This window comes from Saccopteryx bilineata, chromosome 5, assembly GCF_036850765.1.
Source record: "Saccopteryx bilineata isolate mSacBil1 chromosome 5, mSacBil1_pri_phased_curated, whole genome shotgun sequence".
NCBI classification, from domain to species: Eukaryota; Metazoa; Chordata; class Mammalia; order Chiroptera; family Emballonuridae; genus Saccopteryx; species Saccopteryx bilineata.
In genome coordinates, this window is record NC_089494.1 from 178,642,763 (window position 1) to 178,929,729 (window position 286,967).

Below are 286,967 nucleotides of genomic sequence, written 5' to 3' on the forward strand. Positions count from 1 at the left end.
GGGATCCACCCGGCACGCCCACCAGGGGAGACGCTCTGCCCACCAGGGGGCGATGCTCTGCCCCTCCGGGGCGTTGCTTTGCTGCGACCAGAGCCACTCTAGCGCCTGGGGCAGAGGCCAAGGAGCCATCCCCAGCGCCCGGGCCATCTTTGCTCCAATGGAGCCTTGGCTGCGGGAGGGGAAGAGAGAGACAGAGAGGAAGGAGGGGGGGGGCTGGAGAAGCAAATGGGCGCTTCTTCTATGTGCCCTGGCCGGGAATCGAACCCGGGTCCCCCACACGCCAGGCCGATGCTCTACCGCTGAGCCAACTGGCCAGGGCCCCTGTCATTTTATTCTAATGCCCTTCCCCTGCTGCTCCACCCACAGCACTCCTGGCCTTGCTTTTCTCTCACTCCCTTGGCTGCTTGTAACCTGGGACATTTATTTTTCCAATGCCCTCTTGGAGAGGACTCAACACCCGCCTTGGTCCTGCGGGAGAGTGTTGGAATCTTTCTCTATTTTTTTTTCTCTTTTTAATAAATATAGAGCGCGAATGCAGTCCCCCACTACCACAAATTATGCAGTCGGGTTTCCCACATTTGGGGAAATCGCAGGGGTCAGCACATCCAGAGTGCAATGGATAAGCCTCGCCCTGGGAAAACCACCTTCGTGATCATGGTATCTCCCCTGCCAGGTAAGTATCTTTTTCTCTAATTTTTTACACCAGTGGGGGGCAGGCTTCTGCCAGTGTGCATTTATTTTTCCAGTGTGCTTGCAATAGGCACACTGATTTTTTCCTAGCAGAGTCTTATTCTTTCTCAGATCTTTTCCTTCCTCCATTGGTCCCCCTCCTGGCCCTAGGACTGCCTAAAATCCAGGAATTAGCACACTAATAAAAGCAAGAGAGATAAGATAGATAATTAACTAGCACCCAGAATAAAGGGTGTTTGACTATAGAGGTATTAATTATTACACAAAACAAGAAGAAACCAACAGAAGAGAATAATTTCTTCAGGGGAGAAATCAGACAGAGCGCCCTGAAGCTCTTGAATTCAAGAAGGAAGAGAATAAACAATTCGCCATTTAAGATTGCCTTCTAGTCAGAAACTTCCAATTTTGGGAAGCCAGGCCTTAAAAACAGACACATTTAGACATTAAACAAAGACTTATACACACACAAATAATGAGTGTGCTTTATTTCAATTAAAATTATACCGGATATTTTTTTGACAAAGATGAAACTCCATAGACAAGGGAGGGTTTTCCCTCCAGTGGAAAGTACCATACCACAGATGCTGAAAGGTACCATACCTCATTTACAAGGGAAAGGCTCCCCCTCATGACCTCTCAGGTGCATGCAGGCTGTGTCCCTGGAAGGACTTTAGACTCAAACTCAGGGGTTTCAGACAGAAACAATAAAAGCAAAGACTGAGATCTTGACAAACACAGAGAAGTCTCTGGAAGTCTGAGGCAAGATTAATCAATCCAAGTTAGCTCAGTCTCCACTGATTCAGTGCAATGTGAGACCGACTAATCCTGGACAGACTCAATCTCCACTAATGTCTCCCTTGAGCACAAACAATTGTCCTCACTAATGTCTTTTACTGAGAACACAACTAGATACCTTTGGAAGTTCTGGGCAGGATGAAGTACTCACTAATGTCTTTCTAGGGAAACCGATGTCTCTGAAGGCCTGAAGCAGAACTGGTGGACCTGGTCAACTCAATTCCCGCTAATGTCTTTCTAGAGTACGAGCAGATATTTCTGAGAGTCCGAGGCAGGACCTAATCCTCACTAATCATCCTTCCAGAGTATAACCAGATGTCTCCCAGCAAAGCCCAAGGCAGGACCCAAAACTCTCCACCAACGTCTTGGTTTTTGGAGAGTCTAGTCCAGACAGACAGACTAGTTTCAATGCAGCAAAGTAGCTCTGAAGGCCCTACATACATATTGGAGTTAAAATCTCCGGACTTACAAATCAGCAAAGCCACAAATCTACCCTACCTAAAACCTAGTCCCAAACAAATTTGACCAGTACCAGTCCCAAACAGAAAAGCAAAAGCAAGAATTCAGAGGAAAGCCAGAATTCAGTAAAGCAAAGAGTTGCCTTACCTACCTCCTTGATTTCTTTGCCGAATTGTCCAAATTGTTGAATATGGGAACCAGGAGGCGTCTACTGAGGAACTGTCTTGACCCAACAGGAAAACTGGAAGCCCTGAAAACGTTTCAGGTGGCGCCTCTCCTTGATATTCAAGTGGGGTCGGGCAGCTCCCTGGAGATACCGTTCGATTCCGGGTGTCTCTACCCAGTGACTGCAGCAAAACATCACAGCCCTTCTACCCAGTGATGCGAAACACTGCGCCAAATGTTGTAAAGCACCATACTCCAGATACTGAAAAGTACTGTACCTCACTTCTGTGGGTTCATGTAGAGACACAAAGTCCAGATGAACTTTTTAGGGTTTTATTAAAGGAGAAGATTTACTAAATAGGCTGGCTGCATATGGCTGACATGGGGCAATTGCAAACCCAAATCATGTGCACCCAAAAATATCTCAGGGCCTGGTTATATACTCTTGATCACACATGGGCAGGAGAGAGCATGACATTATGGCATAAGCTTACAACATTTGTTTAGGGATATGCAGAAACATTAAGGCTTTCAAGGTAGCACAATCAAAGATGTTTACAAATATTTTAGGGTTCATCTTCCCTCCTTTGCCTAGAGGTATGTTACTCTCAAGATTCCAGGAAGGGAGAGGAACTACAATCAATGCAGGGTGGTGCCAGGGTCCAGCCTTGGGGGGAATCCAGGGGTCCCACAGGAAGAGATGGCATTGGTGTGAAACAAGTGAGAAAGCCAAATTCTTTTAGCATTCACTGCCAGGCATCTTTGCCAATGGCTAGTCCAGCTTTATTTTTATATACACATACTAAGTTACAATCACATGGTATTCAGAATACATTGATTAATAATTGTTTTTGTTTCACTATGGTTACATATTTCTAGGTAACAGGTAATTCATTTCTATAAGCTATAAATCAGGTGGTAAGTCATTCTATGTGTAGTTATGCAATAACTTGAGCAGCAACAACAATATTGGTGCAAACTTCTGAAAGGTCAGTATTAATTAAAAACTCTACCTTACCTAATGTCCTATTGTCTAGTCAACTTTTATTTGCCTACTATATTCATCTACTAGTTAAGTTCTAACTTTATTTTTCTCAGAGTGTTCCACCACCTGCAGGTCAGGTATGCAAGAAGAAAGGAAAGTTTCTCTACTCTACCACATGAAAACGCTAAGGAGGTAAAGTAATAAATTAAGTGAAGGCTGAAAGGTGCTTCTGTGTATAGTCACTATTTCTTACCTATTCAATAAGTCACTATCTATTTTTTCTAACATGATTAATAGGAAGGAATTCTCCTACAAACTTAACCCTTTTTGAGGGATATCATAGCCAGCCTCTTATGTCTATGAGCCTAGGTAAAGGGGCTTACAGGCTTTTCTGTGGAACTCACACTCTCTTTCTCATTTTCAAAGAAATTATTATGAATCTTCAGGGAAAGCATGGTGCTAATATTCCTGTGCCATAAATGATAGCACACACATCCAGAAAAAGGGGGGATAAAAAGCCAAATTAATTCAAAAAGTTAAAGGGGGAAATATTGTTGCGCCTTTTCTTTGCTGTGACTGTGTCAACCAGCAGTTGTTGATTTTCTTTGCTGTGACTGTGTCAACCAGCAGTTGTTGATCTTCTTTGCTGTGACTGTGTCAACCAGCAGCTGTTGATCGGCTTCCTACAGGGTGATATGTAAATTCTGTCTCCCACTGAAAGAGAAGAAGTTTCTCCATTAGCGTTTATTTTAGATTTAAAACTAAATGACTCATTGTTCTTGCAAGCCAGAAACTTCTACATTCTTCTCCCTCCCATCCCCAAAGGAAGGACAGGACAGGAAAGCCTGACCTTTCCTCCTAGAATATCAATATTAATTTTTTAGCTTTTTTGGTACCTTACTACATAATGTCCTATCCTTCTGCCTTAATTCCCCTTTTTCTTCTCCTTGGTTTCAGATATTCTATTATTCTGCACCCATTTTTCAATATGTGAGTTTTTTCCACATGCATAAAGCCAACCTCACACACCAGCTGAGTGTCCTACAATTGGGCTCAATTCTGACACTACTTCCCTAGAGATAGCATCAGATCCCAGTTTAAGGGCTCAGTCCCCTAAGAAAGATTTCCTCTCTCTTCAAACCCCAGTCACAAAGTCACAGTTGTTACTTACACTCTGACTGACTAGCTATAGATTGGAGATTCCAATGACTCACAGAACTCAAGAGAAACACTTTGCTTACTAGATCCCTGGTTTATTATAAAGGATTATGTAAAGCCAGTAACCGCGGCCATCATTACAGCCGCCTGGCCCATGCAGGTTCACATTTGATTTGGACAGATGGTAATGAAACAGTGGAGCCAAAAACTAATGGGCTCTTAGCTTTAATCCTAGATTGCACCCTATGGGCAAGAAATACACACAGTGGGAAAACACTTCCCTTTCCATTCAGGGCTCCCAAAGCCACTGACTTATCCGAGTTTCCTAGAATCAAAAGTTTCTACCTCACCAGCCTATTCAACTCTGTTCCTCATCTCCTTCTCTCTGCACAAACTCTGCACAAACTAGTTTCTTCTTCAGCATTCCACCATCTTGGCTGCTTCTCCTCTTCTCCATGTGGCCTTTCTCTGCTCTCCTCCAGCATGAGCTTCTCTGCTCCATTTTATAGTGTAGAAATCAAAACCTTTAATTTAATATACCAACAAGGAAGTCTCTGATACAAAGTTACTTATCTGAGGCATAATGAGATTGATTCTTCATGAGAGTGCACCACCCCACATTATGCAACAGTCAAGGATGTGAGGAAAATCTTAGTTTTGAAAAGACCTTAGTATTAAAAGGGTGGTAAAGGCTTGTTGTAAAGTACCATACCCCAGATGCTGAAAAGTACTGTACCTCATTTCCACGTGTTTATGTAGAGACATCAAGTCCAGATAAGTTTTGAAGGGTTTTATTAAAGGAGATTTATTAAATATGCTGCTTCTATATGGCTGACATGGGGCATTTGCAGACCCAAATCGTGTGTGCAAAATACATCTCAGGAGCTGGTTATATACCCTTGATCACACACATAGGCGGGAAGAAGCATGACATCATGGCACAAGCTTACAACATTTGTTTAGGGGATACACAAAACATTAAGACTTTCAAGGTAATACAATCAAAGATATTTACAGTCTTTTAGGGTTCATCTCCTTTCCTTTGCCTAGAAATATATTACTCTCAAGATTCGAGGAAAGGAGGTATTTAAATTCTATCTCTTATTGAAAGGTAAAAGACGTTCCTCAGTTAACCTTTATTCTATAGTTAGAACTAAATTACCCATTGTCTTTGCAAGCCAGAAACTTCTACATTCTCCCTTCCCTTCCCAACCAAAGGACAGGACAGGAAAGCCTGACCTTTCCTCCTAGAATATCAATATTAATTTTGCAGCTTTTTGGTACCTTACTACAGGCTTAGTCTTAAAACTAAGCCTTAGGCTATAATAACCCTGCCTGCTTACAGCTTGTCCCCTACACTCAATGCAAACTATAAGCGAGCAAACATATATATCATATTCACAAATTTATTTGACCAACAGGATATAACTGTGGAACAGCCATATGGAAGAAGTGCCCTGGTCAAGGTGTGAGGAAATGGCATGAAGTGTCCATGCTTTCTCTGACTGCTCTCCATGAAGCTCTGTGTGTCCACCAATCCAGAAGTCCTTTGAACCCAGTCCTTTTGGGGTTTTATGGAGGCTTTGTCACATAGGCATGGTTGATTAAATCATTTGTCATTGGTGAATAACTTAACTTCCAATCCCTCTTTTCTTTCAGAGGTCAGAGGTAGAGAGGTGTGGGTGGGGTGCAGAAGAAGGATAGTGTGATTAAAATTTCCAATCCTTTAATGAAGTGGTTGGGTTTCCTGGCAATGAGCTTCCAAACTCACGAGGTCCAAAAGTCACCTCATTATTAGTATAACAAGAGACACCATTTGAACTCTTTGTCACTTAGGAAATTTTGAGGGTTTTAGCGGTATGCCAGAACTGAATGAAGACCAAGTGTGCGGGTATTTCCTATTTAAATCACATCATCACAGCCTCATGTCAAATGTCTACCTCACTGTACAGACTTCCCTGCCTCATCACTATTCATTTCTGACATTCTGGGTGGGGCCACCACCCAGCAAGGGTGATTCCTCACCCACCCAGGCTCTGATTTTCCACAGCAGGCTCTCTTTCTTCACTCCAGACTCAGGGATGCCCTCCAGCCTTTGCTCTACCATTGCTTTGCATGAACACCCTCCTCCTCAGTGTGGGCTCTAACAAACCATGTGGAAAAGTATGCTTTTGTTGTTACACTTGGGTGCTGACAGGCGGTGCTGGGGTGAATGCTCATTAGGGATGTGAGGGTGATTTTTCACATTCCTTCCCACAATCTGAAATGTTTGTCACCCTGCTTGGGCTCTGTTACCTGAAGGGAGACCTGGCCTGGAGCAGTCCTGCTCTGTGTGTGGGTTCTTTCAAAACATGAGTCCAAGTGATTTTGAGAATAAATTTATTAAAGCTGAGAACAGTGAGCTCAGTTGGTTAGAGTGATATCCTGTAACTCCAAAGTTGTGAGTTCAATCTGCGGTTAGAACACACACAAGAATAACCAATGAATGCATAAATGAGCAGAACAACAAGTTGATGTTTCTTTCTTTCTTTCTCTCTGACTCTTTTATTTATTTTTTAGATTGCATTTATTCATTTTTTTTAATAATTTTATTTTTTTAATGGGGTGACATCAATAAATCAGGATACATATATTCAAAGATAACAAGTCCAGGTTATCTTGTCGTTCAATTATGTTGCATACCCACCACCCAAAGTCAGATTGTCCTCTGTCACCTTCTATCTTGTTTTCTTTGTGCCCCTCCCCACCCCCTATCCCTCTCCCATTCTCCCCTCCCCCCCGTAACCACCACACTCTTATCAATGTCTCTTAGTTTCACTATTATGTCCCACCTACGTATGGAATAATACAGTTCCTGTATTTTTCTGATTTACTTATTTCGCTTCGTATCATGTTATGAAGATCCCACCATTTTGCTGTAAATGTTCCGATGTCATCATTTCTTATGGCTGAGTAGTATTCCATAGTGTATATGTGCCACATCTTCTTTATCCAGTCATCTATTGATGGGCTTTTTGGTTGTTTCCATGTCCTGGCCACTGTGAACAATGCTGCAATAAACATGGGGCTGCATGTGTCTTTACGTATCAATGTTTCTGAGTTTTGGGGATATATACCCAGTAGAGGGATTGCTGGGTCATAAGGTAGTTCTATTTTCAGTTTTTTGAGGAACCACCATACTTTCTTCCATAATGGTTGTACTACTTTACATTCCCACCAACAGTGGATGAGGGTTCCTTTTTCTCCACAGCCTCTCCAACATTTGCTATTACCTGACTTGCTAATAACAGCTAATCGAACAGGTGTGAGGTGGTATCTCATTGCCGTTTTGATTTGCATTTCTCTAATAGCTAAAGAAGATGAGCATCTTTTCATATATCTGTTGGCCATTTGTATTTCTTCCTGGGAGAAGTGTCTATTCATATCCTCTTCCCATTTTTTTATTGGATTGTTTGTTTGTTTGTTGTTGAGTTTTATGAGTTCTTTGTATATTTTGGATATTAGGCCCTTATCTGAGCTGTTGTTTGAAAAAATCATTTCCCATTTAGTTGGCTTTCTGTTTATTTTGTTATCAGTTTCTCTTGCTGAGCAAAAACTTCTTAGTCTGATGTAGTCCCATTCATTAATTTTTGCCTTCACTTCCCTTGCCTGTGGAGTCAAATTCATAAAATGCTCTTTAAAACCCAGGTCCATGAGTTGAGTACCTATGTCTTCTTCTATGTACTTAATTGTTTCAGGTCTTATGTTTAGATCTTTGATCCATTTTGAGTTAATTTTTGTACAGGGGGAGAGACTGTAGTCCAGTTTCATTCTTTTGCATGTGGCTTTCCAGTTTTCCCAGCACCATTTATTGAAGAGGCTTTCTTTTCTCCATTGTGTGTTGTTGGCCCCTTTATCAAAAATTATTTGACTATATATATGTGGTTTTATTTCTGGACTTTCTATTCTGTTCCATTGGTCTGAGTGTCTATTTTTCTGCCAATACCATGCTGTTTTGATTGTCGTGGCCCTATAATAGAGTTTGAAGTCAGGTATTGTAATGCCCCCAGCTTCATTCTTTTTCTTTAGGATTGCTTTGGCTATTCGGGGTTTTTTATAGTTCCATATAAATCTGATGATTTTTTGCTCTATTTCTTTAAAAAATGTCATTGGAAGTTTGATGGGAATTGCATTAAATTTGTATATTGCTTTAGGTAATATAGCCATCTTGATTATATTTATTCTTCCTAGCCAAGAACAAGGTATATTCTTCCATCTCATTATATCTTTTTCGATTTCCCTTAACAATGGTTTATAGTTTTCATTATATAAGTCCTTTACATTCTTTGTTATGTTTATTCCTAAGTATTTTATTTTTTTTGTTGCAATCTTGAAGGGGATTATTCTTTTGAGTTCCTTCTCAGTTGTTTCATTGTTGGCATATAGAAAGGCTATTGACTTCTGTATGTTAATTTTGTATCCTGCGACCTTACTGTATTGGCTTATTGTTTCTAGTAGTCTTTTTGTGGATTCTTTGGGGTTTTCGATGTATAGGATCATATCATCTGGAAAAAGTGATACCTTTACTTCTTCTTTTCCGACATGGATGCCTTTTATTTCTTTGTCTTGTCTGATTGCTCTGGCTAGAACCTCTAGTACCACATTAAATAAGAGTGGAGAGAGTGGACAACCCTGTCTTGTTCCTGATTTAAGGGGGAAAGCCTTCAGTTTAGTGCCATTTAATATGATGTTAGCTGATGGTTTATCATATATGACCTTTATCATGCTGAGATATTTTCCTTCTATACCCATTTTGTTGAGAGTCTTTAACATAAAATTGTGTTGTATTTTATCGAAAGCCTTTTCTGCGTCTATTGATAAGATCATGTGGTTTTTGTTCTTTGTTTTGTTGATATGGTGTATTACATTAACCGTTTTACGTATGTTGAACCATTCTTGAGATTCTGGGATGAATCCCACTTGATCATGATGTATTATTTTTTAAATATGTTGTTGTATTCGATTTGCTAGTATTTTGTTTAGTATTTTAGCATCTGTATTCATTAGAGATATTGGTCTGTAGTTTTCTTTTTTTGTGCCATCCTTGCCTGGTTTTGGTATGAGGGTTATGTTGGCCTCATAAAATGTGTTTGGAAGTATTGCTTCTTCTTCAATTTTTTGGAAGACTTTGAGTAGAATAGGAACCAAGTCTTCTTTGAATGTTTGATAAAATTTGCTGGTAGAGCCATCAGGGCCTGGACTTTTATTTTTGGGGAGGTTTTTAATGGTTTTTTCTATTTCTTCTCTACTGATAGGTCTGTTTAGGCTTTCTGCTTCTTCTTGACTCAGTCTAGGAAGGTTGTATTTTTCTAGGAATTTATCCATTTCTTCTAGGTTGTTGAATTTAGTGGCATAAAGTTTTTCATAGTATTCTACAATAATTCTTTGTATATCTACAGTGTCCGTGGTGATTTCTCCTCTTTCATTTTGGATTTTGTTTATATGAGTTCTTTCTCTCTTTTCCTTGGTAAGTTTTGCCAAGGGTTTGTCAATTTTGTTGATCTTTTCAAAGAACCAGCTCCTTGTTCTATTAATTTTTTCTATAGTTTTTCTGTTCTCTAATTCATTAATTTCTGCTCTGATTTTTATTATCTCCTTTCTTCGTCTGGTTTTGGGTTGTCTTTGTTCTTCTTTTTCTAGTTCCTTAAGGTGGGAAGTTAAGTGGTTCACTTGGGCTCTCTCTTGTTTGTTCATATATGCCTGAAGTGATATGAACTTCCCTATTATCACTGCTTTTGCTGCATCCCATAGATTCTGATATGTCGTATTGTCATTTTCATTAGTCGGTATATATCTTTTGATCTCTGCACTTATTTCTTCTTTGACCCATTCATTTTTTAAAAGTATGTTGTTTAGTTTCCACATTTTTGTGGGATTTTTTTCCTCTTTTTTGCAGTTGAATTCTAGTTTCAAGGCTTTATGATCAGAAAATATGCTTGGTACAACTTCAATTTTTCTGAATTTGCTGATGTTGTTTTTGTGGCCCAACATATGGTCAATTCTTGAGAATGATCCATGTACACTGGAGAAAAATGTATACTCAGTCACTTTGGGATGAAATGTCCTGTAGATGTCTATCATATCCAGGTGCTCTAGTGTTTTGTTTAAGGCCACTATGTCTTTGTTGATTCTCTGTTTGGATGACCGATCTAGAGCCGTCGGCGGTGTATTGAGGTCTCCAAGTATGATTGTATTTTTGTCAGTTTTTGTTTTAAGATCAATAAGTAGCTGTCTTATATATTTTGGTGCTCCTTGGTTTGGTGCATATATATTAAGAATTGTTATGTCTTCTTGCTTCAGTGTCCCCTTAGCCATTATGAAATGGCCATTTTTGTCTCTGAGTACTTTTCCTGTCTTGTAGTCAGCATTATCTGATATGAGTATTGCTACACCTGCTTTTTTTTGGATGTTATTTGCTTGGAGTATTGTTTTCCAGCCTTTCACTTTGAATTTGTTTTTATCCTTGTTACTTAGATGAGTTTCCTGTAGGCAGCATATAGTTGGATTTTCTTTTTTAATCCATTCTGCTACTCTGTGCCTTTTTATTGGTGAGTTTAAACCGTTTACATTTAGTGTAATTATTGATACTTGTGAGTTCCCTATTGCCATTTTATATCTTGCTTTCTGTTAGTTTTGTGTCTTGTTTGATCCTTCTCTTTCGTTTTTCTATCTTTTGTTTTTATTTGGTTGTATTCCATACATCTTTCCTCTGTTGCTATCTTTTTTATCTCATGTGCTTCTGTGGTGGTTTTTTCAATGGTGGTTACCTTTGAGTAATGAAAAGGGTCCCTACCCTGTTCATTGTAGCGAACTATTTTGTGAGTACTTTTGCACTCCATCGTCCTTTGCTACTGTTAATCTCCATCTTCTCCCCCTCTTTCTTTTTGTTGTTGTCACAGTTTAAATTTGGTTTTATTGTGTTCTTCTTGGAGCTTTTACTTGTGGCTCTGTTTTTTTTTTGTTCTTTGTATCTGATTGGAGAACCCCCTTTAGTAATTCCTGGAGTGGGGGTTTTCTGATGATAAATTCCCTCATCTTTTCTGTATCTGTGAATGTTTTTATTTCTCCTTCGTATTTGAAGGATAGCTTTGATGGGTATAGTATTCGTGGCTGAAAGTTCCTCTCTTTCAGGACTTTAAATATTGGGGTCCACTCTCTTCTAGCTTGTAGAGTTTCTGCTGAGAAATCTGATGATAATCTAATGGGCCTTCCTTTATATGTTGTATTCTTCTTTTCCCTGGCTGCCTTGAGAATTTTTTCTTTGCCATTTGTTTGTGCCAATTTCATTATGATGTGCCTTGGAGTAGGTTTGTTGGGGTTAAGAAAACTCGGAGTTCTGTTTCCTTCATGAATTTGAGGCTTTAGTTCTTTCCACAGGCTTGGGAAGTTCTCATCTATTATTTGTTTGAGTATGTTCTCCATTCCATTTTCTCTCTCTTCTCCCTCTGATATACCTATTATTCTTATGTTATTCTTTCGGATGGAGTCCGATAATCCTTGTAGGGCTATCTCATTTTTTTTAATTTTTGAGTCTCTTTCTTCTTCTCTCTGTTGTGCCTCAAGTTGCTTGTCTTCTATTTCACTAATCCTCTCTTCTATCTGTCCTGTTCTATTAGCCAAGCTTGCTACCTCGCTTTTCAGCTCGTGAATTGAGTTTTTCATCTCTGTTTGATTTGTTTTTATAGTTTCAATTTCCTTGGACATATATTCTTTGTGTTCATTGAGTTGTTTTCTGAGCTCCCTAAATTGCCTTTCTGTGTTTTCTTGTATATCTCGGAGGATTTTTAGGATTTCTATCTTGAATTCTCTTTCATTTAGCTCCAAGGTTTCCAATATATTAAATTTTTTCTCCATAGACTTTTCCTCATCTAGCTGTGTTACCTCTCTTTCTTTTGTATCCATGATATTTGATTTTTTCTTCCTTAATAGCACCTGAGGGTGGTTTTGTTGATAGTATTAATGAGATTTAATAAAGAATAAAAAGTTAAAAAAATAATAAAAAAATAAAAAATTAAAAAGAGTTGTTTTTTTTAAAAAAAATTAATAATGAAATAAAGAAAAATAAAATAAAATAAAAATTTTTTAAAAAAGGAAATTATTCCCCTCCTCCTTTTTTCCTCTCCTCTCCTCTCCCCTCTTTCTTGAGAAAATCTTGTGGTGGACTGTGAATTATAACAAACAATGCCTGTGATGGAGGGCCTGAATTGAGGAAAAGTAATAAAGGGGCAAAAAAAAAAAAAAAAAAGAAAAGAAAAAAAAAGAGCGTATGGATCCACAAAAAGCAAATAAGGAAAAAATTTGGGTCAAGAATAAAATGATTTGCTTTTAGGTGTTGGTTGTCTAAGAGTTGTGATGAGAGGAATAAAAGAAAAACGGAAAAATGGGTGGACAAATTAAAAAATTACTATTGTATTTAGTGGAACAAGAACTAGATAATATGGAGAGCCAGGGATGGGAGCACTGCTAGTGAGTTAAAAAGGTGAAGTAAAAACCCCCCAAAATGCCACAAACATAAGTTTGAGTCCCAGATAAGATAATTTGTTTGTTATTGAGGTTTGAATGAGAGGAGATGTAAAGGAGAAAGGAAGAAACTAATGTAGAGGGAGAAAAGAAAGAGAGAGAGAGAAAAAAAGAGGGAACCACTAAAAGAAGAAAAAAGAAAGGAGAGAGAGAGAGAGAGAGTTAAGGGTTTTGGAGTGCAACCCTCATAGAGAGAAAGGAAGAGAAGAGAAAAGATAATGGGAGATGTAACACTTATGGGTAGTGTAGTTCAAGGAGAAGAGAGAGTAAGATTGGTAGAGAGTTAATTGGCCAAATTGGAGGAGGAAAAAAAAGTATCAAGAATGAAGATAAGAGAAACAAACGAACAAATATAATAAAATGGGATAGGTTATAAAGTCTGCAGATTATTCTTGATTTTGAGAGGTTATCTTCTTGCTTTTTCTTTTCTCTCCCTCTTCCTGGTCGGTGACTCTGTACCCCGGGTTCTGCCCCTTTGGCACGCTCAGGTAGAGGTTTGCAGTTGATAAGTCTCTATGGCAATGTCATGTATTGTGCTTTAGTCTCGTTGGCAGTTGAAGCTCATTAGCATTTATAGGCTCCGACAGTGAGAGAGTCCGTGTTCCTGGAGCCTTTCTCCTAGTCTTTCCTTCCTCAATTAGTAGCCTGATAATCCAGCTATGGGGTTGCTGCTGCCTCTGCCTGGATAGTAAGAGGCTCAAATTGCTGGCAACTCCCCACTCTATTTCCACTCAGCACAGGGCTCTGGGTAAGGCTCAGTCAGTCAGAGCTGCTAGCATAATCAGGCGGGCTTTCCGCCCACTCAAAGACCTCTGGCTCTGCCTCTCTGTCCGGTAACACAAGCGGGCACCCACTTCTGGGGCGCTTGGAGGAAACTCTCACTCACTGTCTGCGACCAGGATATTCGGCCAGCAGTCTCACGCTCTGAGCGAAACCCCCAACCTCAGGGAAAAGTTGCAGTGTTGGAATTGAGTCTCGCTCCGTCGGCCCACACAAAGGCCCCTGACTCTGCCCCTCTGTGCGATAACACGGGCGCGCACTGCCGAGGCACTCGGAGGAATCACTCACTCCTTATCTGCGCGCGCAAACCAGGATATGAGGCCGGCTGCGTTTCCCTCTAAGTGAAACACCCTCCAGCACGGAAAATCTCCACCGTTGGAATTAGTTCTCACTCCCTCCCGTGCGTGGCTTTCCCAGGGTGCTGGGGCTGCCCAGAGACTCTGCCCTCGGCCCACAGAAAGGCCTCTGACCCTGCCTCTCCATGGGGCAACATGGGCACCCACTCTTGGGGCCTAGGAAGAAATTCTCGCCCACTAACTGCGCACCGACCAGGGGACCGGGTAAAATGGCCGCTCCGCTTGTCTTTCTTTGTTTGGGTTTGGCGCGAGTGTTAGCTTGTATTGCCCGGGTTGCCACAGGATCAGATTTTCCTCGGCTTGGATCTGTGTGCCACATCCTGGTTCGGCCGTTCGTGTCGCAGTCTGGATCTATTCACCCTCTTTGCCCGCCTCAGTTTCTATATTCACAGTTACCAGAGAAAGCCGCCCTGTTTAGGTTAGTGAGGAAGGCAGAGCATTTCTTACTCCCTATTTCCTTCGGGGTTTGGTTATATATTTAGCCAATTTTTCACTCAATCATACCTTTGGGTGTATTGCGAAGCATCTGGAAGCTCCAAGTATAGGTTTTTCTGTTTCTGGTTGACGATCTTGTTGAGTTTTGGGGGAGATTTATCTGTATCGCTTCCTACCCCGCCATTACTCTGACGTCCGCATTTATTCATTTTTAGAGAGAGAAAAAGAGAGAGAGAGAGAGAGAGAGAGAGAAAGAGAGAGAGAGAGAGAGAGAAGGGGGAAGGAGCAGGAAACATCAACTCCCATATGTGCCTTGACCAGGCAAGCCCAGGGTTTTGAACCAGCCACCTCAGCATTCCAGGTGGATGCTTCATCCACTGCACCACCACAGATAAGGCCCTCTCTTTCCTTTCTTAATAAAATAAAATAAAATAAAATAAAATAAAATAAAATAAAATTGCTCTGGGACGGTGAAACAAGGAAAGGCCTCTAAGATAGAAGAAGCAATAGGAGACAGCTTAGGCAGGGATACTTTGTCTTTTTAGGAATATTATGAGAGAGAAGTGAGCCAAGGCAAGGCTGCAGTCAGCTCATTGAAGAGTCAGAGAAAAGGGGAACTTGGAGACAGGTTCAGGGGGTTAGCCTAGGAGGAGCTGCCGCTGCCTACTGCATCCCAGGTAGCAAGTCTCAGGGGGTTCCTTAGAGTTTAGAAGATGCACACCTGTGAGGGTAAGGCATGCATGTGTTGGGTCCTTTGTCTTGAGGGCTTCAAAGGCTGGGAGTTTTGGGGAGATCTTAGGGAGGGATCTCTATAAAATATTCATCTGCTTTTCCAGGTGTATCCTTTCAGGGTCCTGGTCTCCACTGAATGGTCAGGCCAGGGCAGGGGTTCATTAGTCATCAGAGCTAATCCTGGTGCTGCCCACCTGGTTTTGCTGCTTTTCTGGGCCTGGAGCTGGAATATACCTGATATCTAAATGTTATCTCTAAGGAAGAAATGTCAAGGGGGTCTAAGGCACATGGTCACCGATATGCCAGGAGAGGAAAAGCCATTCTGGGCACCAGTTTTACCTGTTGGTAGGTACCTGGGGCTTTCTGCCTTGGTGACCTTCTGTATTTGGCTGTAAATTGTTTGGCCAGGATATTCAGCTCTCTGTTTCAGTTTATCTAATCCACTTGCCAAGGAATCTTTCTAGCTTCTTACTCTCCTGCCTATCATAACTGCTCAGACTGTTTCCCTCTTACTTGGATAACCTTCTCCCTGGTTCAGGCATCAATACCCCTCACTGGGTCACTGTGCCACTGCATAAATGCATTCATTGTGCTATGCTCTACCTAATGGCTTTAGGACTGGAAGGGAGAAAAAGAGAAAGAAAGGGGAAGAAAGCATGGGACCTGACATGTCTCAGATTTGCTTATTAGTCCTTCTACAAGGAAATGAATGCATGACAATGTTTAAAAAAAGGCCAATTTGCTCATTATTTGCAATAGTAACCAAAGATTTGGGCTGTGAAACATTTGAAACTATTAGAAGAAGTAACATTTGACATTGGATGTCCTTTCTATTTGAGAACTGAACCTTCATTTCTCTTCCAGTGTTTCATGTTTTGTTCCAATTGATTACTACCAAATTAGACATTTATAAATAAAAAGGCTGGAATGCATAATTGTTTTTCTCATCCAATTTCTGCTTTCATCGATGAGGGAATTGCATTATGGTTAGTACAAGTGACTTTTCCAGGTTTCCCAGGGGACATAGTCAGGAAGAGAAAGGATATTTTTCAACATCCTGGCCAGTGTTCTCTTCATTATTATCATTTAAAATTATTTGACCTTTAAGATGAATTTCTGAGAAAAAAATAGAGCTAATACATTTATACCTTATGTTTTAAAGTGGAAATCCTTTTCCTTTAGTAATGATATTGCTGATAGAATGTTCTATTTTGTACCCTAAAACATTATCTGAGTAGTACTTTGCTGATCACATTTCATTAGTGTGGGGTATCTAGAAATTAACCTCACCAATTTGGTAGTTAATAACAATGATAATTTAGTAGTTAGTGTGGATAAAAAAGTTTTTTTTTTATGGGAGATTATATAAATTCCTAACTGGTCAGGTCATGGTGAGTAGTCTGGTCCTCAGGCCTATAACTTCTTTTAATTTTTTTTGACAGAGACAGAGAGAGATAGAGAGTCAGAGAGAGGGATAGATAGGGACAGAGAGACAGGAAGGGAGAGAGATGAGAAGCATCAATTCTTCACTGCAGCTACTTAGTTGTTCACTGATTGCTTTCTCATATGTGCTTTGGCTGGGGGGCTACAGCAAAGCAAGTGACCCCTTGCTCAAGCCAGAGACCTTGGGCTCAATCCAGTGACCTTGAGCTTCAAGCCAGTGTCCTTTGGGCTCAAGCCAGCAACCATGGGGTTAGGGTCTATGATCCCACATTCAAGACAGCAACCCCATGCTCAAGCTGGTGAGCCTGTGCTCAAGCCAGGGTTCTCGGAGTTTTGAACCTGGGTCCTATGCTCTAGTCACTGTGCCACCTATTGATCAGGCTAATTTTTACTTATTGATTGATTTTATAGAGTGAGAAAGGGCAAATAAAGAGAGAAAAAAACATTGTTGTTCCACTTATTTATGCATTCATTGGTTGATTCTTGTATGTACACTGACTGGGGATTGAACCTGTAACCTTGGTGTACATGATTGATGCTCTAACCCAGTGGTTCTCAAAGTGTGCACCAGGGTGCACTGGTGTACTCTAGAAGATTTCCAGGTTTGCCCTCTGGTATTCCGGAGAAATATGTGCCTGTTGGGGACCAAAAAACCAACAGGGTTTTTGGAGTTTAAATTTTTGAGGGACAGAGATGTAGGGAATTGGCTGTAAACTGACATTCTGCCCAACCCCCACCTCACTTGCCTGATTAGGTTGCAAAAGGCTGTTAAGCTGTGGTGCTGGATTGTTTATACTATTCCTCATGTTCCCTGGAAAAACTGGAGGCAAGTTTTTTCTATTCTTTGGTGTAAAGTTAAGATTTGCCAATGGCCTGACTTTGCCCTATAAATAAAGCAAGATGCGGTTTTTGGGCATGCTTTGTTCTTGCCAGTAGCAATTACAGGGCCCTCCTGATCCTGTATTTTCTTAATTCTGCACCGTTCCCACTCGGGACCTGGAATTACTAGCTGTGCTGGTTCGCAGCATGTGCCTAGATATAAAAATAAATACAGTTACTCTATTATACCATTTCGTTATGGAAATACTGCTTTTTGTTAACACATCATTATTATAGTTATTATTAACACATCATTATATTATTTTTAGGTAAATACACCCAAATAAAATGGATAGATTTCTCAAAAAGAAGCGTGATATTGAAGGATCTGATTCTGGAAGTGAGCAAAAGTTAAGTGCAAGTAAGAAAGCAAAATCGCGGCCTACTCGCATATATAATGAAAGTTATTTAAGTTTTGGTTTCACTTGGACCTAAAGTGAAGATCATCCTTTACCGCTATGTTTAGTATGTGGATGTAAAATGGCAAATGAATCACTGCTTCCCAGTAAATTGAGTAAACATTTTAAAACTATACACTCTAATTTACAAGATAAATCTGTAAGCTTTTTCAAGAGTTTGTCTGAACAGCAAACAAAAGCAGCAAATTCTTTTAAAAGTATAATGACTATTTCTGATAAAGCTCAAATCGCTTCTTATCAAGCCTCAGAACTGATAGCAAAAAATATGAAAGCTTATACTTTAGGTGAGTCACTTATTTTGCCTGCATGCAAAAAAAAAAAAATGGTCATGACAATGCTAGGAAATGAAGCAGCAATGAAAATAAGCAAGATTCCTCTGTCCAACGATACAGTTAACAGGCGTATTATAGAAATGTCTTCTGATATCGAGAAAAATGTATGCAGTAATAAGCTTCAGTATTCAAATTTTGCATTGCAAGTTGATGAGTGAATAGACATTACCAACATGGCATAACTCTTAGCATTTGTCCGTTTTATTAATGAAGATCAAATAGTAAATCAGTTTCTTTTTTGCAAAGAACTAGGTGTGTCTACAAAAGGTGTAGATGTTTTTAACATTTTAAGTAACTATCTTGATAAATGGCAGTTATCATGGAAGTCATGTGTAGGCATTTGTACAGATGGCATCCCTTCCATGGTAGGCTGTGTTAAGGGTCTTACATTTTTCGTAAAAATACAAAATGAGAATGTTATCATAACTCACTGCTTTCTTCACAGGGAGGCCTTGATGGCAAAAACATTGGGAGGAAAATTAAGAGAAGTTTTAGATCAAGTTGTTCAGATGGTAAACTTTATTAAAACAAGACCTGTCAAATTGTGTTAACTCAAAAAGCTTTGTATCGATATGGATTCACAACACAGATGGCTGCTTTTAGACACTGAGATGAGGTGGTTGTCAAGGGGAAAAGTACTTAACCGTACACAAACTATGACAAGAGCTTCTTGTGTTTTTTGAAGAGATGAAACAGTTACATTTTGTAACCTCCTTTGGTGCGAATTTTGGATTGCCAGGTTATAGTATTTGGCTGATATATTTCAGCAGCTCAATATTTTTAATCCTAACATGCAAGGGAAGGAAGAAAATATTCTCACATCCACTGACAAAATGAAAGTTTCAGAGAAAACTACAGATTTGGAAAAGAAAAGCTGTTGATGGTAATTTGAAAATGTTTCCATTGGTAAATAACACTTGCTTTTACCATTGAGTAAACATTTTAAAACTATACACTCTAATTTACAAGATAAATCTGTAAGTTTTTTCAAGAGTTTGTCTGAATAGAGAACAAAAGCAGCAAATTCTTTTAAAAGTATAATGACTATTGCTTAAATGAAACACTTTCAATAATAGTTAAACATTTAATAAATTTAGAAGAAAAATTAGGTTCTTAAATTCTATCACTTAACAATGAATAATACGAATGGATTAGAAACCCATTCATGGAAGCTTCAAATGATTTTGGTTTAACATTAACAGAAGAACTGCTATCTATATCCACTGATGGTGGATTGATGATTAAACATAAGGAATTGTCTCTTGAAGCCTTTTGGATTTCTATAAAAGAAGAATATGTAGCAATATCTAAAAAAGCTTTGAACATTTTACTACAATTTTCAACATCCTATTTATGGGAATTAGAATTTTCTACCCTCAACACAATTAAGAGTAAAAAGAGAAGAATTCTTTAATGTATTGACGAGGAAATGAGAGTTTGCCTTTCAAATATATGCCCAAACATTGAAGAAATTGCTAGGACACATCAGGCTCATGTTTCTCATAAACACAAGAATGAAAAAACTTAACACATTTGCACCAGGACCTGCCGAATTTACTAAATCTTACTAAGACTGTATCTATATATATAAAAAGATAACTTTTTATTTTTTTTATTTTTTAACCCCTCTTTTTTATGAATTCTAAAAAGCATAACTCAAAAAATGTAACATAAAGATGTTTTTTAATGTCAGAATAGATTTAATTGTCATATTTATTTCATTTAATTACCATAAAAGCACGCTTGGACTTCATATATTTTTTCTTTAATATTTGACTTAATTATTATAACATATTTCTCAGAAATTTGCATATAGTGTGCCTACAATTGTTTGTAGGATTTTAAATGTGCCCCGACTTCAAAAAGTTTGAGAACCACTGCTCTAACCAACTGAGTTACCTGGCCAGGGCCTCAGACCTATAATTTCTTTAGCAAAAAGCTTTTTTTCTTTAAACAAGTCCTGTCTATTGTTTCTGTGTATTTATATTAACACACCTTTGAGTGTGATAATGCCTCTTTTTTTAGATTCCTCCCTCTAAAGCACTACTATCCTCAAGAGTGTGCATAATCTTAACTATTGTGAAATCCCATTCCCACCTTGCTTTCTCCCACCTTTTTGTAATCTTACTTAACAGTCCCTTCTTAATTTCAAATGCATAAAAGAAACTGCAAAACCGTTACTCTTCAGAGCAACTAAGATCTTGCTTCCCGGGAATTGTCTTCAGTTTCGGCTCAAATAACCTCTTGAAAAAATTATTTATTGGTTTGGATGTTTCTTACGTCGACATTAGTAATTATTGTTTTGAATACTCTCTCTTAATTGTATGTTTTCATTATGTTAATTATTTGATTATTATTTATTTTCCTCTTTATTGTTTTGTGGGGTAGTGGATTGGCAAAATGTGCGTACATAGACAGTACATAGACGTGAGTGGTTGATAAATAAAATTTTATTTTCAAATATCCATGATATAAAATTTGTATTATTTAAAACCCATTTATAATATATTTGTGGAAAATCAAACATGTTCTCAATGTTGCTAATCAAGCTGGGAACAAACAACTTGTTGGGTGCAGATGGACCATCTACAGCAGCAATTTTCAACTGGTGTGCCACAGAATTTTTTAAACATGCAATCCTTGACTAGGGATTAGTCAGGGGCTTTGACTTCTTTGCCCCTAGATTGTCAAATTTAGAAAACGACAACAGCCAACACAACAATAGCCATCTGGTGTGAATGAAACAAAATTATACCTATTTCTTTTTGTCCTTTTAGCAAAAAATATATTTTTGGGTGTGTTCAATAATTTTAGTAATTAATTTATGTGTGCCATGAAATGAAAAAGGTTGAAAATCACTGCTCTAGAGCTTTCATTAATTTCCAAGAATCACCTTGAGTCACTGAGATCAAAAGAAAAAATAAACAAACTATATTTGAGAATCCACTAAATCTTTTTTGAAAATCAAAAAGTAGTTTACTATGTATTAAATAAGCTCAATTTTTGTAGTAAATTATGACATAAATAATATCAAACACTTCTCATTAAAAAAGAATATACTGTCAATATCTCAGTTTTCTTTTTCATGTTTCATAAATCCTCTTTTGTATGCTTCCGGTTCTGAACACAGACACTGCAGGGTCAAAGCCCTCTCTACCCTTGTTATGGTTTTGAGAAAGGGATCCGTCTTTGCTCACGGTGATACTGAACATGGGCTTTGCCTCCATCACCATGTTGCCAAAGCAGTTCTGCCCTCACCAGTTTGCTCAGCAAACATCAGATTTTCTGGCTTTATTCCTGAAAACAAAAATTTAAGGTTCTGGATTAAAGAAAGGAGAATTTATTGTTGCAGGACTTCTCAGAGTTCCTAATACGCTGCTTGTGCTTGTGCGTTGCTAAGTGAGCAATACAGTGTGCCACTTTCCAAACTTTATTTTTTGGCAATTAATTTGAAAGATAACCTTATTATTTTTATTTTTCAATTACAGTTTACAGTCAATATTATTTTATTTTGATTTCAGGTGTACAGCATAGTGGTGAGATAATCAGATACTTTACAAAGTGTTCCCCCAATGTTTCAAGTACCCATCTGATACCATCTATTGCAGGGGTCGGGAACCTATGGCTTGCGAGCCAGATGTGGCTCTTTTGATGGCTGCATCTGGCTCGCAGACAAATCTTTAATAAAAAAAATAATGTTAAAAATATAAAACATTCTCATGTATTACAATCCATTCATTTCCTACAGCTCATGTTCATAGTTGCGGGTGGCTGGAGCCAATCACAGCTGTCCTCCGGGACAACACCAAATTTTTATTGGATAATGTGTAACGTACACGGGTTGTTGTATGGCTCTCACGGAGTTACATTTTAAAATATGTGGCGTTCATGGCTCTCTCAGCCACAAAAGTTCCCGACCCCTAATCTATTGTTATTACAATATTTCTAATAAAAATCTGTGTAATTTAAGAACTTAATGGTGACATGAACTTCTGGCCCTTGAGTGAAATAATTGCCTTTTTTGCACCAATGTAATTCTATAAATTAACAGATATACAGATTTTATAATTGGAAGGGACACATTATCAAGATCATTTTGCTGCTCTCCCTCCAAGGCAGGAATCCTTCTATCACATATGCCTGGGTTTGAACCACCTTCAGTCATGGGAAACCACTACTTCCCAAAGCAGTTGTGCCTGATATTCTGCACAAACCTTTCCTTTGGTAACTTTACTGTTACTTCTGCCTTCTGTACTTCGTAGTTAGAATGCAATTAAACCCTCTCCATAGGACAGCCCTTCAGTTCTGTCCACCTAGATCATCTTTCTAGAATTTTCTTTCCCTGTCCCTTTCTTCCAGGGTTTATTAGCTAAGTTCTCCTGGGAAAATAGATTTTTTCCTCTTCCCCATCACCTTGACCTTGTCTGGATTTTGTGTCTGTTTTAGGAGGCTGTGAATTTATTAACCCGTGAAAGGCAACACCACTTTGAATTATTACTGTTCTTAGCCATGTAACAGCGAATCATAGTTTCACTTTATTTCTGGACAATTATATCCACCAGTCACAACCTTTGTTCCCAAACACCGCATTCACTTTGCGCAATCTGACCTCCTACCTAAGTCAGCTTTTCTTGAACTCTCATCTGAACAAACATTCATTTTAATCTGCGGATATCCCGTGCGGCGTCAGGAAGGGCCGGCTTGGCAGTGCGGGCTCAGTGAGTCTGCCACCACGCTCCAGATTTTGTTTCCTTTTTCTCTTCTGAGTTTAAGAAGTGAGACAAAAAAGCAATTCCTGCTACTATCTTAGACAATGCAAGGGGTTCCAGACTCTATTCCAGGAAGCTGGTTTCATCAAGGTAACAAAGAAACCACAGAGAGCAGAAAGAAGTCTAGGGGTCACCGACACAGAGGTATTATTAAGGTAACCCCCAGGGAGGCGGGGTAAGTGGGGAGCCGGCTGGGCTGAGGTGGGACAGCACAAAACCAGAGAAGAGGAAAGGCCAGTGGCCGGGCGCCCCGGCGCGGACGCACGCGGGAGTTCAGGCTGGGGGAGTGTATCACCACGTGCTGCAGAGGCGGGGACAGGGTCATCCTCCTCTTATCTGAAAGGGTGCAGGGCGGGACTGAAACAAACAGGCAGACAGGCGAGGTGAGAGGTTAGCAGGCTAACCTAGTCCTTCCTACCAGCTTGCCAAGAGCAAATCCTGGGGGAGGGTGATCCCGTTTTGACGCTCAAACCCCAGGACTCCGAAAGGGACTGCACTTCTCATCCCTTTTAAGTTTGTTCTGAGGGACTTCAGCAGAAAGACAGGAAGAGGAGGTGGGGTTCCACAGCGAGTGCGGTTTTAGTTCTTAACTCGCGGTGGTTTGGGGCTTTATATTCGGGAGGAGCCAGTGTCACCGCACTGTAAGCAAACTCTGGGACGTTTGCAAACGCGGCTGCAGGGCAATTGGCCCAATGCCCGACCAAGTGTTCGAGGGCTCCGGCCAGGCAGTGCTCCTGGGGCCGGTCAGCGGGTGGCCCGGTGGCCTTTATCTCTGTCCCCCTTTGTCCTCTTTATCTCAGGCTCTCCAGGAGAACCAGGGGCCCACTCTGCCTATCGCTCCCCGCCCCCGGCTGCACCGCTACTTCAATGCCCCGCAGGTCGTCGGCTGCTGCTCTTTCGAAGGCGGCGGAGGACCAGGGGTACCCCGTGCCACCGCTGACTCGGACCGGCTACGAGTTCTGACCCGCGCGCTCTTGGGCACTGACGCCGGTGCGCCCGGCGCGTCCCCGTGCGCTCCAGCCCGCTTTGGGCCCGCGAGGGGCAGCCCCGGCCAGGATGGCCCCGGGCCAGGCGGTGGCCGGGCTCCTGCTGCTGGCGGCGGCGGGCCTCGGAGGGTCGGCGGCCGGGCCCGGGCTCACCTTCAGCGAGGATGTGCTGAGCGTGTTCGGCGCGAATCAGAGCCTGTCGGTGGCGCAGCTCGGGCGCCTGCTTCAGCAGCTGGGCGCCGCCCCGGCCGAGGGCGCCCTGCAGCCCGCGCAGCTGCACTTCAACCAGGTAAGCGCCGGCCGGCGACTCTGCGTGCTGGGGCTGTGCGTGCCCGTCCGTCTGCGCAAGAAGCGCTACTTCTGTGGGAAATGTGCGGGAGGAACAGTCTCCTTAGGCTTTTCAAGTGCGTGACAGTGACTGGGGACACTTGATTTTCACCAGATCAGGCTTCTTAGCCAGGTTAACGGCCCGGTGGGGTGAGGGATCCAGAAATTGCAGCTTTATCCCTGACGAGCTGAGCGATTTTATAGAAAAGTTTATGAAGTAGTCGAAGAGGGGAAGCACCGTGAGAGATGCTTCCTAGGTGGAAATGGCGTACTTAACTCTTCCCAGCGGAGACCGCGGCTCACATGCAGCCCTCGGTAGCAGTTGCTTGGTGGCTAACAACTGCCGACGAGATACGATGTACCTATCGTAAGTAGATCAGCCTTCCCTAAGCACGTTACACGAGGCTTTTAGACCTGAAGGAATTTACATTGTATAGAGAGCAATTGAGATTATACTTGTTAGTAAATTTCAAAACGGATATTATAGATTGTTAGTTATTTACATAATGCATATTTTATATACTTTTTCTTAAAATTGTGAAAAAGGCAAAGTGTGCTTTTTGCATCCTCCCCACTTTTTATTTATTAATATTTATTGACTTTTTTTGGGGGGAGAGATTGCTTGTTGTTTCACCCAACTACACATTCACCGGTTGACTCTTATATGTGCTCTGATTAGGGAACCACTCACAACTTTGGCTTATTGGAACTAGGCTCTAACCAACTGAGCTACCCCACCAGGGCCCCCCTACCTTTTAAAAGTATTAATTCAGTGCTTTATTTCCCCTTCTACTCTTGTTCCAGGAAGAACTGATGACGAATAGCAATGTGCAGTATTTTCCATATTGTTCGTCACTTCTGGCCCATGTTAGTTTGCATTACAAGGTGTTTGGGAAATGCTGCCTATTATACATAAACAACTTTTGGAAATTTAGCATTTTCTAATGTAGCTGACCTTGGATTACAGTTAGGGAAACTATAATCAGATGTACTCCTTGCAAAGAACATTATAGATAGATGCACATTCTTCTTGTTAAAAAAAAAAAAACCTCACCTCAATGAAAATACCCAATACACAAGAAGAAGAACTTTCTTATTCCAGGGGGTAGCAGAATGAGCTTTTTTTGTGGTTCACTTATTCTCTTTAATAAACTATAGTGCTAGCTCTGGCATGCTTTAATAAAACATTTGACTTAATGTCCAAGAAATATGTTGGCAAAACAAATCTCCACATATATTGATATTTTGGAAAAGAAAACAAAGCAAACAACTTTCTAAGTATTTTCTGTGGAGCTGCAGTCTCTTCAAGTAGGGGAAAGAGCTGAGATGACTAAAGTATTTCTAGGTAGGAGTAGGAGTGGTCATATGCTTGGAAAGAAGCTTGGGGACTTGACTTGCAGCTGCATATCTGTCACCCACACATTGTTTGACTTAAAGTATCTCCTTATCTCAAACTGTCTGGTGGTGTTGACGAATTGTAAAGAGACAAAAGACCCTTAAGCCACCTCTTGACAAAGATGCTGAAAACATGTCTAAATTATTTTTAAAAATTGGTTAAGTTTATTAGCAATATGATTTCCAGTTTGTGAGTAAGTGGGATATCTCAATAGATAAATGTTTCTTATTCTCACGTTTGCATATGTAACTGCTCTCATTATGGCCTCTGTGGACATCAAAAAGAGCCAGGAAGACATTTATAATTACTTGGGAAACAAAGGGAAGCCAAGGAAAAGTTATCATTTAATCAAGCCTAACAACCAGTAGACGTTCTAAAATGTCCTAGTGAAAACGACAGTCAACAAACAAAATGAGGACAAATGAAATAGATTCCAGAAAAATCTGTTAATTTGCTGGCATTCATATTTTCTCCAGCAGGAAACCATCCAATTTGGAGCAAAATTTAGGGCCATTAAAACCTGCATACCTTAAAGAATGCACTTGAGTCTCCTCACTTGTCACAAAGTAGAATAAATAGTGTATGGGCCTATTGTGAGAAGCTTGATTTTCTAACTTTGCAAAGGGTCAGTAAAATAGAATTTATTTCTATGGATCAGGAATCTATTGAGTTTTGTATGAGATCTATTTACAAATGACATTGTTCCTTCAGATGAGGGCTGTGATATTTCTTAAGTCAGCTTTTCTTAGGCCGTAGATGACAGTACTCTGGAGGTTTGTTAGACAATTTGGAAGGTTTTCTAATATTTTTTTCAGTATTTTTTTTTTTTTTTTTTTTTGTATTTTTCTGAAGCTGGAAACAGGGAGAGACAGTCAGACAGACTCCCGCATGCGCCCGACCGGGATCCACCTGGCACGCCCACCAGGGGCGATGCTCTGCCCCTCCGGGGCGTCGCTCTGCCGCGACCAGAGCCACTCTAGCACCTGGGGCAGAGGCCACGGAGCCATCCCCAGCGCCCGGGCCATCTTTGCTCCAATGGAGCCTCGGCTGCGAGAGGGGAAGAGAGAGACAGAGAAGAAGGAGGGGGGGTGTGGAGAAGCAAATGGGCGCTTCTCCTATGTGCCCTGGCCGGGAATCAAACCCGGGTCCCCCACATGCCAGGCCGACGCTCTACCGCTGAGCCAACTGGCCAGGGCCTCAGTATTCTTAAGTACAATTAAATTAGTTTGCTGCTTTGGAAGACCCAAGTGACCTAAGTTCAAACTGGTGACTATAGAACAATTGAGTTTGTTGTTTTGCTTCGTGGTTACTGAGGGCACAAAGAGCAGGTAGAGGAAGCGACCCAAACAGTGAGAGGGGAACTCTTTTAGTTCAGTGGGTCGAGGTGGTGATGGGGTTCAAGTCTGATCTATGTCAGGGAGTTCCTAGAATACACAGGGGAGTCCCAACTCAATGCATGCTTTGGATAATTAATTTATGGGATTTAGAAATGGGCTCAGTGCTTGTTTATTCAGATGATCCTTTCTCAATTTCTAAATGTTCTTTTCTCTTCATTTCCTCTTCAAAACACCTCATCTCCAAGTTCTTGTTGTACATACTGATTAAATAGATTGATAGAAAAGAGTATCTTCATTCTCTAAATGATCATACTAAGCTGATTCGAATAAATAAGTCTCCTAGAGAGGCTTATTGGGGGTGCTGGAGGTGTAGGACTGGGTGTGGTAGGTGGGCCTGTGAGGCAACCTCTGTTTCACACCATCACTCAACCTCACATCTGGCTTCTTACTTTTAATTCTTTTTCCTTTTAATACATATCTTGCAGCATAGCTCCTGCATCTTGTTTTTCCTTTTCACATGCCTATCACATGTCTGACCTTGTTTGTAGACCTCTTTCAATTCATATTCAGTCTCCTGAAAGCAATACTTAGAATATGCCTATCTTTCAAAACTCCTCTGCTGGTGAAGTCCCTATCTTGAGCCTGGCATTCAAAGCTCTGCTGTACCTTAAGGTTGGCCTTGAGAAGTCAACCACCTCTTCTGACCTAGCATTCACTAAACAAGACTATTTACTCTTCTGGGAATTCACCTTATATTTTGCTTAACCACTTCTTAGCTTATTATCTTCCTTGTACCCTTCCTGTTTCCAACTTGAATGCCTTTCTGTTCCTTGAATTACCCTGTCAAAATCCTATGTTTTTAATTGTCCAGAGATCCTTTCCCATACTCCTCTATAAAACCTTTTCAGGCTACCACAGCTAGCTGTAGTATGCTGTTATTTCTCTCTTTTTGAGTAACTGAAATATTTTTTATTATGCTAATACATAACTACAAGGAGTCCTCTGGTTACTATGACAACACAGTTCCCTGTGTCCTATGTTCCTATAATAGTGATGTAACTTGAATTTTGGTGTAAGTCAAACACACCCTAGCCTAAGTCACTTACCTATCCTAACACAGTTATAAAATCATAATCTAGACCATAAAAACACAACTAAGCCACAGAAAAATGAAAAGGACATAAATATACTGTACTGTGCACTGTACTGTAATAACAGAAAAAATGGGAAAAATGAGTGTAAGAAAAAATTCCTTACCTTTATTTCTGTGGTTGATTTGCACACTGGAAGGGGCATTGCATGGTGGGAGAGAGTGACCTATTGGGAGGAGGAGGCTGGAGAGGCAGGAGAACCTGCAGAAGGTGCTGGAGATACTGGGTCAGGTGAATCAGGATTGCTTAAGGAACATGCAGGAGACGCCGGAGATGATTCTACCTGTATTACAGGTGTTTCATCTCGAGAAGCAGCTGAGGTAGAGGGTACAGGATCTGTTACAGGCCTCTCTACCTTCTTAAAGAATTGTTCCAGGCTAGTCTGGAAGGTTGATGATTTCCTCTTTTCCAAAATCTGCCTGTAGCATTGCAAGGCATCCATAACAGCTCACATAGTTCGCCCACATAGTCTGTAAGTACGATGCTAATGGCGTAAGGCATAACACGTCTCAATATTTTCAAGTTTTATGAGAGTGTCATAAACTCAAAGCATCACATGTCGAGACTGTCATAACCCGAGGATCCCCTGTATTCGTGTGTTCAAAAAATATTTTGAATGACCACTGAACTCTAATTAGAGTGGTCATTTTAGAGTAAAAAATCTGATCATAACACTCCTTTTAGTAAAATAATTAAACTCTTTTAAGATAAACTTTAAGCACTTTAATGTGGCTTAGGCCCTTCTATCATTTTGTCCTCAAACCTTATCCTTTCCTACAATTTTAATCTGAGTGAACTGCTTATACTATAGTTTCTGGTTTTCCATAAACACCTGCTTTAGCTTCTGCTATTGGTTTAGACATTACTTTTTTTGAGAAGCCTTTCTTGGTCTGCTCAGGAGTTTAGTAGGATCCCTTGTATGTGATCCTATATAAATTAATGCCTGTGCAGTGCTAACATATTATATATTGTAATTATATTATAATATGTAAATAATTTAGTATATATTATAATTTTCTGTATATATGATTGCAACCACCCCACTTCTTTATCTCCTCTATGATTTTAAACAAATTGAAAGGAATGACCTAACTTTTCTCTGTAAGGGCTACTGTAGTGCTTAGTATATTACATGTATTCATTATGTATTTTTTGAATGAATGACTGAAGATTGCTTAATATGAATAAGATAATTTGGGCCTTCACATGACTTTACAGTTTATTGGGGGAAGTATGACACATGCATACATAACTATAATGTATGATTGAATCATACATCAAATTAAAGAAATACAAACTAAAGTGGAATAGGATCAGATCTGTGTTGTTGGAAAATTCATCTGTGTGAGAGTGTGCAAAGTGTTGGAGTGGGTCAGGGTGGGAGCTGAGGAGGAAACTACAGTGGTTTGCATGTGATGTAATATTTGCTTGAACATGGAGACAGCCAGTAGGTAGCACATAGGCTCTGTCTTGGTCTGGAAGAGCAGACATTGCTTAAGAGTAGGAGAAAGAGCCCCAAGATAAATATTTTCTGCTTTAGTCTTTTGTTTGCTGTAGTCATTTCAGTATTCTTAGATTTTTTTCTTCATTAACTTCTTGTCTGATGACAGCAGACGGAAAGGCAGTGGGGTAGCTTGGTTTGTTTTCGTGGATGGCCAGGCTGATGGTATGTAGCAGATGGAAGCTGGTATGTGTATGTGAAGAATGTGTGTGTCTGTATTTGGGGGGGTCATTACACATACATGTATACACAGATTACTGTCATCTACTGTAGGGTGGGGGTAATGGTGGATGAGATGAGGGATGTTCTGGGAATCACTGATCAATCATGGACAAGCAGAGAAAGAGCATTTAGTCTTTTTTTTTTTTTTGTATTTTTCTGAAGCTGGAAACGGGGAGAGACAGTCAGACAGACTCCTGCATGCGCTGGACCGGGATCCAGCCGGCACGCCCACCAGGGGTGAAGCTCTGCCCACCAGGGGGCGATGCTCTGCCCCTCCGGGGGCGTCGCTCTGTTGTGACCAGAGCCACTCTGGCGCCTGGGGCAGAGGCCAAGGAGCCATCCCCAGTGCCCGGGCCATCTTTGCTCCAATGGAGCCTTGGCTGCGGGAGGGGAAGAGAGAGACAGAGAGGAAGGAGAGGGGGAGGGGTGGAGAAGCAGATGGGCGCTTCTCCTGTGTGCCCTGGCCAGGAATCGAACCCGGGACTTCCTCACGCCAGGCCGACGCTCTACCACTGAGCCAACCGGCCAGGGCGCATCTAGTCTTTTTTAACCTTTATGATCTGAGAAATGGTGGGGGTAAATCTTCTAGGAATGCCTGCCAGACTGCTTGCTCAGGTGAGAAACGGGAAGGATGGGTGTAAGGCCGGTGGTTGTGGCCATGCAGATTCATACTGAATTCGGGCAAATGGTAAAGGAACTTTGGAGCCTGAGGATGGTGGGGCATTCCATTTATTAGAGTCTTGCAATGGCAGACAAGCAAGCAGGTAGGGAAAACTGTTTCCCTCTCAGTTGACTCGCAAACAGGTGGTGGGGGGACCCCTTCTCCTGCACACAATAGCAAAACTGGTCCCTCCCAGTGGTGGTAAGCAGTCCACAATCTACAATCTGCCTCCATGAGGGCAAGCATCTGCAGCCTTCCATAGATTGTACACACAAGGTGTTGCCCTTTGGTCATGCACCAATCAGGCAAAGTGCAAGCGAAGCAAGTGAACAAGCCTAACACACTTGTTTGCCCAACAGTGAGACAGAAAGATGGGACGCAAGGGTGAGATTGCACTTAGGTCTCTGGTTTTTTCTCTTTAAAACAATGAACTTATTCTGATGTATTATATCACTCTCATTTAAGTACACTATTTATAGTGCAATCATTGTTTCCAAGAGGTTTTGGGAAAATGAGGGATACTCATAAGTCATTTGATTTTGATAATTGTTCGACAGTGGGGCAAAGGTATAACAGCCACTGTAAGGAGAAACTATTTTCAGATAAAAAAGTAAAGCAGGCAACTCTTTAGAATATAACAGACTTTATTATAGGGCAATTTACTTAGGGGAAGATTGGGTTGGAGTAGAAAAGGTGACCCAGCTGTCTGTGTAGATTATTCTTTGCTAACAGATGCCTGCTATGGTACTTTTTTAAGTAGTATAACTCAGAAAGTAATGATTGACAGGACAAAGGGACAAAGACTATAGCACCAGGGGCCATACCTCCTGGTAGTCTTATGATAGATAACTGTTTATAATTGATACTATTACCAGTTTGGTATTTATTTCAGTTGTCATACCATTATAGCTGTTACTAACAGAAATATTTATGGCTACATTTTTAAGAAACACAGAACATCATGAACTAGAAAGCTTGTTAGCAATAATGAGGCTGGTCAAAGGTCACAGCATAAAACCTAAAAATGGAATGAAATCTGCACCCCAGAAATATAGAGTTGGTTTTGTTCCAATCTATATCTGTACAGATCTCTGGAGCTCAGTTTGTCTCCATGTCAGGTATGACTGGGGTCTGTATCAGAAAATGTCCTGAATTCTTTTCATATCTAACTCCTAAGCTTGCACCCTTACCCACTACCTAGGAGTCCCATGGGCTCTTCGTACATAACATAAAAAATTATAGCAAGGAATTATTGGTCTTTTTCTATGTGACATGACTCTTTTAACCAGTTTATTTGTATTATCATATTTCATACAATAATCTTAAGATAAATGTACCATTATTATCTTCATTTTACACATAAGAAAAATGAGGAAGAGAGAGGTTAAGTAACTAGACTAATGTCACACAAGTGGTAGAACCTCAGGCAATCTTAAAAATGTGCTATAGTGGATTTTTTAAATTATAGGCTTGAAAATTACACTCTCTGAAACCAGAACAATTATTACCTCAGATTTTGAACTATGGGTAGAAGTTACTAATTATAACTGCTTATCTAGCCCCATTGTTTAGTCACATTAAGAGAACAATGCTGACTACAGAAACTATGTGGATGATGCCAGGTCCTTTTGCTCAGAGAGCTTATAATTTAATTAAGAAATAAGATGGAAACAAGGAAAGTATGCAAGGTGAAACTACTGTAGTTGAGTAATCACAAAAAAATATGGTAAGACGTATCATAAAGCTGTATGTGATTATTTGTTCAATGAAGACTGTTGATAGCAGGTGCTACTAGTTCAGAAGTACAGGATCGTTTTGGGAAAGGTTCATGGAAGAGCTACAAATCAGTCATTTCTACTTTTGGAGAATTCTGTTTATCTGGTTTGGTTTTTAAATTTTTTATTGATTAAATATCTGCCTGCATCAAATGTGTTTTTACTATTAATCACATGATGGATTTTCATGTCAATGACATGAATTCTCTTTTACAGAATTCAATTTTCTTTTATTTTTCTTGTATATAGTAAATTTATTTTAGAGAAAGTATTTTGGCAACAATAGTTTTCCTAGTTCGAGTTCCTAAAGTTTTCCTGGAGAAAGGCATATTAATCAACTTGTTCATTCTTCTATGGATAGACTTCAGATATGAGAGAAACACCTACATCTAGTGTTAAAACATTCAGTCCTCCTCTCGCTCTTATTCTAGAAGGATTCTGCCAATGAATTCACTGTCTTTGGGCAGTGTAGTGTGCGAACCCTCCTTCATCATGCCTGTGAAGCAACTGCATTGCTGACTGAGTAACTGTGGAGAAAGGGGTCTGTGCCTGGGTGACAGGGAATGCGCTGTGGGGGTGAGGGAGGAGTAGGTGAGCAGAGTGTTCCCACAGAAACACTAACCGTGGCAAGCCATTGCTGCTAGGTGGGAGTTTGAGCTCTCATACAATTACTGAAAAGGAAGTATGCTTTTCTCCTTAATTGGGCCTTTCTTTCTCTCTAGGGGTGATCCATGTAGAGTAGCTGGGTGGGAGACTTGCAGTGTTTCTGCTTCCCATGGTTCACCCCATATTCCGGTTTCTATTTTGGAAGAGGGTGAGGGGCGGGGGCTTCATTTCCCCATGGTAAAACCCATTGCACTTTAACTGTTACTGTAGTTTAAAGGTTTTTTAAATTTAAATTTAATGTACATTTGTGTCCTCTATGTCAGAGGTCCCCAACCCCCGGTCCACGGACCGGTCCGTGGGACATTTGGTACTGGTCCGCAGAGAAAGAATAAATAACTTACATTATTTCCGTTTTATTTATATTTAAGTCTGAACGATGTTTTATTTTTTAAAAATGACCAGATTCTCTCTGTTACATCCGTCTAAGACTCACTCTTAACGCTTGTCTCGGTCATGTGATACATTTATCCGTCCCACCCTAAAGGCCGGTCTGTGAAAATATTTTCTGACATTAAACCAGTCTGTGGCCCAAAAAAGGTTGGGGACCACTGCTCTATGTTATCAATTTCTTATCAATTATCAGTAGGAGTTGAGGGAGAAAAGTAGAAATATAAACAGGAACACAAATTAAAGCCTGAAGTTGAGAAGGACCTGACATTCCTCAGGAAAAAAAAGCAGTCCACAACGAAGGCAACTTAATGTTGTTGGTAGTAACAGTGTGTGAATTACTTGTATTCAAAGGGGCATTTCCTCAAGGGACTTTTCGTATTACCAAATGCAAACAATATTAGGATCATTTACAATACAATTTATTTAAAAGAATGTTACCAAACTCTAGACAGCCCCAGAAATTATGTAGTTTTAAGGGAGTTTTCCCATTTCAAGCTACAGATAATTGTAGATTCCTGTTTGTAATGGACACTAGTTCACTTATTCTCAAACTTATTCTCCCTGTTGTTTGCTTCGGGAGCCAAATGGGTTCACTGAGTCTTGAAGTCTATTTTATAAAGAAAATGAAACTATCATTGAATTACTTTTGTGATGATTAGATTTGGGAGCATAGAAAATCTTCAGAATTTATTTCTGTCTCCTTCCAAAGATCCAAAGGTCCTTGTTGTCTTTCTTGACCTGAAATTTAATAACAAAACAAAAAATCTGTGAGTCCAGATCAAGAGTGTTCGCCTGAAAAGTAGTATTATGCTTTCCAAATCTAAATATTTAATACCTGACTTCTTCATAACTAACTGAATGGGGGAGGGGGGGATCAAAGTAAGATTCATAAGGCTCCTACATGTTTAGTTCTATGAACCTAATTCAGAAATAACCCAGAGTTATCATTAGTTTATTTGGTGAGCTTTTTGGGCTTCTAACTGATGAACAGTTTGGCTTCTGGAGTCAAACAGACCTGGGTTGCAATTCAGTCACTTACAGCTGGGGAATCACAGGCAAATGGCAACCTCCTTAATCCTGAATTTTTATATCTGTGAATTGAAAAAATAAACCTTACTGATAGGATGATAGTTTGGACTAAAAATTAAGAACCATAATAACATTTACTGAGCATTTACAATATTTTAGGCACTTACATATTTAGTGCATTACATTTAGTAACTCAAACAAGTAAGATAATTTTGCATTACTTATATTACTTCAAGTAATAAATAATAAATAAAAAAAGACAATACTTGATATAACTATACTATCCTTAACAAAATTGTCTAAGGTTTGAGCGTTTTAGGGACAGTCAACTTATAAAAAGACAGCTAATGCTAAAAAAATGAAAAGTTCAGAGAGAACTATGTCAGCCTAATGACTTCGTTTTCAGTGTTAATTTTCACGGCAACTCTCACCTTGAGAAAGGCTTTTATGTTTGCCTCTACTTCCTTTTCATCAAACAAGAATGATATATTTTGAAAATGTAAACCTTAGATGTAAAGAGTTATGAAATAATTTGAATATTTCAATATATGTTAAAATTATGAGTATTCTTTCTCTTTCAATAGGACTTCTGAGGCTGTATTTAGGAATTGGCTCTATTTCTTTCCAAAATTTAGATCACTACTGAAATGTGAATGGCTGAGGTTCCATGTTACACTTCTGGAAATTCATATAATTGTGATTTTAAATTTAGATTTACATCAGGACCTCTGTATGGGTTTCACAAGCTGAAAGAATCCAGGGGACTCCATGTTCAGCTGACCTGGTTATTGGTAAAGTAGGTAAGAGAACAGGAGCCGCGTTGGTTGCACTGGGGGAAGTGAGCCGTCCTCTTCAGGGACCGTGAAAGAGAAAATTACCCACATGTCAGCTGAAAGAGGATGGTAAAATCAGTTAGCAAATTAGGAGTTGAGTAACAGATCTTGCTTTATTTATATGTAAAAACACATGCTAGAAAACACACAGACCTGTCTGTTAATGGGTGCATGTTACTGATGCCTGGTAATTGAGTTTATATATCAAATCATGTCATGCTACAGTTTTCTGTAGGAGCAGGTGTCTCAAAATCTAGGTATATCTGATTCCTACACATAATAATGAGAAAAGATAGACACTGGCTCTGTTTCCCATCTTGGGATGAACGCCATTTAAGTAAATGTTCTGGGTAGGGCCTTCACGCTCGTAGAGGAAGCAGGTCCTGGTCTAACAAAAATGATAGCTAACGTTTATGGTGTTCTGATCATGTGCTAGGCAATGTGCTCAGTGCTTTCTTACAAACCACTCCTTTAACCCTTCTCGCCTCACAGCCTAAGTCCTCTACATCAGTGGTCCCCAACCTTTTTTGGGCCATGGACCAGTTTAATGTCAGAAAATATTTTCACAGACCGGTTTTTAGGGTGGGACGGATAAATGTATCACGTGACCGAGACAAGCATCAAAAGTGAGTCTTAGATGGATGTAACAGAGGGAATCTGGTCATTTTTAAAAAATAAAACATCGTTCAGACTTAAATATAAATATAAATAAAACAGAAATAATGTAAGTTATTTATTCTTTCTCTGCAGACCGGTACTGGTCCACGGCCCGGGGGATTGGGGACCACTGCTCTACATACTCCCAAGGGGAAACCCAGTCTCAGCGAGATTATGTACCTCATGCATAGTCATAGCTTCGAAGCAGCGGAGTGAGGATCCCACTTGAGAGTGATGGACTTCAAAACCTATGCTCTTTTCGAGAGAGCAGGGCTTGAGTCTGGAGCCTTCAACCCAAAACAAGTGAACAAACAAAATAGAAACAAACTCATAGATACAGAGAATAGAATAATGGTTGTCAGAGGGGAGGAGGCATAAGGTCCGGGAGAAAAAGGTGAAGGGATTAAGAAGTACAAATTGATAATTACAAAATATTTATGGAGTTGTAAAGTATAGCACAGGGAATATAATCAATAATATTGTTATAACTATGTACAATGTCAGGTGGGTACTGGCAGGGGGAACACATGGAAAGTATATGATTGTTTAACCACTATTCTATACACCTGCACCTGCAACTAATACAAAATAACATTGAATGTAAATTGTAATTGAAATGTAAAATTAAAAAAATTTAAATAATCAAACCAAACTAAACCTATTATCTTTCTACTGTTGCTGCTCATGCTGAAGACTGCCATCCCATGGAGGGGCTGGTTTATTTTCCAAAAAGTCAAATGCCTCCTATGTTGTCCAAGTGCCCACATGTCAAGGTAGAACTGATGCCAGTTTTTTTTTTTTTTTTTTTTTTTTTTAAGAGAGAGATAGAAGGACAGACAGGAATAGACAAGAATGGAGAGAGTTGGGAAGCATCAACTCATAGTTGTAACTCCTTAGTTGTTCATTGATTGCTTTCTCATATCTGCCCTGACTGGGAGCTCCAGCTAAGCCAGTGACCCCTTCCTTGCTCAAGTTAGTGACCTGGGGCTCAAGCCAGGGACCATGGGATCATATGATCCCATACTCAAGCCGGCAAACCTGCGCTCAAGCTGGTGACCTTAAGGTTTTGAATCTGGGTCCTCAGTGTCTCAGGCCAACGCTCTATTCACTGTGCCACTGCCTGGTCAGGCACTGATGCCAGTTTCTTGAAGCCACTAAAACTGTACCATCATTTAAAGCAGGAAGATGTCTTCTGCTAATGTTCCTGTTCTTTCAATAAAACAAGACGAAATTATTAGTAGTATTTTCCCTGCCGAAGCTGTCTCTGCAATAGTGAGGGCTAGCTCAAATACCTGTATTATTTTTCAGCTTTACAATGTTACTTCCTGATTATTGATACTTGATATTCAGAACAGTATTGTGAGAGCATTAGGACATTCCAGTTTTTACAAACACTGAGGCATAAATACCCTACGTCATTTGGCAAAAGTCACTTGTCCAGGATAACAGGGGTTCCAGTTTTGAATCCCCAGTTCTTCTCCATTGTGCTAATTTTGGGCAGAGGCTGTGGGGTCCCTGTGCTATAAATCTGCTGAATATCTCATGGTCTGTATGCTGCATTTTCTATATATAATGGGAAAGTGGAAATTTATGAATTCCTATTCCATTTCCTCACCTTCCAATTACTTCTGGACATATTATGGTGTGACTCTGTCCCCAAGACTTCCTTGAAGTTACTGTACAGGACATCACCCCAACCCTACATATTGCTAACTACAATGGGCATTTGTAAGGCCTTACCTCTCTGTTAATATTGATGGTTGGACACATACTACTTAAAACACACCCTTTTCTTGCCTGTAACTGTGACTACTTTGTTTTTTTTACCTCTCTGCTGCTGCTTCTCAGTTTCAAAGTCCTTTGCTCATCCTTCAAATATTGGTATTTTTTAGGGTTCTACCTCATGCCCTATTTCTTTTAATTTTACACACTCTGTGTGTACAACTCCGGTCACTCCTATGGCTGCAGTTATCACCTCCCTGTAGATGTTTTCCAAATAGGTTGGCTTGGCTCAGATTTCTCTCGTGAGGTTCAGCTTTACACATTCCATTGCCTGTTGATGTCTGATTCTCTTCTTTCCCCAACTCAACAGGTCTAAACCAGCCCCAAACGAAACTCATCAACTCCATCCTTTCTCCATCAAAACCTGGTAATCCTGTTTGAAGCTTTGCCAAAGATTCAGAAAGATTTAAAGAAAATATGCTGTCCTTTCTAGGTGCTTTTTTTTTTTTTTTTTCCAGAGACAGAGAGAGAGTCAGAGAGAGGGATAGATAGGGACAGACAGGAACAGAGAGAGATGAGAAGCATCAATCATTAGTTTTTCGTTGTGACACCTTAGTTGTTCATTGATTGCTTTCTCATATGTGCCTTGTCCGTGGTGCCTTCAGCAGACCGAGTAATCCCTTGCTCGAGCCAGCGACCTTGGGTTCAAGCTAGTGAGCTTTGCTCAACCCAGATGAGCCCATGCTTAAGCTGGTGACCTCGCGGTCTCAAACCTGGGTCCTCTGCATACTGATGCTCTATCCACTGCGCCACCACCTGGTCAGGCTCTAGGTGTTCTTTTTTTTTTAAATTTTTTTTCTTTTTTTCTTATTATTTTTTTTTAGAGAGGAGAGAGAGTGAGAGAGAGAGAGAGAGAAAGAGAGAGAGGGAAGGGGGAGGGAGGAGCAGGAAGCATCAACTCCCATAAGTGCCTTGACCAGGCAAGCCCAGGGTTTTGAACGGGTGACCTCAGCATTCCAGGTCAATGCTTTATCCACTGCGCCACCACAGGTCAGGCTCTAGGTGTTCTTGATCGTAATAAAAAGGTATCCATTTTTATGAACAGATGATACTGCATGAAGGCACCCAGTAAGTGCTAAACAAGTAAATACTATTGGTGTAGTAGGGGAGGGGAAGGGGTGAACATAGTATCAGGAAGCAGAGGAGGTGTGGGCCCATGTATGATGGATAGGAGCTGGAAACTAAGGAGAGGCACATCAGAGCTCTAGGTCGGGGTCATGGTCAGGGTCATGCAAAGTTACAGTGAATGTGAAACACAAGACTTATTGGAATTGTTTGGTTAAGATAGTTCAAGAATGCTTTGGAGCAGGGGTCAGGAACCTTTTTGGCTGAGAGAGCCATGAACACCACATATTTTAAGATGTAATTCCTTGAGAGCCATACAATGACCCGTATACGTTAGGCATTATCCAATAAAAATTTGGTGTTGTCCCGGAGGACAGCTGTGATTGGCTCCAGCCACCTGCAACCATGAACATGAGCGGTAGGAAATGAATGGATTGTTATGCATGAGAATGTTTTATATTTTTAATGTTATTTTTTTATTAAAGATTTGTCTGCAAGCCAGATGCAGCCATCAAAAGAGCCACATCTGGCTCGCGAGCCATAGGTTCCCAACCCCTGCTTTGGAGGATGGTAAAGGGAAGACAGATAATTAAGGTTCTTCAGTGTTAGGATTTACACTCTTGGCAGAATGCATGTGTTTGTGTGTGTATGTGTGCACATGTGCACAATTTGAGTGTAAGAGTGACAATGGCAGTGTCTCTGTAGAACCACTCCTGTGGGTGTCTCTGATAAATTAGATGAGATGTGAATTAGGTTGATTTGGAGCTCCCAACTTGTCAGTTAGGTGGTATACAGGGCTCGTTTGTGTGTCATTCTTTTTTTTTTTTTCCCTTATTTTTTTTTGTATTTTTCTGAAGCTGGAAACGGGGAGAGACAGTCAGACAAGATTCCCGCATGCGCCCGACCGGGATCCACCCGGCAAGCCCACCAGGGGGCCACACTCTGCCCACCCCAGGGTGATGCTCTGCCCCTCCGGGGTGTCGCTCCGTTGCCACCAGAGCCACTCTAGCGCCTGGGGCAGAGGCCAAGGAGCCATCCCCAGCGCCCGGGTCATCCCCTACTCCAATGGAGCCTCAATGCGGGAGGGGAAGAGAGAGACAGAGAGGAAGGAGGGGGGAGGGGTGGAGAAGCAGATGGGCGCCTCTCCTGTGTGCCCTGGCCGGGAATCGAACCCAGGACCCCTGCACGCCAGACCGATGCTCCACCACTGAGCCAACCGGCCAAGGCCTGTGTGTCATTCTTATGTGTTAGACCAAATCTTTGGGATTCAGGACCCTTTTGTATTTACTCTTAGAGGTGGCTGGCTTGAGCGTGGGCTCATCCTGACTGAGCTCGGACTCATCAGCTTGAGTGCGGGGTTGCTGGCTTGAGTGTGGGATCATAGACATGACCCCATGGTTGCTGGCTTGAGCCCAAAGATCGCTGGTTTGAAGCCTAAGGTCGCTGGCTTGAGCCCAAGGTTGCTGGCTTGAGCAGGAGGTCATTCGCTCTGCTGTAGCCCCCTGGTCAGGGCACATAGGAGAGGGCAATCAATGAACAAGCAATCAAAGAACAACTGAGGTGCCGCTACAAAGAGTTGATGCTTCTCATCTCTCTCCCTTCCTGTCTGTCTCCCTATCTGTCCTTGTCTCTGACTCTCTCTGTCTCTGTCAAAAAAAATTGTTGAGGACACAAACCGGCTTAGTGTATATCGTTTAAATCTATTGATATTTATAATTATAAAAATTAATGCTGAGAAAACTTAAAAATATTTATTTATTAAACATAACATTAATAAACCTATGCCATGTTAACATTTTTTAAAAAGAAAAAAACTATTTTCCATGATAAAATAATTAGTGAGAAGAATAGCATTGTTTTACATTTTTGAAAACCCCTTTAATATGTGTCTTAGTAGAAAACAAGGTCTCATATATGCTTTTGCATTTAATCTATTGTGATTTATGTCATGTAGCTTCTGGAAAAATCCATAGGTAACTCAGAAATGGATGAGAGTGAAAATGGAAAATGCAGCCTTAGTATTATTATGAAAATTTTGACCTTACCTATTTTCCAGCAGGAGGTTGGTAAAATTATGTTTTATCTTGTAAAATAACAATGAGTAAACTTTGAAGAGGAAATTAAGAGGGAAAAAATTCAAAAGAAGTTTGTTAGAGGGTGATTCAGTGCACAGATATGTACGCAATGTGAAGGAGATTTGGGAGTTGTACTCTTTATTCCTTGTGCCTGAAGTTAGGTGGTTCCATTTTGTATGAAGAACAATTTCGGAGTGAAGTCCTCAGTCACTCCTGCTTTGGATACTTCGTGGCAAGTGCAAAGCATTTAAATCACCAGCTTCATGACACTGTTCACTCACCCCTGAAGCGATAAATAAATGGGACTATTCACTTGTTTCAGGGCCAGAAGTGGCCTCCTAATTATTAAACTCAAACTACCATTTTAAAATGTAAATATTTAAGTTGTTCTCTTGTGATCTTTGGTCAATTTCATATTTGAAACACTCTTATGTGTACGTATTTCACTTTTTGCTCTTCTTTTGTGCTTTTATTTATATATATATATATATATATATATATATATATATATAAATCTGTTTAGGTTACTACTATGAGCTTAAACTGGCTTTGCAATTGATTTTGAAAAATACTTTCAAGACAAGTGAGGGGTTCATTTATTCATTTACTCATTCATTCATTTAACAAGTATTTACTCAGTCTTACTGTGTGCCAGGCACACAGTATTATGTTATTAGTATTAGCATTAGTAACTTCTAAGGTAGGTATGATCTCTAGGATTCCAGAGGTTTCTTTCCCATTAAATAATTATTGTGGATTTTTACCTTTTACATGCATTCCCACATATATACATGAACTCTTAATACATTCTTAACACTCTATGGCCAGTCGTATTAGTCTCATGGTCGTATGGTTATGTGATGCTAGCACAGGTGAGTGAATCAACAGGATGGCTTTTCTGCTTGAGCTTCAATCATATTCGGTTTAAAACACTATTAGTGAAGTGAAGCATTCAAGCTGGCTCACACCAGGCTATTCTAGGTTTGATGATCCTGTTACAGAGGTACTTTATGGCAATGTCAGCAGCCAAGGGCACATGGCAGAGGGTGCTGTGCAAGGTTGTGCCAGGCTGTCTGCTGCTTGAATGTGGTTATTGTGTCAGCCCAATATTTCTATTTGGGTGATGGACAGAAGGGCTTATTGAGTCATCTTGCATTTCTTTAATTGTCACCATGGTGAGAAAACTTGCCTGATATTTGAATTGGCTGATGTCTGATTGTTTTTGTGGTTTCTCTTTGGATGGGATCATAAATACGGTCCACGAGTATTTTAATTGTATGACTCAATTTCTATCAGGGGTAACAAATACATTCCTTGCCAGGGTCTAAATGGTGCCTTTTTTCACTATTTGTGTTCCTCTCATTGTTCAACCCACCAAAATGTAGGAATATTGCAGCAAGAGTATTGGCTTAGAAGTCAGATGATGTAAGAAGACACTGGTTTGAATTCTGCCTTTAATACTTACAAGTTGTTTAATCTTGACATGATTTCTTCATCCCCAATTTTTCCTAAAACCTACTTTAGTGGTTGATGTGAGAATTTAAAGAAATTCTATATGTTAAGGATATAGCTCTTATGTGTTTTCCCTAACACTTCTTATAACTTCTGTTTATAAAATACATTTGTCAACTAATCACATACTTACTTGCATTACTATTTTCTGCCTTAAGTTCCTGTGGCTCATGTCTTATCTCTCTAGCCATCAGAAGCACTGTGCCAACATTTTAGACTCAGCACATGTATCTCCTCTAGGAAGCCTTCCCTTTTTTCCTCTTCCCTCACAATGCCTTGCACATATCTTTATTATTTTTCTTACCACATTGCATTATAATTATCTGTTTTGTTTCTATATGTTTTATCTACTGAATGGTGAGCTTATTAAAGATGGAACCATGTCTTAGTCTCAGCACCTCGCAGAATACCTAGCTCAGAAAAGATGTGAACAATCTGCATTTGTTGAATGAACAAATGAGAGTGAGGAGAAGCAGAACTGGCTTCTATGACAGCAAAATAATGAAGACTTTGGATGGATTCGTCTTCAAAGAACGGGAGGCCTGTCATTCACCTGAGGAGTGGGGGAGGATGGCAAATTCCAGAAGATAGTTATAGTTCTTGCTGAAAAACAACAGCTGTGACAGAGCAGGGTAGAAGTCACTAAAGAAAAGGGGGTGGATGGGGCTCTTTCTGACTTGGATTCAAACCCTATTTCTGCCTCTACTGAGAGGCTTGGTAATATAATTTAAAGTGTGTGGCTCACTTACTTGATAGCCTAGAAAACTGACTGAACTTGGTCTTATATTTCACTTTGACTGTCACCAAGTCTAACTGCTTTATGGGATGCATTTGTCACCAAGTCTAACTGCTTTATGGGATGCATTTGCTCCTTACCTTTCCCTCAATAAGGGAAAGGTAACCACCATACCCAGCAGTGTCCTGTTGGGAATATGAACTGCTCGGCTTCCACAGAAGCACAGTGTATGGCAGAGCAGAATCTGAAACCACTTCTGGGGTGACTTTTGAGTGGGATGATATTTCATTTCTGGTGTGGTGTGAAGGTGTTGGCATAATGGGCACAGGATCAGATGGCCTTATTGTTTTGTATTATTTAATGGGTGCCATTTGACAAGACAGCCAATTAGAGAAAACAACCTATGTGTTGAGAAAAGGAAGCAGAATGGAGAAGGTTTAAACATTAGGAAAACCTATCTTTTTGTTTTCTCATAGGTTCTGGATGTTCCATTCATTCATTAGCTATAAAAAATATCTTTTAAATAATCACTTTATATTGTATATCAATCAGGATTCTTTCATTTGAATGTGAAAGAAACAATTTTAATTAATTAGCTTAAGTCAAAAAAGGGAATTCATTGGCTCAAGTAACTACCGTGTTTCCTCAAAAATAAGACAGTGTCTTATATTAATTTTTGCTCCTAAAGACGCACTAGGTCTTATTTTTCCATGAACAAAAATTCACATTTATTGTTGAACAAAAAATCAACATTTATTAATATACTGTAGTCATGTCATCACAAACATCAGCATAACCAGCCAAACTCTGAATTCCATCAAGACTTTCTTGTGACTCTGTTTCCATGTACAACAATCTACCCCATTTCCCCGAAAATAAGACAGTGTTTAGAGCCATGTCTTTAAGTCCGGCCTCTGCCTTTCTCAGAAAGCCACTCATCATTCCCATTTGGTCTCTCACAGATGTTGCACCTTAAAATGTCTAAAGCCAAACTGACCACCATCCTCTGTGTGTTTCTCTTCCCGGGTTCCATAGTCACACCAGTAATGACATCCTCTTCCCACTTTCCCAGAGTTCTAGCCTCAGAGTAGTTTTTGATTCTTTCCTCTGCATGTTATATGGGCTCTCACAGTTCTTTATCATTATGCCTCTTGTAAATTTATCACTTTCTCCCTGGTTTTATAGATATTGGTGTATTTGATTTATTTCTGCCACAGTTACTTAGGTTTCTTGATGGAAGGTATTATGACTTGTTTATCTTTGTACTACAGTAGTCCCTGCTTTATCTGCAGAGGCAGTTACCCATGGTCAACTGTAGTCCAAAAATATTAAATGGGAAATTCCAGAAAAAAACAATTTATAAGTTTTGGATTGGGCACCATCCCGAGTAGCGTGATGAAATCGCCACCACGCCACTCCATCACGCCCAGGACATGAATCATCCCTTTTGTGGGGGCTAAAAGCATTCTTGTGCTCCCACCTTCTACTTTCATCTAGCTGGGCTAATAAGGCAAAGAACAGAAAGCAGATTAACAGGAGAAAATAAATTTTTAATGAGTACCCATGGGAAATGCACATAAGCATAAGATTCCAAAGATGGGAAAAATTGGGTATATATGTCATTTTGAACAAAGAGAAAAAAGAGGAACTAGATCATAGTTTATAAAAGTGGAAGGGTTGATTTGCAGGTAATTGAGGAAGTACAGAGCACACGTAGTAGGTAAATTCCTGCCTGGCGACACGTAGTAGGTAAATTCCTGCCTGGCAACACGTAGTAGGTAAATTCCTGTCTGGCAACACGTAGTAGGTAAATTCCTGTCTGGCAACCCAGAAACAGCGAGACATCAGGCCCTCCTCAATCCCTCCCACCCCACCCCCTGGGGCATGCTCAGTCAGTTTAGGCTAAGGTGAACATCCCAAGATTTCTTCACTGGAGCAGGCCTTTCTAGCTGAATCTCTTTGGCAAGAAAAAGAGAGGGTCAAATGTTTTTTCTGAGTCTTCTGTTTCTTAATAACCAGTTTAAAATCAGTGTACCAAAAGGCACAGTTTTGAGTGTGGCAAACTTGGGTTCTCTTCATTTTGTTCAGCATATCTATGCTGTATACACTCCCTGACCATTAGTCACTTACTAACCTTCTCGGTTATGACATCAACTGTTATGGTATCAAAGTGCCTGTGTTCAAGTAACTTTTGTTTTACTTAATAGAGGCCCCAAAGTGCAAGTGTAATAATGATGCTGGCATTTCAGATGTGCTGAGAGAACCTGTAAAGTGCTTCCTTTAAATGAGAAGGTAAACATTTCTGATTTAACCAGGGAAGAAAAAAACTGTATGCTGAGGTTGCTTAAATCTGTGGATATAAATCTTCTATCTGTGAAATTGTGAAGAAGGAAAAAGAAAATTGTGCTGGTTTGCTGAAAGAGACCACATGCCCATATTTTTTATTGTAGTTTACTGTTATTAATTGTTCTATTTTATTATTAGTTGTTAATCTCTTACTGTGCTTCATTTATAAATTAAACTTTGTCATGGGTGTGCATGTATGGGAAAAATATAGTATCCATGACGTTGGGTATTGTGTGAGATTCCAGGCATCCATAGTGGGTCTTGGACTGTATCTACCTGTGGATAAGGGAGGATCACTGTATTTCTTTCTTGCTGTCATCCTCCAGCTTTCCAGCTTCTGCCACTTTCCACTTCTTCCACCAATACTATACTCTGACTTTTATGATTCAGTAAGTATTTGTTGATATGTGGCCAGATAGCTCAGTTGGTTAGAGCATTGTCCCGAAGCACAGAGGTTGCTGGTTTGATTCCTGGTCAGGGCACATACAGGAGCATATCGATATTTCTGTCTCCCTCTCTCCTTTCCTCTCTCTAAAATCAATTAATAAAAAAGATTTTTTTGTTGTTGTTGAAGGAAAGAACTTGTCTGATATGTAATATAATTTCATGGTTATTATACTTGGTATTGTTAAAGAAAACCAGAGCCTAAAAGTAGTTAAAGCAATAAAAACATTTTATTTAAGAACGATTGCAATAAGGGAAAAAGGACCTCAGTATAGAATTGGGCTCAATTCTGAATACAGCAAGGACGAGTAAAGATTTATAGACAAGAAGCTGGGTGGGGGTAGTGCATGGAAAATTACTAAGAGAAAACATCAGAGTTTGGGGGGTTTGGTTAAACAGACCGAACAGGATTTTTGCTGAAGGCAGTCCAGCCTGATCAGATAACAAGGATGGGGGATTCTCTCTTAACTGACTTAGCAAGATTTTTGTTAAAAGTGGGCAATGTAGGCCCCACGAGGACACAGACAAGGCTGAGGCTTAGAGGATTTAGAGAGCCTGACTAAAGTTTATTCAGGTAGGGAGAGTCTGTGTCGTTATCTAAGCTATGTAATTTTAAACCTTGCTTAACTGCTTGGCATTTATTTTAAGTAGATTTCAACTCTGTAAAATGTTGAGTGAGGAACTTGTCTTAATCATTCAATCTCCACCTCTGCTCCCACTCCCTCTACCAGCCTCCATCATTCCCACAAAAATGTGACTGCATAAAAAAGAACAAAAACAAACAAACAGAAAGACAAAACAATCCCAAATCTTAAAACTTTGATTAGTCATTACACGTGAGGAAAAAGGAGTAGGGAGAGCAGAAGAGGTAAAGTGTAGGGAACTACTTGCTAAAATGAGTTTGAATATAATTCGAGATCTTGTTTATGATAAGCATTTAAACCTCCTTACCTCTTCTACTATCTACTTTGGTTTGTTGTGTACATAAGGCTCATTTGAGATCACATTAATGTGGCAAGAGACTAACCAATAGTAGTGTAACTTAAAATAGAGAAAACGTCTTTAGGAAGAAGTCAACTGTTGGGCAAATAAGTTTGTAAAATTTGTGTTATTTGGTTTTTCTCACTTTTATTGTTAAAGATGGCCACTGCCCATGTGACACAGCTGATTACCTTCCTGCTTGGGAAGGGGCTTGGTTATGCTAATGTGTGCTTGGGGAAGTATTATACTTGGTATTGTTAAAGAAAACCAGAGCCTAACAGTAGTTAAAGCAAAAAAACCCCCCCAAAACACAAATTTTGTTTAAGAACGATTGCAATAAGGGGGAAAGGACCTCAGTATAGAACTGGGCTCAATTCTGAATACAGCAAGGACGAGTAAAGACTTATAGCCAAGAAGCAGGCTAAAAGTTTTAAAAGGAGGCCATTTTGGCAGAGAGAAGACCACATTATTGCAGGGAGAGAGGCCACGTGGTGGCAGAGAGGAAGCAAGCAAGATGGTGGGGAACTGAAGGGGAACAGAGGTGAGGGGTTTTATAAACTCCACTGAACTAGTGAGATGGGAGCTTTTGATTCTAGGGAAAACCAGAAAGATTCTCCTGGTTGTGTAACAGGAGAGAACATGTGAGTGGGTTTTGGTGCCCCGTGTGTTTGTTTTTTACTCGTTGGCCGGTACGAGTCTAGAATAAAGGATGGCCCACCAGTTCTTGGCACTGTTGATTCGTTACCACCTGTCCAAATTAAATGGGAACCTGCATGGGCCAGGCGGCTGTGATGGCTGTAACTACTGGCTTTACATCAACCTACTGAACACCAGGGCATCTGCAGGCTGGAGTTTGCCTCTGATGGCACAAAGCTCAAGAGGCCACAGCAAACATCAAGGAACACTCTTGAGAATAGCAGTGTTGTGGAAACAGACAGAAGAAAAGCTCTGTCTGTGGGTTTGAAGGAGATGTTGAAAGCTCATGATGTTATTTTTAAGGCACATACTATTCTGGCTAATCACCCGGAGTTGTTTTCTGAGGAGTCCTGTGGATCCTACTAGTTTAAAAATGTATTCATTGTTTGTTTTGGAGGTGAAGGTGTGTGCTTGAGAGGATGTTTGAATTTCCTTAGTGGTTCTACTGGTTTTGTTGTTGCCCTTACAACTCAGGCTTTCATCCTGTTTGTCCCTGCTCTGGGACAAACTCTGCCCTTTCTTAGACAACTGCTTTCTTTGTTACAGGTTCAACTTTGTTAAATCAAAGCGTAATAAAAATCAGTACACAAAAATCTGTTGCATTTTACACACTAATAACAAATTATCAGAGAAATTAAGATAACAATTCTATTTACAATTGCATCAAAAAGAAGAAAATACCCAAGAATAAATTTAACCAGGGAGGTGAAAGACCTATATATTGGAAACTACAGACATTAATGCAAGAAATGGAAGAAAACACAAATAAATACAAAGATATTTCTTACATATGAATTGGAAGTATAAATATTGTTAAAATGTTCATACTACCCAAAGCAATCTACAGATTTAAAGCACTCTTTATTAAAATTCCAATGCATTTTCACAGAAATATTTTAAAACATCCAAAATTTGTATAGCACCACAGAAAATCTTGACCAGCCAAAGCAATTTTGAGAAAACAGAACATGGCTGGAGGCATAATGTATCTTGACTTCAGACTGTATTACAAAGCTGTAGTAATAAAATAGTATGGTACTGGCATAAAAACAGGCACATAGATCAATGAAACAGAATAGAGAACCCAGAAATAAACTCACATCTGTATGGCCAATAAACTTATGATAAAGGAGCCAAGAATATACAATGGGGAAAGAATATACAATGGAGAATGTTCTTTAATAAATGGTGTTGGGAAAACTGGAATGCTACATGGAAACAAGTAAAATTTGACCACTGTCTTACACCATACACAAATATTAACTCAAAGTGGATTAAATATTTGAACATTAAGAGCTGAAACCATAAAACTCCTTGACATAGGTCTTGGCAATAATTTTTTAAATTGGACATCAAAAGCAAAAGTAACATGAGCAAAAAAAAAGGACTATCAAATCAAACAGCTTCTGGATAGCAAAGGAAACCATCAACAAAATGAAAAGGCAACTCACTCAATGGTGGAAAAACCCATACAACTCAACAGCAAAAAAGAACCAAAAAGTCCAATTAAAAAATGGATAGAAGATTTGAATAGATATTCGCCAAAGAAGATATACAGATGGCTAACAGGTACATGAAAAGATGTTCAAATCATTAATCACCAGGAAATACAAATCAAAACCACAATGAAATACCTCACGTAATGGCTTTTTATCAAAAACAAGAAATAAAAGCATTGCTGAAGATGTGGATGAAAGGGACTGTACACTGTTGATGGAACTGTAAATTGATGCAGCCACTATGAAAACAGTATGGAGATTCCTCAAAAAAAAAAAATAACTACCATATCATCCAGGAATTCCACTTCTGGATATTTATCTGAAGAAAACAAAAACGCTGACTCTGAAGATATATAACATCCCTATGTTCATTGCAGTATTATTTACAATAGACAAGATATGGAAGCAACTTAAGTGTCCATTGATACATACATACAATGGATCATTACTCAGCCATAAAGAAACTGAAGTCTTATCATTTGTGATATCATGGATGGATCTTGACTGCAATATGCTCAGTGAAATAAGACAGAAAAAGTCAAATACCATATGATATTTCTTATATGTAGAATATTAAACAAAACAAACCCAAGCTCCTAGATACAAGAGCAGATCGGTGGTTGCCAGAGGTGGGGAGTAAAGAATGGGAGAAATAGGTGAAGGAACTCAAAATATAAAAAGAATAAAATAAAATGAAATAAAATTAAGCCAAACTAGGTTGCTTTATAAAATTACTTTCATTGTACTTGCTGGTAGATAGCTTCTTAAAATAAATCAGGCCTGCCATTATTTTTGTTTTGTCACACTGTTAGTATTCTCTTAATATTCTATCCTTATTTTTGTATCATAAGGCAAGGTCTAAAGTTTTGTCATTTCTCCACCTACTTTCTCTTTCTTGAGATTGAGCAGTTGCCGCTGTCAAAATTTATGATTTATGAGTACCTGCCCAACCAAAATTTCTACACAGATGCTGCACAGATCAAGACTCTAAGCTATCTTATAATATTGATTACTTATTTTTTCATCTTTTTTTTTCTAACTATATGTAGGAGAGTGTCTTTAAGGATGTGTAACAGGCAATTTGGGTATCCTTAAGGGTAGTGACTTTCAAACATCTGACTGCCATTTACAGTAAAAAATGTTTTTTTGAAATTAAAAAAATTTAAAAATATTTCCACTTAACAGTTGACATTTAATAGTATGTTAGGTTCAGGTGTACAGCAAAGTGGTTAGACATTTACATAATTTACAAAGTGATCCCCTAATAAGTCTAGTACGTACCCCCAAACCATACATAGTTATGAAGATATTATTGACTATATTCCCTATGCTGTACTTTACACTCATTCTTAGGACTATTTTGTAACTGCCAATTTGCACTTCTTAATCCCTTCACTCTTTTCCCCCAGCTTGTAAAAAATAAATTTTGCATTGTGATCCCATGTCTAACACTTGTGCATAGTATGTAAATGTGTAGCTAAAGTAAAATTTGATTAAATAATACTTATTCTAGTTATGTGTGATACACTCTATAGTTTCTATTACGTAATTTTTTACTTCCTTACAAAATGCTGACTGTAAGTAGACTTCCTGATGCACTAAAAGGTCACAATTAGAGTCTGAAAAAAACTGCTTAACTGTCCTCAAGTTTTAGGACATCTTAGATGATTAATTCTGTGAAGGCTTTTGGAAAGAGGAAGTAGCTTCCCTCTTTCCTCTTATTTTACAGTTGGAGGAACCTGAAGTCCAAGTAGGTTAAGACTTCCTTGCTGGGGCACAGTGCTGCTTTGTGTTTGTACTTCCACACCCATTTATTCTGGGAATCATGCAGTGGGCAGGGAGACCACAAGATCCCTGTAATTTTTGACCCTAGCAATTATGCTTCTGAGTGGTTTCATGGTAATGAATAAACTACATCTACTTTCTCTCCCCCAGTGGGTTATAAAGCTATTTTTTTCCTTCATTAGTTTATTATCCCCTATTCTCATTAAAGGGAAGACTGTTCAAAGCTTTGAGTGTACTGTCTCCTCTTCTAGGGATGGCACATAGCTGTCATTGTCTTGAGCCGAAAGGAAAGCATAGTTGAATAAGAAACAACTGTAGGCACATATTTAGGTGTTTAGTAAAAGAGGTCTAAATGTGTATTTTCGTTAAAGCAATTGCACATTTAGCTTTTGACAACACCCCACATCTTGGTGTATTAGATGTTTTTTTCATCTTTAAAATCAGTAGTCATCTCCTTTTATAAAAATCTTACATTTTTAGTTTCATTGTTTCTGTTGTGAAGAAAATTATAGCACTTATGGTCAAACAACAAAGACTTTGAGTTCTCAATATCATTCATAGCATATTAATCAGCATAGGTTGCTATAACAATACTATAGACTGGGTAGCTTAAACAACAGAAGTTTCTTTTCTCACAGTTCTGGAGACTGGTAGAGGTGACAAATGGTTGGTATCTGGTTAGAGCTCTCTCCTTGGATTGGAGATGACTGTCTTCTTGTTGTGTCCTTACATGGTGGAGAGAGAGAGAGAGAGAGAGCTCAAGCAAGTTTTCTGGTGTCTCTTCATTTAAGTCCACTAAGCTGATTGGAGCAAGGCTCCAACCTCATGACTTTATCTAACCCTAATTATTTCCCAAAGGCTCCATCTCCAAAAAACATCACATTGTGGGTTGGGGCTTCAATATATGAATTTTAGGTGGACCCAATACATTGTACAAAGCAAGATCTCAGTGGGATTTAAATATTGGCTGAAGTATGCAAAGAAGTGTTCTCAATTGTACTTATTAACGACAGACTTGTCTATCTGAATGAATAGATGTTTTTCACACTCTATAATTTTTATAAAATTCATTAGCAATAGTAACACATTTAATTTATTTTATATTCTTCTTTATAATGTGAATATGTAGAAAATAATTTACAGTTAAATTTTTCCTAAGAGTAAAATGATACCTTTAAAAAGTTGTTTGTTTTGCAAAGAATTCTTTTCTGTGAGGATTCTATTTCTTATTAATAGTTAATGAATTTCTAAATAGCACATCACTATTTCAAAATTTTATATAATATAGAAAAGCTACCTACCATCACTGAGCATAATACATGTTTTAGCAAATAACTATTTGTTCTAAAGACATATTTTAAAACAACTTTGACATGTTGGAATTATTACTGCTGTCTAGGAGAATGGATGGATCTCTTAACTGTGAAACTATAATATATATATGTTTGTCTATAACAAATGTTATAAAAAGCCACTCCAATATTTCACACAAAATATCGATTCAAATTAAATAAAAACAGAGAGAGAAGATTGAGAATATTGAATCATCTTATAGCCCTTTATTTTAAAGTTCTTAGAAATCCTCAGACCAGTCCTTATCTTTTAGGTTGCTATAGATCAGGGGTAGTCAACCTTTTTATACCTACCGCCCACTTTTGTATCTCTGTTAGTAGTAAAATTTTCTAACCATCTGCTGGTTCCACAGTAATGGTAATTTATAAAGTAGGGAAGTAACTTTACTTCATAAAATTTATAAAGCAGAGTTATAGCAAGTTAAAGCATATAATAATAATTATTTACCAAGTACTTTATGTTGGATTTTCACTAAGTTTGGCAGAATAAATCTTTCTAAAACAACTTACTATAGTTAAGTCTATCTTTTTATTTATACTTTGGTTGCTCCACTACCGCCCACCATGAAAGCTGGAATGCCCACTAGTGGGCAGTAGGGACCAGGTTGACTACCACTGCTATAGATAGACTGTTGATCAAGAACGTTTTTTGCTATTTTTTTAGTTTCTAGGTTTAAAGAGGTGTAAGTTGTTTTACAGTTTAAAGAGTCTACACATTTCTGTAGTGAGTTTTTGTTAAAAAGAGTTAGTGCTGAGTTTTTAGGTGAAATATTCCATGTCTCTTTATAATGTCTTGCTTGAGTGCTTTTACGATATTAACACATGTATGTTTACTTTGTTTCTTCTATTTCAGTGTTTGTCCGCTGAAGAGATCTTTTCTCTTCATGGCTTTTCAAATGTTACCCAGATAAACAGCTTCAACTTTTCTGTCATCTGCCCAGCAGTCTTGCAGCAACTGAACTTTCACCCTTGTGACGAGCGGTCCATACACAAAACAAAACCAAGTCTTTCTGAAGGTATGTTGGAAGCTTATTCTCCCATTTTAGGAAGAAAAATCTATGGACTAGTCTGAAATGAAGTTAGCATGCTTCTTTTTATGCTTTACTGCTTTTATTAATCTACATAGAATCCCCTGGTAAAGTACTTATATTCTAGAAGTACTTAGAAGAAGAATAATTAGAACTCTTATAAGCTTCATAAGTTATACTCCTTTATTTGTGAATTCAAAATTACACTTGGTACCACTTAAAAACTTTATAAAACCCAGTTATTGATTTTAAACGTGTTTTAGGCAATGTACATTAGATTCATATTAACAATCTGGCTCAAAATTGATCAGTTAATTTCCATTACATTGTGCTTATAATGTTATTTAAAAACTGTTAGTTTTTCTGTAATTGTCAATAAAGGGATAAGAGAACTAGTGTGTCTCTAGATTAGATCTTAAGGTACTAAGTTATTATCACTGAAATTTTTATAAATGAAAGAAAGTGCCAGTGACTGTGTTAAATGCTAGTATTGCTATAGATACTTTATTTTATAGAAATAATCTGCGGCAAAGACATTTTAAAATAGAAGAAAACAAGTGCCTGCTTACTATGTAATATAGTTCACATACTTAAACATGAAGAGTTCTTTCACAAATGAGATGCACCAATTGTTCAGGGGAGCTATTTGCTAGCTATGTGCCATTTCTTGGTCCCAAATTGTTATTCTGCCTCACATGGTATTTTAATTCTCATTGTTTTGTCTATTTGTTTTTCATTGAATGATATGCCAAGCACTGTTTTGTGTATTGAGGATTCAGTCAAGAACAAGAAGAAAAACTTCCTGCCTTCTTAGGGTTTATGACATAGTGGAAAAGAAATATGATAAACATTTATAAAAATAAGCAAATAAAGTAGGTTATAATAGAAGAAGATGGTGGGTGAGTGTAAATTTAGATGGATAAAGGGAGGCTTTTCTGATGAGATTACAAGAACAGAGCCCTGACGAAGGATGGAGGAGGAACCATGGCAAGATCTCCTGGAGGAAGAGTTTTACCGGCCGAGGGAACAGTCAGCAAAGGCTTGGGAATTTCTTGGACTGTGTGAGGAGCAGCAAGGATGCCTGTGTGCCTGGAGCATAGTGAGCAGGAGGAAGGAAGGAAGGAGGTGACATTGCAAGGGAGCCAGGAACCTGTAGTGTACAGTAAATTGATTGGAATTTGTCCTGATTGTGGTATGAAGACACTGTAGAGTTCTAAACAGGAGAATGCCATGATTTTATTTGGATTTGTAAAAGGTGATTCTGCCTGCCGTTTGAAGGACAGATGGCAATAGGGGAAAATAGGAGCATGAAGATGATTGGTCAAGAGGCTGTTGCAGGGGTTGGTGTTCAGGATGATGGAGACTCAGCTAAAGTGGGGGAAGTAGGAGCGAGGAGAAGTGATAAGATTCAGGATGGACTTCGGAGATCATGCTAAGACGGTTTGCCTCTGGTTTGGATGTGGGGGAGGAGACAATGAATGAAGGGCTGAGTCCTTGAATGTGGATAGATTGCTGCCATTCCCTGGTATGGAGAATACGGGGGAGAAGCAGTTTGTTGTTAGAGGAAGTCAGTAGTGAGAATCAAGAGAATGATTTTGCCATGGGCAGTTTGAGACATTGATGTAGACCAATCAGCAGGGATGTCCAGTAGGCAGTGGCGTGCACATATTTGGAGGTCAGAGAATAGGGCGAGGCTGGAGGTACGTTGTTTTAAGACAGCAGTTGAAGCCACTGGTCTGAGTGAACATATATAACGTGAGTGTAATAGAAAAAATAAAGAGGGAGGGTAAAGATAGAGAGTAAAAGGGAAGCCTTGACAAAGGAAGCACCTGTTTTACTTACTTTTGGATTCCTCTTGTACACATAGATACCTCAATCCCTACCTGTGAACAGCAGAAATAACAATAACAATGACAAAAGTAATGATAAAAGCCAACTCTTATGTAGCACTTACTATGTTGCAGGTAGTGTTCTAAATACTTTATGCATGTTAACTAATTTAATCTTCATACAACCACATAATGTAAGAGCTGCTTTTCTATAGTTAAGGAAACCGAGGCACAGAGACTTTAAAGTCATTTGCTCAGAAGTACACAACTTGTACATAATAAAACCAGATTCAATCCTGTCTTGGCTTCAGAACCCATGTTCTCTCTCTCTCTCTCTCTCTCTCTCTTTCTCTTTCTCTCTCTCTCTCTCTCTTAAAAGGAAAAGAGAGACAGAGAGAGAATGAGAGAGGAAGGGAGAGAGATGAGAGGTATCAACTTATAGTTGTGGCACCTTAGTTGTTCATTGAATACTTTTCATATGTGCCTTGACTGGAGGGCTCCAGCTGAGCCATGGACCCCATGCTTAAGCCAGTGATCATGGGATCATGTCTATGATGCCAAGCTCAAGCCAGCAACCCCATGCTCAAAGTGGTGAGCCTGTGCTCAAGCAGGCGACCTCGGGGTTTCCAACCTGGGTGCTCAGCATCCGAGGGTGACGCTCTATCATCTGTACCACCAATAGTCAGGCTCATTTTATCTTCTATGTTATATATTTAAATAATAGAAATTACCAAGTATACTTTATCAATATAATTATCAATTCTGTGAATAACAAAAATTTTAGAACTAATCATTCAAGCAAATATTTTTAATGGAATATGTACTAAATGGGAGCATGTTTGTATTTCCATAAGTCTGGTTAACTAATAAAGTTAGCCTCATCAGGAAGTGGTGCAGTGGATAGAGCATTGGACTGGGATGTGGAAGACCCAGGTTCAAGACCCCAAGGTCGCCAGCTTGAGTGCAGGCTCATCTGGTTTGAGCAAAGCTCACCAGCTTGGACCCAAGGTCGCTGGCTTGAGCAAGGGATTACTAGGTCTGCTGTAGCCCCACGGTCAAGGCACATATGAGAAAGCAATCAATGAACAACTAAGGTGTTGCAACGAAAAACTAATGATTGATGCTTCTCATCTCTCTCTGTTCCTGTCTGTCTGTCCCTGTCTATCCCTCTGTCTGACTCTCTCTCTGTCTCTGTGAAAACAAAAACAAAAACAATAAACAAAGAAAAAACTAATAAAGTTAGCATTTTACATTTAAAAGTGAATTCATGTTGTATAAATTCCTTATATACAACATTTACTAATAATATAGCATAGTAAAAACACAGATTGGGAAGTCAGCCCACCTGGACTTGAATCCCAGCTCTGTAATTTTCTAGCTATGGTGGGCACTGACTTTATGACTTCCTGCCTCAGTTTTCTTGTCTGAAATAGTAGTTTTCTCCTAGGGTTGCTATGAGGATCAAACAACTTAATATTGGCAAAGCATTTAGAAAATCATCTTGCATGTGGTTAAGTGCTATATATATATATGTTTATTAAATAAAATATATATAACATACATAAATCTGAGTACAGGAGGTAAGGCATCAGAAAAAGCTGATTCTGTACTCTGTGCAGGTTAATTACTGATATTCAGAAGTGTGTTTAATTTCAATTCTTAGGTTTATTTTATCCCAGGAACCAGGAAGTAAGAACAGGCAAGTGGAATCAGGAAGTCAGAGAATTCTGCAGTTAACACTGCAAAGTCATAAAATGAAAAAAATCAATACTTCTAATTTGTAAGATCAAAAAAGCCCCAAATATCAGAGGATGCCCGAAGAGAAAGATACCTCCTAGGGTGCACATTATCTTAGGAGTTGAAATGGGGCTAGCATGGTGGGGTGGGTGGGAGGAGACATAAAAACATTTCTGGAGAATCAGGGAAACTACTGTAGTCGAGTACTTGTTATTTCTAATATAGGATGCTTCACTTGATAATATATTGCCTTTTTGGTATAATATCTTAATTGTTTTTATTTTAGTGTAGCTGTTGAAGTTGAACAGCTTATTTAATGTCTTTGTGCCTCAGTTACAGCATCTATAAAATAATAGTGCCTTTCTTATAGAACTGTTGGGGAGTATTGAAAAAGTTTACATATGCAAGTGCCTAGAACAATGCCTGCACAGAGTAGGAAAAATATGTCTTTGCTCTTTTTATACATGTTTTAAAAGATTCACATCACTCCATGGCCTCTGTAAGCCCATCCTTTTCCAACAAAAATAAATTATTATTTAATGAAATGTGCTGGACTCAATATAACTGTTCATTTAATATAGAGTCAATTCTGAGTTCATGCAAAGGAACGAAAAATCAGAATAAATGTAATCCAAGGATTTTACGAACACATTTACACTGATGTTTCAGTGGTCAAATATCAATTTTATTGATCAAAAACTATGTTTTGTGAGTTGAAAATTGCCTTTCAGGTGCTTTAATAAACTCATATTGATGAGTGCAGTAAACAGATGGTAAATTAAATTCTCTAGGGGATAAATTAAGTTTTAGCAATAATTTAATGGTATAAAATTGCCTTATTTTTTTAATGTGGTCACAAAATATTTTTTTGTTCATTCAAATAATAGGTAAGAATAATAGAATTTTACTTGTAACATCCTTGGATATTACATAGTCCAACTCCACAGTACAACTGATGGCATATGTCTTAATCTCCAGAGAGGATAAATGGCTTTCTCTAGGTGTAATACCTGTGGAAAGATAAAAGCCCAGAGCTCCTAACTCCTAGTCCATTGTTCTTTCACTATATAACAATGCTCTAAATGAGCTAAAGTTTATATGATGGTGTACTTACTAATTCTTTTTGAAGATAATGATAATATTTATTGAAGACTTAAATATATTCCAGGGACTGTGTTAACTGCTTTTATGTTATTCCTATAAAAAAAACAAGTAGGAGAATTAAATAACTTAATATAGGTGAGATTTATAGAAGAATTTTCATGCATAGTTAATGTTCAATAAATGTTAAGTATCGTTACTAATGTTCCTTGGAAATGTATTTAAAAATTTCCAAGTTCACTAAGAAGTAGAAAGTCTGAAACAGATCACGAGAGGAAGTCCTGTTTGTGTATGGAAATGTCCAAGGGATATTTTTATATTAATTCATTTTTTGGTGTTCCCATTGAGTGAGAGGATGGTGGATGCCCTCTCCTCTCCCTGAACAGTGTCATAACAATGAAAGAAAGGGAATGAAACAGTGTGCCTAGAAGAGTGATGATTCACACTTTCAAAAGTTTCCCAAGTGGTTCTGATAAATATGGACAATATTAAGGATAGTTAGATTGGATAAACAGATGAATTGGCATTTTTTTGATGGAGTTCTGGGCTGTACTTTGAAATATAGCCTTCATTAATTTATCAAGGAAGGTGTGCTACTTGTTAAGCAACATCCTAGGCACTGAAGATGAATATAACATAGACTCCTCCTTGAAAAAAATCACATAATATATATTATGTAGACAAATATAGAAGAGATAAAGTTACTGTAGCATACAAGATATGGTAAGTGGCCCAATTACCTTCAATCAAAAAGCTATGGGAGGCTTGACATATGAGAGACAGCTGCCTGGAAGGATTAGGGAAGCTTCCTGAAGGAGGTCTGTGAGTTGGCATGTAGACCCATGTGTGAACGCTTTCTCGGGCAATAAAGACAACAGTATATTCCCAGACAGAGAACCACAAATAAAAGTAATTCTGTATCTGGAAAACATTGTGTCTGCAAAAAGGCCATGTTGAGGAGGGGGTAAATTACACTGATGAGACCATATGGAAGTCAGTTGATGAAGGGAAATTTCAAATGGGGGCATGAGATGATCAGAGTTGTGTTTTGGAATAATAAGTCCGGTAGCTATGTCAAGTCAGGGGTGGGGTGGGGTGGAAGGCCAGATGGAAAACTGTCGTACTGTAATGGATGGGGGAGTGAGAGATGGTGAGGGCCTGAACTCAAGGCATAGGTAATGATGATGGGGAAGCTGGAGTGAGAGATATCTCAAGCAGAATTGATAGAGTTTGGTCACCAATCATGTATGGAATCAACTGGCGGAGAGCGAGCAATTGAAATTGATCCTAATATTTCTGCTATTTATGGAGATCATGAACAAGGATAGTGGAGCAGGATTTCTCAGGGAAAGGTGATGAGTTTAATATGTGTATATGATTTGCCTCCTTGTTATTCAAAAACTTCTTTGCATTTTTATTTTAGTTTTAATCTGTATGCATCCTGTCTACCCAATGAGATTATAAATATTGGTTGAATAAATAAATGCATGCAGGCTAGTGATGGGATAGAAGGTTATTTTAAGAGAAACTACATGATATATAATATGTGTATATATCATGGAGGAAAATGTGGGATTAAGAACTTTCTTTACTTGGAAAGTCTGAGGAGAGTAAGTAGTGTTTTAGGTGACAAAATACTAAGTGGAATGAGATGGACCTTTGTAGATCCAATGAGATGACTTTGTAGAGCATGGTCAAGAGTCTTAAACTGATAGGGAAGTGAAAAAAATAAAGTCATGATTAATGCTGTGATGATTCTTGTGTCAACACACATAGTAACGTTTATTATTTGTTCTTTTTGTTTGGTTCTCAGCACAAGCTACCTTACATTGCTTTGTGTTTGGGTGTGTCCTCATATTTCTCAGCTTCCCAAGCAAAAGATCCAAGCTGCTTGTTGGCAGGAATCACGGTTCACATCCTAGGCTCCATAAACATCTGCTAAAATTGTTTATTTGTAGATAGGATCACTTGAACTTGAATAATGGCGAACAGTCTTGTATTCATAAAGCATATTCTAAAATGTTTAGTTTTATTGAGTCCCATGGGCTTTTTAAAAATTAAATGACCTCTACAGCAGTAATGAAGCATATTGGTAAAAAATGTGGGCCCTGGAGACAGACTGTCTCGGTTTGAAATCTGTGTGACTTGGGCAGCTCATTTGAATTCCATATGCTTTGGGTTCCTCAACTGTATGAAGGAGATAACAATGGTACTTATCGCGCAGGGTTTTGTGAGGATCTAATGAACTCATACATTTTAGCCACTCAGCACAGTGCCTGGCACATAAAGACATTCACTAAACATGAAGTGTTACTACAGTACTCACTGGTAGTGTCCATGAGGAAAGTAGCCCAATATTTAAAAATGTTTTCTGGACAAAGAAGTGGCGATGTAGAGGCAGCTTTCTAATCTTTCATGATGTCTTTGTGCCCAGTGCGTGGGGGCCACAGGCAAAGCTGTGTGTCACACAGTTCAGAAGCCATTCGTATGTCAGCTTGCACTGTCATTGCCACTGTCTTAGGCTAACAGTATATTTCACTTGCATGCCCATGTGTCTTTAAAAACTAACCCCTTTAGTATAACTGGAGAAAATTGAGACCCAAAGACAATAGGTCACACATGCCGTTAAGCTGTAGACCTTAGGATGACATTCATCCGTTTCATTCTAAGCAATATTTATAAAGCATCTGTTGGGTTCCAGGCCCTGGGTATAGAGAGATGAGAGATGCAGCACCTCCTTCTGCCACTAGGGTCTCTACTGTATAGGACATTCTTGCCACAGTTTGTGCCAGAGAGGTTGAGTAGTGCAATGCATCTGCTCCTTCCTCCCTCCGTGTGTTCCCTTCCTGCACTGGGCTGAGCCCAGCTGAGACCTCTGCTGGAGGGCTGAGGTACTATCTTCCCCAGGGAGGTGCTCTCCACAGGCACTTGCAGACAAGTGATTATGACAAGCTCAATATCAGCAGCTACAGTCACCTTGGAGTTAACCTACCACCACCCGTCTGTCATACCCTTTCCCTGAAACTCACACTGCTGCTACATTTCTCTGAAAGGCTAGGTTTTACTTGGTCATGAACCAATAGATAAAACTAGGTGGCTTGGAGCCTGTGGGCCTCAGATGGTCATGTCACTGTTCTAGATATTATCCAAATTCTCTGCAAGCTATACAGATTTTTGGTCCAGTAATGATGACTTAGGACTGATGAAAGTATAATCAGTGCTTCTATTAATATTTACTATGCTATGTGGTCTCAATTTCTTATATGATTTTCATTGAGATGATTTTGTTTTTTAATAGAAGATATCTTTATCAAGAGAGTTTAAATAAGAAGTTTGTTTCAAGTTTAATGTAGAGCATGACTTCATTTGGCTCCTTTCCTCTGATTAATTTCTCCTCTTCTTCTGATTCACAGTTTGGGGATATGGATTACTGTCAGTGACAATTATTAATCTGGCATCTCTCCTCGGATTGATTTTGACTCCGTTGATAAAGAAATCTTATTTCCCCAAGATTTTGACTTATTTTGTGGGGCTGGCTATTGGGACTCTATTTTCAAATGCAATTTTCCAACTTATTCCAGAGGTAAGAGGGCTGTTTCTGTGAATAATTGTTTTTTTAAAAATGTTTTAGCACTTTGTACATTTTTAAACTCCATGATTTTCACAGAATTTTATGGTCTGGTGTAATGTGTTTTAGATAAGAGAGTGCTGAATCACAGCAAGTGAAAAAGCTTGTCTCAAGCTTCAAGGAATGTCAGTGTCTGAGATGAAATTAATATTCCAGGAGGCCAGCCAACGGGACGTGCTCAGCCAGCTCTGGGACACCTCTGAGGGCCTTAAAGTTTTATTCTGTCTTGCACTTGGAAAGTTTAATTTCTCTATATACCTTTATTATTTATTTATTTTCTAAAGGTACATGCAATGTCAGCTACATTGAAGATGTACCACAAGATTTCCTTATATATATATTTACTACAGCTATTGAAGGCTGGAGGATAAATCAGGGCTTGGTGTATTTTTATTTTTTGACTGTGGAAAAATCAATTGAAGGCAAATGAAGAAACAGCATCTTGATTTTTTTCCTTTTATAAACTGTATGATTGGTCTGACATTGATCATAGTGAGCTTTTCAGTTAATCAACAAATAATATATATGTTTAATTTAAAAATCTGTATTATGGCCATATTAGGAAGAGAGAGAGAGAGAGAGAGAGAGAGAGAGGAATAATTGAGAGAAAAAAAGGAGGGGAGGAGAGAGACTTAATAGGAGGAAGCCACAAAGGAGAGATGGACTGTATCGAACCCTCTACCCCCCAGTACACATGTAAAGGTGGCGAGTGAGCCCCAAGCTATAAGTAGTTCAGGGTATTACCCTCATCTCATAATTGTTAGAAAATTATAACTAAAGCTTAGCTATATATGAAATTGTGGATATTACTTCTTAGAGTTGTAGATTTATTTTTATCATGATCATTATATCTAGAAAGGAACTAGGAAGGTCGTCTCAATTGTAGAGATGAAAAAAATAAAAATACAGGGTGATTAATTGACTTGATTATAACCACCCAATTAGCTAGTAACAAAACTAGGATTATATTATAGCTTTTCTTTTTTTTTTTTTTTTTTTTTTTTTTTTTTTGTATTTTTCTGAAGCTGGAAACGGGAGAGACAGTCAGACAGACTCCCGCATGCGCCCAACCGGGATCCACCCGGCACGCCCACCAGGGGCGACGCTCTGCCCCTCCGGGGCGTCGGTCTGCCGTGACCAGAGCCACTCTAGCGCCTAGGGCAGAGGCCAAGGAGCCATCCCCAGCGCCCGGGCCATCTTTGCTCCAATGGAGCCTTGGCTGCGGGAGGGGAAGAGAGAGAGAGGAAGGAGGGGTGGGGTGGAGAAGCAAATGGGCGCTTTTCCTATGTGCCCTGGCCGGGAATCGAACCGGGGTCCCCTGCACGCCAGGCCGACGCTCTACCGCTGAGCCAACCAGCCAGGGCCTATTATAGCTTTTCTGATTAAAATATTTTATATGAAATATTATATATGTTAATATATTTAATATATTTGTATATATTAAATCATTTCATTTGTGGGACAAATTAAATTTAAAAAACTGATATTGTGTTTGGACTGGGGATTCCACATTTATGATTTTGAGGTTTTCTATTTTATTCAAAATGTAGTAATAGATAAGAAATGACTTACAAAAATAAGAAACTTCTTCAACATTTGTGAATGTTCTTTTGCCTGTCTGTAATTTAAGGCATTATGGATGTGATCAGAGAATTATATGACCACTGAAGAATCTGCTTTTGCAATATTACCTCAAATTTACATAGATAGTTATTTCTTTTTTTGGCAAAATTCTCTTTTATTACTTCATTTTATTTTCATGACCTCTGTGTTACATATATAAAGGTTTTGTTTTGTTTTTTTCAGAGAGAGAGAGAGAGTCAGAGAGAGAGGGATAGATAGGGACAGATAGACAGGAACAGAGAGAGATGAAAAGCATCAATCATTAGTTTTTTGTTGCGACACCTTAGTTGTTCATTGATTACTTTCTCATATGTGCCTTGACCGTGGGCCTTCAGCAGACTGAGTAACCCCTTGCTCAAGCTAGCAACCTTGGGTCCAAACTGGTGAGCTTTTGCTCAAACCAGAGGAGCCCGCGCTCAAGCTGGCGACTTTGGGGTCTCGAACCTGGGTCCTCCACATCCCAGTCCGATGCTCTATCCACTGCACCACCACCTCGTCAGGCCATATCTAAAGTATTTTTGTGCTATTTTTGCACTGTATATATAAGCATAGAAAAGTTACAAATCAAGTTGTGGCCATGACTACTTACTTAGAGGCAGACATAAAACAAGAACCTAGGTATCTTCTAGTCTAGGATTCTGTTCAGAGGGAAGATTTACAATGGCTAGGATAGTGTATTGCTTTTTTCCTCTTATTTTATTTTAAGTTTGGGTTTCTTGTTTGTTAGGAATATTCTTATTCTTTATAATTTTATATTCCAGCTCTTGTCCTATATCCTATGTCCTCTAAACAATGAATTCTCATTTTTGTGTGAGTCTGCCTGGTATCTTAAATCTTCTTTATCCTTGGGTCCAGTTCTTCATGTATTTAATCTCTGTAGGATTTATCAAGATCCTTTAGATTTAAGAGAATCTCTCCTGGGAAAATAGTAATCCAAGTGGCTTGACATATTTGCTTTAAAAATTTATCTCTGGTTAAAATAGGCAAATATATTACTTTTAGAGAAAGTAAATGGTCTCATTTATCTGCATTACCTAGATCTAATATTATCTTACAAATGTGAGATTCAGTGCTGCTTCTCTACTACTAAAGTTTCTTCTTTTAGAGCATAGATTGCTGCAGGTGGTAGGTAGGAACCAGTAGGGTACTTGGGACTTTTTTTTTTACCAGGGTATCCTCTGGTTATGAGATATCTAAGACAACTTTTACAGTTTTATTACTTGAATTTCAGAGTTTTTGTTTTGTGATTTTGGCGGGTGAGTGCTCAATATTACCTAGATGTGAAGATGGACATAGAATTTGGGTGAAAATCGTATACTGAGAAATTTTGGTATTATTTTCTAGAAATCAAGTTATATTACTTGGTTTTAACTGAATTGCCTTTTTTTTCATTTTCAGGCATTTGGATTCAATCCCAAAGTTGATAACTATGTTGAGAAGGCGATTGCTGTGTTTGGTGGCTTTTACATATTTTTCTTTTTTGAAAGAATGCTTAAGATGTTATTAAAGACATATGGTCAGGTAAATGGACTTTATTGAAAACTTGCTATTTTACTTGCTGAAGCTACTTTATATAGGGAAGTAAAGGGAGGAATTTTATTCTTAGAATTTCATGAACTGTACATATATTAGATTCATGAATGTGAGGACAAAGAAAAGAGTCAATATACTGATAAGTGTAAGAAAAATACTTGATTTATATTGTAGACTTTGGTGTAGGTAATAACAATTTAACATTGAATAACAGATATATTCCATTCACATCTAACAAAATATGAAGGTATATGTACCCTAATATGAAAAAACAGACACAACAGACTCTAACAAATGAAGATACATTTAAAAGGAGAGAAATTTTCTAAATCTTAATAGATTAGAGCACACACAGAATAGACATAATACCATTTTTCTTTTCATAGATAAAAAGCACTAAACTCTATTTTCCTATCTGTATGAGTAATTGTTTTTTCTTCTTATAACCCCATTTTACTTTTTAAATTTTTCCATGTAGAATGATCATACCCACTTTAGAAATGATGACTTTGGTCCTTCTCAAGAAAAAACTCAACCTAAAACATTACCTGCCATCAACGGTGTGACATGCTATGCAAATCCAGCAGTCACAGAGCCTAATGGACATATCCATTTTGATAGTGTCAGTGTGGTATCTCTACAGGTATGTTAATTCCATTTCACTAACTTCATCCTTTACACTATGTGAAGATTGCTATGAATACAACCAAGTCAGTATTTTATACATTTACTGTATTTTTCGCTCCATAAGATGCACCTGACTATAAGACACACCTAGGGTTTTAAGGAGGAAAATAAGAAAAAGATATTCTGAACCAAATGGTATGTTAAAATATTTAATAAAATACCGTATTTTTTGCTCCATAAGACGCACTGGCATTTCCCCCTCCACTTTTGGGGGGGGGGAAAGTGCATCTTATAGAGTGAAAAATACTGTAAATGGGTCAGACTTATTCCTCCTGTATGTGTGGGATAAGTAAAATATAGTCTGCATTTGTTTTTCTCTTTCCCTCACTATAGTTACTTTAAACAAGTGAGCAAGCAAGAAATTGTGGGTTACTGTGTCTCAGGCTTCACTATTCTCTCAGATTTTTAACTATATGAGTCATTTAGATTTTATACAATAATATGTAGCAAAATTAATCAGAGCATTTCTCTTATTTTGCAATTATTTCATAATTCAAAACTAAATAATTCTTTTGACTAATTTTGCAACTGTAAGAAGAAAGATTTATAGCAATTAAAATTATGTTCATTAATTAATTGACTTAGAATTTGCATTACCATCTTCTAAATAATGTTAATAGGTATCATTGCTTGAGCAAGTATCATATGCCAGGTTACATGCTAGGCACTTAAGTATTTTATCTCATTTACTTTTTATAACAATTATTAAAGTAAGGTTTGTTTTCTTTGTATTAGAAATATTTCAGTTTCAAGTGATTGAAATTAAATACAAATTATGTATGTGAAAAGGAGAATTTATTGGAAAAATCATCAAATGTCTAATGGGCCAGTTAAGCTACAGAAAAAGCAAGGACATAGGGTCCATTAGGACCATGAGGACCTCATCTTCTCCTCCTTACATTCTTTTCTTTACTGGGTACCAATTCTTAGATAAGTGGGAAATGTAGATACTAGAAACTCCTGAGATTTATGCTTATAATTTCAGCTACAAAAGGACATTGACCTGACCTTTTCAGTCTTAAATCCAGAATTCCTGGTAAGGGTCTTCTTGGTCCAGCTTGAATTAGATGTCCACTTCTAGACTAGTCTAATTGCTTAGAAGGCTGGGCCTCTTTTATGACCCCAAGGGAGTATGGATCTGATAGTGTTAGTAGTATTAAAAAAGGCGCTAAGAATGATAGTGTCATTGGTATCCACAACAAATCTCATTTGATAGATAAGAAAGTGGAGCTCTAGATGTTAATAAACTCTCCAGGGTCATTCAGCTCGTATAGGACAGATTCATAAAATACAAAATTAAAAGCAATATAAAAGAGGAAAACTCAAAATACAATAAAAAAGACAGCCAGCCAAGGGAAAAAAAAAGTAGAAAAAAGGTATCTAGAAAAGGTTATTATGGAAGATGACCTGAATTTTCCTCAAAAAAGAAAACATGGTTGATTATATACTTCTCCAACACATAAAGGGAAATCCCAAGTGCATTTGAAGAGGCAGTGTGTGTTTGCAGCAAGCCGAGAGAGGAAATTATTTCATGCAATATAATAAATGATGCTTTCAGCCAAGATTTTTGTGAAGCATATGGAAATGTTCACATAGGTAATTTCTTATAATAATTGTAGCTAACATTTATAAATTGCTCAAGGACTACACCTAAACTTTAGATGAATGATCTCATTTGATCCTCAGGATAGCCAAGGAGACAAGAGGTGTCATAATTAAGTCGGTGGCTTAGGGAGGTTAGGACACACAGATCCTACATGGTGAAGCTTGGATTCAGATGGAGGCTCTCTGATGCTGAAGGTAGAGCTCTTATATACTTTGCCAAATTGCATTCTTCTGTCACTGCTCTACTAGAATCAAGATGATGATGTTAACTCTTAGCTTAATAAGTGTTAATATTTTTTAGGGGGAAGAAGATAATTTTGCCCAAAGGCATTGATTTCTGAGGACAAATGAATTGTTTAAGTTTGATTTTAGGGTTTTTTTTGTCATTTCATTTTTTAAAATTTCCTTTTTTTTTTCAGTTATATTTTGTGTTGGTTTCACGTGTACAGTTTAGTGGTTAGACAATCAAATACTTTACATAGTGTTACCTTTGATATTTTCAGTATGATTCTTTTTTTAAATTTTTAAATTCATTTTTAGAGAGAGAGGAGAGAGAGGGAGAGAGAGAAGTGGGGATGAGCAGGAAGCATCAACTCCCATATGTGCCTTGACCAGCCAAGCCCAGGGTTTTGAACTGGCGACCTCAGTGTTCCAGGTCGACACTTTATCCACTGCTCCACCACAGGTCAGGCCTTCAGTATGATTTTAGCTTTAAAGTCCTAGGGTTCTTGGTTTATGATTCACTATGGCCAGAAAACATGTGTGTAGTAAATATAAGCACCTTGACAGAGTTGGTGTCCTAGACCTAACCCTATTTTACATAATTTAGAAATACCAATCAAAAGACCATTCTTTCTCTACTTCTGGTAACAGAGCTAATGTACAGGCTTTCATTAATTGATTCAGTAAACATTTATTGATCCCTGCCCACTATCCTAGCCACTGGGGATTCGGAAACAAATTCTTTTGGAATTTATAGTTTATTTAGCAAAAAGAGACTATATAGAAAAATGTAAAACAAGAAAATACCTGGTAGCAATAAATACTTTGATGAAAATAAAACTTGGTGATGTGGGAGTGACATATGGGAGCTTCTTTAATTGACTATTCAAGAAAGGTCCCTTAAGAGAGCAGTGGAGAACTGAATAATGAAAAAGTTGAGCCAGCCATGCAAATATCTGGGGAAAGAATGGTCTAAAGGCTTTGAGGATAATCAAGTGGGTCACATATAAAGGAGCTGGAAGCTAAATGGCATTGAACCTCCTGACATCAATGTTGGAGGCCAGTGGCACAATTTCTTTAATATTCTGAATAGAAACAACTATGGAAATGTATACATAGGTAAACTTACCAATGTAGTCAGAGAGTAGAATGCAGCTTGGATTTTGGAAATATATTTCTAAGAATAAGAAGTCCAACTGAAGGCACATAATGTGGGTTCCAGAATGACAACCATGCACCAGGCCTTGACCTGAGCCACGTAAATAGTCCTGACACTCATTTGTTAGGGGAATTAATTTCTGGCCATTTTGGTTGAAGCTATAGTTTTGAATGAAGAGAGATTTAAGCAAACTGAGCAAAATACTGTTAGTTTCAGTTTTTTTCTTTATATTGCATTAAGAAATGGAAAGAAATAGAACTTAGGAAATACCATAAAGGTCTAGACATCACTTTAAGGGGCAGTCTGTATTATAATATAAGTGATAGCAATTTTAGTAATAAAATTAAAATATTTTCTAATGTTTTATATGATATAAATAATTTAACCTAGGTGATCCGATTACAATGATCAAACATGATATAAAATTTATGGTTTATTTCTGAGTCTAATTGCCTTAAGATTTTTGTTGACAATTCCTTTTGCTAATGTTTCAACACAATTAAGTTTTTACAGAGAAGACAAGTACTGTATTATTATTTCACTTCTATGTGGAATCTAATGAACAAAATAAACTAAAAAAAAAAAAAAGAAACAAACTCATAGATACGCAAAACAGACCGACAGCTGTCAGAGGAGATGATGATTGGGGAGCTGGGTGAAAAGGTGAAGGAATCAAACAAAGAAGAAAGCTCACAGACACAGACATCAGTGTAGGGTTGCAGGAGGCAGGGGGAGTGGGGGAGGGGGAAGGGTAGAAGGGGTAAATGGCGATGGAAGGAGACCTGACTTGGGGTGGTGAGCACACGATGCAGTGTACAGATGACGTGTAGTAGAATTGAGCACCTGAAACCGATATAATTTTATTAACCAATGTCACTCAATAAATTCAATAAAAAATTAAAAAAAGAAGACAACTAGAAACTAAGAGTGACTTATTAAAAGTAGTCTGATTTGACGTTACTTTCAAAAGAACACAAATCACAATCTAGATTATAACAGCATGATTCTTGATTTTAATAGAATGTAAGAACAAAAGAAATGTTATAGAATAATGAAAAGGCATGACTTAGGGATGTCACTATTCATATTCATCCAAGCAATTCTGGATCATCACAGAACACTCAGATATGCAATAATATTCACATTTAGTTGCCTGTCGTATTTTGTTTATATCCAGTCATATAAAAATTATAGCTTCATACAAATTTTAAAAAACTTTGTTGTCATAGAAGCATATTTATCACAGTAAGATGATAGGAGGTATTTCATTTAACAGTTTGTTAGCTTGAGTATAACTTCTAAATATATATACAAGTGATGTGCAACTTCCTTATACGCTTTCTCTAAACACATTAATGTCAGGCACTGTAGTCCACACGGTGTGTGGCATGTGCACGCAGGAACATGCACATTTTCAGGGAAGGTGGAGGTGCCAGGGGGATAAGATGAAGGCAGTTGTGAGGAAAGAAGGGAGCACAGGGTTCCGTTCCACCTGTTCCTCAGTCGTTGCCACTAGGTAATGTTTCCCATCTCACCCTGTGACACTTGCTGCTCTGTTCACTTCTTTCTCCAACTGCTGTACAGTTATGTGGAGCAGTCATTTCGGTATCTGTGCAGTCAGATGTGTCTTTCTCTAAATCTACAGTTTTGGAAGGACTGTGTTTATTTATTTAAAAAAGGTTTTTTTTCAATTAAATTTAACATTTAATGTTATTTTACACTAGTTTCAGGTGTTCAGCATAGTGGGTAGACATATCATATACTTTATAAAGTGTTCCCTGATAGTTCAAGTACCCACCTGGCATCATAACTAGTTACTACAATATTATCGACTGCATTTCTTATGCTGTACTTTACATCCCCATGACAATTTTGTAACCGCCAATTTGTATTTCTTAATCCCTTCACCCTTTTCACCCAGCCCCCCAACAACATCTATGAGTCTGTTTCTATTCTGTTTGTTTTGTTTTTTATATTCCTCCTGTAAGTACTTGTTAGTTGTTGAGTCCTTAGGAATGTTAGGTATTTGGGGGAGTGTTAGCTCTATGTGGCCACTTGAGGGCGCACATGGATCATTTCTCCTGGACTCTAATCTGTCTTATTTTCTTTAGAGAGAATTTCTTTAGGAGAACCTCTTGTGCTTTCATTTAAGAATAGATGCCAATAAATATAAAGTGTTATGAAAAACCTATTTTCTTTAATAGAAGAATAATTAATATCAACCTTTTTAAAAAATTGACTACTGTAAAGTTTTATGTTTAAAATTGAGGAATTTACCTGCAAAGTATGGTGATGTTAGGGAGACGTAACTTCAATAACTGGGAGAGAAACTTTACAGATATAAACATAACATTTTTGATGTTCTTGGGTCTCTATGAGAGTCCAAAAGATTTTAAATACACTTAATTCTTTCATCAAATATTTACTGAGTATATAATGTATACTTGGCACTATCTAAGTACTAAGAATGCATTAATGGGACAAAACAGGCAGACTTTTTGTCTTCTATAATAAAAGTGAAATGTTATATAAAATTGTATTGAAAAGTGGAAAGCCCCCCTCTTCTTTTCTTTTTAAAGTATGAGATACTAAACACTGATCAGAAGCCCTGTATATTTGTGTGGCACTTGCCCGTCAGTCTTTGCTCTTGGGTAGTTGGTTTCCTTTTATTCCTGCCTGGAGGCGGGAGGGGTGATGTTCCTGGCTGCCCACACAGGGATGTAGGAATGCAGGAGAAGAGGACTGGAACATGGTGAACATCTGATGTAAGCCCTGGCTTCAGTCGGCGCTTCACTCCAACCTTCATTTGGGCTTTCTGTCCTTGAGTTGAGGGGCTCTCTAGGTCAGTGTCCTCACAGGGTAAATCTCTAGTTATCACTTGGTGTGGTTGCCTTGCTGCATTGGCTTGGGAGCAATATATTGGGTTCTAATTGCTCTCTAAATAAACTTACAACTATTCTCAATTTTAGTTTCACTCTTTAGCTGCCAGCTTCAGAGGGACTTGGCACCTTAGGTCCCGCAATGTGTGTGCAGTTCTGGGCCTAGCATCACTTTGCTTCTTGTTGATTTTTTTTAACTCTGTGAAGTCAGTAAGAATTCACCCTCCTCTTTTCATCTTTCAAAACAAATATCTCAGTGCTATAATTTCATCTTCCATTCTTTCTGTCCTTGGGACTTAATGGCTTTCTTAGTTTTTCATTTTAGGGAGTTTCAGGAGGCTAGGGAAAATATGCATGGCTAGTTTGCCATATTTCACCAAAAACCTATTTACTATTTTAAATCACATAGATTTTTTTTTAACATCACAATATTTAAAAACAGAAATTACTTTCTGTTACTTTTCTATATGTGGTTATATTAACAATTAGTTAAAATTGAAAACTAAATAGAAAGTAGAGTGATATAAGAAGTGGTTTTCATTGGTTTTGCTTGACTGCTGCTTACAGAAAAGCATGTTGAATTAGAGGTGATGTCCCTAGACAATCAGGAGGAAGAATTCTGGGTATAGCTTGGTTGGCAATGAAATTTGCTCTCATCAGATCCATCTCTATGCTTCCTTGCATGCCATAGGTCATAAAAATCTGGCTTTAGTCTATATATTGTAAAAGTCATAAAAATTAGTACTTGAGTCCACTTGAATTAGCCCACACTTCACTGATAATTAGCTGCATTTTTATTCATCATTAGTGAGTGACTATTGTTTCATATTTTCTTTCTTTTCTTTTTTTATGTGACAGAGACAGAGAGACAGAGAGGGACAGATAGGGACAGACAAACAGGAAGGGAGAGAGATGAGAAGCATCAAAATTCTTCGTTGTGGCTCCTTAGTCTCCTTAGTTGTTCATTGATTGCTTTCTCATATATGCTTTGACTGGGGGCTACAGCACAGTGAGTGACCCCTTGCTCAAGCCAGCGACCTTGGGCTCAAGCCAGCAACCTTGGGCTTCAGGGCAGCAACCTGGGGCTCAACCCAGTGACCACAGAGTCATGTCTATGGTCCCATGCTCAAACTAGCGACCCTGCACTCAAGCTGGATGAGCCCACACTCAAGCCAACGACTTTGGGGTCTTGAACCAGGGTCCTCCGTGTCCCAGTCTGATGCTCTATGCACTGTGCTACTACCTGGTCAGGCTCATATATTCAAGAATAACTTTTCTAAAAATTGTTTGTTACTCCCTAAAGGTCTCACTTTTACCTTTTCTTCCTCTGATGAAGAGACTGACATCATTATTTGGAATTGGCGCTTTGAGTCTTACTTCATCTATTATTTCCTGAAAAACTGTTCTGCGCCCTCATCTGCTCTCCAGTTTCCCCTTTGGGCCAGAACTTGCATCTCTGCTCTTTTGTTTAAGGCCAGTTCCTCCAAATGTGCTCATCTTTCCCATGGCCTCATCCTGTTTTCATTTATCTTTCCAGAATCTCTCCTCTCATATCTACAAACATGCTCTAGTCTTTTCTGCCTTATTCTTTTGTTTTCTTGCCATTGTTACTCTCCAAGATTTCTCATACCTTCTCCTTCTCTACATTCTGTTTACTGTCCAACCTCTTAAAAGACTAGCTAATCCTGAAATAAGACTATGTGTCAGACATTGTCTTAATTGCTTTACATATATTAACTCATCTACTCCTATCATAACAAGCAGACGAGGTAAGTCCAATTATTGTCTCCATCTAAAAGATATAGAAATTGATGGATGGAGAGGTTAGGTAACTTAGCCAAGGTCACACAGGTACTGAGTTAAGATTTAAACTCAGAAATCCTGGTTCCAACATCCACGTGGTTAACAATTACCCTGCAATACACTGCCTGTTATTTCTACTTGCTGAAGACTATTTATGTATTCCTTTCTCTTCTTCACCATATACTCAAATATTAAATTTTGTATAACTGAAAAAAATATACCAATTTTATAAAATTAATTTTTTTCTAAGCAGCATACTCTATTAACACTTATTTTTTTCCCCTGAGCCATTCCTGTAGTATAAAACAAAATATTTTAACCTTTTTCATCTCATGGCATTCATAAACTAATTACTAAAATTCTGTGGCACACCAAAAAATATATATTTTGCCGATCTGACTAAAACAGTAGGTATAATTTTGATTTATTCACACTGGATGGCTATTATTGTATTGGCTGTTTTTAAAAAGTTCGATAATCTAAGAGAAAAGAGGTCAGTGTCCTTGATGAAATAGTTAGGTATTTCAGGTTTTAAAAACTCTTGCAGCACAGCAGGTGAAAATCACTGGAATAGAACATACTTGAGTTTATATTATTGACTAAATAGTAGGAATATAAAGGCAAATTTTTCACTGGGAGCCACTCTCTCCCTCTTGGAATTGATCATTAGTTTGTTTCTGTGATGCAGTACTATCTTTCTTCCACTGCCATTTTAGTTTACTGGTGCTTTCTCAGAATCCCTCTCTCTCTCTCTCTTTCTCTCTCTCTCTCTCTCTCGCATGCGTGTACGCGCGCTTTTTTGCAGGGCAATTGAGAGTAGAGGAGGAAGCAAAGGCTTTGGAGTTTTGGGAGTTTGCAGTTTAGCAATAAAATTTTTGTTGTGTGATGTGGGGAGAATTAACATCGCTGCACCTTTGTTTGTTCATCTGTTAAATGATAAGGAAAAATCTTTAATGAATGCACTTTTGTAAAAATTAAAATAATTTATTATGGGTCAACTATGTAATGATGTGTCTGACATATTGTATTCATATGATAATTATATATTTCCCTCCCTCTTCTGTTCACCAATTATTTTCTTCTCTTTTCTTAGTTTCTGATAAAAGTAATCCACCAAATCATGTCACTTTAACTTTCATTACCCTAGGAATAACTTCTAATTCTTTATTTTAAAGTATTTTATTAAAAATAATTTTATTTTAAAAATGAAATTATTTATTACAAAATTCCATGCATTTTTATCTTTGTTATTTATCTTTCTTACAGTTTGAGTACTTTTCCTAGGATTTTTTTCTTTCTTTTTTTGGTGGAAAGGACAGAAAGAGGGACAGACAGACAGGAAGGGAGAGAGATGAGAAGCATCAATTCTTTGTTGCGGCACCTCAGTTGTACATTGATTGCTTTCTTATATGTGCCTTGACTGGAGGGTGACAGCAGACCGAGTGACCCCTTGCTCAAGCCAGTGACCCTGGGCTCAAGCGGGTGAGCCTTGCTAAAACCAGATGAACCTGTACTCAAGCTGGTGACCTCGGGGTTTCAAACCTGTGTCCTCTGTGTCCCAGTCCAATGCTTTATCCACTGTGCCACTGCCTGGTCAGGCTCCTAGGATTTTTAAAACTTGAAGTCCATTTGGTAATAAAGACACCCTTCTGAAGGTCCATGCTTGCAAGCCTGCCGTTGACTTCTTTTAGAGAGACTAAGGGAACTTGAAACATTTACTCTCACTTGATAGAATGAAATGTTCAAATCCAATTTAATTTGCCATTTGAATGATATCATTTATTTTTCTCCTGCAGATTCTCTCTCAAAGTTGTTCAGCTATGCACTTATAAGTCCAGTCCTATCTGTCACACTCTGATACATTTGGTTCATTTGAAAAGCTATTAAAATAATGACACATTAATTATGTATGAAAGATATTTGATTGTCATATTATGAAAATAGGGGTGCGTAATATTTTTTAAAATTGAATTAAGGGTTTTAGTTAGTGCTATTAATTTTTAAATCTAGATATAGAAATTTTATATAGATTAATTATAAAGATGAAAAATTTAGTAATAGAAATGTAAGAAATCTCATATGAAAGATGAGATTGAGCACCAGTGTGCAAAGTCACTAATAGAGATAGTATGTGCAATCTAAATTAAATTAGATTTAAAATGGAGTGATTTGAAATAGAGCAACTTGCCAAAAAGGGAAATCCTCCATTTCACAGATCAAATCATGTCCCAGGTATGTAAATTTGACAAAACTATTTTAGTTGAGAACCAATGTGAGCAAGGACTTAGGGTTATCTGTTGTAACTCCTTAACCCTTTGAGTAGTATGAACGTTCATGTACATCCTTATGCCTACTGACCATCTAGGGTACGATTGTACAAAAATTTTTATTTTAAAAATATGTAAGGCAGTGGAGGATTGCAAGATGGTAATAGAGTAGGCAGATGTCCAACGGCTACCTCCCAGGACCAAACTGGATTACAATTTAATTTAAGAACAATCATCTTGAAAAACCAACTTTGGACTGAACAAAGAGGAGTCTATAACCAAGGACCACAGAAGAAGCCACACTGAGATTAGCAGGAAGGGTGGAGGTGTGGAAACGGCTGCCTTGCTCCCAGGAGCAAGGGGTGGCTAAGGGTCTGGAGGGACTTTCACTGAGGGGAGGGTATCCCTGAGAGGGGAGTGTCCTAAGCCCCAGGCCTGAAGCCCCAGCCTAGAGCCCCAGAGCCTAGAAGAGGCTCCCACACAGTATTTGGAAGGGAAAAGAGCCGGGTTTCTCTCTGGGAGAAAGTGACAGAACTCTTGGAGACATAGGCCTTGTCTTAAAGGGCCCATACAAGAAATCTAATTCATAGCTACTTACCAGGGGCTCCAGAGGAGGGAGAGCTGAGAGGACTAGAGTTATGTGAGGAGAGTGTAAAGTTGGAGGCCCAGGGAAAGACACTGTAGGGGATGGCCACCAGAACCCCTGTGCTGAGTCATTCTCCAGTACTGCAGTCGCCATCATTCTTGATTGAAGCAGTCTCCTCAGAGTGGCATCAGCCTGGGGAAGTGCAACTGCTCCACCCTTGGGAGTCTTTCCTGCTCCAGTTAGGGAAAAGGGTCATTCTGAGAAGCTAGGAAGCAGAGGGTGAGTCAGTGACTCAGTTTTCTGGTGTTGAGAATGGAGCTACTCAGCCCCATGCTCCTGAGTCTAAGACTGGTCCTTCCACCAGTCTTAGAGGGAGGCTCAATTGATACTGTCCAGAGGGCAGGCAGACCACACCTCTGGTCTTCCTGCTGATGTCTATGGAAAAGTGTCAGGACAGACTGACACCTGGGGCTTAGGGGCAGAGCCACACCCACCACCCATCCTAATCCCTGAATTACTGTAGGCTGGGGTAGTCAACCTTTTTATACCTACCGCCCATTTTTGTATCTCTGTTAGTAGTAAAATTTTCTAACCACCCACTGGTTCCACAGTAATGGTGATTCATAAAGTAGGGAAGTAACTTTACTTTATAAAATTTATAAAGCAGAGTTACAGCAAGTTAAAGCATATAATAATAATTACTTACCAAGTACTTTATGTCAGATTTTTGCTAAGTTTGGCAGAATAAATCTTTATAAAACAACTTACTATAGTTAAATATATCTTTTTATTTATACTTTGGTTGCTCTGCTACCACCCTGAAAGCTGGAATGTCCACTAGTGGGCAGTAGGGACCAGGTTGACTACCACTGCTGTAGGCCCTAGACCAGGCATCCCCAAACTATGGCCTGCAGGCCGCATGTGGCCCCCTGAGGCCATTTATTCAGCCCCCTGCCGCACTTCCCGAAGGGGCACCTCTTTCATTGGTGGTCAGTGAGAAGAGCACTGTATGTGGCGGCCCTCCAACCATCTGAGGGACAGTGAACTGGCCCCTTGTGTAAAAAGTTTGGGGACCCCTGCCTAGACTCTAGCAGAGGTTTTTTTTAGCAGCTGAGCCCAATAAGCAGCCAGCAGACAGAGGCTGCAGAGGGAAGGACTCATTTTAAGTGGACCTTCCCCCAAGCCCAAAGTGGGCAAAAGCAAGCCTAGGTGTGTAGCTGGTATTTTCATGTGCATCTGGTCCCAGCAGAGGTAGCCACAAACTCTGGATTGCTTGTAGCTCCAAGAAGATTGCTGAGGGTCAGACATAGGCAGTGCCTCTCACTGGTCTGTGCTACATTCCTGCCAGGGAGGCCAGGGCTGGCACATCCAGTGGCTAGCTACAGAGAGGACCTAACAACCCTTGCTAGAGTGGTATCCTATGGAAGGGCTCTTTACACCTAGCCCAGCTGAGGTCAGTTCTGCTCTCTGAGTTCAGCCCCAGCACAGTGGCTCATGTGCATTGGATATTCAGCTGGCCTGGGTGATGGATATCCTACCTTTCTGGGATAGAATCCAAAGGGGGAAGGGAGAGAGGCTTGGAGCATGGTTATTCAAAGTGTGAGTCCCTGTGAACCTATTGTTGGAGCTGGTTGAGGGGCTTAACCACTTTCTGGGAGGCACAGTCAGCCCCAGGAGAAGACTGTTGCAGTCTTCCTCCTTGAGACCAGGGTCTCTGAGCTGTAAGAACTTCTGCAAAGGGGACTGTTGGCCCCACTCAATCTGAACCTGCTTTTTACCTTGTTGGGGAGAAATAAAATTTGAGTATCCAGCGGTGGTTGAGGAATTAGGCTCTGGAGTAGGGGCCAAAATCCCTGTAGTAAGCTACTACTGAAGAGACCCCTGACATAGGGGGTCCCACTAACATTGTATTCCCAACCTTAGCTGCCCTAACCCAACAAGCTTGCAACCTGTAAAGGGGTTGGTTGGGTGAGGATAGTCTGGGCCCATACTACAGTCTTTCTACAGAAGACTCTGGAAAGACCAGGCAGCTTCAAGGGGAGGTGGAGCAGCTGAAAAGTGGAGGCAAATCTTACAGAGGTTGGGACTTTTACAGAACAGCTGTCAGCTCTAAGCAGGAGGAAGCTGATCCTTATACACAATTTAGCCCCACTCATACTACCCACAGAAAATGCAGACACAAACAGAAAAAATAACAATAGCCGTAGACAAGAAGCCCACAGTGGGTTATAAACGACAGCTGATGCCAACCCAAGAAGATCTAGAACCAACACAACTGGTAGCTCATAACGGAGAGCACCAACCCTTGACTCAGCTAGCTACACAAGCAGCATGCCCAAAGGAGGAGTCTATACAGAGACAAAATGAGTAGACAAAGAAATACAACCTAAATGAATCAACAGGAAATCCTCAGAAAAAGAACTGTATGAAATGGAAGTAATCAAACTACCAGATGTGGAGTTTAAAATAAGGATTTTAGGATGCTCAAGGATCTTAGAGCAACAATCTATGGATATAATGAGCACCTAAATAAAGAGATAGCAAGCATCAAAAAGGACATTGAAATCATAAAAAATAACCAGTCAGAAACAACAAATACAGTATCAGAAAGGAAGACTGCACTAGAAGGAATTAACAGTAGGCTGGATGAAGCAGAGGATTGAATCAGTGATTCAGAAGACAAGACAAACATAAGCACAGAAAAACATGAATAGAGGCTCAAAAATACTGCAGAGACTCTAAGAGAGCTCTATGACAACATGAAGAGAAATGACATCTGCATCATAGGGATTCCTGAAGGAGAAGAGAATGAACAGGGATAGAGAACCTGTTTGAAGAAATTATAGCTGAAAATTTCCCTAAATTAATGAAGGAAAAAGTCATACAAGTTCAAGAAGCACAGAGATTCCCATTAAAGAGGAACTCTAGGAAGCCTACACCAAAACACATCATAATTAAAATGCCAAAGTTAAGAGACAAAAAAAAAAAATACTAAAAGCTGCAAGAGAAAAGCAGTTAATTACCTAAGGAGGAGCCCCCATAAAAATGACATCTGGTTTCTCAACAGAAACACTTTAGGCCAGAAGGAATTGGCAAGAAATACTCAAAGTGATGCAAAACAAGAACCTACAACCAAGACTTCTTTATTCAGCAAGGCTATCATTTAAAACTGAAGGGGAAATAAAACACTTTCCAGACAAAAAGAGACTCAAAGAATTCATTACAACCAAACACAGTACTGCCGGGAATATTAAGGGGCCTGCTGTAAAAAGAGCAAAGGAAAAAAAAAAAAGAAATAGAGAAAAAGAAAAATGTAGATTTAAAGAATAAAATGGCAATAAATAAGTACATTGTCAATAATAACCTTAAGTGTAAATGGATTTAATGCTCCAGTCAAAAGACATAGGGTAGCTGCATGGATAAGAAAACAGGACCCTTACATATGCTGTCTACAACAGACACACCTCAAAACAAAAGATACATAGACTGAACGTGAAGGGAAGGAAAAAAATATTTCACGCAAATGGAAATGAAAAAAAAAAAAAAGCTGGGGTAGCAATACTTATATCTGACAAAATAGCCTTTAAAACAAAGGCTATAATAAGGGATAAAGAAAGTCACTACATCATGATAAAGGAAGGATATAATCTTGTAAATATTTATGCACCTAATATAGGAACACCTAAATTTATAAAGCAGAATTTGATGGACATAAAGGGCGAGATCAACAGCAATACTGTAATAGTAGGGAATTTCAATACCCCACTAACATCAATGGATAGATCCTACAGACAGAAAATTAACAAAGAAACAGCAGCCTTAAATGACATACTAAATCAACTGGATTTAATTGACATCTTCAGAACCTTTTACCCCAAAGCAGCAGAATATGTGTTTTTTTCAAGGGCTCATAGCACGTATCCTAGGATAGACAACATGTTTGGAAATAAAACAAGTCTCAATAAACTAAAAAAGATTGAAATTATATCAAGCATCTTCTCTGATCACAATGACATGAAACTAGAAATCGGCTACAATAGAAAACTGAAAAACATTCAAACACTTGGAGGCTAAATATCAGGTCATTAAATAATGAATGGGTTAACAACAAGATCAAGGAAGAAATAAAAAATTTCCTTGAAACAAATGAAAATGAACAAACAACAAGTCAAAATTTATGGGACACAGCAAAAATAATCCTGAGAGGGAAGTTCATAGCATTACAGGCCTACCTTAAGAAGCAAGAAAAAGCTCAAATAAATAACTTAACCCTGCATCTAAAAGAACTAGAAAAAGAACAACAAATAAAGCCCAGAGGAAGTAAAAGGAAAGAAAGATCAGAGCAGAAATAAATGATATAGAGCAGTGGTTCTCAACCTTTCTAATGCCGTGATCTCGCAATACAGTTCCTCATGTTGTGGTGACCCCAAACCAAAAAATAATTTTGGTGGCTACTTCTTAACTGTAATTTTGCTACAGTTATGATTCGGAATGTAAATACCTGATATGCATTATGTATTTTCCGATGGCTTTAGGCGACCCCGCTGGGGTCGCGACCCACAGGTTGAGAACCGCTGATATAGAGGCTAAAAAAAAAAACAATAAACCAATACAGAAGATCAATGAAACCAAGAGCTGGTTCTTTGAAAAGGTAAACAAGATTGATGAACCTTTAACCAGACTCATCAAGAAAAAAAGAGAGAGGACTCAAATAAATAAAATTACAAATGAAAGTGGAGAAGTAAAAACTGACACAGCAGAAATACAAAGGATAGTAAGAAAATACTATGAAGATCTATATGCCAAAAAATTGGACAACCTACATGAAATGGATAAATTCTTAGAAACATACAATCTTCCAAAACTCAATCTGGAATAATCAGAAAACCTAAACAAATTACAACAAATGAAATTGAAACAGTTATCAAAAAACTCTCAGCAAACAAAAGTCCTGGACTGGATGGCTTCAGAGGCAAATTTTACCAAACATTCAAAGAGGAACTATCCTTCTCAAGCTATTTCAAGAAATTCAAGAGGAGGGATGACTTCTAAGCTCCTTTTATGAGGCAAACATTATCCTCATTCCAAAACCAGGTGGTAAAGACACTACAAAGAAAAAAAACTATAGGCCAATATCCTTGATGAACTTAGATACTAAAATTCTCAACAAAATATTAGCAAACTGGATCCAGCAATACATGAAAAAAAAATCATGCATCATGATCAAGTGGGATTTATTCTGGGGAGGCAAGGCTGGTACAATATTCACAAATCAATTAATGTGATTCATCACATAAACAAAAAGAAGGATAAAAATCACATAATTATATCAATAGATGCTTAAAAAGTATTTAATAAAATCCAGCATCCATTTATAATCAAAACTCTGAGCAACATGGACATAGATAAGAGTGCAGTGGTTACCAGGGGGAGGGGAATGGAAGTGAGGGAGTGGGTGGTGGGAGGGGAGAGGCATAAAGAAAACCATATGAAGGGTGACGGAGGATGATTTGACTTTGGGTGGTAGGTATACAACATAATCAAATGTTAAAATGATCTGGAGATGTTTTCTCTAAATCTGTGTGTTCTAGTTGACCAATGTCACCCCATTAAAATTAATTGTCTAAATAACACTATTAAAAAAAGTAAATAAACAATGCTCTGTTTGCTCAAATATTTAGCAAATAGCTCAGGCATTACCGCATAAACCATTGTTGAGATTTTAAGCCAGTTCTCAAAATTGTTTCTGCACTCTACTAATAAAACAATTCATGTAAAAAGAAACCCAAAACAAATAAACAAAAAAACTGGGCGAAGTGGGAATACAGGGAGCATACTCAACATAATAAAGGCCATCTATGAAAAACCCACAGCCAATATCATATTCAATGTACAAAAATTAAAAGCAATCCCCTTAAGATCAGGAACAAGATAGGGATGCCCCCTTTCACCACTCTTAATCAACATAGTTCTGGAAATCCTAGGCACAACAATCAGACAACAAAAAGAAATTAAAAGCATCCAAGTTGGAAAAGAAGAAGTAAAACTATCATTATTTGCTGATGACATGATACTGTACATGGAAAACCCTAAATTCTCAGTAAAAAAACTACTAGACCTGATAAATGCATTCAGCAAGGTGGCAGAATATAAAATCAATATTCAGAAACCAGTGACATTTTTATACATCAACAATAAACAGTCTGAAAGAGAAATTAGGGAAACAATCCCCTTCACTATTGCAACAACAAAAAAATAAAGTACATAGGAGTGAATTTAACCAAGGAGGTAAAAGACTTGTACTCAGAAAATTATAAAACGTTAATAAAAGAAATGAAGGAAGATACAAACATGTGGAAGCATATACCGTGTTCATGGATAGGAAGAATAAACATCATTAAAATGTCTATATTACCCAAAGCAATTTATAAATTCAATGCAATACCAATTAAAATACCAATGGCATACTTCAAAGATATAGTACAAATATTCCAAAAATTTATACAGAACCAAAAAAGAACACAAATAGCCTCAGCAATCTTGACAATGAAGAATAAAGTGGGAGGTATCACACTTCCTAATATCAAGTTATACTACAAGGCCATTGTACTCAAAACAGCTTGGTACTGGCATAAGAACAGGCATACAGATCAATGGAACAGAACAGAGAACCCAGAAATAAACCCACGCCTTTATGGTCAATTGATATTCGACAAAGGAGGTGAGAGCATACAATGGAGGAAAGGCAGTATCTTTAATAAATGGTGTTGGAAAAATTGGACAGGTACATGCAAAAAAAATGAAACTAAACCACCAACTACACCATTTACAATAATAAACTCAAAATGGATAAAAGACTTAAATGTAAGTTGCGAAACCATAAACATCTTGGAAGGAAACATAGGCAATAAACTCTCCGATATCTCTTTTAACAATATTTTTGCTGATATATCTCCACGGGCAAGTGAAATAAAGGACAAAATAAACAAATGGGACTATGTCAAGCTAAAAAGCTTTTGTACTGCAAAAGACACCATTGACAAAATAAAAAGACAACCCACGCAATTGGAGAACATATTCACCAATATGTCTGATAAGGGATTAATAACCAAAATTTATAAAGGATTTCTAAAACTTAACACCAGGAAGGTAAACAATTCCATTAAAAAGTGTGCAAAAGAACTGCATAGACACTTCTCCAAAGAGGACATACAGATGGCCAATAGGCAGATGAAAAAATGTTCAATATCACTAATCATCAGAGAAATGCAAATTAAAACCCCAATGAGACACCACCTTACATCTGTCAGAATGGCACTCATTAACAAATCAACACACAATAAGTGCTGGCGAGGGTGTGGAGAAAAGGGAACCCTCGTGCACCGCTGGTGGGAATGCAGACTTGTGCAGCCACTGTGGAAAACAGTATGGCGTTTTCTTAAAAAACTAAAAATGGATTTGCCTTTTGACCCAGCTATCCCACTATTAGGAATATATCCTAAGAATACCAAATCACTGATTCAAAAGAAGATATGCACCCCCATGTTTATTGCAGCATTGTTTACAATAAGCCAAGATCTGGAAGCAGCCCAAGTGTCCATCAGTGGATGAGTGGATTAAAAAGCAGTGGTATATATACACAGTGGAATACTATGCAGTCATGAAAAAGAAGGAAATCTTGCCTTTTGTGACGGTATGGATGGACCTGGAGACTATTATGCTAAGTGAAATAAGGCAAGAAGAGAAAGACAAATACGTGATTTCACTTTATATGTGGAATCTAGTGAACAAAACAAACTGAGGAACAGAATAGAGGCACAAGTGGGGTCACAGGGAGCAGAGGGACAACTGTCAGAGGGAAGGGGATGAAGGGATGGGATCAGAGAAGGTGAAGGGATTAGTGAAATTATATATGCATAACACAGCGATACAGATAACAGGATTGCAAATCCCAGAGTGAAGGGGAGAAGGAGTTGGGAGAGGGGAGCAAAAGGGGTGTAAATAGGGACACGGGGGTGAGGGTGTTATATTCAGTGGGACACTTGAATCCATGTTAACACAATAAATTAAAATTAATAAAAAATTAAAAATATTCTTGTTATAAAAAAAGTGTAAGGTAACATTAAAAGAAGGCAAATGTGGCCCTGGCCAGTTGGCTCAGCGGTAGAGCGTCGGCCTGGCATGCGGGGGACCCAGGTTCGATTCTCGGCCAGGGCACATAGGAGAAGCGCCCATTTGCTTCTCCACCCCCCCTTCCTCTCTGTCTCTCTCTTCCCCTCCCGCAGCCAAGGCTCCATTGGAGCAAAGATGTCCCGGGCGCTGGGGATGGCTCCTTGGCCTCTGCCCCAGGCGCTACAGTGGCTCTGGTCGCAGCAGAGCGAGGCCCCGGAGGGGCAGAGCATCGCCCCTGGTGGGCGTGCCGGGTGGATCCCGGTCGGGCGCATGCGGGAGTCTGTCTGACTGTCTCTCCCCGTTTCCAGCTTCAGAAAAAAAAAAAAAAAAAAGAAGGCAAATGTATGTTCTTGTTTCCAAAATTTGGCTATCAAACAAACATGATTTTAAGTTAATAAAACTGTAACTAGAACTAATTACATTTTTTGAAAAGAAACTCACTCCCGGGGGTCAGCAAGCATGGAAAACTCACTTGTCAGAGGGTTAAATTAGCCAGTCACTTGGCTGGCTGTGACATTCCTGATCTCACACAGAGATGGTAGCATCACCACTGACAATGAGAATTCATAAAGAAAGAATATCTTACTACCAACTACTAGGCTAGCTGGGAGAATCAAATAAGATAATGTATATAAAAGTGCTTTGAAAGGCACCCAAATCTGTATTATTTAATTTATTAAGTATTGAGTAAGGGTCAGTAAGGGATGTCTCTGATATCCAAAAGAAAAGAGAACATTTTAGTTCATTGCCTAATGCTTAATTTAAATGGCTACTATTTTTGTAGAGTTTATAATTTTAATCCATTGATATGTTGTCTCAGGTTCATGCAAACATAATTAAAATGTTATTAAATTTAATTTCTGGGTGTAAATTCCAGACTATATTTTCTAATTGGTTATTACTGATATGTAGGAGTACACAAATTTTAGTATATTGATTTTGTATCCTGTGATATTGATGAACTCTCCTAATACTTCTTGTATTTTATTTGCTTAGTCTTTTGGATTTTATATATAGAGACATCAAAGAGCAAATAAGCACATTTTTTCTTCTCCAATCGCTATAACTTTATTTTTCTTATCTCATTACACTGATATAGGGTTTTCTTTTCCTTCTCTATATAGCCCTCTCCTCCAATCTAATTTCTGTTGAATAAATGAATATCTTTTTTTTTTTTTCTATGTCTTACCTTTAAATAGCAGGTACAAATTGGTTTATTTGCATTTTCTTGGTTAATTACACATTTTGGACTGATCTTTCTTTTTTTTTTTTTTATAATTTTATTTTTTTAATGGGGTGACATCAATAAATCAGGATACCTATATTCAAAGATAACAAGTCCAGGTTATCTTGTCGTTCAATTATGTTGCATACCCACCACCCAAAGTCAGATTGTCCTCTGTCACCTTCTATCTTGTTTTCTTTGTGCCCCTCCCCACCCCCTATCCCTCTCCCATTCCCCCCTCCCCCCCGTAACCACCACACTCTTATCAATGTCTCTTAGTTTCACTATTATGTCCCACCTACGTATGGAATAATACAGTTCCTGTTTTTTTCTGATTTACTTATTTCGCTTTGTATCATGTTATCAAGATCCCACCATTTTGCTGTAAATGTTCCGATGTCATCATTTCTTATGGCTGAGTAGTATTCCATAGTGTATATGTGCCACATCTTCTTTATCCAGTCATCTATTGATGGGCTTTTTGGTTGTTTCCATGTCCTGGCCACTGTGAACAATGCTGCAATAAACATGGGGCTGCATGTGTCTTTACGTATCAATGTTTCTGAGTTTTTGGGATATATACCCAGTAGAGGGATTGCTGGGTCATAAGGTAGTTCTATTTTCAGTTTTTTGAGGAACCACCATACTTTCTTCCATAATGGTTGTACTACTTTACATTCCCACCAACAGTGTATGAGGGTTCCTTTTTCTCCACAGCCTCTCCAACATTTGCTATTACCTGACTTGCTAATAACAGCTAATCGAACAGGTGTGAGGTGGTATCTCATTGCCGTTTTGATTTGCATTTCTCTAATAGCTAAAGAAGATGAGCATCTTTTCATATCTCTGTTGGCCATTTGTATTTCTTCCTGGGAGAAGTGTCTATTCATATCCTCTTCCCATTTTTTTATTGGATTGTTTGTTTGTTTGTTTGTTGTTGAGTTTTATGAGTTCTTTGTATATTTTGGATATTAGGCCCTTATCTGAGCTGTTGTTTGAAAATATCATTTCCCATTTAGTTGGCTTTCTGTTTATTTTGTTATCAGTTTCTCTTGCTGAGCAAAAACTTCTTAGTCTGATGTAGTCCCATTCATTAATTTTTGCCTTCACTTCTCTTGCCATTGGAGTCAAATTCATAAAATGCTCTTTAAAACCCAGGTCCATGAGTTGAGTACCTATGTCTTCTTCTATGTACTTAATTGTTTCAGGTCTTATGTTTAGATCTTTGATCCATTTTGAGTTAATTTTTGTACAGGGAGAGAGACTGTAGTCCAGTTTCATTCTTTTGCATGTGGCTTTCCAGTTTTCCCAGCACCATTTATTGAAGAGGCTTTCTTTTCTCCATTGTGTGTTGTTGGCCCCTTTATCAAAAATTATTTGACTATATATATGTGGTTTTATTTCTGGACTTTCTATTCTGTTCCATTGGTCTGAGTGTCTATTTTTCTGCCAATACCATGCTGTTTTGATTGTCGTGGCCCTATAATAGAGTTTGAAGTCAGGTATTGTTATGCCCCCAGCTTCATTCTTTTTCTTTAGGATTGCTTTGGCTATTCGGGGTTTTTTATAGTTCCATATAAATCTGATGATTTTTTGCTCTATTTCTTTAAAAAACGTCATTGGAAGTTTGATGGGAATTGCATTAAATTTGTATATTGCTTTGGGTAATATAGCCATCTTGATTATATTTATTCTTCCTAGCCAAGAACAAGGTATATTCTTCCATCTCATTATATCTTTTTCGATTTCCCTTAACAATGGTTTATAGTTTTCATTATATAAGTCCTTTACATTCTTTGTTATGTTTATTCCTAAGTATTTTATTTTTTTTGTTGCAATCGTGAAGGGGATTATTCTTTTGAGTTCCTTCTCAGTTGTTTCATTGTTGGCATATAGAAAGGCTATTGACTTCTGTATGTTAATTTTGTATCCTGCGACCTTACTGTATTGGCTTATTGTTTCTAGTAGTCTTTTTGTGGATTCTTTGGGGTTTTCGATGTATAGGATCATATCATCTGGAAAAAGTGATACCTTTACTTCTTCTTTTCCGATATGGATGCCTTTTATTTCTTTGTCTTGTCTGATTGCTGTGGCAAGAACCTCTAGTACCACATTAAATAAGAGTGGAGAGAGTGGACAACCCTGTCTTGTTCCTGATTTAAGGGGGAAAGCCTTCAGTTTAGTGCCATTTAATATGATGTTAGCTGATGGTTTATCATATATGGCCTTTATCATGTTGAGATATTTTCCTTCTATACCCATTTTGTTGAGAGTCTTAAACATAAAATTGTGTTGTATTTTATCGAAAGCCTTTTCTGCGTCTATTGATAAGATCATGTGGTTTTTGTTCTTTGTTTTGTTGATATGGTGTATTACATTAACCGTTTTACGTATGTTGAACCATCCTTGAGATTCTGGGATGAATCCCACTTGATCATGATGTATTATTTTTTTAATATGTTGTTGTATTCGATTTGCTAGTATTTTGTTTAGTATTTTAGCATCTGTATTCATTAGAGATATTGGTCTGTAGTTTTCTTTTTTTGTGCCATCCTTGCCTGGTTTTGGTATGAGGGTTATGTTGGCCTCATAAAATGTGTTTGGAAGTATTGCTTCTTCTTCAGTTTTTTGGAAGACTTTGAGTAGAATAGGAACCAAGTCTTCTTTGAATGTTTGATAAAATTCGCTGGTATAGCCGTCAGGGCCTGGACTTTTATTTTTGGGGAGGTTTTTAATGGTTTTTTCTATTTCTTCTCTACTGATAGGTCTGTTTAGGCTTTCTGCTTCTTCTTGACTCAGTCTAGGAAGGTTGTATTTTTCTAGGAATTTATCCATTTCTTCTAGGTTGTTGAATTTAGTGGCATAAAGTTTTTCATAGTATTCTACAATAATTCTTTGTATATCTACGGTGTCCGTGGTGATTTCTCCTCTTTCATTTTGGATTTTGTTTATATGAGTTCTTTCTCTTTTTTCCTTGGTAAGTCTTGCCAAGGGTTTGTCAATTTTGTTGATCTTTTCAAAGAACCACCTCCTTGTTCTATTAATTTTTTCTATAGTTTTTCTGTTCTCTAATTCATTTATTTCTGCTCTGATTTTTATTATTTCCTTTCTTTGTCTGGTTTTGGGTTGTCTTTGTTCTTCTTTTTCTAGTTCCTTAAGGTGGGAAGTTAAGTGGTTCACTTGGGCTCTCTCTTCTTTGTTCATATATGCCTGAAGCGATATGAACTTCCCTCTTATCACTGCTTTTGCTGCATCCCATAGATTCTGATATGTCGTATTGTCATTTTCATTAGTCTGTATATATCTTTTGATCTCTGCACTTATTTCTTCTTTGACCCATTCATTTTTTAAAAGTATGTTGTTTAGTTTCCACATTTTTGTGGGATTTTTTTCCTCTTTTTTGCAGTTGAATTCTAGTTTCAAGGCTTTATGATCAGGAAATATGCTTGGTACAACTTCAATTTTTCTGAATTTGCTGATGTTGTTTTTGTTGCCCAACATATGGTCAATTCTTGAGAATGATCCATGTACACTGGAGAAAAATGTATACTCAGTCACTTTGGGATGAAATGTCCTGTAGATGTCTATCATATCCAGGTGCTCTAGTGTTTTGTTTAAGGCCACTATGTCTTTGTTGATTCTCTGTTTGGATGACCGATCTAGAGCCGTCAGCGGTGTATTGAGGTCTCCAAGTATGATTGTATTTTTGTCAGTTTTTGTTTTAAGATCAATAAGTAGCTGTCTTATATATTTTGGTGCTCCTTGGTTTGGTGCATATATATTAAGAATTGTTATGTCTTCTTGCTTCAGTGTCCCCTTAGCCATTATGAAATGGCCATTTTTGTGTCTGAGTACTTTTGCTGTCTTGTAGTCAGCATTATCCGATATGAGTATTGCTACACCTGCTTTTTTTTGGATGTTATTTGGTTGGAGTATTGTTTTCCAGCCTTTCACTTTGAATTTGTTTTTATCCTTGTTACTTAGATGAGTTTCCTGTAGGCAGCATACAGTTGGATTTTCTTTTTTAATCCATTCTGCTACTCTGTGCCTTTTTATTGGTGAGTTTAATCCGTTTACATTTAGTGTAATTATTGATACTTGTGAGTTCCCTATTGCCATTTTATATCTTGCTTTCTGTTAGTTTTGTGTCTTGTTTGATCCTTCTCTTTCGTTTTTCTATCTTTTGTTTTTATTTGGTTGTATTCCATACATCTTTCCTCTGTTGCTATCTTTTTTATCTCATGTGCTTCTGTGGTGGTTTTTTCAATGGTGGTTACCTTTGAGTAATGAAAAGGGTCCCTACCCTGTTCATTGTAGCGAACTATTTTGTGAGTACTTTTGCACTCCATCGTCCTTTGCTACTGTTAATCTCCATCTTCTCCCCCTCTTTCTTTTTGTTGTTGTCACAGTTTAAATTTGGTTTTATTGTGTTCTTCTTGGAGCTTTTACTTGTGGCTCTGTTTTTTTTTTGTTCTTTGTATCTGATTGGAGAACCCCCTTTAGTAATTCCTGGAGTGGGGGTTTTCTGATGATAAATTCCCTCATCTTTTCTGTATCTGTGAATGTTTTTATTTCTCCTTCGTATTTGAAGGATAGCTTTGATGGGTATAGTATTCGTGGCTGAAAGTTCCTCTCTTTCAGGACTTTAAATATTGGGGTCCACTCTCTTCTAGCTTGTAGAGTTTCTGCTGAGAAATCTGATGATAATCTAATGGGCCTTCCTTTATATGTTGTATTCTTCTTTTCCCTGGCTGCCTTGAGAATTTTTTCTTTGCTGTTGGTTTGTGTCAATTTCATTATGATATGCCTTGGAGTAGGTTTGTTGGGGTTAAGAAAACTTGGAGTTCTGTTTGCTTCTTGAACTTGAGGCTTTAGTTCTTTCCACAGGCTTGGGAAGTTCTCATCTATTATTTGTTTGAGTATGTTCTCCATTCCATTTTCTCTCTCTTCTCTCTCTGATATACCTATTATTCTTATGTTATTCTTTTTGATGGAGTCAGATAATTCTTGTAGGGCTATCTCATTTTTTTTAATTTTTGAGTCTCTTTCTTCTTCTCTCTGTTGTGCCTCAAGTTGCTTGTCTTCTTTTTCACTAATCCTCTCTTCTATCTGACCTGTTCTATTAGCTAAGCTTGTTACTTCGTTTTTCAGCTCGTGAATTTTGTTTTTCATCTCTGTTTGATTTGTTTTTATAGTTTCAATTTCCTTGGACATATATTCTTTGTGTTCATTGAGTTGTTTTCTGAGCTCCCTATATTGCCTTTCTGTGTTTTCTTGTATATCTTGGAGGATTTTTAGTATTTCTATCTTGAATTCTCTGTCATTTAGCTCCAAGGTTTCCAATATATTAAATTTTTTCTCCATAGATTTTTCCTCATCTAGCTGTGTTACCTCTCTTTCTTTTGTATCCATGATATTCGATTTTCTCTTCCTTAATGGCATCTGAGGGTGGTTTTGTTGATAGTATTAATGAGACTTAATAAAGAATAAAAAGTTAAAAAAAATAAAAGAAAATAAAAAATCGAAAAGAGTTGTTTTTTTTTTTAAAAAATTAATAATGAAATAAAGAAAAATAAAATAAAATAAAATTTTTTAAAAAAAGGAAATTATTCCCCCCCTCCTTTTTTCCTCTCCTCTCCTCTCCCCTCTTTCTTGAGAAAATCTTGTGGTGGACTGTGAGTTATAACAAACAATGCCTGTGATGGAGGGCCTGAATTGGGGAAAAGTAATAAAGGGGCAAAAAAGGAAAAAAGAAAAAAAAAAAAGAAAAAAGAAAAAAAAAAGAGCGTATGGACCCACAAAAAGCAAATAAGGAAAAAATTTGGGTCAAGAATAAAATGATTTGCTTTTAGGTGTTGGTTTTCTAAGAGTTATGATGAGAGAAATAAGAGGAAAACGGAAAAATGGGGGGACAAATTAAAAACTTACTATTGTATTTAGTGGAACAAGAACTAGATAATATGAAGAGCCAGGGATGGGAGCACTGCTAGTGAGTTAAAAAGGTAAAGTAAAAACCCCCCAAAATGCCACAAACATAGGTTTGAGTCCCAGATAAGATAATTTGTTTGTTATTGAGGTTTGAATGAGAGGAGATTTAAAGGAGAAAGGAAGAAACTAATATAGAGGGAGAAAAGAAAGAGAGAGAGAGAAAAAAAAGAGGGAACCACTAAAAGAAGAAAAAAGAAAGGAGAGAGAGAGAGAGTTAAGGGTTTTGGAGTGCAACCCTCATAGAGAGAAAGGAAGAGAAGAGAAAAGATAATGGGAGATGTAACACTTATGGGTAGTGTAGTTCAAGGAGAGGAGAGAGTAAGACCAGTAGAGAGTTAATCGGCCAAATTGGAGGAGGAAAAAAAAGTATCAAGAATGAAGATAAGAGAAACAAACGAAGAAATATAATAAAATGGGATAGGTTATAAAGTCTGCAGATTATTCTTGATTTTGAGAGGTTATCTTCTTGCTTTTTCTTTTCTCTCCCTCTTCCTGGTCGGTGACTCTGTACCCCGGGTTCTGCCCCTTTGGCACGCTCAGGTAGAGGTTTGCAGTTGATAAGTCTCTATGGCAATGTCATGTATTGTGCTTTAGTCTCGTTGGCAGTTGAAGCTCATTAGCATTTATAGGCTCCGACAGTGAGAGAGTCCGTGTTCCTGGAGCCTTTCTCCTAGTCTTTCCTTCCTCAATTAGTAGCCTGATAATCCAGCTATGGGGTTGCTGCTGCCTCTGCCTGGATAGTAAGAGGCTCAAAGAGCTGGCAACTCCCCACTCTATTTCCACTCAGCACAGGGCTCTGGGTAAGGCTCAGTCAGTCAGAGCTGCTAGCATAATCAGGCGGGCTTTCCGCCCACTCAAAGACCACTGGCTCTGCCACTCTGTCCGGTAACACAAGCGGGTGCCCACTTCTGGGGGGCGCTTGGAGGAAACTCTCACTCACTGTCTGCGACCAGGATATTCGGCCAGCAGTCTCACACTCTGAGTGAAACCCCCAACCGCAGGGAAAAGTTGCAGCGTTGGAATTGAGTCTCGCTCCGTCCCCGTGCGCGGCTTTTGCAAGGCGCTGGGGCGGCTCGAGATTCCGCTTTGGCCCACACAAAGGCCCCTGACTCTGCCCCTCTCTGCGATAACACGGGCGCGCACTGCCGAGGCACTCGGAGGAATCACTCACTCCTTATCTGCGCGCGCAAACCAGGATATGAGGCCGGCCGCGGTTCCCCTGAGTGAAACCCTCACCAGCACGGAAAATCTCCACCGTTGGAATTAGTTCTCACTCCCTCCCGTGCGTGGCTTTCCCAGGGTGCTGGGGCTGCCCAGAGACTCTGTCCTCGGCCCACAGAAAGGCCTCTGACCCTGCCTCTCCGTGGGGCAACACGGGCACCCACTCTCGGTGCCTAGGAAGAAATTCTCGCCCACTCACTGCGCACCGACCAGGAGACCGGGTAAAATGGCCGCTCCGCTTGTCTTTCTTTGTTTGGGTTTGGCGCGAGTGTTAGCTTGTATTGCCCGGGTTGCCACAGGATCAGATTTTCCTCGGCTTGGATCTCCGTGCCACAGCCTGGTTCGGCCGTTTGTGCCGCGGCGGCCTGGATCTATTCACCCCCTTTGCCCGCCTCAGTTTCTATATTCACAGTTACCAGAGAAAGCCGCCCTGTTTAGGTTAGTGATGAAGGCGGAGCATTTCTTACTCCCTATTTCCTTCGGGGTTTAGTTATATATTTAGCCAATTTTTCACTCAATCATACCTTTGGGTGTATTGCGAAGCATCTGGAAGCTCCAAGTATAGGTTTTTCTGTTTCTGGTTGAAGATCTTGTTGAGTTTTGGGGGAGATTTATCGGTATCGCTTCCTACCCCGCCATTACTCTGACGTCATCATAAATGAATATCTTGAAGTAAAAAAGAAAAGAAAGAAAAGGATTCAAAGACAAAACATTCCAAGAAATGTCATCTCAATCTCCCTACAAATTGGAGAGAAATCTTAATTTCCTTTCCCACATACTGCTTGCCAAAGAACCTTTAAAAATATCCACTCAAAGAAGTCATACTCCTAGTGGACAGAAACCTTTTGTGGATTATCAGGATAAGACACCAAAAACTTCTTGGTTTCCAACTTGATTTGAATACTTTTATTTCTATTTCATTCATTTTAACTGTATGATCCTACTACTAGTTTATTCATTTACTCTGCCAATGATAATTTTTTCTTTCCAGCTTTTTGCTGTAACAATGTTGCAATGTACGTTCTTATCTATGCCTAGTTGTACCTGTATATGAGAGTTTGTCTAGGGCTGAGGTGGACGCTAATGGCATTTTGAGCAGAACAATTCTCTGTATGAAAGTTTTCTTTGTATTGTAGTCTATTAAGCATTTCTTTGCTCCCAGGGTATTATTTGTCAGTAGCAGCACTGCGGTCATTAATGACAACCAAAAAATAGCTCCCATTACCCTCACATTTCTAAATGCCTGAGGGTGGCAAGTAGGTTGTTTCAGATTCAGAACCATTGATCTTTTCTCAACTGAATTTTTGTGAGACAAATAAGCCCCACAGAAAACAATTTAAGTGACTATTTTCTCTTACTCTTTCCAAAGATGGTACAAAATGCATAGTGCATTCTGTGTGCACAAAAGATAAATTAATTTACTATATATAATGGATACCTTAAGGCATTAAGATTTGTCTTGCAGAATCTGTGAGAAAGGTTGGGCTATATAGCTAGACTTGTAAGAAATAAATTACAAAGTCTGCACATGTGTGATTTTACTGAATAACAATAAATTGCTCTCCCCCTGTTATGTTTGGTCACACTTCCATCAACAGCAAAATTTACATTTCCTCTACATCTTTGACAACACTTGAAAATTTCAGACTTTAAAAACTTATTGCAACTTTAATGAGTTTGAAATGGTATCTTTTTGTGTTTTGTCTTTATATATTTCTGATTACTAGCAAACTTGAGCATCTCAATATGCTTAATTGTCAGAAGTTTATTTTTGTGATTACGTTTCATTCATTTCACATTATTTTTAGTTGTTTGCCTTTTAAAATTGATTTGTATTAAAGAAAAGTTATTCTGACACTTGTTAAAATGTCAGAAAGGAAGACCTTTCTGAACACTATAACAATGTGACTATAACTACAAAAGACAGAGGTTGGACTCAAGTCAGAATACATCAATGACCATTGAGGATTTATGGATAGTAAGTAGAGTGAGGAGCTCGGTGGATCAAAAGTTATGAAGAGGAGACAATCAAGGGTAGGGGGGATTCTTGAAATGGATTAAAACATATTCTTGGAGTTTTTTACTTCTTTTTTTCACTTAGTTTATAATATATTTTATTTTAAAAAGTTTTAGTTTTAATGTAGTCAATATATCAATACTTTTCTTCAGTCTTTCTACTCTCTGAGAGTGTTTAAAAAAATCTTTCCTTTGTCAAAGTAAAGAAGATACTATTTCATTAAAAAATTAAAGTTTTATTTCCCACATGGAATTATTTTTTAGTATAAGAAAAAAATCCAGGTTTTTTTTTTCTGTATAGATAACCAGTTATCCTAGTTTCTTTTATTATATAGATCATTTATCTCTGCCATATATCAAGTTTCTGTATATCAATTTGTGTGTGTATGTGTGTGTGTATCAGGCTTTCTATTCTCTTCCTGCCCTGTAGCACAAAAATTCTTATTCTAAACCACATTATCTTAATGATTATTATTTTTAGTAAGCATTGAGCTCTTAAGACAAGGCTTCTCACTTTTTTATAATTGAAAATTATTTTTGTTCTTCCATATAAGTATTATTTTGGGGGTTTTACTGACATTGCATTGACTTTACAGATCAATTGAGGGATAGCTGACATCTTTATAATATTTCAGATTTTCTTTTTTTTTTTGATAATTTTCCATATAAATGTTTTTAAACTGTTCTATTGCCTCTAGTCCTAATTACTCTGTAGCTTTCCAGGTATTCTAAATGCTATCTTATTCCTACTATATTTTCTAATTGGTTATTACTGATATGTAGGAGTTCACAAATGTTAGTATATTGATTTTTTATCCTGTGGTATTGATGACTCTCCTAATACTTCTTGTATTTTATTTGCTTAGTCTTTTGGATTTTATATATATAGACATCAAAGAGCAAATAAGCACATTTTTCCTTCTCTTCCCATTGCTATAACTTTATTTTTCTTCTCTGATTACACTGACAAGGACTCATAAGGTAATATGGAGTGGAAGTAGGGATGGCCTGCATTTTGTCACATTTCTAACTTTGATGGGGATGTTTCTAAGTTTAGTAGGTTGCTTGCTTAAGTATTCTTTTTTAAAAAATGATACTATTAATTAAATAAGAAAGTTTCTTTATTATTCAGAATTTACTAAGTGTTTTCTTTGGTTTTGAATTTTATTGGACTTTTTTTTTCTTTTTCTTCCTCTTGCTGGGTATGGATTTTTCTACTTCTTACAACTGGGGAGTCTTAAAATAGGGTGAGAAACTAAATTAAAAATAATTATGTTATCTCACAAAAATTGCATCATTTCTGAACTACAGTGTTATTTATTAGATTCATTAATTGATTAGTAACATGGAAATCAGAGCAACTTTGCTTTGTCAAAAGAACGTGGGTCATGGATCTTAGTTTAAATTCTGACTCTGACAACTAATCAGGTTACTTTACATTCCTAAAACTCGTTTTATGTATCTGTGAATTGGCAAAAAATGTCTAGCAGTCAGGATTACTACTAGATTAAATAAAATCTTACAACTACAATGAATAAGCATAGGTATGCAGTAAAAATTAAATCTGATTACTAACACTACCACACTATCAAACAGTAACACACTGCTGAAAAGCAGTGGGGGTTACGTGAGAGTAACAGTGGCCAACACTGTTTGGAGACTAAGCCACAAGTTTTTTATTTCAATGGCAGCATGTCAAGCAGCTCATGAGAGAGTAGCAGACTTGGTACCAAGCTGTGGGATTATAAATCAAGTTTATAAGCACATCAACTGGAAAGAGGAAAGCATTTTATGCAGTGGGTTTTCTATGAAGATATGGTGGGAAATATTTTGAAGATTCAAAAATAGATGAATTACTTCAGCGCAGAAGCAATGTATAGCCAAGAGTTATATTACTAAAGGTTTCCAAAATAGATGAGGAAAGCAGGGCTTCCATGCTAGTCTGCAGAGAATAAAACCAAACAGCAAGTGTGAATGAAGGATATGAAGGTAATTGGATTGAATTTTTATATTGAGTTGCTTTCCCTGCAGAACAAATTTCCTGGTGCCAAGGTTCATGAGAAGAGATTTTGGGGGGGCAAAGTCCCATGCCCTTGGCAATGCCATCTTCAGGAGCATTAGAGAGGAACAGAAGAAGAAATGGCCAGGGAATAGGATGGGATGGGATTGGATGGGATGGGGCCATGTTTTGAGCTGTGAATAGAGGAAACTCTGTGGCTTCAGTATGTAGTGGACCCTCTTTGATAAGATGTCTTTGTTGGCATTGCCCCAACACAGGGTAAGGAATGAAAATAATAGATCAGCTTATTAAAAGGGCAGAATTCTCAGCCCTAAGCCTGTATTCTTACTTTCAGGGGTGGAATGTTGACTTTTGCAGCCTAGAGCTCACAGATTTGGGCACTGTTCTGCACAGATGTCAGATATAGAGAGTGACAGTCCATCTGGGCAAAGTCCCACACTTGCAGGACTGCAGACTTTGGGGGGGTTCAGAAATCCAGGTAGTCACATATGAAAGTAGCCTGCTTCTATGTGCGAAGTTCTAGAAACATCGTTTTCATTCCACCTCCTGGAAGGCTATCTCTGCACAGATTTTCTTTTCTTTAGTCTCTGAACCATACTCAGTGCCAGGTACAGGAACCCATTAATAAGCATGTCAGATTTCTATTACCAGTCACGTCTGAATAATTAATAGCAATGGTAGTCATGGTGGTAGTTGATGATGTGTGGTGATGGAACCTATTATGTGCAGGGAATATACTCAGTACTTTTCAGTATTATTCATGTACAACCTTGATTGGAGGTGTGATTATCTTTATTTCACAGGTGCGAAAAGTGAGAGGTTAAGATTTATTTAAATTTAGATCAGTCTACTCAAAGTTTTATTATTAAAACAAAGATAAGTTGGTTCCTGATTTGTATGCTTCTCATCAACTTACATGGCCACTTTGAATGAAATTCAAACATAAGTACATTTTTTTTGTGTGAGGAAAAAATTCTTATCTACTTGACAGGCATTTACTATATACTTGGTATTCCTTAAAGGTACCTATAGACACGTAAAAATTGTATAGTGTGAAGAGTACTTAGAGTAGAGGCAGACACATGTTGCTGGGTTGAGAAAGATGTGGCACACGCTGGGGTTGGAAGAGATGCAAGTGAGGTGGACACAGGTGCTGTCCTCAGGAGGTGACGTTTGTACTCATCTTGAAGGATTGCTAGATAATTAATGTTGGATGAATGTTAACCGAGGTGCAGAGGATAATTCCAATGATTACTTTTAAACATTTGGACTTTTCTAATTTTGAGAAATTTTGGGACATTGCCCTGTAGAGCACCGGTTCTTCATTACTCCCTTTAGGAAGCTGTTTGATGAATCTCATTGGTTTTTGCAACAAGATATACAGACCCACCAATTATTGCATACTGTTTAAAGGGATTTATTATCCCACAGAAGCACCTCTGCAATCTCCCAGATGATCCTTTCTGACGTAGAGAGATACTTGAAAAAAGAAAATAAATGCCCAGGAGTAATAATAGTAAATTAAGACCCCATTAAGTTAAGTAACTCATTCAAGTTCACACAGGTAATAAATGGCAAAGCTACGATGAGATCCCCTTCTGGGGTCTTGCACCCCAAGCCCAAGTTCTTTTCATATACAGGACACTCACTTCCTAATGGGAGCATTGCTCTAATCAGTTCTGATTTCTAACAATTAACTTACAAGTAAACTTTTGAAATATAATTTGTAGTTTAGTTGAGGATTGCCTACATAGTGAAACCTTGTTAGTTTTGACTTTTTAAATCAGTCATAGCTGATAAATTACAATTTGTCATATGTTGCTTATAGGCTAGACTGCAGAGTATCTCAGCAGCATCTTTTTATTTGCTTTGAAGCAAATTGTAGGCACCTAAAGTTTTAAAGTTATCTAAAGAAACACCAAGTTGCTATTACATAATTGATATGCTACATCAATCTTGTCTATGGAATGTGGAAGGTTTTCTTAAGGACCTCTACCATACCCTACCCTGGCTGCAGAAGCCCTTTGTTAGTGTGAGTTCGGAAAAGCAACAAAAGTGTATTTATCTAAACATGTTCTATACCAAATTACTTTCACTAATCAAGTAGGACTTATCCCTATTTAGAGGAATTAGTGAGATTTTACTCAATTACGTTCTTTGTCAAGTTAATCCCCTCCATTAGTATAATGAAGAATTGCTGTGTTGCTCTGTCATGCATGCTGATTGATAAAAAAAAATTGAGAATGAATGTCAACACATTTTTCTTTGATGAATAAGGAAAAATTTTAAGTGGGTCAAGCAAATTATTCTGAACATCAGAAAGAGTTGTTTAATTCTACTGTGTGGAAAGCCCAGTAGCAAACCAGCATAAACAATGGAGAAATTTAAATACATATTCGAGTGTTGGACAGAATATTCATATTCATATTCTGTCTTTAACAGCAGCTTTTTCAAAGTTTTTTTAAAGGTTGCATTATAAAGGATGTCCAAGTCATAAATATTGGAATTTTAAAAAATTTATGTCATTTACTTACTTGAAAATATTTATATGGTGCTATACTTTTTACATGCTACATCTTGCAGCTTGGGAATACTGGTTCAAGACCTGGTGAGTAATTTTTACTCAGTATATCGCATGATGGAAAATTACCAAAGCATGAAGTGTTTTATTCTAATAAATGAATTTTATATCCTCAGGAGAAGCCTTTGAGGAGGCAGAATTTATACTATATTCTGGTATTCCATGTTCTGTTTATTCATTATATTTCAAAATAAGGATCCTAAATTAGAAAGATCACAAGGCTAAAGCATCTTGCAAATGAATTGTGGTCTTGCTAAAATGCTTTTTGAGTTTGACACTACTGTAGTATGTAGGAGAGTTTTAGCAGGTCATGTGACACGCACACATTTATCTATAGCCATTCATCTGTCTCTATATCCATATCTATTCAATTTCCTGTCTGAGGCAAATGTCCAGATCACAAACATTACTAGTATAACTATCAACAGTTCACTGATAATCTTAGTAAATAAAAAAGTAGTTGAAGGTGTTTGAAGACCAAATTAAGTGCTCACAGTTAATAAGTGTACCATTAGGTTAGAGTCAGACCACTGATTGGGTGGTGGCATTTGATTTTACTATATACATGCTTTTTAGGTAAGGGATTTCAACCCCTTTCCGAGAATCTCAATCTAATTAAGTTAATGACTATTTATTTTAATTAAGTGATGACTTTCTTCTATCTTTAATTTGTTTATTATGTTAACCAGTGGCCCAATTTATTCAGATGTACTGTAAATTTTGAATTCTTATCAGGAAAGAGAGCCTAATTATTTTTAAAGTGGTGGGATATCATTGCTTTTATTTCTGTTATCATGTATCAGAGCATTAAAAGTAAAAAAAGAACAAACCTCATTTTATTATTGAATTTCAATTTAGGAATACCAAGTTGCTTAATGAACATGACTTTATTAAATGTTTATAGCAACTCAGTGAAGGCAGATTAAAGTAAAAGAAATTCACTAGCTGAGAAAGCACTAATAAAAATTACCTTTGGAAGTCAATAAATCAGCACATCTCTGGTCTGCTGCTTTCTAGTTCATTTATTACCAGGTTATAAAAATATATATCAGAGAAACTGAAGTGAGAGATCATCATTAATAGTTTTCTAGGCTGCAAAAAAACCCCACCCAAATTTAAAGGTTGTTTTATGTCTGGGAAGTACATCACTAAAATTCTTTACTGGGAAGGCATCAATCACGTTTGCCAAAATAGATTACATTGTCTCTGGATTCTTTGTAGTTTTTGTGACTTTGACCAAATTTCAGAGTTATGCAACTTGTATAGTAAAACAGTAATGGCAATCTTAAATTGGGTCTTCTTTTCTGGTAACATTTCATGTTCTGAATGACATTCTGGCTTATAGGTCAAATCAGTGAAGCTACAGTAAAGGGCAGGTGGATGGTTTCAGTTATTCATTCTGTCATTCATCGACTTGTCACGTGTCCTGTTCTATGCCCTGGGAATACTGTGGCAAATTAGACAGAAGAAGTTCCTGCTCTCTGAGACTTTCTGCATTCCGGTGGGACACACAGTTCAACACCACAGGGGAATAAGTGCTGTGCAGGGAATTGAAGTGTGATGTGATGATGTCTGGGTGGCTACTTTAGTTTGCGTGGTTGGGGACACATTTAAGCTAAGATCTGGACTGTAAGAAGCAACTATCCAAGCAGAGACCAGATAGGAAGGTCATGGCTGAGGAGAGAGCCAGTGCAGAGTCTCTAGGGTGGGAAAGAGTTTGGTGGGTTTTTAGGATAGAAGAAAGTCAGCCTAGGTTGGGCACAATGGATGTTGGTATAAAATGACATTGGCGATAGAACTCTTCCCTCAGAGTTAGTGTTACTGTGTTCTAACACTCAAGTAGTATCAATAATCTCAAATAAGTCTGTGGTTCTAAGGTTACATTTTCTTTAATGTAAGAAACGCATGAAGGGGCAGTGAAGAAAACAACTATATTTTTCTTTTTCTTTTCTTTTTTCTTTTGCTTTGTATGTCTCTGGAGTGGGCTGGGATGGTGGATCTTGAGCTGAGCCAGCATTTTCTCTTGCTGCTCCCTGTCTTTTTTCTTGTTTTTGCCACTGTATTCTGCTGGCTCTAAGTCCCGAGGCCCATCGGCCCCTGACAGCCCACATTCCTGGGTGCAGCGGTCTTGTGGGCATCTGCACAGAGCGGTGCTTAGGCCAGCCTGACTGTGTGGATGGAGGGAACTGTATCCCCCACCTCCTGAAAGCAGGATCTGGGGTCAGCAGTCCTGCCTGAGGCCCTAAGGGTCAGATATGGGGATAATTCTTCAGAGACTAACTACTTGATTGGTTTTCTTAATTTCCAATGCTGTTATACCTTTGCAGGCTTTGTGTGTTGTCACAGATAGTTCTATTAATATTATGGGAGGGCAGATGGAGATTAGTGAGTTAGCTACCATCCCAGCAGAGAAGTCTGCACACTGCTGGGGCACAGGTCTGATTCAGAGCTCTGGTCAGTCTCAGTCTGGCCCTGGGTACTGCTGAAGCTATTGGATGGCATTCCCAGATGGAGACAGATCAGGATGGACACATGCATTTCTCCCCTGTTAGGACAGGGTATATAAACTGGTCCAGGGACTACCCAGCTCTAGGCTCACCTTGGCCCCTGTTTCGAGGGCAGTTCCATCCCCTGGCATGGACTCAGCAGGCCTGTGATGGGACATGCCAGCAACAACTTATTCTTCTATTAATGCTGTGGGCTATAAACAACAGATTATATGGAGTAGATTTGAAAGTCCCCAAATGGTTTTTTTTTCCTTCTCAATAATTAGAAGTACTATTTTTATGTTTTAAATTTGAATTTATTGAGGTGACATTGGTTAATACAGTTATATAGGTTTCAGGTATACAATTCTATAACACATCATCTGTGTATTGTATAGTGTGTTATTATTCCAGTCAAGTGCCCTTTCATCACCATTCACCCCCCTTTTACCCTCTGGTATTCTACCTCCCCCACCCCCTTTCCCTCTGGTCATCACCATATGTTGTCTATGTCTATTAGTTTAAACATTTTTGAAGTAATCTTTTTACCTTTTTCACCCACCGTCTCACCTCTCCTCCCTCTGGACAGCTGTCATTCTGGTTTCTGTCTCTAAGTCTGTTTCTATTTGTTAGTTATTTTATTTTGTTAACTAGATCCACATTTAAAGTGAAATCATATGGTACTTGTCTTTCTCTAACTGGCTTACTTCACTTAGCATAATGCTCTCCAGGTCCAGCCATACTATCGAAAAGGGTAAAATTTCCTTATTTTAGAAAACCTCAGGATATCAACTTAGTGTATTCTACTCAAAACTGAAGTGCTTCAATCTTTGGTGCCTTCCAGGATGGAGGCTGACAACAGCAATAAAATCATCCATTATTATAGCAATAAAATACTGAACTCAGCATTTCTTTCTTTCTTTTTTTTTATTAAGTGAGAGAGGAGAGGAGGCAGAGACAGACTCCTGTATGCACTCCAACCTGGATCCACCCAGCAAGCCCCCTAAGGGCAATGCTCTGCCCATCTGGGACCACTGCTCCATTGCAATGAGCAATTTTAGTGCCTGAAGAGAAGCCATGGAGCCATCCTCAGTACCTTGGGCCAACTTGCTCAAAATTAACCATGGCTGCAGGAGGGAAAGAGAGAGAGAGAGAGACAGAGAGAGAGAGAGACAGAGAGAGAGAGAGAGACAGAGAGACAGAAAGAAGGGGGAACCGTGGAGAAGCAGATGGTTGCTTCTCTTGTGTACCCTGACTGGGAGTTGAACCCAGGACTTTCACACACTGATCAACGCTCTACTGCTGAGCCAACCAGCCAGGGCCAAACTCAGCATCTCTTACCCACAACACAGTTCTTTAGTGTAGTCTCTCTGCCTTTTATTATTGCATGGACTTAAGGAGCAAATCATCTGGGTTCACGTCCTGGCTCTTCTGTTTCTAGTTGAGTAGTTATGGTAAAGTTCTTACTTCTAGTGTCCTCAGTACTTCATCTGTGATTCTGATGTTGGAAACATGTCATGGGATTTAGGAGAATACTTTGCAAACAATAAGCACTCAGCAGTGCTTGATGCCTTTGTTGTTTCTATTCTTATTTTTATGCCCTCCTTCTTCAGCAGACTTCTGGAAAACGTGTCAGCCTCATTAAGTAAGATCCAAGATGGCCGCTGATAAAAACCTGACCTTTAGTGGCCACTGGGCTGGAGGTTGATGCTCTCTGAAGTGTGCTGATGAGAATGTAATTTGGCATTCACTTCTCCAGTCAGTTCAGCAGAGCAAGCTCCTCTCCTTATCACTTATTTAAAAAAAAATTTATGAACACCTACTAATGTTAAGGTCTGGGCTGAAATGGGAAAATTATTTTCTTGTGCTCTAGGAGCTTTTGATTTGGCTCCATTGACTTTTAGTCACAAAGAATTGTCAAGAAAACAAAGAACAGCGAAAACACTTTTGGGGTGTTTTTAATATTGAACAACCAATTTGGAATTAATGACTATTTGTCTATGCACACCCTTCCCACATTGTATTTAAATGTTTATATATTTGCTCTTTGAAAAGATTAGAATAGATGCTTCATGTGACAATAATTTGTGAATTTGTCATGGGAGAAAAATGTGCTTTTACTATTACTTCACCTTTGTTTATTCAGACAACAAATTTTCTGAGTGCCTGCAGTGCTAGGTGCTGGGTGAACAGCAGTGAGGAATGAAGATAATTAAATTCCACATCTTCTAGAGATCACAGGTGTAGTTTGTTTGGCATAGAGGTTCAAAGCCTGTTTCTGCTCCTTTCTAGAGGTATGTGTTTGAGCAAGTTACTCAAACCTTTTTCTACCTCCATTCCCTCATCTATAAAATGGGAATAATAATCACACAGGGTTGTTGGGAAGATTAAATGACTTGTAAATGAGTTGTTCTTCAAATATTGTCACTATTACTGTTCTGTGCTTAACAAGTGTATCCTGTATCCCTGATACTCAATTCCCCACTCTAGAACTTCTTCTCTTAAATTGGTCATCAGATCTTCAGAGTGTCACACTGACATGTCGAAGAGGCAATGAGGTCCTGGTGCTCGTATCCCCTGTGTAGGTCCCACCCCTCACTCTCAGCATACAAAGTAGAGATGGTCTGTTTTTCTGAACTAGTGAGGTATAGACCAGGGTGTTGGTTGCTCTCTCACAGAGAAGAGCCTTTTTATTTATTTATTTTTATTTCTAACATTCTGTAGCTCATTTATTTTCTTCTACCGGAAGTTGCCTATTCCGTTACACTCCACTATGGTCCTAATTGCCTGTTCTGTCACCGGGACTGCAGTTAGCACTTGCATGCCTTGTCATCCATCTATCATTCCTAGCCTGTTACTACTTTCCCCGAGCTTAGGAGGCTTGCACTTCCAGGTCTTCTTCTCTGCCGAGCAATGAGTACTCCCTCATCTCCTGCAGAGCTAGTTAATCATTTGTAGTACATTGAGTAGGATTTTCTGTATTTCAGTGCTTTTGACACAATTCATGTCAAGTGGTAAGTGCATAGCAGCAGCTGCTATGTGTGTAGGCTCCTCGGCTGCCCCGCCCCATCCCACCCCACCCTACCATGCCACGCTTCCTCACCGACATCCTCACCAGCACCCTCACTGGAATCCTCACCACCTGCCCTCTCAGCAGGGCGGAGATTCCTGTATTCTGGGAAGGCTTTCCAGGAGCCTAGAAAACATTTCCATGGTTTACCTTAAGACTTAACCAATCTTCTGATGCCTCCGGACGCCCTTTCAGGCTTCTCTGTAACAATGAGTGTTGTGTGGGCTGGGGAATATTTTATATAGGTTTTTCATAAGAAATGATACCGTGGTTCCCAAATGGAGCAGGTTGTTAGAGCTATCCTCATCTGTAGTAACAGTCGGGAAACCTTTCTGAGTGATGTGAACAATCTATTGAGATAACTGTAAATACTTAATTGGTATACACTTTAAATCCCACTGACATAACCGTAGCCTATCTCTTGAAAACCCATCAGATTTCACCTAAACTACCTTTTGCAAGGCAGTAAAAATGATATGTTCTGAAACTGAAAACGAAAGGCAATCATTTCAACTTCTAAAGACCAAGACAATTTCACTTACACTCCACAGAAGGGATGGAGGGAAAAGAAACAATTTTCAAGGTTTCTGAAAATTATTATTTTCCTGTTAGTGGATTTTTCTTCATCAATATATTTTAAGTTCGGTGTGAGTGAGATTGTTTAGCTGGCTGGTGCTGGCACCTTTCAGTTCTACCCACTAATGCTACAGGGAGCTCCCCATGAAGCCTTGTTGTTTCCAGGAGAAAAAGCTAAAACATTAGGTTTAGATACCATGAGAGTCTGCATCACCTGCCGCTGCAGTTTGTGTCTTCAAAACCGGTGTGGCCTATCCTCGTCCATACAATTTAATAACGGAATGCTGATGGGAGCCATTGATCTTACCGCTTGCAGGATCAGATAACATCCCATTCATGTTGAGCATGAATCCTCACAGCCACTTCATGTCTCATGGACCCAAGATAAGTCTTTAAAAGGTCCCAGAAACAAGTAACTGCTTTTGAGCAAAATAACAGTTAGTGGCAAAAGAGAACATGGCTTTACCTTAACACCCAAGGGATCTGCACTGTGAGTCTCTGTTTGGGGCTTGCCAGAGGCTCCTTTCAGCATCTCTGCCTGCCACAGATTCTTCCGATTCCACTGGGTTTGCTGGATCACAAGGACCGAGAGCAGGAAAGCCAGCACTGCAGCCTCCGTCTTGTAGCGCCCGTTTATACTCTGGGCTTCACTAAAGAACACAGCCCACCTGCGGGTAATCAATTTCCCATTTCCCTATACTTTGAATATATGAAAAACCTAATTCTCTCTCTCTCTCTCTCTCTCTTTCTTTCTCTCTCTCTCTCTCTCTCTCTCTTTTAAAGAGAGAAGCAGGGAGAGAGACAGTGAGACAGGAACATTGAGCTGTTTCTGTATGTGCCCTGACCGAGGATCTAACCCACAACCTTTGAGCTTCAGGACAAAACTCCAACCAACAGAGCTACCTGGCCAGGGCTGAAAAACTTAATTCAATACCATTTTTTGGATCTGTTTCTTATGGCCACTTCCAGCACCAATGACTATATCTGTTGGCATCCTGATAGGAAACAGATGGGACACTCACATTAGAATAATTTCAGGAAGGTTTGTTTATAGATGTGAGTGGGGTGTAAGAGAACCACAGGGTAACGCACAAACCAGGGACCAGTATGAAGACGTGGTGACCACCACTGGGGCCAAAGGGTGGAGAGCAGAGAGCAGTTACCACTACCCGGGAAGGGAATTGTCTCGAGAAGAGCCAGGCCTTTCAGCTGAAGGTCATGGACAGCACCTGAGGTGACCACACAAAGGGGTATCAGAGGAGTACATACTATGACTTCTCCCTCCTTTCTACCCCTGAACTTCCTCTAGGGCTCCCCGTGGTCAATCTCAAATGGACACCAGAGGACAGGGAGCCTGTAACAGTGCCCCATTCAGGGCAGTCTCAGGCCAGAGAGCTGGGCGGGAAGGTGGAGTGTCGTGCTGGAAAGGCAGATGAAAACTATTTCTCACAGGCCTGAAGTTTGAATCCTCGATGTTTCTTTTGGACAGTGAATTCCAACAAGATAGGGTTTCTTTATTTATACTTCTCTAGTTAGTTCTTTGCACAGATTCTGCCTGCTATAAAAAAGGTGCTCAGTAAGCAAATAGCCTAATCCCCACACCTTCTGTGTAACTTTGAGCAAATCATTGACATTCCTTTATATTCTTGGATTGTCATCTTCCTTATCTCTAGAATGAACATACCAGTATCTGTTCTGTTTTACTTATGAGGATGTTGTAAAGGTCAAAAAAAAAAAAAAAAAGTGAAGATGCTAAGTGCTGAGTGTAGAGATATCACTTTACATCTTTAAGTTTTCTTCCCTCCTATATCCAGTCAGCTTTCCCATTCATGTAGTAAACTTATTAACTCAAATTTCACACTTTTTATTTTCTGGCTAATTAGTCCACTGCCTCCTCACCCACCTTGAACTTCAGTAAAGTCAATAGCTTTCTTTAAGAGCACATTTATGCCCAAGCTCAAGAATCCTTGATAAAAGTTCTCTTTTTAACAAATCTTTGCAAACTCTTATGTTCCTGAATTTATTTTATTTATTTATTTATTTATTTATTTATTTATTTATTTATTGCTGTAGATTTTATTTTCTCCCTTTTTTTCTTCAGTAATCTTGATCAGTATGCTCTGGAATATATTAAAAAATTGTACATGAGAAATCTTTTGTTTAGCATACTCTTCTCTTAGGCAGTTTTGTTTTTCTTCCTTATAATAATGCTGTGTTCATCTGTCCTTTGTGAGATAAAATGATCTGTATGATACAGTAGTTATCATTCATGGAGCACTTAACATTTTATATACATCTCATTTAATCATCACAATTCTCTGAAGTTGGTAGTATTATTTTCACCATTCTCCAGATAAGGAATCTGAACTCAGATTCCAAGAAACTTTTTTTTAAAGAACCTTATTTTAGGTTCACAGCAAAATTGAGAGGAAAGATTTCCCACAGACCTCCTGCTCCTACACATGAATATCCTCCCCCATCATCAACATCCTCCACCAGGTTAGTATATTTGTCAGATTTATTAAACCTATAGTGACACATCATAATCACCCAAAGGCCATATTTTATAGTTCATTCTTGGTGTTGTAAACAATACAGGGTTGGCCAAATTTATAATGATATGTATACGTCATTGTAGTGTCATATTGAGTATTTTTACTACCTTAATAATTCTCTGTGCTCCACCTCTTTATCCCTTTCTGTCTCCAAAACCTTGGATCTATTTGCTGTCTCTCCATAGTCTTGCCCTTTTCAGCATGTCCTATATTTGGAATCACATAGTCTATAGCTTTTTCAGATTGGTTTCTTTCACTTAGTAATATGCACGTAAGATTTCTCCATGTTTTTTCATGGCTTGATTGCTTATTTTCTTGGGGGATGATGTTAATATTCCTTTATCTGGTTATACCAGAATTTATTTATCTATTTACCTACTGAAGGATATCTTGGTTTCTTCAAAATTTTGGCAATTAGGAATAAAGCTGTTGTAAGCATCTGTGTGCATAAAAGTTTTCAACTTCTTTGGTTAATACCAGAGTATAATTCCTGGATCATATGGTAAGAGTACATTTTAAAAAATGCCAAACTGTCTTTCAAAGTGTCTGTACCATTTTGCATCCCCACCAGCGGTTAATGAGAGTTCCTGTTGCTCCATGTCCTCACCAGTATTTTGTGTTGTCACTGTGCCTCATTTTAGCCATTCCAATTGGTATATAGCATTATCACATTGTTTTATTTGCATTTCCCTGATGACATATAATGTGGAGTTTATTTTCATATGCTTATTTGTCATCTGTATATCTTCTTTGGTGAGGTGTCTGTTAATTTTTTTGGCCTATTTTTTTAATCAGCTTGTTTTCTTATCATTTAACTTTATAAGTTCTTGGTATATTTTGTTTAGTAGTCCTTTATCAGATGTGCCTTTTGCAAATATTTTCTGCCAGTCTGTGTTTGCTTTCTCATTCTGTTGACATTGTATTTTACAAAGCAGAAGTTTTCCATTTTAATGAAGTCCAGGTGACCAATTATTTTTTTCATGGAGTGTGCCTTTGTTACAGTATCTAAAAAAATATTGCCATACCCATACCTTGCTATAATTTTCTATGGATTCCAAGATATATTTGTTTTCTTTTTGTCAATTCTTTTGGATTTTTTTACATAGGTAGTCATCTGTCAACAAAGGCTATTATATATCTTCCTTCCCAATATGTATTACCTTTTATTTCCTTTTCTTGTCTTAGTGCATTAGCTAGGACCCATGTAACCTTCTGAAAGACATAGAGCTATTAAATAGAAGAACCAATACTCAAACTCACACACATTTGATGCCAAGGCACATACATGCCCTTTAATCATTAACTTATCTTGCACTCAGTGCTCCTTTCATTAAATCTCATCCATTTTCAGCTTCTAAAATGATATTTTATTATTTGTATTTATTTTACATAAATTTATCCTTTACAAGCATTAAACATGTTTTTTGAATATAGTTTTCATCTTTTGTTGTCATTTATACTTCATCTTGCCATATTCATTGTGTTTTTTGGTGGGTTGCTACTTTCACTTTTGGCTTGGTTTTCTCATTTTTAGAGCTCTTAACTCTGCAAAATTCTTTCATCATGGTGTATGGGGTTTGGAAATCAGTATTTGGTTGTTTGCTTTTACCATCTTAGTGATAAAACATATAGACCAGTGGTTCTCAACCTTTCTAATGCCGTGACCCCACAATACAGTTCCTCATGTTGCGGTGACCCCAAACCAAAAAATAATTTTGGTGGCTACTTCATAACTGTAATTTTGCTACAGTTATGATTCGGAATGTAAATACCTGATATGCATTATGTATTTTCTGATGGCTTTAGGCGACCCCGCCGGGATCGCGACCCACAAGTTGAGAACCGCTGATATAGACAGTAAAGCATAAAAACATTTTCATTAATCATGGCTCACTTTGCCCTCCCCTTCCCCAATGCAGAATGAGGTCTGACTGTGCTCATGCAGCAATTGACCCTACAAAACATTTCATTTTAGTGGGACAATATATAAGGTCTACCGGAAAGTTCTGTCCGTTTTTGGAATAAAACAAAATACAAATTTTTCTTACCGTCAATAAACTTTATTGAATAATATAATTGCCTTCATTATTAATGATTTCTTGCCAGCGTGAGGGCAATTTGTATATCCCATTTTTGAAAAAATGTTTTATCTTTTTTTTTTTTGGTATTTCTCTGAAGCTGGAAACGGGGAGAGACAGTCAGACAGACTCCCGCATGCGCCCGGCCGGGATCCATCTGGCACGCCCACTAGGGGTGACGCTCTGCCCACCAGGGGGTGATGCTCTGCCCCTCCGGGGCGTCGCTCTGTTGCGACCAGAGCCACTCTAGTGCCTGGGGCAGAGGCCAAGGAGCCATCCCCAGCTTCGGGCCATCTTTGCTCCAATGGAGCCTTGGCTGCGGGAGGGGAAGAGAGAGACAGAGAGGAAGGAGAGAAGGAGGGGTGGAGAAGAAGATGGGCGCTTCTCCTGTGTGCCCTGGCCAGGAATCGAACCCGGGACTTCTGCACGCCAGGCCGACGCTCTACAACTGAGCCAACCTGCCAGGGCTTGTTTTATCTTTTGATGTGAAAAATTAAACCAGTGCTTATTTGATATCTTCTTCATTTTTGAATTTTTTGCCCTTCAAAAAATTTTGCAAGGACAAAAACAAGTGATAGTCGGTATTATTCCTTTACCAAACACTTTCTACATGCTTCTGTAGCATTTCTTCCTTGTTGAAATTCGTAAAAATTACAGTGGCGTAAATGAACTTTATCAGTAGCCATGGGTACACTATGGCTTCACACATAAGACTAACGTGAATCAACTTTGTTTTAGTTAATTTGCTACGTCAGTATGTATACATTAAGTGATAAAAATAGAGAGGCACACATGTGCCAAATAAACATGTGCTTACGTGTCGAAACTTGTGATAGAAACGGACAGAACTTTCCGGTAGACCTGATACTATATTTTCAATCCAGATCAAACCTGCAGGAATCTTGCTTCTCCAGCTTTACCTTGTCTGTTGATGATAAAAACTTCTGAGTCATCACAAATTCATTTTCCTCTTGCTGGTTCTCACCCCATGACTTGAATGTCTTGTTTTCTGAGCTTTAAAATAATATGTAATTAGTGCAAAAAAAATTCAGGACACTCAGAAAAGATAAAAAAAAATACAAGAATTATCCACAGTACTATCTCTCAGGGAGAACCATGCTTAGCATTTTTGTATGTATCATTCCAAATATATTTTCACTTAGACCATTATGAAGTTATAAAATAATTATTATTACAAAAAAGTGCCCAATTACAGATTTCTTTGTTCCTTCTCCACTCCCTCTGCTTTACTTGACTAGCCTTTTTTTAAATTTATTCATTTTAGAGAGGAGAGGGAGAGACAGAGAGAGAGAGAGAGAGAGAGAGAGAGAGAGGAGAGACAGAGAGAGAGAAGGGGGGAGGAGCAGGAAGCATCAACTCCCATATGTGCCTTGACCAGGCAAGCCCAGGGTTTCGAACCGGCGACCTCAGCATTTCTAGGTCGACGCTTTATCCACTGCGCCACCACAGGTCAGGCTTGACTAGCCTTTTAAAGGAATGATTTCTCCACTCTGATGAGCTCTCCAGAGAGACTTCATTACTAATCTCCACTGTTGTAAATTAAGTAAATATTTTTCCTGTGGGGGTAAACCAATAACAATGCCTTCTAACTAAATACCATAGTTCCTCTAAAGTTTCTCTCTTAACTTTGACTTTAGAACTATGTAACAATCTCTTAAGCAACTGCGAATAAGCATGGACTTCGTAGTCACTTGATGGAGAATTCCCCATTGCTCCACTATCCCAGAGTAGGGACTTACCTGTCTGCACGAATCCCTCTTATTCTTTGGGTTGAAAACCAAAAGCAGTCTTGAAGACTTATTTTCTCCTCACATCACTGTTCAGGCACCATTTGTTGTTAATATTCAGGGTTTTATGAAAAGGAGTTGCAGAGGAATGAGGCAGCAACAATACTGCAAGTGGAGGACCCCAATCTCTCTAGGATTGAGGTGCCTTAGGGAGATTAGTTATCTAATTTATTTAGCAGAAACATGACATCATGTGTAAGAAACTAACAAACAGAATACAGTGTACAATTTTATTATTTAGTTTTGCAAAAATGATTAGATTTCTCTTGTCTTTTCTGAGACATAACACCATACCAGCTGCTGTCTGATTCCTGACCTGCAGAAAGCTCCAGCAGGGCCAAGCATCCACGTCCTTGGGCCTTCCCTGGATGCGACTGCTTTCAGTCACATATGCTTGGTCTTGACCTTCACTTCCTCATGATGGGAACAGAAAGTCACTAGGTGCTTTGGCTTTCCTCCAACATATAGACATGCTATTTTATGATATTTTAACCTCAATACTATTTTTTTTTTTCTGTATTTTTCTGAAGCCGGAAACGGGAAGAGACAGCCAGACAGACTCCCGCATGCGCCCAACCGGGATCCACCTGGCACGCCCACCAGGGGGCAATGCTCTGCCCACCAGGGGGTGATCCTCTGCCCCTCCGGGGCGTCACTCTGTTGCGACCAGAGCCACTCTAGCGCCTGGGGCAGAGGCTGAGGAGCCATCCCCAGCGCGCCCGGGCCATCTTTTGCTCCAATGGAGCCTCGGCTGCGGGAGGGGAAGAGAGAGACAGAGAGGAAGGAGAGGGGGAGGGGTGGAGAAGCAGATGGGCGCCTCTCCTGTGTGCCCTGGCCGGGAATTGAACCCAGGACTTCTGCATGCCAGGCTGACGCTCTACCACTGAGCCAACCGGCCAGGGCACAAAACTATTTTTTAGATATCTTTACACATGTAAATATATAGATATTCATAATCTCTACTAGTCCCCTTTCTATTTCTTAGCAGGTGTAAGCCACATTTCTATGATCTATATTCTCCTGAAGGATAGCCACAGCCTTTCTTTTTCTTTCCTCGTCTTCTTCTCCCTCCTCTTCCTTGCCTCCTTGTCATTCTTCTCTATGTTCTTCATTTTATTCTATTTTTCTTCATCTCTTTAATCTTTCTCCATCTCCTATTTCTCTTCCTCCTCCTCTCACCTCATGCCACTCTTCTTCTGTCCTCCACTTTTTCCTCTTCCTCCTCACGCCCTCTTTCTCTTTTTGATCTTCATCCTCTTTTGTAAATGTTAACTGTTCTGCAATAAGCTCACTTGCTTTCTTCATTTTTTTTCTTAGTACTTTCTCTTTCTTTCATTTTTTGTTTCTCTCTCCATACTTATGTTGGTTTTCTACCTAGTCTCTCCTCTACACTTACAACTTTGGTTTATGGTATTCTCTCCCCATTCTGATTGTTCTGTTGTTCGCCTTGACTTTCATTTTCATTAATAACGAAGGTGAGGACGTTAAGAGCTTTGCTAATGATTACACAGTAATTCTCATCAAGCCAAGATAGAATTCAGTTCTGGATTTTAGACCTATGGTCTTTTTCACTAGATTGAGTTGCCTCATTATGGTTGAGGTTAATAATAGCCTCATGCTTACTGTACAAGTTAAACAAAGAAGCAAGCAGCAAACAATAACAACAGCAAAGAAAAATAAAAAGAAAGGGAAAAAGAATAATAATAATTAGAAGTACTTGAATTTACTGTTCTCTATTCAGTAACTTAGTTCCAGGCAAGTTAAGAAAAACTTTTTGTGAGTGCTTGCTTTTATTTGTTCCAAAGCTATTAAAAATGTATAACTTTTTACCTACTGAATAGTGCCACTCAAGACTTGAGCTTATAGAGCTAAAAAGAAGCATAATAAATAGAGTCAATAATAACTGTAGTTAAGATTATCATGTCTGATATATTAATTTAATTTTCTTTTCAGAATTAAAGGAGTTTGTATACAGAATTTTTATATAGTATATAATATCGGGTAGTCAAGACTTGGCTTTCTAATCTTTTTCCTAAACCTTCACAGGCAAATAAAGAAATTATAAGCTGTAATTAAAAAGAAGAAAAGAATTAAAATAGCAAAAGAAATTATAAATATGTGATAAGGTAAAACAAATTGGAAAATGAAAACCACTGGTCTTATTAAGTGTATCTTGGCAATAAGTTTTAACAAAGCCAAGGTCTCTGTCTTTATGGTTTTTTTATGACCACCTTTGTTTTTGTGTCAGCCGTAATCTCTTCCTGCTCTGGTGTATTTATTCCAAGCCATATACTAATTCATAATTGTTTATATTTTTGTGCATTTAAGATATATCAGTGATTTAACTCATTAAACAAAGAGGCAGCCATTTGGCTGAGGTGGTGCTAATGTTATGGTGGCCTATGGAAGCAAACCCAAATCTAAGCTGTAAATGTCTACAGGGTACAAAATAGAAACCTAAGGGCAATCAGTCACAAACAGCTAACTAGGCTGTAAGCTATAGCTAATCAATAATTTCCTTGCTTTGATTTGCCTATTCTCTAGAAAAAGTCTCTCCCTGAGCTCCTGTTTGTGGAGCAATCAGTCACAAACAGTCAAGTAGGCTTAAGCACATGTGCTTAAGCCAATCAATAATTTCTTTGCTTTACTTTCGCCTCTTCTATAAAAGTCTCTCCCCTAGCGCCTGCTGGTGGAGTGCTCCTAACCACTTCCTGTTTGGCGCAGCCATATTTAATTCTATTTTTGCTCAAATAAACTCTTGAAAAATTTTTGTTTAGTCTCAGTTTATCTTTTAACACTATAAAGTAAAAAGACCATATTTCAAGACCAGATGGAATTTTTATGCGGGTGAGATTTGCCTTTTAAAATAAAATCAGATTAACATAATTCCAATATTGCTTCAAGTGTCTAGAAGAGTTTTTGAGGGGAGCAGGTGTTCTCCTTTGCACTACCTTCAGATCCTATTACAAACAATAGGTTCCTGCCTTGTGCCCACCATACTGTTGGAGTAGTGAAATAGTTACTAAAAATAAAGCCCACTTTCTTCCTTTGTATCCCTAGGTTAAGTTAACTAACCTTTCTGTGTTTTAGTTTTCTCAGCTACAAAATGATGATAACAGTTGTGCTTAACTCATAGAATTGTTCTAAAGGAATTAAATATCTAAGTGCTTCGAACAGTGCTCATCATATGATAAGACTATGTGGCTTTGTTATGACTATTTCTACTGCTGTTATGATTCCTACTACTATCTCTACTATTATTAACACTAACAATTTCCCCTCCTTCCATATAAATTTAAGAATTTATTGGCTCTAAATGACTTTGCTGGTGTGTACAAACAAAAATTATCCCCCAAAGATGAAGATTTGCCACTAATGAAACAGTGAAAAGATGTATTGTAAGATCTAAAGTCATTTTGGAAAGAACAGTCCCCAAAGTGTTTTGAGTAATGAAATGATGTTGGAGTAAATGTGAAATCTCTCAGATGATGGCTCTGAAGGAAGTCCCCTCTCAGCTGGATATATAGTGCTCATTTCTAAAAAGTCAGTCATGTCCTTTACATCTTGTTTATCTAAGGTAAATACATTTCCCCTCCCTCCCTCCCTACCTTCCTCCTTCCTTCCTTTCTTTCTTTCTCTCTTCCTTTCTCTCTCTCCCTCTTCCCTTCTTCCCTTTCCCTCTTTCTTTCTTTCCCTCTTTCCCTCTTTCCCTCTTTCTTTCTTTCTTTCTTTCTTTCTTTCTTTCTTTCTTTCTTTCTTTCTTTCTTTCCTTTCTTTCTCTTTCTTTCTCTCTTTCTTTCTCTCTCTCTCCCTTTCTTTTCTTTCCTTCCTTTCTTCCTTCCTTCCTTCCTTCCTTCCTCCCTCCCTTCCTCCCTCCCTCCCTCCCTCCCTCCCTCCCTCCCTCCCTCCCTCCCTCCCTCCCTCCTTTCCTTCCTTCCTTCCTTCCTTCCTTCCTTCCTTCCTTCCTTCCTTCCTTCCTTCCTTCCTTCCTTCCTTCCTTTCATGAGAGGAGAGGAGAGGAGAGGAGATAGTGAGGTAGATTCCCACATGTGCTCTAGCTAGGATCTACCCAGCAACTCCTGTCTGGGGCCAGTGCTTGAGTACCAAGCTATTTTTTAGTGTCTGAGGCTGATACACTGGGACCCACTGAGCTATCTTCAGCACCCAGGGCCATGCTCAAACCAATCAAGCCAGTGGCTGTGGGAGAGGAAGAGAGAGAGAAGGGAGAGCGGGATGGGGAGAGAAGCAGATAGTTGCCTCTCCTGTATGCCCTGACTGGAAATTGAACATGGTACATCTGCATGCCAACCCAACTGAGCCACTATTCTTGAGAATAGAAGCTGTGTTTTCTGCTTCCCTGGATCTCCTATAACATCAGTATACTACTTTACAAATCGCAGATGCTCAGTAAATATGTTGATTAGCTGCTGAGGTAGAGTTGAGGGGAGGGGGGTTAGGAATAAAATGTTCTCTAGTTAATTGTTAATTGCTTCCTTACTTAAAAATGTATTTACATTTTATTATCTCTCTCTCTCTCTTTTTTTTTTTTTACAGTTTCTGGAACATGTTTGAGTTGGTATTTGTCATTTGATGTTATACAATCTTATAAATTTCATGAAAATTTATATTCTTACAAAGGTCCATTGTAAGATTTTTTATTTTGATTATTGTTTGAAAATAGAAAAAAATGTTAGTGTAACGGCAAGCCTGCTTTAATCATACTTCATGAAATTTGTTAAGAGAATCATTGAAATCAGAGCTGTGGGACCACATTGTTACAGCCTAAGCACCCAGCATAGCACCTGGAAGACTGTGGAAGTTTAATAAGTCATGGAAAAATGAATCATTTAATACATTCTCCTCATTTTATAGTTAAAGAAACTGAGGCCCAGATAACTGGCTCACAATCACATAGTGGCGTCAGAAGGACTAGAGTAAATGTTCTTTGATGTCATCATGCCTTAAATATGGGTTTCACATTTAAATTGTAACCTAGAAAAGATTTTAAAATTAGTCTTTGAAAAATGTTTGTTTTTTTAATTTATTTTAAAGTAGGTGAATAAATCAAATTCGTAGGTTAATACCTGTTACATTGCAGGAAGGCAGTAGTAGGAATTTGTTCATACAAATCAAAGTAAAATAAAATGTCTTTACGTGGCTTGTTCAAGGTCTGTTGATCTATTCATTTGCTTTTTCCCTACCCTATGATCTCTCTTCTCTGTTACATATGATTATGGGTCCCATTCACTGTGCAAGAATTCCTGTTGTGACCTTTATCTCCTATAAGACATAACACATCTCTTATTTTTCTGTATTTCTTAGACTTTCAAGAAATGTTGATTATTCTGGTGATTGGTTTTCTGCCATTTTACAGAATGAAAAGAAGGAGTCAAGCTCATGTACCTGTTTGAAGGGGCCCAAACTGTCAGAAATAGGAACAATTGCCTGGATGATAACGCTGAGTGACGCCCTCCACAATTTCATCGATGGCTTAGCGATTGGGGCTTCCTGCACCTTGTCGCTTCTGCAGGGACTCAGCACTTCTATAGCAATCCTATGTGAAGAGTTTCCTCACGAGCTAGGTAAGGGACTCCACTCACACTGTGAAAGTCACTGAGGTCTGAGCTTCAGTGGCGTGAAACATTTCAGGTGACACACAAATCCTGCTGATGGCATCAAAGTAAAGAAGCCCTTGTCAGACATTGATGGTTATCTTTTATCTCATCCAAAAATTGTAAAAACACTTCATTTGATATTTTTTTTCTTCTTTTAGGGGACTTTGTGATCCTACTCAACGCAGGAATGAGCACTCGACAAGCCTTGTTATTCAATTTCCTTTCTGCATGTTCCTGCTACATTGGGCTAGCTTTTGGTATTTTGGTGGGCAACAACTTTGCTCCAAATATTATATTTGCACTTGCTGGAGGCATGTTCCTCTATATTTCTCTAGCGGATATGGTAAGAAATTTAAAAGTTTTATCTTGTATTAGTAAAAATTTATAGATAAACATCTGGGTTACCATCTTCCTAAGAGTAAAAAGAAGTTCTTTTTGTTGTAATTGAAGACATTCCTGGTTTAATGGATAACTCTTTTTGAGTAGTTTGTAGTGATAGTAATTTGAAAGCAATTCTCATTGATTTTTAATCTATGCTCTTATTCATAGATGAGGAAATGAATTATTTTTGCTGAAGTAGAGATAGTTCCCAAATTATTTTCTTGTGGTGGATAAACCTTGTACTTTATTATAATATGTCCTTTAGGACTTTTTCCTTCTCTTTTGTGAAGATGTCATATTACAAGAGGAATAACTTGTTCTGCAAATAGCATTTTGTTATTTCAGAGTTCTAAACAGGAAGAGCTTCTTACTGTTTAGGGTTAAACTAAAACTGGTAAATTATAATTGAATAGTATGTTCTTGGGTTAGTATATATTTATAACTATGTTTATGTCTATGGCTGTGTCTATGTATTTGTATGTGTTTGTAAGAGAGGGAATACAAATGGTCCTGTGCATTTTCAAGTGAATCATGGGCAGCTTTTTAGAAAATGAAGAGGTGCTAAGTCAAGGACTATTTCTTTTGCATTTGGAACTGAATATGTATGACAGACATAATTTAATAATTTAATTTCCTTCATCTGCATTCTTATCTCCAAACGATAACTGTCTAGCTCTGTTCATTGTGCTGTGAAGAATCTTGTAAGAGCAAGGATTTTTATCTGTTAGAGCCAGCACTGCATTTATATTTTTCTTTACAAAATTAATGTCTCCTACTCTGTTGTTTATGCTAGATCATCACTTCTCCTTTCTCTGATACAAGAACAGAATCTATTAGAGTGATTAGTTTGCAGAAATAATACTGATAAAGGATGCTGTATATACTTACAGCAGTTTCACTCTTTTCAAAATGGTTTCACCCATTTTATCCTTGTAACAATTTTCTTAAATCAGGCACTTGATTGAGTGTGGAGCCCTCTTGAGTGCTGGTACAATGCACCACTGCATACACAGCAGCATTTTGAAATATGTTTTTAAAGGTGGCATTTGCAGATCCCCGCATGAAGCCTTTTCAGTAGAAGTTACCTGCTGGGAAAGGGTAGACCTTAAGTACAGAACTTGGGGTTTTAATTGCTTTCACTGTAATGAGACTGTTATAGGCTTCAATCCTAGATCAGTGCATAATTTATTTAAAAACCTTCTAATTTTGTTAGGGGTAGAGCAAGCAGAAGGACACAAATAGGAAAGAACAGTAATTAAATGTACAGCTGCTAAGAAAAATTATTTATTTAGCTATCGTGGATTGATATTTCTGTACCAGGCCTGGAAATTGATAAGGCACTGGAGTGAACAAGAGAGGTACAATCTCCTCATTCACCGGCTTTCTGTTTACAAAGAGTGGGATTCAGCACACAAATAAAATCACACACATGATTAAATGATTTCAAATAAAAAAATATGTGAAATAAAAGGTAAAGAAATATATATAATAAGAGATTAAATTAAGGGAATCTAATGTAAGTTAGAGGGGCCTTGAGAGAAGCCTTTCTAGGAAAATAGGATTTAAGTTGAAACCTGAAGGATTTAGCTCATTGAAAAATTGGAGACAAAAGAGTTCAGATAGAATTTTGGTGGATGTAAAGATTTGAGAAAGAAAGGAGGCTGGATACATTTGAGGTCCTGGTGTGGATGGAAGAGAGAGAGAGAGAGAGAGAGAGAGAGAGAGAGAGAGAGAGAGAGAGAAGGAGAGGAAGAAAGGGGGAGGGAAAGAGAGTGAAAATAAAATGAGATAAATTCCATTTCATTGATGAACTCACTTAAGGGACACTATTTTAGTACTTTAATTCTTGTTGATATCTAATTGGGCTAGATATTCCTATTATACCATCTATGCTAAAACATTTAAACACCTGAAATAAATGACTTATTCCACTATCCCCACAGAAATCTATAAATGACTGTTTTACGTTTTACCACAAGATGGCAACAGTTATCTAACAATCTGTCTTGCTTCTAGTTTCCAGAGATGAACGATATGCTGAGAGAAAAGGTAACTGGAAGGAAAACGGATTTCACCTTCTTCATGATTCAGAATGCTGGAATGCTAACTGGATTCACAGCCATTCTACTCATTACTCTGTATGCAGGAGAAATTGACTTGGAGTAATAGGAAATAAAAGATGGTGTTGTTAATGAAGGCATTTAAAACAATGTATAAATAAAAACATCTCCAAAGGGATTTTAAGCTGATCCTGTTTAGTTAAAAGATCTTTTTCTTTTTTTCAGCTGTAGGTCAAGAAAACTGGTTATTGCTTTCAGATCTGTGAAGTAGGCCATTATTTGTTATTAAAAAATGTTTCAAAAAGTTATGGGATCCGCTCCAGTCTGAAAAGCCTCATAGACAAGATCTTTGGTACATATCCACTTTTTCTAGTATCATACATATTAGAAAATCATCACAAATCAAGAAACATGCAGTCTATAATCACTTAGACACCAAAACCCAGAGAAAAATACAAGCGAGGTTGTATCAGTTTTTAAATCTCAAAGGTAGGATCAAAAGTTCAAGTAGTTTCAGAGTGGTTTTCTTTTAATTAATTTGTTCTAGTGCTTTCATCAGCAAGAACATCAAAATGCAAAAGAGAATCAAAATGTATCCGACACAGATACCAGTGATTCCAAGGCCTTAACCCTTTGCATAGTGAGTTTTTTGTTAACTTTTCCAGTGAGGACGTACATGAACGTTTGTCCTACTCAAAGCGTTAATAAACCCAGAAAAGAAAGATTGCTCACAGCTTTTGTTGTTTTATATTTTAGTTAGGCATTTTTAGAATTTTTTGGAAAACCATCCAATAAAAGTTATGAAATCAATAAAGCTTTGTTAGTCCTAGTAAGTTTAGACTTTACCTGATACTATATCGCTAAGTGTAAACTCTACCAGATTTCACCAAAAGTAGGAATTGCTTTGTAAGACTTAGGTTGTGGTTGTAGCAAACAAATAGCAGACCAGTCTGTGAAGTTGATGACTGACAACTTAGTTTTTGTGTACAATGGGTTTGCTTTGTGAAGGTGAAGACTGTGTTGGTTTGCAGCAAGAAACTGAATGTAATTTTAAGTAATTTTATTCTGAAGATGAATACAATTATTTAGCAAATGGTATTTTAAATAAATGCAGAACAAAAGCTGGACTGCTGTAAGTCAAGGACTGATTATCTGGAAATAGATGACCCTTATGGGATTGAAAGTCATTCAGAAAAGACTTACTTTGTGTACGGTCTACATTTTTCCTGTGTGGTATACTTTGGAAAAAAAGTTCTGCACACCATGGTTATTATTATTCTACCTTCTGTAAAAAATGGAACCCGTTTTCTCATTTAGCAGATGTAGAAAGTTGGTCTGAAATTGAACATTCTAACCCCAATTCACACTCCTAAGTCACTTATGGAAAGATGATTTGAGGATGAAGAAAATGATTTACAAAAGCCGTTAATGATCTCAGGAATTACACTTCCCACAGAGTATAATATAGTGTTGCATAACAATAATGCAGATCTGATGGGTATTTAACATGTATGTGAATGTACGTTTCACTTTATGACTGAGAATTAAAAAATTATTGTTTGACTGAATAGAAAACACCTTCAAAACCATGTATTGTATGATTTATTATTAATTTTAGCATGTATCTTTTTGAGTGACTTTCATCTATTTGGTATTATGGGGGAGAGAGATAAGTAGGAAATTGGTGATATGTTTCTTTCAAGGATATTTAGCAAATAAAAAACTGTAAAGATTAATAGTTGCTCATTTAAACCGGTAAGCATAGAATCTATTTTTGTAATGTCACCTGTTTACACAGTTTCTAAGACATAATCTTTACCTTTTTAAAGCATAGATTATATATCTGGGTTAAGAAACTATTTACGACATGATATTAAAATAAACTTTCATTTGGCATAGGTCATTGTATGTATATGTGGACTGTTTAGGTGCTTCATGGTATTTTCTCTATGTGTTGACCTTTTGGCCATTTTCCTCAACTATGAGTTAATATAGGTAATATGGCATGAAGGCCCCCAAAACAAAAAGAAATGGAAAGCCATAATTAAATTGATATTGTCCTAGATAACTCTTTGACAAAGTATAACCCTATCAGTAACATAACTTATACTGAAACACTTTTTATCCTAGTTGAACATTCTCAAAGCTTTAGACTTTGAAGATGCTATCACTAACAAAAAATGATTATGATGCATTATATATTGGATTATAAACTTATTTTTCCATTATAAAATTTCTTAAAATGCCTAGTAATAGCTGGCATTTTTTGAGTAGTGTATCAGATCTATTCTTAGTCTGTTCGGGCTGCTATAAGAAAATACCACAGACTGAGTAGCTTTATAAACAACAGACATTCATTTCTCACAGCTCAGGAGGGTGCAAATTCAAGATCAAGTCACCAGGTGCGAGCCTGTTTTCTGGTTCAGAGACAATGTCTTTTAGCTGTGTCCCCACAGGTGGAAGTTTCAAGGGAGCTCTCTGGCTCCTCTTTTATAAGAGCACTAAATCCTATTCATGAGGGCTCCACCCTAATGACCTAAGCACTTTCCAAAGCCTCTACCTAATACCATCATCTTTGGGGTTAGGATTTCAACATATGGATTAGGGGAATACAAGCATTCAGAACATGAAAGACCTCTATTACTACTTAAAGAATTGGAGACTCATATCAGGTTATTCTCATGCTCACGGGTCTGTTGACTAGAGTTCAGCTAATGTAACCCAGGCTTTTGCTGGGTGGGTCAGCTTCAGTCTGGGAGTCTTCTAGCTGGGCCACTGTAGAAGGGGGTGCTGCAAGGTCATGTGGCAAAGGGCATAGATGTCTAATTCTAATACAAGGGAAGAGTGAGGAAGTACAGAAGATTTCAGTCTACCTTAAATGATGTCTATAAGCTAGCTAGTATTTCATTTTTCCTGGTAGAAAATAACTAATATCAATAATAACTCATCAGAAGGTTCCAGAACCACCTCCTTGTTTTAACTCAAATATTTATTCTGATTCCTTTTTATTAGAATATTATTTTCTTTCCTTTACTTATTATATTTCTTATTATTACCTACCTAATAATAAGTTACTCTGTGTGTTTGCAACACTGGTTCATTGCTAGTTAGGTCAGGATGATCTGTGTTTGCTCAGTTTGTGAGTCTGACCCTGCCCCCAAGAATGTTCATTTCTGTGGCAGTTGTTTAGTGTAGCCAACAAGAGAGTCCACTGGTATAACAGTTCCCAAATAGCATTTTATCATGATCTCTAGATGTTTAGTAAAGCCTTACTGAATTGGGTATTTTCAACCTATAATATCTAAAGAAGTCTCTTTAGGAGATTAAATTTATTTTTTATTTTTTTAAAAATGTTTATTTGTTGATTTTAGAGAGAGAGGAAGGGGGGCGGAGAGAGAGAAAAATCTATCTGTTCTTGTATGTGCCCTGACTGGGGATCGAACCCATAACTTTTGCATATCGGGACAATGCTCCAATCAAACAAACCATCCAGCCAGGGCTAGGAGCTTAAATTTTTTAAAAAAGTAATTAATTGAGAACAACCAAAACTGTGTTATAAGCTTATTAGATAATTAACACGGGTGTTTTAACAGAGCCAATTACTGATAGCCTGTGCCGAGAACATTACCTGCCAATCTCTTTTTGATCCTCTGATGGGCATTGTCATCCTTTGGGTCTTTCTTTGATTTTTATCAATAGGCTCCCATGATTTCCAGATGTGTTGTTTACTTAAGTTTTATTGAATACAAGAGGTTCTAACCCTATAATAAATAATTTCTCTAACACTGATGTTGCTATACCTACTGTCTCACTGAACTTGCCGTCTCCCAGCTGTTGGTGGAAACACCTTGGGTAGATTATGTTGTAAAGTACCCAATCCTCAATTCCACGGTTTTTGTAGAGACATCAAGTCCAGATAAAATTTGAAAAGTTTTATTAAAGGAGGAAATTTATTAAATATGCCAGCTGCATATATCTTACATGGGGCAGCACTCCCAAATCGTGTGTCTGATTAATATTCTAGGGGCTGGTTATATACTCTTAATTATACATGGGCAGGGAAAAAGCCTGACATCATGGCATAAGCTTATAACCTTTGTTTTTATCTACACAGGTTTGGGAAAAGGATGAAGGGGGGGATGGAACACAATTCATTAGCAAGTTCATAACATTTGTCTATAGGATTCATAAAAACGTTTCTACACATTAAAACTTACAAGGTAACACAATAGTAAAAATGTCACTCTACATATTAAAAGATATTCCTATGTTTTCTAGTGTTCACCTGCCATTCCTTTGTTCAGAGATATATACATTAACTACACTCTTTCAGGAGGGGAAGGGTAGTTTCCATGGGGACAAATGCCTGTAAATGGCCCATCAATATAAGAAAAGGTTTAATTTAATCTTTTCTCTTCCTGCACCTGGCTAGTATTCCTCACAGGCGTGGGGGGAGGTCAGAGAATCCAACTCTCCTTCCCCCTGCATTTACAATACAATGCCATTGGCCATTGTGGGTTTTTTTTAATTTTTATACATAAAGTTTTATTAATTTTAATGAGGTGACATCAATAAATCAGGGTACATAGATTCAAAGAAAACATGTCCAGGTTATCTTGTCATTCAATTCTGTTGCATACCCATCACCCAAAGTCAGATTGTCCTCCGTCACCTTCTATCTAGTTTTCTTTGTGCTCCTCCCCCTCCCCCTCCCCTTCTTCCTCCTTCCCTCCCCCCCCCATAACCACCACACTCTTGTCCATATCTCTTAGTCTCATTTTTATGTCTCACCAATGTATGGAATCATGTAGTTCTTGTTTTTTTCTGATTTACTTATTTCACTCCGTATAATGTTATCAAGATCCCACCATTTTGTTGTAGATGATCCGATGTCATCATTTCTTATAGCTGAGTAGTATACCATAGTGTATATGTGCCACATCTTCTTTATCCAGTCATATATATATATACATACATATATGTGTGTATATATATACACACATATATATATATATTTACTGTGATTAAAGCCTTTAAGCAAACTCTTGGCCAATACAACAAGAATCCATAGAAGAGTAGTGTCCTTAACATGTTCACGAAGTCCAAGTTGGCACCAACACCATTCCAAATCCCTACAAATGCAACCCAACCCCAGTTCAGTCCGTTAGGAGCTATCACAAGGAGCAGGAGTCCAGAAAAAGTCCACATCCAGGAAAAGTCCGCATGGCACTGGAATTGTTGTCACAATTCTATACTTTGCAGCTCACGTCCAAGTCCCAATGTCCACTGCTTCTAGCTGGTACATCTTGGTTTTGATGCTAATCATACAAGTACAAAGATCATTTTCAAAATCTCTCTGCATGCCTAGCCCAAATTAATAAAATGTTCTTTAAGCTTCCTAAAATATTAATATTAATTCTGTAACTTTTGATACCTTACAACAATTGGATTTTCCTTAACTTCTTTCCTGTTTCAAATATGCACAAAGCACTCTCTATGGCCATTTAACTTTCTGTATTGGAGGTTCTCAACTTCTGTATGTTTCATAATCAGTGGTGTTACTAGTAAAATTTTAGGGAAGCTAAGGCAGTATGATAAACCCAAAACTCCAAATACCTGTTTTATTCATTTTAAGACAGGCATTTCCCCCCACATTTTAACATTTCTAAATGACATGCTACAATCACTGGCAACCAGGTGGCATTGTTGAGGTGTGTGAAAATTAAAATAATATGTTGGAATCTGGGAAGGCCAAGAAAATGCCTGTATCACTGTATTTAGAATTTGATGGTGTGTAATAACAAGCACTTAAACGTGTCAGATTTACTTTCTTTCCTATAAAAAAGTGTGGCAGAAGCAGAGCAGGGCTGGCAGGCAGTTTCATGGTCATTGGGATCCCAGACTCCTTTGACCTGTCTCTGTGGCTTTTGACTTCAAGATTTCTTCATGTTGTAAGATGTTTGCTGGAGGGATCCAGCCTTGTCATTCATATTACACTATAGGAAGGGGATTCAGTAGGAAAACCAGAATTTCACACCCATCTCTTCATCCCTCTTAAAGGAGGTTTCTCAGAAGTATTATACAATATTTCTAGTTATATACACCGACTAGAATTAGTCACATGGCCATACCAACTTGCAAGAGAAGCTGAGAAATGTTGATTTTATTTGGATGCACTGCACCAATAAAATCCGTGTTCTGTTAATAAGAAGAAGCAAAGAATGGGCATTGCATAGACCAGTGGCCATCTGAGGTATAGACAGGTTTATGTCTGGCTCACGTGGGGGAATTATCATTCCAGATAGTTCTGACACAGCCAGTCCAGGGAACTGTTTCTTTTAGGAATTCTCATGACTCCTTTTAGTTGAATTTCGTTTTGCCTTGACCATTTTAATTAGATTGGCCCACACAACCAGTCAGTCATACCAACACAAGTTATACTTATCTTTGTATTTTCTCTGTTGTAGCCTGTTGTATGATACATTTTTAAACATCCTGTGGGTTCACAGAATTGTCTAATTTTCAAGAAAGCAGGAAAAAAATCCCAAAACCCAACCTCTTTTTCCATGGACTTTGAGCCTTCTCTTTAAAACTCTTTTGATTACCAGGCTTATATCCAGAACTATGAAACTATCAGAAATTGGCAAAAAATAATAATAATAAATTTTTTTTAATTAAGTGAGAAGCAGGGAGGCAGAGAGACAGACTCCTGCATGAGCCTCTACAGGGATCCACCTGGCAAGCCCTCTACCCTACTGAGCAATTTTATTTTAACTCCTGAGGTGTGGCCATGGAGCCATCTTCAGTGACCTGGGCCAACTCGCTCCAATGGAGCCATGGCTGTGAGAGAGGAAGAAAGAGAGAGAAAGAGAGAGAAATAGAGAGAGAAGTGAGAGAATGGAGGGACGGAGAAGCAGATGGTCACTTCTCCTGTGTGCCCTGACCGGGAATCAAATCCGGATGTCTATATGCCAGGCTGATGCTCTAGCACTGAACAAACCGATCAGGGTCAAAAATAAAATTTTAAAACATTTTTTTCCCCCTCATGGGTCATTACAGCTAGTTAGCATAAGCAAATGGATCAGAAATGTTATTGTTATCTGGTTTTTGTATGTAATTAAAAGGGTGACTACTGGTGACATCAAATATCAACATCATTTAGTCTGGATGCACACAACAAGATTACCAAAGAACAATTTTAATGGGTAGGTCTTGCATGTTTCAACTTTTATATAATAGTTGAATTCTTAGTTCAGTGACTGTGCGTGTTATCCCCAAAACTATCTAGACAATCTGGTAAAACACCATTAAGGGAACATGTGGATAATTTATGACCATGCTTGTGGTCACTAAAGGAATGTCTAATCAAGAGTCATGGCAAAGAAAAATAAAGATGTAAAATTCTCAGTTACAGGGGAAAGTCTCTCTGGAAGAATTCAAATCAGAAATGCTTCCCTCCTGAGAGAAGTTGACAGAACCTGTCTCACTTCTGAGTCTGTGGCGAGCTCTACCAGCGGCCCATACAGCGTGTGGTAGGGGCCTCACTTTCATCCAGATGGTGCAGTGACGGGTTTTCCTCCCAGAAAACAGTGGGGCTAAGAGGATGCTGGCAAGTGGTCTTGGAGGTCGCATGAGGAAATGGCTCCTGCGTCTGGCTTCACCTTCTGTCCTAGAGTTTCTTGGGACAAAGGATACATGAATATTTGGCCTAGTGTGAGCCAGTTGGGGCGAGAGAGCTGGTCTGGAACAATGTTAAAATCCGTGTAAGAGGGGTTTGATCTTGAGGACAGAGAAGGTCAGTACTGAGTGGACTTCTGGAAAACCAAGTACTGAGTCAGCTGGGAAAACTGGAGAATTAGACTACACCACTGGGAAGGAGCTCCCCTGAAAACTCCTAAAAGTGTTCATAAAAGAAAGGATTAGCTTTTAAAAAATTAATTTATTTTCCAATTAGAGTTAACATACAATATTATATTAATTTCAGGTGTACAACATAGAATGATTAGACATTGACATACCCTATGAAGGAAAGAGTTAGCTTTGAGTGCCTGCCAGCCAGACAGCATGAGGCCATATTTTGACTGTACTAGTCAAGTGAGAGCTTTTCTCTGCCTATTACCTCCTCCATCCAAGCACTTCACCCTGGAGGGGCCTACCGCCACAGTTAACAACCAGCAGCAATAAGAGAGATGAAAGAGAAGGATTCCTTCCAGAAGTCTTATGTTTGAACAAAGATTGAAGTACTGATCAATATATTGGACTGGATTCTTTCAATAATTGACCCGAGCCTATGTTTGTCTTAAAGTGATTGTAAAACTTTATGTTCCCTCAGAGTCGGAATCAGAACAGTCATTGTGCCAGCCCAAGTTTTATCCAGGGGGTGAAGGGCTACCCTGTCCCCATGTCCCAAGCAGGTGAGGAGGTAGACCAAAATTACTTTGGGTTCACCTTGTAAGAGCTGCATGTCAGTACGGACAACCCTGTGAAGTGGGTTCTATTCCTAACCAGGCCAGGCTGGGGCTGAGAGCTTGCAAAGGGGCACATGCTCTGGGTGAGCGGTCGGGGCAGAGTATGACTGACCTCCCTCCCCCAACGCTGTTGAGCCCAAGCAGCAGCCACAAACAGCAGCAGAGCCCTCCCTCCTGCAGCGCTTCCCAGGGCTCTGTACAGAGAAAGCTCAGTAAGGTGCTGACTATACCGGAGAGATGCTGATGGAAACCTGTTCGTCGGGGCAGAGCGTGTGTTGAAGGTGAATCTGGAGCTGATAGGCAATTAAGTGATAAGGGGCACAGGGAATATGAGCAAAAAAATGACATGACTGTGATGATGGGACTTTGTGCATTTCCTATGTTGGAGACATGAGCTTTTCAATTGTACCGAAAAGAAGCCCACTTTCCACCCATCTGTTTCCTGCTCCTTGTTCTGGAGGATCAATCTGTAAGGACATCAAGGGGTTTATAGCCAAATGGGGAACTTCAATAGGAGACTGGAGGAGAGAGGAGAGGGAGGATAGGGTCTCCGTTTCCTTGACTGCACTGTCTTCTCGTTGGTCCCCCTGGGCTGTCTGTGCTGCGCAAGGACAGGGCATCTCCTCCCCAGAAAGCCTTTTCCAAGCAGAGCATCTTAGACCACCCGCAGGGAAGGGCTAGCTTGTTTCTCTTATTTTCAATCTGTCACAGATGGGTACTTTCATAAATAGAAGGCAAAAGAATTATTTAAAAATGAAGTAAAAATTAAAAAAAAATAAAGACACAGATAGTCCAAACCATTTTTATTATCAGATACAAGACATACAATTATTCTGTTCAATTGCTATTAAATTTTATTCATGCTTACTCTCAAATTCTGTATCTAGCTCAACTAAGAAACACTAGGCCAGCCCAGGTCTGTGGGTTCCCACCCTGGCTTTTGGCAATCACTCTGTCTGAGCCCTGGCAGTTCTGGCTAGTGCAGCTTTGCTGCTGTTCGCCCTAGGTTCACACTATGGTTGCCCTAAGTCCCACTTGCACATTTGTAATTGCAGTCATGTTCACTTAATATCTGGGGCATGTTTTGACAAATGCAACGTTAGGTGATTTCACTTTTGTGTGAACGTCATAGAGTTCATTTACACAAACCTAAATTGTATAGCCTACACCTGTAATTGTGCGTACTCTTCTTTTATGGGACTAGCAGCACAGTAGGTTTGTTTACACCAGCATCACCACACTCAAGTGAATAATCATAGTGTAAGCTTGGACAGCTTTTTTTTTTTTTTTGTAATACAGGTGCCTGATTTAAGTTTTGATTGCCATGACATCCACTTCAAAGAGGCGTCCGCTTGAAAGTTGGCCATCTCACATAAACACATTGCCAGCCACGTGGCTAGATAAGAGCCAGGCCGCCTCTCCCACTGAGGCTCCTTTGTTTTAGAGATTTTGGTTGATTTTGATAATTGAGCTTTTGGGCTACTTATTTTTAATTCTTTCTACACTTTAAATTCTCACTCGTACATTTTAAATTCACAGTAAAGAATGACCCCCCTGAAACCTGAGGCCCCCACCCTTGACCCCAATAAAAGCAGAACCCCTGCGCATTCTCTCTCTTAACCTTCTGTGTGCCCCCGATATACGTTCCAGGGCTTGGAAGAAACAAACTTTCTTTTCTTTAAAGTTTTGTAATGGGGTTATTCCTAAAGGGCATCTTGCAATTGTCATCGGTTCATTTTTAACCTGGGCCATCAGTTCATTTGTAACCCTGGTTTAGAAAGGTTAGATATCTGATACTTGCACACATCAGAAGGGCCAGGCACCACCATGTTATCATGGCTATGATGTCACTAGGTGAAAGGAAGTTTTCAGCTTCATTATATTCTTAGAAGACCCCTGTCATATATGTAGGCTGTCATTGACCAAAATGTTGTTAGGCTGCAAATGACTGTAGACCCATTGTAAATAGATGAACCTACCTCACCTCATCCTAGTTCGAGTGGGGCATTTGTTACTAGTGGTGACTGTGACTGATCAGCAGTAAATATTTATTCTGGAAGAGAAAGTGACTATATGTGAATACTGTGAAGATAATAAGACACTGCAGTTGCTAAATGCAAGTAGAGTTAGTATGATTTTAAAAAGGAAGCTGAAAGTTGCCAGGGTCTGAAGATGATTAGAAAGCATGCATAAAGTGTTCTTAGGTTCAAATGATGAAACTGGGTTAAATTAGTGATTTTCTTTTTTAACCAGTGTGCCATAGCATGCTGGTGTAATGCATGAGTTTTTAAAATATGCAATACTTGATTATTTATTTATTTATTTATTTATTTATATTCAGTGAGAGGAGAGGAGGCAGAAGCAGACTCCTATATGTGCCTTGACCAGGATCCACCTGGCAAGCCCACTAGGGGCAATGCTTTGTCCATCTGGGGCTTTGTACATCTGCTCAGCAACCAAGCTCTTCTTAGTGCCTTAAGCAGAGGCCATGGAGCCATCCTCAGAGTTTAGGGCAAACTCACTCCAATTGAGCCATGGCTGTGGGAGGTGAAGAGAGAGAGAGAGAAAGAGGGAGAGAAGCAAGGGGGGAAGGGTGGAGAAGTAGACAGTCACTTCTGCTGTGTGCCCTGACTGTCCTGGGACATCCACATGCTGGGCCAATGCTCGACTACAGAGCCAACTGGTCAGGGACAATACCTGATTATTTAGTCAGGGGAACTGACCTCTTTACCCTTAGATTGTCAAATAAAAATAATGATAACAGCCAACACAACAATAGCTGTATAATATGAATAAATCAAAATTATGCCTTTATTTTTTTTTGTCAGAAAGGCAAAAAGTATATTTTTGGTGTGCTGCATAATTTTAGTAATTAATTTATGTGTGCCATGAGATGAAAAAGGTTGAAAATCGCTGAGTTAAATTAATGTGTTTGAGTAACAATTCAAACAGAGAGGAGGATGTTTTGAGACACCAGCTATGAAATGTACTTATTATACTGCTGGCATATACGTATCTTTTGAACAGATTAAAAAATTCCAACTATCGGTGAGACAACACTTCCTTAAACATCACACTTTTAAAATAAGGACATACCATAGATTTCTAGATGGGGAAGAGTGACTATACCTCTATAAATAATATCAAATAAAAAGCTTGTGCCTTAAGATAATTTTTTTCATGCAGATGTGTCATGTTCCTTCATTTAAAATGCATTGTGAATTATTAGGAGGCTGACCAGAGTGAGAAAACCAGGGACTCCAGCTTATAACCACAGAGTGAGAACTTCCACATATTTGCAATAGATATCTGCGAATAGACAATGGTTTTCCTTTGGGGGGTTTTAATATTTGTTATCTTTAATATTATTCTTCTTGAATTAAATGAGGGAGTATGTACTTGGAAACAGTGATTTTAGAAATCTTAGAAACTATTGGTAAAGTACAACTTATGCTTCTTTCTCCTTTCTCCACCTTTGCTGTCTTTTGATATGGTGTCTTTTGGTTTGTGAAAAATAAACCTCAGAATTTTGTGTAAGCATTTTATAGAACACACATACTAATCCCTTGACATTTTAAGGTGAAAAAATTTTAAATCTTTTAGGATAGTGAATATTGTATAGAATAGAGGTTAGGTGGCCCTATAACTTTGCAGTGACAAACTGATAAAAATGATATTAAAATTATGGTTGGAGAAATGGACTTCTGTTCATTTTTCCTGCTCATCTTGACTTCTGCCCTTCTTCTTAAAACAGCCTCAGTCTTCCTCATGCAACTGGCTGCTCTCCCCTCCACGGTTTCCGGAGGGCCTGTCAACCACAGCACTGACGCCACCCCTGTGCCACGAGCAGAACAAGCCACCCAGGCTGGTCCAATCATAATCTTACCGCTGAACTTCCCACATTGGAGGTGAGAAGCCAGAGTTTTTGCCTTTTGGCCATGACTCCAGAGCTGCTGGTAGTCACATCTCTGGCACGAGGAGAAAGCTGAGGAAGTGAGACTGATGCTCAGAGAGAAGTAGGTAGTATGGCTGGAGACTAAAGTGGAGTAAGACTTACTCAGTTGTCAGTGGTTCTAGCCTCTGACATCCTTGGTATGCTTCTCATTTTTCTGTAATTCCTTCAATTTTGTGAGTTTTTCAAGTTAATCTAATGCCTCTGGAAGTCCTTTCTTCTTTTGACTTAGATAATTTGAGTTTCTGTTACATGCAATAACTTTCTAACACAGCAGTTCAATATTGGCATTTATTTCAAACACAATTTCTAGCTTTTGAAGTTTACACCATCCTTAAGTATTTTTTGGATCTCCCATTTGCCAGTTTTGGATTAACTGTCTATTTTGGGCAGAGTATAACAAATTTCCATTATGTTCCACTAATGGTGAACAAGTCTTTCAAAACTTGCAAATCTCTAATTCATTTATTTTTTATTTTATTTTTTTTCAGAAAGGCAGGGAGGGAGTGACACAGGAACATCGAGCTGCTCCTGCATGTGCTGACTAGGAAATCAAACCAGCAATCTCTGGGCTGTGGGATCATGCTCCAACCAGCCAAGCTATTTTCCAGGGCTTAATTTTTTTATTGCTTTTTAAAGAGGCGGAGACAGGAAGGGAAAGAGAGGGAAGGGAAACATTTGTTGTTCCACTTAGTTATGCATTTTTGGTAGCTTCCTGTGTGTGCCCTGACTGGAGATTGAACCCACAACTTTGTTGTTTGAGTTTGATGCTCTTAACTGACCGGCCAAAGCCTAACATTTGTGTGTGTGTGTGTGTGTGTGTGTGTGTGTGTATTTTTCCGAAGTGAGAAAGGGGGGAGACTCCTGCATGTGCCCAACCGGGGGCAATGCTCAGCCCATCTGGGGCATTGCTCCATTGCAACCAGAATCATTCTAGTGCCTGGGACCGAGGCCATGAGGCCATCCTCAGCGCCCGGGCCAACTTTTGCTCCCTTGGAGCCTTGGCTGCAGGAGGGGAAGAGAGAGATAGAGAGAAAGGAGAGGGGAAGGATGGAGAAGCAGATGGGCACTTCTCCTGTGTACCCTGAACAGGAATCGAACCTGGGACATCCACATGCCGGGCAGATACTCTACTGCAGAGCCAACCAGCCAGGGCTAAAATTTTTATTTATTGATTTTAGCTAGAGAGGAAGGGAGAGAGAGAAGGAGAAAGACAGGAACATCGATCTGTTCCTGTATGTGCTTTGACTGGGGATTGAACAGGCAGCCTCTGTACTTTGAGATGATGCTATGACCAACTGAGCTATCAAGCCAGGGTTCTAATTCATTCTTATTTCACTTTGGCATACAGAAAGATTGTAGATATTTAACATTTTTGTTTAGTTCTATTAGTATATCATAAGTGATGGTTACTCCTCAGGGGTGATTTAAGAACACCACTGAGCCCTGGCCGGTTGGCTCAGCGGTAGAGCGTCGGCCTAGCGTGCGGAGGACCCGGGTTCGATTCCCGGCCAGGGCACACAGGAGAAGCGCCCATTTGCTTCTCCACCCCTCCGCCGCGCTTTCCTCTCTGTCTCTCTCTTCCCCTCCCGCAGCCAGGGCTCCATAAGGAGCAGAGATGGCCCGGGCGCTGGGCATGGCTCTGTGGCCTCTGCCTCAGGCGCTGGAGTGGCTCTGGTCGCAATATGGCGACGCCCAGGATGGGCAGAGCATCGCCCCCTGGGGGGCAGAGCACCACCCCTGGTGGGCGGGCCGGGTGGATCCCGGTCGGGCGCATGCGGGAGTCTGTCTGACTGTCTCTCCCTGTTTCCAGCTTCAGAAAAATGAAAAAAAAAAAAAAAAAAAAAAAAAAAAAAGAACACCACTGAAATGCTTTGGAGCTAAAGGGGCTTCAGTCTGTACTCTAAACAAGATGGGGTTCAACAGATAATGGTGGTGTAATAATCTTCTATGTATAGACCAATGATTTTTAATAGCAGGAGCAAGATAGTAAAGGGAGTAGCTTATATGCCCTGACAAACTATACCAAATCAAACTTTTTAGATAACTCCAAGGAAGATGTTTTATGTAGGATATGAATCTATCTAGGCCATACTTCGTACACCATGTGTTCACAGGAAAATGCAGTCTCTTAGCAACCATCATCTGGTTGTCAAGTTATTATTTGATTTTTATAGACATTTGGCTTTTTTGGGCACATATCTTACTAATGCTTAAGCATAATATTCAGGTTAGTGTTGGAATAATTACCTTTCACTTTCTTCCAGATGATTCTTTAAAAATTAACTATTCAAACTTTACTTAATTTAAAAAATAAGATAAATCTTTGTAGGGGATCATTGAGTGGAATGAGAAAAAAAGTGTAAGCTTGTTGTCCTATGAATGAATGAATTCATTAATTAGGTCAATAAAACATATATTTGATGTTTACTGAAGCCAGGCCTACAAGATACAAAAACAAATCAGAGCTCACATCTGCCCACAGGAAGCTGATGTTGATCTTGTCTTTGAAAAACCAATGATAACTAACCAAGGTGTTAAGTTAGAGGACACAAGCCAGCAGGCAGTCTGTCAGTCAGGCAGACAGACAGACAGACACAAACAGTAATTGGGCAAAAGTGGGAGAATTCTCATTAGGTTGGAGTGAAAGCCAGTCAAGCAATACTTTACCGAGGAAGTAGTAACTGATTATTTGACTTTGATTTCAGTGAATAATATTTGGGGGGGGGGGTAAGGGGAAGGGAGATAGTGAGACAGACTCACGTGTACTCCACCTGGGATCCACCCAGCAGCCCTGTCTTAGATTGATGCTCGAATGCCAAGCTATTTTTAGCACTGGAGGCTGATGCCCTCCAATGGAGCCATCCTCAGTGGCTGGTTAGAAATAGTCATATGACACTGTTCTGACCACTAAGACAAAGACGGTATGTGTGAGAAGTTTCTTAAGAGGAGTGAGGAAGAGAAACCCACTACTTCTTTGAAGCATTATATCTCAGTGTGATGTCTGGAACAACTGTTTTGCTACTGTTATGGGTCAGATTGCATTCCATTCCCAAAAGATATGTTGGAGTCCTAACCCCTAGTACTTCAGATTGTGACCTTATTTGGAAATAGAATCATTGCAGTTATATAATTAGTTAAAATGGGGCTATATTGGAGTAGAGTGGGTTCATATTCCAGTATAATTGGTGTTTCTACAAGCCAAGGAACACCAAAACAGGCAGGAAACCACCAGATGCTAGGAGAGCAGCAAGGAGCAGGTTGTGTCTTACCCTATGCACAGCTTGTTATTTGACTTCTACCATCTAGAATCGTGAAGAACCTGGTCCCTAGTCAATGGTACTTTGCTATGAGAGGTCAAGCAAATTAACCTAGTACCTTGATTGTTTGTTGCAGGGTAGAAGGAAAAGAAACAATGTCAGGCCTCTGTCTTGGCTCCTCAAATTTCACATTTAGCTTTTGGGCTTGGAATCTTTAGGTCCACAGTGGTCAGCAGACTGTGGTTTATGAGCCACATGCGGCTCTTTGGCCCCTTGAGTGTGGCTCTTCTATAAAATACCATGTGTGGGCGCTACCTTGATAAGGAATGTACCTACCTATATAGTTTAAGTTTAAAAAATTTGGCTCTCAAAAGAAATTTCAATCGTTGTACTGTTGATATTTGGCTCTGTTGACTAATAAGTTTGCCGACTACTGCTCTAGGATCAAGAAAGGTGGTCTTTCCACACTCTGCTTTGGTGAAGAGAAGCTTCGGTGTGTTTGGGAAGTGGGTTGTAATCTCTGAAAGAAAGATGCTTAAGGATACTAGGACTAGAAAACCAAAGCAAGTGATGTCCTAGGCTCTGAGGTGGGCAGGGCATCTGAAAGCTGACCTTGTCGAATGCCCTGTTCTTGTGCAGCCAGTAGCTAGTGCTAGCTGTCTCTGCACAGGCCCAGGGTTCGCAAGGCTGGGACACTACAACCCCTCCACAATTTGCTGAGAGGGTTAAGATTCCTATGACTTCCTCATCTTTTAGTGGCTTTCTTGTGTCTTTAAGCTGCTAAACTAACTCAAACTTTCACCGGAGAATGGGATATAGACTTGAGGGAAAAGAATAATTCTTTATCCTTTATCCTGGAAGCCAGCCCTGACTTACAGGTGGAATTTTCAATTGGCTGTCTTTCTTCCATTTGCATTGTGGGTGATGGCTTGAATGATCTCCTGAAAAAACTGTGGGCTTTTTATCCTGGGATGCTAGTATGGGCTCTCAAATATGTACGTATTTATTTATTGAAGAAACAGTGGTAGATTAATATTAAGAAAAAGATACTTTTGAAGATGAAAATGATGGGGTTTTTGTTTTGTTTTGTTTTGTTCTGCTGATGAATAAAGAATGGAAAGTGTCTTCCTTGAATACTTTGTTTATCAGAGTTGAAATGAATGTTTTATGAGGTATTCTCATAGAAGTTGTGAAGATAAAAACTTTCTTAAAAAAGACTCACAGTGTGCAAAGAAACTAGATCATCCTTCAACCTGGTTTTAAAATATAGAACTTGCCATTGCTATTTCAAGATCAGTATAAAAATAGGTAATATTGAGCAGAGAACATTTTATTAAATATAACATTTAAATTATTTTATTTTATTTTTTACTGCTTGTCTATTGTCAATCAATAATTATTAGCCATTAAGTGCTTCTGCTATTTTAAATTGTTATATTATTTTTTCATTTACCATTTATACTGCCGCTTGCTAAGTATTTTGTTAAAATTTTCCTTCTGAAATATCTCCTATGTATGTTATTATAAAATAAGTTTGTGAAATAATTCTAGAAATATTTTCTGATTAAAATTTTACTGTAATCTTATTTTAGGTACCTAAACTTTTAGATATGATCTTATTTAACCAAAAACATTTCTCTGTAGTTGTTTTTAGTTTATTAATTTTTCATTATTTGTTTTTTTTAAATGATAGTAACAAAAATTGTACTGCAGGGGAAAAGATTTTGGAATCAGAGAGATCAGACTTTTAATGCTACTTCTGACATCTACTAGCTCTGTGAATTTGTTTACACTCTCTGAACCTCAGTTTCCTTATCAGTAATCAGGAGCAATAATTTGTATCTCCCAGGTTAAAATGTGACCATGGTTGAAACATACCTGATAAATGGTAGATGCTCAACTCAGATTATTTTAAAAGTCCTTTTTTTTTTTTTTCTGCATAGCACTTAGGGATATTGAATGGCTTCTCTTTTATGGTAATAATGCCATGATTGTTTTTAAAAAATTAATTAAAATAATTTTAAGGTTTCTACCATTATGTTACATTTGCTTTCTTAGAACATTACTAAAATTACATTAGGAGACAAATACTTAAATGCCATTTTCACATAAAATGTTGGTGTTTTACAACAGGTACTCAAAATCCGTGGAGTTTTTACCTGGATTTATATGGATTCACCAAATGACTAAATGGTCTTGACTTTGACTGACAGATAGCTTTGATTTTAGTTCTTCTTTGATGATGTCCCATTTCTTTGTAGTTTGTGGTGGTTTCCAGACACACATAATTCCAAATGCTACAGATTTTTCTCTTTTTATATTGCTTCTGCTGGAGGAAATAGGAGTCAATACTATAACAGTAATAGCAGAACACTTCATGCCCTTCAAAGTTTATCTATTATTTTATTGTCATATTAACACTACACAGTACACAGACAAAGAATATTCAGATGGAAAACTAAACCCCAGAGAAACTGTGATTCACCTGAAATTATAAGACACTGGAATTTAGTGTTGATATGATCTTTGTAAGAATTATTTTTACTGCGTCAAGGACAATTGGTTCTTAAACGTATTTGGATCTTGGAAGTCTTTGAATCTCTGATGAACATAATGGTGCCCTCTTTATAAATACAGCAGAAATAAACATATGCAGTTTATCTCCCTTCTATGACTCAGCTAGTTAAGGGAAACTCTACTTTTAATAGTCCTGAATTTGGATCACATGGCAATGCAGCTGATAATGCAGCTGGCTCTGCTGACTTGAAGCACCATGTTACATGTGCGTGTGCGTGGATGGGAACACCTGAGACACAGCACAAATCCTTCCCCCAGCAATGCCCTCTGACAACTTTTACCACTGAGAAAGAATCAAGTTTGATTAATTTGTTCAAATTGTGTTTCATGGAAAATGGGTAATCTAAAAAGTGCTCACATCTTTTTCTAAGAAAAAAAATGGTGTGTTTAAAAAAGTTTAGAAAATGCTGCATACTAGTTGATTCATGGAGATTCATCTTAGTATATCAAGATTTAAAAGTCTTGCAGTAAAGAAATTTAACTCTTTTTGATCCAGCTTCTCCCCATATTATCAAACCAAAGAGCATTTGTTTTTTATTTGGATAATTCTTACTAGCATCACCTGATGGTGGCTACTTTTTTTGAAAGGGAAATACAAGGAGGTTTAAAAAAAATTTTAATTTGACAATTATAGTTTACATTCAATATTATATAGTATGAGAGGTGGTTATGCAGTGGATAGAGCATCGGACTGGGAAGCGGAGGACCCATGTTTGAAACCGCAAGGTCTCCAGTTTGAGCCCAAGGTCGCTGGCTTGAACAAGGGGTCACTCAGTCTTCTGGAGTCCCCTAGTCAAGGCACATATGTAAAAGCAATCAATGAACCACTAAGGTGCTGCAACAAAGAATCGATGCTTCTCATCTCCCTTCCTGTCTGTCTGTCCCTCTCTCTGTCTCTGTCTCTGTCACAGAAAAAAATATTATTTTGTATCAATTTCAGGTATACAGCATAGTGGTTAGACAATTATATTTTACAAAGTTTTTTTCCCAGTATTTCCAGTGCTCACCTGGCACTACACACAGTTATTACAATATTGTTGACGATGCTCCATATGCTGTACTTTGCATCCCATGACTGTTTTGTGACTACCAATTTGTACTTCTTAATCCCTTCAGGAAATGATGGCTACTTTCATTCAATTTATGTAATTCCTATAACAATTACCACTTATTCTGGTCCCCATGGACAATATTGTAGTTGCATCAGCATTTGCTAGGTCCCTATATTTTTGCCTTTCTTGTGGTATCACTTCTACTTACGTGAGATTTGAGGACCATTCCTTCTTCTGTCTAATGGTCTATTGCAATTAATACAGAGCTCATTTTTCCAGTCTTTCTGTTAAAAGTTTTGAAGATAATAGGGATTAAATATATCCTTTGTAGTAGTTACTTCATTTTTCATTTGCAACAGTTTGTAATCCTTTTTTTTTAAACTGTTCTATTAAATATTTTAGCGACAGTTGAGACAAGAACTTATCTTGCCATAATCTTCTCACTTTCCATCATCAGGCAGATCTGAGAGGCAGGAGAATGTCATGAATGAGCACCCTGGTGCATGGCTCTGGGACCAAGAGGCCTTGGCTCAGATTCCAGGTCCAGTGTGTACCAGCTCTGTAAGCAGGGCACACCTGGTGGTAAACCACATGTGTAACATGGTGGCACCTCACTAGTACCATTGCCTTGAAGCAGTTAATACCATAATGGAATTAGAACAGGGCCTGGTCATCATAAGTAAGAGTTTGTTAGTAGTACTGAAAGTCAATTGAGTCCTGGCTGGGTGGCTCAGTTGGTTACAGTGTCCTCCCAATAAACCAAGGTTGTGGGTTTGATTCCTGATCAGGGCACAGGCAAGACTCAACTAATGAATGCATAAATAAGTGGAACAACACTCTCTCTCTCTCCCCCTTCCCCTATCTCTCTAAAATAAAAAAAATAAGAAGAAAAAAAGTCAATTGACTCTGGTCCATGTCATGACCTAATCATGGCCTGCTACAAAGAAAGCACAGAAACATTAGATATTATTGCCACTGTTACTGTTACTCTTGATAATTCTATTGATTATATTGTCTTTGTCTTGACTTACCTGATTTGAGAATGGAGATAACTTTGATATAAACTGTTTATAGGAATTTTAATTTTTGTTCCCATTGTTCCTGTCATAGAATTGATATGTTATTTTGTTGCTGATTTTAATAGCATATATGCTGTAAAAGACAGACTATTTTCTTTCTTGTTTATTTGAAAGAATTTCCTTGCCAAACTGAACCTGAAGGTAGAAGAGCTGTATGTGTGGGAATGTGTCAGGATGTATCTAACTGAGTTTCAGGAAGGGAGAAGAGACACTTACATTAAATTCTTGGAAATGGCCCTGACCGGTTGGCTCAGCGGTAGAGCGTCGGCCTAGCATGCGGAGGACCCGGGTTTGATTCCCGGCCAGGGCACACAGGAGAAGCGTCCATTTGCTTCTCTACCCCTCTGCCGTGCTTTCCTCTCTGTCTCTCTCTTCCCCTCCCGCAGCCAAGGCTCCATTGGAGCAAAGATGGCCCGGGCGCTGGGGATGGCTCTGTGGCCTCTGCCTCAGGCGCTAGAGTGGCTCTGGTCGCAACATGGCGACGCCCAGGATGGGCAGAGCCTCGCCCCCTGGTGGGCAGAGCGTCGCCCCATGGTGGGCGTGCCGGGTGGATCCCAGTTGGGCGCATGCGGGAGTCTGTCTGACTGTCTCTCCCCGTTTCCAGCTTCAGAAAAAAAAAGAAAAAAGAAAAAAAAAATTCCTGGAAATGCAGTCATCAAGAAAGTCACAGTTAATGGAAAAACAACCCATATCTTATTCCTGTGTTTATTTTTTTCTAACTCCTAACCATATCTTTACATTTTGCCACAAAATGAAGTAATAGCCTCAGTGTAAGCTTACTCTCACTACCTAAATAAATGGCTCAGAAAAATGAAGAAAAGTTAGGTCTACATTTTCTGTTCTGTGCTTACGTGTTCCTGTTAAATTCTCTCTTGTCTCCATTTTTTTTTGTGGAAAAAGTGGCTCAACAGTTTTAAGTGTGAAATAGTTTGTACACATCAAGATTATTTTTTCCCCCAAAGAGAAAAAGTTACATATACCAGTTAGATTTATTTGCATTGGTCATTTTCATCAATTAGAGTCATAACCTGTTAAAAAGTGGGCCAGTCTGATTTGAAAGCCGGCCTGGGGCCTATGGAGAACTGGCTACTGTCAACAGTCACTGGAATAAGGGGAGCAAAATCAGCCTCCGGGCTTGAGGGAAGCCCTGTTCCATATTAGGAAGCAGTTTTAGACACATTTTTTTTCCATTTGTAGCGGAATTATCTACATGATATCTTATTTGGAACTCAGATAGAGGCAATACAAATGATTGAAGTACAAAGACTTGCTGTGGCTTTTGTTTGACCTCATTTTTTCCCTAAGATTATCTCTGGGAAACTTGAGAACTCCAGTTTTGAAAATCACTGATATACAGAATAAACAAATATCCTTGTTGAATTTGCCACTCTGTGATATTAGGTGAAATACTTAAAACTATATTTAAACTTTTCTATTCTTAACAGACACTTTAGAGGAGGGGTTGTCATACTTTTTTTAATAAACAGCCAGATAGTAAATCTTTTAGACAATGGGGGTCTAGATGCAAAATTGAGACTGTTATGTAGATACTTACATAACAGAAGAGAAAAGGTAGTTCTACAGAACTTTTGACAAAATTCAAAATATAATAATGATTACTGAGTATATTTTTGTACTATGAGTTGAATAATGAGAAAATTTCAATTAAAATTTTTTTGCTTAATCAGAATTCAAGTTAGTGTTTCCTATTAGCAAATCAATTACCAATGCTCACCTGTAAAAACAATTCTTAGCTTATGGGATGTACCAAGTAGACAGCAGGTGAGATTTGGTCTGTGGCCATAGTTTGTCGACTCCTCTAGAATAAACTTCAACTGGAAGATAGCAATTAGGAGACTCCAATTAGTCATTGACATATTGTTATTTTATAGTGACATCAGTGAAACACCTTTTCACTTCACTGCTATTATATTAGCAATGTATTTCTCTTTGAAGGTAAAATTATAAGTCCTACTGTTGTGAAGAGTTTCAGAAAAAAAGAATCTCACATACTCTCAGTGGGAATCTCTTCTGGAAGGGAATTTGTCAAAATATATCAAAAATCTAAAAAAGTACACATGCACTTAGTTTGACCCAGTGATTTTGCTTCTAGGAATTTAACCCCAGAAGAACTATATTGAAATATTTGTGTGCAAGGTAATCCATCACAGTTTGTTTATCAAAGTGAAAATTTGGGACATCTTCCAAGTGCTTAGCAATAAGGGGATCAGTGAAATAAATTATTGTAGAAATAAAAAGAGATTATTATATAGCCATTGCAAATTATATCGTGGAACTTTATTGACACGGAAAGATTTATTTAAATAAGTAAGCTGTAGACATTATGCATACAGACATAATTATCTCATTATTGTATAAAACATGTGAACCATACATGTGGAAAACAAAAGGAAATCCTCCATGCTGAAATGTTAACAGTGCTTATATATGTAGATCATTATTAGTAGCAGGTCACTAAGTACAATTTCTTGAGTGCTGAGCAACTGCAGATACTTTGGGAAATGCTTTACATACGTAATCATATCCAATTTTTAAATCAGTGCTATGAAATAAGCATGCTTATCTCCTTTAATATAATGGGGGCAATAAGGTTTGAGAAATTCAATAGCTTCCCCAGCTGACACAGCTAGAAATGGAGGGCTTGAGACTCATACCCAGAAATGTCTGACTCCAGAGTTTGTGCTGCTGTCTGGCATTCCATGCTGACTCTTATTTTCTTCATGCTCATTTACATTTCTAATCTTGCTCTTTTGTATTAATGGGTGTTTTTAAGAATGTTGAAAATAAGATTATTGGGTATAATTACATTAAGAACACTGAATTGCCACATAGAAGATTTAACCATTTCTTATTTCATTATTGCTGATTCTGGGGACTCCCATTTGTTTGTCCTTTCTACTGGCCCAACAGTCTCCATGAAGGCTTAGAAGGGCAGAAGTCATCATTCTAGGCTACTGCAAGAATGGGTTTTCCCACTGCCTGTAAGTCTATAAACTAGCCAAGATATTTTCCTCCAAGATAAAGAAAAATCTCCTGTATTATTAAGGTAAATTCTTTTGTTCCAAGAAATAATCTGACTCTAAGAGTTCTTTTTATTTTCCTCTAAGATTCCCCCCCCCAAGAGCTTTATAGGATCAGTGTAAAAAATGTGAGTAGTTGTCAACTGGTGATCAAGAAATTTCCTTTAACTTCCTCACTATACCCCTTCGCCTTACTAAAAGTCTCTCAAAAGTGAATAGGAATAATATTAGTCCGGGACTGAAGTGTTAACTTATTCAAATTAAAATCTTAAGTATTTATTTAATAATGTGTCTACCAGAAATACCACCTAGATTCAGACTTTATGACTTTTTTTCTGTGTATTAGGATACAGATGCTAAAAAAGTGATGGCTATTAAACTCTGACATGTTCCATTTGCTGAACAAGATGAACTCTTCTTTCCAGGTAAATTGTTCTATAAGATAATGAGTCCTGTCACCAAAGGTCTGTGATCATCTTGCCCCTTTGTTTTGTGTTATTACTGGGTTACGGAGCTCAGTGAACTTGATCGATTTTTTTCTGACCTGCTTCTTCTGATCACATCTTTTGTTGCCAGCTCCTTGAAAACAGAATGATGGGCAAATTTATCTTTCTCTGGAGTTGTGAAGAACTATAGCTTTATTTACTGAATGCAGTTAAAATGGCCAAATGTGAAATGATACCAGACCACAGGTACATATGTAGGGTCATGCAAAGATATTGTAGGATTCACATAAAAAATCTTAAAGCACTGTTAAAGTGATTATAAGTATAAAATTAGGTATTGAATTGGGAATTTAATGGTCATTGTTGACTGAATCATTTTGGAATAGGTGAAAATCAGGTTGTACAGTAAAGAATAATGAATAATTAAGAATAATAATTGGGGATGAGGTAAGGGTGGAGGGGACTAGTATATAATGGCTCTGATCTCTTTTGTGTTCCCACTCATTCATCCATTAATTTCACAAATATTTATTGAGCTCTCTAACCAATGAAGACACAGAGTTTAGCAGGAAAAACACCATTCTCTGTTCACCTAGAGCCTAGTGTTTCCAGATGGATGCTAAATATCTTGTAGTTCATATGACTTAGAATCTTTCATAAATCATGAGGATATATAACTTTCACCCTTCACCTACGTAGACACACAATTATGGTAACCTTGAAAATGAAAGGGAGAGGGCTGTGGAAAATATTGATTTTCTAGCTGTATAAAATTAAGATTGATTTATATTTAAAAATACTCCAGAGTTACTGGTTCAGACCAGAGGGTAATATCACTCTGATAATTGCTACCATTTTATAATATTTTTGAACTGGAGTTTGATATCTGAAGAAGTAGTACTAAATGACATAGGGTGCTGTTGATAGCAGAGACTAACCTTTCTGCTGGTGTTGCCAGGGATTATATATAGCAGTTTAATACCTGAGTCCTCTTAATTTAAGCAGGGAAAAAAGAATTTAATTCAATGTATTTGTTTTATTATAAAATAACTTAAAATAAAAGAATACTCTAAGATAATGCTTTTAAAATTTAGAATTAAAAACAAGTTTTCAATTTTTTACTTTTTCCACTAATATGAACATTTTCTTTACCAATTTTTTAAATTATTTTTTATTTTTTATTTTTTACAGAGACAGAGAGTCAGAGAGAGGGATAGACAGGGACAGACAGACAGGAACGAAGAGATGAGAAGCATCAATCATTAGTTTTTCGTTGGGCATTGCAACACCTGAGTCATTCATTGATTGCTTTCTCATATGTGCCTTGACCACGGGCCTTCAGCAGACCAAGTAACCCTTGCTTGAGTCAGCGACCTTGGACTCAAGCTGGTGAGCTTTTGCTCAAACCAAATGAGCCTGTGCTCAAGCTGGCGACCTCAGGGTCTCGAACCTGGGTCTTCTGCATCCCAGTCCGATGCTCTATCCACTGCGCCACCGCCTGGTCAGGCTCTTTACCAATTATTAAAGAACCCTTGTCTTGGATTATAAATTTCCTCTGTAATTTGTTCTTGACCTTTTTCTAGCTGAGTGTCAAAGTGATCCAGTTTGCTTGTCTTTCAGCAGTTCTTTTAAATTAATTTTTGTAGTGAGAACAATTAGTCTCTGATTTCAGAGACTTTGTAATCTTATTTTGTGCATAGTCTCCGAGAAAACAGAAAAAAAAAATACTGTAAAGGATAAGATGGCTGCAGAAGCTCCAAAAATTATATCTTCATACAACTTCCCTTCATATTTGGAAGAAAGTACCCCTTTCTTATATTCCATTTTCAGAGCTGTTGGCAGACCCCCTTCAGGTTCATTGGCCTAAGCTAGGTCCATCCTTGCAATGGGGATGGAATTACTATGATTGGCTTTTAGGCCAATCATGACTCATCCCAGGGAGCTGGAGAGTTCTGCTTCCCCAGTGGCAATGGCTTCTGGAAAAGAATGGACACAAATTGGTTTCAATTGGTACAAAGGAGAGTGAATGACTATTGGGTAAGCAAATTATGGTATTTTCCAAAGTTGTTTTTTTATCAAGTCAATGGTATCAATTCTTGTAAAAACAAATGTTTTCTCATATCTGTTAAAAAAATTTCTCACTTCATAGCAGTCTGCTTTTTCACATTATCAATTTGCTTATCATAGTCATTGTTGACAGATACAAGAAAAATAGTTTTCTAAAATGTTTATTTTATTGATTATAGAGAGAGGAACGGAGCGAGTGAGGGAGAGACAGGAACATTGATCTACTCCTGCATGTGCTGTGACCGGGAATCGAACCAGGAACCTCTGTGCTTCGGAATGAAGCTCTAACCAACCAAGCTATCTTTCCAGGGCAAGAAAAATATTTAAAAATAAATAAATAACTCAAATACAATGTTTTGTTGTAATTGAACAAATTATTAAAGTAGATGTATTTTTAGAATTATTACCTAAAATTTCAAGACATAGAGATAAAGGAGGGGAAGGGAAAACAAGTCTATAGTTAAATGAAAGGAAAAGAAAGTTATTACATAATCTCACTTATCTGTGAAATCTAATAAACACAGTAAACTGAGGAACAAAATAGTAACAGAGGGTCACAGGAAATGGACAGCTGTCGGAGGGAAGGGGGAAGAGGAGATGGCCTCAGAGAAGGTTAAGGAATTAGCCAAAATCATAGATACATAACACATACAGTCAAGAGGGTAGCAGTAGCCAGAGAAAAAGGGGGGTGAAAGTAGAGGGAAGGGGAGAAAGAGAGTGAAATGGGGGGTAAAAAAGACTTTGCATAGGAAGTGGGGCCACAATGTGGTATGTAGAGGGTGTTATGTTGAGTGGAACACTTGAAACCATGTCAACACAATAAATTAAAAATTAAAATTTTAAATAAAATGAAAGTTATTATATAAAAACTTCTCTATTTCTTCATACTATGGTATCTGGGACATTGAAGTCTCTATCATTTTACTGTGTTTATCCAGGCAGTTGTATTACATGAGATGAACAGGGATGAGAAACCTGGAAGGACAGTGTTATGAGCTGAATTTTGCCCCCCCCCCTTCATGTATGAAGTCCTAACCTCCAGTTCTTCAGAATGTGACTGAATTTAAAGATAGAGCTTTTAAAGAGGTTATTAAGTTAAAATGAGGCCATTAAGGTGGGCCCTAACCCATTCTGACTAGTGTGTTTATAAAAAGAGATAGGACACAAAAAGGAGCAGCAGGAATGGCCATACACAATAGAAATATCACGTGAAGGGGGCACAGTGAGAAAACAAGTGTGTGCAAGCCAAGGAGAGAGGACTCAGAAAAAGTAAACCTGCTGACACCTTGATCTTGGACTTCTAATACATGGAACTGTGAGACAATAATTTCTCTTGTTTAAGCCACCCAATCTGTAGTATGATATTTTGTCATGTATGCCTAGTAAAGTCATATAGATAGTAAATAATTCCACCTTAAAAAATTAAAAACATTTTAAAAATTGTAGTTAAAATACAATATTATATTTTTTAGGTGTACAGCATAGTGATTAAACATCATATAATTATGAAGTGATCACTCTGATCACTCTAGTAACCATCTGACATCATATATAGTTATTACAATATTATTGACTCCAGTTCTAACTTTGAATGAAGACCTATTATGTGTGAGTGGCTATATTAGGAGAACCAAGGACCTACTTGAGGTTTAGAACTATCCCATTTTAACAACTAAAAAGCTGAGTCTTAGAGATGTTAAGTAATTTGAAAGTAAAAGAATTAGGAATCAACCCACTCTAAATACTTCCCATATACTATGCAGCATGAATAAAGTACATTTATAATTCATTATAAGTTTAGTAAAAACTAACCTTATTGAATTCTTCCTATTGGCCAGGCATTGTGTGTCAAGCATGTTACATGAATTAGTGTGTTTACTCCTCACAATATTATGATGAATACTACTATTATTCCATATTACAGATAAGGCTTATAGACTTAAGTCAATTTCCCAAGATCACACAGTTATCAAATGCTGGAATCAGTACTGAAGCTTCGATTACTCTGTTATCCATCATCTAAACTACTTTCTATTTTGAATGGATCATCAGAAAGATTTATGAATATAAAGATTAAGTCAGAATGACACAGAGCACCCATATTAGAGAAGAAATGTAAATTTAATGTTAAATGATAAATGGGTCATGAAGATATTTTTAAAAAGAAAATATGAAACAATATTTCTTATGAAACTAATATATGCTTGAAAATATTTATTTACCATTATAGAGCAGAAAACAATCTTTTTTTTTTTTTAGCGCATGCGTGCATGCAAGAAAGAGGGACAGACAGGAAGGAGAGAGATGAGAAGCATCAGTTCTTTGTTGTAGCACTTGGTTGTTTATTGATTGCTTTCTCATCTGTACCTTGACAGGGAGGGGGCTCCAGCAGAACCAATGACCCCTTGCTCAAGCCAGTAACTTTGGGCTCAAGTCAGTGACCTTGGGTTTCAAGCCAGCAACCTTTGGGCTCAAGCCCCATATTCAAGCTGGTGAGTCCATGCTGTAGCCAGATGAGCCTGTGTCCCAGGCCGGCAACCTTGGGGTTTCAAATCTGGGTTCTCTGTGTCCCAGTCCAATGCTCTATCCACTGCACCACTGCCTGGTCAGGCAAGAGACCAATCTTTTGATCAGTTAGTCAATCAATGGATAGATAACTCATACATGTGACCAAAATATATCACAAACAGATGTATACTCACTTGAATATAAACTTGTAAAATATCTTAAAATGGAAAAATATATATCCAGGTACCATAAAGTGGTCATGAATATAAAGTACTTACTCTCTTTTACCAACTTTAAGGCACTCTGAAGTTTCAAAAAAGTGATAAAAGACATCTGTTGTGTAACTATCGAAATGATGAGGGAGAATCAATCATCTCTAGTGATAACAGGTAGTGTCTATGAAATCACAATGCAGCTATTAGTGTCTTTTTTCTCCCGGGATGCAAGCTGTACCTCTCTTACAAATCTTACTTGAGACACTGCACATAAACCAATGGAGGAATAGCAACTGTAACAAGACATGAAGCAGGTTGTTCCTTAGTAGCAGTGAATGAAAACTCAGGATTTGTGAAGAATTCAGAAGCAGGACTAACCGTAGAAATTCCTGTCATTTACATAAAATATCCTGAATTTTTGAGCTGCATAATCTGTCCCTTCCTTTTGGTTAATTTGAGTGTTATCTCTCGCATTAGTAAATTATATGTAATATAATGTCACATGGTTTTGAACTAAAATGATTTCTTCTTTGAGGAATTTTTTTTTTATAATAAATTTTTATTAATGGTAATGGGATGACATTAATAAATCAGGGTACATATATTCAAAGAAAACATGTCTAGGTTATTTTGTCATTAAATTATGTTGCAAACCCCTCGCCCAAAGTCAGATTGTCCTCCGTCACCCTCCATCTAGTTCTCTGTGCCCCTCCCCCTCCCCCTAACTCTCTCCCTCCCTCCCTCCCATGTCCTCCCTGCCCCCCACCCTTGGTAACCACCACACTCTTGTCCATGTCTCTTAGTCTCATTTTTATGTTCCACCAATGTATGGAATCATGTAGTTCTTGTTTTTTTCTGATTTACTTATTTCACTTCTTATAATGTTATCAAGATCCCACCATTTTGCTGTAAATGATCTGATGTCATCATTTCTTATGGCTGAGTAGTATTCCATAGTGTATATGTGCCACATCTTCTTTATCCAGTCTTCTATTGAAGGGCTTTTTGGTTGTTTCCATGTCTTGGCCACTGTGAACAGTGCTGCAATGAACATGGGGCTACATGCGTCTTCACGTATCAATGTTTCTGAGGTTTTGGGGTATATACCCAGTAGAGGGATTGCTGGGTCATAAGGTAGTTCTATTTGCAGTTTTTTGAGGAACCACCATACTTTCCTCCATAATGGTTGTACTACTTTACAGTCCCACCAACAGTGAATGAGGGTTCCTTTTTCTCCACAGCCTCTCCAACATTTGCTATTACCCGTCTTGTTGATAATAGCTAATCTAACAGGAGTGAGGTGGTATCTCATTGTAGTTTTGATTTGCATTTCTCTAATAACTAATGAAGCTGAGCATCTTTTCATATATCTGTTGGCCATTTGTATCTCTTCCTGGGAGAAGTGTCTGTTCATGTCCTCTTCCCATTTTTTATTGGATTGTTTGTTTGTTTGTTGTTGAGTTTTATGAGTTCTTTGTATATTTTGGATATTAGGCCCTTATCTGAGCTGTCGTTTGAAAATATCAGTTCCCATTTAGTTGGCTGTCTGTTTATTTTGATATCAGTTTCTCTTGCTGAGCAAAAACTTTTAATTCTGATATAGTCCCATTCATTTATCTTTGCCTTCACTTCTCTTGCCATTGGAGTCAAGTTCATAAAATGTTCTTTAAAACCCAGGTCCATGATTTTAGTACCTATGTCTTCTTCTATGTACTTTATTGTTTCAGGTCTTATATTTAGGTCTTTGATCCATTTTGAATTAATTTTAGTACACGGGGATAGGCTGTAGTCGAGTTTCATTCTTTTGCATGTGGCTTTCCAGTTTTCCCAACACCATTTGTTGAAGAGTCTTTCTTTTCTCCATTGTGTGTTGTTGGCCCCTTTATCAAAGATTATTTGACCATATATATGTGGTTTTATTTCTGGGCTTTCTATTCTGTTCCATTGGTCTGAGTGTCTATTTTTCTGCCAATACCATGCTGTTTTGATTATCGTGGCCCTATAATATAGTTTAAAGTCAGGTATTGTAATGCCCCCAGCTTCATTCTTTTTCCTTAGGATTGTTTTGGCTATTCAGGGTTTTTTATAGTTCCATATAAATCTGATGATTTTTTGTTCCATTTCTTTAAAAAATCTCATAGGGATTTTGATGGGAATTGCATTAAATTTGTATATTGCTTTGGGTAATATGGCCATTTTGATTATATTTATTCTTCCTATCCAAGAACAAGGAATATTTTCCCATCTCATTGTATCTTTTTCTATTTCCCTTAACAATGCTTTGTAATTTTCATTATATAGGTCCTTTATGTTCTTTGTTATGTTTATTCCTAGGTATTTTATTTTTTTTGTTGCAATCGTGAAGGGGATTATTTTTTTGAGTTCGTTTTCTAATATTTCATTGTTGGCATATAGAAAGGCTATGGACTTTTGTATGTTAATTTTGTATCCTGCGACCTTACTGTATTGGTTTATTGTTTCTAATAATCTTTTTGTGGAGTCCTTCGGGTTTTCGATGTATAGGATCATATCATCAGCAAAAAGTGATACCTTTACTTCTTCTTTTCCGATATGGATGCCTTTTATTTCTTTGTCTTGTCTGATTGCTCTGGCCAGAACTTCTAGCACCACGTTAAATAAGAGTGGAGAGAGTGGACAACCCTGTCTTGTTCCTGATTTAAGGTAGAAAGTCCTCAGTTTTATGCCGTTTAATATGATGTTGGCTGATGGTTTATCATATATGGCCTTTATCATGTTGAGATATTTTCCTTCTATACCCATTTTGTTGGGAGTCTTAAACATAAAATTGTGTTGTATTTTATCAAAAGCCTTTTCTGCATCTATTGATAAGATCATGTGGTTTTTGTTCTTTGTTTTGTTGATATGGTGTATTACGTTAACCGTTTTGCGTATGTTGAACCATCCTTGAGATTCTGGGATGAATCCCACTTGATCATGATGTATTATTTTTTTAATATGTTGTTGTATTCGGTTTGCCAGTATTTTGTTTAGTATTTTAGCATCTGTATTCATTAGAGATATTGGTCTGTAGTTTTCTTTCTTTGTGCCATCCTTGCCAGGTTTTGGTATGAGGGTTATGTTGGCCTCATAGAATGTGTTTGGAAGTATTGCTTCTTCTTCAATTTTTTGGAAGACTTTGAGTAGAATAGAAACCAAGTCTTCTTTGAATGTTTGATAGAATTCACTAGTATAACCGTCTGGGCCTGGACTTTTATTTTTGGGGAGGTTTTTAATAGTTTTTTCTATTTCCTCCCTGCTGATTGGTCTGTTTAGGCTTTCTGCTTCTTCATGACTCAGTCTAGGAAGGTTGTATTGTTCTAAGAATTTATCCATTTCTTCTAGATTGTTGTATTTGGTGGCATATAATTTTTCATAGTATTCTACAATAATTCTTTGTATATCTATGATGTCTGTGGTGATCTCTCCTCTTTCATTTCGGATTTTATTTATTTGAGTCCTGTGCCTTTTTTCCTTGGTGAGTCTTGCCAAGGGTTTGTCAATTTTGTTAATCTTTTCAAAGAACCAGCTCCTTGTTTTATTGATTTTTTCTATAGTTTTTCTGTTCTCTATTTCATTTATTTCTGCTCTGATTTTTACTATCTCCTTTCTTCGGCTGGTTTTGGGTTGTCTTTGTTCTTCTTTTTCTAGTTCCTTAAGGTGTGAAGTTAAGTGGTTTACTTTGGCTCTCTCTTGTTTGTTCATATAGGCCTGAAGTGATATGAGCTTTCCTCTTATTACTGCTTTTGCTGCATCCCAGAGATTCTGATATGTCGTATTTTCATTTTCATTTGTCTGTATATATCTTTTGATCTCTGCGCTTATTTCTTCTTTGACCCATTCATTTTTTAGAAGTATGTTGTTTAGTTTCCACATTTTTGTGGAGTTTTCCCCCTCTTTTTTGCAGTTGAATTCTAGTTTCAAGGCTTTATGATCAGAAAATATGCTTGGTACAATTTCAATTTTTCTAAATTTGCTGATATTGTCTTTGTGGCCCAACATATGGTCAATTCTTGAGAATGTTCCATGTACACTAGAGAAAAATGTATACTCTGTTGCTTTGGGATGAAGTGTCCTGTAGATGTCTATCATATCCAGGTGTTCTAGTATTTTGTTGAAGGCCACTATGTCTTTGTTGATTCTCTGTTTGGATGACCGATCTAGAGCCGTCAGCGGTGTATTGAGGTCTCCAAGTATGATTGTATTTTTGTTTTAAGGTCAATAAGTAGCTGTCTTATATATTTTGGTGCTCCTTGGTTTGGTGCATATATATTAAGGATTGTTATGTCTTCTTGATTCAACTTCCCCTTAATCATTATGAAATGACCATTTTTGTCTCTGAGTATTTTTTCTGTCTTGTAGTCAGCATTATTAGATATGAGAATTGCTACACCTGCCTTTTTTTGGGTGTTGTTTGCTTGGAGTATTGTTTTCCAGCCTTTCACTTTGAATTTGTTTTTATCCTTGTTGCTTAGATGTGTTTCTTGTAGGCAGCATATAGTTGGATATTCTTTTTTAATCCATTCTGATACTCTGTGTCTTTTTATTGGTAAGTTTAATCCATTTACATTTAGTGTAATTATTGACACTTGTGGGTTCCCTACTGCCATTTTATAAATTGCTTTCTGTTAGTTTTGTATCTAGTTTGATTCTTCTCTTTTGTTTTTCTATCATTTGTTTTTGTTTGTTTGTGTTCCATACTTCTTTCCTCTGTTGCTACCTTTTTTAAGTCAAGTGTTTTTGTGGTGTTTTTTTCAAGGGTGGTTACCATTAAGTAATGAAAAGGGTCCCTACCATATTCATTGTAGTACCCTATCTTATAAGTATTTCTGCACTTCATCGTCCTTTGCTACTGTTAATCTCCATCCTCTCCCCCCTTTTTTTCCTTTGTTGTCACAGTTTAAGTTTGGTTTTATTGTGTTCTTGGTGGAGCTGTTACTTGTGGTGTTGTTTTCTTTTGTTCTTTGAATCTGGTTGAAAAACCCCCTTTAGTATTTCCTGCAGTGGGGGCTTTCTGTTGATAAATTCTCTCATCTTTTCTGTATTTGTGAATGTTTTTATATCTCCTTCATACTTGAAGGATAGCTTTGATGGGTATAGTATTCTTGGCTGAAAGTTCCTCTCTTTCAGGGCTTTAAATATTGGGGTCCACTCTCTTCTAGCTTGTAGAGTTTCTGCTGAGAAATCTGATGATAATCTAATAGGCCTTCCTTTATATGTTGTACTCTTCTTTTCCCTGGCTGCCTTGAGAATTTTTTCTTTGTCATTGGTTTGTGTCATCTTTATTATGATGTGCCTTGGAGTGGGTTTGTTGGGTTAAGAAAACTCGGTGTTCTGTTTGCTTCTTGAATTTGAGGCTTTAGTTCTTTCCACAGGCTTGGGAAGTTCTCATCTATTATTTGTTTGAGTATATTCTCCATTCCATTTTCTTTCTCTTCTCCCTCTGATATACCTATTATTCTTATGTTATTCTTTCTGATGGAGTCAGACAATTCCTGTAGGGCTTTCTCATTTTTTATTATTTTTGAGTCTCTTTCTTCTTCTCTCTGTTGTGCCTCAAGTTGTTTGTCTTCTATTTCACTAATCCTATCTTCAATCTGGGCTGTTCTGTTAGCTAAGCTTGTTACCTCGTTTTTCAGCTCGTGAATTGAGTTTTTCATTTCTGTTTGATTTGTTTTTATAGTTTCAATTTCCTTGGTAATATATTCTTTGTGTTCATTGAGTTGTTTTCTGATCTCCCTATATTGCCTTTCTGTGTTTTCTTGTATATCTCTGAGTATTTTTAAGGTTTCTATTTTAAATTCTCTGTCATTTAGCTCCAAGGCTTCCAATATGTTAAGTCTTTTCTCCATAGATTTTTCCACATCTATTTGTGTTACCTCTCTTTCTTTTGTATCCATAATATTCGATTTCCTCTTTCTTATCGGCATCTGAGGGTGGTCTTGTTGATAGCACTAATTAGAATTAATAAAGAGTAAAAAGTAAAAAAAAAAAAAAAAAAAAAAAAGGTAAAACACCCCACAAAAAAAAACAGTAATAATTTATTATTTCCCCCTTTTTTCTCTCTTCTCTTTCCCTCCTCTCCCCTCCTCAGGGAAATATCGTGCCTATAATGGAGGGCCTGATTTGGGGTGAAGAGTTCAAGGGGCAAAAAAAAGGGAGTAGGGACCTACTAAATGCAAAAAAAAAAAAAAAAAAAAAGGAAGAAAATCTTAGACAAGCATAAGATGATTTGCTTGTAAGTGATGGTCAACTAAGAGATATAATAAGAGGGATAAGAGGGAACCAGAAAAAAGGACCAAAAAAGAATAATAAAGAAGAAAAAATAAAAATAATATGTAAAAATCTGTTGTATTAAGTGGAGCGAAGACTAAATACAATGGAGACCTTGGGTTGGGAGGACCCAAAATGCCACAAAAATAAACAAACAAGAAAAAAAAAAACGAAAGCAAAAAAGAGAAATAAAGCCAAAAAAAAGCCTTGAGTCCCAAATTAACTAATTTGTTCGTGATTGAGGATTATATGGGAGGAAAGTAAAATGAGAAAAGAAAAAACGAATAGAAAGGAAAAAATAAAAAAAAGAGAAAAACGAAGGAAGAAATAAAATAGGAAGAGAAAAAAACAAAATAAAGCAAGACAAAAAAAAACAAAAGAGGAGAGAGTGAGAGTTAAGTGTTTTGGAGTATAACCTTAAAGGAGGGTGAGGATGAAGAAGAGAAATAAAATGCAACACTCATGGGAAGTGTAGTTCAAGAAAGGGGAAGCATAAGATGGGCAGAGAATAGATGGACCGAGGTGGAGGAAATAAAGGCAATAAGATAGAAGAAACAAACAACAACAACAAAAAAATTAGTGGATCAAGTTGTAAAGTCTGTGGATTTTTCTTGATTTTGAGAGGTTAACTTCTTCCTTTTTCTTTTCTCTCCCTCTTCCTGGTCGGTGACTCTGTACCCCAGGCTCTGCCCCTGTGTCACACTTAGGTAGGGATTTGCAGTTGATGGGATTCTATGGCAATGTCATATAATTGGCTTTAGTCTTGCTGGTAGTCAAGGCTTGTTGGCGTTTGCAGGGTCCAACGATGAGAGAGTTTGCTTTCCTGGATTCTCTCTCCTAGTCCCCCCTTTCTGAATTAGCAGCCTGGTGATCCAGCTATAAGGCTGCAACTGCTTCTGCCTGGGGAGTAAGAGGCTCAAAGAGCTGGGAAATCCCCACTCTATCCCCACTCAGTGCAAGGCTTTGGGAAAGGCTCTGAGAGTCAGGGCCTCCAGTGTAATCAGGCAGGGGTGGGAGTCAATTGTTGTCAAGGTGACTGTTCAGCGCCTATCATTTAGTTGGACCTCTCAACCCAGGCTTTCCACACTTTGTAGCCTGTTTTTGCAGGGAAGAGGAGGCACTAGTCTCTGCTTGCGACTAGTGTAGTATAGATCTTATTATCTGCCAAGTCCTTCTTGTTAGCGTTTATCCCTGAATATGGAGGCTCTATCAATCAGAAGTTGCCCCCGCCCCTTTAGCGAGAGGCACTAAAAAATATCACGCCTCTTGTCTTGGATCACTGAACTGAGAGAGATCTTATCAATTAGAACCGAGGGTGCGCAGATTTCATGGGTTAAGCTAATTTCAGTGATTGGGTCGCAGCTGTGCTTCCGAAGGTATTTTAGGCTGCCTGCGCGCGCCCCTCCCCCAACGCTTGATTGTTAGCTTGAATGGCTGGGTGAGGTGCCCCGCCCACGGAGAGAATCTCCCAAGCCTCTCCTGCTCACCCTGCTGCTGGCGGCTGGATCGCACCAGGCGCAGGATAATGGAGCACCCTGGGTGTGCGGGCCAGTAGGGCGCTCTGGGCACGTGGAATGCCCAAGGCACGCGCGCAAATGGGGTGCTCCGGGCACCGGTGGCTGGCGACTCTCACTCGCAGTGTGTGGGCCGCTGGGAATGTTAGCGGTGCTCAACCGGACCGGGCGCGCGTGCGGCTGCTCGCGGCGGCTCGCGGCTCCCAAGTATGGGTTGACTCACCACAGGCGCACTTCCTCGCGGCATGAAAGAACGTTCTTGCGGTAGATTCCTCCACACCCTCGTCTCTCAGATTCAAGTGATAACAGTCCTTTCGCTTTCAGTTTGTGTGGAACTCCGGAATGCTCCGAGGATAAATTTTTCTGTTTCTAGTTGATAAATTTGTTGTGATTTAGGGGAGAGCTGTCGGACGCGCTGCTCACGGCGCCATTTCCGTGATGTCACTCCTCTTTGAGGAATTTTGTATTATTCTTTGGTATAAATACCTAAGACTTCAGAAGCTCAGGTTGAGAATGATTTTTCTTGAGTAGCATTTAACATTGTATTAGTAGGGATAAATTTAGAAAGTGTGTCAGATTGAATTATGCCACAGAGATTTTTTTTTAAATGGTGGTTAGAAAAAGTGGAATATTTTTTAAAATATACCTCATTTTCTTTTTTTTACAGAGACAGAGAGAGAGTCAGAGAAAGGAATAGACAGGGACAGACAGATAGGAATGGAGAGAAATGAGAAGCATCAATCATTAGTTTTTCATTGCGGCACCTTAGTTGTTCATTGATTGCTTTCTCATATGTGCCTTGATCATGGAGCTACAGCAGACTGAATAACCCCTTGCTCAAGCCAGCGACTTTGGGTCCAAGCTGGTGAGCTTTGCTCAAACCAGATGAGCCCGTGCTCAAGCTGGCGACCTCGGGGTCTCGACCCTGGGTCTTCTGCATCCCAGTCAGACACTCTATCCACTGCACCACTGCCTGGTCAGGCATACCTCATTTTCTTATAAGCTGAAAGACCAAGAGATTCAGCAACTAATTCTCCAAAATTCACATCTAGCAGGTAAGGGCAATAATCATGACACAGCACTTCTAAAGAAGAATGAGAAATACTCGAACTGATATTTGACGAGATTAAAAGGAGATATTTCTTAAACTAATTGGAAAACTTGTTATGATTGTTAATTCAGATTTTTCAATTTGACTCTAGACATTTTAGATCATAATGGCTGATGGGCTTCACCTTACATTCACCGAGATGACTTCTTATACTGCTTATAGTCATATCATATTTTGCATTCTCTGTCTCCTAGGGCACAACCTAGTTCTCACCCTTAACTTTCTCCTCAAACCTCCAAAAACTCTTTCACCTCTCCCTTCTTATAGATGAGCTTGCTTTCTGTTTCATTAAGGAAAAAAAAGCAAAAAGCAAGGAACTAACATAAACTGGCACAACCACTTATACAAGGCTATCTGCATCTACTTTCTCTCTTGATATTATAGATAAGCAATTTGTTACTAAAGAAAAAAATTTCTAATACCTCCCTTTGCCTACTAGATCTTATCTTCTCCCATCTCCTCAAGAACATTGCTCAGCAATGCTTCCCTCCTGTCCTTTGTAATTAAATTGTTCTTTTCTACTTGAATATTTTCTTAGATTAGAGATATTCTTTAAATATTTTTTTGAAAAGAAAAGACAGGAAAGAAAGATAAAGTCACTTCTTTTGACCTTACATGTTTCTTCATTATCATCCTTTTCTCACCTCCTCTTTAGAGCTTAGGTCTTGAAGTAAATTTTTTATACTGGTTCTTTCCAATTTCTCTTTTATTTTTTCCTGAATTCAATAAGATCAGGGTTTCCATTCCAGAAGTATACCTAACACTCTTGTGAAGACTATAATTCACCTCTGTGTTGATAAATCTAGTGATCAATTTCCAGACCTCTGTTAGTGTGACCTCCAAGCATTTGACATCTTTGATCACTCCCATCTCTTCAAAATGTGTTCATTACTTGGCTTCAAGGATACTCACTTTTCTGTCTTTTTTCACTAGCTCACTGGCTACTCTTTCTCAGACCCTTTGATGATTTCTACTCATCTCTCTGACCTTTAAATGTTGAAGCGCCCCAGTATATAGACAATGACTTTGTCTTTTCTATTTACACTCACTCTCTAAGAAACATCATCCAGGCTGGTGATTTACAAATTTATACTTCCAGCCCAAATTATCTCTCCTGAACTTCATACTTATTTATCTATTGTCTACTTGATGTTGCTACCTGGATGTATAACAGATCATTTAATATTAACATGTCTCAAAACAGTAAAGGCATCTCCATTTTTTTTTCAATTCTTCAGATAAAAAAATATGATTCTTTCTTGATCCCTCTTCTGATTCTTCCATAAAACCTTTTGTCTTTGCCTTTAAATTTTTGCAGAATCTTATCATTCCTTATTACCAATATAATTCCAGTTTAATCTTTTCCAACATTCTTTTACCCCAGAGTGCTGGGATATCTTCTACATTGTCTCTCTTTTTCTATCTTTGTTCTTCATACAGACTATTCTCAATTCAGATACTTGAACAATCTATTTAAACATGTCAGTTCTTAAAATTTCTCTGTTCAAAACATTCCTATGGCTTCTTCTAGGCTCATTTGGAATAAAAGTCAAGGTCATGATATATGTCTCCTGTGCTGAAATTTTTATGTCTCACCTCATCTTTCCCTCAATCACTCCCTTCCAGCCACGCTCCGGAGATGTTCCTCCGATAGGCCAAGCATGCTTCTGTCTCAGGGTTTTTGTACTTGATGTCTCTTCTGCCTTGAACATTCTTTCCCCCACTATTTGTAAGACTGGTTCACTCATTATGGTCAGGTTTTTGCTCAAATGTCATCTTTTTAAAGGTCTTTTCATGCCGGTCATTAAAAACGGCAAACATCTCATTCCTGGCTTTATAGTTTTCTGTAGCACTTTTCACCATCTGACATGGTAGCTATTTTACTTAACTGCTTACTGTCTATCTTTCCTCACTGTCATGGCTGAGGTTTTGATTTCTTAACTCCAGCACATAGAGCATTGTCTTGTAGTTAACAGGCCCATAATAAACATCTGAATATGTGAATGTATGATTAAAATCAGATGGGCATCTAAAGGAAACTTATGCAATTTTTAGGAGGTAGGAAGTAAGTGTGATTTATTACATTAAGTTTCTGTCATTTAACATAAGATTGCTATCTTACAAAAAAAGTAAAGAGTGCTCTTTGTGCTAATTAATGGACCTATTATTAAGTGGCAACTAGAGTGGCAATATAAGGAATTAAATGAAATTACATAGTCAAGCCCCGATTTCACTTTTTATTGTTAATTTACAGCTATTTTTCCCCCCAAAATAGATTGCTCCCATTCACATCAGTGGTTTCGAATGCTTCTCTATGTTTTTAGTCTCAGAAATAGATGATCTCTGTAGGTCACCTGGAGAAAATCAGAATGTGCCACATTTATATAAAACAATTTTCTGAATGGCAACACAAATAGCAGAGTGAAAGAAAGTTAGCTAAAGTTAGATTTTTGAGTAACTCGTAGGCTCTAAATAAGTGGTTTCAAACTGTCTGGTGCAGAAGAACCCCTTCGACCTGCTCGTTCAGTGTTAGTGCCTTGGCTCCACGCGGGGCTCCACGCAGGGCTCGCGCTGGGCTCGCGCTGCTGGAATCACTGACGTCAGACTGGGAATCTGGGCTTTAACCTGGCTCCCAGGATTCTGACACACGAGCTCCGTGGACCTGACTTTGCGATGTGTTTTTCTGGGCATTCAAAAGATGTTCAGTATCTTTCCTAGAAGTTAAGCAAATAAGCTTATGGTAAGAAGAAAAATATAAATTTCGTTCTTGTGGAGAACAATTATTTTGCTAGCAATTTATGGCTTGGCTTCAAATTGTCCCCTCTCCTCAGGGTGTGCCCCTTGCATGTGTGCTGTAGCTTACATTGAGAGGCATGAGTAACGTTAACTAAACTCTGATTGATCAATATTAACCTATCGCCCTCATTGAAAAAATAATTCCAAGAAAATGTCACATAACGGTGGCTATAACCTCCCAGGGCCATGTTTGCTGATTCATCACCATTCGCTTCACAAATGGATACTTTGTTTTTTCGTTTTAGGATTTTTGTCTTCTTGCTCCTTTCTTTATCTTAAGAGAACCAAGTGATAAAGGGGTCAGAATATGACATGCTGTTGCCATGGAGACCAAAAGCTACTCAGCTTCTGTGCAGGTTGTTTTCTCCCCTTTTCTAAACCAACTGTTAATCCATCGGAGTCGAGGATTTTTACCAAGTGAACTATGAGCCTCTGTGTGAGAGGAATGACACGAAACATTGTTCATTATTCTGAGACAAAGTGTCAAAAAAAATATTGGGTTTGGGGTGGTGAAAGTTCCTATCACCATGGTGTTTGGTTTCTGGAATAGTAGTTATTTTGTTTAAAGCTTTTGATTAACATATTATAGTCACAAGTGGGAAGACCTGCAGTGCTTTTAATGCACTCACCTCCTGCCAGGAGAGAAGGAAATTGATAGGTTGGTAATTGCAAATTATTTGGTAAATCCTATACATTCCTTTGAGTACCTACTATACCCAGGCACCCTGCTAGGTACTATATATGTATTATTTCATTTAACCTCACATCAAACTATGAGATGGATTCTAGTATGTTCATTTTACCGATGAACAAACAGAAACACATTGAATTTAAGTGACTTGTGCATTCAGACTTCTCGTGATGAAACTAGGAGTAGAACTGGACACCCAGAGCCCACACTTGGACTATGATCACTGCTCCAGAGAAGCGACTGTTGAATCCATTGCGGATATTATGACAGTGTTGTTCTATAACTATAATTAAGGTGACATTCGTATCAGATGTGAAGTCTGTAAGTCACAGGCTGAATCAATGGTTTCTTTAGCAAACTGTAAAACATATTAGAAGTAGGGAGCAGCTGACACAGCTGATGCCTGCACTGCAGCCCCTGGGTCTGCTCCAAATCCCGCAGCACCTGTGGTAGGCAGTTCTCTGATAGTTCCGTTTCAACACAGCTGACCCCACAAGGAGGAGCCCAGTGTGGGTCTTTCTATACCTTACCCCAGGTCTTCTGCAATGCTCAGGAGCTCTTATTCTGTGCATAGGAAGTGAAGGGGAATGACCAGGCATAGGGAAAACTCTCAGCCAATGGGGTGGGAGTGGAGGGCTAGTGCATAAATTCTCAAGCTCCCATTGTCAGCTGGATGATCTAGAAGGCACTCTATATTCTTCTCAGATGTCCTAGTAGAATCAAGATTCTATTCTAGAGGAATCCACCCATGGCCCACTAGAAATACAACTTATAGTGGTTTTTCCCCTCTCCCATCTTTCTCTCTCCACTTACTCTCTTTTGCTTCCTAGGCTCTTTTCCTAGAGAAACTGCCTGCACCTGTCAGATTTCTGGGGGAATCCAAACTAAGAACCAGAGCCATTGGTCAAGATTCAGAATTATGCTACTTATTCTGGACTGAACCAATGGTGTGGTCAAGACATATGTGTGTGTGTTTGGATCCTGGCTCTGTCACTTATATACCTTATACTGTCAGCAAATCGAACATTCTGAGCCTCAGTGACCTCAAATAAAAGATGGAAAAAATACTTCTACCTTCTAGGATTGTTGTGAGTTTACTTAGAAGCATGACATATCAGTCTTGATGTGATTATGATCTTTGTCCCACCTCTATCCTAACCCCCATGAGCTGGTGTTGAGTGATACTAAGTTGGGAAGACAAAGGAGTGTGAGTCATGAAAGTGTGTGTGTCAAATGAGAACTCAGAATCTGTATTTTCTCTCCTGGGAGATTAAAGCAAACTAAATGTTGGTTAGAAATTTCTTTAACCGGCAACCTCTGAGCTTCTGGATGATGCTCTAACCAGCTAGGCTATCTGACCAGGGCACAAAGAATTTTTTATAAACAGTGTGTGCTTTCCTCTATTCACCTTAGAGGAAAGAACTCGGAATCTGTTGCAACATATAGAGAACTCTGGGGACTCCAAAAATTCCAAAAGCTTCTATTTAAATTATACCTCCATTTATTAAAATGCTTCTACATTATTAAACTTTCTGTCTCTTGATGTTAAAGAGATATTACAGAGAGTGGGAACAGAAAGTGGGTGATTGTGGAATGGATCTAGAGTTGCCATGGAAACTGGAGGTACAACCAATCAGTGATGAGAGAGATGTTCATCCAAGAAGTCTTCAAATTGCCCCCACAAGCCATCTGACTAAGTAAACTGCATAACCACAGCTGATACTCTGTGTCCACTGTGTAACCCAAAATCTAGGTAAGGGTAAAGAAAGCTTATTTTTTACACATAGCTATACAATCCTGAAGATGATAGAAATCAGCTATATTGCAGTTCCCTCCTCTGCATTTGCATATAGTAGGAAAGACAGTGAGGATGGCAGTAATAATGACTTACATGTGTGCAGCTCTTCCCACATTCCTAAGGGACTTTATGTCTATTTCTTCACTGGTTGCTGTAAGACAGTTTTGGCCTTACTACCCTAGTATCACAGCGGAGAACACTGAGGAGCAGGGCATTTCTCAAGGTCATACAAAGTACAATTAAAACGGGACCAGATTTTTGAACCCTTGTTTTTGCAAGTTTTTCCTTTCTGCTAAGGCATGGCCCAGAGAAACTAGAAGAGAATAAAGGACTTGGGTGTCAATTTCTCTGAAACCTGCAAGAAATCCTGATGACGCTATAGATAGCTTAGGCTGAATTCTTTACCTGGTCCTCTTTTTTTTTTTTTTTTTTACCTTTTTTAAACCTCAATTCTCTTTTTCCATAAAACCTTTCTGAAGTTAACTTATGCCTCTACCTATCTATATCTATCTATCATCTATCTATCTATCTATCTATCTATCTATCTATCTATCTATCATCTATCATCTATCTTTCTTGAATTCTCACACCATTTATTTTTAGAGTAACCTTTATGGTGTGTAACCAGCAGTAAGATTCAGCCAGTTCGCACTAGTTCGGCAGAACCAATATCTAATTTTTTGTTGAGTTTGGTGAACTGATTGTTAAAATGACACTTGTAATCAAGGTTCTCTCTAAATTGGGTGCCTGGGCAGCTGCCAAATGTGGAAATCACACATTTGCATTGCTTACTCTTTTTTAAAGTTCATCTGTGCAACAGCGTATTATAATTGCCGTAGTAATGTTCATTCCGTCCATAGGTGAAAAATATTGCAAGTGAGGATACCAATCAAGAAGCAATATGAAAATATCTTAAATAACAGTTTTATTGTTTTTTGTCTGGTATTATTTCATATTTTTTCATTAATATTTTAAAACTTTCTTATAACATAATCTTTTTTTTGTGTACCTCTTTTACTGTTCTTATTTAAGTTTTAAATGCATGAAATAATAAACTACCTTTCAGTATATTGCTTTTTTATACTTAAAATGATCACTAGGGCAGAGAATCAGTTGTTAAATTATTTGAATGTTACCACTGTGCATAACCACATTTTGTACCATTTCATGTATGAGAATCTTGACTCTTTAACTGCCTTATACCTTCAGGTAACTTTATTTCTCTCCAGTTTCTGCCAGAAGTGAACATAAGCGACTACTTGTATAACTGCAACACCCACTATACTAGAGTTGTGATTGTTATTATTATTGCTTACTTGATTTTGGTGTGTTCAGAATATAACACTAAATTTTATGAAATCATATTCTTTTTATAACCCACCTGAAGTCTTAACAGAAGCAAGTAATCAAATTGTTAAGAGTACCAGAATCCTTTCTCAATCGCTGTGGCTTCGTTGAGTTCTGTGCTAATTCAGTAAATTCAGAGCCTAGTCTGACGACTGAAAGGCCCTGCCTTCTTTGAGGAATAGCATTGAGGTTCACTCTGAATGTATCTCTGCTTTGTTGAGCCAGGAGAGCGGAGACCAGCCTGCCAGGTTTCTCTTGGCCAGGCTTCAATCTCATGCATTCACACTCAGCGGCCTCAATTAACCTGGAGAAGGTGGAGAATCTAGTCTGTGCATCCAGGGAGAAGAGGAGACCATGGATTCTGGAGAGTCGTTAATGATCTCTGATGCCTCTCCCCTCTACCACCTCAGTAATCCGTGCTGCTTAATAAATACTCAGACTCACAGAGTTACCTGGAAATACCAAGAAGAACAAAGAAAAGCAAACTTATGGATTCTTCTTTTATTCCTAAATCAGAGTTTATCTCTGGAATTAACCCTCGCTGAACTGATACTCTCTTAACCCCTTTCAGCTCAGACAAAAGAGATTGCAAATGTCCTTGGAGAACAAGTTAACAATAACAGAGTCTCTGCCTGAAGGCTGGCCAAGGAGCTTCGTGATAGTCATGGTTTCAGTCTGGATATCTGGTGCATTTCATCTCAAGTTTCTTGGAGTATTCATTCCTCTATCAAAGCCTCAGATGCATGTGGTGGTGCAGTGAATAGAACATTAACCTGGAACACTGAAGTCACCAGTTCAAAACTCTGGGTTTGCCTGGTCAAGGCACATATGGGAGTTGATGCTTCTTACTCCCCCCTATCCTGTTCTCCCTCCCCCAAATAAATAAATAAAATCTAAAAAAGAAAACCTCACACACTGACCATCCTTTTGTTGAGGACATAGTAAGGGAGAAGGCCTGAGAAGTTTGTGATTGAGGTGGTGAGGACTAGGGCTATCTACAGATTGTGGTAAAGGAGACCTGCTCCGGGCCTGCCTTTGAGTGGAGGTTTTATAAACACTCCGTGGATTTCTGTGGAATCACTGATATCAGCAAGCCTCTCACCTTCCCTGCACCCCTTCATGAGGTTGAATGCCACCATGGCACTCTTTGCCCAATGTGTGGGGTTTGTTTTTAACTTTTACTTCTGTTGCACAAATGAACTCCTTATAAAGGAGTTTCCCCCTTGATTGGTTTCCCCTTTTCCTGATTCACCTCCCAGGAATGCCCTCTACAACCTTCTGCAGAATGTTGTATGTATAATTTTCTTATATTAAGAAACCATAGCTAAAAGGTAAATAGTGAATATTTCCATATAGAAACATAAACACAGGTAACTCAGTTAAAATTATAATAAACTATATGTGTTTGGAGAAATGTAATAAATCTTTGTTTAGTAAGATGAAATTATTGCATATATTATTTCTTTTAAATTTACAACAAGGTTTTGAAGCAAATAGTATCCTATTTTTTTTTTTTTGGATACAAGGAAAAATTAGGATATAAGAAGTGTTTAGCAGCCCTGGCCAGTTGGCTCAGTGGTAGAGCATTGACCTGATGTGTGAAAGTCCCAGATTCGATTCCTGGCCAGGGCACCCAAGAGAAGCACCCATCTGCTTCTCCACCCTTCTCTCTCTCCTTTCTCTCTATGTTTTTCTTCCTCTCCCACAGCCAAGGATCCATTGGAAGAAAGTTGGCCCAGGTGCTGAGAATGGCACCATGGCTTCCGCCTCAGGTGCTAGAATGGCTCAGGTTGCAATGGAGCAATGGCCCAGATGGGCTGAGCATTGCCTCCTAGTGGGCATGCTGGGTGGATCTTGGTCAGGCGCATGTGGGAGTCTGTCTCTCTGCCTCCCTGCTTCTAACTTCAAAAAAATCCAAAAAAAAAAAAAAGTAGCGTTTAGCCATCTTTCCAATGTTAAACTGCTGGTGCTATAGAAGAGATTTAAACTTAGTTTTTACTCTAAATCCTATGGATTCAGTTATTAGACTGGATTATTTTATCCTTAGGATTCATACTTTTAATATTATCCATTTTTTTCTACTACTTGAAAGTATAAAATAAGAAGTGAGATTATTTGCTCAAAATGATTGAAAATGATTATCCTCAAAGTAACTTCTTATATTCATATCTGTGTAGTATTGGACTAGCTTTTTTGGGGAAAAAATCCTGCCAATATGCCTTAGTTTTAGTATTTTCAACATGTGTGTGCCAGATCTGTGTTTTATTTGAATGTCAGGATTCACAGTTGATTGCTAAAATTTGGCTTATTCTTTAAGATTCACTTTTAATACTATCAATTCCAAGAATCTTTTCTAGGTCTCAAAATAAAATGTTTTTTCTTTCTTTTTTTAAAAAAATTTTATTTATTCATTTTAGAGGAGAGAGAGAGGGAGAGAAGGGGGGAAGAGCAGGAAGCATCACCTCCTGTATGTGCCTTGACCAGACCAGTCCAGGGCTCTGAACCGCTGGCCTCCCTGTTTCAGGTCGATGGTTTATCCACTGCACCACCACAGGTCAGGCTTTCTTTTCAATACTCATAATATTCTGTCAACATTTAATGGATGCAATGGAGTTCTAATACGTGTCTTTATTTCTCTCACTCAAGGATGTCTGGAGGCAGCGTCATATGTCACACATTTTTACCATCAGGAGTGCTTGGAGTTTTTTACATAAATACACTATAGATATTTGCTGAAATGAGATTAAATACCTTCTTTTAGCTTGAGTATGATCCTTTTTAAATTTTGTTTTTTATGGAGAAAATTCGATTCTCAATTTAGGTTTTGCTTCAACCTATCTTTTTAAAGGCAATGTAGTAAAGAAACACTTGAAAATAGAAGTGATGCATAGGAAAGGAACTTGATTGATTAGATAACTTAATCCTCCCAGACTTTTTGCTCCAAAATTTGTGCTATCACCTTTTTTTTTTTTTTTTTTTTTTTTTTTTTTTGCTTAAATAGTGAATTGAATGAGGTATTTATTACCATCTCAACTGGCACTGTTTATGTTTTACTCACATAAGAGGTACACAAGGCTGAGCAGGGATGGCACCCAGGTGACTGACAGCAGTGTAGCAGAGGGAGTGTGTTAACTTATTGGGTTCATTTATTTGCTTCTTTAAAACCATTTTAGAATAAAGATAATCCAAATCTATTTGAAAGGACTTGAGAACAGAACATTTTACATGTTGTAAACAGTGATGAAAATATTGACCTTCACATTACTAGTGTGCTAAAAATTATGAAAAACTTCTTTCCTTTGCCTTAGAATTGGAATTCTTTGTTTATTCATTAATTTTTAAAATGCATTTTATTCCTTTATGTTTCAAAGGATCTTTGAATTTCTATGGCAGCCTCTCTTCTAAATTGACCATAATTTAATGCTCTAAGAAGCAATGTTCTGTACTATATGAATCTTTTCAGTTGATCATTTTCTTGAAGTCTGTCTTTTGAAAGGGCAACTGGAATGACATTCCTTGCATTCAGAGAAGCCATACTTGTTGGTGTGCAATTATACTGGTGAGTACCTAGAATGACAATGCTCTCCATAAACTATAATGACACGGCTGGCTCAGGCTATCATGTTGTAAGTTTTATGACCATAAATTTGGACAATTTATAATAATGCTAATGTTTATTACTTTATAGTTAAAAGGAACATTAATGGAGTATGTTTTCTAAGAAAAAAGGCTTTTGCTCATCATATAGAACTCTTGAGTCCTCCAAGCTTCTACCTTTCTGAGGTGCCTTTTACATTTTAAATACAAGCTCTATTTTGTTGACCCATCCATTAATTGAGCATCCTCATTATGGAGTGAAAAGTTTTCTGCACTGTCATGATGTAATGCAGTGTTTCCTGTCCTCTGAGCACCACCAAGGAAGGAGAAAGAATAAAATAGATCCATGTGAGTGACAGAGCCTCTAGTGGGGCCTGTGGGTATGAGATACTATATCAATTTTCTGGTATATACACTTCAAGGGATTTACTGAAGAGTACATATTGATATTTACATTATTCTGTGAAAGTGTGTGGACAGGTTTTTAACAATAGGCCGAGGAGAGAGAGAAAGAATTTTATGGGTTCCCTAGGAAAACTAAGTGGATGGGAATAAAACAATTTAATTAGCATTTAATCTGCATGTATACTTAAACTTGGAAACAGTGTTCTTTCTTAGAACAAAATACATCCTGTTTGCCTTCCAGAAGTGTAAAAGGTATTGGATATTGAGAGCATTTGTTGGTTGACTTTCTGTCAGCTTCTCCATCCTCTTCTCTAACCACCTCTCTGCTCTGAGGTGCTCCTTTCTGCAGGGTGTGGGAAAGCTGAAAAGGAACAACAAGCCCAGGGCCTGGCTGGTTAGCTCAGTCAGTTAAAAGCATCATCCCGAAAAACAAGGTTGCAGGTTCAATTCTTGGTCAGGGCACTCAGGGGATGCAACCAATGAATGCATGACTAAGTGGAACAACAAATGAATGCTTCCCTTCCTCCTCCTCGCTCTCTCCCTTCCTCTCTCTGTCTCTTTAAAAATCAATCAATCAAAAACAAAACAAAACAAAACAAAAAAACAACCCAGAAAAATAGAGTCTGTAGAATGCAGTTCTGACTGAGACCATGAAATGCACTTGGTCAGATTCCTTCTGTTTTCTTGTCTTTTCTCACTCTCGGTGTTAAAAACACACAAAAAATAAAAACCATAACACAGTTCTGCAGGTTTTCTTTCCACTGTGTTTTCCTCCAACTCCAAACTATGACTGGCCAGCATGGATTACCTGAATTTACTAATTTACCTTATTCTGTTCCTTCTAGTAAAGTTGATACCTTTCCTCTTCCCTTATCATGAAGGTTCCCTTTCTGATTATCACTTAATCTAACTTTTTAAAAATTATTTGATATTAGTTCTTTACTTTGTTCTTAGGTTTCCTGTTTCATGTATTTAAATGCAAATTAAAACCACAATGAGATATCACCTCACACCAGTAAGAATGGCGCTCATCAACAAAACAACACAGAATAAGTGCTGGTGAGGATGTGGAGAAAAGGGATCCCTCCTGCACTGCTGGTGGGAATGCAGGCTGGTGCAGCCACTGTGGAAAACAGTATGGATATTCCTCAAAAAATTAAAAATCGAACTGCCTTTTGACCCAGCTATCTTACTTTTAGGAATATACCCTAAGAACACCATAGCATTGTTCCAAAAGGAGAAATGTACCCCCATGTTTATGGCAGCATTGTTCACAATAGCAAAGATCTGGAAACAGCCCAAGTGTCTGTCAGTGGATGAGTAGATTAAAAAGCTGTGGTACATATATACTGTGGAATACTACTCAGCCATAAGAAATGATGACATCGGATCATTTACAATAACATGGATGGACCTTGATAACATTATACTGAGTGAAATAAGTAAATTTAAAAAAAACTAAGAACTATATGATTCCATACATAGATGGGACATAAAAATGAAACTCAAAGACATGGACAAGAATGTGATGGTAACCGTGGAGGGGAGAGGCACAAAGAAAACCAGTAGAAGGTGACGGAAGATAATTTGACTTTGCATGAGAGGTATGCAACATAATCAAATGTCAAAATAATCTGGAGATGTTTTCTCTGAACATATGTACCCTGATTTATCAATGTCATCCCATTAAAATTAATAAAAAAATAAATGCAAATTCATCTGATTTTTTCAATCTGCTCACTTTTAAATGTATAGAATACAATATTTTAACAATTTAATAAGACTTGGATTTAGACAAGTATAGTAAATACTAATAAAATACTTTTTATCTGCATAGTAATAATAATATTTTAGAAAAACTTCATACTTTTCAGAAAAAAATTATTTTTAAAAGCAAATTTTATTTATACATTACTAAGTATTGAGAACCTCATATAAAATTTCTTTTTGCCTCAAAGGTGTGATACTTTTGAATAAAATCTGAATAATTCTAAATTCACTTGTATACCTGTAAAGCCAAAAGAAAGTTTCTAAGAAAACAAGAATTAAAAGGTGGCTGTCATACTCTAGATTATATGTTTATGTATGTAGTTTTTCTTGTTTGCTTTCTCTTAATGCTTACTACTGAATATAGGTAAATTATTTTATTTTGTCTTACTATTTTCAAATCATGAAGCTAATATTTACACAAAGAAAATTAGGTTATAATATATTATTTCTACATCTGAAACATGTACACTTATTTTTATATAAAGAAATTTTGAAAATACTGTACTGGAGAGGAGCACTTCCAGTAAGATGGAAACAAAAATCTTCAAAAACCCATTCCCTTATAACTGTGACAAGAACACAGGCAAAAATGTCAAAATCAACTCTTTCAGAACACTAAAAATTAACTGAAGGCTTGCAACAATTTGAAGAGTATTTGTTTTCAACTGAAATTTGGTAACAACAGTGGCTTTGTGGATTTTTAATTGCCCTTCTCTGTCTCTATAACTCTCTAGTTGCAAGATTATTGATTTTCAATAATCCTAGAGAACTGGCACTGTGTGCCCTGCCTTCCCCCCTCTTCCCCACCACCAGGCCAGCATTAGCTGTGGGTAGCAGGATGACACCATGCCAGGCTGTGGCAGAGAGGAAGGAACAGTAAGTGCTGATACTCTTTGGCATTCCTCTGGCCCTTCTCCTATAAGGCCATATGATTTTAACTGTGGAAGACTGGTTTTTCAAAGGACCAGTGCCAAGACAGAAGGATTTTTCTTTTTCTCGCTTTAAAATTTTTTTTATTTATTCTAGCCAAAGAGTAAGGGAGAGAGAGAGAGAGAGACAGAGACAGAGAGAGAGAGAGAGAGACAGAGAGACAGGAACATCAACCTGTTCCTGTGTGTCCCATGACCGGTGATCAAACCAGCAACCTCTGCTTTCTGGACAATGCTCTAACCAAAGGACCTATCTGGCCAGGGCCAGAAAGACATTTCTTAACACAAGACATTTTGTGCCCTTGAGGGGCATCTTCCTCCTCTCTAGGTAGAAAATGTCCTGGGCTTGCACCCCTCTATAACAAATCCATCAGCCTTTCCTTCAAGGAAAAAGTATTTTAATTTTAAATCATTATTTAAAAAACCACAGAGTTAAAAAAACTGCAATAGTTCAGCAGGTACATGGACCAAGCAGAATTTAAAATAAGCAAACACAGTGTTAGAGAAATGAGAATTCTGGCAGATACTGCAAATTGGTTCACTCAATATTCTTTCCAACCAGCTTTTGCTTTGCTCTCATCTACTATAAGAGTCTGGGAAGTCAAACACCCACCAATGGGAGGGCCTTGCAGTCTGGGTTGGATATGTGACACAACTGCAGATAATAATGTATAAGAGGAAGTGCTGAGGATTTCTGGGGAAGTCTTTATTTGCCTGATAAAAGTATAGATTCTTTTTTTTCCTTCCCTTTCCTCCTTTCTTCTTGCCACCTGCTATAAGGTGGCTGGAGGCCACCTACCAGCTAGCTGCCACAAGAGAAAGACCACGGGAAAGAGAGACCTTGACCCTAATACTTGAAACTGTCAGCAGCCACTTACTTTAAAACTTCTTGTAATTTGTGAAAATTAATTTGTTGAGTCACTATTTAATCAGATTTTCTGTTACTCATAGATATAAGTAATTCCCATCTTATGCAGACAAGAAGTTGGACATTTTAAGCAGAAAACAGTCATTTAAACAACTCGACTAGAACTACGTACTATGAAATATGTGATAGGTTAAATAAAGAATTCAACAGAGGGGTTAAAGTGGCTAAATGAATGTAACGCAAGATAAATGAAAGAACTAGAAGATGAGGTCCAGAACTTTTTTCAAAAGACATTGGGAAGAGATTAAGAAATTAATTTTAAGAGGTTAAGAGTTATGGGACACAGTTGTAGCAGCAATATCTGAATGAAATATTTTACATGGAAAATGGAAACATAAATAAAGAGAAGGAAGTAGTTGAGAAACTAATGAGTAAGTTTCCCTGAAACTATAGAAAGACATTCATGCAATTAATTGACAGTTTTTATGCAGTCTATAACAGACTAGATAAATGATAACTTATACTTATGTATGGTAAAATGTAGGAAGCTCTAAGTCTAAGGAAAAAATTCCAATAGTTTAATTTTTTTTAAATTTATTCATTTTTAGAGAGGAGAGAGAGAGAGGGAGAGAGAGAGAGACAGAGAGAGGAGAGAGAGACGGGGGGGGGGCGGGGGGAGGAGCTGGAAGCATCAACTCCCATATGTGCCTTGACCAGGCAAGCCCAGGGTTTCGAACTGGCGATCTCAGCATTTCCAGGTCGACGCTTTATCCACTGCGCCACCACAGGTCAGGCAAAAATTCCAATAGTTTAGAGATTAAAAGCAAACCTTCTTGTGTAACAATAAGAACTTTATTGTTATCAAATTGTGCAATAGCAATGTTGGATAATGGAATATTATTTTTAGAATTTTGAATAAAAGGATATTGAATCTAGAATATTTCCTAGCTGGATCATCATTTAAATGCTTGAAAAAATTGTCAGATGTACAATGCTTCTGAAGATTTACCACACGATGATCCTCTTTGAACAGATACTTCTCCCAAGAAGACATACAAATGGCTAACAGATATGTGACAAGATGCTCATCTTCACTAGCTATTAGAGAAATACAAATCAAAACTACAACGAGATATCAACTCACATGAGTTAGATTAGCTATTATCAACAAGACAAGTAATAAGAAGTGTTGGAGAGGCTGTGGAGAAAAAGGAACCCTCATTCACTGCTGGTGGGAATGCAAATTAGTAAAACCATTATGGAAGAAAGTATGGTGGTTCCTCAAAATATTAAGAATAGAACTACCTTATGACCCAGCAATCCCTCTACTGGTTATTTATCCAAAAGACTAAAAAACATTAGTACGTAAATACACATGCACCACCACGTTCATCTCAGCATTATTCACAGTGGCAAAGACATGGAAACACCAACATGTCCCTAGATAGAGGATTGTATAAAGAAGATGTGGTACATATATACAATGGAATACTACTCAGCATAAGAAACGATGATGGAGTGACATTTATGACAACATATATGTACTTTGAGAACATTACACTGAGTGAAATAAGTAAATCCAAGAAAGTGAACAACAATATGACTTCACATATATGTGGGATATAAAACTGAGACTTATGGACATCCATAAAACTGAAATGGTTACTAGGGGGAAGGGATGTGGGGGAGGGTGTGGAGGAAGTGAGTAAAGAGGGACAAATATATGGTGACAGAAAATGATTTGACTTTGGGTGATGGGTACACAATATAATCAACAGTTTAAATGCTATGGAAATGTTTACCTGAAACCTATGTACTCAATGATCAATGTCACCCCTTTAAATTTAATTTTCTAAATAAATTAAAAAAGAAAACAAGAGTTAGAAATCTGTGGGTTCTGTGCTAAACTGATCAATCACACATTTTTCTAAATAATGTTTTATTGAAACACAGTTCTTCCACTCACTGTCTTATCTGCAGACTTTCCTGCTATAATGGCAGAGCTGAATAATTGTGAAAGAGAATGTGTGGTCTATAAGAGTAAACTATTTAGCATCTGGTCCTTTACAAAAAATGTTTGCCACTTCCTGCTCTAGGACAAAGTACTCAAGCAAGAAGAGAAATATATCTAGGGTATTTTGAGATAAAAGAAGTTAGGGTGAGTGATTAACTTGGTAAAGTTTACTGCTTAAATAATAAAAAACCAAGGCCCTGGCCAGTTGGCTCAGTGGTAGAGCATCAGCCTGGCATGTGGATGCCCTGGGTTTGATTCCTGGTCAGGGCACACAGAAGTGACTTCTCCACCTATCCCCCCTTCCCTTCTCTCTCTCTCTATCTGTCTCTCCTCCTCTCACAGCCATGGCTCAGTTGGAGCAAGTTGGTCCCAGGCAGTGACTATGGCCTTGCCTCAGGTGCTAAAATAGCTTGGTTGCTGAGCAACAGAGCAATGCCCCAGATGGGTTGAGCATCACTGGGTAGGGAGCTTGCAGGGTGGATTTCAGTGGGGACATGGATGGGAATTTGTCTCTCTAACTCCCTACTTCTCACTTAAGAAAAATAAAAAAAATTTAAAAAATAATAAAGGACCAAAAAAAGCTAAAAATATATCCAAAGCTATCTAGAACTGAATGAAATGTTTTATGTGATGACCACATGAGTGAAGGAAGGGTCAACAGGAAATAAGTTTATGCTCAAGTATTTGTCTTTTCAGGCAGCCCTGCAGCATGGGGGTCCTCAGGTTTACCCTGACTAATGATATCACATCTAAGGAGGTGACATTCACATTATAGAGCATGTAAGAGAGATTATTGGATCTCGAGTTCTGGCCCTTACATCATTGCCAGACTTTTAAAGGGTGGGGACAGGATGTGTGCTGCTACAATGTGGCTCCTGAGCTTCTGAAAGGGTAGCACGTGTGGGCACACAGCCATACAGCAAGGCAAGGCTGCTGCCTGCCAGGGCTCTGGAAAAGCACCCAGACTAATTTAAAATGATTATATTTTGGAGGAAGAATTATTGCCTTTCTCTAATTCAAAAACCTTTTTTCTCTGAGTTAGCAGCTGACTTTTTAAGAGGGATCAATTTATCTGAAAGATAATAGAGAAGCCTGACTAGGCGGTGGCGCAGTAGATAGAGTGTCAGACTGGGACACAGAAGACCCAGGTCAAAACCCCGAGGTCTCAGGCTTGAGCGTGGCATATCCGGCTTGAGCATGGGCTCACCAGCTTGTCCGTGGGGTCGCTGGCTTGAGCGTGGGATCATAGACATGACCCCATGGTTACTGGCTTGTGCTGAAAGGTCACTGGTTTGAAGCTCAAGGTTGCTGGCTTTTCAGAAAGGGTCACTCGCTCTGCTGTAGCCCCCCAGTCAAGGCACATATGAGAAAGCAATCAATGAACAACTAAGGAGCCACAACAAAGAATTGATGCTTCTCATCTCTCGCCCTTCCTGTCTGTCTGTCCCTATTTGTCCCTCTCTCTGACTCTCTCTCTGTCTCTGTCACACAAAAACAATATGATAGGGGAAAGCAGCCACATGTGCACTATCAAGAAATTAGTGGTAACCACCAGAAGTATAGAAATAGACCAGCAGACTCCTCTATCCATTCAATGGGAAATAGGAAAGAAAAAAGGGGGAGAATAGGAACACATGGAAAATAGAAATGTAAAATTGCCTGCCAGAAATAAACTCAAATATAAGAGTAATTACAATAAATATACATGCATAAAACTGATTGCTCTAAAAGACATAGATGCTCAGATTAGATTATAAAATGACGATTGGTAGGCAAGAGACTAAAATGTCTATGTGTCCATCACAGCATAGACACTATATGGTAGCTATCAAGAGATAGTTATTACTGTGCTATTTTTCTGTATCGAATTAACTCTTCAGGATCAAAGCAATATCTAATATCCTGGAATCAAACCTGGGCAACCTAAGATTTTACCTTCCAATTAAGGATCTGTTCCAGCAGTCACTTTGCTTAGCAAAGTCTTACTATGACTTAATGATAATAAAATTTTAGGAGTCTTATACACAGAAAAGTTTTTTCCTTACAAAAATAGAATTTAGTGAAATAATATTAAATATTACAGTTTTGGAAATGGAATTTTGACTAACTCGCTAAGAACTAAATTTGTCAGAAAAGAGCTGTCAACTGGGATACGAGGATGATTACCATGTGTGGAATTCGCAGTCCCACATAGTTTGCATTGAAGTTGACTAGTTCATTATGAAGAACAGAGAAATTATAATTCAGTGAGTCCTTTGTTACATGCTACTGTATTGGTAGATTTATTCCGTAAACTTTGTTCTAATTTTTTATTTTTAAGTTGCACACTACTGAGTACAGTGTAGTTTTGTTTCAGAAAGTGAAAACTGAAAACTTCCCCTGTGATTACAAACCACATAAAAAAGAATGAGAACAGACAATGGGCAATATGTGATTGGAGAATAATCATTAATTTTCAGTAACAATAAGTACCTAGCTCCAAAATGTATCTTATTGCTAAAATGTAAAGTCATTTAGAAGGCACATTTTCTCTCTCTCTCACTCTTTGAGCTGGTGAAACAAAAGCCATTCGAAACAGCACTTACTGAGATTGAGCATTACTTTGGTTCTTCATAATGTTGTCTAATATCTAAGAAATTTACACCGAAGAACTGCAAAATTTCCACTGCTTTGCTGCATCTGTACTGCTAATGGGAAAGAAAGATATTGTTCAAGGAAGAGTCACATTATAATAGTTATTTTAGTATCCTGTTCATCTGCATATAATTTGGCATCAATAAGCAAATTATTAAACTTCTAAATGCCCCAATGACATGAAAATCTGTAGCTAGAAAAATGAGAAATTAGTTTTGTGATTTTACCAAAGACATATAATATAACTAGAAGCTAAGAAAGTGATAATGGTAAAAGAAAAGACATGTTATCTGTGACTCCTTAGAAGAATTAGGAAGCCAAACCTGTGAGACTCAGGTATATAATGGATATCTTATTTCCAGTGATAAGTTAGATTAAGCCCAGGGAAATGGTAGGAATGGAGAGAGGAAATAGAAAGATGGGCTGGTGAGTTAAATCCTGAGTAGAACAGAGAAGAGTGGATGAATAACAAGCCCTTCTTGTTATTCTACCTTTATGACTACCTTTTAGCCCTGGTTACCAGGGAAACAGCAGGAAATCTTGTGATTATTGGTTAATATTGCTGAGGCACATTTTAAAAAAAGTAGTTTTAAGTGCTATACATTTATATGACATTTGGCCTGAGACAAATAACTACAAAATTTCTAATAGTGCTAGCTTCTTTTTTTATATTTTTATTTATTCATTTTAGAAAGGAGAGAGAGAAGGAGAAAGAGAAGGGGAGAGGAGCAAGAAGCATCAACTCCCATATGTGCCTTTTCCAGACAGGTCCAGGGTTTTGAACTGGTGACCTCAGCGTTTCTAGGTCGACACTTTATCCACTGCACCACACCACAGATCAGGCCTAGTGCTAGCTTCTTAAGCTCAATTTTGGTTACTTCATTCTAGAAAACTATCAGTATTTACTCAGAGGTGGAAAAAACAAGAGTAAATTCTGTACCTTATTTTTTCTGCAAATACATGTTGCATGTTATTTATCATTTGAAAAATATTTTATTAGAAACCTATTATATGTCAGGCATTGCTTGGTGCAATAGTTAATTCGGTTTAGAATAAAGTCCCTTCATTCAAGAAGTTAACAGTTTAATGTAGAGACATAAAAATATATAGGGAGTTACAATATGGTATATATTGTAGAATGTTTGGGAGCCCATAGGAGTGTCATTTGACTCAGTTTTGGAAGGAAGGCAGCCTGAAAAAAGTGTTATTATTTGATGAGATCTGAAGTATGCTTAAAATTAGGTAGGTAAGGGCAGATAGGGTTAAATAGAGTGTGTAGAAGCATGTATCAGTAAAAACAAAACAAAACTACTTCCTCTGTAAGGTTAGATGGCTAATGAGAACTTCATTATAATTCAGGAGTAGAGTAGTGGGTTGGAGAGGGGAGAGAACAGAGATGACATTATTAAGAACGACTCTCTCACCCATGCTGAATCTGAACCTCATGACAGTTTCCAGAAGCCACTGGAGGATTTAACTAATGATATATGGTCAGAAGTGTTTTAAGATCATTTTGGAAGAATGATCAGGAAAGGAGAAGATGAGGGTTCTGGAAAGAAGTTGGGAAACTGGAGTAAAACAAGAGAAAGATGGAGGTGGTCCAATCTAGATAGACAGTTGAGAGAATGGAGAAATATGAGAAAGTTGGGGTGATAGGAGTTGATGATTGATCAGATGTAGGGAAGATGGAGAAGTTCAAGATGATGTCAGCTTAATGATTTGGGCAACTGATAGATGATGAAATTATTCTTTGAGACAGTGAATATCTAAAGGAGACTATAATCTTATGAGATTAAAAAATTTTTTTTTCTTTTCCAAGTGAGAAAGGGGAGATAGAGAGACAGATTCCCACTTGCACCCCAACTGGGATCCACCTAGCAATCCTTGTCTGGGGCCATGCTTGAATTAACCAAGCTATCCTCAGCATTTGGGTCCAATGCTCAGACCAACTGAGCCACTGGCTGTGAGATGGAAATAGAGAGAGAAGGGGGAGAGGGATGGGAAGAGAAGCAGATGGTCACTTCTCATGTGTGCCCTGATTGGGGATCAAACTCAGCACTTCCCCATGCATGGTCAATGCTCTATCCACTGAACCAACCAGCCAAGGCCTATGATAATATTTTTTTATTTTAAGATCAGCTGATTAGTAACCTTCATTCTATTTACAATCTTAATTTCTATTTGCCATGCTACATAACATACTCACAGATTCTAGGGACTAGTAATGGACATCTTTGGTTTGGGGTTGGAGGATGTCATTATTCTGCTTACCATACTTTAAAATCCAATTAAAAATGCTCTTTTGCTGTTTCCAACATTCACTCTCTCCAGTACAGGGTCAAAGAGATCCCTGGACTCTCATCTGCTCAGAGCTTTTGCCATTGGGCACCTCGCTGTCTCTGATAGTTATCCTAACTCTGCATGTTTTCACAGCACTTTCCCACACAACAGTATGGTGATTGCAAGAGGGGAAGGGTGTAGGGGAGGTAGAAGAGGGTAAGAGGGAAATCAGTGGTGATGGAAGGAGACTTGAGTCGGGGTGGTGAACACACAGGACAATATACAGATGATGTTATAGAATTGTACACCTGAAACCTGTATGATTTTGTTGATCAATGTCACCCTAATAAATTCAATTAAAAAAAGAGTCATCTGACTTTAAAAATTGTAACTGCATTTCACTGTTTTCTATGACTGGCCGAATTCAGAAATTTCCTGGATATGTTTTTGGTCAAGGTAGATAGTGAAATCTTTGAATTTAGATTATACCTATTTCAAGCTTTATCAAGCTAAATAAACCTTTATTTCTAGTGGTTTGAACATGAAACTTGGAATACTAGATCTTGATTATACAAATTGGCAAATATCAACCCACAATATTTTATGTACTCCTTTATATACCTACTTAATATGTGGAAAATTCCTGATCAGAGTAATAGCATTTGACTAAATTTGATACAGTGAAATAATTTTTAATTACAGAGAAGACTGCTTTATATTTAATTATTAATTTAATATCCCATGAAGATAAAGGAGAAAAGTGAAATTTGCAGCCCAGATAGAGATCATGTCAAACTTCTTGCTTCAATTGATATGATGATTTTGCATCAAACTGTATCTTGAGTTTTTGTTTTGTTTGTTTGTTTTTGACTGCTAAAGACCTTTGTATTTCTAGTTACTGGTCTTGGTTAATTTCTTCTTCCTTATTGAATCATTCTGGGGATTTTTTTTGAGGTAAATATTCTAGAAAAATGTTTTGCTATTCTTTAGCTATCTTTTACAAAGCTTTCTGCATGATCTCTTTTTAAACAAATATTTAAAAATAATTGCTTTAGCAGTTCACACATTGGAACTTTCCAAACCAACCTTAATGTTTCTCAGAATATTGATGAGAATGCCCTGTTTTCCCCAAAGATGTTGCTAAACATTTCTGTCTCTCCTCCAAAAACATCCATCAAAGCAGAGAAAGAAGATGCCTTGGGCCCTCTGAAACAGAATACCATTAAGAAAGCCCTTTGGAAGGTTAAAGCTGGGGGTGGCTGGAAAAGGGAGAGGGAAAAGCCTATTGTCAGTCTCCCTTGGTATAAACCCCTGACTAAATCAGACCTGGAGAGAACTCCAGCTGGACTGCCTTATGCTGTATGAGATAGCTGACAGACTAAACCCCTTCCTGTATTTGTAGGTGGGTGCTGAGGATAGCCGGACTGAAAACACAGGGCTGGTATGTTCCAAAAGGAAAATTTATTGTATTTAAAATGCCTGGGTGCAGGTGGACCGAGACAGACCAAAGTTGTGTTGACCCCAAGGAAGGTTGGAGTAGGGTATATATAGGTTAGTCAGGGGTTATGGAAAAAACAGCTGATGTCATTGCCTTTATAGAAACAAGGCAATATTTTTCATATGTGGATTAGAATGATGCCACAGCTTCTCCAAATTGTTTATCTCCCAGCTTCACTATCTAAAAGAAAGCCTGGGCTAGTTTAAAGGTCCTGGCTGGTGGGCTTCAAACAAGCCAGTCCCCCTCCTCCCATGGGTTTGCACTGGTGGCTGATCTATCAGAAGACAGCATATCTGGGCCTGTAGCTAGGCTTTTAAAAACAACTATTGTGATTTAAACTCCCCTCATGGTCTGGTCCCTTCCCAATGTAAGTTTTCCCTGACATTTCTGCAAAGATAAACTTTTTGCTACATTTCAAAGTGAAGGCCAGGAAGCCAGTAAGAGAGAGTAGCAAGCAAATTATCTACAACCTCACAGTGGGGGATGAGAATGTTCTGTTTTGAGCCCTAGTGGGAAGTTGGGTGAGGGAATTTGAGTTTTAAAGGAGCTCTGGATTTAAAGGAGCCCTGAACCTAAACTCAACACTTTTAGAATTAGAAACAACAATAAGTAATAGTGAAGTACAGATGGTCTTAATATTTTAGAAAGATAAATTTGAAAATACAATTAGAAGGTAAAGAAAAAAAAGGACTCTTTTTAGGCACATTAATTACTATTCTTTGATTTAGGATACTTCATACATAAGCAATATAGGTCTGATGGACCCATATTAAGAGCAGAAATTATGACCTCTGATATTATGTTTGTGTATCCCAGTGGCTATTGGCTTACTCAGCACAGATTGCAATATCCTCTTTTCATTTGTGATCTGATTCTCTACCTCAAGAACATCTTTGGAAATCTACTTGGAATAAAAATAAAGCAACTGCTCAAACAGATTTAGCAACTTCATAAAATAGGTGACAATAATTTCCTAGATACTTGAGTAAAGGGGCAGGTAGCATTTCTAAAAGAGGTTCTCTACCTATCTTTAAAATATAAAAGGTGCAAGTCTTAATTCATCTCTGTCACACATCCTTCTTACAGTTGATGCTGGGATGGATATACATGTTAAGTGTGATATCTCTGGAGCTTAATTATCTATGTCTACTCACAGCCTCATCCATTGCTGGTTTGTTGTAAAGTACCGTTCTGCCAGGTTTATGTAGAGACACCCAGTCCAAATGAATTTTAAGGGGTTTTATTAAAAGGAGAATATTTAATAATATGCCAGCTGCATATGGCTAACACGGGGCATAGCTGACCCAAATCATACACACCGACTATAGCCCTGAGGCAGGTTATATACCTTTGATTACACACAGGTTGGCGAGAAAAGGATGAGGGGGAGAGAAGACACAATTCATTAGCAATTTTATAATATATGTCTATAGGATTTATAAAAATATTTCTACACATTAAAACTTACAAGGTAATACACTAGCGGAAAATGTTGTTCTACATATAAAAAGATATTCCTAAATTTTCTAGTGTTCATTTGCCATTACTTTGTTTAGTGGTATATACATTGATTACACGTTTTCAGGAGGGGAGAGGGAGTCTACAAGGCATCAGGGAATAAGTGTCCGCAAATGGCCCATTGAAGAAGGAAAGAGAGGAGAGGAGAAGATTCGCTTAATCTCTCCCTCCCCTCCCCACATCTGGATAAGTGTTTACCCTGTTTCTCACAGAGGTAGGGGAAGGGGAATCTAAGTCTCCCTAGCATAAAATCTCTTTACAATACGATGTTGTTGTCTATCCTGAGTTGGTGCAAATCACACACAAGTATAAAAATCATATTTACAAAATCTTTCTGTATGCTTAGCCCAAATTATAAAACACCTTTTAAGCTTCCTAGTAAAAAGGGGGTTTTCTACACAGTATGTCTCTGCAAGCCAGAAAAACTCCCTTTCCTCTCCTAAAATATTAATATTAATTTTTCCATTCTTTGGTACCTTACCACAGTTGTATAACCTTGAACACATTATATAACTTCTGTGTTTCTCAATTTCCTTATATCTAATATGAGAATAATAATAGTAATAATACATGTCTTATAAGATGGTTAAAAGGATTAAATTAGCACCATCAAATAATGTTGGACAATATCATTGAAATAAATTAATCAAATTTTAGAAATGAAAATTTAAATAATGTTTTAAGTCAGTTTATTTACTCTAAAATAAAAGTAAGATTTTCAAGGAAGTGGCTTATTTTAATCCTCAGAGTTCTAATGAATACTGCATTGTTAAATTTTACCAATATTGAATCATGTTGTGAGATGGGAACTCTGATCATCACAAATAGATGCCTGAAACTATGGTAGGGTAATTACAATATTTTTATCTGGAAGAGTAAGTTCTGAAGCCCAAAACAAACTCCAAAATTTGTGTTGTATAAGTCTCTCATGTAGGTGATTAAGAGCTAAGAAATTTTTATTGCCAAGAACAAACAAAAAAACAAAGTTATTTTGAATTTGTATTTCTATTACTAATAGGTAAGTTGGATACCTATGAGTTTGTTATAATACATGATGATAACAGCACAAAAACAACAATATACAATTGTTCATAGCAATTCAAAACTTCAAGCCCTTGGCTCAATTTTTATGAATTTTGCTAGAAAGTTTTAAAGTCGCTTTTCCCTCACTGCCCAGGGAATATGCGCTTGAGGAAAACAAATGATAGTTCAGTGTGTTTCAACTGAATTCATGTAAAAAGATTATTAAGCGCCCTGGCCGGTTGGCTCAGTGGTAGAGCGTCGGCCTGGTGTGCAGGAGTCCCGGGTTTGATTCCCAGCTAGGGCACACAGGAGAAGCACCCATCTGCTTCTCCACCCCTCCCCCTCTCCTTCCTCTCTGTCTCTCTCTTCCTCTCCCCCAGCCAAGGCTCCATTGGAGCAAAGTTAGCCCAGGCACTGAGGATGGCTCCATGGCCTCTGCCTCAGGAGCTAGAATGGCCCTGGTTGCAAGAGAGCAACGCCCCAGATGGGCAGAGCATCGCCCCCTGGTGGGCATGCCGGGTGTATCCTGGTCGGGTGCATGAGGGAGTCTGTCTGATTGCCTCCCCGTTTCCAACTTTAGAAAAAAAAAGATTATTAAGCATCTACTATGTTTGAAGTTAGTACCAAGGGCTAAGAAGAAATATCAGGGAAAGACAAATACAGAAGCAAATATATTCATTAACAAATATTTATTCAGAACTGACAGTATGCAAAAAACTTAGTTTATATAGTGCATAATATGACAATATGACATGTTTGATATAACAATGTAGTGTACATGATGGTCAATGATGTTAGTGAAGCTGAGATATTCTGTTATTTGTTTAGGTGCTATTGTATGGACACGGATTTACCATTTCTGTTCTTCAACTCCAACTTAAAAGTAATCTTTCTCCTCAGAAATTCCAAGGAACTGTATGTTTTCCTGACTTAGACTCATCAATGCCTATGATTTTTGTAGTTACTTGATTTATAAGATAGAATAGTTGTTAGGTGAGTATCTGAAATTAGAGTTATTAGGCAAAATTCTCAGCTAAAACACTGTGTAACCTTGAGCAAAACATCTAACTCTTTTGTATACCAGCTTCCTTATATTTAAAATGGAGGTCAATAATATGTCTTTTCTTGTATATAACCCATCTTCTGAAAGCTACTGAGGAACCAGGTCTTTGAGCAATAGCTTACCTGTGTTTCCAGATGTGGGCCACTTTCTAATAATGAAGCCTTACTTTCATTGCTGCAAAAACAAAGAAACAAAAACATGTTAATATACACAGGAAAGCAGCCTTATGTACATCATTCATTAGCTTGAGTTAGAATTTAAAGGCGGTTTTGTGATTCTTTCTTGAATCAAAGTGAAAACTAAAAATAATCACGTATTTAATTAACACAAACTGACAAAAACCACTTCACCATATTGTACACACAACATTTTATTGAAAAACTGAAAAATGAAAAGATATTGGAAAAAGATGAAGGGATTAAGCAAAGAAAAAAATCATAGGCACAGACAACAGTATGGGAATTGCAAGAGGGAAATCATAGTTAGGACATAAAAAACATTCTTTCAAAAGAATAACTGAATTTATAGGAAACTAAGTAAAATACACATGGCCAAAACAAAGAGGAAACTAACATAAAGCTAATATTGTAATGTCCAGATGACTTGGATTCAATGGTTCTATGAGGCAGGGATTTAGAACTTGAACTTAACAACACTGACTGTAGAAACTGAGACATGTCTAAAAGCTACATTCCTAGTGAAAGTGTGAAGAGGAAGCATATCTATAAAGATGGGAGAGTATGGATGCTTGCCAGCAGGTTCAGTGGTAGAGTGTCAGTCCAGCATGTGGATGTCCCAGGTTCAATTTCTGGTCAGGGCACACAGGAGAAGTGCCCATCTTCTTTTCTTCCATTATTCCCTCTTGTTTCTCACTCTTTTCTCCTCTCCTGCAGCCATGGTTCAATTAAAGCAAGTTGGCCCTGGGTGCTGAGGATGGTTCCATGACCTCCACCTCAGGCACTAAAATATGGCACCAGTTATAATGAAGCAGTGGCCCCAGATGGGCAGAGCATTGTCCCCTAGTGGGCTTGCTGTGTGGATCCCAGTCAAGGAATATGTGGGAGTCTGTCTCTGCCACCACTCTTCTCACAAAAAAAGGTGGTAGAGAATGAGGAAGCTTATAATATTTGTTTAGTTCTTTTTGTGCCAAAAGCTCTTAACAATTTGTAATAATATTTCTGTGACATGTGTGTGAGGTTTGAAAATATATTGATACTAATGCTATCATATACAACTTAGCAAGCTGAGAAGTTTAACCTAAAAAAAAAACCATACTCAGCTCATCTGAGAGTTACTGGCAGAAGTAAGTGAAAATCCTTTTGAATAACCCCACCTTAAATTTAGGCTGTACAAAATTGTCACAGGTAAAACTCCTCACACAATCCAAAATTCAAAAGATACAAGGGAAAATATACTTATAGTTAGTGTTAATAAAAACACAAATAGTAGGATTAGATACTTGAGAACTTCAGATATAAGAATTATTAGTAGACACTAAGAAATATGTATGTTTATTATGACATATATGTTTAGTAATATATAAAGTGAATCAAATAACAGAGAGCATTAGAAATCAGAAGTTGTTGAAAATGAACAAAATGGAACTTCCAGAAATGAAAATAAAAGCTATTAATAATACAATAAAGAAGTTAAGTAGACACAGCTGAATGTGAGTTAGTAAACAGGAAAACAGAGATGAGGAAATTATTTAGAGGCAAAACAAAGCATTAAAAAGACAGAAAACATGAAAAACAGATTGAATGGGATGGCAGATATTACAAAAAGACTAAACATTTATCTAACAAGAGCTCCAGTAGATAAAAATTAGAAAAATGAGAAAAAGATACAATAAGAATAAAATAGGAGCCTGACCAGGTGGTGGTGCAATGGATAAAGCGTTGGCCTGGGATGCTGAGAACCCAGCTCAAAACTCTGAGGTCGCTGGCTTGAGTGTGGGCTTATCTGGCTTGAGTGTGGGCTCATTTGGCTTGAGAATAGGATCACCAGCTTGAATGTGGGATCATAGACATGACTTGAGCCCAAAGGTCACTGGCTTGAGCCCAAGGTTGTTGGCTTGAGTAATGGGTCACTGGCTCAGCTGGAGCCCCTCAGTCAAGGTGCATATGAAAAAGCAATCAATGACCAACTAAAGTGCCACAATAAAGAATTGATGCTTCTCATCTTTCTCCCTTTCTGTCTGTCCTTGTCTGCCCCTGTCTGTCTGTATGTCTCTGTCACTAAAAAAAACCCAAAACATAAAATAGCATAAGGGAGCCTGACCAGGTGGTGGTGCAGTAAGTAAATAGAGCATTGGACTGGGATGCAGAGGACCCAGGTTCGAGACCTTGAGGTCATCAGCTTGAGTGCGGGCTCATCTGGTTTGAGCAAAAGCTCACCAGCTTGAGTCCAAGGTTGCTGGCTCGAGCAAGGGATTACTCGATCTGCTGAAGGCTCACGGTCAAGGCACATATGAGAAAGCAATCAATGAACAACTAAGGTGTTGCAACACAACAAAAAACTAGTGATTGATACTTCTCCTCTCTCCATTCCTATCTGTCTGTCCCTATCTATCCCTCTCTCTGACTCTCTCTCTGTCTCTGTAAAAAATAAAACAAAAAACAAAAACAAAACAAAAAAATAGGATAAGGGATATAGGAGTGTGTGTATGTGTATGGGAAGGAATAAGGTTGAAATTTATAATAGTGTGGAAAGAAATGGGAAAGTTTTATGTATTGGGAAAGTGACATTTGAGCCAAGACTTGATTGGAAGCAGGTGAGAAATTAGTCAGTGAGATACTTGGGGAGACTTTTCCATGTACATAGTGCAAAAACTCTAAGATAAGAGGACATCTGGAGTGTTAAAAAACTTTTTGTTTTTATTGTAGCTGCAACACATTGACCTAGCATATGATAGCTAATCAATAGATATTTGTTAAATCAATGAATGGGGTATATATTCTTGTTTATTTCTATTGAGGAGGCCATTTTTTCCTTTACTTGATTGTTCTGTTTTTTTCTAAACATAATTTATTAATAGTCTGCAAATTTTTCTTGATGATTATTATGATTTTGAAACTGTATATCAATGTAAAGTATGTAGGCAAGGTACAAGTATAAGTAAATTTTGTGCTAGAAGCTTGTGGAAAGCTTTTTTTCTGATTGTTTCTAATTTTTTAATAAAATAAGAAGCCAAGCCATTACCAGTGAGTGAAGAAAATGGAAATAATGTTAGAAACTTGAGGAGAATAGGAAGTATAAATAATAATCTAGGAGACTAGAAGAATGAGTTAGGAAGGGACATGTAATTGGATTGCTAGAGAATCTAAGGGCTCATCCATGGTCAGTAGTCAAAGATTTAAAGTGAGACCAGTCATCATAGCTACATTTGTTTAATACACCAGTTCTAGGGCATGTGGGGGATTAGATTTATCTAGTGTAGGGGTTTTGTCAGGCATAAACAAAGGAATGTGAGAGGGCTGAGAGAGTTCTGGCTTATACAGAAGAGTAATTATAATGACAGATCATGGAATTTAAGGTGGAAATGAAACTATGTGAGGAAATGAGGAGGTGTTTCAGTTTAAAGGTGGCTGATAGGGGAGAACCAAGATGGCAGCAGAGTAGGCAGACACACAAACTCCCAGCTCACACCACCAAACTGGATTACAAATTAATTTAGAAACAATCAGTGTGAAAAGCTAACTTTGGATTAAAAGAACAGGTCTTAAAAACTAAAGAGCAAAGAAGAAGCCACACTGAGCCTGGTAGGGAGCACTGAGGTGCAGTGGGTCTCCCTGCTTCCAGAAATAAAGGTGGGGTGAGTCTGAGAGCCCAGATGGCTCTCAGTACAAGGAGAAGAGCAGATTATATCGCTTATAGCCATTTGCCTGGGGACCTGGGAATGAGATGTGCTGAGAGAAATGGCTTGTCTTCCAAAAGGAAAGTAGAGAGAGAGAGAGACAGGTGGTGAAGGGCAGAGGAATACATGGGGTGACCTGAGAAGCTGACTCATCCATGCGGAGGCAGCCATAGCTGGGGGAGGGGTTGAACCCTCAACAAAGCACAAGCCTAGAGTGGTTCTGGGTGACCCACCTCCAGAAAGCTCTCCAGCTCCAATCAGAGCAATAAGATACAGCTGAAAACAGGAAGTGGGGAGGAGAGGCAGTAACTCCATGTAGATCTGAGATACACCTCCCCTACTGAAATGAAGAAAGCACCCCGCTGGCAGATCAGGCCTTCAGAGTCTCAGGTTACAATCACTGCATTCCTGGATACAGCTTCAAATAAGCCCCCTACTGAGATCAGTAAACAAGACTACCACTTAGTTAAGAAAACTGAGAAGAAAACAAACAAATCAAGACTTCAAAGAGGCTCCACTAGGTAAGGAGATCACAGCTGGAAGGCGCTTACAAGTCATAGAAAATAATGGGTAGGCAGAGAAGCGTAAGTCATATGCTTCAATAAGATAAATCCTCTGATAAAGTCTTGGATGAATCGGAAGTAAACAAATTACCAAAGTATAAAATAATGATTTTTAGTATGCTTAAAGATCTCAAAGCTACAATGGGTGGACTTAATGAATATTTCAGTAAAGAAATTGAAAGTCTCAAAAAGGACACAGAAATCATAAAGAAGAATCAAACAGAAATGACAAACACAATGAAGACTACACTGGAAGGAACTAAAAGTAGGCTGGATGAAGCAGAGGATCAAATCAGTGACTTAGAAGACAGATAAGTGGAAAGCACAGAAGCTGAGCAGCAAAAAAAAAAAAAAAAGACAGAAAAAATCTGAGAAAGGTCAAAGAGAGCTCTGTGACAACCTACAGAGAAATAACATCCACATCATAGGGATTCCTGAAGAAGAAGAGAAAGAATAAGGGTTAGAGACCTTGTTTAATAAAATCATAACTGAAAACTTTCGTAAATTGATGCAGGAAAAAGTCACACAAGTTCAAGAAGCACAGAAAATTTCATTAACGAGAAACTAAAAAAAACTACACCAAGAAACATCAAAATTAAAATAACAAAGCTAAGAGATAAAGAGAAAATATTAAAAACTGCTAGAGAAAAAAAGGCTATCACCTACAAAGGAGCCCCGATAAGGATGACATCCGATTTCTCAACAGAAACACTTGAGGCCAAAAGGGAATGGCAAGATATATTCAAAGTAATGCAGAACAAGAGCCTACAACCAAGACTTCTTTATTCAGCAAGGCTATTGTTAAAAATTAAAGGAGAAATAAAAAGCTTCTCAGACAAAAATAATAAAACAAAACAAAAAACAAACAAAAAAGAAACTCAGGGAATTCATTACAAACGAACCAATGCTGCAAGAAATGTTAAGGGGCCTGTTGTAAACAGAACAAAGGGGAAAATAAATATAGTAAAAGAGGAATACAACTTCAAAGAATAAAATGGCAATAAAAAAACTACATATCAATAATAACCTTAAATGTAAATGGATTAAATGCTCCAATCAAAACACATAGGGTAGCTGAATGGATAAGAAAATAGGATCCATACATATGCTGTCTACAGGAGACAAACCTCAAAACAAAAGATACACATAGACTGAAAGTAAAAGGATGAAAAAAAATATTTCATGCAAACGGAAATGAAAAAAAAGCTGGGGTAGCAATACTTATATCTGACAAAATATACTTTAAAACAAAGACTAAAGTAAGGGATAAAGAAAGTCATTACATAATGATAAAGGGAGCAATCCAACAGGAAGAGATAACCATTATAAATATATATGCATCTAATCTAGGAGCACCTAAATATATAAAGCAGATTTTGATGTGCATAAAATGAGAGTTCAATAGCAATACTATAATAGTAGGGGATTTCAATATTCCACTAACATTAATGGATAGATCCTCAAGAAAGAAAATTAGAAAGAAACAACAGAATTAAGGGATAATATAGACTAACTGGATTTAATAAATATCTTCAGAACCTTCCATCTTAAAGCAGCAGAGTATACATTCTTTTCAAGTGCTCATGGTACATCCTCTAGAATAGAGAACATAGGGCATAAAACGAGCCTTAACAATTTAAGAAGATTGAAACCATATCAAGCATCTTCTCTGACCGCAATGGCATGAAAATAAAAATCAATTACAATAAGACAACTGAAAAACACTCAAACACTTGGAAACTAAACAGCATGTTATTAATAATGACTGGGTCAACAATGAGATCAAGGAAGAAATAAAAAATTTTCTTGTAACAAATGAAAATGAGCATACAACAACTCAAAATCTGTGAGACACAGCAAAAGCAGTCCTGAGAGGAAAGTTCATAGCACTACAGGGATACCTTAAGAAGCTAGAAAAAGCTAAGAAAAACAACTTAATCCAGCAACTGAAAGAACTAGAAAAAGAAGAGCAAGTAAAGCCTAGAGGAAGTAGAATAAAGAAATAATAAAGATCAGAGCAGAAATAAATGACATGGAGACTAAAAATCAATAGAGAGGATCAATGAAACCAAGAGCTGGTTCTTTGAAAAAGTAAAAAAGATTGATGAACCCTTAGTCAGACTCACCAAGAAAAAAAGAGAAAGGACTAAAATAAATAAAATTAGGAAGGAAGGTGGAGAAGTAACAACGAACACAGCAGAAATACAAAGGATTGTAAGAAAAACTATGAAGACCTGTATGTCAAGAATTAGACAACCTAGGTGAAATGGACAAATTCCTGAAAAATTTAATCTTTCAAAAATCAATCTGGAAGAGTCAGGAAACCTAAATAGACTGATTACAACAAATGAGATAGAAACAGTTATCAATAAACTCCCAACAAACAAAAGCCCTGTGTCAGATGGTTTCACAGGCGAATTCTACCAAACAGTCAAAGAGGAACTAACTTCTATCCTTCTCAAGCTATTTCAAAAAATTCAAGAGGAGGGAAAACTTCCAAGCTCCTTTTATGAGGTGAATATAATTCTGATTCCAAAACCAGGCAAAGACAACACAAAGAAAGAAAACTATAGGCCAAAATCCCTGATGAATTTAGATGCTAGCTAAAATTCTCAACAAAATATTAGCAAACCGAATCCAGAAATACATGAAAAAAATCATACACCATGATCAAGTGGGATTTATTCTGGGGAGGCAAGGATGGTACAATATTTACAAATCAATCGATGTGATTCATCACATAAACAAATGGAAGGATAAAAACCACATGATAATTTCAATAGATGCAGAAAAAGCATTCAATAAAATCCAGCACTCATTTATGATCAAAACTCTCAGCAAAGTGGGAATACACGGAACCTACCTCAACATGATAAAGGTCATCTATGACAGGCCCACAGCCAACATCATACTCAATGGGCAAAGGTTAAAAACAATCCCCTTAAGATCAGAAACAAAGCAGGGGTGCCCCCTTTTACCACTCTTATTCAATATAGTTCTGGAAATCCTAGCCACAGCAATCAGACAAGAAGAAAAAATAAAAGGCATCCAAATTGGAAAAGAAGAAGTAAAACTATCATTATTTGCTGATGATATGATACTGTACATAGAAAACCCTAAAGTTGCAGTCGAAAAACTACCGGACCTGATAAATGAATTCAGCCATGTGGCAGGATACAAAATTAATACTCTAAAATCAGAGGCATTTATATACACTAACAATGATCTGTCTGAAAGAGAAATTAAGAAAACAATCTCTTTCACTATTGAAATAATAAAAAAAAATAAAATAAAATACCTAGGAGTAAATTTAACCAAGGAGGTTAAAGACTTGTACTCAGAAAATTTTAAACATTGATAAAAGAAATCAAGGAAGATACAACCAAGTGGAAGCATATATCATGTTCGTATCTAGGAAGAATAAACATCATTAAAATGTCTATATTACCCAAAGTAATTTATAAATTCAATGCAATTCCTATTAAAATACCAAGGACATACTTTAAAGATATAGAACAAATATTCCAAAAATTCATATGGAACCAAAAAAGAACACGAATAGCCTCAGCAATCTTGAAGAAAAAGAATAAAGTGGTGGTATCACACTTCCCGATGTCAAGTTATACTACAAGGCTATTGTACTCAAAACAACTTGGAACTGGCATAAGAATAGGCATATATTATAGATCAATGGAACAGAACAGAGAACCCAGAAATAGACCTGCACCTTTATGAACAATTGATATTTGACAAGAGTGATGATAGCATACAATGGAGTAAAAACAGCCTCTTCAACAAATGGTGTTGGGAAAATTGGACAGCTACCTGCAAAAAAATGAAACTAGACCACCAACTCACACCATTCAGAAAAATAAGCTCAAAATGGATAAAAGACTTAAATGTAAGTCATGAAACCATAAGCATCCTAGAGGAAAACATAGGCAATAAGCTCTCCGACATCACTCGCAGCAATATAATTGCTGATCTATCTCCACGCGCAACGGAAATAAAGGACAGGATAAACAAATGGGACTATATCAAACTAAAAAACTTTTGCACAGCTAAAGACAATATGAACAAAATAAAAAGGCAAACCACACAATGGGAGGACATATTCGACAATACGTCTGTAAGGGGTTAATAAACAAAATTTATAAAAAAACTTGTAAAACTTAACACTAGGAAGAGAAACAGTCCAATCAAAAAATGGGCAAAAGAGATGAATAGACACTTTTCTAAAGAGGACATACAGATGGCCAATAGGCATATGAAAAAATGCTCAACATCACTAATCATTAGAGAAATGCAAATTAAAACCACAATGACATATCACCTCACACCAGTCAGAATGGTGCTCATCAACAAAACAACACAGTTTAAGTGCTGGCAAGGATGTGGAGAAAAGGGAACCCTCCTGCACTGCTGGTAGGAATGCGGACTGGTTTAGCCGCTGTGGAAAACAGTATGGCGATTCCACAAAAAATTAAAAATTTAACCGCCTTTTTACCCAGTCATCCCACTTTTAGGAAAAACCCCAAGAACACCATTGCACTGTTTCAAAAGGAGAAATGCAGCCCCATGTTTATGGCAGCATTGTTCACAATAGCGGAGATCTGGAAACAGCCCAAGTGTCTGTGAGTGGACAAGTGGATTAAAAAGCAGTGGTACATATATACAATCGAATACTATGCGGCCATGGAAAAGAAGGAAATCTTACCTTTTGCGACAACATGGATGGAACTGGAAACTATTATGTTAAGTGAAAATAAGCCAGGCAGAGAAAAAAATATATCATATGACCTCACTCATATGAAGAATCCGATGAACAATATGAACTGAGGAGTGAAATAGAGACAGAGGAGGGATCAAAGGATCCAGAAGGAAAGTGTACAGAGGAAAAGGGGATGATAGGATAGGATAAACCTGAAGGGAAGGGGGGAAGGTGCTATGTGGAGGAGGGCAAGGGAGATGTTAAGGGGAATACAGGGGAGGGGGGATGTATTCAGGGCAACACTAGAATCTATATAGACACAATAAATTAAAATCAATAAAAAAATAAAATGAAAGTCCACATTGAGTCCCAGCACAACTAAACCAGAATTTCTGTGAGTGGGACCAAGATACTAGTGCTTTTTAAAAGTTCCTCATGAGACTTGATTTGTAGCCTAAGTTGAGAACCACTGATAGGTAAAAATAGAAAATAATGATAAAAAGAATATGAGCCAAGAAGTAAAAACTTTCAAGAATAGTGGAGGTGGTGACCAGGATGTCTGGAAATAAAACTGCTACACACATTTGTAAAATAGTAGATATATTCTGTCTTAGAGAATCTTTCTTGTACTTTGGCACTTCCTGGTATTTGGGGGCTGCTTTAACAATTGTAGTTGCACTTAAATCTGCAACTGTTGTAAGTAGAATAAAACTGGCTTCTAACATCACAATTGTCTAAAAGGCAGAATGAAGAAAGGAATGGTGAAATTGAGTTAAGCATATATTTCTAATGCAGTATATAAATGTTCTCAAAGTTCCTGGCTTCTTAAATAAATTAAAATTATTTACATTAGGAAACATCTGGTAGTCAATGCTCACCTCAAATAGCGTGTTTTAATTATGCAGGACGTTTTGTTGATGTAATGGTCTGCTGAGGCAGGTTCTCTCACTAGGTTATGTTAAAAGATATCAAATAAGACCTTACTGACTTGAAATTTGAATTTTCTTTTGCTCTCGTGATTTCTCTTGATTAAATTTTGCAATTCTCAGCAAAAGCTAGTGTAGCTGCTAGACCTTTCCACAAATTATTGTTATGGGTACCTTTTTCAGGCATGGTTTTCCATTATATGTTGAAAAGAGGAGAGCATAAACCTATCTCCACTCTCTTTCTGGTTGTGCACTGTGGTTATTGTATGTACATTTTAAAGGATGTTGAATAAAATCCTGCATCTCTAAAAATGATCGTGGAAATAGAGTTTGAGGTATGTACAAAAACAATGTGGTTGTTAGGGATTATTGCATTTGAGAGAATGGTAATAGTCCTATTTTACCTTCACACCATGGGAAAATTGCGTATTGGACTTGCTGTTGTGTTCTACTGTTTATCTAGGTGCAATCAGAAAAGGTGGAACAGACTAATGGTTGCCAGAGAGGAGGGGTTTGAGGACTAGGTGAAAAAGCTGAAGGGATTGAGAAGTACAATCCAACAAATCCAGATTTGTAGTTAGAAAATAGTCATGGGGATATAAAATACCACATACTAAATGTAGTCAATAACAGTGTAATAGCTATGTATAGTGCCAGATGAATACTGGAAATATCGGGAGCAACACTTGGTAAAATATATGATTGTCTAACTACTATGCTGTATACCTGAAACTAATACAAAATAATATTGAATGTAAACTTTAATTGAAAAAAAGTCATTTTATAAATACACAGCAAGACATATTCTCACATTGTCTGAGAGTCCCTTTTAGAGCTCTAATAACTTTGGATTTTGAATTTTATTATTTTTTAAGAGCTCATAACCCCAATGTCTATTAACACTAGGAATCTATATCATATAACTTTGGAATGCTGAGTGAGTACTTTATGTAACTGAGCATAGACACATACAAAAAGAAAATGTAGTGTCTTTCTGGTAGGAAGTCAGAATGGGTGGGCAAAGCTAGAAGAGATGAGAGAAGAAAGCCAATCAGGGGCACAGAAGAGGAGTGGTAGGTAGGAATACCATAATTATACTAGAATTAGGTCTTTTGTCAGACTTGCACATAAGGCCCAGTGGGAATATGCTGAGGGGAGGGTCAAGAAGACCATATTTACTTATTAATTCTTTTTGCATGTGGTTGGGTGTGGGTGGTGGTGTGGGGCCACTAGTTCATAAAAAAATTCTTACAAAAAATGTTTGATATGAGGAACTCAGTGAATCATCAAGAAGTAAAATGATTTCTTCTTTTTTCCACTTAAATAATTTTTAGTTTTCAATTACAGTTGACATATATTATTATACTAATTCTACGTATATGTACATCCCAGTGATTAGACATTACATAGCTACTAAGTGATTATCCTGGCCAATCTCACAGCCATCTGACCTTCATTACTAGTTATTAGAATATTTCTGACTATATTTTTTATGCTATACTTTACATCCTCATGACTATTCAGTAACAACTAAATTTTACTTCTTAATCCTTTTACTGTTTTTAATTATTCTTCCAACTCTCCTCCCATCTGGCAATGGTCAAAATGTTCTCTGTATTTATGATTCTGTTTCTGTTCTGATTGTTCATTTATTTTGGGTTTTTTTTATATTCAATTGTTGATGGATATGTATTTATTGCCATTTTATTCATATTTTTTTATCTTTTACCCCCTTCTTTTTCTTAAAAAAAGATCCTTTAACATTTCATATAATACTGGTGTGGTGGTGAACTCCTTGAGTGTTTATCTTGCCTGGGAAGCTCTTTATCTGTCTTCTGGTTCTAAATAATATCTTTGCTAGGTAAAGTACTCTTGGTTGTAGGTCCTTGCTTTTCATCACTTTGACTATCTCTTGTCACTGCCTTGTAGCCTTGTTGACATATCAGCTGACAGTCTTATGAAAGCTCCCATATAGGTCACTAGTTGCTTTTCTCCTGTTGAATTCTTTTATTGTATTGTAATTATGATGTTCTTAGTGTAGGCTTCTTAGGGTTCATCTTATTTGGCACATTTTGTGCTTCTTACTTGTATATTTATTTCCTTCAGAAAGTTAGGGAGGTTTTCTGTCATTTCATATAGGTTTGTAATTTCTTGCTCTATCTCTTCTCCTTCAGGCAGCCCCATGATGCAAATATTGGTATGGTATGCTTGAAGTTGTTCCCGAGGCTCGTTACACTATCCTTAGTTTTTGGATTCTTTCTTATTTTTGCTGCTTTTATTGGGTGTTTTTGCTTCTTTATATTCCAAATTGTTGATTTGGTCTTCGGCTTCATCTACTCTACTGTTGATTTCTTGTAAATTAGTCTTCATTTCCCTTAGTGTATCCTTTATTTATGAGTGCTCTCTTTTTATGCTGTTGAGGTTCTCACTAAGTTCATTGAGCATCCTTATAACCAGTGTTTTGAACTGCACATCTAGTAGATTGCTAGTCTACATTTTATTTAGTTATTTTTCTGGAGTTTGTTTTGTTCTTTCTTATGGAACATGTTTCTTTGCCTCCTAATTTTGGCAGCTTCCCTGTGTTTGTTTCTATGTATTAGGTAGAGTTGCTGTGGCTCCTGGGCTTGGTAGAGTGGCCTAATGTAGTAGGTGTTTTGTTGGGTCCAGTGGCAAAACCTCCCTGATCATTCAAGCTGGGCACTCGAGGTGTGCCCTCTGTGTAGGCTGTGTATACCTTCTACTTGTATTATAGTTGAGCCTTCATTGCTGTTGGCACAGCAATAAGAAGCATTTACCCCCCAGGCTAATCAGCTGCAAGGACTGGCTGTGACTACCAACCTAGAAAATTAGCTGTGCAGGGGCTTATCCTACAATGCAGGACTCACTTTAGCAGGGCTCAGGTGCCCACTGAATTCATCCTTTGAATATGTTACTTATGGAGGTGGTTGGGTAGTTGTAAAGCTGGTAAGCAAGGCCTCCATCACAGTTGCCTGACCCATGCAGGTTCGCATAGGATTCAGACAGACAGTAATGGAACAATGGAGCCAAGAACTGGTGGGCCATTACGTTTAATCCTAGCTTGCACCCGGTGGGCAAGTAAAAATACACACTGGGAAAACACTTCCCTTTCCATCCAGGGCTCCTAAAGCCACTGACTTATCCAATTTTCCTAGAATCAAAGTTTTCTACCCACCAGGTTTATTCATCTCTGTTTCCATCTCCTTCCTTCTCCCTGCTCAAACTCTGCACAAACTGGCTTCTCCCTCAGCACTCCACCATCTTGGCTGCTTCTCCTGGCCTCCTCCGCATGGCATTTCTCTGCTCCCCTCTCTAATGCTAATCTCATAAACCGAAAGAGAGCAAGCTCTCGGTCTGCCCCTATTTTATAGTGTAGAAATCAAAACCTTTAAGCCAATATACAAACAAGGAAGTCTCTGATACAAAGTCACTTATCTGAGGCATAATGGGATTCCTCCTGAGAGTGCACCACCCCACATCATGCAATCAGTCAAGGGTATAAGGAAAAGATTAATCTTAAAACTATGCCTTCGGGCCCTGGCCATTTAGCTCAGTGATAGAGCGTCGGCCTGGCGTGCAGGAGTCCCGGGTTTGATTCCCAGCCAGGGCACACAGGAGAAGCGCCCATCTGCTTCTCCACCCCTCCCCTCTCCTTCCTCTCTGTCTCTTTCTTCCCCTCCCGCAGCCAAGGCTCCATTGGAGCCAAGTTTGCCCGGGTGCTGAGGATGGCTCTGTGGCCTCTGCCTCAGGTGCTAGGAATGGCTCTGGTTGCAACAGAACAACGCCCCAGATGGGCAGAGCATTGCCCCCTAGTGGGCGTGCCAGGTGGATCCCAGTTGGGCGCATGTGGGAGTCTGTCTGACTGCCTCCCCGTTTCCAACTTCAGAAAAATCCAAAAAAAACAAAACAAAAAACAACTCACCCAAAACAAAACAAACAAAAAAAGCTATGCCTTAGGCTATAACCACCCTGCCGGCCTACAGCCTATCCCACCACACCCAATGCAAACTATAAGTGAGCAAACATATATCATATTTAAAAACTTATTTGACCAACATTCCACCCTTTTGCTTGCTTCACAATCTAAAGCACAGATACTCCTGCACAAGGAAATTAGGCACATTACACAAATTACAACAACATGACAAATCATACAGTTTCAACAATTACAAAGGTACATTTCACCAGTCCCTGAGCACTTTGCCAAAAGCACAAAATGTCCTCAAACTTCCTTTTAGCCACGGGGAAAGCTTCCCAGTGCAGGGGAGTGCTTCCAGCAAAGCCGCCCCCTCCCCCATCAGGGTATTTCACATTGTCCAAAATCCAATAATTCCATCTAACAAAGGAGCCAGTGCTCACTCCAGTCATAGTCCAGAAATCAGTCCACGCACATGGGGCGTCAGCCACCCCCCTCATCCCTGCCGTCCTTGCAGATCTTACACTGTCCCAAAGAGGAACACGTGGCAATGGCAGTCAGCATTTCCATCTCGGCTTCGGAGAGCTTGATGGCATTCACTTCTATGTCCCAAAATCACAGACTTACCAGGAGCATAGCAGGTACTTTTTCCAGCTGGGCTTTTATCTTCTGGAGACTTCAGATTGCAACTCCAGCTAGATTCTCTTCATCCTCCAAAGAGAAATTGGAAACATCAGCTCCTGCCGCTGGGATTGAGCCCTGGGCTGCCGCCGCCTTTTGCTCTGCAGACCTTGCAGCCCCAGCTCCAGCCCCAGCCCCAGCCTCCCGCCACTGCTGGCTCTCCACAACATCCAGGGCAAGCTGCAACTCACGAACCTGTGATGCCTTCTCCAGTGGCTGCTCCATTTTCAGGCGAATCTCATGAACCTGGTCGGCCTCCTCAGTGCTTGCTCCAGCTCCAGGGTCGGCATCTTTTTCTCCCACATTTGCTCCAGCTCCTTCCACTGCTCAGTTTGCAGGTCCCAGGCAGCCTCTTCCACAGAGCTCTCTGTTTCCTCAGCATGGTTGTAAAAGTCAGCCAGCCTACGGTGCCCAAAAGAACAGCCATGGGGAACTATAATAGCAGCCAGTCCCTCTACTCCACCGCTCAAAGGTGGTGGTGGCTCCTTGCTGATCTGTATCGAATCCTGCCACAGACTATGCCAAATGTAAAGCCAGTAGCCGTGGCCACTATCACAGCCGCCTGGCCAATGCAGGTTCGCATTTGATTTGGACAGTCGGTAATGAAACAATGGAGCCAAAAACTGGTGGGCCATCATCTTTAATCTTAGCTTGCACCCAGTGGGCAAGTAAGAAGACACACTGGGCTTCAAAACCCACTCATTCAGTGCTCACAAAGCTACTGACTTATCTGAGTTTTCTAGAATCAAAGTTTCTAGCTCAACAGCATTATTCACCTCTGTTCCCCATCTCCTTCCTTCTCTTTGCACAGACTCTGCACAAACTGGCCTCTCCTCTAGCACTCCACCATCTTGGCTGCTTCTCCTGGCCTCCTCCACATGGCCTTCTCTGCTCTCCTCTGTAATGCTAATCTCAGGAACCAAAAGAGAGCAAGCTCTCGGTCTGCCCCTATTTTATAGTGTAGAAATCAAAACCTTTAATCCAATATACAAATAAGGAAGTTTCTGATACAAAGTCACTTATCTGAAGCATAATGGGATTCCTCTTGAGAGTGCACCACACCATATCATGCAATCAGTCAAGGGTGTGGGGAAAAGCTTAGTCTTAAATCTAAGCCTTAGAGTAGACTATAACAATCCTGCTAGTTACAGCCTGTTCCCCACACCCAATGCAAACTATAAGCGAGCAAACATATATCAAAACTTATTTGACCAACACTTAATTAAAAATTCTTACACTGATTCTAACTCTTCCTTCCCTCCTGAAGTTCTCAGAGTGTCTATACTTCTAGACAAAGGGATCACTAGCCTACTTCCCTTGCTTAAAAAACCTGGATTCTGTAACATTATATATGCTTTCTAATAATTATCCTTTTTGAAATTCTTTATATGTATAAAACTTGTAAATCAAAGCAAGCAGGTAATTTCAGCAAAGGTAATTTCATTTAGCTTCTCTCCTTATCCTAAGCTAAACATTTTGTAGTAACAGGGATGGGGGCAAACACTAGAAGATTTGGGAGTGTCTTTGCCAGGTATGTAAAACAGTTATTACTACTGTGTTATCTTGTGGTCTTGATGTTTAAGAATGCTTTTTCCTTTATTATATATATATTCAATATATATACACTCACTTATAGTTTGCATTGGGTGTGAGGGACAGGCTGTAAGCAGGCAGGGTCATTATAGCCCTTAGTTTCAAAACTAAGCTTTTCCCCACATCCTTGACTGTTGCATGATGTGGGGTGGTGCACTCTTTTTTTTTTTTTTTTTTCCAGAGACAGAGAGAGAGTCAGAGAGAGGGATGGATAGGGACAGACAGACAGGAACGGAGAGAGATGAGAAGCATCAATCATCAGTTTTTTGTTGTGGCACTTTAGTTTTTCATTGATTGCTTTCTTATATGTGCCTTGATCGTGGGGCTACAGCAGACGGAGTAACCCCTTGCTCAAGCGAGCGACCTTGGGTCCAAGCTGGTGAGCTTTGCTCAAACCAGATGAGCCCGCACTCAAGCTGGTGACCTCGGGTCTCGAACCTGGGTCCGCCGCATCCCAGTCCGACGCTCTATCCACTGCACCACCGCCTGCTCAGGCGGGTGGTGCACTCTTATGAGGAATCCCATTATGCCTCAGATAAGTGACTTTGTATCAGAGGCTTCCTTGTTTGTATATTGGGTAAAAGGTTTTGATTTCTACACTATAAAATGGGGCTGAGGAGCCCATGTTGGAGGAGAGCAGAGAAAGGCCACGTGGAAGAGGAGAAGCAGCCAAGATAGTGAAGTGCTGAAGGAGAAGCCAGTTTGTGGCTCAAGCAAGGGGTTACTCGGTCTGCTGAAGGCCACGGTCAAGGCACATATTAGAGAGCAATCAATGAACGACTAAGGTGTTGCAACAAAAAAACTGATGATTGATGCTTCTCATCTCTCTTCGTTCCTGTCTGTCTGTCCCTATCTGTCTCTCTCTCTCTGTCACTGTAAAAAATAAATAAATTAATTAATTAAAAAAGCCAAAACCCAAAAAACTCAGATAAGTATGTGGCTTTGGGAGCCGTGAATGAAAAGGGAAGTGTTTTCCCAGTGTGTGTATTTCTTGCCCACTGGTTGCAAGCTAGGATTAAAGGTAATGGCCCACCAGTTCTTGGCTCCTTTGTTTTATTACCATCTGTCCGAATCAAGTGTGAACCTGCATGGGCCAGGCAGCTGTGATGTTGGCCGCAGCTACTGGCTTTACACTCCCTTCTTACCCACCCCAACCAGTACTTTTTGTACGAAAAAAGATTCAGAATTTTAAGAGGACCTACATGATTTGGGACCGTGCCCCATGTAGCTAGCTAGCCAGCTTATTAATAAACTCTTTAAATTTCTTCTGTAACCTGCCTGGTGTCTCTATGTAACCCAGGGATTGCAGTACTTTATAACACTTTAATCCCCTCACTGTAAGACTTTCCTTGATCTGGATTTCAGGAGGTTCTGAATGATGGTTGTTCTATAGTTTAGTTGTAATTTTGATGTGGTTGTGGGAGGAGGTGAGTATTGTGTTTACTTATGCCATCACCTTGACTGGATCCTGGTTTCTTTTTAATAAAATGTTGAATGCAGATGAAATAATAAAAAAAAAAGTTATAAGAATAGACACCTTCTTTTAAAATCAATGTTTAATAAAATAGAATCTAGATAATGAATAAGAATTTCATATTAGATGCTACTTAACAAATAGATATCAGGAAAGGTTGATAATAAAATCTTCCTGGTTGTCATGCTTTTGGAATTCTACTGTATATTAAATTACACTGTGGTGAGGAAAAATAAAGAAAAATAAAGAAATATAACTTGGTATCATTTAACCTCATTCTATTTTAATCAATTCATACTGGAAAAAATGAATCTCAATCTCTATATAGTAGCAGAACTACCACTTATTATTTTTATGTTTATTCAAGATTCTGGTTTTAATTTTTTATTTTATTCAAAGAAAAACTTTAATTTTAGAAATGTAAATACTATATTTCAAAATAAAAAAGAGACTTGATTTTACATATGCACATATGTTCATATAGGCTATTTATATACACTGCTCACAAAAATTAGGGGATAAGGGGACATGCAGATACTCCAGTACTTTCAACGTTTTGGATAGTGCATTTTCACCAATGAAATAAAAGTTGGTTTTGCATCTCATTTGCATAATCAAACAACTTTCTTTGACTTGTCATTTGCTTTTCTGGTGGTCTTGTTTAATCAAAAAAATCAAATACTTCTTTTCTTTTATTGCTTCATAGTCATTTTGAAATATCCCCTAATTTTTGTGAGCAGTGTATATTCGCGTACACATACCACATTATGTATCTATACACACATATATACACATAAACAGTTATGGAAGGCACACTATATATACATATTTATGCATACATAATATAAATATAGTTATAAATATCCATACTCATGGATAAACTGGCTGAATTTAAAAGCTTAAGAGATAGAAATATGAGACACTATAGAATCTTCCTCATCCCCAAGATAATTCTTTAGGTGAGTTAAATGCATAGGAACAATTGTTCATTTCACTGAAGGGGGAGAAAGGATGTTGATGCAAGGGCAAGTGAGACACAGAAAAAAGAAAGGAGAAAAGAATATTGGGATGATAATGGATTCATACTGTGTCAATTTAGCTACACTGGAACTATATTTTCCAGAATTCTCTCCTTGTATAATTCAGAGTTAAGGTGGGCCACACGAAAAATTTGAGAGAGATAAGAAAGTTGGTGGTAAAGCAGTGGCCATTACATTCTAAAGGTTGGTGTGGGACAATAGGTACTATTGTTGATCATATACCTTGTGGCTTATCTGCTGACTCTCCTTGGGGCATCAGCAGGCCCTTCTGACTTTTTCTTCAGCTTTTCCAAGTCCTAAGCCAAGTACATCCCATTGGTCAAGGATACCAAATTATCCTACAGACCATGAAGGCCATCAAGGCTAGAGACAGTGCAAGACATAGAATCCTGTTTGTCCTTGTGTGTTCTTGTGGGTTTCAGTTTTTCATTACTTTCATTCCTTTTATTCTTGTAGCTACATTAATAATGGTTTCTTTCTTTCTTTCTTTCTTTCTCTCTCTCTCTCTCTCTCTCTTTCTTTCTTTTCTTTCTCTCTCTCTCTTTCTTTCTTTCTCCCTCTCTTTTTTTGGGGGGGATAGAGAGAGAGAGTGAGACACAGGAAGGGTTAAAGCTACTAACTCATAGTAGCTTTCACTTTAGTTGTGCATTGATTGCCTTTTGTATGTGCCTTGGCCAGGCCAGGCCAGTGTCCCCTTGCTCAAGCCACTAATCTTGGGCTTTTCATGCCAAGAAAAGCCCAAGCTTTGGTTCAAGCTGGAGATCTTTGGAGTCATATGGATGATTCTCCCACTTAAGCCAGTAATCTTTGGCTGACAAGATTGTGCTCAGGGCCAGTGACTTTGGGCTTCAACTGGTGACCTCAGCATTCTGGGTTGATGGTTTATTCACTGTGCCACCACTAGTCAGGCTTTTAATGATTGTTTTTTGAAAATCAAGTCTACAGTCTAATTATAGGGGTGGCTATATTATAATGCAATTAATTGAAATCTTAAACTTGAATATTTCCTTACATGAAAATAGGGGGTTATTTGGGAAGGTGTAGAATCCTAAAATCAGGATAAACATTATATAAGCATATTATGATGAAGCTGGAAACCTTGAACACATATATTCCATTAAGCCCATCTTGTTATGTAGATACAGCTGTTCTTACTCTGTCTGAAGAAGTTAGTCTCCTCTTTTCTGAAAGACATGTAACAGCCTCCCTGATGTGGTTGCCTTATAGGAGATGGCTCATACTGCTCAGGACCCACTCTTAACACCTATTACTGCATCTAGAACTACAGCCATACTTAAGTCTAGGAAAATCAAATAGGGTGAGGCACAGAGTGCGAGCTATGAGCAATTATACTACACACTAAAATAATTGCTCCATTTGCCAAATTATATTGATAGAATCTTGGAGAACATATATCTAAATAGATCCTCAGAAATTGGATTAAACTAAATTCACTAACATAAATTCATTGAGCAGCGATTCTAGATTCAAAATGTTAACATAAGCAGCTGAGAGTAGTTCTGATAGTTTTTAAATTAGTTAACTGAAACCTGGACCCAATATGCTCTACATTAAATTAAAATTTTAGAGTTTTCATGGAATACCAAAGAAAAAGTATCCAAAGGCTTAGGAAAGTAAATAAAATCTTTCAGCCAATTTCTATTATTTGATTTTAATTCTGACTTTTGGAGAAATAGAGACTATATCAAGTTCTTTCTCAAAAATTCTCTCTCAAAGAGTTCAATTTTTTCTGAGATAACAGCCTCATTTTCTCAGTAGTTTCTTATATAGCCTGATATAAAGACCTCTCCCTTTTTTGGCTGACTTACTATGAATTTCCTTTAGGGATGTATTATACGTTGAACCATGTTCTCCTCCCAAATTTGTATGTTGTAGTTTTAATTCTTAGTACCTCAGAATATGCTCTTATTTGAAGGTAGGATTTTTACAGAGGTAATGAAGTTAAAATGAGTTTATTAAGTTGAGCCCTAGCCCAGTATAACTGATATCCTTACAAAAAGGGAACTTTTAACATAGAGACACAGGCAGAGGGAAGACAATGTGAAGAGACATAGGGAGATGGCTTTCCACAAGCCAAAGAGAGAGACCTGGAACAGAACTTTCCCTCATAGCCTTCAGAAAAACCAAACCTGTCAATACTTTGGTTTTCCAGAAGTGTAAAACAATAAATTTCTGTTGAATCTGTGATTTTGTTATGTCAGCCTTAGTAAACAAGTATGAATGAGGTCGACTTCTGTATTTAACCCTGCATTAGATGAAATAGTATGCAGAATGAGCACTGCATTTGGGTTAAGATGATGTGGTTAGTTATAAATTTGATTTTGCCACATTCTAACTATGTGACTTTGGCAAATCATCTAACCTTGCAGATCAAGTGTTTCCTCATTTTTGTAATCTTTTATTCTTAGAAATTGGCCTTAAAGTCAAAACATGTTGCCTGACAAGGCAGTGGCGCAGTGGATAGAGCATTGAACTAGGATGCGGAGGACCCAGGTTCGAGACCCCGAGGTCACCAGTTTGAGCATGAGCTCATCTGGTTTGAGCAAAGCTCATTAGCTTGGACCCAAGGTCACTGGCTTCAGCAAGGGGTTACTCGGTCTGCTGTAGCCCCTTGGTCAAGGCACATATGAGAAAGCAGTCAGTGAACAACTAAAGTGCCACAAGAAAAAACTGATTGATGCTTTTCATCTCTCTTCATTCCTGTCTGTCTGTCCCTATCTATCCCTCTCTCTGACTCTCTCTCTGTCTCTGTAAAAAAAAAAAGTCAAAACATGTTATAATCAGCCCCAGTCAACATGCTTATAGATGACACTGTTGGCTTCTATCAATTGAGTGAACATGAGTTCCAGGATGAGTGGGACAGGGCCGGTTGTCTTGGTGGAATTCTTGATAGTTCATCTTTTTATTCTCAGTAGTGCTCTAGGTAGATCAGTGGTAGTCAACCTGGTCCCTACCTCCCACTAGTGGGCTTTCTAGCTTTCATGGTGGGTGGTAGCAGAGCAACCAAAGTATAAATAAAAGGATAGATTTAGCCCTGGCTGGTTGGCTCAGCGGTAGAGCGTCGGCCTAGCGTGCGGAGGACCCGGGTTCGATTCCCAGCCAGGGCACACAGGAGAAGCGCCCATTTGCTTCTCCACCCCTCCGCCGCGCTTTCCTCTCTGTCTCTCTCTTCCCCTCCCGCAGCCAAAGCTCCATTGGAGCAAAGATGGCCCGGGTGCTGGGCATGGCTCTGTGGCCTCTGCCTCAGGCACTAGAGTGGCTCTGGTCGCAACATGGCGATGCCCAGGATGGGCAGAGCATTGCCCCCTGGTGGGCAGAGCATCGCCCCTGGTGGGTGTGCCGGGTGGATCCCGGTCGGGTGCATGCGGGAGTCTGTCTGACTGTCTCTACCTGTTTCCAGCTTCAGAAAAATGAAAAAAAAAAAAAAGGATAGATTTAACTATAATATAATAAGTTGTTTTATAAAGATTTATTCTGCCAAACTTAGCGAAAATCTGACATAAAGTACTTGGTAAGTAATTATTATTATATGCTTTAACTTGCTGTAACTCTGCTTTATAAATTTTATAAAGTAAAATTACTTCCCTACTTTATAAATCACCATTACTGTGGAACCAGTGGGCGGTTAGAAAATTTTACTACTAACAGAGATACAAAAGTGGGCAGTAGGTATAAAAAGGTTGACTTCCCCTGAGTTAGATGGTAAACTTATATGGTCTTCTTATGTTTTGTCTTCTTAGTTCTAATTTTTCCCAGGTATTCACCTCACCCCTAGATTTAAATGTAGATTCTGATCTGTTAATGACAGTTATACTAATCACAGTCCTTGCTTGTGATTGGTTTAGTAACACTTGCTCAGGTTAATTAGAGAATGGCATTATTGAGCTTTTACTGGCCCATGAGTGAGCACATGCTCTAATCTGGCCGAAACAGATTCCTTAAATGTGCCTTAGCTCTAGAGTTCTTAATATGTGAAGTGATAGGTCTTCTTATTGTTGAAGTTTGTTGGATCCCAGGATTTTAATTACATTTAGCTAAATGTAGCCCAAGTGAGATAGTGTATAATCAGGTACTTTGTTTGCTAGTTTGGAAGGCCAGAAATCCAAAATCAATTTCATTGGACTAAAGTCAAGGTGTGAGCAAGACTTGTTTGTTTTGGAGGCTTTAGGGGGAAATCCAATTGCTTGCATTTTTTGGTTCTGGCAACTTTCTCCATTTCTTGGCTCATGACCCCTTTCTTGTATCACTCCAACCTTTTCCTTCTACCATCACATCTCTTACTGCTGAAGTCAAATTTCCTCTTGCCTTCCTATCATAAAGACATTCATGATTACATTTAGAGTTCACTGGATAGTGCTAGATTATTTCCCCATTTCAAGATTCTCAACTTAATTACATCTGCAAAGTTCCCTTGTCTTTTAAGGCAACATATTCACAGGTTCTAAAGTTAAAGTATGCATACATGTGGGGACCATTATGCAGCCTACTACGCAATATTTTTTACTTTAAAGCATAGGTGACACAGGATGTTGACTAAGACACTTTTGGTTGTTTTAGAATTTCAACTGAGGTTATAAACCTGAGTAGATAATTATACTCATATTTTAAAGAGAGATGCTAAACACATACATAACTTAGCTACTATAAGATAGCAGAAACTCTCTAAGAACTATCAATCGAACTATCAATTTCTATTAGAGAAGAATAAAAACTTCAAAGAGTTATTAGAGAAAGAGTAATGAAAATAGGTCACTCAATTAATTAAGAGTACTATGACATTTTTCTTCCTTCTTCCAAGGAAGTAGGATTCTAGCACTTACCTCAAGCCAATTAATAAGTTTCTAAGAGAATACACTTTAGAGATTAGAGATTCCAAATAGTAGAAGAAGGAATCTTATTTCTTGGCTGGATACTTATGTATCTGTAGAAATTTTATGCTTGCTTACTGCCCTCATCACATTGGTCTGGTAGGAAAATTATTTTGACAGGCCCCCTAGAACATCAAAATATACAAACAAAGAATCTGGTGCTTGCTCCCTGCTTGCTTCCAGCATGGAAAATTTTTAAGCCACAAAGTTAGCTGGAACAACTCATAATGGAAGGATGTGTAGAGAAGACAAAGGCCTAATAAATGGCATTCTACTGTTTGGTGGGTTAAGAATGTACAAATTTTCAATGGTCCTCATGTTACCGTAGAAGGGCTTCAGCTGCTTCAATGAATCTTTATCTAAGAGAGAAGTCATCTGAGAGAGGGAACCCCAGAGTAAGAGACCAAGAGGTACACCAAGGCAGGCAGGAGCTGAGGGCAGTTGCAACAAGTCCACTGGAGTACATCATTTATATAAGGAACATTCACAGACTGGAGATCCTTAAGTGAGATCACCAAAGAGGATATTAATGTGCCCCTGAGGGCATTGCTATGGTGAATTATAATACACCTGTCATATAAGACATTTCTATTATCTTAATCTTTCTTAAACACTACCTTTACTCTGGGATAGTGTCAATGGAGGAAGAAAGGGAAGAAACAGACTAAGATCACATTGTCATTGCAGTTACCTCATCCAACGATCAGTTTTAATTGTAAGCAAGGGTTAAGTTTTGAAATAAAATTCAGATGGAGGTCCCAGTTTAGACTAGATGGGATTTTTCACATCCTGAAAGTGAATCACAGATGCTGAAATGAAATTGCTTTTGATATTGAAAGAGAATGAAGAAGTATGGGATCTTCTTGGAGTATGATTCTGGAACAGTGAAGGGAGCTGGCAACAGAGACTACTGGTTAACAATGGCTGGAGAAAAATAAAGAAGTTTACTCTTGTTGATAAACTGCTAAGTAATTAAAATGTGTTAAGGAATAGAGAAGAATAAAAGTGTGGCTATGGCAGCAATATAAAGTACTTGGCTACTACCAGGAATATTTGAAGGTAAAGGAATGCCCAACATGAGAATAAAACTTTGGAAAGTCTTAAAATAAGCAAAACAATAAGCCTAATCAAAGCACAACCAATCTGAAGGAGTGCTATTTCTCACTGAAAATTTGAATAATTTGGTTATTTATTTACTGACAATTTACAACTTCAAGCTTTACCAAACTTTTGTTTGCAATAAGTAAATCAGAAAAAACCAGGAACTGTATTATTCCATACGTAGGTGGGACATAAAAGTGAGACTAAGAGACATTAATAAGAGTGTGGTGGTTACGGGGGGGGGAGGGGGAGAGGGAGAGGGAAAGAGGGAGGGGGAGGGGCACAAAGAAAACTAGATAGAAGGTGACAGAGGACAATCTGACTTTGGGTGATGGATATGCAACATAATTGAACAACAAGATAACCTGGACATGTTATCTTTGAATATATGTATCCTGATTTATTGATGTCACCCCATTAAAAAAATAAAATTATTAAAATAAAAACAAAAAAAACAATTGCAATTAACCATTAACTATAGGATGGCAATTCTGATTTAGGCAAAAAATTACATTCCATTTTTTTTTTCTTACCTCAGTACAAATGAGGTAATCAAATGAGGATAAAGCATTCATAGAAATAAGAGCTAAAGTATCAAAAGAATACTGTAGCTGGTATTTTACTGTTCATTTTATCTAATAAAAATGTTAAAATAAGTCTTTCATGTGTCAGATTAGGTAACAGCAAGCTAGAAGATTATTTTTCACAGTTTGCTTTTACTGTGCCATTTCCTTTCATTTTCTATAAATGTGTTTGGTCCACAGACCTCTCATTAGTTTTAAAGGGATTCAGTGTCCAAATATACACTAAAACGTAAAAAAAAATGTGTCTTAGTAAAAAACCAAAAACTAAAATACCTCTATTGCCTCATGCAGAAGTGCTTTGGGGGACGCCTGAAAAATTAGCCATGAATTCCACTTCCTGTTCTTGTCAGTGAATAGACAGGGCCATAACGTGGCTTTAAAAGGAATCAACTATCATTAAACCACCAACTCTGGAAAAATGATGTAAGATTGTCTTTTCTTCTTAAATATAAGTATAAAAGATCAAAGTGTAGGAGGAAGCTTTATTGAAATGCCCAGGTAATGCACAATCTTTCAACTGATGAAGACTATGTATGTGTTAAAAATATAAATGTTTACATTAATTTATTCAACCAATAATTTTTCAGCTCCAAATATTGGTAGGTACTGTTTTAGATCTTGGGATATAAACAAAATTTAAAAAAAATTTTGTTTTTAAGTAGTTTACTTTTTAGAATACCGAGACAAATTATATATAATACATTTTTATGTATATGTATTATATGTATACAAGAAGATACACAATTGTACACACTCATATATACACTGATATGTTCTTTGGAGCACATATAAGAAGGGAAGTGGAGGGAAGGAGAAAGAAAGCTATTTTAAATTGGTAGTTGTGGAATTTCTTATCAGTTAGGTAACTGAGGATATATAGGAATGAAGCAAAGAAGGTAGACAAGAAGTAACTGTTGGAACAGGTTTCTAGGAAGAGGGAGAAACAAGATTACATCTTGCTTGGGAGATATTATAGAGGCCAGTATGGCTAGAGGAGAGAAAGAAGGAACATTATAGTAGATAAGGACAGAAAGGTGCAGGACTATAGATGACATCGGACATCACAGCCAGTGTAACAGTTAAATCTTTGACCCTGAGTGGAAGGAAAGTCATTGGGGGATTGTGAGTAACTGTATGACAGGAGTTCGGCTATAATTTTGAAAGGATCATGCTGGTTTCTGGATTGAGAATAGACTGTTAAGGTTTAGAAGAACACCAGTTAGGAAGCTACAGAGATAATCAAGATAAATAAGGGTGATGGCTCTGAGCAGGGTGGTGGTCGTTGGGGTAATGAGAAATGGAAATATTTTGAAGACAGTTCTAATAAGATTTGCAAATGCATAGGACAGGGAATCCAAGAAAAAGAAAATTTCAGGATGGCTGTAAGGTTTTTGGTCTGAGGAACTGCAAGTTTGGAGATACTTTTTTAACTGAAATGGGACAGGTAGTGGGAGAGGCAGGTTAAAAGGATATTATTCTGCTTTGAATCTGTTAAATTTAAGAAATCTATTAGACATTCATGTGGATCTATCTAGCAGGCAGTTGATACTATATGAATCTGGAGTTCTGGAGAGAGATCTTGGTTATTAACACAGGTTTGGGAACCAGAAACATATGTGTGTGTGTGTGTGTGTGTGTGTGTGACAGAGACAGAGAGAGGGACAGATAGAGACAGACAGACAGAAAGGGAGAGAGATGAGAAGCATCAATTCTTTTTTTTTTTTTGCATTTTTCTGAAGCTGGAAACAGGGAGAGACAGTCAGACAGACTCCCGCATGCGCCCGACCGGGATCCACCCGGCACGCCCACCAGGGGGCGACGCTCTGCCCACCAGGGGGTGATGCTCTGCCCATCCTGGGCGTCGCCATGTTGCGACCCTCCTGGGTGTCGCCATGTTGCGACCAGAGCCACTCTAGCGCCTGGGGCAGAGGCCACAGAGCCATCCCCAGCGCCCGGGCCATCTTTGCTCCAATGGAGCCTTGGCTGCGGGAGGGGAAGAGAGAGACAGAGAGGAAGGCGTGGCGGAGGGGTGGAGAAGCAAATGGGCACTTCTCCTATGTGCCCTGGCCGGGAATCGAACCCGGGTCCTCCGCACGCTAGGCCGACGCTCTACCGCTGAGCCAAGCGGCCAGGGCAAAGCATCAATTCTTTGTTGTGGCACCTTAGTTGTTCATTGATTGCTTTCTTATATGTGCCTTGACTGCGGGGCCACAGCAGACCGAGTGACTCCTTGCTCAAGCCAGCGACTCTGGGCTCAAGCTGGTGACCTCAGGGTTTCAAACCTGGGTCCTTTGTATCCCAGTCTGATGCTCTATCCCAGGGGTCGGGAACCTTTTGGGCTGAGAGAGCCATGAATGTCACATATTTTTAAATGTAATTCCGTGAGAGCCATATACAACAACCCGTGTAAGTTATGCATTATCCAATAAAAATTTGGTGTTGTCCCAGAGGACAGCTGTGATTGGCTCCAGCCACTCGCAACCATGAACATGAGCAGTAGAAAATGAATGGATTGTAATATATGAGAATGTTTTATATTTTTAACATTATTATTATTTTTTTATTAAATTTAATGCAGTGACATTGATAAATCAGGGTACATATGTTAAGAGAAAACATCTCTAGATTATTTTGACATTTGATTGTGCTGCATACCCCTCCCCCAAAGTTAAATTGTCTTCTGTCACCTTCTATCTGGTTTTCTTTGTGCCCTTCCCCTCCCCCAACCCCTCTCTCCTTCTTCACCCCCTCCCCCCTCCCCCACCCCCACCCCTGTTGACATCACATTCTTGTTCATGTCTCTGAGTCTCATTTTTATGTCCCTTCTATGTATGGATTCATCTTAGTTTTTTTTCTGATTTACTTATTTCACTCCGTATAATGTTGTCAAGGTCCATCAATGTTATTGTAAACGATCTGATGTCATCATTTCTTATGGCTGAGTAGTATTCCATAGTATATATGTACCAAAGCTTTTTAATCCACTCGTCCTCTGACGGACACTTGGGCTGTTTCCAGATGTTCGCTATTGTGAACAATGCTGCCACAAACATGCGGGTGCATTTCTCCTCTTCGAGCTGTTCTATGGTGTCCTTGGGGTATATTCCTAAAAGTGGGATAACTGGGTCAAAAGGCAGTTCGATTTTCAGTTTTTTGAGGAATCTCCATACTGTTTTCCACAGTGGCTGCACCAGTCTGCATTCCCACCAGCAGTGCAGGAGGGTTCCCTTTTCTCCACATCCTGGCCAGCACTTATTGTGTGTTGTTTTGTTGATGAGCGCCATTCTGACTGGTGTAAGGTGATATCTCATTGTGGTTTTAATTTGCATTTCTCTAATGATTAGTGATGTTGAGCATTTTTTCATATGCCTATTGGCCATCTATATGTCCTCTTTGGAGAAGTGTCTATTCATCTCTTTTGCCCATTTTTGGATTGGATTGTTTGTCTTCCTGGTGTTGAGTTTTACAAGTTCTTTATAAATGTTGGTTATTAACCCCTTATCAGACGTATTGTCAAATATGTTCTCCCATTGTGTAGTTTGTCTTTTTATTCTGTTCTTGTTGTCTTTAGCTGTGCAAAAGCTTTTTAGTTTGATATAGTCCCATTTGTTTATCCTGTCTTTTATTTCACTTCCCCATGGAGATAAATCAGCAAATATATTGCTCCGAGAGATGTCTGAGAGCTTACTGTCTATGTTTTCTTCTATGATGCTTATGGTTTCACGGCCTACATTTAAGTCTTTTATCCATTTTGAGTTTATTTTTGTGAGTGGTGTAAGTTGGTGATATAGTTTCATTTTTTTGCAGGTAGCTGTCCAATTTTCCCAACACCATTTGTTAAAGAGGCTGTCTTTACTCCATTGTATTTCCTTACCTCCTTTGTCAAATATCAGTAGTCCATAGAACTGTGGGTTTATTTCTGGGTTCTCTGTTCTGTTCCATTGATCTATATGCCTGTTCATATGCCAGTACCAGGCTGTTTTGAGTACAATGGCCTTGTAGTATAACTTGATATCAGGAAGTGTGATATCTCCCACTTTATTCTTCTTTTTTAAGATTGCTGAGGCTATTCGTGTTCTCTTTTGGTTCCATATAAATTTTTGTAATATGTGGTCTATATCTTTGAAGTATGTCATTGGTATTTTAATTGGTATTGCATTGAATTTATAGATTGCTTTGGGTAATACAGACATTTTAATGATGTTTATTCTTCCTAACCATGAGCACGGTATATGCTTCCACTTGTTTGTATCTTCCTTGATTTCTTTTATCAATGCTTTGTAATTTTCCGAGTACAAGTCTTTAGTCTCCTTGGTTAAGTTTATTCCTAGGTACTTTATTTTTTTGGTTGTAATAGTAAAGGGGATTGTTTCCTTAATTTCTCTTTCTGACTGTTCATTGTTGGTATATAAAAATGCCTCTGATTTCTGAGTATTGATTTTATATCCTGCCACTTTGCTGAATTCATTTATCAGGTCCAGTAGCTTTTTGACTGAGACTTTAGGGTTTTCTATATACAATATCATATCATCTGCAAATAATGATAGTTTTACTTCTTCTTTTCCAACTTAAATGCCTTTTATTTCTTCTTCTTGTCTAATTGCTGTGGCTAGGACTTCCAAGACCATGTTAAATAAGAGTGGTGAAAGGGGGCACCCCTGCCTTGTTCCTGATCTTAAGGGTATTGTTTTTAATTTTTGCCCATTGAGTATGATGTTGGCTGTGGGTTTCTCATAGATGGCTTTTATCATGTTGAGGTATGTTCCCTGTATTCCCACTTTGCTGAGAGTTTTGATCATGAATGGGTGCTGGATTTTATCAAAAGCTTTTTCTGCATCTATTGAAATTATCATATGATTTTTCTCCTTCTTTTTGGTTATGTGATGAATCACATTGATTGATTTGCGAATATTGTACCAGCCTTGCCTCCGCAGAATAAATCCCACGTGGTCATGGTGTATGATTTTTTCCATATATTGTTGGATCCGGTTTGCTAATATTTTGTTGAGGATTTTAGCATCTATATTCATCAGAGATATTGGCCTATAATTTTCTTTCTTTGTGTGGTCTTTGCCTGGTTTTGGAATCAGAATTATGCTCGCCTCATAAAAGGAGCTTGGAAGTCTTCCTTCCTCTTGAATTTTTTGAAATAGTTTGAGAAGGATAGGAGTTAGTTCTTCTTTGAATATTTGGTAGAATTCCGTTGTGAAGCCATTGGGCCCCGGACTTTTCTTTGTTGGGAGTTTTTTGATAACTGTTTCGATCTCATTTGTTGTAATTGGTCTGTTTAGGTTTTCTGATTCTTCCAGATTGATTTTTGAAAGATTGTATGCTTCAAGAAATTTGTCCATTTCATCTAGGTTGTCTAGTTTTTTTGGCATACAGTTCTTCATAGTATTTTCTTACAATATTTTGTATTTCTGTTGTGTCAGTTGTTATTTCTCCTCTCTCATTTCTAATTTTATTTATTTGAGTTCTCTCTCTCTTTTTCTTGGTGAGTCTACGTAAAGGTTCATCAATCTTGTTTACCTTTTCAAAGAACCAGCTCCTAGTTTCATTGATCCTCTGTATTGTTTCTTTAGCCTCTATGTCATTTATTTCTGCTCTGATCTTTATTATTTCCTTCCTTCTACTACATTTGGGCTTTACTTGCTGTTCTTTTTCTAATTCTTTTAGATGCAGGGTTAAGTTGTTTATTTGAGCTTTTTCTAGCTTCTGAAAGTGTGCCTGTAGTGCTATGAACTTCCCTCTCAGCACTGCTTTCGCTGTGTCCCATAAATTTTGAGTTGTTGTATGCTCATTGTCATTTGTTTCTAGGAATTTCTTTATTTCTTCTTTGATCTCATTCTTAATCCATTCATTATTTAACACCCTGCTATTTAGTTTCCATGTGTTTGAGAATTTTTGAGCTTTTTTGCTGTGATTCGTTTCCAGTTTCATGCCGTTGTGATCGGAGAAAGTGCTTGATATGATTTCAGTCTTCTTAAATTTGTTGAGAGCACTTTTGTGCCCTAACATATGGTCTATCCTAGAGAATGTACCATGAGCACTTGAAAAGAATGTATATTCTGCTGCTTTAGAGTGTAAGGTTCTGAAGATATCTATTAAATTGAGTTGATCTAGTGTTTCCAATAAGTCTGCTGTTTCTTTGTTAATTTTCTTTCTTGAGGATCTATCTAGTGATTTGAGTGGGGTATTGAAATCCCCTACTATTATAGTATTGCTGTTGATCTCGCCCTTTAAATCCATCAAAGTCTGCTTTATATATTTGGGTGCTCTATATTAGGTGCATAGATATTTATAATAGTTATATCTTCCTGTTGGATTACTCCCTTCATCATTATGTAGTGGCCTTCTTTATCTCTTACTATATCCTTTGTTTTAAAGTTCAATTTGTCTGATATAAGTATTGCTACCCCAGCTTTTTTTTCATTTCCGTTTGCATGAAATGTTTTTTTCCATCATTTTACCTTCAATCTATGTTTGTCTTTTGTTCTAAGGTATGCCTCTTGTAGACAACATATGTATGGGTCCTGTTTTCTTATCCACACAGCTACCCTATGTCTTTTGATTGGATCATTTAATCCATTTACATTTAAGGTTATTATTGATATGTAGTTGTTTATTGCCATTTTCTTCTTTAAAGGTGTATTCCTTTTTTTGCTATATTCTTTTCCCACTTTGATCTGTTTACACCAGGCCCCTTAACATTTCCTGCAGCATTGGTTTGGTTGTAATGAATTCCTTGAGTTGTTTTTTGTCTGGGAAGCTTTTTATTTCTCCTTCAATTTTAAACGATAGACTTGCTGGATAAAGTAGTCTTGGTTGTAGGTTCTTGTTCTGCATTACTTTGAATATTTCTTGCCATTCCCTTCTGGCCTCAAGTATTTCTGTTGAGAAGTTAGATGTCATCCTTATGGGGGCTCCTTTGTAGGTGATAACTTTTTTTTCTCTTGTAGCTTTTAATATTTTCTCTTTATTGCTTAACTTTGGTATTTTAATTATGATGTGTCTTGGTGTAGGTTTCTTTGTGTTTCTCTTTAATGGAGTCCTCTGTGCTTCTTGGACTTGTGAGAGTTTCTCTTGCATTAATTTAGGGAAATTTTCAGCTATGATATGATTGAACAACATCTCTATTCCTGATCCTTTTCTTCTTCTTCAGGAACCCCTATGATGCGGATGTTATTTCTCTTCATGTTGTCACAGAGCTCCCTAAGAGTTTCCTTTGACTTTTTGAGCCTCTTTTCTCTTTTCTTCTCTGCTTTCATGCCTTCATTCCAGTTGTCCTCTAACTCGCTGATTCGATCCTCTGCTCTATCTATCCTGTTTTTAATTCCTTCCATTGTGGTCTTTATTTCTGATATTGTATTTGTCATCTCCTACTGATTCATTTTTATACTTGCTATTTCTTTATTTAGGTGTTCATAGTGACCATCCATTGTTGTTCTAAGATCCCTAAGCATCCTTACAACCATTATTTTGAACTCCGCATCTGGAAGTTTGATTATTTCCATATCACTCAGTTCATCTCCTGAAGGTTTCATTTGGATTGCACTTTTTTGTCTTTTCATTTTTGGTGTTTTGTTTGTAGAGTTGGTTGAGTTTAGGCTTGGTGTTGACTGCCTCCAGTTTTCTGTTGTGTTATTTCTAGGTCTTCTTGGGTTGGTATCAGCTATTATTTATAACCCACTTTCGGATTTGGGCAACTTTGAAGTCTTGATTTGTTTGTTTTCTTAACAGGTGATAGTCTTGTTAACTGATCTCAGCAGGGGGCTTCCTTGAAACTGTATCCAAGAATGCTGTGGTTGTAACCTGAGACTCTGAAGGTCTCTTCCACCAACTAATCTCACTGGGGGCAGTGTTTTTTCTCAGCTTCAGTAGGGGGAGGTGTATCTCCGATCTCCATGGAGACCTGAGTTACTGCCCTTCCTCCCCACTTCTTGTTTTCAGCTGTGTCTTGTTGCGCTGATTGGAGCTGGATAGATGTCCGGAGATCTCTGAGCCGGAAGCACTTCAGCTCTGTTTTGTGAAAGGTTCAATCCCTCCCCCAGCTATGGCCGCCTCTAGCATGAATGAGTCGCATTTTATTTCGTTGCCTGCATTCCTTAGCCCCTCACAATCTGTCTCTCTCCCTATCCTTTCCACTTGGGAGATAAGCTGGTCTTTTCAACACACCTCGCTCCCTGGTTGCCAGGTAAGTGGCTGTGAGCAGTAGTTTCTGCTCTTTTTCTCTCTGTGAAATCCTCTCTGGGCTCTCAGCCTCACCCCCCCCCCCATTCCTGTAAGCAGAGGAGATTAAGGCGCTCCCTACCAGGATTGTGTGGCTTCCTCTTTGCTCCTTGGTTTTTGAGAGCTGTTCTTGCAGTTCAGAGTTGATTTTTCATGCTGATTTTTCCTAAATTGATTTGTATTCCAGTTTGGTGGTGAGAGCTGGGCGTCTGTGCGTCCGCCTACTCCGCTGCCATCTTGGACCTCCTATTATTTTTTTAATTAAAGATTTGTCTGCGAGCCAGATGCAGCCATCAAAAGAGCCACATCTGACTTACGAGCCATTCCCGACCCCTGCTCTATCCACTGTGCCACTTGTCAGGCCAGAAACATATATTTATATATGATCTAGAAAGCGATTATTGGAAAAGATTGAATCCTGAAGGACTCTAATGTTTAGGTTGGGTGTGTGCATAAACCAGAAAAGTTAAGGAGTGGCCAGTGAAGCTGGAGGTAAATCAGAAGAGTATGTTATTCCAGAAAACAAAGGATGGAAAATATCCAAGGGAGCTGAGTGGCCCAGGAGTTGACCAGCGATATGGTCAAAAGGAGTTTGTTAACATCTTCAATAAAAGAGTTTTGAGTGGAGAAGTGATGGAGGGTAAAAACCTTATTATATTACAGAGGGTTCAAGAAAAGAAAAAACAAGAATAAACTGAAGTTAGTAGATATAGGAATATTTTAAAGGAGCTTTGCAATAAAGAGGTGTCAATATGTGGGGGACAACTGGAAGGTGATATGTAGTCAAGGAAAGAGTTTTTTCATATGTTAGAAGTTAGAACAATTTATTTTTTTCATAACAGAGACAAAGAGATAGACAGGTAAAGACAAACAGACAGGCAGGGAGAGAGATGAAAAACATCAATTCTTCATTGTGTCACCTTCGTTGTTCATTGATTGCTTTCTCATATGTGCCTTGACCTGGGGGCTACAGCTGACTGAGTGACCCCTTGCTCAAGCCAGTGACCTTGGGCTCAAGCTGGTGAGCTGTGCTCAAACCAGATGAGCCTGCACTCAAGCTAGTGACCTCAGGGTTTTGAACCTGAGTCCTCCGCGTCCCAGTCTGACACTCTATCCACTGCGCCAATTCCTGGTCAGGCTACAGCAATTTTCTTTGTATACTGATGGGGATGTCACAGTAGGAAGAAGAAAATTGATGATGGAAGAAAAAGAAATGGAGAAATTGGTGAACTGATGAATGTGTAGTTGAGAGACAATGGGATCTAGGGCATAAGAGTGATTGCCTGTAGTCAGAACAGGGCAGGAAGGCAGATTATGCAGATGCAGATGCTGATATGGGGGTGTGGTAAAGGCACCTCTGAAAATTCTTTTCTGATTCATTGTATCAGTGAAATATAAAGCACATTCTTCAGCTGAAGTTGAGGATAAGAGAAGAGGTATAGGAGTTTGAAAGAGAGGAGAAGGTGGGATATGTTTTCTAGAAGGCTGCAAGAGTGAATGGACTAGAGAAATATAAGATGACTGCTCACACTAAGGGCTGGCACTTGCTTGTCATTCCCTACCCTGTCCCATAGAACACCTGAGTTCCAACTTCTATTAGATTATTTAAATAGAGAAAGTCAGAATTGTTTTACATGTCTTCCCAGCTTATGATAAGTACATGGAAACAAGAACAGTATGGATGGAAATATGGCCATTGTCAGACTTGGGGTTTTGTCAATTGGGTATGACGAAATAAAAGAGGAATGTGAGAGAAGCAGGTGTAAGCAAGAGAGGGCAATAATGATGGGCAATGGAATTTAAGAAGAGCAAATAAGAAAGTGAGACATGAAGGCGAGGGGCAGTATAAAATATGTCCTATTCATGAGTGTTAGATATAGAGGGAGTCAGAAAGTGTGGGAGATAGGTGTGATGGTCTGACAGTGTCATGCTTAGTACTAGACATGACAAGTCTGGATTCTAAGTCATGACAGTGGAAGAGAACAGTCAGGCTAGGAAACTGAGGTCATTAGAGGACAAGAGAAGGGAGGAACCAAGCGACAAGGCCGGGTGTTGGAAGGTTTATAATTCATATGCATTGACACTGGAATCTGCTAACATTATAACCAAATTGTGCTGGAGAGAACAGTGAGTCAGAAGCAAAAGAATTCAAGGACTCAGTGAATGCAGTAAGATGATTTATAAAAACATCATAACAAAACACCGAAACTGATATGAATATATATCCAAGAACAGTCTGGAAGGTAAAAAAAAAACAGAACCAATATAAATATCTTTCAACAAGTGAATAATTAAGTAAATTATAGCATATATATATAGTAAAATGCTATGCAACCTTAAAAATTAAGAATAATAAACATATACTGACCAGAAAATATGTTTACAATATGTTATTAAGTGAAGAGCTTGTCACATTAATTTTATTAAGTAAAAAGATTAAAGCACGTATTAATATGAATAGTAAAATTTATTTTAAAATTTAAAATATCTGCTATATGTAGAGATATGTATATGAAATGTGAATGAAAAGGGAGTACACAACAGAAGTCCCCATACGTTGGAGCTGGCAAGGTGATTGGGAAGGAGGGACTTTCATTTCTTTTCACAGCCATATACATTTCTTTAAGATTTTCCTGTAAAATATAACAGGGAGAAATAAAAGTGAACAAATCTCAAAATAGACAGTAATCGAATCCCAAACCAACATACGTGAGACCACCACATACATCAAGCAATACAGAAGTGAGAGCATTTCCGCTGCGCTCCTTCCTTCTTCCTACTCTTCCTTTGATCCAAAGCTAAAAACTCTCCTGACATTTATGGCCACCACATCCTTCCTTTTATTTATCATTTGCCACCTGGGCATCTATTCCTCCACACTGTAGTATAGTCCTGCCCGGTTTTTTTTTTTGGTTTTTTTTTTGTTTTTTTTTTTTTTTTTTTACAGACACAGAGACAGAGGGAGAGTTAGACAGGGACAGAGAGATGAGAAGCATCAATCATTAGTTTTTCATTTGCGCATTGCAACACCTTAATTGTTCATTGATTGCTTTCTCATATGTGCCTTGACCGTGGGCCTTCAGCAGTCCGAGTAACCCCTTGCTCGAGCCAGCGACCTTGGGCTCAAGCTGGTGAGCTTTTGCTCAAACCAGATGAGCCCACGCTCAAGCTGGAGACCTCCGGCCTCGAACCTGGGTCCTCCGCATCCCAGTCTGACGCTCTACCCACTGTGCCACCGCCCGGTCAGGCCCGTTTTTGACCTTCATATAAATTTAGTAATCCTATATGAATCCTGTTGTGCTAATTTTTGATTAATATAATACATATGAAAGCTATCCATATGCAAGATGTAGCAGTTTTTTTAAAAATTATTTACCTGCTTTTTGGGGAGTATATTTAATTTCTACTCACCATGTTCAACATTAGATCTTCAGACCTTATTCATTTTTTTTAAAATTGACTTTATTGGGATGACATTGGTAAATGAAATTACATAGGTTTTAAGTGTACCATTCCATAACACATCCTCCGTACACTGGGCCGCACCCTCATGACCCCGAGTCGAGTCTCCTTCCATCACCTTTTATCCCCTCTTTACCCCCATGACCTTATACATCTTATAACTGAAAGGTAACATACCACAGTTAATTTGTCCATTCTATTATTAATTGTTTTTCTCCAATTATGGGCTGTCATGAATTATACTGCTAAGAACACTCTTGTATGTAGTTCTTTATGCCCATATGCATGCATGTTTGTTGAATATACTTCCATCAGTAGAATTGCTGAGCAATAGCGTTTGTGTAGTTTCTTGGCTATTTGGATAACTTCTGCTGAATTAACTTTTCAATCTCCGAAGCACTTTTTCTACTGATTCGTTTCACTTTCTTTTGATTTTTTCAGAATTTTTTTTTAACATTGATTCAAAATAAAAACCTCTTTGGGCTTTTTTTGTGTTATAATACTTTTCCCATTCTGTGGTTTGCTTTTTTACTTTGTTAATGAGGACAGTTGGAAAAAAATTTTAATATTGTCAGTTTATCAATAGTTTCTGTGTAGTTCAAGCTTTTTGTGTTCTATTTAAGAAGTCTTTTCCTATTTTAAGGTCATAAAGATATTCTCTTTTAGAAATTTGACTGTCTTTTGTTTTTCACATTTAGCTATATAATCTACCTCCAGTTGATTTTTGTCTTTAACACAAGATAAGAATCTAGTTTCATTTCTGTACCTATGACTATCCATATAGCTATCTAATTGTTCCAGCATGATTTTCAGAAAAAAAATTCTTTCTCCAAGGATGATGGAGTGCAAAAGTACTCACAAAATAGTTTGCTACAATGAACAGGGTAGGGACCCTCTTCATTACTCAAAGGTAACCACCATTGAAAAAACCACCACAGAAGCACATGAGATAAAAAAGATAGCAACAGAGGAAAGATGTATGGAATACAACCAAATAAAAACAAAAGATAGAAAAACGAAAGAGAAGGATCAAACAAGACACAAAACTAACAGAAAGCAAGATATAAAATGGCAATAGGGAACTCACAAGTATCAATAATTACACTAAATGTAAATGGATTAAACTCACCAATAAAAAGGCACAGAGTAGCAGAATGGATTAAAAAAGAAAATCCAACTGTATGCTGCCTACAGGAAACTCATCTAAGTAACAAGGATAAAAACAAATTCAAAGTGAAAGGCTGGAAAACAATACTCCAAGCAAATAACATCCAAAAAAAAGCAGGCGTAGCAATACTCATATCGGATAATGCTGACTACAAGACAGGAAAAGTACTCAGAGACAAAAATGGCCATTTCATAATGGCTAAGGGGACACTGAATCAAGAAGACATAACAATTCTTAATATATATGCACCAAACCAAGGAGCACCAAAATATATAAGACAGCTACTTATTGATCTTAAAACAAAAACTGACAAAAATACAACCATACTTGGAGACCTCAATACTCCGCTGACGGCTCTAGATCGGTCATCCAAACAGAGAATCAACAAAGATATAGTGGCCTTAAACAAAACACTAGAGCACCTGGATATGATAGACATCTACAGGACATTTCATACCAAAGTGACTGAGTATACATTTTTCTCCAGTGTACACGGATCATTCTCAAGAATTGACCATATGTTGGGCCACAAAAACAACATCAGCAAATTCAGAAAAATTGAAGTTGTACCCAGCATATTTTCTGATCATAAAGCCTTGAAACTAGAATTCAACTGCAAAAAAGAGGAAAAAAATCCCACAAAAATGTGGAAACTAAACAACATACTTTTAAAAAATGAATGGGTCAAAGAAGAAATAAGTGCAGAGATTAAAAGATATATACAGACTAATGAAAATGACAATACGACATATCAGAATCTATGGGATGCAGCAAAAGCAGTGATAATAGGGAAGTTCATATCACTTCAGGCATATATGAACAAACAAGTGAGAGCCCAAGTGAACCACTTAACTTCCCACTTTAAGGAACTAGAAAAAGAAGAACAAAGACAACCCAAAACCAGCCGAAGAAAGCAGATAATAAAAATCAGAGCAGAAATTAATGAATAAGAGAACAGAAAAACTATAGAAAAAATTAATAGAACAAGGAGCTGGTTCTTTGAAAAGATCAACAAAATTGACAAACCCATGGCAAGACTTACCAAGGACAAAAGAGAAAGAACTCATATAAACAAAATCCAAAATGAAAGAGGAGAAATCACCACGGACACCGTAGATATACAAAGAATTATTGTAGAATACTATGAAAAACTTTATGCCACTAAATTCAACAACCTAGAAGAAATGGATCAATTCCTAGAACAATACAACCTTCCTAGACTGAGTCAAGAAGAAGCAGAAAGCCTAAACAGACCTATCAGTAGAGAAGAAATAGAAAAAACCATTAAAAACCTCCCCAAAAATAAAAGTCCAGGCCCTGATGGCTATACCAGCGAATTTTATCAAACATTCAAAGAAGACTTGGTTCCTATTCTACTCAAAGTCTTCCAAAAATTGAAGAAGAAGCAATACTTCCAAACACATTTTATGAGGCCAACATAACCCTCATACCAAAACCAGGCAAGGATGGCACAAAAAAAGAAAACTACAGACCAATATCTCTAATGAATACAGATGCTAAAATACTAAACAAAATACTAGCAAATCGAATACAACAACATATTAAAAAAATAATACATCATGATCAAGTGGGATTCATCCCAGAATCTCAAGGATGGTTCAACATACGTAAAACAGTTAACATAATACACCATATCAACACAACAAAGAACAAAAACCACATGATCTTATCAATAGACGCAGAAAAGGCTTTTGATAAAATACAACACAATTTTATGTTTAAGACTCTCAACAAAATGGGTATAGAAGGAAAATATCTCAACATGATAAAGGCCATATATGATAAACCATCAGCTAACATCATATTAAATGGCACTAAACTGAAGGCTTTCCCCCTTAAATCAGGAACAAGACAGGGTTGTCCACTGTCTCCACTCTTATTTAATGTGGTACTAGAGGTTCTAGCCAGAGCAATCAGACAAGACAAAGAAATAAAAGGTATCCATATTGGAAAAGAAGAAGTAAAGGTATCACTTTTTGCAGATGATATGATCCTATACATCAAAAACCCCAAAGAATCCACAAAAAGACTACTAGAAACAATAAGCCAATACAGTAAGGTCACAGGATACAAAATTAATATACAGAAGTCAGTAGCCTTTCTATATGCCAACAATGAAACAATTGAGAACGAACTCAAAAGAATAATCCCCTTCACGATTGCAACAAAAAAAATAAAATACTTAGGAATAAACATAACAAAGAATGTAAAGGACTTATAATGAAAACTATAAACCATTTTTAAGGGAAATCGAAAAAGATATAATGAGATGGAAGAATATACCTTGTTCTTGGCTAGGAAGAATAAATATAATCAAGATGGCCATATTACCCAAAGCAATATACAAATTTAATGCAATTCCCATCAAACTTCCAATGACGTTTTTTAAAGAAATAGAGCAAAAAATCATCAGATTTATATGGAACTATAAAAAACCCTGAATAGCCAAAGCAATCCTAAAGAAAAAGAATGAAGCTGGGGGCATTACAATACCTGACTTCAAACTATATTATAGGGCCACGACAATCAAAACAGCATGGTATTGGCAGAAAAATAGACACTCAGACCAATGGAACAGAATAGAAAGTCCAGAAATAAAACCACATATATATAGTCAAATAATTTTTGATAAAGGGGCCAACAACACACAATGGAGAAAAGAAAGCCTCTTCAATAAATGGTGCTGGGAAAACTGGAAAGCCACATGCAAAAGAATGAAACTGGACTACAGTCTCTCTCCCTGTACAAAAATTAACTCAAAATGGATCAAAGATCTAAACATAAGACCTGAAACAATTAAGTACATAGAAGAAGACATAGGTACTCAACTCATGGACCTGGGTTTTAAAGAGCATTTTATGAATTTGACTCCACAGGCAAGAGAAGTGAAGGCAAAAATTAATGAATGGGACTACATCAGACTAAGAAGTTTTTGCTCAGCAAGAGAAATTGATAACAAAATAAACAGAAAGCCAACTAAATGGGAAATGATATTTTCAAACAACAGCTCAGATAAGGGCCTAATATCCAAAATATACAAAGAACTCATAAAACTCAACAACAAACAAACAAACAATCCCATAAAAAAATGGGAAGAGGATATGAACAGACACTTCTCCCAGGAAGAAATACAAATGGCCAACAGATATATGAAAAGATGCTCATCTTTTTTAGCTATTAGAGAAATGCAAATTAAAACGGCAATGAGATACCACCTCACACCTGTTCGATTAGCTATTATTAGCAAGACAGGTAATAGCCAATGTTGGAGAGGCTGTGGAGAAAAAAGAACCCTCATACACTGTTGGTGGGAATGTAAAGTAGTACAACCATTATGGAAAAAAGTATGGTGGTTCCTCAAAAAACTGAAAATAGAACTACCTTATGACCCAGCAATACCTCTACTGGGTATATACCCCCAAAACTCAGAAACATTGATACGTAAAGACACATGCAGCCCCATGTTTATTGCAGCATTGTTCACAGTGGCCAGGACATGGAAACAACCAAAAATCCCAGCAATAGATGACTGGATAAAGAAGATGTGGCACATATACACTATGGAATACTACTCAGCCATAAGAAATGATGACATCGGAACATTTACAGCAAAATGGTGGGATCTTGATAACATGATACGAAGCAAAATAAGTAAATCAGAAAAAACCAGGAACTACATTATTCCATACGTAGGTGGGACATAAAAGTGAAACTAAGAGACATTGATAAGAGTGTGGTGGTTACGGGGGGGAGGGGGGAATGGGAGAGGGAAAGAGGGAGGGGGAGGGGCACAAAGAAAACAAGATAGAAGGTTACAGAGGACAATCTGACTTTGGGTGATGGGTATGCAACATAATTGAACGACAAGATACCCTGGACTTGTTACCTTTAAATATATGTATCCTGATTTATTGATGTCACCCCATTAAAAAAATAAAATTATTAAAAAAAATATTCTTTCTCCAGTATTCTTTAATATTTTCAGTAAATAACATGTTCATTTGTGCATGAATTGGTTTCTAGGATTTCTATTTTTTTAATTATTGATTCTATTCTTATGCCAGTATCTACTGTCTTAATTACTGTACTGTTAAAATAAAACCCATTTTTCATTCAATATTCAAATCCTCCACCCATTTCTTCTTTTGAGGTATGTCTTGGCTAAACTTAGCTTTTTTACAATTTTACATTCCCATATATATTTTAATACTGGCTTGTCAAGTTCCGTACATATACATACATAGCATTGGAATTTTTATTAGGATTGTATTGACTTTATAGATCAAATTGTGGAGATTTGACATCTTTATAGTATTGAGACTTTAATTTATATCCATGGTCTATTTTCTCATTCATTGAGCTCTTCTTTGATTTCTTTCAATAACTTATTATAGTTTTCTGCACTGGGGGCTTCCATATTTTGTTAGATTTATGATGTTAATGTACATATCACCTGCACTGAGTGCCACGGTACACCACTCAGCTCCTCCCTCTGGGACCAGAACACTCAGCTTCCTTCACTGCTGGGGAAGGTAGGAGTCAACAGTGCTCCACTGAGACTTCCTGAAACTTACCACAGCTGAAGACAGCTGTTTGGTCTAAGGTCATGCTCCCTTCCAAGGGGGACCTACATTCCATGATGGCTTGGTATGAGAGATTAAAAGTCTGGTAGGCCCCCAAATAAAATTGCCAATGTTTCTCGTTGTCATCTATTATTATGTAATCAGTAAGCCTCAAAACACAGTGATTTAAAGCTTCATCATTTATTATCTCACAGGTTCTGTGGATCAAGAGAGGTTTAGGTGAGTCCACTGGCTCTGGGGCTCCCGCAAGTCTGCAGCCATCTCAAGCCTTGACTGGGAAAGGCCCCCTTTAGGCTCACTCACAAGATTGTTGGCAGGTTCAGTTCCTCACTGGGTGTTGGATTCAGTCCTTGGTTTCTCATAGCTGACCCAGGGCCATTCTCAGTTCCTGTTGTGTGACCCACTCCATAGGCTAGTTCACAGCAAGACAGCTGGCTTCATCCAAGTCAGGGAGGAGAGAGTGCCAGCAGCAGGAAACTTGCTGGCAAGACAGTCACAGTTTTGGTACCAATCTGGGAAGTGCTACCCCATAATTTAACTATTAGGAGCAAGTCCCTTGGTCTAGCCCACACCCCAGGGGAGATACCAGAAGGCAGAGCTTGTTGAGAGTCATTTCAGAAGCTTCTAACGCAATACCCTTTTCTATTTCTGGGAAACTTTATGTATGATTTGTGATATTTTTTTCCTATGTATTTCAACTTATCTGGTACAAGAGAATTTAATTTTAATTTTTTTAATTGTGAGAAAATTTGAATTCAACTTTTTAATAGTTAAAGGAATATTATTTTTTTTCCTTTGGCAATGTTGGTTAAGTTTTATTTTTTAAGAAACTTGATCTGGCCTGACCTGTGGTGGCACAGTGGGATAAAGCTTCGACCTGGAACACTGAGGTCGTCGGTTCGAAACCTTGGGCTTGCCTGGTCAAGGCACATATGGGAGTTGATGCTTCCTGCTCCTCCCCCTTCTCTCTCTCTCTCTGTCTCTCTCTCTCACTCCTCTCTCTCTAAAAAAATCAATAAATAAAATATTAAAAAAAAAGTTACTTTAAAAAAAAAAAGAAACTTGATCTGTCTGCATGTTTAAATGTATTAACCTGAAGCTATTTACAATGTTCTCTTTTGATATTGATTACAGGAATTGTAGTAATATCTACTTTTCATTTCTGACACTAGTTGTTTGTGCCTTCTCTCATTTTTCCTTAATAAGTGCCATGAAAAGTTTCTGAGCCTTATTATTCTTTTTCAAGAATTAATTATTGGCTACATTGACCCCTTTGTTTTTTCTTTTTCTTTTATTTTTAAATTTGTGCTCTTTTTAATGCTTACAAGATACATATTCTTTTTATCCTTTTACTTTTTAAACTTCTGTAGGATTATGTTTTCAGCTATGTTTTTCATAAACATTATATAACTAAGATTTTTACAAAAATAGTTTAAATCAATGACTTACTAATTTCTTTCTTTTTTATACCTCTCATCCTAATTTTACTTGCTTATTTTGGTATGAGATTTTAAAAAAAGTCAAGGTTATAGAGACATAAGTTATGTGTACAATATAGAGTTTGATGCCTTTTGACAAATGAATATATTCATGTAATTATCACAATTAAGATACAGAACATTTCCATTTTACCCACCAGATGTCTTGTGCCCCACTGTAGTCAATCCCTTCTCCAATCCTCCAGAGAAGGGGTAGGGAACCTTTTTGGCTGAGAGAGCCATGAATACCACATATTTTAAAATGTAATTCCAGGAGAGTCATACAATATGCTTAACACTAAATACAAGTAAATGCGTGCATTTTATGTAAGATCAACACTTTTAAAGTACAATAAGTCTCTAAACTCTTTTTAATAACGTTGTTATGCTGTTGCTAACCAATGAATAAAATACTTCTTACCATTAATGCGACTTCTGGTGCTGCATGCTTTTGCTGATGGCTTTGTAGTCTGGTTGATATGTGGTGAGGTTAAGCTTCATGGAGGCATTGAGACTTCCAACTGTTAAACGTGATCGTAGGTTGGTCTTAATGTTCTTTAGATGTGAGAAAGACTGCTCACATGCATACGTAGAACCAAACATTGTCAGTACAGCAATACTCACACTCTGCAATGTGTGGTATGTGACAGGAAGCGGGTTCCAAATTTTGACAATCAGCTAGTCCACGGGTTGAAGTTTTTCATTTATCCCCACTTGTGTTTGCTCGCCAACTCTGCTTGCTGTCATGCAAGTCTTTCCAAATCTTCATTCAGTGACTTGAACTTATTCACCAACGTATCTGAGGCCTTCAGGTCAGCAGCTTGTAGCTCAAAATATCTGACAGAGACACTGGGGATGTAATTCAGGTTGGCGCTGTCCACTGCACACTTGTGTGGATGGGTGATGAACTTAAAAAGACAAGTGCGCTCACAAAATTCTCCAAAGTGCGCTTTGAATGACTGCAGGAGATTAAATGTGAAGCCTGCTAGCTGCTGGAGATCAAGATGTTGAGCAGGGTCACTTGCTGTGCATGCATCTTTAAACTCTCCCAGTTTTTCAAAGTGTAGTAAACAACCTGTTTCAATGTCAGCAATGAAGAGTTCCAGCTTGTTTTCAAATGCAAACCCTGCTTGTTGAAGGGATAAGACTGTATTTCCAACGCCTTGCATTTTCACATTGAGCTAGTTCAGATGTTCAGTCATGTCTACGAGATAGTAGAACTTGAGGAGCCTCTCAGTGTTAGCTAACTCAGGATACTCAACGCTTTTCATTTCAATAAAGTCTGGATTTCTCTCAGACAAGCCACGAAATGGCTGAGCACCTTCCCTCTTGACAACCAACGCACATTACTGTGCAGTAGCAGACCAGGATAATTATTTCCAACTTCATCCAGCAGTTTTAAACTGGAAATCATTTAAAGTTCAGGCAACAATAAAGTTGACCACCTGAAGGACCAGCAACATCACCTCACCAAGCTGCTCACCACACATCTGAGTACAAAGTGCCTCCTGATGTAGGATGCAGTGAAAACTTAGGATGGGTCTCTTTTCATGTTCACGAAGAAGCACTACAAATCCTCTGTTTTTCCCCACCATGCATGGCGCACCATCAGTACACACTGAAATAAGTTTATCCATTGGTAGATTTTTTTCTTTAGTGAACTCAGTGAAAGACTTGAATAAATCCTCCCCACTTCTTGTCTCTTTCATAGGCAAAACAGCAAGACTTTCCTCATGTAGTGTGTCACCAACAGCATATCTTGCAATCTCTCTGAACTGGGATAAATGGCTTACGTCTATTGACTCATCCAAAGCGAGAGAAAAGAATGGTGCTGCATTTATGTCCTTCACTTGTGTTGCCTCAATTTGATTTGCCATCATGATGGTACGATTGTGAACAGTTCTTGCCAACAGAGGCATGTCTTTTATTCATTTGATTATCTTGTCTTTATCCGAAAAGTCCTCAAAAAGTCATTGGCAACAACAAGCATGAATGTTTTGGCATGCTCCCCATCTGTGAATGGCTTTCCGTTTCTCACAATTGCTAAAGCACCAGCAAAGCTAGCTGAATTCTAGTCACCTTGTTGGGTCCAAACATGGAGTTGCTGCTGACTATCTTGCACTCTGCACAGCAGCTCTTGACATGCTTTCTTTCTGCTGTCCCCCGCTAGATATTTTGATGCAAATGTAATATGGCGTGTGTTGAAGTGCTGCTTTATATTTGACCGTTTCATTGATCCAATTTTATCATTGCATATTAGACACACTGCAGAACCTGCTCTCTCCACAAAGGCAAATTCTACTGTCCATTCCTGCTAAAAAGTACGATACTCCTCATCTTTTTTTCTTTTAGCCATCTTCTTCATCAAAAGGGTTTCTGCAATTAGCTAGCTGACTACTTGATTAAAAGGAGAGAGGTTTACTTCCTGACCTCACAATGACCAGTGTACCTTACGCATTATCCAATAAAAATTTGGTGTTGTCCCGGAGGACAGCTGTGATTTGTTCCAGCCACCCGCAACCATGAACATGAGCAGTAGGAAATGAATGGATTGTAATACATGAGAATGTTTTATATTTTTAACATTATTTTATTATTAAAGATTTGTCTACGAGCCGGATGCAGCCATCAAAAGAGCCACATCTGGCTCATGAGCCATATGTTCCAACCCCTGCTCCAGAGTATGTCAGCTACTTACCTGATTTCTGTCTGCATTTCTTTGCATTTCTCTGAATGTACAATAATATACACAGAATTCTATAGTATGCAGTTTTTTCTCTCTGACCTCCTTCATTTATCGTAATGTTTTCAAGATTTATCTATGTTGTTGCATGTTTCCAGAGCTAGTTCTTTCATATTGCATAGCAGTGTTGCATTGTATGGATACATCACAATGTTTTTATAGTTCCTCCAGTTGATGGGCATTTGGGTACTTCTCAGTCCTGGGCTATTATGAATAAAGCTGCTATAAACATCAATGCACAGGTTATTTGTTGACAAGTATTTTTTTAAGTAACATTATATATTACTTAAATGGAATTTGTGCATCGTATAGTAAGGGTAAGTTTAGTTGTATAAGAAAATGCCCAAAATAATACCATTTGTACTCCTACCAATGTATAAGAATTTCAGTTGCTTGACATTCTTGGTATCACTTGGCATTGTCAGTTTAATTTTTACTAAAGTAGTAGGTATGAAGTGGTATCTCATTGTGATTTTAGTTTTCATTCTCCTAGAGACTAAGAACCCTTGGCAGCTAACTCCTGGGAAGAGGGAACTGCATCTGGCCGTGGCATTACCTTCATTGCTTCAGCACCCAGCTATGCCATGAGATTAATCACCACAGAGCCCCCCAGAATGATTGAATAGGACCTCATATATCTAGCACAGAGGTAGTTAACCTTTTTATACCTACCGCCCATTTTTTTTTCCTGAAGTTGGAAATGGGGAGGCAGTCAGACAGATTCCTGCATGCTCCTGACCGGGATCCACCCGGCATGCCCATCAGGGGGCGATGCTCTGCCCATCTGGGGTGTTGCTCTGTCACAACCAGAGCCATTTTAGCACCTGAGGCAGAAGCCACAGAGCCATCCTCAGTGCCTGGGCCAACTTTGCTCCAATGGAGCCTTGGCTGCGGGAGGGGAAGAGAGAGACAGAGAGGAAGGAGAGGGGGAGGGGTGGAGAAGCAGATGGGTGCTTCTCCTGTGTGCCCTGGCTGGGAATCGAACCCGGGACTCCTGCATGCCAGGCCGACACTCTACCACTGAGCCAACTTGCCAGGGCCTACCGCCCACTTTTGTATCTCTGATAGTAGTAAAATTTTCTAACCGCCCACCGGTTCCACAGTAATGGTGATTTATAAAGTAGGGAAGTAATTTTACTTTATAAAATTTATATGGCCCTGGCTGGTTGGCTCAGCAGTAGAGCGTCGGCTTGGCGTGCGGGGGACCCGGGTTCGATTCCCAGCCAGGGCACATAGGAGAAGCGCCCATTTGCTTCTCCACCCCCCCCTCCTTCCTCTCTGTCTCTCTCTTCCCCTCCTGCAGCCAAGGCTCCATTGGAGCAAAGATGGCCCGGGCGCTGGGGATGGCTCCTTGGCCTCTGCCCCAGGCACTAGAGTGGCTCTGGTCGTGGCAGAGCGACGCCCTGGAGGGGCAGAGCGTCGCCCCTGGTGGGCGTGCCAGGTGGATCCCGGTCGGGCGCATGCGGGAGTCTGTCTGACTGTCTCTCCCCATTTCCAGCTTCAGAAAAATACAAAAAAAAAATTTATAAAGCAGAGTTATAGCAAGTTAAAGCATATAATAATGATTACTTACCAAGTACTTTATGTTGGATTTTCGCTGTTTGGCAGAATAAATTTTTATAAAACAACTTACTATAGTTAAATCTATCTTTTTATTTATACTTTCATTGCTCTGCTACTGCCCACCATGAAAGCTGGAATGCCCACTAGTGGGGGTTAGGGACCAGGTTGACTAACACTGATCTAGCAGAATGCTGAAAGGAGCTCCCTAAGTTGAGATAATGGGTCATACAGTTACACCTACATTATTTATTTTATTCTCCAATGAGAAAAGTTTTTCCATTTTACAGTGGAAAAAGTTGAGGCTCATAAACTTTATGTAATTTGTCCAAACCCATGGAGCTGCTAAGCAGAGATGCCAGAATTTAACTCTGGTTTTTGTGGTTACAAAGCTCATTCTTAAAACTACTCTGAAATTTATAGCTGATAAGTATCCCCTCGAGGTTCTTTTATCCAACCTAATAACATCTCTTTTTAGATCCTTATTTTCCAAAATTTTCATCAAATTCAAGGTTTAACTAGAGCTTATTTCTCCCCAAACTCCCTACATCACTTCTTGTTTCTCTGCTATAGTGTCAAATAAATAAATCCAAATTTGCTCCTTTGTGACAATTACTGTCACCATCTTGTCACACTATTTTGATTAGGCCTAGTCACTCTGAGTAAATAAAAATGGGACTGATGCAGGGGCTGGCACAGGCTGTGCTGATGCCCCTTAAAACACCCCGAGGGCTCACGGGTGGATAAACTGCACCTAAGTAGGCCACCTGCACTTTATGGATGGTCCTTTCCATAAAAGATGCTGGATGTGCTTTACTGTAATAGCGTACATTTTGTACTAATTTCTCATTTAGCAGTCACAAACTGCTATGCAACCTGAATAGGCATAATCTAATTTAGAGAGTAGTTGTGACATATGGTCAATGCATACTACCATGTAGTAGTACATAATACTACTGTGAATTATTAATGGCGGTCGATACGTGGTCATGTTCACTGCCCATTACAATTCACTCTTCAGATTTAAGCTATATTAAGGTTTTGGGGATTTTTTTTTTACTATTTCTCTCCTATTTAATATCATAAGTAATTACTAGTTTTAGCAACAAGTTAAATTGTCATATTATATGGCACAAATTAAAATCTTTTGCTATTTTTTGACAATTTCTCCAGAATAGATGACCGTTAATGAAATTTATTTAATCATACAGAGACAACATCTTGAGGGGAAAAGTAAGAGATAATTGTAAAATATGCATATTTTGGCATTTAGGAACAGACGAAGCTGCATTTATTAAATTTTAAGCTGGAGGGTACGTTATGTAACTGAGTAGAACAGAAAAATTTGAAGGCAACCCTGATTATTTGGTCAGCTCTTAAGGTATAGAGGGCAAGACCAGAAATATAAAAGAGAGTAACATTTAAACTTTCTAATGTGCTGTTCTCTTTTCCTTCCCAATTCCTTCCTCTGACCTAATTTGCCTGGGTGTCTAACTCCCCAGAGAAGGGGAGTGGAGAGATGGGCGGAGATTTCACTCTGTTAAAGAAAGAATGCCAAGAGGAGAGCTAGAGAAGGCTGTCCTTATGCCATCCTGACATGGGGCTGCAGTCACAGGGCTAGCCTTTTGCCTTCAGAGAAACTTTTCCAATTTTCTTCATCTCCTCCTTTGGCATATCCACAGCCAAGTGTGAAGGATTTCATTTCTCAGGCTCTCCTGTGGCATAGAAGAGATGTAACAGCCTGCCATTAGCATTGGCTGGAGTCCAGAAGAGGAGCTCACTGAGGAAGGAAATAAAAACCTTCCTCCTTTTCTAGCCCAAGAAATTTGTGAGAAGAGAAAAAATATTCGGTACTTTCTATGCATTAGTCTCTGATTTTACATATGCATGTATGTAGGAGCTCATTTGATCCTCTCAGTATCAATATGAGGTAAATTATTTAGTTCTATTTTATAGTTGTGGAAACTGGAACACAGAGCTAGTAAATACCTTCTCCAAGATCACACATCTGATGAGACCAGTGTGGCATTGGGCGGTCTGCCTCACGAGCCCTATAGCAGATGTGTTAGGGAGGATAATGTGAGGGCAAACAGGGCAGGCAGCTACCTCCCTGCTACCTATTCCAGACTAGGAAATCACTCTGAGCCTCATCTTGCACCAACCTCAGGCAGGCCATAGCAGTGTAGTTACACAGTGACAGAAGACCTTCCGGTGTGGCTTTCTTGAGCTGCCTATAGGGAGCTACCGTGAGAAGCTAAATTGAGGGCCTGTGGGCCTCCCAGGTGATTCTGCATGTGGTGTGAGGGTTGGTGTACACCAGGCCGTGGACTGGAAGGATACTGTGGCTGTCACGCAGAGGTCTGTGACCAGTGGGAGAGGGGTGAAACAGGGTTACCAGCATATAGTACTAGGTGATGACAAAGCCAGGAAAGACCAAAACCTGGGTCCTGCTAACACAGAGTGAAGCTATGCTGCATTACAACAGGGCCAACAGCATCTAGGAGCCAGGGGTGTTGCCATGGAGATCTGGGGAAGCAAAGTACATTGCACTGAAGACTGACTCCTCACTGATCCAAGAGGACTCCAAAGCCTTAATTCCCATACCCAGTATCATGTACCACATGTCATGCAGGGAGCAGGGCTAGCTCAGGGACTGAATGTGCTTTTGGGAAAGACTGAATATTTCTGTAAGGGAAGTTGGCACAACTGGATGAACTAAGCTTTAATTTACTAAATGTCTTCTCTGGGTAACCAGTGGGAAGGAAGCTAGAACAGAAGGCCAGATTAAATAGAGAACTACTTTCACTTTCTCTTTACATCTCAGTTAGAAAAGGCAAATATAAAAGAACCAGAAAAATTAAAGGGAGGTGAACAGAATAATAATACCTTTATTGATGGTAGCCAGTTATAACCTAATTTAACAAAAAAGAATTTGCAAAGCATTTAATGTCAATGCTCACTCACTGTTAAAAACTGTATATAATTATACCCTCGCCCCCCCCCCCCAAAAGAATCCCAAATGCCTAAATACTGTGAGTAGGGTGAAAAACATATAAATTATAGGGAGAGAATCACAAATTGTCTCAGTAGGTTGTTCGGGGAACCACCCACACCTTTATTTGTCAGACTGTAGAACTTTTCCTCCCCGTCACACTTCCGGGTCTGGGTGGGAGGGCGGTGGGTGGAGGCAGAACCTTCCATTCGCACCCTCTTCCAAGGCTCGCAGCAGCCTCGCCTCAGCCTCACCTCATTTCACCCTGGCCTGTGTGCATCCACTGCTCCACTCTGTTGAGGCCCTTGTATGCTTTTAATTGAAACATTATGAATATTTCCTAATTGATTTGGCCTCTTACAATCTCTATCCTCTAATCCACTCTGTGAATCTTTGCCAGATTCATCTTACTAAATCATGATTTTCATTGCCTCGCTTTCCTGCACAAAATCCACAGAAATCTCTTCAAATAGCTCTTATTTAGCCACTGAGTGGAGTGAAATCTGTCTAGCATGCAAAGTGCTTCAAAAGACTATAGCAACTCTGTTTCCAGTTATCCCCCTATTCCTTTTCTTGGAAGTGTTGTTACAGTTATTAGGAGGATTTTCCTTTGTTCCTAGAGGATCTATTGTTTTGATCATTCAATAATCATAGATACATAGATAACCAAATAAACTGGTTGAAGAAGAAAAAACAAAAAAAACAAAAATGTAACCATGTGATCAAGTTAGGTGGAAGCAAATGTGACTCAGAAGAAAAAGTATATCATAGAGAGGAGGTCTCTTGAGATTCTTAGTGAGGGAGGAAGGACTTGAAGGGCTGACTGAGAATGTTTGAAAAATAACAAACCTCAGCTGGGAAGCCCTTTATTAGCTCCCTGAAATGAACCTGCAGCACCAGCAAGGAAAATGAGATATGTGAATAGTCAAGGACAGACAGTCCAAACCTCTCATACCCCTCCCCTCCCACAGACATAAAAGTCAGGTAGGTCTGCAAACAAAAAAGTCAAAGAAATCAGGCACTTGTCATGTAAAAGCTAAAGCTGTAAAGGTATATAAGACATAAAAAAACTAACTTCGGGGAGCTCGTGCTTTGGTGTTACTAGCTCACATGCCCCACCTGGTACTAATAAATTCCTCTTCCTTCATTAAGTTGTCTGGACATCTATCCTCTGTTGGCTGTAATTCCTGCTACGTTAGAAGAGTCTCAGTCAAAAACTCCAGCTCATTTGGAAGGCCATAGAAACATACAAAGGACTATAGAAATGAAAGCTAATTCAATCTCCACTTCTAATACTACAGAAAGAAATATTGGGTTGTGAGTAGAGAGCAGCTCACTCACCACCCCCCATACCCTGATATCCCTGACCACCATTTTTTATGGCAATAGCAAAGATAGATTAATAGATCTATCCATCTATTATCTATCTATCTATCTATCTATCTATCTATCTATCTATCTATCTATCTATCTATCATCTATCTATCATCATTATCATCATCATCATCTATCTTCTATCACAATCATCAGTTTTACTGAAGTATAATTTACATATAATAAAAATGATCAATGCTAGGTATACAGTTCAATGAGTTTTAATAAATAAACTCAACCAGCTCTCTACTAGCACTATCATTTCCATTACCCCCAAACTGCCCTCCAGCCTCTAATAATCACCTCTTTAATCCTTCCACAACAAGTGATATGCATTCACTCACTCTAGTTTTGCCTTATTTATTGATTCATTGATTGATTAATTTATTTATTTTTAGATGGGTGAGGGGAGAGAGAGAGAGAGAGAAAGAAAGAAAGAAAGAAAGGGGAGGAGGAGCCAGAAGCATCAACTCCCATATGTGCCTAGACCAGGCAAGCCCAGGGTTTCAAACAAGTGACCTCTCAGTGTTCCAGGTTGACGCTTTATCCACTGCGCCACCACAGGTCAGGCTAGTTTTGCTTTTTTTTAGAATTGTAAATATATACATAGAATGCTATCATATAGAGTCTTTAATGATGGGCATTGTTTAACTTAACATAATACACTTGGGGTCAGAGAACCTATTTTTACATAAATTGGTAATAGCTGGAACTAGAACTGTGCGAGAACAGGAGCTCTGGACTCAGAAAACAATGAAATTGCTAGATTTGACACTGCTATCTGTGAAGCTATCGGCAAGTTAACTAACTTCTTTGAGCATTCATTTTCTTATCACTAAAATGGAGCAAAAATAATGACTTCATTAGGGTTGTGAGGAAAATGTTATAAATATTAATATTAAATAAATAAGTAAAAAGCTAAGTGACTACTACACATCTGATACATATATTGGTCTTCAAAATAGTAGCCAGTATTGTTATTATTGATTATTGTTTGTTGTTTGTTTTTTTTAAGATTTTTTTTTTTTTTTTTTACAGAGACAGAGTCAGAGACAGGGATAGACAGGGACAGACAGACAGGAATGGAGAGATGAGAAGCATCAATCATTAGTTTTTCGTTGCGTGTTGCAACACCTTAGTTGTTCATTGATTGCTTTCTCATACATGCCTTGACCGCGGGCCTTCAGCAGACCGAGTAACCCCTTGCTCGAGCTAGCGACCTTGGGCTCAAGCTGATGAGCTTTTGCTCAAACCAGATGAGCCCACGCTCAAACTGGCGACCTTGGGGTCTTGAACCTGGGTCTTCCGCTTCCCAGTCTGATGCTCTATCCACTGCGCCACCACCCGGTCAGGCATTATTATTGTTATTATTATTATTATTTTTTCTTTTTTTGAGACAGAAACATCGCTGTTCCTGTGTGTGCCCTGAGAAATCAACCAGCAGCCTTTGTGCTCCATGACAGTACTCCTACCAACTGAGCTATCTGGCCATGGCTTAAGTTGTTTTTAAATTTATTTATTAATAGAGACAGAGCAGAAGGGAGAGAAAGGGGAGGGGGAAGGGAAGCATTCATTTTGTTGTTTCATTTAGTCTTGTATTCATTGGTTGCTTTCCTGTGTGTAACGTGATCAGGAATTGAACAGTGACCTTGTTGTTTCAGGATGACACTCTAATTGACTGAGCCAACTGGCCAGGGCCAGTAGCCAGTATTATTAACAGAGACTGCTGACTGTTCCCCAAAATTTGAACTTCCTAGGATGCCCAGTTATTGTGTCCTGATCTGGTATAATAATAATAATTGTTTACAATTTATTTATTGGTTTTAGAGAGAGAAGAAGGGAGAAAGAAACAGACAGACACATCAATCTGTTTCTGTATGTACCCTCACCTAAGACTGAACCCGAAACCCTGGAGCATTGGGACAATGCTCCAACCAACTGAGCTATCCAGCCAGGGCTGTTCTGGTATAATTATTAATGGTGCCCTTTTGCAACTCAAAAGGGTTTCAGTTTGGAAGGTAAGTTTCATAGTTACCCTAGTTTTTCCCTTCTTTCTAAGTAAAGGACTTACCAAGTTTTGATTGTCTAGAATAAAACTATTTTTAAAGTTTTCTTTGTAGCCAGTCAGTCATTGGACCAAATTTTGTCCAATGAGATATAAGTGGAACTTTTGGGATGTGTCCTTACGGGTGACAGTATGCCTTTCTTTTTCTTTCTTCTTTCTTCTATTTACTGGAATGGATACATGATGGCTGGAACTGGAACAGTCATCTTGGACCATGAAGTGAATTTGATAATGAAAACCTTGTGCCAAGTGGGCCACAAAATAGGAAGATCTTAATGAATTTTACTTGAGAGTAAAATACACTTCTATTTGTTTTTAAACCTAATATTATTTTGCATTTTTATCATTCACAGACAAATACATTGCTAATTAACACACGAATCCTTCTTTAAACGCCACCCTCAAGCCTTGAAACCTCCATGAACCTAAGCCAACGTGCCTCAAAACCAAGTGGCACTAGAATATAATTTTCCCTTTTGTTGTCTGTGAAATATAGCAAAATATTTTTCATCATACTTTTGCTCTTCAAGTAATTTATTTACCGATTTTTGGCAATTTTATTTATGTCTGTTGGACCCATTTGGTTGAACTAATATGCATGTGAATTCCAAACACCTTTCTATCTTCTTTACTGTGATTAGAAAACCAAGACTCAAAGCAATCATCTAATGCAGAGGTTAGGATTGAATGCTGAGGGTCTCCAGCAAAGGAAGCTCAGAGCCTCTTTTATGTATTTTCTTTTATTTGCATATTTGTTCTCTCTCATCTTTCAGCCGGCCAGCTGTTCAACATTGTGCCCAGGCTATTATTTCTTAAACATAAAGCTGTTTGCCCTCTTTACTTGCTCTTTATGCCAGTTATCAAACGTATAGAATCAATACGTTTATTTAGATACCACTGGACCTTAGACTTTAGAGCTGGAAGGTATAGTAGAAAGCATCTGGTTTAAAGACTTCTTGCATGTTTTGATTGTCTTCTTTTTTTTTTACTGTTTGTTACAAACAGAGACTTCACCATCTCTGCAATAACTAGACAGTTTGGTACAAGGTAACTGCATGAAAAAAAATTAAGTTGTCAAAACTTTAATTCACAAGCAGTAAATAGTAAGCTTAATAAATAATTGAAAACATTTTAAAACTGAATTTTTAATTCAGAAAATACTTTATCAAGTGCTCATCTAAAGTTTACGATGAGTTAAGTATGGCCTGATAATTGGAGAGGTTCAGAGACTGAATAGTTGGTTTGTACTTAATTACAGAGGAAATATTAATCTCCATCAAAATAAGTATTTAAGATTTATAAAAATGCAGAAAAACTCCTTCCCAATGACCCTTGCCTATTATTATTATTGTTGGTGGTGGTGGTGGTGTTTTTATTCAGTGAGAGAAGGGGAGGCAGAGACAGACTCCTGCATGTGCCCTGACCTGGATCCACAGGCAAGTCCACTAGTGGGCCATGCTCTACCCATCTGGGGCGTTGCTCCGTTGCACAGCAACTGAACTCTTCTTAACTCCTGAGGCAGAGGCCATGGAGCCATCCTCAGCACCTGAGGCCAACTCATTCGAATTAAGCTATGGCTGTAGGAGAAGAGAGAGAGAGAGAGAAAGAGAGAGAGAGAGAGAGAGAGAGAGAGAGAGAAAGAAAGAAAAGTGAGGGGGGAGGAATGGAGAAGCAGATGAGTGCTTCTCCTGTGTGCCTTGACTGGGAATCAAACCTGGGACATCCACATACTGGGCCGATTATCTACCACTGAGCCAACTGGCCAGGGCTAACGTATTATTTTAAATATGGATTCCAATGTTCTTCTATGCAGGCAGGTTCTCTTTATAAAAGAGTATAATTAAAGTAAATAGTATAATTAAAATATTAGAATTGTGTAACAGAGACACAATGGTCTCTTCAGCATTCATATGTGCACAGAGAACTGTAATTTGTATCAATTCAATTTATTTATTCATTCATGCATGCATTCAAATAATGTTTATGAGTATATTAAATTTACTATTATTTCTCAGACCCCATAAAGATACTTTCCTCCTTTTCTCAATTCTCTGAGATTGAGGTTGAGAATGAATCATGGGTAAAATTTTGAATCAGTTGGGATTTCAAGGTTATAGAGTATTTCTTTGTATAGTTTTGAAGGAGTTCATTAAGTACTGGGCCTTTTTTTAAATTTCAACTGGTTTAGAAGGGTTGATGAATTAGAGAAGATGAAGGAAAAGAATAGACACTCATGCACATTAACATGAAGTAGTGATGCTATTGTGAGAATTTGTATCTTTCTGAATTATAGGGCTGTTTGAAGAACATTTCTCTCATCCTCATGGATTTATTTATTCTGCTTCTCAGAGTTAATGTTTGTCTTTAGGAGGTGTGTGTGTGTGTGTGTGTGTGTACATCTGTGTGCTTATTTTATGTTCAGAATTTCTTGATTAAAAATCAGAAGAATAAGCAGTCCCTACAATTTGTGCTGCTGGAAGATCTGGGAGAAAAATAGATATAGAAGGTCCATATCCACCTTAGACCAATATTTTGCAGGACTTGAAATGTCAAAAGGTAAAAATTTTCATCCTACTGACACCCACTCCCTTGGTGTTGACTAGACCCATTTTTCTTAAACTTGAGTATGCATCAGAGACACCTGGAAATCTTGTTATGACAGATTGCTGACCCCACTACAGAGAACTTCCCAGGTAATACTGATGCTGCTTGTCTGGGGAATTACACTTTGAGAACCACTTAGACATGAAGAAATGACTTTTTGGAAAGAGAAAGTTGCATCCTAGAGAAAATAATCTCTATTGATAGTGTGAAAGACTTTCTTAAAGATAGTTGGTATTTTCTAAATGTTACATTATTTAAGAAGCAGTTGACTTCTCTAGCTGATGTTTCAAAGAAGTGGTGTAACTTTCTAGGCCATGCCAAATAACCACACAGAAGCAATTCTTTTTTGAAGGACAGATCTCAGAAAAATTACTTTTAAATTATTCTAGATTTTTATACTTGAATATAATGACAGAGGTCAAGCAGTGTAGATCTGGTGCTCTGGTGCTAGAAACCCAAACACTGACTTGGTCAGCACTATCAGATGTATCCTGGTGAGATTTTTAAAAAATAATAAAAACACCCACATTTTATTCCCAGTTATTATAGCTTCCTAAGTTTGGGATGGGGTCAGGAGTATTTTTTTTCAAAGGGTTCCCAGATAATTTTAATGAATAAAACTGTAGAGTATTGAGTCAAGTCACCCCCCACTATTATTATCCAGGCTCCTCAAAATGTCTACACGGGGAGAAAATACAGTCTCTTCAGGATTGCCAACTTTATTATCGGAATGGCTGTATTGCTAAAAAATTCGTATTGTAGTTCATGTTGAGCCAAATTTTAACCTTCTTAAACCTGATACTTTGCTTTCTATATAAAAAAATAAAACATTTATTTTTCCTCACAGCAATTAAAAAACAATCTTTCCTACATTTTCTTTTCTGAAGAAATACCTATTCATAATTTAGTCAAATGTATTTTTAAAACATGATTTTTATAGACCTTCTACATCTATGCCATATTTCTATTTGTCAGTGTTCCTTTTTAATATCTGGAATTCAGGATTGAAAACAGCAGTTCATTCCAGCTTAGAAAACTGGCCATGAGACATTTCTTAGAGCTACTGGAGATTGTATTGACTTTAAAAAAAAATATCACTCTGTTGGATTATACAAAACCTTTAAGCAACTAATTTTCTTAAATCTATTGCATGTGTGTGTGTGTATATGTGTGTGTGTATGAGTGTGTGCAGTTTTAAAACTGGAGCACAAGGAAGTGGGTAACTCTAAGGCAGGAATCGTGATCCCATACATTTACATGGGGCTGGTAGGTGAGAAGTGTTTGAATTAGGCCAGTTATAAATAATTGGGAATGGTGGAGTCTAAAGCAATCTAGACTGATTATTTTCCACCTAAGGGCTATAAAATTCAAAATATTTTAAAAACACTGCCTTACGAAAATTGAACACAAACTATACCAAATCAGAACTTTACCAGCAGGCCAACTGTAGTTAAAAAGGTATCATTTTCAGCTCCCTCTTCTGGGTCAAAAAGTTGAGAGCCTTGCAATGTGTTTCCTTAAGTTCTTACATTGTTGTTATTTAAAATACATCTTTTGGGCTGGCTTTAGCTCAGCGGTTCAAGTTCACTTGCTAAAAATAGACCTTTAGAATAAGGTAAGATAGTGACAGTTTACCATATGTCCTTTGAGAGCTCCAGTTTTTGAAAACATGCTAATAGTTTTAGTTTGCTGTTCATAATCAAAATATGTTCCACAAGCACAACTGTGACACTCATTTCCTCTCAATTATACAAATAATGTTGCTAAATGTAAGAAAGGCAGTTTCCATCGTAAAGGGTTTCTCTAGTGTGATTTTTCCAGTAGACATCAACCTAGAGTATAATTGAAAATATGCTTATATGTTTCCAGCCCTTGTATACTTAGATTCATTTTTATATGCATTCTTCCCTTATTTTCTAACCCATAAATTAAAATTTCTTTTAAGCAAGTGACTTTTTAAATTACTTTGTAGTCTTCCTATAATATATCACAGGGTATTGTTTTACAGTGAGTACTTAATAGTTTCTGCTTCCTGTATCATTAATAGACCTGTGAAGTGTATGATGACTGTCTTTATAGCCCCAAACTTAACATTAGAATAAGGGTGTTCCATTCTGGAATTTTACTCCGGTCTTATATCTTCTCCTTCCTGTACAATATGTAACAGGTCACACTTGGGGTGGATTACAGAAAGTTGAAAGACTTCCTCCAGGCTGCTTGTTTATGCTTTCCTAACTGTATCTGTCTTATTTTTAAATGAAAATATTTATTTAATTTTAATTTTATTATTTTTATTGACATATATTATATTAGGTTCAGATGTCCAACATAGTAACTACACATTTATATAACTTACAAAGGAATCACCCCAATAAGTCTGACACCATATATAGTTTCTACGATATTATTGACTATATCCCCTCGGCTGTACTTTACATCCCATGACTATTGTATAATTGGGAATTTGTACTTCTCAGTCCCTTCACCTTTTCCAACCTTCCACCAACCCCCTCCCCCAACAGGAATTCCTCAATGTATTTTCACTGTATTTATGAATTTGTTTCTGTTTTCATTGTTTATTTATTTATTTAAGATTCCATATGTAAGTGAAATCATATGATATTTGTCTTTCTTATCTGACTTATTTCACTTAACATTATACCCATTAGGTCCATCCATGCTGTCAAAAATGGCAAGATTTCTTTATTTATGGCCAACTAATAGTCCCCTGTATATATGTAGTACTTTTTATTTCTCCATTTGTCTGTTGATGAACACTTAAATTGCTTCCATATCTTGGTTACTGTAAATAATTCTACAATAAATGTATGAGTGTATTTGTCTTTTTGAATTATTGTTTTGAATTTCTTCAACCAAATACCCAGCTTTGGAATCACTGGGTCACATGGTAGTTCTATTTTTAATTTTCTGAAGGACTTTCATACTGTTTTCCATAATGGCTGCACCAATTTATAACTCCACCATCAGTGTGTGAGGGTTCCCTCCTCTGCACATTCTCACCAACACTTACTTTGTTGATTTTTTGATGATAGCCATTCTGTCTGGTATAAGGTAATATCTCACTGTGAATTTAATTACATTTCTCTGATGATTAGTGATGTTGAGCATCTTTTCTCATGTCCATTGACCATTTGTACATCTTCTTTGTAGAAATAACTGTTTAGGTCCTCTATCCACTTTTTTAATCAGATTTTCTTTGGTGTTTAAATTGTATGAGTTTCTTATGTGTTTTGGATATTAACCCCTTATTGGATGAATATTTTCTCCCATTCTGTAGGTTGTCTTCTCATTTTATTGATAGTTTTCTTCACTTGCAAAAACTCTTTAATTTGATATAATCCATTTGCTTACTTTTTCTTTCATTTCCCTTGCTTGTGGAGACCTATCTAAAAATATATATCTAAGAGCAATGTCAAAGAGTTTACTGTCTATGTTTTCTTCTAGGATTTTTATGGTTTCTGATCTTATATTTAAATCTTTAATTCATTTTAAATTAATTTTTGTAGATGATGTGATAAAGTAATTTAGTTTCATATTTTTGCATGTGTCTGACCAGTTTTCCCAACATTACTTATTGAGTAATCTATCTTTACCCCATTATATATTCTTGCCTCATTTGCCATAGATTAATTGACTATATATGTGTGAGTTTATTTTTGGACTCTCTTTTCTGTTTAATTGTTCTATGTATCTGTTCTTATGCCAGTATCATGTTGTTTTGATTACAATAGCTTTAAAGAGTAGTTTGATATCAGGTAGCATGAGACCTCAAACTTTGTTCTTCTTTCTCAAGAGTAATTCAGTTACTTAGAGTCTTTTGTGGTTCTATATAAATTTTAGGACTATTTTGTTCTAGTTCTGTGAAAAATGTCTTTGACAATTTCATAGGGATTTTATTGAATCTATAGATTGCTTTGGGTAGTATGGACATTTAAAGGATATTAATTCTTCTTATACCCATGAGCATGGCATATGCTTTCATTTATTTGTATATCTTTTAATTTCTTTCTAAAATATGTTATAGTTTTCCAAGTATAGGTATTTTCTCTCATTGGTTAAATTTATTCCTAGGTAGTTTATTCTTTTGATGCAATTATAAATAGGTTTGTTTTCTTAATTTCTCTTTCTTATAGTTCATTATTCTATAAAAATGTAAAAAAATGCAATCAATTTCTGAATATTAACTTTGTGTCTTGGTACTTTACTGAGTTGATTTATCAGATTCAATATTTTTTTGTTAGATTCTTTAGAATTCTCTCTATATGATATCATGTCACCTGCAAATACTGACAGTTTTACTTCTTTTTCATTTTGAATGCCTTTTGTTTCTTTTTCTTATATGATTGCTGTGGCTAAGATTTCTAATACTACACTGAATAAAAGTGGTGACAGTGAAGTTGTTTGTTTTGTTCTTAATCTTAAAGAAAAAACTTTTATTTCTGATTTTTACTGTTGAGTATGATGTTAGCTGTGATTTGTCATATGTGTATTTTCATTTTTAATTATATTATTATTATTATTACTAAGGCACATGATGTATAGAAATACTGAGGTACAAAATACAAATTTTTGCTTAAGTGTTTTAAAATAATCATTTTGGAAAATGAAGGTGAACATCATCTTCCAGAATATTCAACTTTTGGCTTGTTTTTTCTTTTGGACCAGCTCAACTAGCAACTTGTATCTAGTGATAGTCTTTCTTACTCTTAGATAGGACACATTTGGCTATTTTGTCCCAGCAGTCAGAGCATCCTTTTGGGTATTGCTGTAATGCTAATTCCAGAAGCTTATGTTGATTCTGAGCCCATGGCTCTTCTGTAGTGCGAGTTCTCTCTTCTGGCTCTCTTCATAGCTCGATGCATTCTGTTCTGATATCAAAGCCCTTCTGTCTCTTGCTACAGAACTTCTCCTCTGAGTCTTCCTTAGTCGTCACCTCAGGCAGCCTTGATGGCCTGCTTCTACTGGCTGGCTCTACTACTATAGCCTCTAGTTCAGCGGTTCTCAACCTGTGGGTCGCGACCCTGGTGGGGGTCGAACGACCAAAACACAGGGGTCGCCTAAAGCCATCGGAAACACATATTTTATTTAAAAATGTATAATAAATATGTATTTTCCAATGGCTTTAGGCAACCCCTGTGTTTTGGTCATTCAATCCCCTCCGGGGTCACGACCCACAGGTTGAGAACCACTGCTCTAGTTCATCCTCCTCCTCTTCCTCCCCCACGGCCTGCTCAGCATCTTCCCATTGGGTGATGATGTCATTGGGCAAGGCAATGCAGTCTTGATGGGCCTAGAATTTTGAGCTGTCCATTTGAGTTCAGAGAGTCTTACCATTCCTGGGGAGCAGGTAACTGAAGCCTTCAGTTGTTTGGCTTTGGTTGTCACATCTGTCACTGATTAACTCAATTAATGCGCAATCTTTTCCCATTGACCTGGGTCCCTCCTGGGAACTTAACCATACTTCTTGTAAGCTGGCTGACATTTTCTTCTGTCCATTCAGGTGCCTGTTTTTATTTTGTGTGTGTTCTGTTTCTGTTTTCCAGCCAATTATCTATTTGTTCCTCAATTTCTTCTATAGGAGTTCCATGATCATATAATTAAATATATGCACCTTCTTAAGGTATATACATGGGAAATTCAGGTTTGGGGCTTTTTTTCTTTAATTTTCTTCTGCTTTTGAAGTGTTTCAAGTTTAGCCCTATTCAGTGCATCTTCCTTTTCCTTCAATATTTTTTTTTACAAGGACAGAGAGAGAGTCAGAGAGAGGGATAGATAGGGACAGCCAGATAGGAATGGAGAGAGATGAGAAGCATCAATCATCAGTTTTTCATTGCAACACCTTAGTTGTTCATTGATTGCTTTCTCATATGTGCCTTGACCACAGGCCTTCAGCAGACCAAGTAACCCCTTGCTTGAGCCAGCGACTTTGGGTCCAAGCTGGTGAGCTTTTTACTCAAGCCAGATGAGCCCACGCTCAAGCTGGCGGCCTCAGGGTCTCAAACCTGGGTCCTTCCACATCCTAGTCCGACGCTCTATCCACTGTGCCACTGCCTGGTCAAGCTCCTTCAATCTTGTTTCTTTATATTTAACATAAAACTGCCCAGCATCCTGGATTAGATGAGGCACTGCTTCTGGTCAAGGCAAAACCAATCCCCAGATCATATGGAAGCAAATCATGTCATTGTAGTTGCACTAGTAATCTTTCACTTTTTTCTGGAGCACCAAGTTTTGATAAATCCAACTCTTGCCACCTGTCTTTTTTTTCCTTTTCTCTCTCTTTTCTATTAAGCAGTTCATCCAGTTGTTTTTCCAGGTAGATTGACCACACCACAGCATAATGACCCTGTGACAATAATGAACAAAAGTAATGCCAGCTCAACATTTTTCATTTTTCTCACTGCCTGTAGTAGAACACAGGCTGTTGCCAATCTGGAAGTCCATTGATCAGAATACCATCATACCTCTGCCTTTGTTCATTATCCTTTAAAACTTCATAAATGGCCACCAATTGTTTAAACTGAGTGTCTGCATTTTCTTTCTTCTTGTCTGGATACATAGTTAATGCTGTTAATTTTTTACTTTTACAAAGCCATCATATTGGACCAAAGCTGTTTTTGAAAGATTTTTATTTATATTTCTGATTTATTAATTACAATTCCATATTTCTGCTTAAGATGTCCTCCAGTGCTCTTACTTGATCAGGTTATCTGTTAACAAAGTCTACACAATTATGTATGTGAGTACTATAGGAACTCCAACTATTATGCAAAGGAATCTGAAATGGTCTTAGTTCAGGAGAAATAAGACAGGATGTAACTAGTCAGAGGATGTACAGGGCTTATATGAGTAGAGCTGTTGATGCACTTTCCAATTTCAGTTCTGGCAGTAATTATAGTAAGACAGCCTTTGATATAAGGCTACCTCCCATTCAAATCTTTCTCTTTTTTAGCTGTATTTGCAGGAGTTTATTTATTTTTGTTGGTACCTGCTGCCAAGGATTTGGGACTACATAGAGCTTGATGAAAACCAGATTTCAAACCTTAGAAAAACAAGCTGAAAACTGCCTGATGATGTTGTGTGTGACAAGCCAGAAGAATAGCTTCCTGCTGGGACTTTTTATTCCTCTAATCAGTATAGTATTGGAAACATGATAAATAGCTGTCAAAACTCCTACTCTCTAAATCCTTTTTGACACTTGGAAAAAGGCATAGTTACCTCAATTACTTGTTTTTGCTGTAGTCAAGAACAAATGGCGGTGACGGACGGAAACTTGCCTTGGTGTGGTGAGCACACAATACAGTGTACAGATGATATATTGTAGAATTGTGCACCTGAAATTGGTATAATTTTGTTAATCAGTGCCATCTCAATAAATTCAATAAAAAGGAAAATAAATAAATTACTCATATTCACAAGAAAATTTAAAAAACAAATTATAATAATTTAAGTCTTTTGTGGAACATCTTTCATCCTGGAGTATTAGATCATGAAGTGAAAACTAAAGGGAGTTATGTGGGGTGGTTGCCTATAAGACATCAATGTTTGATTTTGATTAAAATTGGAAAAGAAGTACTAGAAAATTCATTCTTATTCATATGATTTAATCTATATAAAATGAAAATATGTGACTAATATCTCTTGAGAAAGCCATAGTAATATTTAATGTAAATTAGTTTAAGGAAACCCAAAAAGGTAGGAATTTATGTAGCAACTTCAAGATAAGCTGTTTGATTTAGTCTGTTATTTTGGCTGTTTGTATATTGTAAAGGACTGGTCTGAGTCAGAGGCAGTAGTGAAAAGGAGAGATGACTAGTGGTAATCTAGTTCCAATTTTATTATTACCCAGCCATGTGATTTTGGGCACTGACTTATATCTGTGTGTTTCATGATTTGGAGTTATAAAATAATGCATTTAGACATATCTTATACCTACTCTAAATTCCTTTATAGGGATAGTGTTGTTTGAGGAAGTTGTCCAATGCAGATGTTCCACTGAAAATGAGTGAAGAATAAAAGAGCATTCCAGAAAATTGAGAAGGATCACAGTTAAGCCAATAGACATTCTTCTACACATGACTAGAAAGAAACCTGGTTATAGTATAAGAAAGATGGCGAGTTGTGATTTGAAGGTTGATGGGAAAAGAGGACTTTTTCTCACTAATATTCTTCCATTCAGGGTAGACACACTTTGAGAGGCATGCTTTTAAAAAGAAAATGGACCTTAGCTGGTGGCTCAGTGGATGAAGCACTGTCTTGGTGCACTGAGTTTGCAGGTTTGATCTCCAGTCAGGGCACGTGTGAGAAGGAATTAGTGAGTGCACAACTAAGTGGAACAATACGTTGATGTTTACTCCTTTCTCTCTCTCTCTCTCTCAAATCAATGGAAAAATTAAAAAAGAAAATGAAAAGGAAAGATGTCACTTTTCAGCCAGCATTTACAATTTATCAGACTTCTGGATGAAATAATCAGACTGTAGTATAAATTGAAGAGAATACTGTATGTTTAGTCAACTACAGTTGTATAATTATTAACTGATTTCTTAGTGAGTATAAATCAACATGTCCACGGATTCATTCAACACCAAATATTATTGAGCTGTACACTTTTGAACCAAAGTGTATGTCTTTATTTTAAATGTTCTGACAGCTAGTATGAATGTTTTACTTTTTTCAAAGTCTCTAATCTAATTATCAATGTTGAATCTCTTTTTTCCCACTGGGTAGTGAGTTCTTTATTGGCATCTTGAGCAGATTTTAAAATTCTTTAGTTACTTTTGGCTATTAAAGCTCGGTTCAGTTCCACAAAACATACCTTGAATCAAACTTCTGTACTTCTGCTTCGTCTATGCTTTCTTTACTGAGCTGAAGTGGAAAAAAGGAAGAAGCAACAAAGCAAGAATCTCATTATTCAACTCTCCTTCCGTTGCAGAGCTCTCCTAGATGGCTGTCAGTGCTCCTATGATTAATACTACCTGAGAATGGGTGCCTTTGGTGGGGATAAGGATTCAGAGCCTGGCTTATTCCTGGGGAACAGATGTGAGCTACTGGAGGATATTGCAGGCTCTTCCCTGTGCATACTACCTTGCATGGGGAACCCAGTTCTAGTTAACCACTTCCTCCCACTCTCAGCTCCTGCCACAAAAGGTCCTCCACACAGCCTTTTTCTGCTATCACCTCACTGCACAGCTGAGCCTCTGGGGGAAAGCCCAGCAGGACTTCTTAAGCTCAGTTATCCTTTCCAGAGTTCAAGTGGAGGTGCAGGCTGCTCTGCTGCTGCCTCTCTTTCCAACTCTCTTTTCCTTTGCTTGGGTAGGTTCAGGGGCATATCAGAGAGTCCTACTGCCTTAGCAGTCAGCCAACAGGGAAATGAGGTGACAGTTTCACTCTGATGGAATCACTTAGACTCTTCACAGTTTTGGTTTAGGGAGGAGAGGAAAGCTCATGAGAAGGAAGGGAATTGTATTGCACTAGGCAACAGAACTGGCAGGGCTCTGCAGACCCTGCGGCCCTTCTTTTCCCCCACCCTTTGATTTTATTGACTTGGGTGAAAGGTTGAAGTGTTAAGTGACTATATTTAGCAGTTATGTTATCTCTCCCTGGCCTACCTTGTTGATGGTTCTTTTTTAAAAATGTGGCGTATTGCACCCTATTTTTAGTTGTAGGACTTCACTGCAAATGGAAAATTTCAGCCAGCATTCTGCTACAACTCTTTTGTTAAGGCAATCTGCCTATGTTTAGGATGAGATTCTTCAGTTTTCTGTAACATATACATATAGAGAGAAACTCAGAATCCAGTTTTTAGCTACGTATTAAACGCAAAAACAGTTTAGTACCTAGTGGTGAAACTTCTTGAGCAGAAAAAATTAACCAAAAGTCTGAAAATGCTTCTAAAAGTTTGGCCCAATTGGTTTTATCCCTGGTAAACTGTGACATTTTATGTGCTTTCAATAGATAATCTTCTAAGGGTTAAGCAAGTAGGAAACACTTTTAATTTTTCAGTAGTCCAATACCTCAGCAATATGGACCATGTGACTTTAAATTTATAACTTTAGAGTTATTTTGTATCTTTGATTTCTTTCGTACTTCAAAGTTTTCTACAGTGTATGTTACAAAGAAAGAGTATGTGGTTGCTTTGTCAGAAGATTTTCTTTTTACTAATATTATGCTATAAATTTATGTAACTAGTAAATATTTAGAAGAAAACATACTCCTTTTTAAAATCACTCCCCTTTCAATAATTCATATCTCTTTCTTTTGTTCCCTTAGAAATCATAATAGTGTGGTATACTATATTGTTTGTTTATTTATCTTGTTACTCTCTATTTTCCTCAATTAGAATGTAAGCTTCATGAGGCCAAAGAATTTTTATCCATTGCTATACACCACACTTAGAACAGTCTGACATGTAGGAGGTATTACACAAGTCCTCGTTAATGAAGAAATGAATGAATAAATGAGTAACATTTTTCAATAACCTGCATTTCCTAGTGCCCAAAAAACATACATTTATTCTTACTGACAAATCAAGAAGGATACCAGAACATTTTAGCCAAGTTATTACAATCTGCACTAGATTATCTTTAACATAGAATACTTTAATATAAAAAAATAAATGAAATGTGAGATTTGTTATTATTTTCCTATGGTCATAATCTAGGCTTTTAACTTCTCCTGAGTTTGATGGAAGCTGAAGCAAGAATAAACTGTCTTGTTTTTCAATATCATTAGGATGTCAGCAATGAAGAAAGAAAGACTGAAACTATTCTCTTTAATAGAGACTATATGTTTGGCATTTCCAGAAGTAGGACACAGGCTCAGCGTATGGAGTTTGGAGTGGGGTATCTAATTCATCATTTTTTGTCCATCAGGGATCTATGCTGAGGGACAAGGAAAGAGACTCAAAGTTAGTAGGGTTTCTTTAGCTTAAAGGCCAGTGCACCCATAATAAGGCATGAACACTGCAAATGATCTGGTAATCAACCTATTAGAAAGGCCGAAGAAGCTAACTATTAGCAACCAACCAGAGCAAAAGTGCAACCTGAAAATATCTCCTCAATAATCTATAGTAAGTCTCACTTAATGTCATCAATAGGTTCCGTGACTTCAGGCAAAATGATGTACAATGAAAACAATTTTATATAGGCTAATTGACATAAACAAAACTTAAAATTACTATGATTTCTGATCAATGTTATAATGAAACCACATTATTCCAGGACCTGCTGTATTTGACTGAGAGTTAATCCACTGGACTTAATGATATCTTTATTTTAAAATGCAAGAGAAAATGATTGATTCTGTTCAGTGATATTAATTGGGAGAAACTCTTATTTATATAGTAATTGTTTGAGTGTAGTTGTTTCTGAATCTTAATAGAAAATGAAAATGCTGCCAGCTGTTACACACTTTTTTCTGGCCAGTGTTGGCATTTCTGCTCTTATGAATAGTTCGTGCATCCTGAAACATGACAGGCTCAGCTTCGAAAGGGAGAGACCAGAAACAGTTCATTTATACAATGGATGACTGATAAATCTGGATTTTCAATAATGCAGTAATTCAGAGTTGACTACTGATGGTTAGGTTGTTGTTGGTTTATTGATTGTTTAAAAAAATGGAAATTTGAAAGAACTTCAATTACACAGTAAAGAAATGATAGCTTAGGGATGTTGAAATGTCCTTATGAGGACCCAGGCACATGAGGAAGGATTTAACTTGTTGGAGACTTGGCCTCACTTGTTAAAGAATAATATACTTACCTTTATATTATAGTAGCTATTGTGAAAACACTTCTGAATAAGCAAATTATATATTAGAATAGCATTACGAATGAAAACGTATTCACTTTAACTAAACAATTCTTTTTTCAATTCTGTTCTTTTTTGATTGCTTACTTCTAGTTTGTTCTGTTTGTTGCTTTCACTTATTTTAGATTCTCATTGCCTGGTGTTTACTTGTGTTTGAAAGGTGGAATTGAAAATGTCCTTAATCATTTCCACTCCCTGGAGGGAATGTGAAATAAGAGAGCCTTGAAGGCCTTCACCATGCCTTCTTTTTTCCTTCTCACATCCGATTGGTCACTGTACCCCACCCCTTCATATTTAAGAAAATATTTTTTTTTTTATTCACTGAGAGGAGGGGAGGCAGAGACAGATTTCTGCATGCATCCCAACTGGGATACACCTGGCAAGACCACTAGGGGTCCATGCTCTGCCCATCTGGGGTATTGCTTTGTTGCTCAACAACTGAGCTCTTCTTAGCACCTGAGGAGCCATCCTTAGTGTCTGTGGACAACTTAGCTGCAATTGAGTCATGGCTGTACCAGGGGAAGAGAGAGAAAGAGAAGCGAGAGGGGGGAGGAGTGGAAAAGCAGATGGGTGCTTCTCCTGTGTGCTCTGACTAGGAATCAAACCCAGGCCATCCACATTCCACATGCCTGGATGATACTCTACCACTGAGCCAACTGACCAGGATCTTTTTCTCAAAACTTAAAAAATATTTATTGTCCTATCCATACTTAATTTTCTTAGGTCATAGAGACAGTCACTTTGGGTTTGGCCTCCAGCTAATAAAAGCATACTGTCTGAAAAAGAGTTTTATATCTGATTAGTCCAATTAAGCTTAGTAAGAAAAAAAAGGCTCTGGCCAGTAACTCAGCTGGTGTATAGATATCCTGGGTCCAGTTCCTGCTCAGGGCACACAGGAGAGACAACCATCTGCTTCTCTTCCTTTCCCTTTCTCCCTCTTTCCCTTTTCCCCTCCCACAGCCAGTGGCTTGATTGGTTCAAGCATTGGCCTGGGCACTGAGGATGGCTTGGTTAGTCCAAGAAAAAAAAAAAAGAAAGAAAAAGAAAAGAAAATCTAATATAAGAGATTGATATTTTCATTTGTTTTAAGCTTATTATAATGTACTCTAATTTAAACACTTAAAAAATTTATTTCTGTGGTGGGCAGTCTGAAGTGGTACAATGACATTAGATGTTGGAGTTGAGCAGATCTGAGTTTTCATTCTGAGCATACTTCTTACTGAGTCTCTGGGTTATTTCACTCTTCTAAACCTCGATGTATTTATGTGAAAAATAAGCTCTGTGAGATGCTTAAAGTGTGGGCTGTGTCCTCCGAATTCCTGTATTCATAACTCAGCTTTGTCACTTAGCTGAGTTTTTCTGTGACTCAGTTACATGAACTATAAAACGAGATGGTAGTAAAATTACCGTATAGAGTTGTGAAAACTGAAAGACAACTGAATGACTTAATGACAATAAAGCACTTAAAACAGCTCCTGGTACACAGCAAACGTTAGCTGTTTTACTTGTAGGACTGATGCAAGGGTTAAAGGAGATACTTTAGATGAAATCCCTGAAGGTATTCAACACTCATCACTTTTCTTTCCTCTATTTTTAGAGCCTTTATCAGATTATTTCTTGTATTTAATTTTTTAATTTTTAGTGTAGATCGTTGCTAACCTTGTTTTTATATCATAAGCTATTGCCATCTACTTTGGTCTGTACCCTACTTGTAGTAATTGTTATAATAACAGGGTAATGTTCTTACTGTGATACTCTGGAGTTTAGGTGATTGACTTTAGCTGGAAGTTACTGCCCACTGTACTGACCTCTAAAATGTCCTAAACATCTGTGCCCTCAGGAGCTTACTTTGTTTGGGGAGTTACCTGATTGAGCAACACTAACAGCATTCCACAAGCCACACAACTTCAGAAAGAGAAAGAAACTAAGGAGTAAATTAATTAGAAGAAAAATGGGCAATGGAAAATGTTAGCTTAGGGATGGCTTCACTTAAGGATGACGTAGGGAAAGAAATGTATGCCCGTGGCCCTTCCTACAACCCATGGAAAGCCTTGCTAGACCCAGATACAGCTCCATAGTTCTTGTCAAGCCAATTCTCCCTGAATCTACCGCCATCACTTTGGCATTCCACGTTGTCAGCCATGTGCTGCCTGGAGATGAAATGGTATGGTCAATTTTGCTTCTCTGGATTGAATGAATGTCATCTTTTGGAACAATCATTAAGTCTTTAAGTATACTCGGTCCTTTCTAAATATGGAAACAACTTATGCTTTTCTGTTCAATTTCCAAAGATGGTCCTTTTGAAGCAGAAATTTCTTTTCCTTTGGAAAAATTTTAAAGGCTCTGTGCATGTGCCAAGGAATGATTTACTCAAAAGATATGTAAACATCCATCAATTAATTCATTACACCTGTATGTTTCTTTGATATAAAAAAATGCCTATTTTATTTTTGTGAGAAATATGGTATCTCTCATTTTATGCTATAATTATTTTTTCATTAATTTGATTGGGTTCACCTGTATATCTTCATCTAATGGAGTCTTAACATGGTGGGGTTTATAAAATGTTGGTAAAAATCATTTAGAAATAAATTATTGTACCACTGTTCTCAAATAATTTTGTGTTTTAGAAAATTGAATAGAATAGTCCTAGTGGCCTACATGAAGTAATTAATTCCTGCTTTATAACATATTTAATTTTTACCAAAACATGGTGGATAAAGTCATATATGAAGACTGAACTGAATTTTAAAAATTTATTTTATTTTTTACCTTTTTTTTTCCCTAAGAAGTATTTCTTAATGTCACCACTGTGTTAAGGTTCCATAGGCAACCTGAAAACGAAAGGACAAACGGCTCTTTTTACCAACAAACACACGCAGGTCATCCGTAGTACTAGGGATCCCTCAACTTGGATGGCTTCCTTTATTACTTGCTTTTCTTTCAGGTAGCCAGGCGGTGCTGGCCAGAGAGATGAGCACAAACGGACCGCCAGGGCCCCGTCCAAATGCAGGCACCGACTGCTGGACGCTGAGGCATGAGGAATGTCATAGATGAGACACATTTTATACAAGATTTTTTTAAAAGTTTAAACAATTCATTTCCTGCAAAAGTATGTCTGTGCTCCTCAGCCAACAGGCTACCCACCCTGCATTTTCTCACAGCCACCGCGGATGATCGTGCCCAAAACTTCACCTCCAGAAAGACCGAGTTAAATGATTCTTTAGTTTTGTTCTGTCTATAATTCACCTCCCCTCTCCACTCCCATCACAACCACCCTCAGCTTCTTAGAAAATAAATTTTTGTTTTCTTTAGAGTTTAAATGCATTTTGTATTTAGATAACCTACATAACATGATTTTTTAAAAAAACAATGTCTCTGTTCCTAATAAGTCAGGGTCAAAACAAATAAAGAGCTCAAGATAACATCAGTCCCATGGTCCTCGTCCTGTTGTGTGTGGATGACAAGCAGGAGCCAGCTATGATGACAGGGGATAGGTCCAAATTGCCAGATTTGTGAACCTTTTCCCATTTCTAAACCATCCTTTTAAAAATCAGATATGGGACACACCATCCTCAGCAGCCATGCCATGTGGATTCATGTTTTCACCGATCAAGAACAGGTAGTTCTTGAAATTAGCAAAGATTTGTGCTGGATTTCTTCTGCAGCCCTTGTCATAAAAGGCTGTACTCTTTCTGTTCTTCAGTTTTCCTTTTGATTGATTTTACGTAATCTTTCATGTACTTGTAGGATTTTGTGTGTGTCTGTGAAGCTGGTTGCCTTCCCCTCCACCCCCAGAGGCACAACCCGCCGGCCATCCCGTGGATCCTGTTTGGAGACCATCTCATCACGGCTCATGAGGTCCCAGGAGATGATCATGGTGGCGGCGGAAAGGAGACAACAGCGGCGCTGGCTCAGCCGGAACCCGGAGCTCGCAGCTGGTGGCAGGGAGGGCAGGGAGAACAAGCCGAAAAGAAAGTAATTTTTTACATGAGAAATTGAGAGGTGTGACTGAAAATAAAGGATGAATCCAGCCTTTGCACACCGTACCCCTACCTTCCGATTCCTCGGGGAAGCCTGTTCTTTTGTGCCTTTCCACATTCCACGTCTTCTCGAGGCAATTCATTTCCTCTTTCTTTTGTTGCGAGACTTCTGCTCGTCTTTCCAGACTCAGCACATGCTATTTCCTTTAAGAAGTTTTTTCTGGACTCTTCCCCTGATATCCTGGGAGAAATAAATCTACACTTTTGGTCTGCTATAGCACCTGGCACACAATCTTTTTGTAGATACCCATCATTGGGATACGAAGTCATCTATCTAACACTAGGAATAAGTGGTGCTTAGTACACAGTCTTTTTAAATAAAATTTGTGAGTGGAGATTACATACTTATTTGTCAACTCTACCTCGAAGTGCAAGTTCTATTCCAGAGACATGAGTGAGGTAAGGTTTTGAGGTTAACTATGGTCGAGATGGGTACTGTATGTAAGGACTATATGTAATTACTGAAGAATTTGGCCTTGGAAAACATCAGCCATTCTGCTTCATTCCAGTAATATGGTGCCTGTAATTTGTCCTTCTTTTCCTGGCACAGCACTCCTTACAACAATGGTGTAATGCAGATACCCTGGTGGCGAGCAGGTGTGGTTGGTAATGGATGGAATTGGATTTGGAGCTGTGTCAAAGATTTACTTTGGACACTGTCTGATGTTTCAAGCTCTTCGTTTTGGCAAGCCTGTCATTTGCCAGTTGTCAAATAGGTTGAGTTATTAGTCTGGCCTTGTCACCTGGGAGCCTCCAAATGATTGATATGACTCTGCTATACTTCCCAATGGGATGATTAAGTGTCCACTCAGCTCTATCTACCTGGTTTTATAAAAAATAAACCAAAACAGAAAGAGTCATGCCATTCCTTTTTCGACCTGGGAAAGCAGCAAGCTGGGAAAATGCATTTGAACAAGCTGTTGACCCTCTAATATCCAGTCACTGAAGGACAAATGTTTTGTTGGCAAAACCTAAGCTTTGCAATTCTTTTCAGGCTAACAAAATAATCCGCGTTTTTCTACTTTGCATAGTGACTTTGTATACATTTTCTCATCTTCTTCACAACAATGCTGTGTAGTGGAAGGGGCAAGCATTATTATACTCATGTTACAGATATGTATCCTGAAACTCAGAAATTATTTTAAGGTCATATTACGTTCCTCTATGATATTTATATCTCCTGACATACTGTGTTATCAAACGTACAAAAATCTGAATATTGCAACCATCTCTGTGTTATTCTCCTATCCAGGGTTTATTCCTAAAGTATAGAGTTTTTGACAATCTTGTTTGCTACAACATTAGGATCCTTTAGGTAAACCTGTGGGAAAGAAATTATCCCATCCCAGAGTAGAAAACTTGTCTCCAAAGAGGAACAACCAAGAGTCCAAATTTTAGAGTCAGATGGAAGTGATAACTCAATCCCAGAATTGATAAGAAATCGGTGTGACATTCCCTCTTTGCCTACACAAATGGTTCCTTTCAAAGGCAAGGGGCTTATTGTCTCAGAAATAATGTGGTTCTTGGATGTCATCCAGTCAGCAAAGTAGAAATTCCCACTTGGCAAGGTAAACCCAGCTACAGTCTCCTGGTGTGCAGAATCAATAGGAAATGACTGGAAAAATACAGCAATGGCAGCAACAAACGGCTCTGAACTTTTGCAGCCAAACACCATATACAAAATGAACAGCCACGAGTTTCCTGTGATGTCCTGTCTCAGATGATAAAGTGTGACTTCAAACTTTTGTCCCTTGTATACCATATGGTTGTCACTTGTCAGACTGGATTAAACCAAAATTCTTTTCAGAGCTGAAAGTTTTTCTGTCTAAGGACCTTTAATTTTCTTCATTCTTGCCCAATCAGGTGCTATATCCCAATAATATTGTCAGCTTCTTGGCTCTATTTCCATCACTATCTTCTCTCCATGCTTCTGTTTTCTTTTCTTTCTGTTTTGAATGTCAAGATAAATCTAAAAAAAAAGTTGCCATGTGATTCCTCATAGGCAGGCTGTCAGCAAGGAGGAGTAGGAGGGGGTGGAGGGAGGATGAAAGATGGATTGAACAGACTCTGGAGCAGCAGGATTTGGGGGCGGCAGTGATGGGGCATAAGAAACTTGCAAAAGGAGCTCTAGGGACTGAACATTTTCTGTGGAAATTGATGGTGAAATTAGAGAGGTCAGTTTACTTTTGTTGGTGGTTTCCTTTTCCATTTATTTGACCATTTTGGTTTTGAAGTAGTAATATTTTGATTTTGTGACTATTTTGTAGTAGAAAACCCTTTGAGTTTAAAAAATGAGACAATTTATAGCAATGTGCTGGGATTGGTTCTCATGTACATGCAAACTCATCTATCTAAGAACAAGCTTTCATCCTGTTGATTGGACACTTATGGACAATTCTAGAAAAGACTTCAAAGGCATAGGCAAACTTCTGATGGACTCTGTTCCAATTTTACATTATAAAGATTAAGTTGTCAGGCAAAACTAAGTAGAATGAACCAAGATCTAGACACTCTCACACTGTTTCTCCTCTTCTTGTCTCTTTTCCACCAGATAAATGAATATAAGTATTTTTAAACTTAGTCTAGACTCAGCTAAAAAGGAGTCAGATCAAAGTATTTTGCCAAACAAGCTTTATTTCTATTTCCTCAATGTTTTTGATGATGATGACAGAGAGTATCTACTGAGCACTTACTATCTGGCAGGCACAAGGGCAATCCATTATGCACATGTATTGCTTACATATTCTATTTACTGCTGTCAACAATCTGAGGGTGATAATTACTCTCAATTTAAAGATGAAAAACCTGAGATTTAGAATGACTAACCTGCTTAATAGTATCCAGCAATTTAGCAGGGGAGCTGGGAGTTGAACACTGGTCTGTTATTTCAAAGCTCATTGTCTCTTTCTATATATAATAAGATACACGAGGTATTTTTGTTGTTGTTTTTTTTTTTTCCTGAGGGGTGTGACCAATAACATAATATTCCACAGAAAAAAGTGTTATAGTTACGATATATTAGGCAGCTTTATCCAAAACTCTGAGATGACTCCTGAGGAGTGCAAAGTAGAACTTCTAGATGTAAGATTATGATCCATCTCTACGCAAGCCTCAGAGAAGTCCTCCACTGAGCAAATATAGTACAGGCTGAACATGGCTCTGCTTATTTTATTCCAGGATTATACATTTTAGCTGATTGAGGTTCTGCATAATTGCAAGTCTATAACTGTTAATATGTTTCAGTTGCTTATTGTGATGATTTGAAAACAAGGTCCAGAGGGTTCAATGATTAATTCTTGATACCTGAAAGAATAGAATTAAAAAATAGCACCACATGTTTTTAATAGAATTAAAAAAGAGCACCTACAATACCAGACACTGCACACTAACTGCTTTATAAAGCATCTCATTTTAATACTCACTAAAATGATACAGAGTCGATGGTATTTTAACTTTACCCATGAAGAAACTGAGGCTCACAAAAGGTGAATAACTTGGACAATGCAATTTAAAAGTTGTAGAGTCTAGAACCAATTCAACATAACCCATTTGATCCACTCCATAAATCTCAGTGAGCATCAACTCTGTGCCAGCCATAGAGCTATGGACAGAAATTCAGCAAAGCGCAGACGAACGTGGTCTGGTGGATATAAAGAGTCAGGACAACTCAACTTCCCTGTATGCTCAATGCCTACAGCAATGACAAGAAATCAATGTATATGTTTATAGTTTAAAATTTTATTTCTTGAGCTTATCATTTATAATCAATATATGGAAATATCACATCTATTAAGTAGTACTTTGTTTATGTTACTGCTGAGCTCAACATGGTATTCTTAATATAATTACAGACTTTCTGATGGAACATAACTTATTATGAACAAGACAGGATTGGGGTAGATAGCTTATCCTTAAAAAAAAAAGAAAAAAGAAAAGAAAACACAACAACAAAACCAAACAAATGCCAAAGCTCTCCTCAAAAGCGTTTTCGACTGCAAGTCCCAACACGTAACACTTTACACAACTGATCAGTCACCTTGTGTTTGAAAAGTGTATTTGCCTGTGTTGAATATCAATAAAGAGATCTCAAGTCAGGTGGTAACTACTTAAATTTGGGCTGAAAATGCCAGAGAATTCCACTTTGACCTTCCTTGAGATTGTCATTTTAAATTGCTGTCTTTGTTACACATTTCTTCCCATCTGTAAATTTAAGCTGAAATTCTATGCAGAGAAGCTGCTACTTTTATCCTATGATAATAATTTTTTAAAAACTTTATTTAAACCTTAAAAAAAGAAGTCTGCAGATTTCTGGTATTATGAGCATAGACATACACTTCAAATCTAAATTTCTTTGTGTTTCTCTCCCTACGGAACATTTTATTTTTCTCTTCACCCTACCTCTACCTTCCATTTTGCATGTTTTTGCTATAGCCACAACTCCTTGTAGCTTGTTGTTTTAGATTGAAATCAGAGAATAGATTATTGTTATGAAATTAAAAAACATAAACCTGCTGAATAAACTTCCTTAAGGAATATTTAGAGCAGGTTCATGCATTTACAGTAACACTTATAATTTAGGACTTAAATGAACAATGTTGATAAAGCAGAGAAATACATTTAAATCCAACTTTAGCTATTTCTAATAATATTACTATCAAAATAACTACCACTAACCATACCATGTGTCAGCTACCATTGGTGAGCTAAATGCTTTCCATTTATTAGCTTTTATTAATGCTCACCACAAACTGCATCCACTCTAATTATGTCTCATTTTACAGAAAACAGGAGTGTCTTGATCAAGGTCACACAATTTTTAAATGTCATACGGAGGATTCAAATGTTGTAAAGTAACCATACCCCAGATGCTGAAAACTACTATACCTCATTTTTGCGGGTTTATGTAGAGACACCAAGTCCAGATGAGTTTTGAAGGGTTTTATTAAAGGAGGAGATTTATTAAATATGCCGGCCGCATATGGCTGATACAGGGCGTTTGCAGACCCAAATCGTGTGTGTCGGGCACAGCCCTTGCGGCAGGTTATATACCTCTGCTCTCTCTCTCACACACACACAGGTTGGCGGGAAAAGGAGGAGGAGGATGGGACACAATTCATTAGTAAGCTTACAACATTGTCTATAGGATTCATAAAAACATTGCTACACATCAAAACTTACAAGGTAACACAACAGCAAAAATGTTATTCCACATATTAAAAGATACTCCTAAATTTTCCAGTGTTCATTTGCCATTCCTTTGTTTAGAGATATATACATTAATTATACATTTTCAGGAGGGGAGGGGTAGTTTCCATGGTGCCAGGGGGTGAATGCCTGCAAATGGCTCATCAAATGGGAAAAGGTTTTTTTCAATCTTTCTCTTCCTGCACCTGGCTAGCTATTTACCTGCTTCCTTACAGGTGTGGGGGGAAGGGAGGGAACCTAAATCTCCTTCCCCTCTTCTTTTACAGTACAATGCTATTGGCCACCCTGAGTTGGAGTAAATCACACAAGTATAAAAGTCATTTTTACAAAATTTCTCTGCATGCCTAGCCCAAATTAATAAAATGCTCTTTAAGTTTCCTAATAGAAGGGAATTTCCTACACAGTATGTTTCTGCAAGCCAGGAAATTTTCACATTTCTTTCCCTAAAATATTAATATTAATTTTGCAGCTTTTTGGTACCTTACTACACAAGGACAATTTTATGAAGGTGACCAATTGTCCTCCTTTAGGGAGGATAGTCCTTCTTTTGTAAATTCCATCCTCCCTTGAAAAATGTTCTCCTACATGTTCTCCTTTTTGATATTGGAATACTAATCTGTAAATGTCTGTATTCAATCGATGCAGAGTCAATCCATTGCGTGCGATGTGACGTATTTGTATCTAAATGAGTACTTTTTTCTTAAAATTATTATTAAAAATTAATAGGCATGTAATTACATAGTTACAATATAAAATATTACAAATGTTTTTATTGTGCATTTATCATATTATAGTGTATTATTGTTACAATAAATAAAATGTTTCTTTATTTATGATACTGTTTTCTTCAATTTATTTTTGTCCTTTTCATTGTAAAAAAGTTGATCACCTTCGTTTTATCAATTTTAGAACTTAAGCATTTAATGTGCAACAGTTATTTGTTGAGCGTTTAGTATGTGTAAGATGCTGGGGACACATTGGGAAGAGCAGCTTTATTTTGAACTCTTAACATGCAGTTCATTGAGTGAAAACCATATGAATAGTCAATAAAAAGTGATGAGTATACCCTGAGGAGGTAGCTCTTGGTGCTACTCAAGCACAGAGAAAGGTTCTGCTCATGGAGCATGGGGAAAAACCAGCAAAGGTGCCTACTAACTGGTATTTGGTTGAAGCCAAAAGGAAAGGTAGAAGTTGGTCAGATATGGAAAGGTTGGAAAACAGAGTGAGAGGGCAATTCCAAGCAGATATAAGAGCAAGCACAGAGACCGGACACAAGCAGAGCCTGGTATAATAAGAGGTGGTAGGTGACTCTAGAGTGGGGGCTGGAAAAGGACTGATCATGGTCTGCTAAGGAGCTAGGATCACCTGATGGTCAAAGATTTTTCTGACTATAAAGTGGTCTTGGTACCTGAGAGTTATGGAATCATTTGCATCATTGGGCCTCCTAACCCTCCCAATGATCAGGTTGTCCAAGCAGAGGGCTGATGCTTCATCTTCCAATGAAAGCATCTACTCTCAGTTGCTACCCTTAAATTCTGCCTCTTGTTTGCTCTACTCTTTGTGACCATGTGCTTCTCTTGGTTATTACCTTATTCACGGAAGTAAAATGGGAACATTTGGCCCTGAGAATGCTGAATGCCTAATAGCAGTGCATCTTGGATGCTAATGTGAGTGTTAATAATGTGAAACCTTGGCACTGCCCTTCAGCACGCTTTGCAGTGCCTTCTTCTGCTCTCTTTGCCACCACTCTTATTACACATTTTACAAAACCCAGGAAACATGAAATACAGGCTTTTAAAAAAATCACCAAAGAAGACCAAGCTGGATTGTGATGCTTAATTTCCATGATGTCTGGTGGCTATTTAAATAAATACAGTTTTTTAAAAATTATATTTACTTTTTAGTGGCTAGAATCCACTTGTTTCAATATATTTGTATTTTTAAGAGGCATACTCTATTTTCTCCTGGGTGAATCTGCAAAGAGGAAAATATTATGACTCAAGATATTAGCAACCTGTAGATACAGGTAGGAATGATCAAATAGATCAAATGAGAGGAGAACAAATTTCATGATTTTTTGACAAACTACTAGTGCTGCTATTCTTTGAAACACAAATGATAACTTTCTAATATACGATCCATTTGATTTTAGAGAGCCCTGGGAATTCTGACAGACTTTTGTTCCACGAACATTTGTTTGTTTTAAAACAAGCATTTGTCTGGCGCATTGTCACCTGCGTTAATCTCTCCATGAGTAGTGCTGGGAAAGCGAGGATAGCTACGCCCATTTTACAGAAATGAAAAGTGAGAGCCAGAAAGAAAGTAACTTGTTATAATTATATAGTATAATATATTATGCAATTATATAATCATATTAATAATATAATATGTGGTATAATATGTTTACAATAGTTGTAGACATATATGTGTATGAATGTGTGTGTATAAAATAGGCAAAGCAAAAGCAGACAGAATATAGGGTAAAATAAATAACTAAATCTTGTACCTAAGATTTATCAATCTTAACTAAATCTGTAGTTTTAGACAATTTGCTTTTGTTTATAGATGATCATATCATCTGAAAATAGGCAGTTTTGTTCTTTCTTTTTCAATTCTAATACTTTTCTTTACTTTTCCTCAAGACCAATGCTTGAGGAAACAGCGAACAGTGGAGGTAACAGCGAACATTCTTGTTTTTCTGATCTAAAAGGAAATAAATCTCAAAGAGATATGTGATTTCTTTTGGACAGGACTGAGTTAAGAATTGCTTATGAGTTTTATATCTTTGTTTTCTTTTTAAGTCATAGAACATTTCTGATCAATTAAGTTAAAGATGTGATGATTAAGCAGTAACTACAGAGATCCTGAGACAGGAGGAATGTATGTGAAGTAGCAGGAGGCTGGTGTGGAAAAGGTCAGTAGTAGAGCATAAGTGGGACATCTAAATCGAGGAGAACATTGCAAGGATGTGGAAGTTTAATCTGAGAGATACGGGAAACTCCTGGGGATTACTGAGGAAAAAAGTAATGTGATCTAATTTAGGTTTTAGAAGAATTACAGTGTCTGTAGTGATGAGAGTAAATTTTGAAAGAGCAAGTTAGGATAATATTGCAATACTTTATGTGAGAGATGATACGGCGGTTTCTTAGGTGAGAGTGGAATCAGGATATATTTTTGCAGGTAAAGAAAAAGATTTTGCTGATATATTAAATGTGTGTTGTGAAAGAGAGGAATAAAGGAAGCAACAAGGGCTCTGGCCTGAGCAAGTGAAAGAATCTAGTTGACATTTATTCGAAAGGGAAAGACTCATAAAGGAGCAGGTTTTGAAACTGTAGATAAAGGAGTTTAATTTTGAATATGTTGCTGTTAGGTGGTTTTCAGCTATCCAAGCTGAGATGTCAGTAGGTAGTCAGATACATTAAGTCTGCAGTTCCAAGGAGAGGTCTGAAGTAGAAATAAGAATTTGAAGCTTTTAGCAAACAGGTGGTATGCATACATATAAAGTCATGAGACTAGATGAGGTCACCTCGGGGTTTAGAGTGGGTCAGAAAGAACTCAGGCATTGGGCACTAGACTCCCCATGTTTAGATGACAGAGGGAAGAAGAGCACCAGCAAAGGCTATTGAAAGAAACAGCCAAAGCTATGAAAAAAAGGCTAGAGGAAAGTTGCATTCTGGAAGCCAAGTAATGTAGTTGTCTCAAGGAGGAAAGATGAATAAGGTCATATTTTGGATCACCTGACATAACACTGTGGAGGTAATTAGAGACCTTGAAATAAGCAGTATGGGTGAATGGTGGAGGTGAGAACCCGTTTGGAGAAGGCTCAAGAACAAGGGAAAGAAAAGAATGGGAGGCAGGGAGTGTAGACCACTCTTGTGAAGAATTTTGCTGTAAATGGGAGCAGAGAGAAACAAAAGGTAAAGAGGCAAGTGGCATCAATAAATTTTGTATGCTTATGGAATGATTCAGTGGAGCGGGAATAAATTATGGTGTTAGAAAGAATAATATTGTTTGGTAGCAATATCTCTTCCACCCAATAATTCTGTCTGCTTTTGCTTTGTCTATTTCGTGTACACACATACAAACACACATTTATGCCTTAACTATTATAATTTTTATACTCTTTATTATATTATTAATATATTTATATAATTATATGTAGTGTTTTAAATTTACCCTTCTTTAAATATAGAACAGTACCTCTGGTGCCTTATGCATCTCTCTCTAACTTCTTACTAATTCTGTATTGAATTTGAGGGAGTGTCAATGCAGGGGGAAATTTTTTTTACCATAACAGGTAAAACTTGTAAACAAGGGAGCTATTTCTCCTGTATTCCTTTTAACTTCTACATTTATGAAACCCCTATTGGCTTGAGACAGAACTTTTATTTATAGGTGTTCACTTCTAAGAAAAAGAGGCTCTTGTGTCCTAAAAGGAGCTTGGTAGGATTTAAATAGTACTGGTTGCTATGACTGTAACTTTTATAGTTATATTATATTAAAAGATTTATTGAGATGTACCAAAACTTTGGAACACACTGTTTATGATTCTCTCAACAATCTGTGGTGTAGCTATTGTTATCCTCACTTCACAGATGAGCAGACTAAAGGAAATTTTTGGGAGGACACACAACTATAAGTGTCAAATGTAGTGTTCAAATCAAAATGTATCTTCAATGCCCATATCCCTCTCCCATCACTGTCTCTTCAACTCCTCACCTGCAGTATAATGCATCTTTACCTATCTTTCCTGTGCTGATTCACTGTCTTTACTGAACACCCTTGGTCTTTCTTCCTTGGTACCATGTTAGTAAGTGCCTTGGTTAGGAGTAGTTTGATAGATATGTGTATTCCAATTGCCCGCTTGATGTTCCACTTATCTGTCAGACCTCACCCTTACTGGACTATCGCCCCTGAGACAGAGGAATTTCAAGAAGCTGACAGGCCACCCCAAGGAGGGGCTCCAGACATACCAGGACTTTTGATTCAACATCTACATGCTCGAAATTCTTCTTGACCCCATATAACTTGTCCCCCTAGCTTGTACTGGTGCTCTTTTTCCCTAAGAAGTGCCCGGCTGGGTTCCTTTCTTCCTTTCAATAAAGCCTGTTACGCCTGATCTGTGGTGGCGCAGTGGATAAAGCGTCGACCTGGAAATGCTGAGGTTGCCGGTTCGAAATCCTGGGCTTGCCTGGTCAAGGCACATATGGGAGTTGATGCTTCCAGCTCCTCCCCCACTTCTCTCTCTCTGTCTCTCCTCTCTCTCTCTCTCTCTCTCTCTCTCTCTCTCTCTCTCTGTGTTTCCCCCTCTCTTCTATAAAATGAATAAATAAAAAAAATTAAAAAAAAATAAAGCCTGTTACTCTGGTCTTTCAGACTCCCATGGATTCCAACATAGTTAAGTGATGAAATCCTAGGCCAAAGAGCTGAGCTTTTCTTTTTAGAACTTGTTTAATATTCAACAGTTTTCTAAAAAAAACATTTCTCTACTCAGTAATTTTGAGGGAATTAAGATGTATCAATTTACTTTTGTATTGAAGGTAAATTGAGGACAGGAATCATGTGCAAACACAAAGACAATTTACTTTTGTATGTTCTGGTTTCTTTTCCTTGACGATTCGTAGCTGAATCTAGTAAAAGAATTACACCTTCGATATTATATAACCCACAGATGGATTGCTTCCAGAAGACATTTATAGATTCGATTCAGCTAGGAGGTCGCCTTCTGTCCAGCTGGGCCATCTGATGCGTTTTCTCCCCTGCTGTTACACAGTGCCTGTAATGATTAGTTCCTTGGGATTTCTACCAATCAAAGGCTAATTTATAGCTAAATCAGGTAATATGATTTATAGAACTAAGGATATCTATTCACACGCTGTTCAACATGGCAGTCACTTGCCACAGGGGGCTATTTAAATTAAAATTCAAATCAGTTAAAATGAAATAAAATTAAAAATAGATCTCTTTATCATGCTAACCGTGTTTCAAGTGCATAATAGCCACATGTGGCTAATGGCTACTGTATTGGACACTGAAGTTATAGAAATTTTCTATCATTACAGAAATTTGTATTGAACAGTTCTAAAGTATAAAGATAACAAATAAAGCTGAGAATAATTAGTTCACAGAGCATGCTGGTCAGCATCACTTGAGTTATGGAATAAAATGGGTCATGCAGCATTGCAATTCCCTTTGTATTTGTTTGTTTCTTAGATATCTTTGGGAGAAAGGGATTCAATCATATAGCACACACAGTGACTGATTCCCAGCAGCTCAGGAAATATTTGCTCAATGTTGCATGAATGAGAATCAAGAAAATATGATGAATAGAGTAAATATTTGGGCAGTATAAATAGCCATTTTCTTTCCAACCCGAATTATGTTAACCTTCAAAATGGGACAGTTGATCAGAGAGGGTTTCAATGTAGAAGAGATGACAGTTGTCCAGACTCTAAGTTCTAAAACCACCCATCACTAGAAAAGAAAATTAAGAAGCTAGAGCTTTAATAGCCTTGTCAAATTCAGGAGACTCTGATTTAGAAAGGGTGGCTGTCAAGTCATGGTGGGACATTCTGCTGCTTCTAATTGAATGAGACTCAGAAAAGGAAAATAACTTCTTTAATCTAAGTATTTTAATTTATTATCTGTTCTAGAGCTAAGTCAGGAATAAGATTGGAGAAGTAATTGAAAAGTTATTTACAGAAACTTCCATCTTTTGTGCTATGAGAAAGCCATGCTTAGGAAATCAATTCTCTCAGCAAAGTAATGTTTTAGATTACAGCATAATATGGTGTTGCTATGTCTTTATCTTCATGTTTCAGTTGTTTAGTAAACATATTATATATAAATAAAGAGACTAAATTACAATTGTGGTTACAAAACCAGAACAATTTTTGTGCGTGCGTGCGTGTGGTTGGCATAGTTAGGAGGGCTGGGGAATGAAGTCACGATTCCTTTTGTCACTTGTAAAAGAGAATTGAACTTGAGATTTAGTGGACATTCCAGTTGCCTGTGATTTACCACATATTTTATGGCAGGTAATCTTTCATATGGTCACTTAGAAAAACAATAACTCAAAACTTGTCTAATTAACCTCACCATATAAGTGATTTTCTGTTTTGTGGATTCTATTCTTTTCAGTGACTGAGTTATTCTATGGCTGTCAGCACACTTTCTTCTTTGCCCAGGGCTGCATCTGCTGACCCATATCTGTGGGCATGCCTTTGAGGTTTTTTTCTACAGAGAGTGAGGGGGTTTTGCATCCACTCGTATCCTCTCATCTGGTCCTCATTTTGTCTGGACAGGCAGTTTTGAGTTAACAACCCACAGCTAGAACACAGAATGAGGACACCTGATCCCTATATGGATTAGAGTTGACTCCCATTTTTAAAAAAATGTATTTTTCAATTAAGGATTACATTCAATATTAGTTTGTATTATACTGCTCACAAAAATTAGGGGATATTTCAAAATGAATATGAAGCGATAAAAAAAGAAGCATTTGATTTTTTTTATTAAACAAGAAATTAGAAAAGCAAGTGACAAGTCAAAGAAAGTTGATTATGCAAATGAGATGCAAAACCAACTTTTATTTCATTGGTAAAAGTACTGTACAAAACGTTGAAAGTACTGGAGTATCTACACCTTCTCTGATCCCCTAATTTTTGTGAGCAGTGTAGTTTCAGTGGACAGTACAGTGGTTAAAAAAAATCATATACTGGTCTGACGTCACGGAAATGGCGCCGTGAGCAGCGCGTCCGACAGCTCTCCCCTAAATCACAACAAATTTATCAACTAGAAACAGAAAAATTTATCCTCAGAGCATTCCGGAGTTCCACCCAAACTGATAGCGAAAGGACTGTTATCACTTGAATCTGAGAGACGAGGGTGTGGAGGAATCTACCACAGGGATGTTCTTTCAAACCGCAAGGAAGTGCGCCTGTGGTGAGTCAGCCCATATACTTGGGAACTGCGAGCAGCCGCGAGCGGCCGACGCGAGCCGCCACCGCGAGCCACCGCGAGCAGCCGCGCGCGTGCCCGGTCCGGTTGAGCACCGCTGACGTTCCCAGCGGCCCGCACACTGCGAGTGGGGGTCGCCGGCCACCGGTGCCCGGAGCGCCCCATTCGCGCGCGTGCCTTGGGCATTCCACGCGCCCAGGGCGCCCTGCTGGCCCGCACACCCAGGGGGCTCCATTATCCTGCGCCTGGTGCGGCCCAGCCGCCAGTGGCGGGCGAGCGGGAGAGGCTTGGGAGATTCTCTCCGTGGGCGGGGCACCTCACCCAGTCATTCAAGCTAACAATCAAGCGTTGGGGGAGGGGCACGCGCAGGCAGCCTAAAATACCTTCGGAAACACAGCTGCGACCCAATCACTGAAATTAGCTTAACCCATGAAATCTGCGCACCCTCGGTTCTAATTGATAAGATCTCTCTCAGTTCAGCGATCCAAGACAAGAGGCGTGATATTTTTTAGTGCCTCTAGCTAAAGGGGCGGGGGCAACTTCTGATTGATAGAGCCTCCATATTCAGGGATAAACGCTAACAAGAAGGACTTGGCAGATAATAAGGTCTATACTACACTAGTCGTAAGCAGAGACTAGTGCCTCTTCTTCCCTGCAAAAACAGGCTACAAAGTGTGGAAAGCCTGGGTTGAGAGGTCCAACTAAATGATAGGCGCTGAACAGTCACCTTGACAACAATTGACTCCCACCCCTGCCTGATTACACTGGAGGCCCTGACTCTCAGAGCCTTTCCCAAAGCCTTGCACTGAGTGGGGATAGAGTGGGGATTTCCCAGCTCTTTGAGCCTCTTACTCCCCAGGCAGAAGCAGTTGCAGCCTTATAGCTGGATCACCAGGCTGCTAATTCAGAAAGGGGGGACTAGGAGAGAGAATCCAGGAAAGCAAACTCTCTCATCGTTGGACCCTGCAAACGCCAACAAGCCTTTACTTCCAGCTAGACTAAAGCCAATTATATGACATTGCCATAGAATCCCATCAACTGCAAATCCCTACCTAAGTGTGACACAGGGGCAGAGCCTGGGGTACAGAGTCACCGACCAGGAAGAGGGAGAGAAAAGAAAAAGGAAGAAGTTAACCTCTCAAAATCAAGAAAAACCCACAGACTTTACAACTTGATCCACTATTTTTGTTGTTGTTGTTGTTGTTTGTTTCTTCTATCTTATTGCCTTTATTTCCTCCACCTCGGTCCTTCTATCCTCTGCCCATCTTATGCTTCCCCTTTCTTGAACTACACTACCCATGAGTGTTGCATTTTATTTTTCTTCTTCATCCTCACCCTCCTTTAAGGTTATACTCCAAAACACTTAACTCTCACTCTCTCCTCTTTTTTTTTTTTTTTGTCTTGCTTTATTTTGTTTTTTTCTCTTCCTATTTTATTTCTTCCTTCGTTTTTCTCTTTTTCTTATTTTTTCCTTTCTATTTGTTTTTTCTTTTCTCATTTTACTTTCCTCCCATATAATTCTCAATCATGAACAAATTAGTTAATTTGGGACTCAAGGCTTTTTTTTGGCTTTATTTCTCTTTTTTGCTTTTGTTTTTATTTTTTTTTCTTGTTTGTTTATTTTTGTGGCATTTTGGGTCCTCCCAACCCAAGGTCTCCATTGTATTTAGTCTTCGCTCCACTTAATACAACAGATTTTTACTTATTATTTTTATTTTTTCTTCTTTATTATTCTTTCTTGGTCCTTTTTTCTGGTTCCCTCTTATCCCTCTCATTATATCTCTTAGTTGTCCATCACATACAAGCAAATCATCTTCTGCTTGTCTAAGATTTTCTTCCTTTCTTTTTTTTTTGCATTTAGTAGGTCCCTACTCCCTTTTCTTTGCCCCTTGAACTCTTCACCCCAAATCAGGCCCTCCATTATAGGCATGATATTTCCCTGAGGAGGGGAGAGGAGGGAAAGAGAAGAGAGAAAAAAAGGGGGAAATAATAAATTATTACTGTTTTTTTTTGTGGGGTGTTTTACCTTTTTTTTTTTTTTTTACTTTTTACTCTTTATTAATTCTAATTAGTGCTATCAATAAGACCACCCTCAGATGCCGATAAGAAAGAGGAAATAGAATATTATGGATACAAAAGAAAGAGAGGTAACACAAATAGATGTGGAAAAATCTATGGAGAAAAGACTTAACATATTGGAAGCCTTGGAGCTAAATGACAGAGCATTTAAAATAGAAATCTTAAAAATACTCAGAGATATACAAGAAAACACAGAAAGGCAATATAGGGAGATCAGAAAACAACTCAATGAACACAAAGAATATATTACCAAGGAAATTGAAACTATAAAAACAAATCAAAGAGAAATGAAAAACTCAATTGACGAGCTGAAAAACGAGGTAACAAGCTTAGCTAACAGAACAGCCCAGATTGAAGATAGGATTGGTGAAATAGAAGACAAACAACTTGAGGCACAACAGAGAGAAGAAGAAAGAGACTCAAAAATAATAAAAAACGAGAAAGCCCTACAGGAATTGTCTGACTCCATCAGAAAGAATAACATAAGAATAATAGGTATATCAGAGGGAGAAGAGAAAGATAATGGAATGGAGAATATACTCAAACAAATAATAGACGAGAACTTCCCAAGCCTGTGGAAGGAACTAAAGCCTCAAATTCAAGAAGCAAACAGAACACCGAGTTTTCTTAACCCCAACAAACCCACTCCAAGGCACATCATAATAAAGATGACACAAACCAATGACAAAGAAAAAATTCTCAAGGCAGCCAGGGAAAAGAAGAGTACAACATATAAAGGAAGGCCTATTAGATTATCATCAGATTTCTCAGCAGAAACTCTACAAGCTAGAAGAGAGTGGACCCCAATATTTAAAGCCCTGAAAGAGAGGAACTTTCAGCCAAGAATACTATACCCATCAAAGCTATCCTTCAAGTATGAAGGAGATATAAAAACATTCACAAATACAGAAAAGATGAGAGAATTTATCAACAAAAAGCCCCCACTCCAGGAAATACTAAAGGAGGTTTTCCAACCAGATTCAAAGAACAAAAGAAAACAACACCACAAGTAACAGCTCCACCAAGAACACAGTAAAACCAAACTTAAACTGTGACAACAAAGGAAAAAAAGGGGGGAGAGGATGGAGATTAACAGTAGCAAAGGATGATGAAGTGCAGAAATACTTATAAGATAGGGTACTACAATGAATATGGTAGGTACCCTTTTCATTACTTAATGGTAACCACCCTTAAAAAAACACCACAAAAACACTTGACTTAAAAAAGGTAGCAACAGAGGAAAGAAGTATGGAACACAAACAAACAAAAACAAATGATAGAAAAACAAAAGAGAAGAATCAAACTAGATACAAAACTAACAGAAAGCAATTTATAAAATGGCAGTAGGGAACCCACAAGTGTCAATAATTACACTAAATGTAAATGGATTAAACTTACCAATAAAAAGACACAGAGTAGCAGAATGGATTAAAAAAGAAAATCCAACTATATGCTGCCTACAAGAAACACATCTAAGCAACAAGGATAAAAACAAATTCAAAGTGAAAGGCTGGAAAACAATACTCCAAGCAAACAACACCCAAAAAAAAGCAGGTGTAGCAATACTCATATCTAATAATGCTGACTACAAGACAGAAAAAGTACTCAGAGACAAAAATGGTCATTTCATGATTAAGGGGAAGTTGAATCAAGAAGACATAACAATCCTTAATATATATGCACCAAACCAAGGAGCACCAAAATATATAAGACAGCTACTTATTGACCTTAAAACAAAAACTAACAAAAATACAATCATAGTTGGAGACCTCAATACACCGCTGACGGCTCTAGATCGGTCATCCAAACAGAGAATCAATAAAGATATAGTGGCCTTAAACGAAATACTAGAACACCTGGATATGGTAGACATCTACAGGACACTTCATCCCAAAGCGACAGAGTATACATTTTTCTCTAGTGTACATGGAACATTCTCAAGAATTGACCATATGTTGGGCCACAAAGACAATATCAGCAAATTTAGAAAAATTGAAATTGTACCAAGCATATTTTCTGATCATAAAGCCTTGAAACTAGAATTCAACTGCAAAAAAGAGGGGGAAAAACCCACAAAAATGTGGAAACTAAACAACATACTTCTAAAAAATGAATGGGTCAAAGAAGAAATAAGCGCAGACATCAAAAGATATATACAGACAAATGAAAATGAAAATACGACATATCAGAATCTCTGGGATGCAGCAAAAGCAGTAATAAGAGGAAAGTTCATATCACTTCAGGCCTATATGAACAAACAAGAGAGAGCCGAAGTAAACCACTTAACTTCACATCTTAAGGAACTAGAAAAAGAAGAACAAAGACAACCCAAAACCAGCCGAAGAAAGGAGATAATAAAAATCAGAGCAGAAATAAATGAAATAGAGAACAGAAAAACTATAGAAAAAATCAATAAAACAAGGAGCTGGTTCTTTGAAAAGATCAACAAAATTGACAAACCCTTGGCAAGACTCACCAAGGAAAAAAGACACAGGACTCAAATAAATAAAATCCAAAATGAAAGAGGAGAGATCACCACAGACATCATAGATATACAAAGAATTATTGTAGAATACTATGAAAAATTATATGCCACCAAATACAACAATCTAGAAGAAATGGATAAATTCCTAGAACAATACAACCTTCCTAGACTGAGTCATGAAGAAGCAGAAAGCCAAAACAGACCAATCAGCAGGGAGGAAATAGAAAAAACTATTAAAAATCTCCCCAAAAATAAAAGTCCAGGCCCAGACGGTTATACTAGTGAATTCTATCAAACATTCAAAGAAGACTTGGTTCCTATTCTACTCAAAGTCTTCCAAAAAATTGAAGAAGAAGCAATACTTCCAAACACATTTTATGAGGCCAACATAACCCTCATACCAAAACCTGGCAAGGATGGCACAAAGAAAGAAAACTACAGACCAATATCTCTAATGAATACAGATGCTAAAATACTAAACAAAATACTGGCAAACCGAATACAACAACATATTAAAAAAATAATACATCATGATCAAGTGAGATTCATCCCAGAATCTCAAGGATGGTTCAACATACGCAAAACAGTTAACGTAATACACCATATCAACAAAACAAAGAACAAAAACCACATGATTTTATCAATAGATGCAGAAAAGGCTTTTGATAAAATACAACACAATTTTATGTTTAAGACTCTCAACAAAATGGGTATAGAAGGAAAATATCTCAACATGATAAAGGCCATATATGATAAACCATCAGCCAACATCCTATTAAATGGCATAAAACTGAGGACTTTCTACCTTAAATCAGGAACAAGACAGGTTTGTCCACTCTCTCCACTCTTATTCAACGTGGTGCTAGAAGTTCTGGCCAGAGCAATCAGACAAGACAAAGAAATAAAAGGCATCCATATCGGAAAAGAAGAAGTAAAGCTATCACTTTTTGCTGATGATATGATCCTATACATCGAAAACCCGAAGGACTCCACAAAAAGATTATTAGAAACAATAAACCAATACAGTAAGGTCGCAGGATACAAAATTAACATACAAAAGTTCATAGCCTTTCTATATGCCAACAATGAAATATTAAAAAACGAACTCAAAAAAATAATCCCCTTCACGATTGCAACAAAAAAAAATAAAATACCTAGGAATAAACATAACAAAGAACGTAAAGGACCTATATAATGAAAATTACAAAGCATTGTTAAGGGAAATAGAAAAAGATACAATGAGATGGAAAAATATTCCTTGTTCTTGGATAGGAAGAATAAATATAATCAAAATGGCCATATTACCCAAAGCAATATACAAATTTAATGCAATTCCCATCAAAATCCCTATGAGATTTTTTAAAGAAATGGAACAAAAAATCATCAGATTTATATGGAAGTATAAAAAACCCCGAATAGCCAAAACAATCCTAAGGAAAAAGAATGAAGCTGGGGGCATTACAATACCTGACTTTAAACTATATTATAGGGCCACGATAATCAAAACAGCATGGTATTGGCAGAAAAATAGACACTCAGACCAATGGAACAGAGTAGAAAGCCCAGAAATAAAACCACATATATATGGTCAAATAATCTTTGATAAAGGGGCCAACAACACACAATGGAGAAAAGAAAGCCTCTTCAACAAATGGTGTTGGAAAAACTGGAAAGCCACATGCAAAAGAATGAAACTCAACTACAGCCTGTCCCCGTGTACTAAAATTAATTCAAAATGGATCAAAGACCTAAATATAAGACCTGAAACAATAAAGTACATAGAAGAAGACATAGGTACTAAAATCATGGACCTGGGTTTTAAAGAACATTTTATGAACTTGACTCCAATGGCAAGAGAAGTGAAGGCAAAGATAAATGAATGGGACTACATCAGAATTAAAAGTTTTTGCTCAGCAAGAGAAACTGATATCAAAATAAACAGACAGCCAACTATATGGGAACTGATATTTTCAAACGACAGCTCAGATAAGGGCCTAATATCCAAAATTTACAAAGAACTCATAAAACTCAACAACAAACAAACAAGCAATCCAATAAAAAAATGGGAAGAGGACATGAACAGACACTTCTCCCAGGAAGAGATACAAATGGCCAACAGATATATGAAAAGATGCTCAGCTTCATTAGTTATTAGAGAAATGCAAATCAAAACTACAATGAGATACCACCTCACTCCTGTTAGATTAGCTATTATCAACAAGACGGGTAATAGCAAATGTTGGAGAGGCTGTGGAGAAAAAGGAACCCTCATTCCCTGTTGGTGGGACTGTAAAGTAGTACAACCATTATGGAGGAAAGTATGGTGGTTCCTCAAAAAACTGCAAATAGAAACTACCTTATGACCCAGCAATCCCTCTACTGGGTATATACCCCAAAACCTCAGAAACATTGATACGTGAAGACACATGTAGCCCCATGTTCATTGCAGCACTGTTCACAGTGGCCAAGACATGGAAACAACCAAAAAGCCCTTCAATAGAAGACTGGATAAAGAAGATGTGGCACATATACACTATGGAATACTACTCAGCCATAAGAAATGATGACATCAGATCATTTACAGCAAAATGGTGGGATCTTGATAACAGTATAAGGAGTGAAATAAGTAAATCAGAAAAAAACAAGAACTACATGATTCCATACATTGGTGGAACATAAAAATGAGACTAAGAGTCATGGACAAGAGTGTGGTGGTTACCAAGGGTGGGGGGGGAGGGAGGACATGGAAGGGAGGGAGGGAGAGAGTTAGGGGGAGGGGGTGGGGCACAGAGAACTAGATGGAGGGTGACGGAGGACAATCTGACTTTGGGCGAGGGGTTTGCAACATAATTTGATGACAAAATAACCTAGGCATGTTTGCTTTGAATATATGTACCCTGATTTATTAATGTCATCCCATTACCATTAATAAAAATTTATTAAAAAAAAAATCATATACTTTACAAAGTGTTTTCCCCTGCACTAGTATTTCCAGTGCCCACCTGGCACTGCACATAGTTATTACAGTATTATTAACTATATTCCTTGTGCTGTACTTTACATCTCCATAATTACTTTTGAAAGATGGGATGAAGAAGTTAGGAAGTACAAATTGGTATTCGACTCCTATCCTGATTTCATTCACTGGGTACTCTCAACAACTGAGACTTCAGGGAATTGGCAGTTAAAGTCATATCCTTTGGCTTTGGTAATGTAACCTTTCCAGGTGAGCGTCTTGGAGGGTAGCTTGAGACAAGAACATAGTGATATTTTTCTGATATAATCTCCAGGAATATTGAGTTTAGTTATAGAAACCAGGAAGGTGTTGACTTCAGGTTTTCTTAAATTCTATTTTCCAAAATGTCTCACTACAGAAGAAAGTGATGAAAAACTCAAGGAAATTAATCAGCCAACTGCCCTTTAAAAACATAACTTACATTTGTAGCTACTTATCTAAATGTCTAAGTATTTCATACTTTTTCTCTAAATAATTTATAACCTTTTGGGGAAAAATAAATTTTTTAATATTGTAGGAACACTTTAATGTCAAACTGATTAGAAGGAAGTATTTGGCTATTCACATGATTAGATGTATTAAAGAGTAGTAAAATGTTTATCACACAATTTTGTTTGCTGTTTTTTCTTTCTATTCGGTTTTCCTTTTCCTTGCCTACAACAGATAAGGTTTCTCCTTGCAGCCTTGCTCCGCCTACTAGTCATATAAAAGAAGAAACCCCAAACCAAATTCAGCTCCGTGGGAGTTAGGGATAATAAAGAACTGTAACATGGCTTGTCCTGCCATCCTATGTATAGTAGAAAATGTTCTGAGTTAGGCTTGTTAGGAAATCACACATAATCAAATGATATATTTTCCTTGTGTTTGATAAAACAACAACAATAACAACAATAAAAACAGATATTAAGCAGTGAGTTGAAAGGAATACATCAAGCCGATGAGCCTTAAAAAAATAAGTCTAAAAACTAACTACTAGAATGAATATTTTAAGGTATTTTCCCCACTGAGGAAGAAAGAAGGGCATAGCCACCAAGTATGGATTTAGTAAAAGCTTTATTTAGTAGAGCACATCCCAGATGAGGTTCTCTGGTCCGTGAGATGAGCCAGAGAAGTCGTGCGGATTCTTCCGCTGGGGGGTAGTTTATAGGGTCGGTAGGGCGACGGCCAGTTGATATGATGTGGTGACATTTCATTAGCTGACAGACAGTCGTTTTTTTTTTCAAAGAGCTCCGGGCTGTTTCTTTTTGGTGGGCATGGGTGTGGGTGGTTCCAGCCAAAGTTCCCAGGCCTGGTTCCTCACGGGACCTTCCCCCATTGCCAACCGACCTCACATTCTGACCTTTTATGTTAGATAGAGGTGCTGCTATTCATCTGGCTACTTCCTGCTGGTTAGGGGCGCCATGGGGAGGGGAGATTGGAAGGTGGTGGCTATGAGGGGAGTCGCATATATGGGTGTAGGAGTGTCTATTTGACCGTGACTTGAGAAACCTCGCAGATGTGGTCCTGTAAGAATTTTTTAAAAAGGAGCAAATATGAGTAATATGCTGATAATTAGAAGAGGACCTAGGATAGGGGCAGCCCAGGTGAGGATCGGTGGTTGCCATCAGAAGTTAAGCGGGTTGTAGTACTTGTGCAGTTTCTCTTGCAGATGGTTGAGGACATTGATGTTTTCTTCCATCAGGCCAGTCTCATTGAACAGCATTGCTTCCTGCTTTAATTCACTCTGGATGCAGGTTTCTGGTGGGAGGGACAGGAGCAATAGGAGGGTCTGCAGGGCCCAATCTTTTGGTGAGCTGGGTATGGCCCATTGGTTCCGATTGCCAGTGGTCTTGCATGGGGCAAGCTTGAGGCGAGAGACATGATACCAAGGTGTTTGCCCTAGGAGCTTGGCTGCAGTAGGAGTAGTCAATATTACCATATGAGGTCCCGTCCACCTGGACGGTAGGGAGCTGAGCTGGAGCTCCCTCAGAAGAACCCTTTCTCCTGGCTGGAGGGGGACCGCTGGGTATGCTTTATCTGGACCCCCTATGAGAGGAAGGGTCCGGTCCATGTGTTCCTGGAGAAGATGGTGGAGTAAAGACAGAAAGGGAAGGTATGTGGCAAGAGGAGGGGGTTTGGCTAAGAGAGAAAAATTGGGAATTCAGTGTTAAAAGAAGCCTATTAGATCAAGGAAAGAAAGAATCTGAAGGAGTATGAAAAAGGGGATTCTGTCCAAACTGCATGTTGGATGGCATGCAAAGGGGAAAGAAAGGGGTCCCATCAACTCCTTTCTAACCAAGACTCATGAGGGAACTAGAGGTCCAGAATGTGATGATGAAACAAAGAAGGTAGCCCCCGTGTCCACAGAAATGAGATGGACTTACCCGCTACCTGTAGTATTACCCTGGGCTTTGCAAGGGTGATGGAGGTCTCCAAGTCCAGGCCACGTCAGTCATTCATTAGGTCTAGGAGTTCAAGCGGTGGGCCTGTCTGGCTAGCTTGGCCTCCCATTTTGGTGGCTTGTCTTCCACGTAGAGGCACCAAGGAATACCCTGTTGCCCAAAAGGGGCAATCGCTCCGTCAGTGACCGAGCTGCTTGCAGTTAGGGCAGGGCTTAGTGAGTGGCCTTGGGACTCTGCTGGGACCCTCTTTGCCACATTTAAAGCAAGTTCCTGGTGGGATTCCTCTTTGTGGCCCGGATTGGGTCTGGCACCTCCTATGCCTTGCCCTTGTTGCTCTGCCGGCATTAGGGCTGCCACAAGAGCCTGGGTTTGGAGTGTTACCTTTTGCTGCATGCAGGCCTGGCGAACAGCCTCAGTCTTTTCCTACTAGCTGTGACCATTAAAAATTTAAATACCATGTTCATCAGGTCTCGGATAGGGGTTTGGGGGTTGAGAATAAGAGGAGGGGGCTCCTGGGAGCCCGGCACCCAGATCCAGCTGGTAACACCAGAGACAGAGGCAGGACAGGGCCAAGCCTTCCTGCAAAAAGACTGGGCTTGGGCCATGGGGTCAGGAGCCCTGCAAACCCAAGTGAGGGCCAATGGCCGGTGGAGGAGGGCCTGATGGGGGAGGGGCTTAAGAACACAGCAGAGAAGGGAGGGGCTCCTGGCCAGCAGGGGAGGGGGCTTCCTTGGGGGAAGAGATCCAAGTGGAAGAGGTGCACAGAGGGACCAGAGAGGGGTCCCGAGAGAGGGGTGCCCCCAGGCGGACTCAGGAGGGGGAGAGAGTTGGGGGTCAGTGAAGGAGGAAAGATCAAAAGTGGAGGGTTTAGCTGAGGTTTCTCTGGCCAAAAAGGGCCTGCGCTGTGTAGCAGGCAGCACAGAGACTAGGATGGGAGCACAAATACTAGAAGCCCTGAATGTAAGGGATCTCCAACCCTTTCCCAGTTTTTTGGCAATAAATTGGTTAGGATGTTAAAATTGAAAGTCCCTTCAGGAGGCCATCTGGTTCGATTATCCAGTGGGTTCTGTGGCCTGGCCACATCGGAGAAGAAGATTAGTTTCTTCTTCTTTAGGGAGGGAGAGATTCCGGATAAGGCACTTCAGGAGGTTTTTTGAGCCAGGTTTAGATTCCTGTGCCTCTATGGCCACCTCATCCCTTAGAGCAGGGGTCTCAAACTCGCGGCCGGCGGGCCACATGCGGCCCGCCGAACAATTTGTGCAGCCCGCAGACTAATCCACGAAGTTCAAAATATTTTGGATAAAATTAAGTAAGCCTAGGGGCCTACTTGTATTTTTCATTTCCCTAGCATCTTAGCTAGATATTAGCTTAGTTAACAGCAGTTGTGATGCGAACTACAGTTTCTGGTCGTTTTGTGACACTGAGTAAACTGCATGTATGATTGTGCTTGTTGTACTGATTTTTTTTTGTTTTCAACTGCAGTGAGAAAAGTATTGCGTAACAGTTGCCTTTTGTAGACCTAGTGCGGCCCGCCAAATGGCTGTGATCTTGCTCTGCGGCCCACATGCTGAGTTGAGTTTGAGACCCCTGCCTTAGAGTGATCAGAGATGAGAATTGGTGTCCCACAACTCAAGCTCTGGCCACAGGATGGCCAGATAGAGTGGGAGTGTCGGGGATGTCTCCATGGGCACACACACACACACTCAGAATGGATAAGAGATCCCCGATGCAGCTGTGATTATGGACAGGGAGTCTCGGCAGAAAGAACTGAGGGGAGGCTGGAGGCAGGGGACTTACCACACCAAGTGCTGAAGTGGGTGGAAAGTCAGAGGTCTTGGTTCTTTCTTTGAAGGGAAGTGGGGAGGAGCGGTCCCTTGCAGACTTCAAGCTCCTCCCAGGTTTTAGCACCAAATGTAACATATTTTCCCCTCCGAGAAAGAAAGAAGGGCATAGCCACCAAGTGTGGATGTATTAAAAGCTTTATTTAGTAGAGCATATCCCGGATGAGGTCTCTGGTCTGCAAGACGGGCCAGGGAAGACACACAGATTTTTTTGCTGGGGGGTAATTTATAGGGTCGGTAGGGTGACAGCAAGTTGATATGATGTGGCAAAATTTCATTGGCTGACAGATGATCATTCTTTTTCTTCTTCTTTTTTTTTTGTATTTTTTTGTATTTTTTTTTAATATTAATATTTTTTTATTAAATTTAATGCAGTGACATTGATAAATCAGGGTACATATGTTGAGAGAAAATATCTCTAGATTATTTTGACATTTGATTGTGCTGTATACCCCTCCCGCAAAGTTAAATTGTCTTCTGTCACCTTCTATCTGGTTTTCTTTGTGCCCCTCCCCTCCCCTAACCCCTCTCTCCTTCTTCACCCCCTCCCCCCTCCCCCAACCTCCCGCCCCTGTTGCCATCACATTCTTGTTCATGTCTCTGAGTCTCATTTTTATGTCCCTTCTATGTATGGATTCATCTCAGTTTTTTTTTCTGATTTACTTATTTCACTCCATATAATGTTATCAAGATCCATCCATGTTATTGTAAATGATCCGATGTCATCATTTCTTATGGCTGAGTAGTATTCCATAGTATATATGTACCAAAGTTTTTTAATCCACTCGTCCTCTGATGGACACTTGGGCTGTTTCCAGATCTTCGCTATTGTGAACAATGCTGCCACAAACATGCGGGTGCATTTCTCCTCTTCGAGCCGTTCTATGGTGTCCTTGGGGTATATTCCTAAAAGTGGGATAGCTGGGTCAAAAGGCAGTTCGATTTTCAGTTTTTTGAGGAATCTCCATACTGTTTTCCACAGTGGCTGCACCAGTCTGCATTCCCACCAGCAGTGCAGGAGGGTCCCCTTTTCTCCACATCCTCGCCAGCACTTATTCTGTGTTGTTTTGTTGATAAGCGCCATTCTGACTGGTGTAAGGTGATATCTCATTGTGGTTTTAATTTGCATTTCTCTAATCATTAGTGATGTTGAGCATTTTTTCATATGCCTATTGGCCATCTGTATGTCCTCTTTGGAGAAGTGTCTATTCATCTCTTTTGCCCATTTTTGGATTGGGTTGTTTGTCTTCCTGGTGTTGAGTTTTACAAGTTCTTTATAAATTTTGGTTATTAACCCCTTATCAGACGTATTGTCAAATATGTTCTCCCATTGTGTAGTTTGTCTTTTTATTCTGTTCTTGTTGTCTTTAGCTGTGCAAAAGCTTTTTAGTTTGATATAGTCCCATTTGTTTATCCTGTCTTTTATTTCACTTCCCCGTGGAGATAAAACAGCAAATATATTGCTCTGAGAGATGTCAGAGAGCTTACTGCCTATGTTTTCTTCTAAGATGCTTATGGTTTCACGGCCTACATTCAAGTCTTTTATCCATTTTGAGTTTATTTTTGTGAGTGGTGTAAGCTGGTGATCTAGTTTCATTTTTTTGCAGGTAGCTGTCCAATTTTCCCAACACCATTTGTTAAAGAGGCTGTCTTTACTCCATTGTATTTCCTTACCTCCTTTGTCAAATATCAGTAGTCCATAGAACTGTGGGTTTATTTCTGGGTTCTCTGTTCTATTCCATTGATCTATATGCCTGTTCTTATGCCAGTACCAGGCTGTTTTGAGTACAATGGCCTTGTAGTATAACTTGATATCAGGAAGTGTGATATCTCCCACTTTATTCTTCTTTTTTAAGATTGCTGAGGCTATTCGTGTCCTTTTTTGGTTCCATATAAATTTTTGGAATATGTGTTCTATATCTTTGAAGTATGTCATTGGTATTTTAATTGGTATTGCATTGAATTTATAGATTGCTTTGGGTAATATAGACATTTTAATGATGTTTATTCTTCCTAACCATGAGCACGGTATATGCTTCCACTTGTTAGTATCTTCCTTGATTTCTTTTATCAATGTTTTGTAATTTTCCGAGTACAAGTCTTTAGTCTCCTTGGTTAAGTTTACTCCTAGGTACTTTATTTTTTTGGTTGTAATTGTGAAGGGGATTGTTTCCTTAATTTCTCTTTCTGACTGTTCATTGTTGGTGTATAAAAATGCTTCTGATTTCTGAGTATTGATTTTATATCCTGTCACTTTGCTGAATTTATTTATCAGGTCCAGTAGTTTTTTGACTGAGACTTTAGGGTTTTCTATATACAATATCATATCATCTGCAAATAATGATAGTTTTACTTCTTCTTTTCCAACTTGAATGCCTTTTATTTCTTCTTCTTGTCTGATTGCTGTGGCTAGGACTTCCAGGACTATGTTAAATAAGAGTGGTGAAAGGGGGCACCCCTGCCTTTTTCCTGATCTTAAGGGTATTGCTTTTAATTTTTGCCCATTGAGTATGATGTTGGCTGTGGGTTTCTCATAGATGGCTTTTATCATGTTGAGGTATGTTCCCTGTATTCCCACTTTGCTGAGAGTTTTGATCATGAATGGGTGCTGGATTTTATCCAATGCTTTTTCTGCATCTATTGAAATTATCATATGGTTTTTCTCCTTCTTTTTGTTTATGTGATGAATCACATTGATTGATTTACGAATATTGTACCATCCTTGCCTCCCCAGAATAAATCCCACTTGATCATGGTGTATGATTTTTTCCATATATTGTTGGATCCGGTTTGCTAATATTTTGTTGAGGATTTTAGCATCTATATTCATCAGAGATATTGGCCTATAATTTTCTTTGTGTGGTCTTTGCCTGGTTTTGGAATCAGAATTATGCTCGCCTCATAAAAGGAGTTTGGAAGTCTTCCTTCCTCTTGAATTTTTTGAAATAGTTTGAGAAGGATAGGAGTTAGTTCTTCTTTGAATATTTGGTAGAATTCCGTTGTGAAGCCATCGGGCCCGGGACTTTTCTTTGTTGGGAGTTTTTTGATAACTGTTTCAATCTCCTTTGGTGTATTTGGTCTGTTTAAGTTTTCTGATTCTTCCAGATTGATTTTTGGAAGATTGTACGTTTCAAGGAATTTGTCCATTTCATCTAGGTTGTCTAGTTTTTTGGCATACAGTTCTTCATAGTATTTTCTTAAAATATTTTGTATTTCTGTTGTGTCAGTTGTTATTTCTCCTGTCTCATTTCTAATTTTATTTATTTGAGTCCTCTCTCTCTTTTTCTTGGTGAGTCTACTTAAAGGTGCATCAATCTTGTTTACCTTTTCAAAGAACCAGCTCCTAGTTTCATTGATCCTCTGTATTGTTTCTTTAGCCTCTATGTCATTTATTTCTGCTCTGATCTTTATTATTTCCTTCCTTCTACTACATTTGGGCTTTACTTGCTGTTCTTTTTCTAATTCTTTTAGATGCAGGGTTAAGTTGTTTATTTGAGCTTTTTCTAGCTTCTGAAAGTGTGCCTGTAGTGCTATGAACTTCCCTCTCAGCACTGCTTTCGCTGTGTCCCATAAATTTTGAGTTGTTGTATGCTCATTGTCATTCGTTTCTAGGAATTTCTTTATTTCTTCTTTGATCTCATTCTTAATCCATTCATTATTTAACACCCTGCTATTTAGTTTCCATGTGTTTGAGAATTTTTGAGCTTTTCTGCTGTGATTCATTTCTAGTTTCATGCCGTTGTGATCGGAGAAAGTGCTTGATATGATTTCAGTCTTCTTAAATTTGTTGAAAGCACTTTTGTGCCCTATCATGTGGTCTGTCCTAGAGAATGTACCATGAGCACTTGAAAAGAATGTATATTCTGCTGCTTTAGGGTGAAAGGTTCTGAAGATATCTATTAAATCGAGTTGATCTAGTGTTTCCAATAAGTCTGCTGTTTCTTTGTTAATTTTCTTTCTTGAGGATCTATCTAGTGATGTTAGTGGGGTATTGAAATCCCCTACTATTATAGTATTGCTGTTGATCTCGCCCTTTAAGTCCATCAAGGTCTGTTTTATATATTTGGGTGCTCCTATATTAGGTGCATAGATATTTATAATAGTTATATCTTCCTGTTGGATTACTCCCTTTATCATTATGTAGTGGCCTTCTTTATCTCTTACTATATCCTTTGTTTTAAAGTCCAATTTGTCTGATATAAGTATTGCTACCCCAGCTTTTTTTTCATTTCCGTTTGCATGAAACATTTTTTTCCATCCTTTTACCTTCAATCTGTGTGTGTCTTTTGTTCTAAGGTGTGTCTCTTGTAGACAACATATGTATGGGTCCTGTTTTCTTATCCACGCAGCTACCCTATGTCTTTTGATTGGATCATTTAATCCATTTACATTTAAGGTTATTATTGATATGTAGTTGTTTATTGCCATTTTCTTCTTTAAAGGTGTATTCCTTTTCCTTTTTTTTTTTTTTCTGTATTCTTTTCCCACTTTATCTGTTTACACCAGGCCCCTTAATATTTCCTGCAGCATTGGTTTGGTTGTAATGAATTCCTTGAGTTGTTTTTTGTCTGGGAAGCTTTTTATTTCTCCTTCAATTTTAAACAATAACCTTGCTGGATAAAGTAGTCTTGGTTGTAGGTTCTTGTTCTGCATTACTTTGAATATTTCTTGCCATTCCCTTCTGGCCTCAAGTGTTTCTGTTGAGAAGTCAGATGTCATCCTTATGGGGGCTCCTTTGTAGGTGATAACTTTTTTTTCTCTTGCAGCTTTTAATATTTTCTCTTTATCGCTTAGCTTTGGTATTTTAATTATGATGTGTCTTGGTGTAGGTTTCTTTGGGTTTCTCTTTAATGGAGTCCTCTGTGCTTCTTGGATTTGTGAGAGTTTCTCTTGCATTAATTTAGGGAAGTTTTCAGCTATGATATGATTGAACAAAGTCTCTATCCCTTGTTCTTTTTCTTCCTCTTCAGGAACCCCTATGATGCGGATGT

At 38.2% G+C, this 286,967-nt stretch overlaps 1 protein-coding gene, 1 non-coding gene and 1 pseudogene across 3 annotated transcripts; 1 reads left to right on the forward strand and 2 right to left on the reverse strand.

Moving 5' to 3' along the window:
• Nucleotides 1-517: 517 nt before the first annotated feature.
• Nucleotides 518-681, reverse strand: LOC136306971 (U1 spliceosomal RNA). Its single transcript, XR_010725727.1, has one exon. It is a non-coding gene; the product is annotated as a U1 spliceosomal RNA (small nuclear RNA).
• Nucleotides 682-23,237: 22,556 nt separating this feature from the next.
• SLC39A8 (solute carrier family 39 member 8) lies at nt 23,238-121,597 on the forward strand. Of its 2 annotated transcripts, none has more exons than XM_066280111.1 (9): nt 23,238-23,339; nt 23,757-24,231; nt 53,014-53,176; nt 61,269-61,438; nt 64,505-64,627; nt 65,118-65,282; nt 117,018-117,225; nt 117,417-117,601; nt 119,656-121,597. In XM_066280111.1, exons 2-9 carry the CDS (start codon nt 24,013-24,015, stop codon nt 119,803-119,805), a joined length of 1,383 nt encoding a protein of 460 aa, XP_066136208.1. In that variant the 5' UTR covers nt 23,238-23,339; nt 23,757-24,012; the 3' UTR covers nt 119,806-121,597. The 2 variants fall into 2 exon arrangements, with proteins under 2 accessions (XP_066136208.1, XP_066136207.1); XM_066280110.1 differs by lacking the exon at nt 23,238-23,339 and adding an exon at nt 23,367-23,510.
• A 124,198-nt stretch (nt 121,598-245,795) lies between these two features.
• Nucleotides 245,796-256,031, reverse strand: LOC136306594 (dnaJ homolog subfamily C member 1-like; annotated as a pseudogene).
• Between the last annotated feature and the right edge of the window lie 30,936 nt (nt 256,032-286,967).

Coding starts and splice junctions, on each gene's coding strand:
- SLC39A8 (XM_066280111.1), top strand. CDS start 24,013: ATGGCCCCGGGCCAGGCGGTGGCCGGGCTCCTGCTGCTGGCGGCGGCG. Junction 65,283..117,017: donor TCAGTGTGGTATCTCTACAG/GTATGTTAATTC, acceptor GCCATTTTACAG/AATGAAAAGAAGGAGTCAAG. Junction 117,602..119,655: donor ATATTTCTCTAGCGGATATG/GTAAGAAATTTA, acceptor TCTTGCTTCTAG/TTTCCAGAGATGAACGATAT.